This window comes from Protomyctophum parallelum (genome assembly GCF_964188405.1).
Source record: "Protomyctophum parallelum genome assembly, chromosome: 10".
Taxonomy (NCBI): domain Eukaryota; kingdom Metazoa; phylum Chordata; class Actinopteri; order Myctophiformes; family Myctophidae; genus Protomyctophum; species Protomyctophum parallelum.
In genome coordinates, this window is record NC_139704.1 from 19,339,513 (window position 1) to 19,627,870 (window position 288,358).

General features: G+C 42.5%; 9 protein-coding genes across 22 annotated transcripts; 7 read left to right on the top strand and 2 right to left on the bottom strand.

Moving 5' to 3' along the window:
- Window positions 1–9,910: 9,910 nt before the first annotated feature.
- Window positions 9,911–47,634, top strand: golga4 (golgin A4). 8 transcript variants are annotated; one of them, XR_014569847.1, is made up of 27 exons: window positions 9,911–10,135; window positions 12,176–12,253; window positions 13,966–14,067; window positions 16,766–16,838; window positions 17,763–18,076; window positions 18,848–18,895; window positions 19,491–19,547; window positions 19,892–19,990; window positions 20,273–20,411; window positions 21,772–21,962; window positions 23,515–23,598; window positions 25,230–25,377; window positions 25,474–25,628; window positions 26,160–26,303; window positions 28,497–28,595; window positions 28,811–28,966; window positions 29,472–33,043; window positions 33,187–33,308; window positions 33,852–33,982; window positions 35,215–35,301; window positions 36,651–36,671; window positions 37,282–37,350; window positions 38,086–38,161; window positions 42,820–42,917; window positions 45,077–45,163; window positions 45,529–45,985; window positions 46,340–47,634. XR_014569847.1 is itself a non-coding variant. In XM_083774847.1 (26 exons), the coding sequence occupies exons 1-26, from the start codon at window positions 10,052–10,054 to the stop codon at window positions 45,541–45,543; spliced, it is 6,249 nt and encodes a 2,082-aa protein (XP_083630973.1). In that variant the 5' UTR covers window positions 9,911–10,051; the 3' UTR covers window positions 45,544–47,634. The 8 variants fall into 8 exon arrangements, 7 of the variants coding, with proteins under 7 accessions (XP_083630973.1, XP_083630976.1, XP_083630974.1 ...); XM_083774847.1 differs by having other exon boundaries at window positions 45,529–47,634; XM_083774850.1 differs by having other exon boundaries at window positions 33,852–33,955; window positions 45,529–47,634.
- Window positions 47,635–48,787: 1,153 nt separating this feature from the next.
- itga9 (integrin, alpha 9) lies at window positions 48,788–152,536 on the top strand. Its single transcript, XM_083774146.1, has 28 exons — window positions 48,788–49,185; window positions 49,892–50,019; window positions 52,032–52,138; window positions 56,278–56,401; window positions 59,788–59,855; window positions 68,384–68,513; window positions 69,414–69,499; window positions 70,657–70,719; window positions 71,971–72,108; window positions 75,594–75,699; window positions 78,187–78,281; window positions 81,455–81,545; window positions 82,782–82,827; window positions 83,333–83,487; window positions 87,179–87,339; window positions 115,947–116,099; window positions 119,479–119,555; window positions 120,578–120,725; window positions 128,377–128,463; window positions 129,277–129,356; window positions 131,004–131,087; window positions 133,158–133,266; window positions 135,048–135,155; window positions 137,260–137,385; window positions 138,372–138,491; window positions 138,908–139,003; window positions 144,688–144,807; window positions 149,615–152,536. The coding sequence occupies exons 1-28, from the start codon at window positions 48,998–49,000 to the stop codon at window positions 149,711–149,713; spliced, it is 3,093 nt and encodes a 1,030-aa protein (XP_083630272.1). The 5' UTR covers window positions 48,788–48,997; the 3' UTR covers window positions 149,714–152,536.
- Window positions 145,494–146,114, bottom strand: LOC310865139 (BAG family molecular chaperone regulator 1-like; the record flags this gene model as incomplete). Its single annotated transcript, XM_083774147.1, has 1 exon — window positions 145,494–146,114. One exon carries the CDS (start codon window positions 146,112–146,114, stop codon window positions 145,494–145,496), a length of 621 nt encoding a protein of 206 aa, XP_083630273.1.
- A 2,071-nt stretch (window positions 152,537–154,607) lies between the features above and the next one.
- msh6 (mutS homolog 6 (E. coli)) lies at window positions 154,608–165,359 on the top strand. Its single transcript, XM_083774405.1, has 10 exons — window positions 154,608–155,050; window positions 155,579–155,781; window positions 156,149–156,324; window positions 156,716–159,290; window positions 160,130–160,413; window positions 161,083–161,200; window positions 161,313–161,402; window positions 161,590–161,744; window positions 161,983–162,182; window positions 163,823–165,359. Exons 1-10 carry the CDS (start codon window positions 154,752–154,754, stop codon window positions 163,902–163,904), a joined length of 4,182 nt encoding a protein of 1,393 aa, XP_083630531.1. The 5' UTR covers window positions 154,608–154,751; the 3' UTR covers window positions 163,905–165,359.
- On the bottom strand, window positions 165,274–187,904 carry fbxo11a (F-box protein 11a). Of its 3 annotated transcripts, none has more exons than XM_083774407.1 (22): window positions 187,523–187,903; window positions 182,700–182,827; window positions 182,440–182,521; window positions 181,571–181,712; window positions 181,281–181,410; window positions 177,531–177,614; window positions 176,787–176,919; window positions 176,284–176,390; window positions 176,029–176,140; window positions 175,767–175,873; window positions 174,451–174,588; window positions 173,685–173,902; window positions 172,969–173,149; window positions 172,405–172,527; window positions 171,452–171,537; window positions 171,226–171,302; window positions 170,583–170,726; window positions 169,438–169,548; window positions 168,783–168,890; window positions 167,042–167,150; window positions 166,852–166,950; window positions 165,274–166,037 (listed from the first exon to the last, which is right to left on the bottom strand). In XM_083774407.1, exons 1-22 carry the CDS (start codon window positions 187,623–187,625, stop codon window positions 165,908–165,910), a joined length of 2,652 nt encoding a protein of 883 aa, XP_083630533.1. In that variant the 5' UTR covers window positions 187,626–187,903; the 3' UTR covers window positions 165,274–165,907. The 3 variants fall into 3 exon arrangements, 2 of the variants coding, with proteins under 2 accessions (XP_083630533.1, XP_083630532.1); XM_083774406.1 differs by having other exon boundaries at window positions 181,571–181,715; XR_014569815.1 differs by having other exon boundaries at window positions 165,906–166,037; window positions 167,100–167,150; window positions 181,571–181,715; window positions 187,523–187,904.
- Window positions 187,905–201,601: 13,697 nt separating this feature from the next.
- foxn2a (forkhead box N2a) lies at window positions 201,602–235,948 on the top strand. 2 transcript variants are annotated; one of them, XM_083775575.1, is made up of 6 exons: window positions 201,602–201,773; window positions 223,304–223,884; window positions 227,950–228,074; window positions 228,841–228,890; window positions 229,911–229,979; window positions 230,643–235,948. In XM_083775575.1, the coding sequence occupies exons 2-6, from the start codon at window positions 223,318–223,320 to the stop codon at window positions 231,107–231,109; spliced, it is 1,278 nt and encodes a 425-aa protein (XP_083631701.1). In that variant the 5' UTR covers window positions 201,602–201,773; window positions 223,304–223,317; the 3' UTR covers window positions 231,110–235,948. The 2 variants fall into 2 exon arrangements, with proteins under 2 accessions (XP_083631701.1, XP_083631702.1); XM_083775576.1 differs by lacking the exon at window positions 201,602–201,773 and adding an exon at window positions 203,387–203,486.
- Window positions 235,949–238,739: 2,791 nt separating this feature from the next.
- Window positions 238,740–268,905, top strand: ppp1r21 (protein phosphatase 1, regulatory subunit 21). Of its 2 annotated transcripts, none has more exons than XM_083775400.1 (22): window positions 238,740–239,420; window positions 241,475–241,543; window positions 242,707–242,853; window positions 243,512–243,613; window positions 245,702–245,866; window positions 246,265–246,323; window positions 247,354–247,448; window positions 248,473–248,525; window positions 249,168–249,317; window positions 250,404–250,505; window positions 250,603–250,691; window positions 250,816–250,952; window positions 251,854–251,946; window positions 252,308–252,435; window positions 259,066–259,218; window positions 259,328–259,420; window positions 260,017–260,277; window positions 261,672–261,707; window positions 262,404–262,520; window positions 263,697–263,795; window positions 264,111–264,239; window positions 266,662–268,905. In XM_083775400.1, exons 1-22 carry the CDS (start codon window positions 239,367–239,369, stop codon window positions 266,689–266,691), a joined length of 2,361 nt encoding a protein of 786 aa, XP_083631526.1. In that variant the 5' UTR covers window positions 238,740–239,366; the 3' UTR covers window positions 266,692–268,905. The 2 variants fall into 2 exon arrangements, with proteins under 2 accessions (XP_083631526.1, XP_083631527.1); XM_083775401.1 differs by having other exon boundaries at window positions 242,707–242,823.
- A 1,327-nt stretch (window positions 268,906–270,232) lies between these two features.
- On the top strand, window positions 270,233–277,465 carry ston1 (stonin 1). Of its 3 annotated transcripts, none has more exons than XM_083774189.1 (4): window positions 270,233–270,354; window positions 272,727–274,672; window positions 274,803–275,005; window positions 275,816–277,465. In XM_083774189.1, exons 2-4 carry the CDS (start codon window positions 272,812–272,814, stop codon window positions 275,879–275,881), a joined length of 2,130 nt encoding a protein of 709 aa, XP_083630315.1. In that variant the 5' UTR covers window positions 270,233–270,354; window positions 272,727–272,811; the 3' UTR covers window positions 275,882–277,465. The 3 variants fall into 3 exon arrangements, with proteins under 3 accessions (XP_083630315.1, XP_083630314.1, XP_083630316.1); XM_083774188.1 differs by having other exon boundaries at window positions 270,263–270,398; XM_083774190.1 differs by having other exon boundaries at window positions 270,263–270,398; window positions 274,806–275,005.
- Window positions 277,466–277,989: 524 nt separating this feature from the next.
- Window positions 277,990–284,605, top strand: gtf2a1l (general transcription factor IIA, 1-like; the record flags this gene model as incomplete). The annotated part of the gene is made up of 9 exons (XM_083774927.1): window positions 277,990–278,010; window positions 278,200–278,301; window positions 278,876–278,996; window positions 280,040–280,095; window positions 281,563–281,656; window positions 281,765–282,273; window positions 283,821–284,042; window positions 284,317–284,406; window positions 284,498–284,605. The coding sequence occupies 9 exons, from the start codon at window positions 277,990–277,992 to the stop codon at window positions 284,603–284,605; spliced, it is 1,323 nt and encodes a 440-aa protein (XP_083631053.1).
- Between the last annotated feature and the right edge of the window lie 3,753 nt (window positions 284,606–288,358).

Consider the following 288,358-nt stretch of genomic DNA (forward strand, 5'->3'; position numbering starts at 1 on the left):
CAACAGCGCCCCTACTGGTACTCATAGTCATACTGGTGCTCATAGGTTAACACAGACATGGTCACATATAGTCACATAGGTGAACACGGAGTCACATAGTCACATAGGTGAACACAGACATTGCTAACGTTCCTTGGAGTGGTTGCACCACTCAAAAATAATAATTTAACATCTACTATAGGCTACAATGTCCAAGTTGTCTGTGGGTTGTCTGTGTGCCGGTGTCTGTGCAATCATAGTGTCTTGAATTGTTTTGGTGTTAGTCTAGTTTTAGTCGACAAAGTAAGTAATGACTTTACACTTGCTGAAAATAGATGATCTACAAGCTCACAACGCATTGCACTGTGATGCATTGTGAGCTTGTAGATCTGCTATTTTCAGCAAGCGTAAAATGACAATACTGGATCTCTTGTCCACTAGTCCCTTCATATAATTTTTGTCTAGTTTTTATTTGTTGACGAAATTGTCAATATATTTAGTTTTAGTCATCATAGCTTAATTTTCATTTATTTTCCATTTATTTTTCGTCAGTGAAAAAAGGTAGTCGACGATTTATTTTGTCATAGTATTACGAAATCAATACTGGGTCCAGCTGGTCCCCAGCAAATTGAACAGTTTAATCACTTATTTCCAAAATAACAAACATAGCCGGGTTTTTTTGCATGACGTGGAGGAAAAAAGGGAAAGTGGTTAATTTCATATAGCCTAATGTCTGGCTAGACTATACACATAGTGTAGGTTTATCTCTCCGAGTCCCCATCTACAGTATAGAAAGTTGTACAATTCTGTAGGCTATTTAATCTCATCTAAATAACTTAAGATCTTCTCTCTTAGGGATCTGGCGTCAAATCTTTTCAAATGGCTTAATATGCATCAATGTGGTTGTCTTTGACATGAAAATGAAAACCACTGCTGTAGAGTCTAGACAAAACAGTGGCCACACAGTGGCCTCTTCTGTTCATCTAAAGATAGTGTAGGCTATGCATCTTCTGCATGCCGGGTGTCACGATCTGGTGGTTGTGGTGGTGGTGGTGAGGACCCAAATGCAGGACAGCCAGGCAGGAGTAGTGATCAAAACCCATGGTTGGGTATTTTATTTAACAGGTGAACAGGACACAAATACAGAGTGACACTAAACAATGAACCGACAAGGACTGACTGGGGAACAAGACTAATATACACAGGAGGGCTGATTACACATGAGAAACACATGGGGTAGACATGAACATAGAACCAAAACAACTAGAACAAGAACATAGACATTCAACAGCTAGAAGAGCAAAGTCTGAGACCATGACACCGGGACTCTTTCATCTGGCCAAACAATTTAGCTCTTACTCTAATGAATACAATCTATCCAGCTAGATATTTAAACTGTCGGCCTGCAAATCATGAAAGACATTTGCCTTGCAACTCTGCGCCATCCAATCAGACCAATCACAGACATAGGCCCGACTCACACCTTTCAATCTAGCATACAACATTGATGCATGCTAGATGTATACAAAGGGTGTGATACATCTTGCCCCAATGCATTTCCAATGGAAGTCACATGATTTGACACAACATTTGTGTTGTACGGCTTTCGGCTGTGTTTCGACTGCCCCCCACCCGCTCATACAACACAAATGTTGTGTCAAATCATGTGACTCCCATTGGAAATGAATTGCGAGCTTGCATCAGTCAATAAGTCTCATACAACAAGCATACATCAATCTGTTGCGAAGGTGTGAGTCAGGCCTTAGATATTGGTGTGAGGACCTCTGCCACAGTGGTGGTGGTGGAAGTACATTTACTCAAGTACAATTTTGAGATTTTTACATTTTATGATATTTTATACTTCTACTCCAATACATCAGAGGCAATACTCTACAAAGATTTAGTTACTATACAGTAGATAAGCTGCAGATTTTGATTATTAATGCAAAACATACACTAAGGACAGTCATATGGTTTTGCAACCCTATAGTGAAAGAGAAATGACAACCAGCATCCGTCTTCACTCTCAGTGAAAATCCACTACTAAACAAGGTGAAGGAGTGTGGTCGGTTCATAGACACTCGCACACACACACACACACACACACACACACACACACACACACACACACACACACACACACACACACACACACACACACACACACACACACACACAGACAGAGAGAGAAGCCAATGATACCAACAGCATTGTGGGATTCTATTACTTTCTTTTTTTGTCAATTTCCCCCCTTTTCTCCCAATGTAGTAATTATGCCAATTCCTGGATTTTCCCACACATATCTTGACATTGATTACCCCTACTGGCTGGTCTTCACATTGGTTGATCCGGATGTTATTAGTGTGGTTGCCCCAAAAGGGGCAACCAGACTCTAGTAATTGTAACACTTTATTATTATTTTTATTATTTTTATTATTATTTCACAGTAGTCTTTTTTTTGTCGCTTTATACCTCCCACACTGTACGCTGTACGCACTTGAGCCATATGTCAAATTGACCGGAAAAATCGGGAATCGTGTGCTTGTATTTTGTTAAGAGAAATGTTGTATAGTTTAATTGATATGAATTTATTAGTGAATTAAATTTCCCCATTGACATGAATGGGAAAAGGCAAAAAATCACATTCAAGTATTTTTTCCTCGGAGACTGTAATCACTATAGTTACAAAACTTTTAGGGATATTTCTTAATTATGACTAAAATTAATTAAAATTATAATTTTATAGGTCGGCCTCATGGTGGCGCTATAACAGCCCACTTTACCTTTTGGCTTATAACTCTTGAACCGTAGTTCGTAAAATCAAAATTATTTTTTCCCTGGATTCCTTGGGTCATGACGCATCTCCCCATATAGGCCACGCCCATTTCCGCCATGATGGATTTTCCGCCATTTTGAATTTTGTCCAAAACAAACTTTTTGCTTTTCCTCCTACATATTTCGTCCAAATCTCACAGAAATCGGCACACATGATCTCTGGACATATCCGATTAAAACACCAGATGCAGAATTTTGGTAGTGCGTATCGTTCGGCCGTAATCGTCTTCCGAAGTTAGTAGGAGGGGCCTATATCACAAAAATGCCATAAATCACGAACGGAATGTCCAATCCATCCCAAATTTGAATCACATGTCCGGGGTGGTTCAATCAACCAAGTTCTAAAAGCAATTCCATTTTCATCCATAGGGGGCGCCGCAAATGCGAGAAATGTAACCGTTTGTCGCAAAAACATGAATTTCGGGGGTTAAATCCCCTCCGAATTACTTACGCATGATCTAAGGCGTGACTTGAAATTGTAATTGGCTGGCAATACTAGTGGGAGGGGCATATGTAAGCCACTGCGGCAACCACACTCTGCAATTTTTTAAAATTGCGAATTTTCTAGTGTTATTTGTTAGTGTGGTCTTTATTAGTAGTCTTTATTTTGACGCTTTATACCTCCCACACTGTACGCTGTACGCACTTGAGCCATATGTCAAATTGACCGGAAAAATCGGGAATCGTGTGCTTGTATTTTGTTAAGAGAAATGTTGTATAGTTTAATTGATATGAATTTATTAGTGAATTAAATTTCCCCATTGACATGAATGGGAAAAGGCAAAAATTCACATTCAAGTATTTGTTCCTCGGAGACTGTAATCACTATAGTTACAAAACTTTTAGGGATAATTCAACATTATCCCTAAAATTATTTAACACTAAAATTTTATCGGTCGGCCTCATGGTGGCGCTATAACAGCCCACTTTACCTTTTGGCTTATAACTCTTGAACCGTAGGTCGTAAAATCAAAAAAATGTTTTCCCTGGATTCCTTGGGTCATGACGCATCTCCCCATATAGGCCACGCCCATTTCCGCCATGATAGATTTTCCGCCATTTTGAATTTTGTCCAAAACACACTTTTTGCTTTTCCTCCTACAGATTTTGTCCAAATCTCACAGAAATCGGCACATGTGATCTCTGGACCCATCCAATTAAAACTGAACCGCAGAATTTTGAAAGTGCGTATCGTTCGGCCGTAATCGTCTTCCGAAGTTAGTAGGAGGGGCCTATATCACAAAAAATGCCATAAATCACGAACGGAATGTCCAATCCATCCCAAATTTCAATCACATGTCCGGGGTGGTTCAATCAACCAAGTTCTAAAAGCAATTCAATTTTCATCCATAGGGGGCGCCGCAAATGCGAGAAATGTAACCGTTTGTCGCAAAAACATGAATTTCGGGGGTTAAATCCCCTCCGAATTACTTACGCATGATCTAAGGCGTGACTTGAAATTGTAATTGGCTGGCAATACTAGTGGGAGGGGCATATGTAAGCCACTGCGGCAACCACACTCTGCAATTTTTTTAAATTGCGAATTTTCTAGTTGAAACCTGCAGATATACTTTTCACCTGCTAAAATGCTTAAGCTTCTAAAGGCCATAATTATAACAGCTTTCGTCCTGGTGTTGGCCGGGCATGTCGCCTACAGGCACACACACACACACACACACACACACACACACACACACACACACACACACACACACACACACACACACACACACACACACACACACACACACACACACATCACATCACATCACATCACATCACAAAGCGGCGGGTTGTGTAGCTACATATATTTGCCATGTTTCCTCAAAATGTATCTTGATCTAGTGTTGTGAAATTAGTAGATCGACCCTCAATTTGGCCATGAGTTTTCCCCAAATTATTGGTGGTGAGTATGACTTAGTTGAATGGCAAGCTCTGATTACAATACCAGGCAGTACAAATGGCAACTTATGACATAGCAGTGCATCAGCCTTTTCCTATAAAGAATAAATAGGCTAAGTAAAACTAAGTTCTGCAGAGAGGTCATTCAACAGTTGCATCTCATATCATTGGTGGCACAATCATTGGTGGAAAGTAATTAAATGTGCTCTTAAGTGCTTTTACTTTTCTTGAATATTTCCATTTTTCAATACTTTATACTTCTACTCCACTACAACTCAGATTATTGCTCAGACATGTAGACAAATCATACATGACCCACATTTTATACTTTGCCTGTTAAAACATTGTCGATCTACAAGCTCACAACACACCGCAACAGCTTGTAGATGTTTTTTTTAAAGATTGTGACACATTTTGAAACCTTTTGGAACTGGACATTATGCATAATGATTACTTTTACTTTAGGTAGGCTATTTTTAAGTATATTTTGATGCCAATACGATTGCACTTTTACTCACTAATGTTGTGAATCTAGGACTTGTTCTCTTGTACTTGTACTCTTATTCTATACACTGCATATATAGTGTCCAGATACAGCAGCAAACATGATGTCGCAAGCATACAGTGTAAAAGTAACTAAGTACATTTACTTAAGTACAATTTTGAAGTATTTTATACTTTTACTACATTTCAGAGGCAAATATTGTACTTTTACTCTTAGTTACATTGATTAATATTATTATTACATAACATACATTAAACACTTTCGGCCATTTGAAAATAAGCTCAATGTGAGCTTGTACATCAGCTATTTTTGAAATAATTTCTATACATTTGAAAACTTGAAATGGGACATTCTGCATAGTGAGTACTTTCTACTTTTGGTACCTTAAATACATTTTGATGCCAATACTTTATACGTTTATTCAAGTACATTTTGAATTACAGACTTTTACTTGTAGTTCTACATTGCAGTATTGATACTTTTACTTAAGTAAAACATTTGAGTATTTTTTCCACAACTGCAAACATATCTGTATGCTTACTGATATACTGTATTGAATTCATTACCGCTCCAATGCCACTCAGTGGCCACAGTGGAACATTATGATGATGTTCTTTCAGGACAAAATGATGCAGACTGTTGTATAGTAATATACTGTTGATACACAGGCCAGTAATCTGTAGTGATTCACTCTCATCTGTGTAGGCATAATAGATAAATGTTTGTGACTGCATGCGTTGCTTTTATCAGGAGACCCAGGAAGAAGTTGTTGAAATGCTACTCATCTGATATCATCTTACAACTATAGCCAATATGAATCATTCTTACACTGCACTCATATGGATAATGTGCTAGCGTATGTATCTTTCTCCTTATCATATGGTAATAGTGTATGCTGAGCATAAAGTACTGTTCCAGCTCTATCAATTAGTCATGACTCATTATCTTACAGACACCTTCGCAAATGTATATAGCCTATACCTATATGCTCTGTGTTTGTTTGGCACACAACTTCAGAACTTGTCGTGTGCCTGCTGTCATCTTGTTCTCCTATACTGTAGATCACTGCTTGCCTACCGACTACCGAGACCAACTGGATCACCGTGCACTCGCCACTCTTAACAGAGGAAAACTCTCCGGGCAACCACAAAAAAAGGATTATTTCATTCACAACACAACACAACACAAGGTAATGCAGAATACAGGATAAATAGCCTGTCCCAGACTGAAATCACATCTTGCAATAATGTTTGACTCACTCCTGTATTTCAAATCAAATTATTATTATTAGTAGTAGTAGTATTTACTACTTTACTACTACCGGTATTACTTTAGCAGCAGCAGCAGCAGAAGCAGCAGCACTGTTGTAACTTGTTACATAGATCAAATTAAATGTTCTTGTTGATGTCTTTTACTAGATGCAGCTGTGTTTGCTGGTCTCCATCTCCATGCTGGTTCTTCTGTCCCAGGTCCACTGCAATACCACTAAAGGTAGGAGGCATTCAGTAGAGTTAGTTTAACATGTGTTTGTATTTCATTGTTTTTATGTTTGGGGACGGAAATAAGCTTCTAGATAATTCCGGCATATTTACCTCTACATAAAATCACGTTCAGAGTACTTTTAGTATACATTTTAGCTTGGCATGGCCAGCCCAGATTAGTTTTTGTCTTGTAGCAGATATGGCTGGTTTCCAGGCATTTTGATGCCAATAATTTGTACTTTTAGTATAGTATAAGTATAGTTCAACATTGCCGTATTGATACTTTTACTTCAGTAAAATAATTGAGTACTTTTTCCCACCCTGCCCACAATAGAGAGAAGAATCTCTTTGATTAAGCCTAATTAACTAACATCTATTATGTGTTTGGATTCACACTCTTTCAATTCTCGTTGTGCTTTTGCATGATATCCAACCAACCACAAACATTGACAGTATCACTCGTATTATTGTATAACTTTGGTTATATTCTTGTTCTTTTATTTTCTGTGATCTTTCCCAGGCATTTCCCAACATCCATTGTTGGTTTTTGGTAACAATAGTCTGACTTCGTCCGTGAGTCCCGTTGAGGATGAAGATGAAGTTGAAGAGACAGAGTGGGCCCTGGATACGAGTTCCATTGAGGAACAGGTTGTGGATGAAGATGACATTGAGTGGGCCCTGGATACGAGTTCCATTGAGGAACAGGTTGTGGATGAAGATGACATTGAGTGGGCCCTGGATACGGTTTCTACACTAATTGTAGGAATCATAGACTCCTACTATTCCTTATGGAATCTCTGGTCCTGGTTTACAGACTGATATCTCCCAAAAGAACAACAAGATCAAATTACATACCCACAGCCAAAACAAATAAACATACACGCGCACGCACGCACGCACGCACGCACGCACGCGCGCGCGCGCGCACGCACGCACACACACACACACACACACACACACACACACACACACACACACACACACACACACACACACACACACACACACACACACACACACACACACACCACCCTTTTCTGGATCAAGGCCAACTTGAAAATCTTTTTCAGAGCATGTTTATTTTAATGATCAATCAATGAATTGTCTTCCGGCTTGGATCAATGGAACTAACACACTCCGATATCTGCTTGGCGAAGTACAACAATGTGCAAACAACAGCAAGATTCGTGAGCTGCTGTGATAGAAGGATATAAAATGGAACACAACCACCATAAAGACTAATCATTGTGTGCATTCCTGTACTGTCTATCTGCATTAAGTGATCTCGATACATTTATGATTATTATAAATGATTTATGATTTATTGGAGATTCTGACTTTCAATTGTATACATTTTGGTTTGAATTTAGTGTTTGCTTTGGCAATGTAAATGTATGTTTTCTCATGCCAATAAAGCCCTTTGAATTTAATTAATTAATTGATTAATTGAAGATTTTCAGTAAGTTTTTAATTAAAAAAATACCAATTATGTAATGTTTCTATCAAGGTAGCTTAAATAAAATTTCACAGAAGATGGATTGATTCTTTTTTATATTAAAAAGATCACACCCGTGAGTAGTTCAACTCCCCCCCCCCCCCCTCTCTCATTCTCTCTCTCATTAGCAGGCAACAGTGCAGCACTATCTCTCTCTCTCTCTGTTTCTGGCACAACAGTGCCCCTACTGGTACTCATAGTCATACTGGTGCTCATAGGTTAACACGGACATAGTCACAGTCACATATAGGTGTCACATTGCTGTTCTTTGGAGTGGTTGCACCACTCAAAAATAATAATTTAATCTATTACTACTATTTACTACCTATCTACTATAGGCTACAATGTCCAAGTTGTCTGTGGGTTGTCTGTGTGCCGGTGTCTGTGCAATCATGTGCACAGTAGACACCGGCACAAACGGGACATTGGACCAGCTTGATCAGTGAGAGAGAGAGAGAGAGAGAGAGGTATTAGGGAGAGATGAAGATACAGTATAGTATGGAGTGAGAGACAGAGAGAGTGAGAGAGAGCCTATTTCCCCCACGCAACAATCTGGCCTATTCTGGGTATACTGAAACCTGAATGGATACTGATTGACGCATCGCAATGCGACAAGAGATATACCTCAAAAGGAAAGCCATCCCATCAGACAATAGAGCAGATTCCACCTGTCAACCATCAGGCTTCTTGACAGTCAGTCAGTCAGTCAGTCAGTCAGTCACACACACAGGCCTTATCACTTTATGCAACCCTTTATGACTGTATGAATTCCCTCCACTGCTGCATGCAGCACTGACACTATCACTTCTGAATACACTGTAGGCTACATCTTGATATACACTGTATATCTTGCTTAGTTTGATGTCTGTCTCCTGCACAGAAGACTATGATTTCCAATTCCACATCTGCTATCTGCTGCAAATGTTTCTCATTTTACTGAATATTATTTGACATTGTGCCTTCTTGTTACCTGTTTCCCTTTGTTCCGTTCTCTATTCCTTTACAATTCTGATTCCAAAGCTATATATTTTACATTGAAGTGTATATATTTGTATGTCTTAATTATGTTCTGATTAATTGAAAATGGAGGACCCTATGTGAACAAGTCTTAGTGCTTTTTCTGGTTCTATATCCTCTTAGCAGATTTTGTATTGACCCGTACTTTCGTTGAACTGTACCCATTCTACAAACTGTTAATATAATTTTCAATCAATCAATAAATCAATCAAGCCCACTCAGCGTACTGCTTCCCTATTTTGATACCAATACAGGCCTACCTTTGTTTGTATAGCCTACAATTGTGAATATAGGATTTAATAGGCTGTAGCCTAGTGTGTGTGTGTGTGTGTGTGTGTGTGTGTGTGTGTGTGTGTGTGTGTGTGTGTGTGTGTGTGTGTGTGTGTGTGTGTCTGTCTGTCTGTCTGTGTATATTTGGACATTTAAGCCTCTTCCTAGTCGGGCTCTCAAGTTCAGTCACAAATACATATGTTCTGAGAAGTTTTAAAACGGTTTTTTTTCATTAAAAGAAAAACGGTCTGGGGTGCACTGCACTGCACACGAAAGCCAAAGTAGAAAATGGGACCTTTGGGACCATAAAGCCCTTCAAGGAACCCATGGAGGTCCCCGGACCCTAACTTGAGAAGCCCAGATTTTGTTCCACGTAGGCTGCACATGCGCACTGGCCCCTGTCACCTGCTGGAAAATAGTAAACGAACAAGGAAGTGTCCTCTGGAAGCTAGCCCTGCAGTCTGGATGCCGAGGAGAACAACACACGACTATAAAACACTTCCCCGCTGGAAAGCAGTTGCTCTCTCTGTTCATGCACAGAAGTAACAGCTACACCGGCGTCGAAACATGTTCAAAAAGCTGAGGCAAAAGATAAACGAGGAGCAATCACCTCAGAGGAATGCGCAGTCACCACAGCAGCAGGCCCAGCAGGTCAGTTATTGTTTGTTTATATGCTGTCTGGCCCAAAACAATCTGCCGTTTCAATGAACGCACACACACAACACCAATATAGTTTCGTTTAGTGTTTAGTTTAGTGAACCAGGGTTCAACATAGGCTTACAGAGGTGACACTGACATATAGCTATAATTTGCGGGCTGATAGCAACAATGCTAACGTTGTATGTGTGTAGCCATCAGATACAGTGGCTAGCAGGCTAGGCTGGCTAGCCTGTCACCAGCTGATGTTTAAAGAGAGATGCGTCCAGGGAAAGACTGGTTCACTGTGTCTGGAGCATAGTGGAGTCTGGGACAAGAGACAGAGGCTGTAAAAGTGTCATGTAGGCGTCATGTAAGCAGTCATGGCTTTTGACAGTGTGTTCTTATGATGTATTATTCTAGCCTTGGTTCAAGATATGACAGTCTATCAGTCTCCTATCAAGGCTAGCCTTATTATCAGACTGTAGCTTTGCAGTCCACTAAGAGAGTGGGCGGAGTCTTTGGGCTGGATCCAGGCTAAGTTTTGACTGTCTGTGGTGGTTGCATTATGCTTCTTTTTCCAAGCCTGCTCATTAAACACATAATTTATAGTGACCTTAGATGCTGTTTGTTCTAATGAATTAATTGGACACTTAACATCACTGCTAATTTTGGATAGGATTTAGTGAGCAGCATAGCTGGTTTCATATGTCATTAGCCCTGAAACATGACTGATGTCATCATGAACCATGGCTAATATGTCATATGACCATCTTGATCCATGGCTAGTTTGCTTGCTGCGATTCTTGCAGATGCTACACTTATTTAAACTGGTGCTGAGATATTATTGCTTTATTCTGTAGCCCCCAAGAATAGACATCTGGTTTAATAAACGTGTTATTAGAACAGAAATGTAGCATTTTATGCAAAGTTTCCTATGAGAATAATGTTTCATTTTTGGGGGCTTTGATGAACTGATGTGGAAAAAAATGACTTGCATCACGCTCAGTGGCCTTGTGGTTACAGTGTCCGCCTAGATGCAATTTGCAACTCTAGATTTTTTTTATAATGGGATAAATCTAGAGTTGCAATACCCTCCCCACTGACTCCCCATTCATCCAAATTTCTTTTGCGATCTGCTTGTATTAAACAACATTAAATAAACTCACCAACATTGCAGCTGTATAGGGAAAGCTTGAATTATCCTCTTTCAATCTGTTTCACAAAAATCCACCGTAGACATGTTATGAGCTACTTTCTGACTGTCAAGAAATTCTGTGCAGGTGATTCTTTTTCTAAGTGTTTGAGTTTGGAAGCACTCGTCGAAGTAACTGAACGGCCCTGCATACCACCTGTTTAGAATTTGCACATAATGCAGTAGGCAGCAGCGCAACCCGTTAATAAAAACGAGTGCTTCCACTTCCAAACTCCAACACTTAGAAAAATTATCGCCTGCACAGTATTTCTTGACAGAAAGTAGCTCATAACATGTCTACGGTGGATTTTTATGAAACAAATGCTTTTCAGATTGAAAGAGGACAATTCAAGCTTTCCCTACAGCTGCAATGTTGGTGAGTTTAACGTCGTTTAATATAAGCAGATCGCAAAAGCAATTTGGATGAGTGGGGAGTCAATGGAGGGTACTGCAAATTTGCAACTCTAGATTCATCCCATTTAATATTTAAAAAATCTAGAGTTGCAAATTGCGGCTAAATGTCCGCCTTGAGACTGGGAGGTCGGGGTTCGATCCCCGGCCGGGTCATACCAAAGACCCAGTGCCTCCCTGCTTGGCACTCCGCATCAATGATTGGATTGGGGGTAAGTCCCTGCGACATACTAGTGTCATGTGATGTCCAGGGCGTGTACTTGTACATCAAGCTGCCTCACTCTACAGAAACAGGAGATAGGCTCCTGCCCCTATGGGCCTCATGGCTCGGCAAGTCTAACTTACTCATCCTGTCATGTACAAAACAGACCACATTAAGGTATATTACAGTAAGTGTTGGATGGCCATGTATTCTTTTTTTTACACCTGTGTGTCTGTTGTTGTTTCAGTTTGGTGCTGGAGAGAGGCGTAACAGCCTCACACCCCCCTTTCACCACGACGGCCCAACCTCTCCGAGGGACAGAGAGGTAAGCAGTGTGTGAGCTGGCCAGTGATGATAGATGTAGAGATGTGTGACACGCATGCTTGTGCTCAGGCTGTGGCTGCTTGCACCGTCGAGGCATTCTCTCCGAAATTACTTTATAGCAGGCGCTTTTCAGTAAAACTGTGATGAAGGAGAGTCCCTCAATGCTGTGAGTACTCCCTCTATGACTGCTGTGCTGCCAGCTATCATTCATGATGAATTGAATAATCTTCAGTGACTGATGAAGGAAGACTTTGGTGAGATATTTAATTAATGATCCATCCTCAGTCCCTACTACCTGATAAAAGCTGTTAACAACTTTAAGCCCGTCAAGTTAAGCCTAGTGCTGCACGATTCTTGCTCAAATGTGAATTACTACATTCAAAATGTGGCACGTGGAGCCAATTACTGTGCCTTTCACGGACAACATCAAAGTGCTTGATTTAAACCACTCTCAAAGTCTCTGGTAGCAAAAACAAACTAAAATTAATTGGAGTTATTGGACAGCCAACTAGTGCTCCACGGTTTTTGCTCAAATTTAGAAATGAGATCAGATAGATATCTGAATCTAGATCGCAATCTTTCAATTAATCGTGGAGCACTAATTAAGCCATAACGATAAACTTTCAAAGTAGCATGATTTATTTTTTCTTGACTGTAGGAGGAGCAGGTTAATCATGAAATCAGCCCTCAAAACCAGTTTTTCTGTCAAAAGCACAGGGAATTTTGATTGTAGACCCCATTACAGTATGTATATAAATTATTGATACATTTTCTTTCTCTCCAGTGAGTTGCTGCTTCGTCCCCCCCCCCCAGCCCCCCCAACTCTGATCTCTATATGGACAAGTTAATAAAGGACTGGGTCTCATTACACGGTAGCAGACTACCAATGAAGTTGATAACATGGCTACATGTGGAGTCGGATGATGCAATTTAGTCAATACATGTATTTTTTTTATTATATTTGGATGTTATGATGTTTTGGCTGGTGCAGTAGACCTATCCCCTTTAGCGCTGCTCTTTCCATCTGGACACTGTTCTCCGGTGGTGAACCTTTTTTTTTTGGTCAACTCTCAACATTCTTCTTTCTCTCATCTCATCAGAAGTGCAGAGGCTCTGTCACCATCTGAAGCGTCCTCTTCTCTACCCTCACGTAGACGCTCGTATCATCACTGCACCTTTTTTTGATTTTCATCCTCCTGCTCTTAACCTTTTGACATCGCTGACACGGCCTTCTTGACAATTATTGTTCTCGTTCAGTGTGCGGACATCTTGAATGCAGTGTAGTCCACACAGAAACAAAACCTAGCCATTTTGCTGTGACACGGGACTGTATACAGAGATGTCAAATTGTTATTCATAACATTGATCGATGTTGACTGGATGTTTCACCCCCCCTTTCCTTCATTCCCTTTCACATGCTCTCTCTCTCTCTCTCTCTCTCTCTCTCTGTCTCTCTCTCTCTCTCTCTCTCTCTCTCTCTCTCTCTCTCTCTCTGTCTCTCTCTCCTTATGTGTCTCTTGTTCATCCTCGTCAGGCCAGGCTCTCTGTAGTGAATTACGGAAGGCCTGGCATGACGACAGCCCCACCTCAGCGCCGTTTTCACACTCACAGTGTTGTGTTTTTTTTTTTCTTTCTCATTGCTCTCTGTCTCCCCTATCTTCCTCTCTCCCTGACTCTTCTTCTCGTCCCGTTATACTGCACTGACGGGGTCAGATGCTGGCCGGGATGATAGCAGAGCCTGCTTTTCTGTCCGAGTATACTATCTTTGCTCTGGACCATTCAAAACGACCCAAAACGGCCCAGGTAGCCAGTGTGGTGAGTCTGTTCTCACGCCCCCCCCACCTGCCCCCTGCCCCCTGCTCTGCCTCCTTCAACTCCTCCTTTTCCCACAAGCTCCACCTCTTCCTCCTCCTCCTTCTGCCCGTGTTACTTCCTCGCATCTCAGCTCTTTCTTTGGGGACTAGGTAGAGGACTGTCGCCTCAGTAGTACGTGAAGACTGCTTGACCCCCCCTTCCCCCTCGCTCGCTCTCTGTCTTCCTTCCTGTTTGTTTTTGGATACTAGTAACTTGAAGGCATCTCACCTCTCTAGGCTAACCTTGCATCTAACGGGAGTGATGGATGGTTTGTCTTTTTATGGAATAGAAAAGCTTGTGTGCTTTCCTTCCGCCGTACGCCAGTTTATTTACTCTCCCTTCAGTTGCCCTAATTGTCCTTGGAAAAGATTATTACCTCCCCTCCATCCCCTTGTCCTTAAGGTTTTTAGCTGCTTGCCTTTTTAACCACTTAAGCCACTTTTTTTAGCCACTGTTTTATTTCCAAAAAATTGTGAAAGTATTCTATCTTTGAGCTGCCAATGCGTTGTGATGCATTGTGAGCTTGTAGCTTGTGGTATTTTCACTTTTCTTTTGGACATTTTTGAAAATGTTCACCTATAAATAATGGCATTCCCAGAATAGTGGGTTAATGTGGTTAAAACTCCCAACAACCTCCTGTTCATTATGTTTGTTGACTGATGGTAATATATACATTGTTTATTTGGAGAGCTGTTGAAGTTTGTTTTTACAAGTTGCAGTCTTTGAGCTGTGGGGGAAAAAAGAGTTCTTGTACGTATATTTGCGAACAAACAGTGCCCTAAGCCACCTGCACTTACTGTATGAAGCTCGTATCATAAACCAGGCAGATTTACTGGTGACATGGGTGGAGTCTAAAAGCAGGCTCAGGGAACGTAAAACCTAATTAAAATAAAATAAATGTTTGTTTATGCAAACTTCACATCAATAGTACTTGGCACTACTACAACTTTTCATGCAATGGCTGGGCTTTATAACGCCTGTGATGTCATGGGCTCTATTAAGTAAGTTATTACTAGCAGTAGTTTGTGTTTTCCTAAAGGTCAGAGTCCACATGTAAATGTCGTCAATGTTTACTGAACTCCATTAAGGCCATGTGTAATATGGGCTTATCTAAGTCATTGTCTGAGGAGGAACTTTCTCAACTTGAGCTTCAGTCAATCATCTTTCAAGGAAAGGCATGTTTTCCAAGTTATATCCTCCTTCTTGCATTATAGTGCATATATACATTGTAATGATCATTACGCCATGCATAATAGTCTGGATAATTTGCATATTGAGATGCAAGAACGTTATCTTCACTTAAAAGCCCCTTATGTCTCCCAAATTAGCCACGGTCTCTCTCTCTGTCATGTTTCAGCACCATGTTGTCACAATGTCATCATTGCCACAGCTGATCAAATCCTGCCCTGGAGGAGTGTAGTGTAATGAGGTTTAATTTCATCACACTGGCATTGTAGCTCAAAGACATTAGCCTAATTTCTCTGCTTCATTGTGTTATCCTCAGCATGGGAAATGTTAAGATGTGTTGTCAATTTTCTAACAAAGGTACGTTATATATATTTCTTTCTTTTACATTTTTAACTTTAAAATATTTTCGAATGGACCGCCCGTATTTATACCATGGACCACTAGTTGAGGAGCACTGGTTGAGAAACAATGGTATAAATCACATCCAGTAACTGCCCATGAGGCTGCTTAAAAACCCTGTTGAGCCATGTCTTGAGATGACTTACCAATGTCATGCTGTTAAGCCTTAATTCATTGATGTAGTTTTGTTGTAAAGAGAAGGCCTTGGTTTAGAATTAGATCACTAATGGGCAGTTCATTTTCACTCAGGCACTTTAATTTGACTGCAGACCAAGCCAAACAAAGCATGACCAGCTCATTAGTGGGTTAATGGCCACATCGTATTTACCAAAAGATGTCTTGGAGGGGAAACGATCTAACAACAAGGGTGAATCCTGTGTGAAGTAGATGCTGTCTGTAATGATTTTAAATTAGCCTTCTTTTAATGTACGCCATTCAATGTATCCATTCACATAAAGTTCTGGGAGTGCTTAAGAGGCCATGGCAAGCGGTTTGCCTCTGCCTCCAATAGGAATCTTAACAGAGCCTTTAACTTCCATTGTAAGCGATAGAAAAATAGGATTTGCGTATAATGTTTTTATTAGAATCACCTAGGGAAAAATAGTTTGGAGTTGGACAAGGGAGGAAATTAATCTGCAAACTCTAACCCTGCTTGTAACAACTCGGCTCAACCAACTACGCTGCCTAATATTTTCACACACTTCTGTTATGTCTCTGTGCTCTTGCAGTTCTGCTGTGTACACTACCACCAACTAAGCACATTTACTTCAAGCATCGGCTCCTTTAATTGAGTTTGACTATTTTGTTCTGACCTCATGACTATTCAATCGAATAGTGTTTTTAACCCCCTTTTTTGTTTAATGTACTGTAGAGATGCCTTCGTTTGTGTATTTTAACCCCTGTGTTTTTTCCAAGTTGCATGAGGGTACCCATTGCCCCTGAATTGCTCCCAGCAATACTAATATTGCTCCCTGCAGAGTAATCAGGGAGTGACTCAATGGGTGTGGATGACTAACTGGCTCGCAGTCTCTCCTTGGAGCAGAGTTCTCATTATTGTCTTGTCATTCTACAGAATGACTCTAAAGGAGTACCCAGGTCTCCAAGAGTCAGCATCAATGGAGATGGACTTGTTTCTCCCCAGGCAAGTTTTTATTTTCTTCATAGTTACGTGTGTGTGTGTGTGTGTGTGTGTCACAGCCCGGAGAAACCATAACAGATTGTTTCTAGTATTGTAACATTCACTTTATTTGTTTATTTAGACGGGACAATGCATATTAATTGACATTTCATAAATGCAATATAAATACACCGCATTTAGCAAAAATGCTAATTCTCATCCGCAGCCCCTGCATATTTGAAACAAAAGAAGCAAACAGTAGAAAACAGAGCATTAAAAACATACATACACAAGGAAAAGATGAGAACAGATGGAAAATAAAATCCAATAAAGTGTATATAGACACATCAGATTGAGAGGTAGGTTACTTTAAAATGACAACTGATAGGATTCTGAAGCCACCATCAGTCATCATGTGCAGTTCCCCGACAATAGATCTTCATAGATTCATCACTTTATAACGACCTGTCAGACTCATTATCATTCCTAACTCGCCAAACCCTATGAAAAATTCCACTTTTCCTTTTCAGAATGCAAGTTATCTTCGCCATAGCAAAACACTTCCCTGGGTCATTGACCCAGCCAATGTCTCTGAATAATCTTCCATGATAATTTGATTGAACAGTTTGCTTGGAGTAAACACTTCCTTAACAGTTTGCTTATTCCTTGATGTGACATTTTGGTTGGGTGTAAGGATATAACTAATAAATAAACATTTAAGGTTCAAGAGGTAGCTTTAATTTATGAGATCTCGCGCGAAAATGTCACAATTTCTTGGCAATCCCTCATACTGTGGAAAAACTCCCCAGGCAAGTTGAACAACACTCTCCCACTCTCTTCAATAAAGCTGTCACTGAAATTAATGTTTAAACATGGTTGCTGCTGTATTGAACTGTCGAAATGTTTTGATAGATTTTACATTTATTTTTGTCAATTAATGATCCTTAGCGAGAGGAGCCCCCGTCGTTTGCACAGAAGATGCAGCTGAAGGTGCCATCGGTGGAGTCTCTCCTTCGTGGCGGAGCGAGCCGGGCAGAAAGTCTCTTCCGCTCCCCGTCTAAGGAGAGCCTCGTCCGCAGTTTGTCCCGCGACTCGCTCACCCCGTTGGCGGACGGCGAGGCCCCGTCGTACGATCCCCCTTCGGACATCGAGAGCGAGGCAGAGGAATCGCCGGGAAGCGCAGAGGCCATGTCCAAAGAGCAGCTGATGCATCGCATGCACCGCGTGGAGAGGAGCCTGGCGAACTACAGAGGGAAGTACTCTGAGGTGAGGCCCACGTAGACCTAGTCATTCTCAACCTTTTTCATTTCAACGGCCCCCAGTTTGATACACATTAGGGGCACGCCACAGACCCCCACTTGATACAATTTGTATCTCTGGGAACCCATTCGACAGTAGACTGTAAAATCGTCAGTGTTAATTGAAAGGATATATACTTATATAGAAAAATAATTGAGGGGCGCTAGCCCCTCCTATGACCAGCTTTGTGTGTTTGTGTGAATCATAGTGATGATTTGTTTGGCTGATCATGGAATTGAGGTGATGGCTGAGCAAAGTACGTATTGAGAATAAAAAGTGATAAATTGTGATTGGCCCGAAATGAGATGATGATGTACGATGACTTCACAGTTCACACAGGTGTGATTATTATTGAAACAAATGATGAGGCAACCATTGTGTTGCAGATGTTGCACACTGTTGCAAAATACATGATTGTTCCCTTATCTTATACAGTAGATTTGATGGTGAATTTGTCTGTGGCTCCTTTAATTCAGAGAGAGAAGAGAAACATTTGTACACTTAGAGACCTGTAAGGGTACATCTGGTTCCTCCAAACTATCAGTCATAGTGGAGAGTTGGAGACCCCCTGTAACGCCCCCAAGGACCCCTGGGGGTCCCTGGACCCCATGTTGAGAACTAGCAACATAAGATAACCACTGCCCCGACATCCACCTTTCACCCCTGGAGATGAAGAGAGCTGATTTATAATCTTGTCTTCCATCCATTCCACTCACTCCGTTTTTTGTTTTCATGCAGCTGGTTACGGCATACCGAACAGTGCAACGAGATAAAGAGAAAACCCAGGTAAGTGGTTTTTTTAGTGCATGTGTGACATTGAAACATCACAAGCTTTAAATCAAGTGGTTTTCAAACTATTTGCGCTTGACCCTGAAGAAGGCAACCTGCTTGCTGAAACGTTGGTTTAATAAGGTTTCTAGCATCGTGACTACGAGCTGTGCGGCCTCTTTTCTTAAGTCAAAGTTTTATCTCCAGCTTCAGTTCAGTACCACCTTCCTCTGATTTCTAAATCCCTTCACCCCCTGCAAGAGAAACCCCAAGCTAGAATTTTATGTTCTGAATGAATTATAAAATGATTTAAAAAATAAATAAAACGCATATTTGATAATAAGGATTGATTCAACAGTTGTGCTAGCCAAGGGTTTGATTTTAATGGTGAACAAAAAGTTTATCAATGTTTTTTCATTAAACATAGCAGTAAAAAAAATCCACTCTTTCACATACCTCCCCCCTGTAGTACCTCCACGTACTCCCATTTGAGAAACACGTAAATTACAGTGTCAAAGTTGGTGTGCATGTTATTCAGGTTAGAAATATATTATTATCATCAACCAATATGATGTAAATGTTCTCATTTATTCTTCACAAACTACGCTTACAGGTCATCCTTAGTCAGAGCCAAGATAAATCTCTCCGCAGGATCGGGGAGCTGAGAGAGGTAGGCAACACAGTTTGATAATTGTTGTTTCACTGGGTCAATATGTCGACCTTGTGTTTCTCCTTCTGGCCATTGAAGCAGGCACAGGCTAATTTTAGTCGGAATGAGTGCAGCCACTTTGCCATTTTGGTTTAAAAGCTTTCTGGAAGCTAGAATCACTGCAGAGAAGCACTCCTAAACTTGCGACTTTGAGATTACATTAAAGCCCAAAGAGTGTCAACAGAGCTGAAAAACCCTTTATCTGGAACAATGAACATTTCTTTAATTCCAGGTTCAGGTTACATTTTAACATTAAAATGTTAGTGTCAAAGGTTTGACATTTGAATGGTTTTGATGGTCTGCAGGAACTGCAAATGGATCAAAAGGGCAAGAAACATTTACAAGAAGAGTTTGATGCCACCCTGGAGGAGAAAGATCAAATGATCACAGTCCTCCACACTCAGGTAGGTAGGGAGGGGTATGTGCGTCTCTAGAAAGTGAGTACCGGTATTAACAAATTAGATTAATTAAACTGTCTGGAATTGTGTCATGCATTCACCTGACTTGATGGTAGAAGAGACTAATAGATAATTTGTACTTTGTCATTGTCATAATATGACGATGACAAATGAGTTGCATTTTTCACTTGCGTGATGATCACGCAAGTGAAAAATGCAACTCATGTATTATCGAGTGGAAACTAGTATAAATTAGACTTAACATTGACTGTGTTTATCTTCTGCCAGGTTGCTTTGTTAAAGAAGCGAGTCAAGGGTGTCGTCCCACTGGAGGGGGAGGCGTCTCCGTCTGAAGATGGCGTGGATTCAGCGTCGGTCCCTCAGAGTCCCTCAAAGGAGCCAGGGGCAGAGGCTGCATTATCTGAGGGTATGCATGCATTCATGTTTATTATAATGACACTATGCAATGTGATAGTATGCTGTATATTGTCACTGTCAACACGAGACTACCTGCAAGGTAACGGAAACTAAAAGAAAATAAATAGTAAAAGACCATTTAGACCAAAATACTACTACAGAAGTATAAATTAAGGTATAGAACTGCAAATCATAGAACTGTATCATGATATATACGATATCTCTTGACAAGGCATATCGTGTAGACATTGTATCGCCTCGCCATTATATATCGCCCACCCCTGTAATCTTTATATAAATTACATATAAATGTGCAAATCAGGCATTATATGTACGTGCAGGGTTTAAGTGGTTATTTAATGAAAAAATATGTAAAAAGACCCCCTGGATCTTTTAGTTCTTTGTTTTGGTCAGTGGTGGAAAGTAACCAAGTACTTTTACTTAAGTACTGTACTTAAGTACAGTTTTGAGGTATTTTTTACTTTACTTGAGTACTTTCAATTTACAGTACTTGTACTCTACTACATCTCAGAAGCAAATATTCTACTTTTACTCCACTACAATTATTTGACAACTTTAGTTACTAGTTCACTTTGCAGGTTTTGATTATTATTATAAGACATACATTAACCACTTCAGAACTATATACATAATTTTGGTCATTCTAGAAGTTTGCAATGCGTTGCATTGTGAGCTTGTAGATCTGCTATATTCAAAATATTTTTATACATTTGAAAACTTAAAATGATACGTTCTGCACAATGAGCACTTTCTACTTTCCGTACTTTTAAGTACATTTTTACACCAATACTTTTGTAACTTTTACGTATCGCACTTTTAAGTAATTGTTTTATTTCATTTCGGACTTCTACTTTGTATTTCTACATTGCAGTATTAATGCTTTTACTTAAGTCAGTGGTCAACCAGTGGTCCGAGTCCTTGAGGGGATTCCAGGTGGTCCCCAGCTAAATCATGGAGAGTTGGTAACCAAATGGACCCTTATATCTTTAACTCTTGAGAGTGTAAAATGATGGTTTAATTTTACGCTCCCAACGGTTAAATTATTCTTAAACATCTGAATTACTTAATTTTCAAGAGTCTACACAATTAGAAAATGTAGAAGAATTGTTATTTTTATCAATGTTTGCCTCTTATCTCTCCTAAATACAGCATGGAATTGTGGATATGAGAGAGAGAGACTAAACCTCATCAAATGGTGGTCCATGGCTAAAATGCTGAATAAATAGTGGGCCCTGGTATCAAAATGGTTGAAAACCACAGATTTTAAGTGAAGAATATGAATACTCTTTTTTTCCCCCCAACCAATGTGTGTTTTCGGTAACCCATATGTCATTTCGTCCGTTGAGCAGAAGAGGGCAGCGGCGACCCGGCCAAGCTGGTGGAGACTCTGCAGAAGCGAGTGAAGAGGCAGGAGAATCTCCTGCAGAAGTGCAAGGAGCTGCTGCGCACGCACAAGGAGCGCAGCGGCCAGCTGGCCAGCGAGAACGACACCCTGCAGGAGCAGTTGCAGGAGAGACTACAGGAGCTGGAGAAGACCAAGGTTTATACCTCCTCGCCTCGCTGCCCGATGCTTATCACAACCACGCCACCGCATTGCACAACAGCAGCGCTGGCTGTTAAAATTGTTTACACAGGACTCCACGATCGCTTTCTACCATATGGGAGTCATCAGTCATCAAACTATCATCTCGATCTCTATATATAATGTGTCATTATACTCATTACCGTCATCACCCATGAGATATTTTCAGAAGTACAACTTGAACCCAGCAACAAAAAAAAATCTAAAATATCAAAGGAATTCTCGGGAGACAGCCAGTTAACTAGAAATTGATGTGGCGGTGAGCTATAATTATGAAGAGGTTTGATTAAAATGGGGCTGGGCCGCGATGCTGCGAATCAGTGAGCAGTGTGTTTAGGCTAGTGATGTTGGGTTCTAAATCATCTGGCCGAGCCTTCATGGTCCATTGATAATGTGACTCCATTATCTCAGTGACACAGACGGTGGAATGCTGTGGTTCTCTGTCCGAGCCCCCAGATACTCTGGCCGAGCTCCACTCGGAAAGGGGTCAATGATGTCAACTTGACATAGCTGCGACAATTATTTAGCTTTGATTTCAAAACATTGTGCTTTGGTGGTATGACGGCACAGATGGTTTCGACCATCTTTACTGTGACTTTTTTTGCAGCAACTGCTAACTGATTTTATGCAGTCGGTAAAAACCTACGGTGTTGATAGACAGCAGATTTGCGTCTGTGCTCACAATTGTCATGCTTCTTGTGTGTTGCGCCTAGGCACTGTTTGGGAACAGAGCCTTTCCTGTTTAAGGAAGAGCAGAGGTTAACAGGCGCCTAGCCCTTCTAAGCAGCGTAGAGGCATCCTGGTGCTCTGTTCATCCCCTGCCTCAAACAAATACCCCATAAAACAGACCAGCTGTCTACAATTCCAGACTTTCACCTCAGGGATTTTGGAATGTATTAAGTGCGGTCTGGTTCATAGGACCCCATGTTTTTGGGGGTCTTGATTTGTGTGTTAGTGTTTTTTGTTTAGCAGCGTTGTTGTCAAATCAATCATGTGAATGCCTGTGTGGAGCAATAGGAAGTTTACAGATTATAAATCTTTCTGTTTTTTTCTCTTTTTGTTTTTGCCATTTTACTGTCTTTTTGTACTTTAAATCAGTGGTTTCAGTTTTCATTATGGACACTCGTAGATCAAACGACCGGGAAGAGATGTCAGCCTTATGTTTGGTTTCTTGATAACCACCGGTTAAAGGGCAGTGTCACGGAGACACAGCTACTACAGGCCACCGCTGCTAACCTGGGCTGTAATTTGGGTTACCATGTTGGTTTAGCTGGGGCTGCGTAGACGTTCTGCATGGCCTCTTTGTGGGCTAAGCCTTGTGGGTGGTACAGCATATGCAGACACTTTCTAGCTGGTCGTTAAAGCTATGGGACATGGCCCACGGAACGGATGCCACTGATTTATAGAACACACAACAATGGATCAATTCTTGCAATTGAATGCCCCTTTGTAAACAAGAGTGCTGCGTGATTACTGATTAACTGAACTTTTATGTTTCCATTTTACATAGGAATTGCACACGACAGAGAAGACTAAGCTGATCACTCAGTTACGCGATGCCAAGAACCTCATTGAACAGCTGGAACAAGACAAGGTGAGTGAGGCGGGGTGTCTTTTTGGGGGAGGCACATCCTGATTGAGCGTCCTACAGAACATCTTGTCTCTGAACTATAGACTGTGTAAGGAGGTCGCAAAGCTTGCAGTCCCAGGTTGTTGCTCTTAAACTTTGACCCGCAGCTCTGCAGGATCCAGGCAGACACTCATGAGATCAATTTGAGGAATGTGGAGAGCTCCAAGAACTGTCTGATGCAATTACAGGCATAGAGTTTGACTTAGAAGTGTGAAGTACACAGACATCGCTCATCATGAGTTCATTTTCTGTGTTTCTGAATTAGTTCGCCCCCTTGTAGGTTAAAAAAAATCACACCCGTGTGAACTGAGTGGTGCAACTCCCCTCTCCCCTCTCTCTCTCTCTCTCTCTCTCTCTCTCTCTCTCTCTCTCTCTCATTAGCAGGCAACAGTGCTGCACTGTCTCTCTCTCTCTGTTTCTGGCACAACAGCGCCCCTACTGGTACTAATAGTCATACTCGTGCTCACAGTCACATAGGTGCATGGGTGGGTTAACGTCACATAGATAGGCGGACACGGACATTGCTGTTCCTTGGAGTGGTTGCACCACTCAAAAAGCTCTCTCCATACCATGAACGCAGCATTTACTATGGTAAAAAAAAACACTATTATGCAAATTCCCCCCCCCCCCTTCACAGCATTTAGGAGAATTGCCTTTTTCCGAACTCTCTCCTGAACTTGAACATTTTACCTTGAAAGAATGTGTGTCCTGTGTGTAGAAATCCATGTCGTACGGCGCAGTATCTCCAGTAGATAAAGAGGGCAGGGTCATGCCCTGAAAATAGCTGATCTACAAGCTCGCAGTGCGTGCGTATATGCCTTACCGGCAGTAGGCCTACTGGGAAACGTGCTTTTGAAGATTGAGGACATGGAAAGGTTTCACCTTCGAAAGGCCTTCAGACACGAAAGTCAGTGGAGAAAGCGTGGGGAAATGACCACCGGACGAGTACCGGCGCTGGACAATGTGGTGCGTTTATAAAAATGGACTGAATCGTGACACTTGGTCCGCCAGATAACCAGTCTTTGGACGTGGCACTGTCTTCTAACTAGAGCCCAGTTTGTCTGGAGAAATAGAACAAAATAAAGGGCCGGTGGACTTTGGATTCCAGCAGCCTCGAGAAAAGAGATTATCCTGTGTCTCCTATAGCTGTGTCCATGGAAGTAGACTTATTGAATGAATGGAAGTAGACTCATTGAATGCAATTCAAACGTAATGATGGTGACAGACAGCAATATCATTTTTTCCCCCGAATAGTTATATGTCCCATTCCGTTAAAAACAAATCACACCAGTGTGAACCAAGTGGTGCAACTCCCGTCTATTGGTTCTCTGTATCGTTCCAATTTGTATCGTTCCAATTTCTTCTCTGTATCGTTCCAATTTCTTCTCTGTATCGTTTGCGTCCAGCAGGTGGCAGACATGTCACATACTTCTCTCGTTCCAATTTCACGCATGCGCACACCACTCGTGCTCACACAGGTACACACATCACAAACAAACAGGTCCACAGGTACATGGATATTGCATGCTGGATGTAGAAGTGGTTGCACCACTTAAAAATACATTTGTTTCTGCCACGGGTTGTCGTTCTTTTAGGGCATGGTCATCGCAGAGACAAAGAGGCAGATGCATGAGACTCTGGAAATGAAAGAGGAGGAGGTCGCTCAGCTCCGCTCCAGAATGAAGCAGGCGACGGCCCAGAGGGAAGAGCTACAAGAGCAGAAAGAAAAGTCTGAGAAATCAGGTAAGCGGCACCATCCATCCGCTGCTTCCATTAAATAAATGTGTGTCGAAATGGCATTCGTGGGAGGGTAACGCCAAGTTTCTCATCAAACTGTAGCCTTTGAGGAGCTTGAGCGGGCCCTGGGGGTGGCCCAGAGGGCAGAGGAGGCCCGTAAGCAGCTGCAGGTTCAGCTGGACGAGCAGGTGAAACAGGTGAAGAGGGAGCAGCAGGAAGTCCTGCGAGTCAAACAAGAGGTTGCTACGCTCATGAAGGTCAGGAGCTGAATTTTACATCGGTGGTTCTCAAACCTTTTTATGTCAAGGACCTCCAAATGCATGGACACTATTAGCCCGGAATCAGAATTATTAGACTACACACTCTCCATCCCCACGTCCTGAACTCTGGTCTGAAACAAAAGTCTGAGTCTTTCCATGTTCTTTTCCATGTTACTTTACTACTGTTTACTTTACTACAGTAGTAAAGTACGATTGTCACGTATTGCTTGGACATATCCTTCCCTATTGAGCAGTGACATTCATTATACTGTACACAAAAAGGTTACACTGACTGAATGAAAACATTACCCTTGGAGTTTCATAATTATTGATATTTGTATTAAATATTTATAATGCCAGTTACCAACATCAGTTGGATATCAGGGAACGTTCATGTGTATAATGGTACTAGTGATCATAGAAAGCTTCCGTGAGGGAACGTTCATGTGTATAATGGTACTAGTGATCATAGAAAGCTTCCGTGAGAGAAATTCAGCACCATGCACTCTGGTTATACACCCATAACAGGACACTGCCAGTACAACACTTTCCATCGACAGCCTTAGACGGGGAAACACCGGCCGATGCACAGCCACACCAGAACATGCTCTCGACCCCCCAGGCTCCAAAACACGCACATTGGACAGAACTTTTCTCCACACTGCTGTCCAGGTGTGGAATAACCTACTAGAGCATGTAGTGCAGTGGACTCCATCACAAATCAATCAATCAATCAATCAATCAATCAATCAATCAATCAAGCCTTTAAACGCAGAGTTCATAGACATCTCCTGACCTCCACTCACACTGACTGTTGAGCTGCAGTGAATCATTTGATTGGCCATTGGCTATTGTTCACAAATGCATCGAAAGAAAATAAAAAAATTAAACCACTTAACCCATTAAGACCTGAGATTCTAAAACATTACACAAATTTTCAGATTATTTTTTTCAATAGCCAAAGTATAAATTAGTGCTTTTTAGCTCAAATCTAAAATGACACGGATGCTTTCCCAGTTTTAACCCATTCTGAACGGGCACCCATTTTGGTGTTAGCATCATGTTATGCTTTAGCTATTGAAAAATAGCAGATCTACAAGCTCATATCGCGCCACCGAGTCAGAATGGGTTAATGGGTTAAGGCCTATTTAAAAAAATAGCCACAATGCTATAACATTAATAGTCGGCAGAATCAGTAGATAATAATAATAACTAGAAAAAGTGCCCTTCCGGGCACAGGTCTCCACCAGGTTATCCACAGATCCGTGCAGTTAGAGGTAAAAACACTTTTCGGCCAGTTATAGCGCCACCTTGAGGCTGAGTTGAAATTGTTCATGTGGCATTTCGTCCTCGGCCTAGTGGGAATGTGGGTGCACAATTTCACGGAAATCACGCGATGTGTTCATGATTTGCAGCATTTTGTTTGAAACTGAGCACTCCTGTGAACTTTGGAAGCCAATCTTAACCAATCAGGATGGAGTCTGATAAATCTGAAAGACCCGTTTCGTTGAATGGCTCTAGAGAGACTGTGTACCAATTTGCGTGATGTTTGGACAAAATCTGTAGGTGTACTGTGCAAAAACTTGTTTTGCACAAAGCGGCCTCCTGGTGGCGCTATAACAGGCCGTTCTGGAAAGTTTGGGGCAGAGGTTCATGGTTGGCATCCAGGGAGTGTGTGTGCAAAATATGGCATCGACCGGGTTAACGGTGGCCGAGATTAGCTGTTCACGGACACACGGACGGACACGCGGACGGACGGAGTGCAAAACATACTCTCCCCACATGCCTTCGGCCTGGTGGAGACAATAAAACTTTATTTGTATAGCACCTTTCATGACATGAAATGCAGCTCAAAGTGCTTTACAGAGCAATGGAGAAAAAAAGAAAAGCAAGGCATAAACATTAAAAAACAAGCAGTAATGCAATACAGTGAGGACATGAATAACAAAAAATAAAAGATCAATTAAAAGCAAGGGTGTAGAAGTGGGTCTTGAGCTGTGCTTTAAAAATGTCTACAGAGGCTGCCTGTTGAAGGTACAGTGGGAGTTTGTTCCATGCCGTCGGCCCGTAGAAGCAAAAAGCTGCTTCCCCGTATTTTTTAGTTGCCATCTTTTTAGGCAAAGCAAGCAGGCCAGCAGTGGAAGACCATAGGGGGCGGTTTGGGACATATTTAGGCAGGCAGTCATGTAGGTAGGAAGGTGCGAGACCATTGAGAGCTTTATACACAAGTAAAATTATTTTAAAATCAATCCTAAAAACAACCGGAAGCCAGTGCAGTAAAGCCAAAACTGGAGTAATATGTTCTAATAATAATAATAATAACTTTATTTATATAGCGCCTTTCAAGAAACCCAAGGACGCCTTCTCTTTCTCTTTCTCTCATCTTGGTTCTAGTTAAAACTCTGGCTGCTGCATTTTGGACAAGTTGTAATCTGTCAGTTGTTTTCTTAGGCAGTCCAGAAAAAAGTTTATTGCAGTAATCAAGCCGAGAAAAAACAAAGGCGTGGATTAGCGTTTTTGCATCGTCCAAAGACAAATAAGCTCTGATTCATGCAATATTTCTAAGGTGAAAAAAGGCAATCTTGCTAACATGATTAATGTGTGAATTAAAATTAAATTAAGAATCAATAATGAACCCCAGGTTCTTTACTGAACTGTTACTTTCTACAGTCAGGTTGCCAAGTCTGCTTATTATTGATTCTTTCTGCTCACTAGAACCGATTATGAGAACTTCTGTCTTATCCTCATTTAGCTTGAGATAGTTCTCAAGCTAAATGGATTCATGGATTTATTAGCAATAGTATTTTACGCTTTTTATTTCTATGGTTCTAATGTACTTCACATTCTGTATGTATTTTGATGTAGAAATCATCAGAGGAGACGGAGGCACGAATGGAAAGATTACACAATGAAACTCTGGCTGAGAAGGAAGAGGAGATAAATGCCAGAATCAAACAAGCCATGGTGGGTATTGAGGGTTGTTAAATTGCATTTACCGGTACATACTGTAATGTAATGGGCTAAAACTGCACTCAAACCAACTTCTGAGTTCTGAATCGTCAAACGTTTAGAAGTAAATAAAAATAGAATTTCAGTGCACTTATAGTGTATAATACAGTATATTTCCTCAAATGACAACATCAATTTGACAAGCTGCTGTTTGATTCAATTTGGTTTAGGCGCAATGCAAAGAGCAGTTTTCTCAGACGGAGAAGGAGCGAGAACAACAGACTGCTCTGGCTCTAGAGGCCGCCGAACTGCAGAAGGCCGCTCTGGAGGCAGAGGCCGAGGACAAGATGAAGGCCATGCGCTTAGAGCTGGAACTCACAAGAACTGTGAGTCTTGGAATTTTACAATATAGGGCATGGCAGTGGGTGTGATTTTCGGGTTCCACTGAAAGATCGGGCATTCATTTTTCCCATAGAGATTAATTCAAATATTGATTATTTTAAGCCTAGAATCAAGCTATCCAGGATCCTGGTGATTCATGACCATAAAACCTTTGATTCTGTGAAAAGTAATATTGAATATTTAATTATATGATCTACTACATTTAAATACCCTTTGTTTAGCGGTTTTATTTCTTTTATTCCTTTTTCACAGAATCAAAGGTTTTATGGTCATGATTCACCAGGATGCTGGATGGCTTTATACTAGGCTTAAAATAATTAATTTTTGTAAATCTCTATGGGGAAAAAATTATGGCCGATTTTTCAGTGGAACCAGAAAACCACGCCCACTGTTATGCCCTATAATTTTATAACAAACTTCTCTTTTTCGTGCTTTGTAACTAGAAGGATTTTTACATGTTATTGCAATAACCCCAATGTCTGATTGCAGAGAATACTAGAGCTTGAGAGCTCTCTGCAAACGGGCTCCCAAGACGGAACCGCTCTGTCCCAGGAATCCTCCTGTCAGTTGGAGGAGCTGAAGTCCAAGCACAAGGAGCAGACATCTGCATTAGAGGAAGCTCGCCAGCAGCAACTGGATGCCTTAACCCAGCAGCACCTTACTGCTCTGGATGACCTCAGAGACACACACAGAGCAGAGGTGGAGGCCATCCTGAAAGAGAGAGAGCTAGGGTTCCAGGCCCATGTTGAAGACATGAACCAGAAAATCTTGGAGAAACTGGACATAAAGCAGACCGAGTTGGAGGCACTTTCTGTGGAACTGGCCGAGGTGTTGAGCAGTAAGCAGCTTCTGGAGGAGAAGCACAAGATGGAGGTCGAGAATATCCATCAGATGCATGAGCATTCCCTGGGAGGACTGGAGAAAGCTGTGAAGGAGGAACTCAACACTGAAATCAATGCATTCAAGATTGTTCTCCAGGAGAAGGAAAAGCAGCTTGCTGAGCACAAACTCAAGGAAAATGCTATTCATGAGAAATCCAAGGCTGTTCTGCAAGACCTATCAGTCAAGGTTAAGGAGGTTGAGGAGCTGCGTGAGAGTTTATCTCAAGCCCAGTCTGAGAAGAAGACCTTTGAGAATGCAAATGCTCAGTTGCATGATGTCACAGAGGATCTGGCCAAGTGCAGGAATGACTTGAAAGATATGGAGCAGCAGCTGGAGGTTACAAAGACGGAATACAAGCATAAAGAGGAGTCGCTTCTACAAAGGTTGAAGGATCTTCAAGAAATAGAGCAGCAGCTGCATCAGACGCAGAAGGAACTTGCTGAGAAAGAAAGATCACACACTGGAGAACTGAACAGTAAGCAAGAAGAAGAGAAGCAGCTACGGAAATGGGTCGACGATCAAAAAGCTGCCCAGGAGAGCACCATAAAAGACATGGAGGCAAAGTTGAAAGCACAGGATGCAAAGATGGACAAGTGGAAGCAGAAGGCCAAAGAAATGCAGGAGAAGTTCAAGAGGAAGCTTCAGGAGAGCGAAGAGTCTGCAAGGATGGAGCTTGCAAAGAAGGAGACGGAGCTGCAGCAAAAAGAGCAACAGGTTCAAGAGAAGATTGTAGCGATGGCTCAGACAAGCTCTAAGGGTCTCAGCAGTGCCATGTCGGAGCTGCAGGACAACCATAAGGAGGAACTGGAGAAACTGCGGCATATCCAGAAGCAGGAGCTTGAGAAGCTGGAGCAACGTTGGCAGAAGAAGTTGGGACAACAGGAGGACATGGTGGAGAAACATGCAAACACTCTGCAGGAGAAAGCCCAGGAACTGGACGAAGTCTCTCAGCAGCTTAGCAGGAGCAGAAAGGAGAAGGAGAAGGTATTGCGTGCGATAAACGACTTGAAGGAGGAGCTGGTAATTCGAGAGACTACTGTACAGAAACTACAAGCGGAGCTAAAGGAAGCTGCATTTAAGCTTGAAAGTTTGTCTCAGTGTGAAGTTTTACTGAAGCAGCAAATGGAGTCAGTTGAGAGGAACCTGAACCAGGCTCTGAATGAGAGAAACACTCTCCAAGATGAGCTGAGCAGGACAGAAGAAGAGAACAGAGAACGACTTAAGGCTTGGTCAGTTAAGTGTGAGGAAACTGAGAAGCAAGTTAAGACTTTAGAGGCTTCCAGATGTAAGGAGGTTGAGGACCTGCAGCGGAAACTTGAGGAGAGTGCTCAGGAGCAATTTGTTGTAATCAGTAACCAAATGGAGAATCACAGTAGGGAGTTTCAGGCTAAGGCAAATGAACTCAGTGAGAAAGTTGAGGGAAGGGTGCGTAATCTGAGAGACAGAGTGTTATGTAACCAGAAAAAGATGGGACATCTTAAAAACATTATCATCACTAAAGTAGACCGAATTTGCACTTTGGAGGAGAATCTCCGTCAGCAGACAGAAGAAAATAAGAATCTATGCAGTTCACTAGAGCAGATAACTGCTGAACTTAATGCTCACAAAGAGCATGTTGAAGCCTTAATGACAGAAAGGGACAGTCTGATAAAGGAGGCTGAGAATCACTCTCAGTCCATCTCTGAGAAAATCCTTAGCATTGAGCAGCTTAATGAAGAAAACAGAAGTATCTCAGAGAGCGTGAAAAGCCACACGTTGCATATCAGTGACTTGGAAAGTATCATTAGCGATTTGAAAAACCAGCTAGTAAATAATCTAAGAGAGAAGGATGAAGCCATAACTCTGTTGAACCAACAGTATCAGGAAGAGAAACAGCAGATTATCACTCAAATGGAAGAGACCATTGGGAGGCTCGAACAAGAGAAACGGTCTACCATTCTCGACAATCAGTCCATCAGCAAGTCTGAAATGGACCAAGCCTTGAGCGAAAAGGAGCAGAAGGTGAGTGCACTTACCTTAGAGGTTGAAAGCTGCAACGGTAGAGTGTGTGAGCTTCAGGGGCTGTTGGCCCTGAAGACAAAGGAGTGTGAACAGCTCGCCACTGACCTGAAGCAGCAGCACAGTATCAGGGAGAGTGAAAAGAGGGAGTTCACGGAACAGCTGCAACAGACCCAGGACCAGTCTTCCCAGAATGACCCTCTAGCGAAGGAGATTGAGGAAAAACTGCAGTCCCTGCTGAAAGAGAACCACGCCTGTAAACTAGATCTTGAAAGTCAGAAAGAAGAATTTGAAAAGATTAGAAATGAGATTCTTGAGAGCAAGGAGGAGAGTCTGAAGGCAACCGAAGTGAGACTGGCTACGGAGAGCGTCCAGAAAGTATCAGAACTCAAGAAGAAAGCGGAGCAGAAGATCAGTCATATTAAAAAGCAACTGGCTTCCCAGGTTGAAGAAAAAGATCAGACCATCAAAGCACTTCAGGCCAGTTTGGAGGAAACGAGGAAGAATGAAGTCTCAAATGAACAACACATACAAATGTTAAAGGAGAAAGGACTAACCCTTGAAGCATCAATTGCCAAGCTTAAAGATGAGCAGGAGAAACAACTTGAACTGATTACGAGTGATGAACGAGTCAAGACGGAGAAGTCTTTAGAGGAGTTGAAAAACATCTATGAAGATAAGCTGTCATCATTACAAAGAGATGTAGCAAGCCAGGAGGTAGAACCGGATGAAACACACTCTATGTTGGAAGAAGTTAAGACAAAGCTTAGACAGGCCGAAGAGCAGAATGAGAAGCTTCTTGCTGAAATTAGTCACCTTAAAGAAGAACTGCTTGAGAAGAGTGCACTGCTCGATCAACATCGGGCAGCTATATCTTGCTTGGACAAGAATGGCCAGAATTCGGTAGAAGTGGAAGATGGGCTGGTATTGGAGCGTTGTAGTGCAGAGCAGACCAAGAGCTCCCTGGGAAAGGACACAGAGAACCTTTCTATGATGCAAGAAGAGGTGGACTCTCCCGAGTCCTTAAGAAGGAAACTTGCCGATGTCAAGAACGAGAAGCAGAAGTTACAGAAAGACTTCACCCGGTTGCAGAAAGATATCCGATCTTTGAGAAAGGAGCACGAGCAGGACCTGGAATACATCAAGAAAGAATTAACTGAGGAGAATGACAACAAGCTAAAGTAAGTTTTCAATTAAATAAAAATAATACATACATACAAAAGTGAAACTTATCTATCAGATATGAAATTACAATTACATGTATAATTAATTTAATCTAATGACATTATTGTATTTATATCCCCTTTACCATGTCCCCTCACAGGCTTGAGATGGAAGATATGGAAATGAAGCAGCACTCTGCGATAAAGCAACTTCTGAGGGAATTTAACACACAAATGGCTTTGAAAGAGAGGGAGCTGGAAACATCAGTGAAAGAGACTATTGGTGAGTTTGGAGAAAACTAAGGTCTGATTTATAAATCATTGTTGCACGTAAAAAATAGCAGATACCGGTATACAAGCTCACAGAACGCAGTTTGAAGATCCTCTATTTTCGATGTGCAACACAATGCACATTCAGCGAATGTACATTTGCAGTAATGGAGTATGCATAGTGAAACTGACTCATTGTTATGTTGTATTTGTTCCCTGTTGTGATGAAAACAAATCAGCTGTGTGGCATGTCAGCTACACGCCACGGCTGCATTGGGAATAAAATTCCAGGGAAATCAAAGTGAAAATGACTGAGCTGTTATGTTTAACAATAGCGTGCAACAAATACATGGAAACTGATTGAAAGGAAATATAATTTTTTATATATAATCCCACTAGGGTGGATCAAAGTCAAAGGATCATTGAATTAGTCTGAATTCTCCCCCTCCTCCTCCTCTCTGTGGTCAATTCATACTGCGCTCCAAGTGGTTTGGAATATGCATTTGGAGGCTGTATGTGCTAACTCTGGCTTGTGTCCACTTCCTCCTCGACACAGGGAAGGCCCAGTGTGTGGAGACAGAGCTCTTGAATTCCCATCGCGAAGAAGCCGGTCAGCTTCAGAAAGTCATAGCCCAGAAGGAGGACGATCTGCACAGAACAGTTAAGAAATATGAAGAAGTGTTGCAGGTACTTCATGAAGACTAGTGTAGTGCTCGTTTGGAGGGTGTGGCCGTTCGCACCCAGTGCCCGTTTGTAACAGACTGATTGCTGGCCATTGGATGTGCTGCTGAAACCACTCATCATCATATCTACTTCACACTCGACACTCCACTCCCATTTGTCTTTAACAATACACCCGTCAAATGTGAGCATGAACGGTCGAACGGCCTGCAGAGATTCTGTGAATTTATACTGTAGCTCTGGTTCAGTGCAGTGACCATTCGGGCATGACTGTTCTGAGAGCCATGCCCGTTGAGAGTGTGTCGCTGTTTGGAACGATGTTAAATGTATTCCACCTAAAGTGAAATATTTCAATCCATTTTTATTTCTTGATGATTACGGCTCAAGAACATTTTAAATCCAGTATCTCAAAATATTATGGCCAATCCAAAAAAGTTTTTATAATACAAAAATGTCCAAGTATGCTTATTTATGCACTGAATACTTTGTCGGGCTCCTTTTACACAAATCACTGCAGCAGTTCAGTGTGGCATGGTGGTGATCAGCCTGTGGCACTGCTGAGGTATTATGGAATCCCAGGTTGCTTTGATAGCGACCTTCAGCTCGTCTACATTCTCTTGACAATACAATATCCCATCAATTATCTAGTCTAGGGTACAGCTCAGGTGAGTTGGCTGGTCAATCAAGCACAGTAATATCAAGTTTTGGCATTGTGGCACTGGGCAGGTGCCAAGTCCTTCTAGAAAAGCAAATCAGCATATCCATAAAGCTTGTCAGCAAACGGAAGCACAAAGTGCTCAAAAATTTTCCTGGTAGATAGCTGTGTTGCTGGACTTGATCAAATATGATGACTTGATAAAACACACATACAGATTACAGAATGTATATAAAAAATATATAAAAGTCTCCTCCCCCTCCAGGAAGAGAGATTCATGTCACTCCTCAAAGAGACGTTATCAGTACACAGCCTCCACCTACCTTCAGTTACAGTTTACCACACATTGTATTTATCATGAACTCTTACTGTATGACTGGCATTTCAAACCTGACCACAGCAATAATTAAACACTCATCCCAAGAAAAATAAGCCAGACTTCCTTTCTTCACCGTCTCCAAACATAAATTAAAGTTGGGACATCTGAAACATGGTAATAGCTTGACTAGCATAGCTAAGCTGTGATGCTGAGATGAGACATTTACAGTAGGAAATGATTCACCCTTTGTTCTTCTATTTTCAGAGTCGAGAGACGGAAATGGGAGATAGAGTATGGCAGGTTCAGAAAGAACTGGAGGATTTGCAAGCAAGGGCCCATGGTGATTCTGAGGTAGTCCTTTTTTTCATCAATGCCATATTTACTCTATTCTGGGTCTCAATAATGACTGACATATTTGTACTTTGACTCCTATCAAATATAAATACTGTAGCTGTGACTGTGGTAAACGTTTCCTATATAGCCATCAAGTTGATATATATTTTGTTGAAGCCAAGACCTATTTGCCTCAAAAATGGTCACATGTAGATGAAATTTCAGTTGTGTGAACTTCTTGAACTCTCCTCACAGAAGGTTAGTTTTTGAACAGCGGAAGTCTGATCGAAGCATTACAGAGTCTGGAAAGCCAACCAAATGCAGAGGTGTTATTTCACTATGGCCCGAGGTCCTTCTAAGAGCCTTCATTATGTGGGAGTTCAAATCAAGTTGAACCGATTTGAATGTTGATATCCACTGTCCCTTTTGTCCTAATTCATAATTGAAGGATTCCGTCTAAGAGCTGCAAGACAGCTTGCTGACATGCTTTGCTCTGATCAGGCGTTTGCTTCAGTAATGTGGCAGGTCTCCAAAGCACGCCGGATACTATGAAGCTTATTTGAATCAGCCTGGAATGTTCTCCCTACAAAACCGGGAGTTTTTGAGGCAACAGTCAGCCTCGACCCCTGTTACCAATTACGATCGTAAGAGGTGATCCTGACTGCTGGATTTATACTAAAGGGAAAAGCGCTCATACTGCCACAGAGACAGATAGGAGAAAACACACTGGGGAAACATTTGAGCCATGTGTTGTGTGGTGCAGTGAGACCTTGTGCCGAGTCTTCCACCTTCAAGCACATGAGCGTAGATGCACACAAAATACAAAGAAAGAAACACACAGATCTTTTGTGCCTTTTCCTTCACTGCATTTTTCTTGGGTGATGTAATAACTTTATGGGGGGATTGTATGGGTTTATGCTCAGGGAGGCCGTTCCTTGCTCAGGGCCTCACAGGCCATACTTCATTGTAGACAGTGGGTTATTCTGTCTCACTGTTGTTCAGTATCCTCTGGAGGAAAGGTAGAAGACCAATGCTGTCCAGAATTCTCTGCATACACATACAAAAAAGCCAGACATTTGCTACTGTACCATTCTATCAATGAGTAATTGGATTCCACATGAAATGGTGTCTCGGTAATTTATTTTACTTAAAAAGATTAATGTATAATAAGCATTGCTCAGAGAATTTTGCCTTTTAGATGAAAATGTTTTTGATCATCCTATTGCAAATGTCATTACACGGGTGGGTGCATTTCACTACAAAGTTTACAAACATTTTAAACTGCAGATATTTAACAACTCCTAAATTGACTTTAGCCATGCTTAGCTAGTGCCAGTCTATTAACTTCTTTCTTTCTTTTTTTCCAGTTGGGCTTAGAAGAACTGCAGGTGAGATTGTTGTTTATCCTTGTATTGTGTTTACCCTTTCGTGTTGACAATAATTTACAGTAACTCGCAGGGAATGTAAACAAAAGTTTGTTAGTGTAAATACCCCATGTTATTGTTCTCGTGCTCCCTGTGCGTGCCCATTACATAGATCAGTGGTCCTTGAGGGGGTTCCAGGTGGTCCCCAGCTAAATGATGGAGAGCTGGTACCCGAATGGACTCATAGATGTTTAACTCTATAATTTAACTCTTGAGAGGGTCAAATGACTACAGATGACTACAGAGATCATGTGGACCGATTTGCGTGAGATTTGCATGAAATCTGTGCGACTAATTTAAACAAAGCCGTTGTGGACAGAGGTTTGGTTGGCATCCAGGCAGTGTGTGTGCAAAGTTTGGTATCAACCGGGTTAACGGGGCCAGAGATTAGCTGGTAACGGACAGACGGATGAACGGACACACGGACGGACAGAGTGCAAAACATACTTTCTCCCCATGCCTTCGGCCTGGTGGAGACGATAATGGGCCTTCCCTTGATAAAAAAAGATTGAAAAAAGTACCCACTGGAATAGATGGATATGTTGAGCCTCGGCTTTCACACTCTCTGTCACAGGCTCAACTCGCTGAGAAGACGATGCTACTGAGCGAGGCCATACTGAAGGAGCAGCAGTTTGTTGACAGGGTGAGCCTTCACAGTAAATGCATCCCTGATAGTGTGCCAGTGGAACCACTGGTCCATTTGGTTCCATTTGTACTGTACATTCACATACACCCATTGGCCAAGTCACCCTCACAGGTCCATTTGGCTATTCATTCTATAGTATACACTTTCTGACTAAAATAACTCTCAGGATTTTACACAGTGTTCCCCTCTGTGTTTCTCTCTGCTTGGGGACAAAATGGACGTGGTCTTTACAGCAAATCCCTCACACTGTATTCTTCCCAGGACTCCGTTGCCCCTCGGCCATCGGAGCTACTGCTTTTCCTAATAATCGAGTTAATTACATAGCACATCTGTTTACATTTGGTCTAACCTTATAAACAATCCGTGTGCCCCCCCCCCGGCCATCCCACTGTTATTCACACACACACACACACACACACACACACACACACACACACACACACACACACACGTGTGTCATTATCACAAACATCCCCCACGGATGACCAGGAAACTGCACTGTTCATATTATCCCACACACATTAGGTTAATGCACTGAATAAAACCACTAGAGGTTGTTGGTTCTTAACCACTTAGCACTAGCACACCCTGCTCTTGGGGGGGGAAATATTCACCGGAAATAGCCGATCTACAAGTTAACTTGTAGACCAAGTACAGAGCCAACTCGGGTCTGTTTTACCAAGTAGAGATGGTTCATATGGCTTGAACATTTTGTATTGTTCTCCCCGACAGATCCACTCACTTGAGGACAAGATGAGGTGTGTCCACAAAAACTCTGTTGTAACTCACCTGGGGAGCTCATTCAAAGGTAATGTAAACACTTTAAATGACATCATTCTACATGTTCAGATATAGCCCTTTACTCCTATCCAGAAAGACTTTCAAAGTGTGAGATGAGAGTAAGAATGAAGCCTAGTCAACAAAAGACGAGGTGAATGGAGTACAATGATGAATTGAAAATGGAGGACCCTTATGTAAACAAGTATTTTTCTGGGTTTAATCCTCTTAGCAGTTTTTGTATTGACCTGTACTTTCCTTGAACTGTACCCATTCTGCAAGCTGTTAATAAAATCAATCGATGAAAAACAATTTAGTCCTACAAAGTAACTAGGGTAACACAACATCTGTTCTCTAAATAACGTTCTGAACCTTTGTGGTCAAGCAAAACAAATCTAAATAATAATACAAATCACAGACATACATAACGAGTGTATACAGTAAGTCGCATAGTATAACTAGCATCTGTCAAAACAATAGGCAGCAGCAGGGGGATACAAGGAATGAGCAGTGCTACACTGCTAGGGGTGACATAGAGTCTGAAGAGGTGAGTTTTCAGACTGCAACGGATAATGGGGAGTGAGTCTGCAGTCCTGACTCCGAGGGGGAGGTCATTGCACAATTTAATTTCCGTTTCAGGAAAAGAATGATGTACCCATATAGACGATGCATTATTCATATTGCATTGTGAGTGAATGTAGCTCTCTCTCTCATGCACGCGCGCGCACACACACACACACACACACACACACACACACACACACACACACACACACACACACACACACAGTTGTAGGTTCATGATGTCTACATACTTACAGTATCATTAGTAGACACATATTATTCTTGGAATGAATAATGTGTGAAATATAGTTAAATCAATTGGTAATAAATCAGTTTGTTATAGCTTCACTATTACTAATTGATTTAACCATCTATTCTGCTGAACTAACTAATCTCAATTTTACAGGACATTATGCCAAACATAATTGTTAGTCTAATTAATAGTCACATAATTGTAGTGTACATGCATAAATGCCTGTATAATGCAGGGTACTTATCAATCATTGTCATCGAGGAGACATATTTTTTAATCTAAACCAAAACAAATTGATTTAGTACTCCGGATTTAAACATTGGGGGAATAATCTTTGGTGCGTGTGAGCTATAGTTTGACATTTATGTCCCCTCCAGCCCAGCTGGCCTGCAGGCTATGGGAACACAATGCTCTAACGCGCTGCCATCAATCTACCTAGTCTGTGGCGCACGCACTACTGAACATGGATCAAAGATATGGGACGGGCGATTCGGAAATACAGGACAGCGTGCAGGGGGGGGGCACTTAGGCGAATCCTACAGCTACAGACCTTCCCTGCTGGCATAATAAAGAGAATCTGCTGTCAGAAGAGGGGGGGTGGGGGTCCAGTGAAAAGTCATCCCTGGACTTAATGGCTTTTGCAGATCGAGCTCTTTTCGTTTCCCACACCAGACCCCTCAGCGCACACATTTTTCCCTTCTCTCCTAAATCTTCACCATTGCCTTTCAAATCACGGCTAAGACACATATACCTCTATAGGCGCCTCTGTCTTCCCTTAAGTTCTGGTCTCACCAAAACGTGTGGCCTTTAAACCTCTTCACTGCGACTCAATTTAGCCTCTCATGAGCACCTCAACCCGTCTTGCTTAATTCTCCCAACTGCAATAAAAATCTGTCTCCAGGTAGAGCTGACCGATGAGAACCCCCCCCCCCCCCCCCCTCCTGGGTGGTGATGTCGACTCAGCCGTGGGGGGAGGGGGGGGGGGCAAGGGGGAGGGGGGGGGGGGGCAAGCTGGGGTCAGGAGGACAGAGGCGCGTGGATTTATTGAGCGCCCGTTTCTCCACGCCTGGTGATCAAAGCCTTGTTTGGACTCTCTCACCTCTACCTATCTCCATTCCCTCATCAGTGTGTCTGCAGACAGACACCCAGGGCCATTTGGCATAATCTCAATGACTTCCAGAGAAGCCATATTGAGTAGTGTCTTGCGTAGTACAGTGATTCGCAAACCTTTTTGCCATTTGGACCCCCCTATTCTTGGGGGTACATTGCCCCCAAAATTGCTGATCTACAAGCTCAGCTCATGATGCTGGTTGAGCACATACATTTCTTTCTGGCCAAGATATTTGGTGTAGAACGAAAGCAGAACAAGTACAGAGCGAACTCCGGCCTCTTTCACTAAGTATAGATGGTTATAAGATGGCATTATTTCTGTTGACTTGCTCTGTGTCTCAGAGGAGGGCTGTGGAGAGTTCAGAAACCTGTCTATCAATGACAATTTGGTCAAACTCATTAGTTTTCTTTTTTGTCAACTATTTCAGCATGCTACCTTTCCAGTAAAAGGGAGGCTGTAGTAGTTTCTATTGGCTTTGAATCTCCATTGATGAGGTCATTGGTTGGCAGGTTTCTGAACTGTCCACAACCCACCAATGAGACGCAGAGTAATTGTGCCATCTTATAATGAGCATGAATGAGGGCTAATTGTATGAGGATAATGTTGAAAGTGCTCCTTTAATTTCAAGGACCCCCAGTTTGGTATGCATTATGCCACAGATACCCATTTGATATAAGATTTTCTATCTCTGGGACCCCAATCTACACTGTGAAATCCTCATTGTTATTTCAACTGAGTGTGTACAAATGGACCCTTAAAATGGTGGGTCACGGGTCCATTTGGGGGGCAGGGGGGGTCTGTATACTACATTGACAATATGTGATGGGAAGCGTAAAGTGGTAGAATCATTGGCATATGTATTCCCAGCACTGTGCTACTTGCTAGTTACTAGTTTTCCATTCATAGTTTATTTTGGGTTAATGGTATAAATTAGCCGGAGGCAACGCGTTAAAGACTTTGCTTGTTAGTTCTGTAGGTTCAGTATTGGGGTGCTCATGCTGAGCTGCGCCATTCTTTCCTGCATTTGTGGCTGGCACTTAATTTGAACCCAGGCCTGTGCTGAAAGTGTTTGGTTGCTAATGGGAACATGGTGCATGGTTTGCAAGATAGCAACAAGTGCCAGAATTGAGCTGGAACACGAGAGCATTCTGGAAGTTAGCTGTCCTTTTTATTTGGAGAAGAAATTACATTAATTAAATTTGCATTCACACACTGAATTTCTTAGATCTCCTTTCTGGTTCTCGTCCCGTTTCCATTTGGTCGAGGGAGCTGTGTAAGTGTGCACTCTGTAAGCACTATGTTGTGTGTCACTACAGTGTCTTCCCAAATCATTATAAATGATGTGTGAAATTATAATGTGAAAGGACATTGGGGTAGTGAGTGACAGAACAGGCTAAGAATGCCTGCCACCCGCAAGACATTTTGCAAGTACATTGTTGTGTGTGTGGTCATTATGTGTGCTGCAACGAGCTCATCTAATAATAACATTATTACACACTGTTTAATACTGTGAAATTACTTTGGGTTCTTCTTACCAGTGTTGCAGAATGTCTCATAGCATGACCGACCTTTTGTTTGTTTTTTATTTATTGAGCACTGTAAAGCCACCCCCTCGGGATGAATACTAATATTGCAGCATAACATGTATACATACATACAGTAAAATAAAAGATTCAAGTTTAAAACCTATGGATAAAGGAATGCCATAGTTAACACAAGTTCTAAGTAACAAACGATAAGGCACATTTAACAGACTAAGAGGAGAAGTCCAGACATGATGTACCCATATCAACAAAAACAAACGAATACAAACAAACGAGGTGATCTAGGGGAACGCTTTCCTGAACAGATGAGTTTTCAGAACTGACTTTGCTACAATCATTCACATTGACATGCCGCATTCCTGTACATCAGTGGTTTTCAACCCCTTTCATATCAAGGCCCATTATTTATTCTGCCTTTGAGTCTCGGACCACCATTTGATGACATTTAGCCTCTCAGACCTAAAAGATTTTGTCCACAATTCCATGCTGATGTGGTACTATAGAGGGTATGCGTGTGACATCATCATCAAACCAGGAATTTATGCGGGAACGCCTACTGAGTGCCAAAAAATTACTTTCTAGCATTGACAGCTCATACAAAGACAAAAGTCCAATATGATTGCATTAAACGACGTTAAACAACATTAAACTCACTTTGCCACTCACTATGCCACTCGATTTGCCATTCACTTCATGAATTGCATTTTTATGGCGCTTTTCTATGCACTACGTGCCTACTCAAAGCACTTACAATGGTTCATTCATTCATACATTGGGAGGTGAAGCCAGCGTCCTCACTTCCCACCCCCAATCCAACCCTTGATGCCGAGTGTCAAGCAGGGAGGCACTGGGTCCCATTTTTAGAGTCTTTGGTATGACCCGGCCGGGGATCGAACCCCAACCTCCCAGTCTCAGGGCGGACACTCTAACCACAAGGCCACTGAGCTGGTGTAGACTTCTTGTAAATTAGGTGATGCAGATGTTTAACAATAATTCAACTCTTGAGAGCATAAAATGAAACCAAATGACCCCTTTTCATTTTACACTCTCAAGAGTTAAAGATCTATAAGGGTCCATTTGGTTTTCCAACTTTCCATCATTTAGCTGGGGACCACCAGGAATAACTTCAAGGACCACTGGTGGTCCCCAGACCACTGGTTGAAAACCACTGCTGTACATACCAGATTCACTTTATTTGTGTTCTTTTTGTCTTTAAGACCCTGGATACCACTATGCCGATGCTCTCTCAGAACCCACTGAGTTTGAGTACCTGAGGAAAGTGTTGTTTGAATACATGATGGGACGGGAAACAAAGGTAACTTGATTTGTACACGGTTGATTGATTGATTGATAGAATAGTTTATTAGTCAGAAATGTAAATGGCACAAGATACAGTCAACATAGCATATATTATAATAACACAATAATACATCTCATCAACAAATGCAAAAAACTATTGGGTCTATTTATGTCAGTGCCTTACCCCTCATACATACATTTATTTGCCTTTCTTTTTCTTTTTTTTAACATTATTGAATAGTTCAAATAGACGATCTACAAGCTCACAACACTTCGATGTAGATCGGCTATTTTAAAATGTTTCTTTCAAAATAGTAAAAAAGGCAAAGAAGTTTAAGGGCCGATTCATACTCCTATTTTAGAGCCGAATAAAAGTCGGTTCGGCTCTGAGGAGCCTACAATGTGACGTCATTTGAGGTTCAGGGGGGCGGGTACTGTCCTAAAGTCGGCTCTTCGGTGCTACTGAAAGCTTCTGACGAGCCGAAAATCATTTCGGCACTACAGCGCAGTAAAATAGAGTATGAATCGGCCCTAAGGATCCCCTTTAAGGGGATGACAAAAGCAGTGACAAATATAGGGCCCTATATGTACAAAGGAGAAAATGGGAAAACGTTGGCACTGAATGACACCTCCTTTCTATGTGGCTTCCTGATAGATGGTGTTTCAGTCTAGTTTTGATAGAATCCAGTGATTTACATGTTTTAATGGATGTGTCGGCGCATTACACATTTTGGTGGCAGAGTTGTAGAAGGCAAATGTTCCCATATTTGTTCTATATGTTTAGTGCCAGATCATTGTCGCTCCCGCTAGTATTGTGGTTGTCACTCAAGGAGACGTAGTTAGTCATGTAAGAATTAAAACCCACATTTTAAAATCCTGACCTAAACAGTATTCGACAAATTCATTCAAAGCCTATATAAATTGTGTGTGTGTATCCAAGCGATTTAGCTGATGGGGGAGAGTATGCGGAAATAAGAGGCCATCAACCAATTATGTCTGACTTATACTTTGTCATGCGAAGGTGCTGTGCGGCAAACATAGCCGATCTACAAGCTCACAATACGTACAGTAGCGATGTATTGTGAGCTTGTAGATCGACTAGTATTTGTTTTCGCTCCTTGCCCCCCTCCCCTCCTCCTTCTTCCCGTATTTTTTTCTATGTAAATCATGATACGATGGGAACTATGCACAAAAACAAATTTCACCCACTTTTTTTTTTACTTCTGTAAACCTGTGATGTGACATTCAGATTTTGATGACAAATTCGAGCATTCATTCAGAACAAGAACAAAAACCAGAAAAGGTTGAAATATGGTGATAGGTTTTCTGCCTGACAGCAATGCGGAATTTGGCCCTAGAATGGCATGCCCCAAAATAGCGACGCCAGGGTTTAAAGTGGTTAATTAGCCAACTTGTCTGCCACGTGAAACTCGAGCCCATTTTTAGAAGGTCATGAAAAAGTTGCGCCTTGTCCATCTTGCAGCACCCAATTAATGGCGTTGTCTGTAATTAACAGGGCTATCGACATGGTCCTAAAGCCAGCAGGACTTCCCCCTGGTCCCCAGCAAACTGTTAAGTCTTTATGGCATCGCGGCAGGCCTCCCTGGGCGGGGAGGAAGTCCTCCAGGCAGCCCACCAGCACATACATTTTACATGACGCAGACTTGCCCATTTTTTGAAGACTTGACCGGCCTTGTTTAGCGTTAGTCGAGCGGTTAGGTTCCCTAAACGGCAGCCCTGTTTCTGATTATCCCCGTATTTATGGGGAAACGCACGCAGCCTGGCAGATGGGCCTGGAGTTGATTATGGAGATAATGGGGTTTTTTGTCTTGTTGTTGGGTTTTAATTGTCTCCCAACGCGCTTGATTTGATTGGGTGGCGATGCGAGGGGCCAGAGGTTCACAGAGCATCTGTGCTTATTGGGAGCTGAATATTGAAAAGCCGAACAAGCAGCACTGGTTATCCACGTAAGCCCTATTTTATACTTAATCGTAAGATGGTGGTGTTCGGCAAAAATAGTCGATCGACAAACTCACAAGGAGACGCGTTACGATGAGCTTGACGTTTTTGTAATTGCTTATTATGACATGCCCAAAAAAATCATCAGCGCTTTATCCTTATTTAGAACATTAGTAGCTCATGTTTTCTTTTCTCTGTTTCTGACCTCTCCCACAGACAATGGCCAAAGTCATAACTTCCATGCTCAAGTTCCCACCAGACCAAGCACAGAAGGTTCTGGACAAAGAAGACACAAAGGCAGTTGTAAGCATCTCTTCTTTTTTTCTGATGGGTAAACAGACCAGATCCAGTAGATTCCTCTTAATTTGCCAAATTCTCACGCTCTTGAAAATAAAAAGTATATATAATATATTTCTATTGCAATAAGTACATGTAAAGAAAGTAGCCGTTTTCATTTGAGATCATTTCAACAGTATCCAGATACTTTAGGAAGGCTAGGGAAATAACAATTATTACTTTGCCCCGCATGAAAAAGTCAATCTCCGGTTCGAATGCTCCACAAATGTTACAGGATATGAAGGTCATTTAGTTGGTTCTGTATTGTAAAACACTGTCACAGTAGTAGTGTGTCAGTCTGAACTAAGCTCTATTTATCTTTATTTCCACAGCCCTGGTTACGATGAGTGTTTGAATGGGCCGCGCACTGGGAATACATGACTCCCATGGACTTGATCAAGCCCTTCTCCCGTCTGCATTTATTTTCATTGGCGTGTGTGCAGTCTTGTGTTCGGTTGTGTGTGGAGGTGTAGGTTGTGTGCGTGTTTGTGTGCTGTTGGAGCACTTCGGCAGTTTTCACCCTGAATTTTAACTACAGTATTGACCGACGGTAATAATGTGTAAAAACACTGTCCAATGTGTTAGAAAGTGTGCAGAATCCCCCTCTGAATAGATGCACACACATACAGTATTTGTCCGTTTCTCCATACTGACGTTTTTCCTCAGATTTATGAAGAACTGCGTGCGCCTGCTTCTCGTTATATATCATAGCGTGAAGGTGAGATCAGTGTGGGATTGTGAACACGTGAACGATGCTACTGTAGTTTGTCCACTCCCATATTTTCCCAGGTAAGAAAAAGATAAGTAACCCATCTGTGTCAGTGTTACCTCCATATATATTTTCAATAATCAATCAATAATTGACTGTGCAGTTTGTGAATTAATCTGCACAAATCACCATGTAGTGTTCAGTGGGGAATCTGCACTAAACAGACTTGTTGCTTGTTTGCATATGATTGTGTAGCGAGGGTCAACAGTACACTACTACACTTCATTTTGGCAAATGGTAAATCTTATAGATACTTAACGTCAGACTTCAATGCTCTATAATATAACAACAGCAAAAATTATTCACAAGAACGATGTTGGTGTAACGAAGAGGTCTTTTGACCCGGCCCCTACTTAACACCGTCCCTTCAACAGGCATTTCAGGGGTTCATGGTCAAAGGTGCTCCTGTTACTACTGCAGCTACAGGTTGGTTAAACCCTCCCTACCAAACACAGTCAGACTTGACTCACACACGCAGGTACTGTACATGTCTGTCAGCGCTTTCAAGCTGGGTGTCCCGAGAATCACCAAATATCACTACCATAATTGTCCCGGTTTTGCGTCACAATTGCTTGTTTTGAGTGATTTCTGTACATAGACATGTATCATGTTCTGTTCTGTTGAAATGTGCAATCACTGGGTGCATTGAGCACAAACTATAGTCGTCGCCCATTCCGATGAGAACACCCGGCGAAAATTCAAGAAAGTAATAAAAGCGAGTTGCACTGCGACGCATTGTGAGCTTGTAGGTCTATTCTCAATTTCACCATTATTCTTTTTTTTTTGGACTGAGACAGATTTTCTGAAAAACTTCTAATATTTACCACATATAGCAGCCAAAAGGGGTTCCTGCTCAGAATGGGTTAAGGGTCCCTGTTTGTGTTTTCATGGTCACCTTACTGTAGACACTGTTGGAAAGGCTCTGTAAGCAGGAGAGTTGCTTCAATTGACTAAATCAGTGGGTTTCAATTATTTTTTTTAATTTTCAATACCCTTTTATAACTCAGAGTGTACATTTGTACACACTCAGAGTTACAGACCTGTAAGGGTCCATTTGGAACCCCATCAACAAACCCTGAAAACCACTGGAACTACATTGACCATCAAATGCTTACACATGGAAAGACAAAATAAGGTTAAAGAAGTGGCGAAATTCTCCTTTAAATGTTTATGATCTCTGTATGGTATGTACTGTATGATAGTTTTTGGTGTGAGGGGAAATTAGAGAATAATAATTATTTTTAAGACTCTAGTTTTACTTTTAAGATTACGATTGTTAATTTATACATTTATGTTTTAGTCCAGGATAGACGGTTTCCTTTTTATTTTTGTCTACCGGTATTACAGAATGGCTCGTGCAATAAATTATATCCTGTATGTATTGATGCTGATGGTCAGTTGATTTTGTGTTCTGTCTGCATCACTTCCACTGTAACTGTAAAATGACCCTTTAAACTGTGCACTCGCACCATGATAAGATGCCTGCTTCTAGGACACAGCTTTTATACTTTATATTTTGTGGACACTGACAGGTAGATAAGCCCTGGAAAAAGAAAAAAAAAGAAAAACAAATGTAAATTGTACTATGAAAATTGACTTGTATAATAGAGCACAATATGACTGTTGCTATACATTTTCAGATAAACTAATTAAATCATATTTACAACTATTGGTTGTGTCTCATGCAGTGAGTTATCTGAACTGAATATCTTGTTTCTGTGTTCACCTTTTGAAGAATATTTTGTAAACTGCAGGTTTGCCGTCATCCCACAATGATAAAAACGGTCACATGGTTCTCAGTGTGGGGGTCCTGGACACCCCCCTGTGTCAGTGTTTCTCAAACCTTTGTGTCAAGGACCCAATTTCGATATTTTCCAGATTTCTTTTAGATGTAGCTGTTTTTGAATAGCCATGGTATTTAAATCGCCTTTCTAATTACTATAGTCAGGTCAAGACAATAAGGCCATATAAGGGGGCATGCCATCCCCCCTCGTTAGCAAAATGACCAAAAATGCATCCCCCTCTTGTAAATCTGCCCTCTCCAACCCTGCCCCCCCGTCAACCAAAATTATTCTGCACCCCCTGCTGCCCACCCTTATCAACACCCCCCCCCCCCCCCCCCCCCTTCTGTTGAAGTTGAACAGATCACCTACTGTCTTGGTTTAAGTACATAAACAGTAAAGGAATTCTGGACCAAATTTAATGACAGACCATATCAGGCTTACAGTAGATTGTGAGTTTTTTTAAAGAATCATCCAATGGGGCTCCTTGAAATGCCAGGGGTTGAACCACTGATAACCTATACAATTCAATGTTTAATTCAAATGGCTTTATTGGGATGAGAAAACGTATGTTTACATTACCAAAGCAAAATGTGGAACATACAATCAAAACAAAATTTGTGCAATTGAATCTCCAATAAATCAATTTTCTATGTACTGAGATCACTCGATGCAGACATACATGATCAAGGATTGACATCTGCAGCTTAGATTCTCTGTAACGCCTACACAAATGTATATATTCTTTATTTTTTGTAGGATTTGAATTAAAGCTTATTTTATAATGGAGTAGGCTATACATACTGTAAAGCTTGCTGAATATAACTAAGTTCTATTGTGCTTTACAACAGAACAAACCTGAAAACGTGCGTCAGAAGAAGGGCCGCTAGATGGCGGTGGTGCGTACACACTGCAGCTTCATCCTGGTTGAAATGTGATGCGAGGTTCTACCCATTCACGTCCCTCCAGTCCATGACCGCATTGATCGCCAAGACGGGGAGCTTGGGAGTAAGAACTTTAGTCAGATTGGCACATAGAATGGAGAGGAGCTGACGCACCGTTATTTACCAGACCCGTTACATTTCATCCTCAAGCGTCTCTTACGCATGTTGTTATAGACCTACAAAGCGAGAGACTTTCCCCAACTTGTTGGACGGTGTTTTTTTTGTAACTTTCTTTTCCCCATTCCTTTTTTTAACCACTGAAAACTGATAGATTATAAAAAATATATATTGGATACTTTTACAACTGATGCGCAAAGGGATGATGGCTCTGCAGGGACAACATGTGGGACTACAGAACTTGTTTTATGTGTATATCTCGATTTCATTAGCTTATTCTTATAATATCGACTTAGAACATCCTTTAGTGTTCCGTGGACCAGATTCAAGTTTTTTTGGTTATTCCGTTCTGGAGCATTATCATGATAATACACGCTGGTAAGTCGCTGGTGTTATTGTGATACTTAATGTAACTTGTGTGTGCTGAAAGTTAAGTTGTGCTCTTTAACACAGAGTCAGACTGTTAAACGACATCGCCTAAAGTTTATAATAGGACTTAAATTATTTCTTTTTTTTTTTAATAGTTTTTAGATAAGATACATGTAAGCTGCATGCAGTAATCCTATGATAGTTTTCAATATTTCTTTCTAACGCTTGTCACATCACTCACTGTCTGGCGTCAGTGGCGGGTGTAGTTATTTTCTATGTATTTATTTTTTACAATACAGACAGTATAGATAGGGTATGTGAACACGTGCAGTAACCTTTTGTCAGTTTGCAATGCTTCATTGTTTACCAATCCTTGTTAGTTGTCACAACAGCACTCACAGATGGCCCATGTCACAGAGCAGAGTATGTTGTTATTTTGACCATTAGTATTAAATGACATTGACATTCCTTTTAAGAGGAATTTGGACTAGGCCAGTGGTTCTCAAAGTGGGGTCCCCCCTTTGGAGTGGGGGCGGGGGGGGGGGGTCTGCAATTCTGAGAGTAGGCTACGAATTAATGGAACCAAATTGACCCCTATACACGTCCATTTGGTTCCATATTTGTAAGCTCTCGAGAGGCAATAAAACAATTATAGAAACAGTGCCATTCATGGCGGGTGACAGTCAGTCACGCTCTGCCTCCTCTCTGTTTACAGGGTCCTGGTAGGGGCCCCGAGGGCCAACTCCACTTACAGTAGCTCTGTGCGCAGTCCTGGAGCTGTGTACAAGTGTCGAGTTCACAGCAACCCGGAGAGACGCTGCACAGAAATGGACCTGGGGAGAGGTCAGTATAGTCTCAATGGAACCGAGGTCTATGCTAACACACTAGGCTACTACTGCTTATACTAGCCTACTACTACTACGACCACCAGTCAGGCAGGCAGCACATGCATGCACTTCAAAACAAACACTACAGCCTGCTAACTGCTCAGCAATGTTACATTATATAGCTGATGTACATCAGTGGTTCTCAAAGTGGGTTTCCGACCTGACGGTCCCTTGAGGGGGTTCCAGGGGGTATCCAGCATCTGTGGCACGTTGTGAGCTTGCAGATCTGCTGTTTTCAAAATGTCTTGAGGAAAAAAAAGATTTTAAATATTTTTGAAACATTTTAACAACACAAATCCTGTATGGGGGTCCCTGGCACAACATTTTCAGATGGGGGCCAGATCTTAATTTGTTGAAAAGTTTGAGAACCAGTGTTGCATATCATTTGATTAACCACTTAAGCCCTATCTATCCTTAGTTGACCAGGGGGTCCCCCAGTCAATGTTTTTACCTTAACACGAAATATATTTGATGAAAATAGTCCAATCTACAAGCTCACTAAAGCTCACAGCCCATTACGTTGCAACACGTTGTGAGCATGATGTTGATCGGCTATTTTCGCATGTAGTTAAACTCCAGTCAGTGGACACAATGGCCAGTGTATAGAATGTATCCTATAGCCTAGTGGTCCGGCACAAACCCCTCTAGCATCTGTTTTGTTTTATCTGAAGAATACACACTTCTATCTGTCTTAAAGTGACAGATTGTGCTTTTGTTTTAGAACAAGCTATATGGCAGACATTCAAGTAGAAGAAGTGTGCAATATCAGAACAGAAATATTTTGATAAATATGATAAATGCTTCAGCTAATATTTTCCGAGCACTTGAGCCAAAAAGAAGTTGAGTTGTAGAGCTAACCCCTGGCTCTTTTCTTGTGGTCAACAGCTTGAGTGGGTTCAATGTGAACCTCCACTCTACTCTGTCAATGTGTCACCAAGGAAAAGGAAAACAGGCAGACATTATCTATGAGTTCAGTGCTGACCTGAAGTCTGTTTGCCTGAGCTCCACTCTGTGAATTATACGGCTCAACCCCGATAGGTTTATAACCTGTTATGTTTTAAGAATAACAGTAGTTCACACTACATACAGTTCTTCTGAATTGTCTTGTTCAGAAAGAAAGATACCGGTATTCCAATTTGACTGGAGAACATTATTTACTTACTCAAGTGCATTTTATTTAGTATTTGACCCTGATATTACAAACTTGGATCTGTTCTATTTTCCTAACTGAGTGCATTTATTTTTTTACTTTCTTCCACCCATGTTCAGTAGATCTTTTTTTTGTCTTTTGAACAGTTTTCTTGGTAGCCTACTTTTATTTTCTGTGGCTATTGTTGCACATTTTTGTCTTTTTTACTACGTTTTGGCCTCATCTTAGCCATGTAAAGAAAAAAGGACCTCAATGTGACTCTCCTGGTTAAATACAAGGTAATGAGATACACCACTAAACAAATGTTTCTGTTTTATTTTATCTGAGGTCAATATTCAGAGTTAAGGCAACAATCTGCATTGCACAACACCTCTTATAGTGGTCACTGGTCACTGTCCTGTTTCAATTCTGCGTGGGATGTTGTCAGACATAATATCAGGCCCCCTGGGTCATTAGAGACATGCATACTTGTGCAATTGAAATGACAGTGATTTGTTATGTCATATTTTTAAACTGAGAAAAGGATGTTTACGGTATTAATGCTGTTGAGTTGGACAGAAATACCCACACAGTCATTGTTAAATACTTGCAGTATAGCCACAGGTATTGTGGCTTTTCTTTCTGCAAGTGCTATTTCGGGTTATGTCCGACATTCAATCACGCAGAATGTTGCCAAGGGTGCTTGGCAACGATAAGGAAATAAACGCAAAGACCCGAAAATGCTGACAACAGCCTCACTGACCCACTGTGAGGCGTCCTCTGACTTGATGACTCATCGTGTGAAAAGTGCTCTCATTGTTCCAATGTGTTTGTTTCAGGAAACAAGCCCAGAGAGTCGTGTGGGAAGACGTGTCAGGGAGACAGGGATGATGAGTGGATGGGGGTCAGCCTGGCTCGTCAGGACAAAGCCAACGGCAAGATCTTGGTGAGTCCAGGGACAGAACACTAGCGCTGTTGCCTCACAGCTGGAAGGTCCCGGGTTCAGTTCCCGCCGGGGAAGCTGTGGGGGCGTGATCTCTCCTCCGTGTCATCAGCGCCCATACCCTAGGTGGGCTTGGTGAAAGGGCCTTCCTTGCATGTTCTCCCCGTACCCCCCTAGGCCTAGGGCCTAGCAAACCCTCACAAAAACATGCAGTAATCCTGGGCTCTAAACTGCCTCCCCCTGGTCAGCTGAGGCGCCTCGTGGAGGGGAAAGGAACTGGTTGGAATAACACGTTCCTTCCATGCGCTACGTCCTTCCGGGGAAGCTAGTGTGGCTTTGACCAGACTGATAATGTGGATTCACTCTGGCCAAAGCCAGGCCAATGAGAAGCGGCCTGCTCACTCCTCATGCATTGAAGGAAGCATGAGGTCAGTTCACGGCTCTCCCCATGTTGTCAGAGGGAGAGTAGCACCCAGGATTACGGCTTAGGCAATTGGCACCGGGTGAAAAATTGGGTTACAATTGTGGGATTAAAAAAAAAAGAACACTGGCAACCTAGAACACCAGCATCCAAACTCTAGGGAGAGGACATTAGCCAAAAATAGCAGATCTACAAGCTCACAATGCGATGCGTTGCGAAGCATTGTGAGCTTGTAGATAGCCTCATTTTGGCGCGAAGAGATTTGGAGTAGATGGTAGATACAGAGCCAACTCAGGTCCAGTTTACTAAGTCTAGAGGGTTTAAGTGGCTAGAGTCAGTACTGCAAACGGTTTTAACTTTTAATGCAAACCATGTACACTCGTAAAGGCACATTGGATTATACCACCATCATTGTTGCAAATGTCTTACCATGAACCGCATTGTTAAACCACAGCTGGTTCCCCAACATCAAAAACCCTCCCCTGGCAAAGGCCACAGCGTTACAGTACGTGTTTGAGCTGTAGCGGTGTCAAATCTTATGAATCACATTCGTCAATGGGGTGGGATGGGGGTGGGATGGAGGTGGGTGGGGGGGGGGGGGGGGGGGGGGGCTCGCTGTCGTAACAACTGAAGAAGGAACGGTGTGGCGACTGCTATGGGGTTGCAGAACTGCGGAAGGTACAACTTTGACCTTGGCTTTTGGCGCTAGAATTGACGACAGTGGAGAGACGTGGTTGTCAAAACTAGTCCTTTTAGATAAAATACCCGGGACGGTCAAGATAAATTGGCAGACTAGCCAGTGGTGCTGATCTAAGGAGGATTCTAGACTGGATGCTTTCCAAGAGATCACAGGGCAGCTGGTTGAGTTTGTTTAGGCTTCAAAAACTCCTCTGTGGTGGTCTCATCCAAGGGCAGACTTTGATTAAAAGCGAGCCCGTCTCTCCTGCAGTGGGTAGTGAGAGACTTCAGCCTCTCTCTGGCCCTGGAGTGGGGGTGGGAGTGCGGGGGGCGGGGGGGCTCGCAGCGCCTTGCAGGGCAGCCTAGAGGCGTCTATATTAAGGGTGGGCTGGAGAACACTCGTAGCCCCCCTCCAAGCCATGTGGACGCACTGTAAACAGTCCTGACAGGTGTTAATGTGCTTGAATGCTCGTTGTTGATTGACTTTGTCCCGAGGGATCTACAGGAGCCATGAGGGCTTTGTTTTTTTCCCTGTCCAAAGAAGTCCAGATAACATTTTGGCCAGCCATGGATGCATTACTTTGAATACATTCCTCATTTGGTGCCATTTTCCTTTTCATCTGAGAGGGGAATGCGTTGGCGTGATTTTTCCAAACCATTTTTTATCCTTCCGTCAAACTTAAAAGTGAGGCTTCTTGGACTTGTCAGTTTGGGATCATTTGACCATAAACTTGTATAATGAGAAGCATTTCGTTCTACACTGCAAAATCCTGAGTGTCCATTTAACTCTGAGAGCATAAAAATTGACCCATGGGGTTAACCACTTTAACCTTACAGTATACTTAATTGACCACAGTGACCCAGAGGTTTATACAAGGCCTCCTACTTTTTGCCCTCTTTTTCATGTCAAGGCCCACTATTCAATTGGCATTATGAGCCACGGACCATCCATTCAGTCTAATCACTAATCAGCACAACTGATGATATTTTGAATGTGATTAATCCGTTCTCAAATCTTCTATTAACGGCTAGGTGTGCTGCCACTTTAGTCTTTTTTCTCCTTTTTTGAGCGACTCCTCTGTGTACCTCCAGAGGGGGGCTCAACTTCGCTCAAGTACCACCTGTGGTAATAGTACCAGTGGTTGGGAACAGATAGATGGATAACTGTTGATCAAAAGAATAATTATTTGACATTCTTATTGTGTAGACTTCTTGTAAATTAACTTAGTAATGCAGATGTAACAAGGGTTCATTTGGTTACCAACTCTTCATCATTTAGCTGGGGACATGCACCTGGAACCCCCTCAAGGACCACTGGTGGTCCCCGGACCACTGGTGGAAAACCACTGCACTACACCAAATCTCTTCACCAACAATAGCCAATAATTATACACAACGTGACACTTTGTGAGCTTGTAGATCGGCTATTTCCCCCCAGAACGTTCGTCCCCAGAGATGGGGACACTAGGGTTCATGTGGTTGGAATACGGTGACTCTCTCTGCAGCCACGTGTTTGTGGGCCCTCGACAGAGTAGAGGCTGATGCTTGTTTTTAATCCCATGTGAATGGACTCACGTTTCTGTGCGAGTGGAGGAGGAGGAGGAGGAGGAGGAGGAGACGGCTGCTCGGCAGATGTGAACTGCACTGCAGTGATTTCATCTGTGTTTTCAACCAAATGAAGAAAAAAGGGGCCTTGTTCAGAACCAATCGGCACACAGGAGGCCGAATGGGAACATGACAACAGCACAACTCCATACTTGGTCTGCTGCTTCTGTCAGGGAAATACAAACCGAAACCGTAGCAGTTTTCTTTTAATTATTTGATCTTACTAGCACATATCTGCCACTGCACACAGGCCTCTGCAAGACCTTTAATTGCACCGTGCCCGTATCAGCTGATCTGTGATTTTTTGTTCTCCTGTGGAAACTGGAAATTCGACAGTATTATCACTAATGTAAACAATTCCCGGCATAATTCATACTTGAGCAAATTCCTTGGAGCTCACATTACCAGCCGTTATACTATACTGGCTTATTGGCCAGACTGTCGTTTGAAACACATGGATGCGTCTCCACGCGGCATCTTGCTTCCAGACCGTCGTGACGCCCCATGTGTGCACCCGCAAATCATGCAGACCTCTTTTTATTCATTTAGGTTGGCTGTGTGTGTGGGGAGTGCAGGGGGAAATGAGCTGAACTCTGCCTGTAAGAAAAGCATTCTGCGCTGTCCCCAGAGCCACAGGAGTCCGACCACCGTCCCAGGGTCCTAAATTATTACCACATTTATGTGGCATGCTTTGTGCAAAAAGGTTTTTAACTCCGCTCCGCAGTTTCCTGTTCGATTACTGATCTATGGAATGTGTTGTTTTTACAAAAACACCACGGCAGCTCAGAGTATCACTCCCCCGCCGGTGGACATTGCAATAAAGAAAACAGCGTTTGGGAAATTTGCTCCCTCTTTCAGAAGCAACATAATACGACGTGTGTTTTGCTTCTTCCATATTTGTAATAACGTTAATGTTTTTGTCTTTCTTCGCTGCTGTTGGCCGCGATGCCCCTCGGGGGGCACGTGGGTTCACTCGGGTTCTCCGCTAAGCGGAGATGAGCTGTTTAGGAAATTCAAACCGTTAGAAAACTCCAGTGTTGTAGCTAGAGGATGTTTTTGTGACTCTCACTCCCACCGTGTAAAACAGCTTTTTTTAAGGAAGCGCAGATATTAAGCTTAGCTGAGATATTCACACCACAGACCATGGCTGTTATGGTCAGGGGTTGGATGGGTTTTTAATTCCCATCCTCGTAGTCGTTCATTTGACAGCCACACAGACACACTGACTCCAGTCCAGAGGGAAAGGGGCTGGCCTGTCCCCCCCACCCCCCCGCCGTCCCCCCCGTCCCCCTCTCTCTCTGTTTCTGTGTGTATGAACTTAAACAGTCAGCATATTGGAGCAAAGACTCTAGTATAAAGTCGCCCGAACTGTTTTTTGTTTTGTTTCCCCCCTTCTGTACCATTATAAACAAAGTGACCGTTGTTGTGTCCCATGCAGGCCTGTGCCCACCGCTGGAAAAACGTCTACTATGACTCGGAGCACATCCTTCCCCATGGCTACTGCTCCATCATCCCTCCAACTCTACAGGGGAGGACGCAACCACTGATCCCCTGTTATGAAGGTACGCTACAGAGACCGTGGTGGGAAAACTGTACTCCAATGTTTTACTTTAGTAAAAGTATTACTGCAATATAACATATGCTCCATTACAAGTAAAAGTCCAGAATTCTAAATGTGCTTGAGTAAAAGTACAAAAGTATTGGCCTCAAAATGTACTTCAAGTACCAAAAGTAGAAAGTACACATTATGCACAAGGTCCCCTTTCAAAGGTTTTCAAATATTTTAAAAATAGCAGATCTACAAGCTCTAGATTGGTCGACATGTAAATAGGGTTGAAGTGGTTAATATATGTTTTGTAATGATAATGAAAATCTACAAAGTAACTGGTAACTAAAGTTGTCAAATAATTGTAGTGGAGTAAAAGTACAATATTTGCCTTTGAAATAGTGGGGTACAAGTAAACATACTGAAAATGAAACATACCGGTACTATACAAATACAAATACCTCAACATTCTACTTAAGTAAATGTACTTAGTTACTTTACAGCACTGGGTGTGGAAGCCATTGTAGCTGGAGGTCACATCCTGCTCATGTTCATGTACTTAGAAGTGTACTTGGACAATAAAGGTAGTGGTAATAAAGGTACTCTGATGAAGGCTCTCTGAGTTAACCACTGAGGCCCTAGATCCGTCGTATATGAATGCTACGTCAAATAGCGACAGTGTCCGATCTACAATGCAACCATTGTGAGCTTGTAGAGCTCACAAACAGTTGTTTTTATTTTTAAATGTTTTGAACATTTTGGAAAAACGCTGCCTAATAAAATGACATGCCCAAAATAGGCACGCCCGGCTTAATGTGGTTAAATGAACATAACTCTGTGCCATGTTTGGAGTTTGAATCTGGTCCAGGAGCTGTTTCACATGCTGTCCTCTTCCTCAACTCTCCACGTCTCTCTTCTTCACTGTCACACTGTCTGAAAGAAGTAGACAAACCGTTTGAAAGCGGAGAATATTGTAAGCGAGCGTGAGTCAAAACATAATCTTCCTTTAGTCACAGGGCGCAGAAGACAGAAAGAGTTTTTTTTTTTTTTTTATGTTCTGTTTATAAATTTTTTGTTTTTTTACAAATAGAAGTAAATTCAGAAATAAAAACAGAGTGACAAATACAAAAAGAAACTAAAACACACACAATAACAAAACACAAACTCCAAATCAAGACAACCAAAGAACATTCAAAGCACAACAAAACAATATATAAAAAATAAAATAAAAACTCCAATATAGTCAATATACATAGATCATGGTCACAGACATCATCCAGACAAGACAGGTTGGGCTGTCAGGCGACAGTTATATAGGTTCAATCGGGGGCACAAGTGTAAGGCGGTCAACATGAGATAGAAAAGGCACTCCAATTTAGTCAATATACAAAGCAGATCTCGGTCACAAACATCATCCAGACAAGACAGGTTGGCAAGTCAGGCGACAGTTAATCAGGTTCAATCGGGGGCACAAGTGTAAGGCGGTCAACATGAGACAGAAAAGGCTGCCATGTTTTACTGAATTTGGAGATTGAGCCACGCAATGTATATTATATAATATATATACATTGCATATACATATACATATATACATTTTTTTCCAATACATGAGAATAAGACGTCTTGCCAGAAGCGTCACAAAAGCGACAAGGTCAGATTGATATTTAGGCAGGGGGATAGTATCAGGAAGGACGCCAAATAGGGAAATAATAGGGGATGGGTCTATGGGAAACTGTAACACATCTGAAATAGTATCAAATATAGCTGACCAAAAAGACTGTAAGGCTGGACAGGTCCAAAACATATGAAGAAGATTAGCTGGAGCCTGGTGGCATCTATCGCACGTTGGATCAACACTATCATAAATCCTGGCTAACCGAACCTTGGTCCAGTACACCCGGTGGAGAAATTTACATTGCAACACCCCATGTTTAGCACATATTGATGAAGAATGAACACGACCCATAATGGCCTCCCAGGTTTCATCAGAAATTTCTTCCTCCAGGTCCTGGGCCCAAATATTCTTATAGGCAGTGGTTGAAGGTTGAAGGTCAAATAATGAGGTATAGAGTGACGATATCTTTCCCTTAAGACTAAGAGGAGCTGACGCTATAATTATGTCTATAGGTGAATTAGGTGGAATAGTCGGGAAACTAGTAAACTTTTGGCGAACAAAATCACGGACTTGCAAGTAACGGAAAAAGTGGGTTCTGGGTAGCTTATACTTTTGAACAATCTGGTCAAACGAAACGAACGTGCCACCATCAAAGAAGACAGAAAGAGTTGATCAGGAATTCACGATCAGACACATACAACTTTGTAAAGTCTATACACTTGAAGATGAGAGGGCCTGTTGGCCCAAGCAGTCAGCAGGTTGCGCTCCCTGTCCGACCCAGCTTGGCCCACGATGATCACTGCAGCTATCGCTGTGATTTATGGGAGCCTTCTTTCCCCTACGTCAGGCCTCTGACGGGCATTCTGGCACTCAAGGCCGATAGCCGGAGGGCCTTGAAGTGTGTCAAAAACCCCAACGCAAGTTCTCTGGCAAGACGCAGCACCTGGGAATCTGAAGGACGTATAGTTGGTTATGCTGCAGGATAAAGTATCTGACGCGTTACGCGTTGAGCCAGTTAAGAATTAGTGCTCCTCAGGCAACTCTTGTGTTCACATTATGAGGGTATTACTGTAATGGAAGTTTTTGTTGAAAAACAAGAGTTTGGCTTGCTCTCCTACATTTCTGTGGTGTTAGAGATCAAATTGCTTGCAAGGTAGGGGGAACAAAACAGTTTTTGCGAGCACCATGCTTTAACAGTTTGCAGGTTTACGATACTAGTAAATCAAGTTCATTTGGTATGCTATACAAATAGGTTAACATACTATACAGTATATGTTTCTCGCACCCATGGTGGTCTAACCCAGCACTTGCAGAAATCAAATTTCATTTGACAAGCAACCTACTGCATGAAATATTGAGCTGAATGATGCAAGTATTTTCTTAATATTAGTAATGAAACCCTTTTATACCTAGATCATGCTCCAGGGTCAGGGCTTTTTGTGTCCTTCCGTTTCTCTTGCTGCCTTCAAGCTTCGGAGGGGCCATGGCAGTCTTTGCAAGGGACCGTGTACAGTACATCTTGCACATATCCAAACTCAATATTGTTTGTAACATGAGAGCAGTATGTCCCCCCGTACCCCACCCCACCCCCCAAGTGTGAGTTTTTCTTGAATGTGGAGTTGTACCGTTTTTCTCTTGCTTTCTAGCCCCAGATTCATCTTGGATGGAGGAGCTACTTTGACTAGCTCCATATGGAATGCAGAGTGAACTCCAGTAAGTGCTGGCTCAGGCGCACAGTGAAATAATTTGTGGTTTAGTTTTTTTTTCTTTCTTTCTTTTCTTTACAGACTATAAGCAGAAGTATGGGGAGGAGCATGGCTCATGCCAGGCAGGGATAGCAGGCGTTTTCACGGAGGTCAGTGACGGTGCAATGTTCATCTTTTATCATCCATATGCCAAACCCGTTCTTCTGTTATTGAGCTCTAAAACAAGTCATTCTCAACTTCTTTTTAATTTGAAGACACTCATTTCATATGATGATCTTTCCTAGCACTGTGGCATCCCAGTATACACTGTATTAGCGGTGTTAAAGGGAAACCTTGCCTTAAAGCCCTTGTTCTGGTGTGCAGAGATCAATACTATGGTGAAAAAACATTTTGTTTGAGTTGTTTCTTGAGGTCAACATTTAGCAGGGAACTACACAGAAGATATAGGGTATTTTTTTGACACACTATATTATTGATCTCCTCTCAGAACAATGGGATTTTGATTAATATTCATTTTTTTCCTGTGCACAATTGAAAACAATGGACCCCCCCCCCAGGGTCCATTGTTCCCAGTTGTACACACCTGGAGTTACAGACCATTTTGGTTTAGCTGACCATTTAGCTGCAACGGGAACCCATTGAACCCCCTTGAAGACCCCTGGAGGTCCTGGAATCCTGAGAACCATTGCTGTAACTGTTAGTTGTCTGGTCTTTGTTTGGACTCTGTTATGAAGTCCGTCTGCTCTCAGAGACTCTTTAACAGTACCTTCATCTGCTAGGAATCCCACTGTTGTTAATGTTTGTTCAAACTCACTGATTCCATCAGTCCGTCCTGCGTGTTTGTCTGTTGATGACAGACGAATGACAGGCTCTTCTCAAGTCAATGTGTCTAAATCATTTTGTTCTAGGTTGATTTCTTTATTAGTAGTTTGAGAATGTATTTGATATGCTAATATTATCCTTGTTACTTTGTGCTCTATTTTACTCAACCGTGTACCCGTTGTTACTGTGGTTCAGGCCGCTGACTCTGATCTTGCACTTGGTGAGTTGCTCTAGCTAAGAGCATCTGCCAAGTGCCTTATAAGGGTATGTAAAACTATTACTGTAGGTATAGAAGTGAATCTACCCACTGCCCACTCATCTCCCGTTCTCCAAATTTATTCTGGAGCATTGTGACTCATGTAGGTTAATCGATTGACAGAGATTTATTTTATTAGCCTGATTAATAACCCTTATTATACTACATTGTACAGTGGTGGTGTGTGAAAATAACCGATCTACAAGCTCACCTAACTAACATAACATCACCATGCATCGTGAGCTTCTAGAGCTACAATTGTCACTGTTTTTGTTAATGAATTGCAATCGTATAAAGGCGAAGGTTTACAACAATCGTGACGCCGACTTGAAGTCATATCGCTGGGCTCCAGTTTGTGTATTTAAACAAACCAAGACGTCAGTCGCCTGCTTCCATAGGCAGATAGGAGGACTACCACTATACAGTGACCCTACATGACCTCTTTGACCTGCTTCCACCAGAGACAGTGTTAGAGGAAATCAAAGTTTCCTTCCCTTTACACAGCGTCTAGATACCATGCAGTCACTCTCTTCCCTACACTTGTTACTGCGTGGCTCTCACTGTTGATTTTAGTTTAGTCATAGTCTTTGGAATAAAACTTAATTTAGTTTTAGTCAACAAAAATGCATTTTTGCGGGCCTTGATGGCACTGTAATGCATGTTGCGTTTTGAAAACAGCCGATCTACAAGCAAGCACACAACGCGTCGCAGCGTTTCAACCCGAGGGCAACCAAGCATAAAATGATTCTCTTCTCCTCTAGTCCCCCCTAACATTTTGGCAAAATTGTTAGTATATTTTGTCATCGTGGCTTCGTTTTTATGTCGTTTTTATGTCGTTTTCGACGGTAAAAAGGCAGTCGACAGACATTTTTCGTCATAGTTTTCGTTGATGAAATCAACACTGCCAGAGGGTTTGTCTGTCTGGAGCTAGTCTCGCAAATCGACAGTGGTGGAAAAGGTACTCACGTTTCTTACTCAAGTAAAAGTAGCATTACTAGTGAAGTAAAATTCAGTAAAATTCTAAAATACAAATTTACTTCAGTGAAAGGGCAAATGTGTTGGTATCGAAATGCACTTAAAGTACCAAATTATGCAGAATGTCCAATTTCATAAGTAGCGGAAAGTAGCAAAATACTCCAAACTAGACAAAGTGCCAATCGGCACAGGTCTCCACCAGGGCAGGTCAGGTTGTGGCCTCATGGTGGCGCTATAACAGGCTGTTGAGGAAGATTTGGGCCGGAGGTTCGTGTTGGAGGGATGCAGGTACAATGTTTTTCCATGTGTGCATACATAAGTTGTATACAGATCGATGCAGTTATAGCTAAAAACAGGAATTGGCCTGTTATAGCGCCACCGTGAGGCTGATTTTGAGGAAAAAATTGTGGCATGTCGTCCTCGGCCTAGTGAAAATGTGCGTGTATAATTTAACGGAAATTGCACACTGTTTGTGATTTGTGGCCTTTTTTCGAAATGGACGAATCGTGTGAGCTTTGGAAGGCAATCTTAGCCAATCAGGATGGAAGATGGGAAATGGTGGCGCTCCGTGTTGATCACATGACTATAGTGTATACCGATTTGCGTGAAATTTGGATAAAATCTGAAGGAGTAATAATAGAAAATGTGTTTTACATATGTCGGCCTCCTGGTGGCGCTATAAAGAGCAGATGTGAAAAATTCCAGGCAAAGGTTTTTCCTTGGCCTCTAGGGAGTTGGCATACAAAGTTATCCACAGATCCGTGCAGTTAGAGGTAAAAACACTTTTCGGCCAGTTATAGCGCCACCTTGAGTCTGAGTTGAAATTGTTCATGTGGCATTTCGTCCTCGGCCTAGTGGGAATGTGGGTGCACAATTTCACGGAAATCACGCGATGTGTTCATGATTTGCAGCATTTTGTTTGAAACTGAGCACTCCTGTGAACTTTGGAAGCCAATCTTAACCAATCAGGATGGAGTCTGAGAAATCTGAAAGACCGGTTTCGTTGAATGGCTCTAGAGAGACTGTGTACCAATTTGCGTGATGTTTGGACAAAATCTGTAGGTGTACTGTGCAAAAACTTGTTTTGCACAAAGCGGCCTCCTGGTGGCGCTATAACAGGCCGTTCTGGAAAGTTTGGGGCAGAGGTTCATCGTTGGCATCCAGGGAGTGTGTGTGCAAAATGTGGCATGGACCGGGTTAACGGTGGCCGAGATTAGCTGCTCACGGACACACGGACGGACGGACACACGGACGGACACACACACACGGACGGACGGACACACGGACGGACGTAGTGCAAAACATACTCTCCCCACATGCCTTCAGCCTGGTGGAGACAATAATATGGAGTAGCATACGGTCGATGAGTGACGTCACAGGCTGGACAACAGAATTCCCAGATCCACATGGGAGCTGTTAATAGACCCTGTCTTGTTTGTTTGTCTTTTTTACAACATGGTTCTGCACTGTTGGAGTCTATAGCTGTTTATAAAACTGTCTCTGTCTGTCTGTCTGTCTGTCTGTCTGTCTGTCTGTCTGTCTGTCTGTCTGTCTGTCTGTCTGTCTGTCTGTCTTGTGTTATCTAATATCACAAAATGCTGGACCGATCAGTGCGAAATTATTTGTGCAAATAAATAGACAACAGTTATTATCCTTAAAAGGCATCTGTCTTGGTTCTGTGGTCCCATGTGTACAGCAGGTTCCAGAGTCAATCAGTAAGTCATTAATCCCAGAGGAAAAGAATAGTCACGCTTGGTTGAGCGGCCTGATGATGGCTAGTGGCAGAAAGTGTCCATGTTGCTTTGGTTGTGCCGGTGGGTGGTGATGATTCAGTGGCTGAATGTGATCCTCGTCCCCCAACAGCACATCATAGAGGGGATATATGAGAGTTCCACTCCAGCTACGTAAAATGGTAAATGGTGCATTTAAATAGGCGCTTTACATAGATTGTGCATTATATTCACCCCCCCCCCCCCACACACACACACACACACACACACACACACACACACACACACCGATGGCGGGGGAAACAATGCAAGGGGTTCAGTGTCTTGCTCAAGGACACTAACTCTGGGGGAGCTCGGGTTTGAACTGGCAACCTTGCGGTTACCATCCAGCCACTCTACCCCTGAGCCACTGCTTCCCACCCGTACAGTACAGTACAGTACAGTACAGTACAGTACAGTACAGTACAGTACAGTACAGTACAGTACAGTACAGTACAGTACAGTACAGTACAGTACAGTACAGTTTGTGTTGACCTTCTCCCCCAACAAACCATGCGTGGCAAAGACGAGGACACTTTAATATAAGCTGTCTTATAAAGAAAATAATAAATATGCATCAACTGAACTAGAGACAGACTGCTTTCTACAACGTATTCATGGTGAAATCATCACATCTGGAATTCTGGATGCCACATTGGCCCTTTCACAGTTACTGTACCTTACGGTGCCCACGCTTTTTTGACTTGAGAGCTACTTTTACTCAGATTAGTCTAAAAGAAATACCTACTTTTGCACTTTTACTCATATCATTTTCAACATGACTGATCTTACTTCTACTTGAGTAATATGCAAGTCAAGTTACAGGGATTCCACTTTCCTGTGCATCACAGTAAAACACTGCAGATGTATATATTATATACACAGGGCGCACGTGCAGGAATATGCTTACAAAAGAGGTTTGTCTTTATGTCATTACATCTGGCTTCTATGCGGTGAGACTACACGATCTGCACATGTTGGATATTATATTACTCATTTTCTGATGTGTCAGAGAGCTCTTACTTGGCCTGCTCGGGGTTACATGAATGCTTAATGGTCTGCATCTGCTTAGTTGTGTGTGTAGTGTAGGGGGCTTAAAGCAGTGTTTGGATGAGTTGACGGGAGGTTTGGATGATGTGACCCAGGTGAAAATTCTTTGGAAAAATGTGTGTGGCTTGAATTCCATGTCGATACCTTACTGTACTTGAATGTGGCCAGAGAGGACGTATAGGGCCTTAGTCAATACCCCCCCCCCCCCCCCCCAGAGAGGACGTATAGGGCCTTAGTCAATACCCCCCCCCCCCCCCCCCCAGAGAGGACGTATAGGGCCTTAGTCAATGGCCCCATGTTTTTTGACTGGTGGGTCATATTTTGACAGCATGCAGGAATTGCCTGTCATAATTTGACCCCCCAGTATTAGGATGTTAATTTTCATTCATCAGCCAACACTCCCCACTGACAGGTAGTTACCCCCCCCCCAGAGAGGACGTATAGGGCCTTAGTCCTACTTTTCCTCCCAGCCAACACTCCCCACTCACAGGTAGTACCCCCCCCCCCCCCCCCCCAGAGAGGACGTATAGGGCCTTAGTCCTACTCCTCCTCCCAGCCAACACTCCCCACTCACAGGTAGTCCCCCCCCCCCAGAGAGGACGTATAGGGCCTTAGTCCTACTCCTCCTCCCAGCCAACACTCCCCACTCACATGTAGTACCCCCCCCCCCCCCAGAGAGGACGTATAGGGCCTTAGTCCTACTCCTCCTCCCAGCCAACACTCCCCACTCACAGGTAGTACCCCCCCCCCCCCCCACAGAGAGGACGTATAGGGCCTTAGTCCTACTCCTCCTCCCAGCCAACACTCCCCACTCACAGGTAGTCCCCCCCCCCCCCCCAGAGAGGACGTATAGGGCCTTAGTCCTACTCCTCCTCCCAGCCAACACTCCCCACTCACAGGTAGTAGAGGACGTATAGGGCCTTAGTCCTACTCCTCCTCCCAGCCAACTCCCCACTCACAGGTAGTCCCCCCCCCCCCCCAGAGAGGACGTATAGGGCCTTAGTCCTACTCCTCCTCCCAGCCAACACTCCCCACTCACAGGTAGTTACCGCCACTCCTCCCCAGAGAGGACGTATAGGGCCTTAGTCAATGGCCCCATGTTTTTTTTGGGGGTCATATTTTGACAACCGTAATTGCCTGTCGTAATTTGACCCCTCAGTATTAGGATGTATTAGGATGTTGATATTCATTCATCAGCTCTCCCCACTCTCAGGTAGTACCCCCCCCCCCCACCCCCTTGCACATTATAGCAAGCTGATGCTGCCTGTCCAAGTTTCGATAATACAAGACAAACAATTACAAGGTGATAATTATGTTTGTCACCTCCATTATTATGTTATTTATTCATAAAGATTTAAGATTTTAACCTATTTCAACTTGGATTTTCTTTCTCCAGAAAATAGCAGATCTACATACAGTGTAGTCTACGTACAATGTGTATCGATGCAATGCGTTGAGAGCTTGTATCTGCTATATTCGCTGCGAGATGTACTACTGTAAATTGACATTACTAGTGTCAACAAGGAACTCCCCCAGCGAACAAATTGGTATTGTCCCGCTGGGATTTCTCAACAGTGTGGGGAGAGAGTTGGCTTAATTCGACCATGGGAGTTGATCCTGGCATGCCGTTGTTGTTGTTACGTCAACCGTTAAAGGTCGCTGTTTTCCGCGCTGTGTTTAGGTTCATTTGCACTTCCCCAGTGCCTCGCCTCCTCGGCCTACGAATTCCACCAAAACATCTGTAGCAGCTGTGTTTGGCGGCCAAACTGTGTCCATGTTTGACACGGCGAGTTCTTTAAATAGCACGGTCACTCACAGTGCCAGTTTACCATGAGACAGAACTTTATTTGCGCTGATCGATCAGCAATGGTTGCTGCGTGACACGTCATACGACAAAAATGGACTTAAAACTTTTTAATCTCCTTGCAAATTGTCTGAACTACAGTAGGTTAATTATCTCCCCTTACCCAGGGAAATACAGTAATTATATGATAAACATACAGTATTACAGGCTGTACATAAAGGCTTATATTGTGGTATGGTTTGGTTTCTATGCATCAAACTACCCATTTCTTCTGTGTTTACATTATATAATGTACAGTAACGTACCATTTAGCCCAAGCTTGTAGTGTGTAGATCATTCCTGTAGACCCACACACCCTGGTAATACATTAGATTGTGTTAAATGGTAAATGGTGCATTTATATAGCGCATTCACCCATTCACACACACATTCACACACCGATGCCGGAGGAAATCATGCAAGGCACCAACCAGCACATCGGGAGCAATTAGGGGTTCAGTGTCTTGCTCAAGGACACTTCGACACTAACTCTGGGGGACTATGATTAGCTTCAGTTTAATATATAAAACATGAGTCTGAAAACCATTGTGCACGCAAGGTAATAGGCCACGGTAGGCTTGCAAGGCTAGGTCCAACTTCTAAGCCTATTGGCTTAGAAGTAATAGAAATGTTCAGTCATTGATCATATGCCAATTCAGGGCAATTGACTCGAGTGTTAATGAGTATCACAGCCAAAGTGGAAATGTCTGTACATCTGCACACAGCACTGCACTGTTTACGACACTGCAAAGCTGTAAAACGTTCATTCAAGAATTTGAGATGTCTTTTTTTTATTGAGAATTATGAGGAATTATAAAGACGGGAAGTAGAGATGGACAGCTGTTGTTAACTCGTCACCCTGTCTGAACTGTGGTTGGTGTGCCTAGCAGTGGTCTAAAATAACTAAGTACATTTACTTAAGGACTGTACTTAAGTAGAACTTTTAGGTATTTGTACTTTATTTGAGTATTTTCAATTTCCAATACCTTTGCTTCTACTCCACAACATCTCACTGGCAAATATTGTACTTTTACTCCACTACATTTATTTGAAAACTTTAGTTACTTTGTAGATTTGCATTATTATTATAAAACATACATTAACAACCACCTCAGCCCTATATACATTTCGTTACATTTGAAAATAGCCGATCTAAAAGCTCACAATGCGTCGCGACGCAAATGAGCACTTTCTACTTTTGGTACTTTAAGTACATTTTGAACAACACTTTTGTACTTTTACTGAAGTACATTTAGAATTCTGTACGGAGTATAGTTCTTCATTGCAGTATTGATACTTTTTTCACCAACTGGTGCCTAGCGATGTATAACATCTGCAGATGTCTGAGACCACATCCCAGGCACTGCTCAATAGGAACCACATCATGTTTGTCTGTTTGTTGGTTTGTCTGTTTGTATGGATGACTTGCTCAGCAGTTGGTGACTCTGCAGTAATTGGCTCCTTGAGGGATACTGGAGAGACCAAAAAATCGAGGTCGAAAAAGGGTGAAAACGTGACTCCGACTGACAAACAGTGATCGAAATGGTGTCGGAGTTGTGTGCGGTTTCATATATCAAAGGACCTAGTAAATGAAAGATTAAGCCTGAACAAACATATTTTGCATTCTAATTCTCCCCTTCCTTAATTGTTAAGCTCTGGGGAGCTTTGGATTACTGTCGGTCATCATAAAAACTGAACAAATCATTATGGATTTCTGCTAAGGTCCTTGATTTTTGCAAAAACATCAAAGCTGGAGCAGCTTTGTCTGGCAATGAGTCTAGACTCTAGTGGTGTGGTTCACACTACAACACAGCCTGTGGCCATCGGTTAACCAGACCTTACCGCCCAGTGGTACGCTCCCCCCCCCCCCCCCCCCCCCCTGTTTACCCTGGTTCTCTTTTTATCTCGTTTATGTAACTTGCTCGGACCACAGACTCAGAAGGTGTTGCCATTTCTTTACAGGAGCTGGTAGTGATGGGGGCACCGGGCTCGTACTACTGGACCGGGACCATTAAGGTGTATAACCTGACCTCCGACAGCTTCTACAACCCAAACAAAGAGGAAGTTGACTCCCACAGATACAGCTACCTTGGTGAGAGCTTATTAATAATGTTCATTCATGTATTTGTAACTCCCGAGAGTGCACAAGCGTGTGCAAAAATGTAACCCAACTGGGATCCCACAAACGGACCCTTTACAGGTCTATTTGGGTTACATTTGTGCACTAAAGGGAAATGTTGTTGATTTTCAACCTATTAATCTCATTGTTTCTGATGTGATAAGATCAATAATATAGTGTAGCAAAAAAATAAAAAAGCTTCTGTGTATTCCTCCACAAAATTATGTCAGTCTCATTTTACAATATTCCATGACGTCAGCGTTTCGCCGTGTCAGCGTTTCACGGACAACTACACATAGGCTATTTTTGCCATGTTTATTGTTGAACTCTTCACCTCAGAGAAACAGGATTTACTGTACAGTAGGTTGACGTAGCACTGGTCCTAGCCTCGACGACCTTACATGCGTATTCAAAGGCTCAACTTATGTAACTTAGATAGCATTTTATGTAGACATAGCACTTTACGGCTTACGCGCATAGTAGGTTTTTAGCGTACGTATGATTTTATGTATTTGATGTATTTCCATGTTTTGTTCTTGCTTACTGTAAATCGCTCTGGATTAAGAGCGTCTGCTTTAATGCCTAAATTGTAATTGTAAATAGTTGACAGTTTCCCTTGAACACATTTTGTGCCCAGGACGTCTCCAGACGTCTTTATAATCACCCTCTGTGGTGCCCAAGACGTCTGGGACATCTTTGGGAATTTTTGCTTTTTGCTTTTTTCTTTAACAAGAAATTGGCCAAATCTGCCATGGGTATCTGTTGTGTTTAACACAATTTTGACTGTTTTGCTTATTTGTGCTGCTCTTGGTCAAATGACAGCCAGACATTTCAGCCAGTCCTCTGAGCATGTGTGTCTTGTTGTCTCTCCAGGCTATGCGGTGACGGCAGGACATTTTTCGTCTCCTCATGTGATAGACGTTGCTGCCGGAGCGCCTCAGCACAGTGGCAGCGGGAAAGTACGCACACTTTGCTTATGTTCAGTGGTGGAAAAATAACTCACTTATAAGTAACAGTATCAATACTGCAATGTACTGCTTCGTTACAAGTAAAAGTCAGGAATTCAAGTAAGTAGTAAAAGTACAAAAGTATTGGCATCAAAATGTACTTGAAGTACCAAAAGTAGAAAGTACTCATTGTGCAGAATATAGCCATTTCAAGTTTTCAAATGTTTAAACGTCTGTTGAAAATAGCAGACAAGCTCACAGACTGCAAGCTCACAATGACTACAAGACTACAAGCTCACAATGACTACAAGACTACAAGCTCACAAAGACTACAAGGTCACAATGACTACAAGGTCACAATGACTACAAGACTACAAGCTCACAAAGACTACAAGACTACAAGGTCACAATGACTACAAGCTCACAATGACTACAAGACTACAAGCTCACAATGACTACAAGCTCACAATGACTACAAGACTACAAGCTCACAATGACTACAAGCTCACAAAGACTACAAGACTACAAGGTCACAATGACTACAAGACTACAAGCTCACAAAGACTACAAGACTACAAGCTCACAAAGACTACAAGCTCACAAAGACTACAAGCTCACAATGACTACAAGCTCACAATGACTACAAGACTACAAGCTCACAATGACTACAAGACTACAAGCTCACAATGACTACAAGACTACAAGCTCACAATGACTACAAGACTACAAGCTCACAAAGACTACAAGCTCACAATGACTACAAGACTACAAGCTCACAATGACTACAAGACTAATGTGATGCATTGTGGGTTTGTAGATCTGCTATTTTCAAATGTATATAGGGCTGAAGTTAAAGTTAAAGTAAAGTTTTGTAATAATAATGAAAATCTAAAAAGTAACTAGTAACTAGTTTTCAATAAATGTAGTGGAGAAAAAGAAAAAAGGTAGTGGAGTAGAACTAAAAGTATTGGAATTTGGAAATATAGACTCAAGTAAAGTCCAAATACCTCAATAGTACAGTATAAGTAAATCTACTTGGTTACTTTACACCACTGCTGCTGTTTGGCTTGTCTTGTCATTTGCAGATACGGCCAGGAGGGAGTCAGAGATGTCTGTTTTTGCTCTCTAATTAATTATTCTTCTCTCTCTCTCTCTCTACTACCAACCAGGTTTACATTTTCAAAATTGACGGTGTATCGTTGGTGAAGAGTTTTCAAGCCTCAGGGAAAATGGTATGAGCTAGCTCGTAATCTATGTTAACAGTGTTGGAATGTTTCTCAATTTCAATAATACACATGCATTTTCAAGCAGAAGCAATAATATATCCCTCATGTTTTTCTCTGGTGATCCAAATTAATAATGTACGCACATTCTGGACTCCCAATCCCATATGAATGCAACCAAGATAATACTAATAACAATAATGCTAATTATTATTATTATTATTATTATTATTATTATTAGTAGTAGTAGTAGTATTGTAATAATAGTAATAAAATATATGGTTTGTAACTTTGTATAGTTCTTCTGTGAGATTGTACTAGTGTAGTTGGTGCTGGTGGTGATACAGGGCAGACATGATGACACAGTGATTGTTTGGTCCAGTACGAACCACACTGTTTACATCCAAGTTCAGTGTGTGGCCCATTTAGACCTGAAGAACGCATCTGTGTCGCCTTATAGCTTTTATAAGGCATTATTTTTACAAAATAGCAGATCTACAAGCTCATAGCGCAGCACCAAGTGCCGCGCTATGAGCTTGTAGATCTGCTATTTTTGAAATGTTGCTCAAATCTTCGAATATTATATTATTTCACAGTGAACGTTTTTAACTCATATCTTTGCTTCTGGGAGGTCCCTGGAACAAGATATTTTCAGATGGGAGTCCAATTACATATAATATTTGGGGACGGGGTCCTTGACATGAAAAGGGTTGAGCACCACTGACATAGAAACATAGGTTTTTCAGAAAACTGTCAGGATTTAGAAGACATTTATAGAATCTGTTCTAAGGTCTAAATGGGTTACAGAGCAACAGTGGTTCAGCAACCAGAGCCAGGGAGGCTAATGTGTTCTATGCACAGGAGAACCCCAAACATTATGTAATTGGTCGCCGACCAATATATATATATTGAATATATATGCTTTCACAGTGAACGTTTTTAACTCAAAGACTTTTCAGGATTTTGTCTTCAGGGAGGGGGATAATAATAATAATTGGACCTCCTTTTAGTTGGCAAATGTGATCTGACCCCAGTGTTCTGTGTGTGTGTGTGTGTGTGTGTGTGTGTGTGTGTGTGTGTGTGTGTGTGTGTGTGTGTGTGTGTGTGTGTGTGTCTGTGTGTGTCTGTGTGTCTGTGTGTCTGTGTCTGTGTCTGTGTCTGTGTCTGTGTGTGTGTGTGTGTGTGTGTGTGTGTGTGTGTGTGTGTGTGTGTGTGTGTGTGTGTGTGTGTGTGTGTGTGTGTGGCTCGCCTTGCTTCCAGATGGGCTCTTACTTTGGCTCCTCATTGTGTGCAGTTGATCTGAACCAGGACGGCCTGTCAGACCTGCTGGTGGGGGCACCCATGCACAGCCAGCTTCGGGACGAGGGCCAGGTGTCTGTGTACCTCAGCCGGGGCAACGTAAGTGGCATCGATAAGGGCTCAGTATACATGGGGACGTGATAGCCATACTGTAACTTGACAGTGTATTGTACTGCAGTACACTGGGTAACAGTGGTGGGGGGGGAAAGTACTCACGTTTTTCTTTTGCTTAAACCCATTCAGGACAGGGGGTTACCCCTTTTGGTGTTTTAAGCATTATGTTATACTTTATCTGTTGAAATAGCAGATCTACAAGCTAGCAAGTAGCGTGGCACCTACGAGCTTGTAGATCTGCTTTCTTTTTTTTAATCTTTAAAATGTGTGCAAATCTTTGAATATATATTCTGTCACAGTGAATGTTTTTAACTCAATCTTTGCTTCGGGGTGGGTCCCTGGAACTACATGTTTTCAGATGGGGGTCCGCGGCCAAATACAGATACTTCTGGGGGTCCTTGACATGAAAAACATTGAGCAACACTGACATAGAATAGGTTTATCAGAAAACTGTTAGATTTTTAGCCTCAGGTCTAAATAGGTTAAGTAAACGTATCAATACCGCAATTTAGAAGTACTCCGTTACAAGTAAAAAGTCCGGAATTCCAAATTTTCTTGAGAAAAAGTACAATGGTGTTTGTATGAAAATGTACTTAAAGTACAAAAGAATGCAAGAATGTTTCACCAGAATGCTATGAATGGCACTAGGTGTCACCTATCATTTCCACATCAGAAATGTGGACATATTTGGGGACCTATTTACGGGTCACAGACAAAGTCCGAGAGAGAAGGATGTCAGGCACCCAGAACTAGAGGCAAGTAAATTGACTCTATGGGAGCCAACCCAGGGCAAAGCCAGGAGGGGAAAGAAGCGTACCACCTACATAGACATACAGCTGATGTGACAGCTTAGCTAACAACACTGCAGAGCTCAAGTACCTGATGTTAGATAGGAAATTGTAGAGTGCAGCGATTCAGGAATCCCGAGTTGGTGTTGGCTAGACCTCACCCTCGCAGTAAGTAACTAAAGTACAAAAGTCGAGAGCACTCATTATGCAGAATGTCTAATATCACAAGTTTTCAACTGTATAACAATCTTTGAAAATAGCAGATCTACAAGCTCACACGTTGTGGGCTGGTACATCGGCTATGTTCAAATGGCCAAAATGTATAAAGGGCTGAAGTGATTACTGTATGTTTTGTAATAATAATCAAAGTAACTACAGCAGTAACTAAATTTCTCAAATAATTGTAGTTGAGTAAAATTACAATATTTGCCTCTGAAATGTAGTGGAGTAGAAGTAAAAGTACTGAAACTTTGACATATTCAAGTAAAGTACAATTACCTCACACTTTTACTTAAGAAAATGTACTTAATTACTTTCCACCACTGTCGAGGGGTCATTGGGAACGTGATATTATAACTTGGCAGTTTATTGTACTACACAGTCTTTGTAAAGCCTCCACCATATCTGGACTCCATACTGTACAGAAGCAGTTCTATCTCTGTCACTCCACTAAATGTGTATTTATACAGACCGCTGAACTCCGTTTATATCAGACCATCAGTGTTATGATAATGTTGTTACGATGAAGCAGTGGAACATTATTTGTTTCACTAGTGATATTATTGAACGTATTAAGATCAGGGCCTGATGTCTCTGAATGTTATACTGTACCTGCAATGAGTTATTGCTGGCATGTTTTCTCTGTTCGGTTCTATGTGTGTGTGTGTGTGTGTGTGTGTGTGTTGATGCAAAGCCAAATATCTCCCATGGAGGTTGCTGTCATTACTTTGATTTCATCAGAGAATAACAAATAGCGAGAGTACTGTAGCGAGAGTTTACAACTGTAAGCAAATGGTCCCAAGAGGGTCCATTTGATTGCATTTGATTTGTAAACACTCATTACATTACGGACACAGATGCCTTGGCAAAACAACGCATCGAGCAAGGCAGCGTGGTGTGCATGTGGAGCGGACCTGGGTGCGCAACCGGGCGATCAAATAATGAACCAGGACGAGATTCTTTTTTTTTCCCGAGCAGACGTTGATTCTTGATATCAAACTGTCATCTGCATACCTAAAGATACCTACATTTCTGTGTTAGCCGATACCAATACCGATACCAGTGTCGTGACTTCATCTTGTGTTTATAGCTATCTAGCTATATATCTCGTGTTGTGTTTATAGCAGACTCCTCACTCAAATATGCACTTGCAGTTTGGGCAACTCCAAAGCAAACTCCACATGTCCGAACATTTTATTTACCTGCCATAGTGTCAACCCCTTACCCCTGTGTCGGATCGGTGGTTAGACTGGCATATTCACCGATACCGATATGACAAATAAGGGCCGATCCAATACTTTTCCCGATACCGATACAGTATCGGGACATCTCTACTAGAAAACGGCTATGCAACATGCGATGCAATAGAGTATTTCATGCCAGGCATGTTGTACCATAGCTAAACAATGATTTTGGTGTCAATGCATTTCTAGCGACGTATTTCTAGCGACTAGGGATGGACCTCGAAACCTGATACCTGAAAAAACCTGATAAAAACCTCGAGTACCCCGTATCAATAAGCGTTGGACATATCAAGCCTGTTATTGAGCATAGCGACCCAGGACGTCATGTTTAAACAACCAAGACAAGAGGCGATCAATAAATAAATGTAATCACCCACGCTGGCAGAAACATGTCGTTGTAAAAGTCTATTGATACCTGCCAACCAGTGCTGCCCGGGTAAACAGAAATACGCTTGTGACGGTACAAACATTAACCAGTTAAAATGGTCAATTGCCTTCCGTCTGTTAGAAATGTGCTGTATTTGAAGGCCCTAGTAAAAGATCCTGGTTGCGTCTCCCGTCTTTCCACGAAATAATAGAACATTCTCGATAGTGGGCTTCCTATTAAAGCCAGAATTGATTTTAAAATACTTTTAATTACTTTTAAAGCTCTACATGGGCTGGCCCCGCTGTATATCGTCCACCTATTGCCTCCTAAAACCAATGTCTGACCTCTCAGGTCCTCCAACAAAGGTCTGCTAGGAATACCCGCGTCCAAGCTGAAAACTAAGGGTGCGGTCACCCTTCGTTTTCAGCTGTGGTAGCTCCTACCCTATGGAATGCCGTGCCACTGGCATTGAAAAATGCTGAGTCAGTTGACGGTTTTAAGAGACTCCTAAAGACTAATTTATTCCGTAAATATTTCTCCCATGTACCTTTGACCTGATTCATTTGTATAGCCCTATTCTTTGTTCTGCCTTGTTTGTTTTTGTTCTGCTCATTTATATTGTCACAACTGTATATGTTCCATGTGTTTTAACCTGCTTCTATTGTTTTTACTGTGTCAATTGTTCAGTACCTTGTAGCTTTGCTTCGAAAGGTGCTTTATAAATAAAATGTACTTACTTACTTACTTACTTACTTACTTACTTACTAGCCTGTCTGTATGATGGCCCCGTCAGGTTTCACATTGTATACTATATTTCTGCTCTCATTTCATGGTTTCTGTTTTTCTCCTCAGGGGGTGATGGAGGAGGCTGGCCTCCTCAACGGTGACAACGCCTATAATGCACACTTTGGAGAATGCATCGCCTCAATCGGAGACATTGATGACGACGGTTATCAAGGTCGGTCTTTACTGACTATTTCCTGTATATCTGTTGGAGTCTGATATGGTCAGGCAGTTAGGCTTCATAGGCTTCACTATTATTAATTCATTGTTTATTTTAATATCAGACCACAGCAATACAATTACAGTAAATGTTGCTATGTTGAGATGGTCTTCCATGAAGGGATTATCTGCAAATAATGACCCTGTGTGTGTAAAATGACCCATACACAACCACACAGAGTCACACTTTTAAACTGCTCTTGGTCTTTCCTGGCATTCTGTGACATTGGCTCTTAAGACTATAGAGCACCGAAGTCCTGACGTAACTCGCTCATCCCGACGATTCCCCTGGTTCGCGGAAGTGATTTCTCTATGGAGAATAACATGGGGTGATCTTAATATCGTCTACTATAAGCGTTGTGGTCCAAAAATAAACAAGCTGTCTCGGCGTTATTGTCGGGAAGGTGTCTCTGTATCGTTTGCAACAGTCAGTCACTCATATATGATACAGCCTGCTTCTAGCGAAAATCTAACTAATTCAGCAGCAGTAACATTAGCGTTTTCTCTCAGTCAGTTGATTCTTCATATCCATATGAGTGAAGCGGCCGGGGTGACATGTTTATTTTTCAAACACAGTTGTTATATGAGGGGATCTCAAATCGCCTCAATGGGGATTTCAATGCAACTAAACAAATACATGAACCTGAGGACAGACGCCCTCTACTGAAAGTGACGTCAGACTTCGGTGCTCTATAGGCCTGGCATACGCCTCACACTTGAGAGCTGAGAGACTGCCATCCGTCCCCGTGGACTCGTCTTTGTCTCGGCCGATACGCTCTGAAGCTTGCTTGACTAAATCTACAGTTGATTTAGTCGACTAAAATGTATTTTGGCAGGCCTTGATGCCGTCGAAATTACTGTTTTTACAATTGCTGAAAATAGCCAGCATGCAACCAAATGTAAAATTACCTATACTGGATCTCTTGTCCACTAGTCCCTTCCTAACATTTTAGTCTAGTTTTTCTTTGTTGATGAAATTGTCAGTATATTACTATATTTAGTCTTAGTTTTAGTCATCTTAGTTCATGTAGTTTCCATTTAGTTTTCGCCAGTGTAGTCGACGAACATTTCTCGTCATAGTTTTAGTCGACGAAAACAACACTGGTCTGGAGCATATACTGTACTGTCCTTTGGGTATTATATAACTCATTAGACGTTGTGGTGTGGAGAGAAAGATTTAGACCAGCGTCATAGCTGACATGAATCTGCCTTTCATTTTTTTCTAAAGTAGCTGCTATAATCACATTTTGAAAGAGCTACTCTAGAAATCGTGATGTCGCAAGAACAAATAGCCTGGTTGATTGTAGTCTGTCAAGTAAGTAGATTATACTCTAATTTGCAAATGGAGGCGTGACATTCAAACACTGTTATCCACCACCTCCTTAATACGGTGTGGCGCCGAAGGGGTCAGGGGTCTAGAGAGCACTGTTTCCCAAACTGTGGCTCGGGGCCCATTTATGGGTCTCGGACCCATTTTTATGGGTGAGCTTGTAGATTGGCTATTTTCACTAGTTTGGGTCCCGGGGGAAATGTCTATTTTCTCTTTTGGGTCACGGGCTAAAAACCACTGGTCTAGAGAACAGCATTTGTCTGTATCTCTGCATCTATTACTGCATCTCTCTGCCGCCACAAAAATATACCAATCACAGTGCAGCTCAAGCTGCCACGTGCTGATGCCTGTGCCAATCGGGCGGAGTTATCCATGTTAGCACACAAAGCATAGCATAGCACTTTAGCACATCGTTGGTGATGATATATAGGGGACGCAAGATACATATCACTGTAGCCCAATAATAATAAAGGATAGAAATTCTCCCACTGCAATAAGATGTTTTCAATTTAAGATGCAAGCCATTATGTTGGTGGAATCAAGCCAGACAGCGAGATAAGAGCTAATTAATGTACTGTCTATGTTTTTGTTAAATGCACTGAGAATCCATGGCATTATTAGACTCTTTTTACCCCCCTCTCACCTTTTTCTTTTATTTTTCCTTACAATAACATAGCCTCCAGCCAAGAAATGTCTGTTTAGAAAAGGAAAGTGCATATATGGACTTTCTCCTGAGATGGTATAAGGAGAGGTTGTTTCGTTCCCATCGTCCAACTCTTTATGGCCTTGTTTCCACTCTCTCAGGTCTTACCGGGTTTTTACAGCCACTGACAACACTTAAAGTGTCTATTAAAGAGAGCTACAGTAACAGCGTGTGTCCCTAGGCACTGACTGGCTTTAAGTAAACACAGGGTTAATGACACGCACACACACGGGCACACACACACGTGCAGGCACAAGCTCACGCACACACCCCCACATGCGTGGACAACTGCGCACACACATACACATCTCTAGGGCTATTATAACCATTTCTATATTAACCACAATTTCAACCTGGCATCGCTGTGTCATATATTCTAAGTCTGTGTATTGTCCTCTGTTCTTCTGTAGATGTTGCTATAGGCGCTCCGAAAGAGGACGATTACGGCGGCGCAGTCTATATCTACCACGGAGATGCCGCAGGAATCATCAGCAAATACTCTATGGTAAAGATACTGTATGATTTCTACTGAGAGACACGTCCTGCCAATGGCCCCAGGGCCATAACCTCGATGCTGTTAGATCATGCAAAAAACCACAATGTGATATGAACGACAAGTTCATGAGGCATCTAGTTACTGTATAGCTTTTCCAGTGGTGAAAAGTAACTAAGTACATTTACCTCTGTTCTGTACTACTACTGTAATTTTTAGGTATTTGTACTTTACTTGAGTACTTTCACTTCTACTCCACTAGTAGTAGGGCATTCATTTATGAAAATTAACACAAAAAAAATGGAGCGGTTTCTGCCCGACAGCAACGATCTTACACCCTCCCGGGTGAAACTCCTCACTGTCAGGGGAAACCAAGTTGGCTGGTGATGTCATGTACTGTTCTGTATCAGAGGAGACACATGGGGAACTGTAGGGGATTACATGGGGGAATTTACTAAATTGGGCGAGGGGAAAAACGTAAACATGAAGAATTACAGTTTGAAATTTGTTGAAATTATTATTATTACTTTTTGGTTTTTACACCCAAAAAACCAGAACTTTGAACATTCAGTGGATTTTCTGTTGTTTGGAGTTTTCTCTGGGGTTTGGAAGCCTTTTGAGCTGCAATGAAAACAGGCAAAACAGTGAGAAAAGTGACATCTGCTGGCAAATCCCATTGACATATGGGATTTGCACAAACAGCAGGAAAATCAGAGCACAGAAAACCCCAGACTACAGAAAGTCTACTGAATGTTAAAAGTTCAGGTTTTTGGGGTGCAATTGAGCTCAGAACTCAGAAAAGCTAAAATAATTAAGAAAAATTACAAAAACGTTTTGTTTATGTGACTGTCACAATCCCTTTAAGTAGGTGCACAGAATTTTCGGGGACATAAAAGGGGTTAAAGGGGCATGTTTTTCATTTCATCTCGACTTCAACGAGAGCACTTGTGCATGCTGTGTGTGTGTGTGTGTGTGTGTGTGTGTGTGTGTGTGTGTGTGTGTGTGTGTGTGTGTGTGTGTGTGTGTGTGTGTGTTGGGACTTGGAAGGAGCAGTTTGCTGGTGGTTGTTGAAACTCATTGAGTAATGTGTGGTGAGTACCCAGGTGGCCGTGTAACGGTTGTAACCCTGGGGAATAGATTTTCCACCCACATAAGTCGGCACGAGGAGCAAGCAGTTTCTTCACAAGCTTGTTTTCATTAGTGACTACAAAGCCATCTCCATGCTGAAAACCAGAGATCTTATTCTTAAGCTCCCACATACAGCAGTCCATCATCGCTACTGAGATATTCTGTGGCAAAAGCCTTCTAACGGCAACGACCTCATTTTTATTGAGGGATTTACCGAACAGAAAGTGGTCCGTCTTGGTATAGCGTCGTACAGCGGAGGCATTATGTGTTGTAAGACATGGGGGGCACTGACAGATCACTGTGTGTTACTGATGGAAGCAATATGTCTGTTAAGCTTTCATTCATTGGTTGTATGGTGAATTGGTGATCTATTCTTCACCTAAAAGTAGCCGATGTACAAGCTCACAACGTGTCGTGTTTGACACGTTGTGAGCTTGTAGACCGGCTGTCTGGCTATTTATTTTCTCTTGTGTGTACGATGAAGTACGTATAATATAGTGTAAGAGCCATATTTGATTCATATTATTTCATGGTCATAAGGCCAATGCTGAAGAAGGCAGTACTATCTGTCTCTGTGTTCTCATTAAAACGTATGCATTGGCAACTATGAGTGTGCGGCTATGAGTGTGTGGCTATATTATTATTTTCACTCAGCAAGGCCAATGCTGGCCAGGTACTTAATGTGGTGTCAATCAAGCGCAGGTGTTGTTGATTGAGAAGAAGCAAACAGTTGTTGACTGTGCTCTGTGACTGATCAAGAGTTGGTGGACTGTATGTTTTGTCCTCAATATTTTGTAACCCTAAGAGTGAGTGACGAGACAATTTTGGTTGGAAGAGAAAATGAATAATTGTATTATGAACTTTATGACATCGTTTTTCAAGGGCACACGTCTAAACAATCATGCCTGTCAGTAACCAACCAGTAGGTAAAATACTTCTACTTTGCCACTACAAAGGGCTTTAGGTGGCTAATGTGTGGAGTTATGTTATGTCGCTAAATCTTTGAGTCTCATGATAGCGATGTTAGAGCTATAGATTATGGACTTGAAGGAGCATAGCGGTGGTCTGGCATGTTTAGCCCATTGACTACGACTTACAGTCTACTCAACATTACTGCTGACCGTTTTCCATAACACACCGCCATGTTTCCTTTTATTTACTATGAAACTACTGGTTTCCATTCATTTCGGTACAGTGCAAAGACTTAAAACTTAAAACTTTAGGTTAACCTAAAAGATTTACGGTAGTCCATAGAAGTCCACGACTTATGAACCACACAATGATAGCGTGGCACGAAATGACTCGCTATGCGCTTGTATGCTATTTTTGAAAAGACAAAGTATAAAATATGTCTATTGCTTCATTAGGGCGATACAATACGATTCAATGATTTCAAATCGATAACTATTTAGCAAAGACGTTAAATCTGTGTGAAACATGTGGATATAGTGCAGGATTTTTAAGGGAAAATGTATGAATGTGGATATAAATAAGTAAACATAGTGATTCTCCAGCAAATACATAGACATTATCAGGGCTGCACATAAGCGGTGCGCCAACACGCATGCGTCGTCAAAATTCAAAATGCGCTGTCAATCAATCGCCGGGAAGCGCTTCCGCGTACCAACAGGGTAGTTACACCCCTAGTTACAGTAATTACACGGCCAGCAATGCTAAAATGTAGTACTGTATAAGTACGATTATGAGGTACTTTAACTTTACTGGAATATTTCAAATCTTCAGTACTTTTACTTCTACTCCACTACATTTCAGAGGCAAATATTTCCACTACACTACAATTATTTGAAAACTTTGGTTACAAGTTACTTTGTAGATTTAGATCATTATTACAAAACATATATTACCCATTTCAGCCTATACACTTCCGTTATTTTCAAATGATTTTGAAACTATTTCGAAAACTTGTGAACGGCCTATGGGACATTCTGCATAATGAGTACATAATGAGTAGTATTTCTACATTGCTGTATTGATGATGGTACATTTTTCTTGAGTAAAAACATGTGAGTACTTTTTCCACCGCTTGGTTGTTGCAGAGGCTGTCTGGACGAAGCGTGAACCCTGGCCTGCAGATGTTCGGCCAGTCCATCTCTGGCAATGTGGACATGGATGGCAACGGATACGCCGGTAATAACTTTTTTTAAACTTCCCAAAACAGCATGCATGCAATGTCTGGTTATATAAAAAATGAACACATCCAAGAGGAGGTTAATTTAATGTTCGGTTTCATATTTGATCCCCACATGGTTCTCAGTGTAATAGTGGTGAGACAGGCCTCGTGATGCAGTCAGAAGCATCTTGTTTACTGCATTCCACAGTGGACATTCAGTCTTCAGCCAGCATAACGTCTTAACCCATTAAGACCGGGGAATGCATCATGCGTCGCCTCATAGCATTTAACCACTTCAACCGTTATTTTTAAACTCTTAGCTGTTGAAAAATAGCAGATCTACAAGCGTGGCACTCTACGAGCTTGTAGATCTGCTGTTTTTAGAAAAATCGTGAAAATGTGGCGCAAATCTTTGAATGTATATTCTCTCACAGAAAACGCTTTTAACTCAAATCTTTGCTTCTGGAGGGGTGGGGGGGTTCTGCGGCCGAATATGTATCTTTTTAGGGGTCCTTGACATGACAACTTTGAGAACCACTGACATAGAAACATGCGTATTTCAGAAACTGACATATGTCAAACAAGACATTTGTAGTATCGGATCCTCAGGTCTTAATTGGTTAACTAACAAGCTATGGGCCACAGTGTGAAAGTCCTCTGTGCATTGTTACGCTTATTCATTACAGGTGTCAAAGTGTGAAAAATCTGTAAATTGTACTTTTGCACTGTTGATTTTTGACGACAAATGTTCGTCGACTACATTTTTTCACTGACTAAAACTAAATGGAAACTAAATGAAGACTAAGCTATGATGACTAAGACTAAACATATTGACAATTTCGTCATCAAATTAAAACTAGACTAAAATGTTAGGAAGGGACTAGTGGACTGGGATCCAGTAGTAAAAGATCTAAAAGCTCACAACGTGTCATGCTGTGACGCGAGCTTGTAGTAATATTGTTGATCGGCTATCGCAAGTGTAAAATCAGCCATTACGACGGCATCAAGGCCCTCCAAAATACCTTTTAGTAGACTAAATCAACTGCAGATTTAGTCGACTAAAATCGTATGATATTTAGTTGATTAAAACTAGACTAACACTAAAACATTCCAGGTGACTAAAATTAAATGAAAATGATTAAAAACTAAAAAGACTATGACTAAATCTAAAAATCAACACTACTTATGATACATCTTGTATATTAACTGTTTTTTTTTTACCATTTTGCTTTGTTTTGTTTGTTTTCTTACAGATGTCACTATTGGAGCTTTCATGTCGGATAGTGTGGTGCTGTTGAGGTGAGCAAAGGTAGTCTGGAAGGTGGGGGGGGGGACCGTTTGCACCGAGTAAAACTACGAGTTATGATAAATTAGCCTTAATCCAGAGTTTGAAAAAATATTTTTCACCTGTTTTTTAGCATCCACTAGGATCCATGGAATAAACAGCCAAAATCCGCAATAATCCGTTCACACGCACGTGCAGACGGACTATAGTCAGTTCATGGCTCATAAGGAGACAAAGTACGATGTTCGGGGCTTGATTAAACATTAATTCGAGATTGTGCTAATACAAACACCGATCCGATGGACACAACAGAGATCTGTGGCTGCCACGGAATGGCCGACTTTCACTTCCGGTTTAAACGGCAGAAAACAAGAGCCCGACTTCTCTGCTTATTTCGTTCATCTGTCTGGCACTTTCCGCCTACCCCCCCCCCCCCCCCCCCCTTTTGGTACGGGCGTCTAAGGAGTAAGAGTTAAATCAGGCTTTAATGTCCTGTGTCTCCCACGTTTGTGTGTGCAGGACGCGTCCTGTGATCACGGTGGTCGCCACCATCCTGCTGCCAGCGTCCATCAACATCTCCGTGCCTCACTGCCACGAGGGCCCGCAGAACCTCAACTGCTTCAACGTCACCGCCTGCCTCAGCTTCCACGGAAGACAGGTGCCCGGACAGATAGGTGAGTACTACTAGTAGTAGTGGTGGTGAAGACAGGTGCCCGGACAGATAGGTGAGTACTACTAGTAGTAGTGGTGAAGACAGATAGGTGAGTACTACTAGTAGTAGTGGTGAAGACAGGTGCCCAGACAGATAGGTGAGTACTACTAGTAGTAGTGGTGAAGACAGGTGCCCAGACAGATAGGTGAGTACTACTAGTGGTAGTGGTGAAGACAGATAGGTGAGTACTACTAGTGGTAGTGGTGAAGACAGGTGCCCAGACAGATAGGTGAGTACTACTAGTGGTAGTGGTGAAGACAGATAGGTGAGTACTACTAGTAGTAGTGGTGAAGACAGGTGCCCAGACAGATAGGTGAGTACTACTAGTGGTAGTGGTGAAGACAGATAGGTGAGTACTACTAGTGGTAGTGGTGAAGACAGATAGGTGAGTACTACTAGTGGTAGTGGTGAAGACAGATAGGTGAGTACTACTAGTAGTAGTGGTGAAGACAGGTGTCCAGACAGATAGGTGAGTACTACTAGTAGTAGTGGTGGTGAAGACAGGTGTCCAGACAGATAGGTGAGTACTACTAGTAGTAGTGGTGGTGAAGACAGGTGCCCAGACAGATAGGTGAGTACTACTAGTGGTAGTGGTGAAGACAGATAGGTGAGTACTACTAGTAGTAGTGGTGAAGACAGGTGCCCAGACAGATAGGTGAGTACTACTAGTAGTAGTGGTGAAGACAGGTGCCCAGACAGATAGGTGAGTACTACTAGTAGTAGTAGTACTAGTGGTAGTGGTGAAGACAGGTCTCCAGACAGATAGGTGAGTACTACTAGTAGTAGTGGTGAAGACAGGTGTCCAGACAGATAGGTGAGTACTACTAGTGGTAGTGGTGAAGACAGGTGTCCAGACAGATAGGTGAGTACTACTAGTGGTAGTGGTGAAGACAGGTGCCCAGACAGATAGGTGAGTAGTGAGTACCGTCTAGTAGTGGTGAAATTCCTCTCCACTAAATAAATACATTTAGAAATTCCTTGAAATAAATAAATAAAAATCACACCGTGTGAAGTGAGTGAATCTTATCATCGTACATCCTACATCATCTCATTCCGGCCAATCAGAATTTGCGCCCTCACCTTCGTCTTCAATGTTTGTGTTACGCAATTTTGTGTGTGTACACGAACGAACACCCAAAATTATTAATTAATTGGGGTTTGTGTAGGACAAAGTTTGTGCACATACACCGAAAGATGGACATCCTCTACAAGGGCCTTAAATCTTCTCAGAATTTGATTAATGGTTACTCAAAACACTAAGCAAAATGTGATCATCATACTGGAGGGAATTAACAGTTCCCAGACAGCGGGTGGGCATGGCTATAATAACCTCTGGACACAGTGTCTGACTATACACTGTATTTATAGCCTCGATACTTATAGTTAGTTAGCCTTCGGCCTCTGCTCTCTGTCTGGCCAGTGGGTGTATAGTCAGTCAGTCAGTCAGTGTTGTAGTGGGTGAGTGTTGGGGTGTGGTCCTGCCTGCAGTGTTTGGGTGCGTCTGTTGCACATGCAAGGCACCCCCAGGGGAGCCAGACTGACGTTACATAATGAATAAGTTCTGGCCGGCAGGAATAAAGCCCCTCTGTTTGGCTACCTGGCACCCGCCGTGGAAAGCGGCCGCGCCTCCTCCTGTTTCGGGCGCCTCCCCACAATGAAACGCTCCTTTGCACTCCAGCCGGAGTGAGTGAGTGAGGTCATGGCGTTTTCCCTCTGTTGTAAACGGAGCAATATAGTCCCCTTTTGGTCCGACCGGGGTTGTGTGTGTTTGTCACCCCCTCCCACTGTTTTACCAGCGTGACACCCTCTTGAAGCAATTACTACACACTGAAGCTGATTCATTCAGCCCGGCTTGGATTTCAAATGACCAGAAAGCCCATATATGGGCTTGTCAGAGAATGATAACCTCATGTGTGTGATTTGTCAGATGGAGTGGAGCTCTGTTTTAAGCAGAGCAGATCAAAGACAGTTTTTTCTTTTTTTTCACAGAGTTACTAATGCAGTATCTATCAACAAGGAATTCATTTATTTTACGGATGAATCGCCCTGTGACGTCTGTATAAACAGGATGTTTTCACGAACAGTGTCATTTCAGCAGGACTTCCCATAAAAAAGGGGCAAACACCTAGATAGATAGATACATTTTTCTTCTTTGCTGGTTTGTAACAGTGTGTGTAATGTTTTTCTGTTATGACTACTGGGAAGAAAATGTTATATGTTTTTAATCTTGTTGTTGTGTGAGGTTCCGATAATTGTTTGGCTTGAAAATGGTCTAAGATTAACACGAAATTAGAAAATTGGTTTTGTGGTGACAGCGATAAAACCATGAGAAAAATGCCTCCAATGTCAAAGTATTGCAAGTCATTGCGGCAAGCCATTTTGCCATACTTGGTAACTCATCACATCACCTTAAATCAACTCAAACAACATCCTTGTGTGTATACTAACACAAGAAGCCAGAACTATCACACATTGCGGTCGTCTCATGACTCATATTTATTTCACATTTGACTGTGTTATTGTATCTAATGCTTTGGTGGTGATTTTCTAGTAAAACCAAACTATGCCGCCTTCTTGGGGTTATAGTTTGGCCAAAGAACTATTATTTCAAATTCATAAATAATCCCAAAGGAGAGGTATGGGCTACTACTATACAATGACTCAGCGGAGAAAGTCAACCGTAACCCAAGGGCCGTTCACACCAAAGCACCATAACATCAACAATATGACTTTCTATATTGGAATGTTCACCATTGTCACCAAATGACATATCTTTATAGTTATCATTACTAGACTGGTGCCCGGCTGTAGAGCACAGAGTCAGATCCATGCCCCACCCGGCTATGGAATACCCGTTGTATACCCGTGTCAGAGTACCCGTTCCACCCATCTGTCTGTGTCCCCTTTATGCACATTTATGGAGATCTAAGGGCCGTAGCGGGGACATTCTCTTGAGTTGAGTGTACAGGGTTTGAAGAGTGATGGGCCTATCATTTCCGGGCCTGTCGAGAACTTGCGGCTGCAATAATAACTTTGGGGCTAGAGTTTGAATGGACAGGTATCAGTCAAAAGAGGGACATCGAAGAGGAAGGATGGATGGGGGGAAGGTTCTGACATATATCCATATATGGAGATCAAAGGGTTTGAGCCGGTTTGAGGTCAGACGTAGAGTTGCTGGCCAATATTGATGACATCAGAGATCTCCATATATGGGCATAATTGTGACAACAGGTCATATACTGTATACTATGATATCAGGGATCTCCATCCCTGATGATGTCACGGGATGTCACGAGACCTGGGTTACCATATATGGGGGCTTTCCCATGTACAGTATGAGGATTTTGAGTGACTGACTGACGGGAAATGTACAATTCCATAGTAAATATGACCTGCTGTACAGTCTTTGTTGACCGGGGTCCCCCAGCGGGTCTGTCTTTGCCCCCCTCCTACTTTCCCTTTACACCAAATCTACATTTTGATGCCAATACTTTTGTACTTTTACTCAAGTACATTTTGAATCCTGGACTTTTCCTCGTAATGGGAGTAGGTCTACATTGCAGTATTGATACTTTCACTTTACTTAAGTGAAACAATTGAGTAGGCCTACTGTTTCCGCCACTGATTAATCCGCCTGTCTTGTCTCTTTTCAGAGCTGATGTACAACCTGACAGCGGATGTGGATAAGAGACAGAAGACCCAGGCTTCCAGGGTCTACTTCTCCCAGAATGGAGGCCAGGTCAGCTTTCTGAGCCACCAGCTCAGCCTGGAGATCCACCGCGAGCAGTGCCAGCAGTACACTGCCTACGTCAAGGTACGTTGCTCACAAGCTGTGTGTGTGTGTGTGTGTGTGTGTGTGTGTGTGTGTGTGTGTGTGTGTGTGTGTGTGTGTGTGTGTGTGTGTGTGTGTGTGTGTGTGTGTGTGTGTGTGTGTGTCAATAGAGTATAGAGAAAGTCCCGATGTCGCTCGTTCATCCCCTGGTTTGCGGAAGTGTAATTTCTCTATGGAGAATAGCATTGGGTCGTCTTAAAATTGTCTCATATAAGAATTGTGGTCCAAAAATAAACAAACTGTCTCTGCGATATTGTCGGGAAGGTGTCTCTGTATCGTTTGAATATCGTTTGAACTGTATTTAATACAGTCTGTTTCTATAGCGAAAATGTAACTAATTCGGCAGCAGTAACATTAGTGTTTGTCACTTGACAGTGTTATTGTCAGTTGATTCTTCATATCCATATGAGTGAAACCGCCGGGATGATTTGTTAATACAAATAGAACACAGTTCTTATCTGAGGGGATCTAAGATCCCTCTATGGGGATTAGAATACAAATACAAAAATACACGAACCTGTGGAAATAGCGCCCTCTAGCAATATTGACGACAGACTTTGGTGCTCTATAGTGCATCCATGTAGAGCCATTGTCCAAAGTGCTTCACAGTGTACAGACTTGTAAATCATGCGAGACGCCAAGCTGCTCAGTAGAGCAGTTAGGGGTTCAGCGTCTGGCTCAAGAACCCTTTGACATTAAGCCAGGTGGAGCCGAGAATGTACCTCCTTAGCCACAGTGGCCTGTATTAAGTGTCTTCCCTTCCTTGTGTGTGTGTGTGTGTGTGTGTGTGTGTGTGTGTGTGTGTGTGTGTGTGTGTGTGTGTGTGTGTGTGTGTGTGTGTGTGTGGTCACGTGTGCGTGCGTAACCATCCATCTTCAACCGCTTATCCGTAGTCGGGTCGCGGGGGCAATAGCTCCAGCAGAGAGCTCCAGACTTCATTCTCCAGAGCAACATTAGTAACTTCCTCCTGGGGGATCTTGAGGCCATCCAAGGCCAGTTTGGAGATATAATCCCTCCATCTGACCCTTGGCCTGCCCGGGGGTCTCCTTCCAGTGGGACGTGCCTCCAGATAGAACCTCCCCGAACCACCTAAGCTGGCTCCTTTTCAAGGAGGCGAAGAAGCAGCGTACATGCGTGAGAAAGATCCACGTCCCCTGGATTCTTTCTCATGGCATATGGTGCATATCCACTATTCCACTCTGTGATGTTGAGTGATAGGAGACGTCATTTGCTGCTGCATGTGTTTTGCTTGGAGAAACACAAATCATTCGTAAATTGCTGATAACGGGATGCCTGGTGGCTCAGCCAGTTAGTGCACAGACCTTCTCTCCCCTGTCTTGGTTTCCCGTCTCTCTGCACCTATACCTACCTGATTTAAAGGTAGTGTAAGTGATATATTTTTTAAAACAAAAAGTTTTTAGTTAGAAGGTTAAATCACTATATTCTGACAGTAATCATTGCTATAGAGTAGTAGTAGTTGCTCAAGAAATTACTTAGACATTTTTATTTTATTATTTTAATTTAATAATTATGAAACCATGTAAACATTAGAAGTTGCTAATGTTTTTTGAAAATGTTTTGAAATTATAATAATTAAAAATGCAGGAAACAAAACAAAAATGAAGGGAACCCTACAAATGTGTCCCGACCCATAAATGGGTCCCGACCTTAGAGTATATATGAATAGAGACGGCACCGGATTCCTCCTCCCATCCACTCACATCCTCCTTCCGTGTAGGAACAGAGTGCATTCTGGGATGGATTTGCCCCAAACACATGAACGCGCTGCCGTTGACTATCATTGTGCCGTTTGTGCACGTTCACGTATGAAACATTCGTTCACGTGTCATGGCCCCAATAACATGAACGTGCGCAATGATAGTCCACGGACCAGCGCTGGCTCGAGCTGCAATACCAAATTCGGCCACTATGTCCATTTAGCCTCAGGGTTTCCTCCGGGTGCCGTCTCTATACTCTAAGGTCCCGACCGACTGTTTGGGAAACAGTCCTCTGTAATTCCTGAAAATGTGTTGCTCTGTGCCGTGCGTACGGTGCGTCTGTGCGTTCCCACACCGTTATGTGTGCGTGTGTCCCTGCAGGAATATATATGCACGGGAAACAGAGTCTCCTTTGTCATCGCATAGTTACTCTATTGTGTCCTGTGAGCTTTTTAAGCCATGTAATGTTAGTAGCAGCAGGCTGGCTCCAGGTCGCGAGGGCATCGTCGGTGGGTGGGTGGGTGGGTGGGTCTCACCTCTCCCGGCGTGGAAGGCCCACCACCGCCCTGATCCCGTTAAATTCACTGGACATTCCGGAGAAGTGCACCCCGCGGGCGCTTTCACCGCGGGAGGCTGTCAGCAGCCATGCAGAGTGACGGGAGCTGCCATTATTACCATGCCTTCCTCTCTATGCATTTAACCACTTTCAACCTGGTGTCCTTACATTTTGGGCATGTATAGCTTCAATCTGTTAGTTGACGCGGAATTTGAACCCCCTCCTCCCACACGAGGACAGGCCAAACGTCTACCGCACCTACGATAACCTTGAGGCAGAAATACTTCTGAGTAAGTTGTCCTAATACCCAACATGTCTCAATGGAGGAAGAGTAGAGAGATTAACTCCAATCACTGCAGATGAGCTGGTTATGTTGTGTTAAAATACGATTAAAATAACATTTATTCGTTATTACAATAAGCATAGCATAAGTGGTTAACCATGTTGAACTGGCATGAGTAGAATGTCACACAGAGCAGTTGTAGCAATAAACCCCGTCATCCATCATGGCATGGAGCACACTTGTCGAGGATTACCCGGTGATGTGTGGCATGTGTTTATCCAGCAAACCTGAAGCGAAGCTGGATGGTTTCGCTGGCCTAAACTCATTAGTAAATATTATAGCACTTAACGTTTCTTTTCCTTCTCCCACCAGCTTTCACTGCATTGGTACACTAAAACGTGAGATAAATCATGCAACGTGTGTTTTCTGTGTGCAGTAAATCTGCAACGCAAAACATTTCAGCCCTAACTAAAACATCTTCACGTTTCTGGGTGGGCAAGCAGCTAATTACCACTCACATATGGCGCCTAGCTGCCACGCAAACCGTGAGGCATCTCTTCCTCGTCTGTGCTTTAATGTTACAGTGAGATAAACATACTTTAAATGAGGTAAGGAGACCCATCCGTCACATTATTATTTAAAGGCCCTCTGTAGCTGTTACTTAGTTCAATCACTAATCTGCTAAATTACATTTTAGCATATTGTATGTTATGACGTTCCATTATTATTTGTAGACACATGTACAGCAACTTCTTAAGTCACTCTTTGGAGATTTTGTTGGAGCACAATCTAAGGAGGCTTCTGGAAGGAGCTGTTCTGTTGCTTGCATGATGAGGCACACATGTGGTGGCCGTTTGATAAAAACCAAGCAGCCATGCCAGTACTTAGTTAGGATTGATGTGATATCTTTTCTGTTCTGTTTATTGTGGTGATCACTACACTGTTTGAGGCCATGGTTTCCCTTCTGTTTAGCACCAAAAAGACCTGTGTATAACCACCACAATTCAAGACCCATGGTCTCCCACATGGAAAACCAAATCTACCTCTCATCCAATCAGGAATCCCCCCCCCAGACAGATATTATTAGCAGTGGTAGAAGCCGGTACTGCACTTATTAGAGAACTTACAGTAACCGCTTCAGCCCTATATACATTTCGACCATTTGATGCGACGCATTCAAAAGATTTTTATATATTTTGAAAACTTATATATGGGACATGGGACATACTGCATAATGAGTACTTTCTAGTTTTGGTACTTTAAGTACATTTACTTTAGTACTTTAGTACTTCGGCTGAAATGTATATATAGGACTGACGTGGCTAATGTATGTTTTGTAATGACAATGAGTAAAAGTACAATATTTGCCTCTGAAATGTAGTGGGAGTAGAAGTAAAAGTACAGAAGATGTAACATACCCAAGTAAAAATTGTACTTTAAGTACAGTACTTAAAGTACAGTACTGTAGTTACATTCCACCACTGCAGTCGTAGCCACACCAGTGGCAGCGCAGCAGTGCCAAGACTGCAGCTGACTGCAGCCGCAGCCAGACTGTTTAGAACTTTCAGTGACTTTTAGGTATACATATGATTTAGGAAAAGTAAAGGGAACAAAGATTATCCGCGCCCGCTCGCCCCAACGGCCTTTGTGTTTATCACAATATGTGTTTTTGTTCTGAGCCTAGTAGTCGGGAGAACAGCTGGATCCGAATCATCATAATCAGAAGTGATCTAGCTCCTATGCTCTGGAAGAGAGAGGGGTCTCGTCTGTTTGGTAAATCTCATCATTTATCTTGCTCATGTGTCGACTGCCCACATGAGTCCTCCCCGTTCCCTTGGAAGAGGTATGCTAATGGAAACCAGCTGGTGCCCGACTGTATCCTCAGGGGAAGCCTGCACCACCCCCCACCCCCTCCACCCATGTCCCTGCTCACACACACATGATAGTGAAAATGCTGTGTAGGGTAGGCTGTCGCGACGCAGCAGGGTGCCGGGCTGCTGTTGTGTGAACTGGAACTCCGCGCTGGCTATGGAAACCCTGTGCGTCAGGGCTGATTGCTTTCGCTCCTGATGCATGAGTGACCGTGGAAGCAGTCCATGAACTATTCTGAGCCTCCATTCTTAACGTTCGTTGATGGCTCTCGTACACTGACCATTTGTCGACCCTGCCCGGGTTGATCATATAAATCAAGCACACCCAAAAAGGCAGTTGACTCCTGTAAGTAGAGAGCTTAATTGAGCGCACTTAAAGTTTGATTTTGTTCCATGTAAATGGACCAACAGGACCGGAAAGGAAAGGGTGGGTTCTTCTTCCTTAACATGTGAAATCTGTACTAGAAATCTGGAATATTTTGTCACAAAATCACATATTTCTTTCAACCGCACAAGAAGTGCCCCCTGAAAACAGAGCACAGAAGTTAATAGTTCAATCATAATATTGTTTTCGAGTAATTCCGCCGAAAATTATGTAAGTCACCCCTTTGTTGGCAGAGGCTGCAGAATAACATACCAGGACTCCAGATGGTCTTTGTTTGGTTATTTTTAGCAAAAATAAACGGCACATAGTGTTTTACTACAGTTGCGCCTCATGTTTAAAGAGGGAAAACAGCCCATACCATGATGACTGTTGAATGATTGGGGTTCAAATGACCAGAAAGACGTGTGTGTGAGATGGTAGATGTGAGTAAAGCAGCATTTAAGTTTACCTTCACTGAAATTCTTGAGTCATACCGTATGTATTATAATAATTATTGTTCAGCAATCTTGCGTAATTGGCACATTGTCTGTATTCGTTGTTTCTCAGACAACCCACGCAATAAACCCCTCAGTGTTCATTTAGGATTTTACTGTACACTTCTTGTGAAAACGCTCATATTTCTAACATCATGCAAGTGGATGCTTCAGTCATTTGGTTTGGGTCATATCCAACACAACTGAGAAATACTTTTACATTGACAAATATACTTCATTCCAGTTGTAGAAAGTAACTAGATACATTTACTTAAGTACTGTACTTACCGTAATTACAATTTTGAGGTATTTGTTCTTCACTTGAGTATTTCTAATATCCAGTACTTTTACTTCTACTCCACTACATTTCAGAGGTATTGTACTTTTACTCAACTACATTTATTTGACAGCCGATCTACAAGCTCACAATGCGTCGCAGATCGGCTATTTGCCAGAACATTCCTTCTTCTTGAATCTCAAAATGATTTAAAAAGGGCGTTTGTTGAGTGAACAAAAGCACCCCCCCCCCCCCCAAACATTGGTTAGCATTAGCATATCCCCAATGCCCCATACAGTATTGATTGTTACGGTTATATTGATTGTGCTGTTTACATTTCTTGCCTAATAAAGTATTCAATCAATCAGAGTACAGTCAAACACTTCATCTAAAAAGATAGCACCGGGGGGGGGGGGTCCATGGCGGTCTTGTTCAGGTCCTGGGTATTCAATTCATAGTCATGACATGAAATATAACAACAAAGTAGTACTGCACCTGTAACGCCCGGGATTCCAACTTGGGTCTCCCGCGTGAAAGTCCAACATCTTAACCACTACTAGACCAAAGGGATATATCCCTATGGACTGGGGGAGATATGGGATATATCCCTATGGACTGGGGGAGATATTAAACTTAACCACTACTAGACCAAAGGGATATATCCCTATGGACTGAGATATTAAACTTAACCACTACTAGACCAAAGGGATATATCCTATGGACTGGGGGAGATATGGGATATATCCCTATGGACTGGGGGAGATATGGGATATATCCCTATGGACTGGGGGAGATATTAAACTTAACCACTACTAGACCAAAGGGATATATCCCTATGGACTGATATATTAAACTTAACCACTACTAGACCAAAGGGATATATCCCTATGGACTGGGGGAGATATGGGATATATCCCTATGGACTGGGGGAGATATTAAACTTAACCACTACTAGACCAAAGGGATATATCCCTATGGACTGAGATATTAAACTTAACCACTACTAGACCAAAGGGATATATCCTATGGACTGGGGGAGATATGGGATATATCCCTATGGACTGGGGGAGATATGGGATATATCCCTATGGACTGGGGGAGATATTAAACTTAACCACTACTAGACCAAAGGGATATATCCCTATGGACTGGGGGAGGCCATCAGGCTGAGGCTCTGAGCCACTCTGCTACACACCAAGTAAAGAAACAGTGTCAATAGATTTATAATGTAGTTTTACTTGCTTTATTACTTTAACATTAACACTTAACATTACCAGGCAGTATTTCTGCAAGATGCTGTCCCGCCCGTTACTCGTCATATAAAGTACCATTTGCTAGAGTCCGTTTAAATCTGTTTAAATCCTGTTTAAAGAGCGTTTAAATCTGTCCCGTAACTCTGACGTATACTGCATGTCTCGGTAAGCTAGCTTTGCACATTTTAAGCATCATTTTATTAGATCTTCAGCTCTGCTTCCATGCAGGCTATTTCTGTGATCACTTCCACGCTGCATAGCATCACATGGCATGTTTACTGCCGTGGCAATTTATGTCGTCACAATGTGCGTGTGTGTGCGTGTGTGCGTGCTTGGGTGTGTGTGTGTGTGTGTGTGTGTGTGTGTGTGTGTGTGTGTGTGTTTGTGTGTGTGTTTATATTTTAGCGATCCCACCCCAAACGGTAAAATCCTGAGCGTTCATGTAACTCTTGAGAGCCTGTCGGGTCCATTTGTACACTCTCAGAGTTAAATAGATACTCAGGGCTTCACAGTGCAGTGCGAGTGTGCCTTGAAATCGTGCCAACGGCCACTTCCATTTGTGGTCATCAGTGGTATTGTGTAGCTGTGTAGATCAGTGGTGGACAGTAACTAAGTACATTTACTTAAGTACTGTATACTTAATACCTTGGCGATGCAATACAATTATGAGGTATTTAACTTTACTTGAGTATTTCCTTTCCAATACTTTTGCTTCTACTCCACTACATTTCAGGTCCAAAATGTTTAACTTTTTACTCCACTACATTTATTTGAACACTACTAGTACAACAAAACATTCATTAACCATTTCGGCCATTTGAAAGTAGCCGATCTACAAGCTCACAATGTAAGCTTAGATCTGCTATTTTCAAAAGATTTTGATACATTTAAAACTTAAAATTGGACATTCTGCATAATGAGTACATTTGCTTTTTTGGTACTTTAGGTACATTTTGACGCCAATACGTTTGTGCTTTTACTCAAGTGTAATATAAGTATACAAGTACAAGTATTGATACTTTTACTTAACCCATTTTGGGCGGGAACCCCTTTTGGTGTTTCAAGCATTATGTTATACTTTAGCTATTGAAAAATAGCAGATCTATACATACAAGCTCATGGCGCGCCACCGAGTGGCGCACTACGAGATTGTATGTCTTCTATCTTTGAATATATATTCTTTCAGAGCTTTTTAACTAATATCTTTGCTTCTGGGGGAGTCCCTGGAACAACATAATTATTTTCAGATGGGGGTCGGCGGCCAAATACATATCATTCTGGGGCTCCTTGACATGAAAAAGGTTTAGCACCACTGACATAGAAACACATAGTAAAGATAGTAAAGATAGTGAGTATGTTTTCCACCACTGCTGTGTATGTACTGTAGCTGCAACTGGGTCTCCAGGGAAGAGCTAAAATAGGCAGCTCAACCCCATGCCTCTAACAGTTGCCTGTTCTAATTTAGCTCCTAATGTATATGTGTTCGCTGGCCTATATTCCACTTGACGTGACCCATATCTCGTGTCCCCATAACACGTGGACATAAGATGAGGGGTATTTAAACGGCATGGGGTACTTTTAAAGCTCCATCATTGTGTTCCAATTGCTGCTACAGCTGGGGATAGCTATATAGGGTCTCTGTGGAGAGGCACAGTGAAAATGCTAATTTAACACATTTTATAGTGCAAAACATGCTCTGCCAAACCTAAAAGAATAAATGAAAAATAAATGAAAATTAATGTCATGAAACCTTTAAACGCACGCACGCACGCACGCACGCACGCACACACACACACACACACACACACACACACACACACACACACACACACACACACACACACACACACACACACACACACACACACACACACAAAAAACACTTTTCTATGATTGAGAGAGCTGATGGAAATGCTGGAGTATGAATTAAGCTTAAAAGCTGCATTGCGGAACTTGTTTTAATGAATACAAATTTATTTTAATAAATCTACGTGGTATGGTAATAGTAGTACATCTGCAGTGGTTGGAGGTTGTCTCTCTATACTTTTCCATTGAGAAATCTAGACTGGATCGGATGCATCTCCTTGCATGGCTCTCGCTGGCTTCCATTGACAATGCATGGTAGCCTGTATCTTTGCATCTTCATGTCACTGGCTTCCATTGACAATGCATGGTAGCCTGTATCTTTGCATCTTCATGTCACTGGCTTCCATTGACAATGTATCTTTGCATCTTTCATGTCGCTGGCTTCCATTGACAATGAATGGTAGACTCACTGTATCTTCGCATCTGCCCGTGTGAACGCAGCAGCCTGGTTGATCACAAACGATGAGGATGCTCGTAAATGCTGTTTGATTCCAGCGTGCTGTCCACGTGGGTGAACGCAGATAGTAAAAGCACAGCAGTTCGCTATATGGGTTTGCACGTCCCCAAGAAGACGAGACCACAGTAACCCAGAGCCACACAACCTCAGTGGTGCTGCTGGCACGTGTTTTGTGGAGACAGGCTGCCACACAGCGTTGCCAGATTTTGCCAGAGAAATAAGCAACCAGGTCTAGGCCCAAAAGAGGTGACTTGACTATTATAGGCCACATGCATGAGCACTTTAAACATGGAGGACAAAATAATACATATTAACTTGGGGGTCAAAGAATATTTGAGAACCACTGGTTTAAACATTTGGAAAGCAAGCCCAAATGGGCAACTATACACTTGTAAAACAAGCCCCCCCACCCCCCCCCCCCCCCCCCAACCCAAAAAAAAACTCGCAGTTGCAATATTATTATTTACAATCGACTTTACCGCTTATAATTTGCGGACATGGCAACACTGCCTGCAACACTGCCTGCTTTGTTTGCTTCTTCACAGTTCCATATAGAAACGTGCCATTCCCTTGATGCCACTGCACTGGTTTCATTTAGCCCAGGCCAAGAAAGCTGATACAATGAAAGTCCATAGCAGGAAGGTAATCAAACCCAGCTGTCTTCTATTAAACACAGCAGAAACTCACGCACCAATTTATAAAGAATAATAATATGGGGAGGCAAACGAAAATCTAAATATACAAGAGGTTTGGTGCAAAGAATTTATTGAATGGAAAATTACAAGTGATCCTGTGAGTTAACTATAATAATGTCAACTCTTAAAGACTTTTGTCTGAAGGAGTAAGTCATGTGGACTTCTTAGAGGAATAGATTATTATCATATTCTAATTTTAGGACAGGGTAGTATTTTGGGGCAGGATTTCCCTACATGGTCGTGCCAGAATGAACATTATTCTGTCCTCCTCCGGGCCATTTCTTGGGAGAATACGACTAGCCCGTTTAGACCTGAGACCAGGTCTAACAAATTCTGACAGTCTTCTGAAAAACCCATGTTTCTATGTCAGCGGTTCTGAAACTTTTTCATGTCAAGGACGGAGGACCCCAAATATTATATGTATTTGGCCACCGACTCCCATCTGAAAATATGTTGTGTCCCCCCCCCCACCCTTTTCAAAGAGCAGATCTGCTGAAGTTAAAAGCTATAAGGTGACACAGATGAAGTTTAACATAATGGTTAAAGTGGTTAAAAGCTATAAGGTGACACAGATGAAGTTTAACATAATGGTTAAAGTGGTTAAAAGCTATAAGGTTCCTCAGGTCTAAATGGACTAACAGACATGATGTTTCGCTGACTGAAATGACTCATACTTCAGATGAAATTACTCTTCTACCTCTGCCACTGTGTAAAAGATGGAGTTACTGTACCATGTGTTGTTCCCCTTACGTCCTTCATTTCATCTGGGAATAATACTGCATGTTCATAATTCCTTGGCGATATACAGTGTAGCGATGTTGCTATAGGAAATACATTGTTGTTTTTCATATCGAGAGCGGCCAAAGGTTGAACCGACTTTGCTGATTTGTTGATTCTGGCGAGGGAGCGTGCTGAGCAAAAAAAAAGGCTTCCTCATAGACTGCTGGGCCGATTACTGCCACACTATGTCACCGCAAAGCAGCGTGATGGGTGGCCAACTCTGACCAAAATGAAAGGGGCTCTCCTGCCATGTTTCCCACTTCCACTGCAAATGGTGTGGTGTGTGTGTGTCTTTGTGTGCGTGTCGCCTCAGTGTGTGTCTGTGTGCCCATGAGCATCAGGATATGTCAGTTGAACCATTGTTGGTCTTCTAGGACAGTGGTTTTCAAACAGTGGTCCGGGGACCACCAGTGGTCTTTGAGGGGGTTCCAGGTGGTCCCCAGCTAAATGACGAAGAGTAACCAAAAGGACCCGTGTAGATCTTTAACTCTTGAGAGTGTAAAATGTTCCATGTTCAATCATTTAGCTTTCTGGGAACCTCCTCAGGGACCCGTGGGGGTCCCCGGACTGCGCGTTGAGAACCAGTGGTCTGCTCTAGAGGAGTGTAGGTCATATTAAGGCCTCTCGTGGGTCAGGAACGTATGTGTAGGATCTGATGTGTTCTTTAAAATGGCAGGCTGCGATCACTCATTTTATCGGTCAGCCTCCCACACGATGCTTCCTGCTTAAGGTCCCGGCTTGCTCCGCCCTGCCCTCCTCTGGCGCTTATCACTACCCACTCGTCGTGAATGGAAAGCTTATATTTCTTCTGTTGCAGCCACTGTGCATTATTCTGCTTCCATTTGGGAAGGTTTGCTACAGAGGAAATCCAATGTGCCGTCGCTGTATACAGTACCTATTAGAGATGTGTTTATGTGCAGCGGAGCCTATAGAACATGCCTTCAAAAAGAGCACTTGACAGGTGGGCCATTTTGACTGACGTTGGTTTATCTATAGGTTCTGTCTAAAAAACAATGGCTTCGGGAACTAACAATGAAGCGACGGTGTCCCAGATTTTGTGTGTTTAGCCACCAAATCAGCTAGCAGGAAGCATCTGGAAGCGTCTTCAACAACCCAGGATGGAACCACCTCAAACACACACAGATACTGCATAGCAACACGATAAAACAACACTATTCTCAGTGGATGCTCTCCCACTGGCAGTGAATCCATCAGGGAGGGTTTCTTTTTAGTTTGTTTTTTTGCTCCGATTAAACTCAGACGTTTTAAGTAGAAACGCATCAGTAGCAATGTGAAGTATTGAGGCACACAGCTCCCGAAATATGTGATTTTGACAAATGAATAATTATTCAGTCTCCGGGAGGATGATTTGTCTTCCTAAAATTAAACATGAAAGAGTGGAAATATAAAGCTTCCTGTTTATGTACACAGAAAGATTATGGAGATGTCGAAGGAAGTTCATCTCTCAAAGAGAGGAAGGAAGGAGTCTGTAGCAGAATTCTGATGCACCCGAGATTGGTTTTCCGACGAATGAACCTCTGATGGCTTCCATCAGTTAAAACGTGTTGCAGTGCTTTTGTTTGGACACAATAACCTCCATCATCATCATAGATCAGGCTATGGAACTCGGCCATGGACCCAAATTCGATAAGACTTTTATCCCTGCCTGGCACCCAGCCTGTAAAATCCAGTGATCATTTAACTCTGAGAGTCCTCGGGTCCTTTTCCTTCCATGTTGTACACTCTCAGAGTTACAGATGTGTAAGGGGTCCATTCGGGGTCCATTGAGTTACAGATGTGTAAGGGGTCCATTCGGGGTCCATTGAGTTACAGATGTGTAAGGGGTCCATTCGGGTCCCCGTGAAGTCCCTGCAAGGACCCCTGGGGGTCCCTGCAAGGACCCCTGGGGGTCCCCGATCCCCACATTGAGGACCATGCAGCTCCTTCCTTCACACTTCCTTAAAAGGATCTCATCTGGATTCTAACCTTTTGTTTTTTTCTATAGACACTTTGTTTGTTTTCCTTTGCAGGAGAGCCTTCCATGTGTCCTTGTGGTGACTCCTTAGAGCCAGGTTCACTTCCAGTAGTGAGCAGCCAAGGGAGCTAGTGCTACACTAGACTAGAGTGATGATTCCAGCACAGGGTCTGGAATTCCGGGAATGATGGAAGCAATGTAACATAGACCTCTGTTAGCTTATTTATTTTTTTAAATAAGGCCTCTCCGTCTCCCACAATTCACCCCTGGCACCGTATTGTTTCCAGTGACTAAACTCAAAGGCTTTTACGCACGAACAACGAATGCATATAAGGCTGAAACATAGTCTGTTACAGAAGAACTCTCAAAGTGGATGACTAATTTCACTCATATAAGCTATCAGTGTGTTGTGAATGGAACTATGCTGAGTTGTCTCTCGGGACAGCCGTGCTTGGCTCTGCACTTCGGAAGCTCTGGAAAAAGTGGAGGAAGTTGTTGAGGCCTAAAGCTCGTTGCATAACAGAAATAGAAATTCCATAATATATTTTAAAGGTATTTTTATTATTGTACATATGCATTTTGTGAACACTGTGTCATATCGGGTCTCACTCCTTCGCAGAGCTGAGGTTAGGGTTAGGACTAAGGTTAGGCATTGTTTTTGTGAGGTTGAATAGCTATTTGGAGCATTTTATTTTGTAGTTTCACTCTGAAACGGAAAGCTGTGTGTTGTTGAACCAATCAGAACGTCGCATCCCTGCAAGGTATGGGACATAGCGCCGCTACATGCACGTGCGCAACGCGTGCATTGTGTTTTTTGTTTGCATGTCACAGAGAGACAGTCTTAAAACGAGCAATACACTGTCATCTGGATGTCATCTTGAATGAGCTTAAAATCGGAGTAGTTCTGTAATCAAAACCAGCTGTGTTGGAGGAACTCGCAGCGATGGGAATAAAACAGGTGAATGAAATCAAGATTAATTTTTATCCATGCATGACTCGACTCGACACGTCATCACGCATCACGTTTTTGTTCAAAGGAAGTAATTAAAATTGGACTTTTGATATAAAAATACACAAAGATGGAAATGTTTCCATTGTTTTGACATAGATTGTTAGGTATGTCCATATGATGACCATAGATATACTCCCTACGTCTTCAATGTTAGTTCTAGGTTTAGGCATAACCACACCCATTAGGTAGAACGCATTGCGAGATTGCGTATTTCCGCTATTTCTGAAAAAAAATACAATAATATTTTTTAAACATTTCGACCTATAAGAACCGGCACAAAACAGGGATGACAAAGTGGACGGACATGTTGTCAAGGGAAACGCGGCTGTGTGTTTTAAAGCAAACAAGTCAGATTGCCGCTCGCTGTTTTGTTGAATGTTTTCGCTCCCATTACAAACTAACAGCTTCATATCTACATTGGCACGAAATCAAAACTGGAGTTGTTGACAGTTAACATACCAATGGAAACAAGGTGATGGGTTTTGTATGTTTGGGGAGAAAACCGACTCCGTCTGCCAATGTCCACCTAGGGAAGTTTTGGTAGCCTTATGCTTTTACTCCTTTATAAATACCAGCTGTGGATCTTAACTGTCCAAGGGTCAAAGGGTCAAAAGCTGTCGAATGCCTTCGTCGTGATGCATGTGAGCCCGTAAAAAGTTTTGCTCTAATTTGTGTTCACGTTGACATTGTTTTCAAAAGTGCAATAAATGAATTCCACTCCTAATTCTCAAAGGTATACGCGCCGCACAGCGATGTATATCTCTCCCCTATCTGCACTCCTGGGCCCACTAGAGCGACGGTTCCCAAGCAGTGGGTCGGGACCCATTTCTATGTTTTTCAGTTTTTTTCCCCACTACAATGTTTTTTTTGTTACTATTTCAAAACATTTTCTGAAATTAAAAACATTATAGAACCAGAGAATTTCATACATTTGAAAGAAAACTATTTTCACTTAGTTAGTTAGGTAGGTTCTCTTTTGGGTCTTTAGCTAAACATGTGGGAACCACTGACTGGACTAGAGCATTGGTTCTCAAAGTGGGGTCTGGGCGGGGACCCCTAGGGGTCCTTGAGGGAGTTCCAGGGGGTCCCCAGCTAAATGATAGATACGAACTAAATTGGCCCTTATGGGTCTGTAACTCAGAGAGTGTACAAATGGAACCAAATTAAAATGGTTGAGAATTACTGCTTGAGCCATAAAGTTCTTCTGTTACTGTATGTGGGTCCCTGGCATTCTTTTTTAAACGGGGTCCGCGGGCAAGTCCTTTACATGAAAAAGTTTGGGAACCACTGGACTAGAGTACTAATCTCCTTTGGGAAATATTCCATGAGGCATGGACTGTGTTATGGTCTGAGCTGTTTGTGGGTGTGTGGGGGTGTGTGTGTGTGTGTTTGTATGTGTGAGTGAGTGAGTGTGTGTGTGTGTGTGTGTGTGTGTGTGTGTGTGTGTGTGTGGGGGGGGGGTGTGGTTCTGAGTGCGAGCAAGTCTGTGTGTGTGTGTGTGTGCGTGTCTTGCATATTTTGGAAGAACATCCTGAAACAAAACCTGTTTCAATTTCAAGATCTTCATCTTTGGATGGAACTATGATACGTACGTGCTGCTTCTGGGATGGAATGGCTGTGGTATGCGCTGTTATGCACAGAAAGGTATTTATTGGTGTTTGTTCGTGGTGTAGATCATGCATGACTGTACATATGGTATATGTTTCCTGTCAGTTAAGTGATAGCTCTCTATAAAGTGCTCTTTCCCCCAAAGTGCAGATTTTTGGGGGGCTTTTTTTATTTTTTACTAGGGGAAATATGTAGTACAGGTTTGCTCAAAGGAGGATATTACACCACATTGTTGTGTTTTACAGCATTCATAATGTTTTCACTTAGTAAAGGTTAAGATTATTTTGACCTAGCTCTTAAAATGAAAATGGTGACAAAATACTGAATAGCTCTAGACTTCCCTCTCCAGAGCAACATTGGTAACTTCCTCCTGGGAGATCCCGAGGCGCCAGTGAGTTGATGTGATCCCTCCATCTCATTCTTGGTCTGCCCCGGGGATCTCCTCCCAGTGGGACGTGCCTCGAGGACCTCCCTAGGGAGACGCTCGAGAGGCACAACTGTACAGGACCTTAGTAGTGAATAAAAAATAGTAAGTCCAAACCTACAGTAGTATTTGGCTGAATCACGGCAGTATAAAATGTGGCCCGTACCCTCCATTACCTGATACTGTAGGTCTGCAGTCTGCTAGTATTTCCCTCTACACCAAATGTATTCACAGGCACAGAACAATTAGACCAGACAAATTGCAAGAATGTGTCTTTGAATGACTAATGGCCCCTAGCCCCCTACAGACTGTAGGAGTTTTAAAGTTGTCGGCGAGTCATCAGATCGTTATGTATTTCACACTACAGGAGTCATTATATCTTTGTGGCTTTCACACTAAACGATTGATAGCCGAGTAGGGATCGGCAGTGTATTACATTGGCTGTAATACAGGCCTTCTCGGGACGCGGTCGCAACCCAGTTCATACTAGTATGATGTCCAGTCGGTGAGAGAGCCAAATATTAAACCTGCTACTGTAGATATTCAGAAACGCTCGGGAAGGCGTCGGCGAGGGCTTTTATCGGCGCTGGATCTTCTCGCAGAGCCTTTCACACACGGCGAGCAAAACCTTGGCGATCAAAGCCCGATCTTGCGTCAGATCGGGGGTTTTGTCGGTGAGCGACAAAACAGAAACACATTACAGTTCAGAAGCATTAAATTATAAAGCTAAATAATATGATTCGCAAAGATTTGCTTCATGCAAATTGACTCAATAAACAGACAGACAGACTGCAGGAATGATATGTGTCAACAGAATTGTTGTGTAGTGTGACTGACTGAAAGAATGTCTTCTAAATCATGACAGTTTTTTGGAAAACCTTATGTTTCTGTATCAGTGGTGATCAAGGACCCCAAACATTATATGTAATATGCCTACGCCCCATCTGAAAATATGTTGTTCCAGGGACCTCCCCAGAAGCTTAAGTTAATTTAAAATGTTCACTCTGTAACAATATATATTCAAAGATTTTAGGCACATTTTGGACCCCCATTTGAAAAGATATGCCAGAAAATAAAAGATTTTCACGACTCTAGCAGTGATTCTCAACCCGTTTCATTTCAAGAACCCCCGGTTTGACATGCATTAGTCTACGGACCCCCATTTAATGGCATTTCTATCTCTGGGACCCCAATTTATATTGTAAAATCAATGTTAATTTAACTCAGAGTGTACGAATGGAACCAAATGGACCCACTATAGGGTCCGTTTGGTTCCATTTACGCCGCAGACAAAGCCAACTCGGCTCGTGACAAATCATGACAATAAACACAATGTGGCGGGCCTATCAAATAATTAGAAAGAAGAAAAACAGGGCAGGGTACAACACTTTTTGTTTAGTTTTTCTTCTTTCTAATTATTTTATAGGCCCAAAACATTGTGTTTATTGTCATGATTTGTCCTGAGCCAAGTTGGCTTTCCGCAGTGTAAACGTCTTTAAATAAAAACATTTTGAAAAGTCTATGGGGAAAATGAACGAGGAATACTTTTTCCGGGCCTCTCGCCGGGGGCGGGACTGCGTCCCTCTATACTCACAGTGAGTCAGTCAAAGACTGACCCTCTGTTGCCCCAATCTGTTTCAACCTATAGCTGCAGTTGCCATTATAACACTTGATTATATGAATCCTTGCAAAGATATCATCTGAGCGGTATAGGGCACAACCAAAGCATAGAAGCAAGGAGAAGACATTAGGCAACGTAAACAGCTCTTCTGTCAATGTCATGTGATATTATAACATTAACCTTGCCAGGGCATAGTCTTGACTCCTCACAGACTGCATCAATTCCTCGTACACTATATCAGACAGCAAAATATATAGTCTAGACAAAAGAACAACAACGCAGGGCTGTATTTCATTTTCGATCAGAAATTGTATGCGCACTGTTTTTGTTGTTCTTTCACTATAGGAAAAAAACATTCATTATTACCATTTGGAAGCATTCAGTTAGCATTGGAACTCAACTGGCCACTATACTATACATATCTAATAATCTAATCTTTATTAACTAAAGATGTTGCCTCTCAATGGCAACAGCATTTTTGCCTTACTACCGAGACATCGTACAGTAAATGCATGATTCCTTTGGAATGATACAGTTAGTTTGATCTGTTTCTGGAAACGTCGTGACACACAAACAGTCCTGGGGTAAAAAAATCTGCAATTTATTACTAGTGGTTCAGGTTTGTGTATGAGGCTGGACAGACATCTGAGGGTCTGCCTCTATTACTAACATCACACAGACGCAACTATTCTCTCCTGGCAGGAGTTCGGGAGGTAATCATGAGGTTGAATCATATATGCTTCATACTTTCGCTACGATTTTTAGACATTACTCAGAGTAACACGGTTCTGAACAGCCTTGCTGTAACTTTTGGTGCTTGGGTGATTATTTTTTCACAATTCAGATTTTTTTTATCTCTAAGGCTTGAGTGACACAAAGAATTCACTTGGAGGCAATTAAGCCCAAATGACTCATAGAGTTATTACTTTACTGACTCATAGAGTCAGTATAAGTCTTCGGACTTTACTGTGAAATCCTTGAATCGCTGAATGTTTTATTATGATTGCTTTTCTAAATATATCAAATCAAATCAAATCAAATTGATAATCAGATAGTAAAATAGGCAGCAGAAAACAGGCAACAGGGTGTGCTGATGGCCGGGTGGTTGGGGCGCGGGCCGCGTCGTGGGCTCTGACGCCTGGCAGCGAGTCAGTCCCGTCTCCATTACCGGGCCTGGCGGACACCCCCCCCCGGCTCTCCCTCCCTGTTTCCTGTCTCTCTACACTGTGGACTATCAATGAGAAAAACGTAACAGATTGCAGACCAGAAGTAGAAAGACAAAGGCACTGGGGCAGAACCACTTCTGATTTGTTAGGACATAGACAATAGGCAGTGGTGTAAACTAAGTACATTATTTTATCTAAGTACTGTATTTAAGTTCAATTTTGAGGTATTTGTACTTGTACTTGAGTATTTCCAATTTACTTTTTCTACTCCTCCACTACATCTCAGAGGCAACTATTGTACTTTTACAGTTTTACTCGACTACATTTATTTGAAAACTTGAGTTGCTACAGTAACTTTGATTATTATTACAAAACATACATTAACCACTTCAGCCCTATGTTCATTTCGGAAAATGGCAGATCTACAAGCTCACCATGCATCACATCGCGACGCATGGTGAGCTTGTAGATCGGCTATTTTCAAACGTTTTTAATACATTTAAAAACCTTAAACGAGACACAATGAGTACTTTTACTTTTGGTACATTAGTACATTTTGATGACAATACTTTATACTTGTACTTGTCGTTCTACATTGCAGTATTGATACTTTTCCTTCAGTAAAACAATTGGGTACTTTTTCCACCACTGACTACAGGCCCAACTCAATTGTAAATGCACCGACAAGGCTTGATCAAGAATTCAAATAATGATGAAAGTAGTGCAGTGACAACAACAGAATAGGAAATGCTTAGTTGGTGATATTGCTTAAGGTTCAGAAGCAACAACTTACTGCAAAGTTGTTAGCAAGTGGCATCCATGTTAGCTTTTAAAGATGTCGAAACTAAATGAGGAGCGGAGCTTGGGGAACACAATTAAGTATACATCAGTGGGAAATATGGAAGGGTTTCTAGCAGATAAATCAAGTATGAAAGAGTAAAACCGCACAGTAAAATCCTAATCCCTGAGGATGTTTCGCCGTGTATAGCGAAACCTAAGCAGTTTTGCAAGAGGCATTACGATTGGAGTAAGTGTCTAGTATAAAACCACCAGTGACAAAGTGGCTTTAGAACACAGTTTCTCAGCCATTGTACAATCACGCCCCATGGTTTGATATGCATTATTAGTGTGGTTGCCCTAATTACAGTTTGAGATTAGTTTTTATCTCTAGGAGCCCAGTCTTGATGTTAATTACAGTTTGAGATTAGTTTTTATCTCTAGGACTAGCAGCCCAGTCTTGATGTAAAACCCTCAGTGCTGACTGAGGTTTCTGTAATTGAGGCGGGTTATTGACCCATAATAGCTAGGGTCCATTTGGTTCACACAACTGCTGTCATTTAGCTGTGGACCGCCATTTGGTTTCATTTGTACACACTCAGAGTTCAATTAACATTGATTTTGCAATATAAATTGGGGTCCCAGATATAGAAATGCCATTAAATGGGGTCCGTAGCCTAATCATTAGGCCCTAATGCATGTCAAACTGAGGGGGTCCTTGAAATGAAAATGGTTGAGAATCACTGCTAGAGCCGTAAACATCTTCTCTTATCGGGGTCCTTGGCGTATATTTTCTAATGGGGTCTGCATGCTAAAAAGTGTCAATTTGCGGGTCCTTGACACAAAAAAGTTGAGAACCACTGACGTAGACCAGTCAGAACCAGTCAGAACCACTGACGTAGACCAGTCAGAACCAGTCAGAACCACTGACGTAGACCAGTCAGAACCAGTCAGAACCACTGACGTAGACCAGTCAGAACCAGTCAGAACCACTGACGTAGACCAGTCAGAACCAGTCAGAACCACTGACGTAGACCAGTCAGAACCAGTCAGAACCACTGACGTAGACCAGTCAGCGATGGCATGCCGGAAAAACAACACCGACGTAAGGCCCAGAGTTTATACACACGGTCTGACTCTTACTCTACCATAATGCTCCGTCGTGAGACCATGAGAATATTAAGTTTGGCATCGTGAACGCATGTATCCCATATGCCAGAGATGTGAGCGTAAATACTTGTCAAGAGAAATTCCAAATGGCCCTCTGTCTATTTTAACACTTCATTGTTCCCATTCATCCATCTATCACTCAGCCAGAGAGCTGTTTCTACTTATCCATATGAGATTCCCATGCATTGCACATTGACATTAAGCATGAGCGGCCCCTAAATCCTGCAAGTCATCCAAGTGCCTTTTGCCCTAAAAAGGAAGACCGTACGTTAGTCAGTTTCCTACGATAGTTCCCATGACCACTTGCCGGCTCTCTGTGCGTAGCAGCGTAGCGGTGCGTACGGTACATGTGCGTTTTTTACAGTGGAAGGAGAGGCCGGCCTGGCTAACGCGTCGACCAGAGCAAAGAGTTCTGTTGTGTTGCTCCTGAGTTTGGGCCAAGCACGGGGCGTTTATACTGAAGATCAGAGCTTCTAAAGGTGACATCATCCTCCCCGCACCCACTATGAGAGAACCGCTCTGTGAACATGGAGGGGCAGTTTGGTCCGCTGCCATCTTGCTGATCAGATTAGCATGTGAGAGTTAAAGTCGCAATCCGGAACTTATTTGAATGGTAAATGGTAAATGGTGCATTTATATAGCGCCTTGGTCCCTCTTGGTGAGCGGTGGATGTGTGGGTGTCCTCAGTGTGGGAGACCGTGGCTCCCTCTTGGTGAGTGGTGGATGTGTGGGTCTCCTGCGTGTGGGAGACCATGGCTCCCTCTTGGTGAGTGGTGGATGTGTGGGTCTCCTGCGTGTGGGAGACCATGGCTCCCTCTTGGTGAGTGGTGGATGTGTGGGTCTCCTGCGTGTGGGAGACCATGGCTCCAATTTCAAATGGGAGATAAAACATGCAGCTTTGAGAGCTTGCGTTGTTGCTGTGCTCCTCTACAACGCATCGTTCCGTCCGGGTGAAATGAGCAAACCTTTGTCAACTATAATTTTTTACTTGAAAAGTGTTTTAAAGTGGGTTTTTTAGACCTGCAGGCCCATTCTAAAAACGCTTTTTAAATCCTGACCTATAGTTTTCTGGAAAAACTACACTGCACACTCCAGGGAACAAAGACGGACAACTTACTGCATCATCAACTTATTTATTAGCACGACGCGTTTCGCCGTGAGCTTTGTCAGGCCGTGAGCAGCTGACGAAGCTCACGGCGAAACACGTCGTGCTAATAAATAAGTTGATGCACAGATGCAGTAAGTTGTCCATCTTTGTTCCCTGGAGTGTGCAGTCCTTTCCTTGAAAGTTTTTTTTTTAAGTATATATATATATATATATATATATATATATATATATTAGTGGTGGGCATAGATTAATTTTTTTAATCTAGATTAATCTCACTGCAATTCTGGAGTTAATCTAGATTAATCTAGATTAAAATGGCTCATTTGAACTCTGCCGAAAGCATTGAAAATATGTGTGCGCTACCTAAATAATGACCAGAAGTAAATCCTTGAACGGGCCACGTGGCCCATTAGACCAGGAGCCCTATCATAATTGGTAATGAAAATATAATAATAATGTTCAATACGATGTACGTGTGTTATACATTGTTTATTCAGTTAAACACGAATAACCATAACACGTTACCATACAGGCAATTTGAAACAGTGGGTGCAAGAACAAAGTACCCCCTTTTCTGGGATATGACATTAATTAAACTGTAAACCTAGAGGTGATGAAGAACTGTTTACAGTCAGTAGCTTTGTGACATGATTTGAGTCCAACCTCTACCTCTCCTTCTTCCACCAGTCACTCAGACACACCAGCTTGTTCACATTAGTGCTGTCAGTTCACCTCTATAATCCAATTCGAATTTCATTGCTTCATTATTTGTAATATTCGGAAATATTCGAATATTTACATTGTTTATTTTAGCTCATATTTAGCCTATAATAATACACAGAATAACAACCCATTTTTTAATGCTTGCGCAAGTTGGTTACATTGTATTTATTAGGCTACTGCCTACCGTCATTGCGACGCATTATCACGGCCCGGTTAAAAACGAGAATGATACACACCATGAACTGACCATAGACAATATCCCCTTTACAGCTCTCTCTTTAGCCTATTAACCAAATTAAAGTCGCCACAATCGCCAGCCTATACACGTAGGACTGGACAGAAAGAGAGTGCAGAGAGTACAGACAATAATATGCCATACTATTAGGCTGTTGCGCTGCGCTCCTAATGCCTTCTCCACGGCGCGCACCGTGGCACATGAACAATAACAACTCCACGTGGAGTGGACCCACGACGAACCACATATGAATTAGATAATTTATAAGAAATGGCACGGCGGCCATCCTTGCAGGCAGTGACAGAATGAGAATCCTTAGGCTGTAACCTGTTCATTTTGGGGGGCATCAAACAACAGCCTGTTGATGATGAATGATACTATGAAACTTAACAATTAATTAACTAGTACTCACCTAATGACGCCGCCACGGAGGATATACCATGTTTAACGTAATTCCAAAGTGTTTAGCCTACATTGTTTAAGTCATAGACGCATGCGGTTTTTATGAACTTTGGCTAAAAGCATGTTGTTGTTATTATTCCACTGCCACCCGCACCGGTAGACTCAAGACTGTCATGGTAGCTGGCTACAACCTGAAACAACTTCCTCTTCCTCTTCAAAATAAAAGCTGCTTGTAACAATACTTTTATTTCTTAAGTGAACTACAGGATGTAGTAGACGCAGAATGTATAGTGGATAAATCACACAGAAGGCAGGAGAAATAAACTCCGCAGGCAGTCGGGGCTTATTATTTTAAAATCTTGCCAACAGAATGAACTGGGATAATAAATGATAAAAGCTCCATTCGAATGGCAATTTGAAACGTGAAATTCCTAGTTTGCTCGCTTTATGCAGTCAATGCAGACCCAGCTCCCAGACCCAACTTTGAGAATAGATTAATGGCGATAATTTCTTTGACGCGCGATAATATTCTCGCGTTAACGCAGCACGTTAACGCCGATAACGGCCCAGCATTAATATATATATATATACACGAAGAGACAGACAGAATTATTTAATGAAAATCAAGATTTAACATCCTGTCTCTCTATAGCGCACGTTCATGACACGTGTGTGCATTTCTTTTTCTTTTTACATTGTTCTCTTCCAGTTGTTTCAGACCATTTCTATGGATAATTAATGGAATGATTCAAATGCATTATGTAGTTGAAATTGATCTATGAACTTGTTGTGAGGCCTGTCAGGAAACACTCTTAACTTCTAACACTGGGTCAGGGAAACAGACTGGGATCCATTGTTAGGAGAATCTCCTTTTGGAGGATATTAATATCAAAGAGATTATGACATTAATGAACTCTGCTACTCAGACTCAGAATGGTATTCTACCACAAGTATTATACCACAAGTTTTCATTTGAATAGTGAGTTTTGAAGAACCTCCGTGTCATTGATATACTGTAGCCTAGGCTATGTCCTGTTTGATTTGAAAGCTACAGCCACTTCCCTGAGGCTTTAATGAAACTAACACAATGACTGTATTTAACTCTAACGACACGTGACAGGCTATTAACACTATCCATGTCTGGAACTTCTCCGTTCCATAAATAAAGGAATAATTATTATGTTATGGGGGAGGCTATTCCCTCACTCGCCCAGGGACAAGAGCCGTGGTGAAGCAATATTGGGAACAATCCGGGGCTTAGTTTAATGAATAAAACATTATTTTAAGTAATATTGTAAGATGATATTATACAATATAATGTACGTGCATCACTGCAGTGGTTGGACCTTACTCTTCCATTAGGGTAGGATTACCGTACAACCAGTGCTGTCGCCTAGGTTGTTTCGGACGGTATAAATAGTACGTATGATCTTGCGTGTGGTCAATGGATGAAATGATTAGCATGATATGATGATACTATGTAGTATATAGGGTATAACGGTAGACTATCACTACACCACTGATAACAACTGATCGATAATGTCTATACAGTTATTTGAAACAGACAGCATACTGGATTGAACACTTATTGTTCAACACTACGTTTCATGGCTTCACGTTGGCAGACATCACTAGGGCACAAAGACAATCTGGGCTCTCTAAACTACTTGTATTTACTATTTTGAAAATATTTTTTGAAAAGGTCAACTAGCCAATCTACATCGACACGTTGTGAGCTTTAACTATTCAAAATAGTAAAAGTGAGTGGTACTGTACTGTACTGTACTGTACTGTACTGTACTGTACTGTACTGTACTCCCTGGCCGTGTGTGTGTGTGTACTCTACTGGCCACTTTAGGTGTTGCAGCTACGTACTCATACATACACGTACGTACGTACACATACATACTGTACATAACACACACAGCTCTGCATATAGGAGTGTCTCGCACCACTCAAAAAAGGCAAAGTAGTTTAGGGATACAGGGTTTAGCATGGACGAAAATAGAGCCCTTGATCTGTCTCTGCCTCTCTGGGGCTTATGTGTGTTTGTCCTTATTGTAGTTCAGACATTACCTCTCTCTCTCCGTTGGGAGGGAGAGAGAGGTAACGGACATAAAACTTATGGATTGTAGCTTTAATAAGGGCGTAATAAAAAAAAGCACAGGCCAAGTGTTACCAATGACCGCCTCCACTTGTAATGTGCAGTGGCTGCGAGTCCTGGGGGTCCTCCAGCTAGTCTATAGCCCCACTGTGTTTGAGGTAGGAAGTGATTTTGTGCCTGCCCAATAATCTGGGTATACTGTTGGAAACGTTTTGGAAAGCGATATACTGCACTCTCGTTTAATGGAAAAAATCTAATGACTGCGCCCCTATTCACTTAAAGGTCACTTTTCAAGCATGAGATTCTGCGCAAACATCACATTTAGATTTTAGAACAACAGGTCATTATGTCCCCAGCAATTCTCTCGAGGCTCGTGAAAAACGTGAGATAAACAGTGGGGAGTGGCAGGGCCGGGGAGGGGGGGGAGGGGGGCTGCGCGCCTGCGCCGCCGAGACCCCCGTGCTAAGTGTTCCCAGGGGGGGGGGGTTCACTCTGAGGCCAGCGGACAGGGGCCATTTGACGCATTCTGCTTTTAATGGGGGGAACTGAGACTGGAAGGATTTTCGCCATCAGCCTCCCTCCTTCCACAGTTATACACCACCACTTGTCGCGGCACTAACTGAGCATAACATTGTTCACCTCGGCTCCTGAGCTGACCAGACATTGCTCCAAACAACACCGTCTCTATGAGCCCCAGTGAGGCATCATATAATGATGGATGGGAGGGTGACCTCTTTTTCTGACTGCAGGCGGCCATGATGTTAACTTCGCGTTATCGCTGACCCGTCCTAGTGTGCATGGGAACTCGCCAGACGCTTGGAATGGTTACTAGTGGTAGGGTCCAATGGACAGTCAGGAAGTTAATGTCCTCGTAAAGAACCAAGGAGGATCAGTGAGAATGAACTGATGTGGTCATGACCCATTTAGTTATGGGCGTGCAGCACTGTTCCCAGCGGGGAGCCCGAGCCATCTCTTTATTTTATTTTTTTTGCCTGTTCATGTCCTGCACATAACACAACTTTTCCTCTTTCCTGTCATAACTCTCTCACTGTTGCTAGGTAGCAAAGGGGCGTTCATTTATTTAACTTGTGAGAAAGAAATGGCACACTCGGGTTTTTGAGAGTGTGAGTTCTTTGCAGAGCGAGCGTGTCCTGATATGTGCGGCTGCCAGTGGTGGAAATTACTTTTAGTATTTCTAATTTCCAATACTTTTACTTCTACTCGACTACATCTCAGAGGAAAATATTGTAATTTTACTTCAGCCCTATATACATTTCGGCCATTTGAAAATAGCAGATCTGCAAGCTCACAATGCACAATGCGTCGCGTGCAACACATTGTGAGCTTGTAGATTTTTTTTTCATTTGAAAATGGGACTTGAAATGGGACATCGTGCATATACTGTACTTTCTACTTTTGGTACTTCAACTACATTTTGATGCCAATACCTTTGTACTTTTACTGAAGTACATTCCCGGACTTCTTACTTGTAACAGAGTATTTCCATATTGCAGTATTGATACTTTTACTTAAGTAAAACATGCAAGTACTTTTTCCACCTTTTGGGTGGCTGCCTGCGGTGGGGTGGGTTGGACGTAGGGAAGCGTTGTGATAATAGACAAACAGAAGAAAAAGAACCCTCACTGACAACCGGAAAAGACACAGAGTAGCCCTTGTGTTTACACTGCGGGCCGTGGCTCCACGTTTCGTTGGCAGACATCAGACGGGGCACAGAGGCACAACGTTTGCCTCTGGAGCTTACGTGTGTTTTTTCCTGTGGCTTTGAGACGCGGAGATCAGAGCCAGGGCCCACCAACTGGCCTTCAAAAAGATCACAGTCGAGTTTAATGGACATGGGGGTTGAATTGAAAACAGCAAAATTAATAATATCTGCTGCTTCGTCCCATGTAAGCCTTCCAGCGATATCCTCTAATGAAGACATGGGATTTCAATGGGACTCTTCATTATTTCCAAATCTGCAGCCAAATGAAACACCCCTTTGTGGTTTCTTGTCATATAGCCAGAAGCAACAAAAAAAAAGATGCACACGCACAGATTTGACCGGCAACGCGTCACCATCATCATATAGCTCATGCCCTTCTCAGGGTCAGGGAATGAGCTGAAATGAGCTTATATCTTTTGACAAGATACATTTCTGACTTCTGTCTTTTGAGCATTCCATACTGCAGTAAGTTGACATTTTTACGAGGACTCTTGTTGCCAAGTCTGGCGGTGTACTGATGTTACTGTACGTTAAATCACACTTCTCATCTGATTTGTAGACAGACAGCGATGGATGGATGGGTGGTGGATGGAGAGAGCTTGTTATCTTTATTACACAGTTTTAGGCTTTTCTTTTTAAAGACTTTTGAGAAGGTTTTCTGCCTTTATAGGGAAAGGAAATAGGGAAAGATTAGGGGAGTTGCATGCAGAAATTGCTTGGGGACTCGGCAACAGTCAGCGACCCTAATGGGTCAGCCCTAGACGGTTTTATTTGACCTGCATACCAAAACCAAGAAGGTGCAACTGAATCTTGTAAAGAACGTAAGCATATTTATGCTTCACTATCTACGGACAGGTCCTCTTTTGGCATGAGAGTCACTCATACAGGGACAGGTCCTCTGTTGGCATGAAAGTCACTCATACAGGGACAGGTCCTCTGTTGGCATGAGAGTCACTCATACAGGGACAGGTCCTCTGTTGGCATGAGAGTCACTCATACAGGGACAGGTCCTCTGTTGGCATGAGAGTCACTCATACAGGGACAGGTCCTCTGTTGGCATGAGAGTCACTCATACAGGGACAGGTCCTCTGTTGACATGAGAGTCACTCATACAGGGACAGGTCCTCTGTTGGCATGAGAGTCACTCATACAGGGACAGGTCCTCTGTTGGCATGAGAGTCACTCATACAGGGACAGGTCCTCTGTTGACATGAGAGTCACTCATACAGGGACAGGTCCTCTGTTGGCATGAGAGTCACTCATACAGGGACAGGTCCTCTGTTGGCATGAGAGTCACTCATACAGGGACAGGTCCTCTGTTGGCATGAGAGTCACTCATACAGGGACAGGTCCTCTGTTGACATGAGAGTCACTCATACAGGGACAGGTCCTCTGTTGGCATGAGAGTCACTCATACAGGGACAGGTCCTCTGTTGGCATGAGAGTCACTCATACAGGGACAGGTCCTCTGTTGACATGAGAGTCACTCATACAGGGACAGGCAGTGAAATATTTTAGCGAGTCTGTGGAGTTGCACAGAAAGGTGTCTACTCCATGAGAGGAATACTGGCTTTGATTGATTGATTGATTGATATTCACATGTCTTTAAGGCTGGGTAGGGCGCTGGTAGGGCGTTCCACATTTTAGATTTTAAATTTATTTAACCCCTTGTTTGAGCCGAATCTGCGTTGCACGTGGTTTGTTCAACTCCCACTGGTGTTGTGATTGGACTGACTGAGTGGACTTGACATTAAGGAGGCTCTACTATATTTCATTGATCAACTGGCAATTACTAAAAAAGCTGTCATTTATCTTGAATATCTCTCTATGCACCATGTAAGTGGTGCATAGAGGTTCCTACTAGTATTCTTCAGTTGTCACGAGTCACATCTGTTGAGATAACCTCGCTGCGTGTACTCTTTTACAGAAGGACGTGAAGGACGTGTTCGCTGCCATCACGTTTGAGGTGGCGTACAGCTTGGGGAAACACGTGCTGACCGGACCGCAGGACAGAGACCTGCCCGCCTTGACTCCAGTGCTGCGATGGCAGAAAGGGGACAAGATCGCTGCAAGAAATGAGGTTAGACACGCTGTCAACCCCCCATGTGATGAATGGGGATTGGAGGCAGCATGAAGCAGACATTCCAAATCTTTTCTGGGGTTCTGGATGTCTTTTTGTCAGGGGACCCACCACAAAGCGTTTTGTGCAGTAGAAGGAGTAAATCACACACTGTCGAGGTTAAATGAACAAGACTAACTTGTCGTACATCATAGATTCATGTGGCCAGGCTATGGCGTAGGACTCCAGCCCACTTTAACTTGTCCTTCACTTAGACCAGTGGGTCTCACACTTTCATTTCAAGAATCCCCATAATTCTGAGAGTGTAAATGGAACCAAATCCATTGGCTTCCATTTGTACACTCTCAGAGTTACAGTGGCAATGGCATGTGATGTTTGTGTTGGGACAATGACGTAAAACTGGCCATTCATTATCAATGGCATTCAGTGTTTGTCTTAGGGCAAGGTTTGTGTTTACACGCACCCTCAAAGCTGGACATAGGAGGGGCTAGCACGCCTCAAAAATACAAAAAATACTAAAAGCATTCAACTTAAATATTTCAAACACTAAATGCAACAAAAATGAGGGGCTTCTACTTTAGCCTATAGTGGCATTACACATGAAATTTGCGAGTTTAGCACCGGTTGGCAAGAATGGAACAGATAGATGTGCCATTCCAACTCTTGGTGCTTTCCTAATCTTTTCCTGAAGGTTTAATTCAGGCTTTATTCACTGATGATTAGCCTAATGCTAATTCTACTGCTTTGCCACTGAGAAGAAGTGTCCAGCAGAGGAACTCTCTCTATGCAGTGAATCTGAATAGAATTAACATAATTACACCTTGGCAAAATGAATGCCCCCCCCCCCCTTTCTCACTGACAAGGTTCTGACAATCTACTGAAGAGCCAATGGCAGGACATCTGTAGTATTGCTAAAAGCTGCTATGACTATGAATTGAGGGATACTGTTTGAGTCATACTACTACAGTATCTAATTAAATTATAACGTGGAGTAATATACTGCGGGGGTTGGCGATGACAGCATGGTGTGGAACTGGTTCAAGGTGTTGGTCAATGAGGGAATCAAAAACAAAAACATGTCCCCTCCTTCAGTATTATGGAGTGGAATATATTGCAATTAGAATGTCATAGAGCTGTTCACACAGATGTTTAGCTCAAAGTCAAAGTCGTACGATTAGTCACATTTTAGTCACATTTCACTGCGTTGCCGTAGTGAAATTTGTTCTCCGCATTTGACCCATCTCTTGGAGCGGTGAGCCGCAGCGTGCGCCACACTCGGGAATCATTAGTTGATTTGAGCCCCAATCCAACCCATTAATGCTGAGTGCCAAGCAGGGAGACATTGGGTCCCGTTTTTACAGTATTTGGTATGACCCGGCCAGGGATCGAACCCCCGACCTCCCAGTTTCAGGGCGGACACTCTAAACAGGCCACTGTCTGACTATTATGTTTACTGGATCGGTCGGTGTTCTCTAGGTGTTGGTCACACATTGATAAGCGTCATTACCTGTAGAAGTTGAAGTACACTACAGGTTATCTGGACCAGTGTTTCCCAAACTTTTCAGGTCGAGACTCAAACGAGAGATTAGACATTTTTGTTTGCCAGGGACCCAAACTAGTGAAAATAGCAGCTTCGCGCCACGTTGCGTGCTTGTAGATCAGCTATTTTCACTACTTCTTCATTTTGTTACATTTTGTATTTATGGATTATTTTTCTTTTGTTTTGCAGTCGGGAAAGATTTTTCCTCAAGTCGCCGTGGCCCATAAAAATTGGTCCGTGACCCACAAATGGGTCCCCGACCCACTGTTTGGGAAACAGTGATCTGGAGGGGTCCACCAAATCTTGTAGGCCTCAGTCATTTTTTATTTTATTTTTAACTCCAGTTTCTGAAGTGGTTGATGTCCTGATTGGGCTAGAAATGAGAAACTGACCACAAATCCGGGCGACACCTGTAAGGCAGGCATTAAAGGCACGTCCTCTTCCCATCAGCAGGCCTGCAGGAATGTATGGAATAGATCCAAAATGGAGAGGTTTAAAATGATATGGTGTTGGTTACCATAGCTTGCTATTGGGGGCTGTGTTGACTTTTCAACAGTGGAATCCAGGAGATTGATGAATTTATTTTCTTAGCAACCTCCCCCCCATGCCACATGTGCTTCCCCGGCCACAGCATGCGCTTCTTGAGAGGTGGGGGGGTGGGGGGGTCGGATTAGCATCTCTCAGCACTTAAGAGAATCCATTTTGTCAGGAATTCATGGCCGTTAAATGGGGATTTGATTACCATGCATTACGTTTACTTACTTTCATCCGGCGAAGCGTTGGTTTTTATTTATTATTATTAGTATTTCAGAAATGTTTTCATGTTATTTTTTTGAGGGCCTTTATTTTCGACACAGATATAGAAAGGCAGAGGGAACAAGGCGTCTGTGTCACCTTATAGATAGGAGCTTGTAGATCTGCTATTTTTTTTATCGTGAAAATGTCCTGGAACAACATATTTTCAGATGGGGGGTCCGTGGCCAAATGCATATTAATGTGGGGGACCGTCCGTCCTCCTTGACATGAAAAAGGGTTGAGAGGCACTGGAGCCATTATTGCAACAGTGACACAACACTGCCCCCTGTGTAGAGTCCAGTGTTTAGGCTTTTTTTTTTTTTTTACACTATTATGTTGACCATGAGGTCATAAGCAGTGGTGGAAAAAAAGTATTTGCATGTTTTACTTCAGTAAAAGTCTCAATACTGCAATAGGCCAAGTGGTCCAGGTGGATGCCACATAATTGGCTCTGGCCTGACAGCGCGTCGCATGTTCGAGTCCCGTTCATGATGACCTTTGCTGCATGACTCTCCCCTTCTCTCTCTCTCTCCTTCCTGTCAGTCTTCACTTGATAGTACTATATCAATAAAGTCAGAAAAAAATAATTATATATATATATATATATATATATATATATATATATATATATATATATATATATATATATATATATATATAAATACTGCAATGTAGAACATTGCAAGTAAAAGTTCGGAATTCAAAATTTACTTGCGTAAAAGTACAAATGTATTGGTAATTAAAGTACCAAAAGTAGAAAGTATTCAATATGCGAAATATGTCCCATGTTAAGTTTTCAAATCTTTTGAAAAGTGAGCTTGTAGATCTGCTATTTTCAAATAGCCTATAGGGCTATTGTGATAATATTCAAAGTAACTAGTAACTAAAGTTTTTACAAAAGTACAATTAGTTGCCTCTGAAATGTAGTGTAGTAGAAGTGAAAGTACAGAAAATTTGACACGCTCAAGTAAAGTACAAATACTTCAAAGCCTAAGTACAGTGCTTAAGTAAATGTACTTAGTTACTTTTTCCTCCTCTCTTCAGACTTGGTTCGAGAAGAACTGCCTGTCAGACGACTGCGCCGCCGACCTGCGTCTACACGGGAGACTGTTGCTTTCTGGGTAAGAAAAAACAAAACACACTACTGTAGCTTCCTTCTCGGTTTGGCCATTAAAACGTGTACTGTTTATATTAGCGTTACTGGCCAGTCCGCCCTGCTCCGAGGAAGTAAGGCTGACGTCATGGTTGTGAGGAGGCCCGGCCTGGGTGTGGAGAATGGAACCCTGAATGATGCATGCTTTGGCTCTAAAAGCATGGAGGATGTCCATGTATTTTCATTCATTACAGGGAGATGCCTTTTTTTTCCTTTTTTTGGTTGTCTGTCTCTTCAGAGAAACAATAGCACACCCGCTTCCTCTCCAGGAAGGCGGCAGTCAGTCATCCATCAAAATTTTATTTAAAAGTCACATAAACATGCTTTTGAACGAACACTCTCATCTTTCGTCTGAAACAATTACCTTTAAAGCTTCAATCCAGAACTTAATCAATCTGTATGGTTCATACAATAGCCTACGTCTAATACAACAGTGTTTGGGTGGGACCCCTACTGGGCTGACACTGACATTTCCTCCGCCCAATCAGTCGTTAACAGCAGTAAAAATAAATAAAGTAAAGATCTAATCCCGGGTATAAGACATCAATTGCAGCTTTAGAACTCTATAAAAGGAACTGGCTCCCGTCTGTCTAAATCCCAGCTTAACGCTTTTTTTCCATTCGCACAATGGTTGCTCGAGGTGTCAGGTGTGCATATTTAGTGAAATCCATTGTGTCTGACTGTCTGTGCTGTTCCATTGTGTCTGACTGTCTGTGGATTTAGTGAAATCCATTGTGTCTGACTGTCTGTGCTGTTCCATTGTGTCTGACTGTCTGTGCTGTTCCATTGTGTCTGACTGTCTGTGCTGTTCCATTGTGTCTGACTGTCTGTGCTGTTCCATTGTGTCTGACTGTCTGTGCTGTTCCATTGTGTCTGACTGTCTGTGCTGTTCCATTGTGTCTGACTGTCTGTGCTGTTCCATTGTGTCTGACTGTCTGTGTTGTTCCATTGTGTCTGACTGTCTGTGCTGTTCCGTTTTTGGATCTCCAGGATGTACAGCAAGCCCCACCTGGCCCTGGGCGGGGTCAGGAACGTCTCGTTGAACCTGACCATCTCCAACTCCGGAGACGACGCCTACGACACCAACATCTACTTCAACTTCTCCAGAGAGGTCTTCTACATCAACTTCTGGCAGAAGGTCTGTTTGTCGGCATGGCCAGAGTGTACTGCTACATGTATTTACTTAAAGAACCCTCCTCTTTCTTCTGTTTATTATTCTTAGAGCTGGCTGTTGTCTGTTGTGTATATGTTAGCGGTTGCGGCGATATGATATCATGCGAGTGAATCATAGGAATGCTAATAGAGCAACTACATGTTCTATTTCGAGGGGGGAGATAAAGGCTGATGACAAATTTGGAACACATGGGAATTATTAGTAGAAGGCCATTTGTGCTGCAGCAGCTATTGTTGTACAGTAAAGATGGATGAAGGCATGAAGAGGCTTATAATGACATCATACCGCGAGAGAAGTCCAAATGCTGACGAATACAACAAGATAGATATATACAGTATTGTCCATAAAAGCACCATGTCTCTGTATGTACTGTACATACAGTACTTGTGTATGTATTATGTCTGTCCACGTAACTCAAGAACCGTTCGCTCCACCGGCTTCATTCGACACACGCGTTCCACACCCCCACGGGGAGTGCATCACCCGGTGTCGAGTCCGTCGGATACACCGTTGTCCAGAACCAGCACAAAAGCCTCTGCCCCAGGCTCTGGACCTGATGTAGATGTAGACGGATGGGGTCGGTCACCCACTGTTTGGCGCTGTAGTAGCGCTGCCTGAAGGTCATAAGGTTTATGACATATCTTCCTTGGACAAGCGGGTATTTCTTCTCGTCTGAGCGGTAGAAATGTGTTTTTTTACTGTGTACAACAGTGGTCTCATTTTGGGGGGGCTCAATGTACCCCTGTAAATTAAAACAAATCATCCAGGGTATATAGAACCTTGAGAAATATATTGTGTTTCCATTCGGACAGATTGTATATAACTTTATACCTCACGTTTAAATCCCAGCATCTTTATTCTGGGGGGAACATTCACCAAAAAATAGCCGATCTACATGCTCAAAATGAAAAAGAACGCCCCCAAGTGCATTATATATTGTCGAAGTATTCATTCCTGAGGCACCCCTGGACTTGTGTCATGGCACCCACTTTGAGAAACGCTGGAGCGTTAATTAAGGATAGCCTACATTTTAGTACACTCACAGAGTTAAAGGGACACGCCGGATCTTGTTCCGTGTAGGCAGATATAAGAGGTCAAAGGGAAGAGGAGAGTGCCCTAGCAGCTGTACCGTCTCGGAGGATTCCAGATCCTTTGGCTGACCCTCAGTCACATGCTTCCCTGATTCACTCAAGACAGACGCCCCTACGCATGCAGTCGGCCGTAGTGCTGTGTGGGTAGAGCGGCCGTCTGGTGATCGGAAGGCCACTGGTTTGCCTCCTGTCCGGTGGGAGCCGCCCCCTCTGTGTCTACATGTCGAATTGACCCTGCAGCAAGGCCACTAAACCCCTAACGCCTCCCCGCTTTAGTCCTCCGCGACTAATATGGCCCCACCCACCACACAAACTTTGCTGACAAGACCACAGAAAACGTGTCACGACGATTGAACCTACTTTTCACATCAACAACGGGGACAACCCTTCAATGTGACATAGAGTAGACTGTGGTGGAGCACTGGGCCCCTCTCAGGGTTCCTTGATTGAGCTAATATTATATGATTGATAGTTAGGGCTCTGTAACTCTGAGAGTGTACACATGGAGCCAGCCAGACGGACCCTTACGGGTCCATATGGTTCAATGTGTACACACAGAGTTATGGGGGCTCCGTGGCCTATAAGGCCTATTAGGAGCTCAGACCTCTCTGTCTGCAGATGATTGTCAGCCCCGCAGTCTGAGATTTAGAATTTAGGCCCAAATGGTTTTCCCAGAATGGGAGAAAGGGGTTGCGTAGGCTGGAATCTATTGGCCGCCGCTGCCGCGGGTCCACCGGGTCTGCTCGCTCGTTCACTTCTCACTTCACTTCACGCTGTGAAGAGGCCAGCAGATCCCCCCCCCCCCCCTTCCCCTCGGTTCCCTATCTGAGTGAGACGCCACGTCACTCACAGCGCGCACGCACACCGCTGACATGAGCCGTGAATCCCCTGATGCAGGACCGGGTCAACATTTATCAGGAACACGTTTTCTTCCCCTACTATAGACTCAGCGAGTGGTGGGCCGTGAGCAGTGGTGGAAAAAGTACTCACATTTATTACTTACGTTACGTTAAGTTAAGTATCAATACTGCAATACAGAAATACTTCGTTACAAGTCAAAGTCCTGGAATTCAAAATGTACTTGAGTAAAAGTGCAAAAGTCAACTAAATATCATGCGACTTTTGTCGACTAAATCTACAGTTGATTTAGTCGACTAAAATGTATTTAGGCGGGCCTTGATGCCGTCGTAATGACTGGTTTAACACTTGCTGAAAATAGCCGATCTACAAGCTTGTATATCTGCTATTTGTAGCATGCAACCAACTCCAAGTGTAAAACGGCTTACACTGGATCTCTTGTCCACTAGTCCCTTCCTAACATTACACTGGATCTCTTGTCCATTAGTCCCTTCCTAACATTTTAGTTTAGTTTTTATTTGTTGAAAAAATTGTCAATATATTTAGTCTTAGCTTTAGTCATCGTAGCTTAGTTTTCATTTACTTTCCATTTACTTTTCGTCAGTGAAAAACGGTAGTCGGCAAACCATTTTGGTCATAGTATTCGTCGACGAAATCAACACCGCGCCACACCTATGGTAGGGTGGAAAATAAAATATATGTATTATAATGAATAGTATCTGTAATTGGCAGGGTGGAGATATTACACAAATAGTGCTTTAGGGTTCAAGTTGCATGACTAATTTAATGAACGAGGTTGACTTTAAGGATCAACTTACCAGCGTTCCCGACGCCTTCTGTTGTTCGGGAACTGGATAGGTGTGGAATGACCAGCTCTGCAAACAGGAATTAAGAAATGATGACAAAGAAGCCAGCGGGTTCAAGCATCTGACAATGTATAAAGTCAAGTACCAACGTTGATGAGGCAGTATTGTATTTGATTTAGAAGATCCTGAAAAGTTGATGTTCTGCACAAGAGCAGAGATATAGTTATTATAGTTATTGTCATTCTTGATGCAGACAGCCGTTTAGGCCCGGAGAAGTCCAAGGTGTTGATACGAACTCTCTTTTTGCGGCGTTGAGGTCAGCTCCAAACCGCCCCGAGGCTTTTCTTTCCCCCTCCGGCAAGCCAAGCGTGAACTCGTGCTCCCTTCATGTTTAAGAGCCGCGCTCTGTTATCTCTGTGTTGTTCTTGCAACACAAGCTGTCTGAAAGCCAGGGAGGTGAATTGGTTTCAGGAGCTCTGTCTTTGCTCCCCTGAGGAGACAGACTCTCTCTCTCTCTCTCTCACACACACACACACACACACGCACACGCACACACACACACACACACACACACACACACACACACACACACACACACACACACACACACACCGTACTGGATCCACTTGTTTTATTGCCTCTGTGAGTCATTTCTCCTTATCCCTCCTGATGGGCTCAGAGCTGTGGCTTTTATTTATTATTATTTAAAAGTTTCATTTAGTTTTTAGTTTTTTCTTATTTACGATTTACGACAGGTGGTAGATATTTAGTATAGTAGGTGCAAGTATGTGCTACCTTTCTGAGAGTGAAGACAGCGTTGTGGCTCGGACAGAGAATGTGCACGAAGGAATCCCAAGTGAAATAAGTGAAGTGAATCCAACTGTTTTATAGACATTAAAGACCCTTGTGTACAGCAGTGGTTCCCATACTTTTTCATGTCAAGGACCCCAAAAATGATACTCATTAGCCCCCCCCCATTTATTCTCTTATTGCTGCATTATTGTATTGCACGGCGTCTGCACCCCTCAAAGTATTTGCATACTCTAAATTTGAAAATATATGCATCGTCTCTCCCCAACCCGCCAGCAGCGTAAGCAAACCCTGTTGACTTTGACCACTCCTAGCGTTTTGCAACGCACTCCGACACCAGCCCGCTGACGGACGAACCCCAGTGAGAGTCGAAAAAAAGCAGGAAGGCGGCGAGAAAGTGAAGAAGCGCTGAACAAACAAACACACACCCTTGTCCTCTTTCGCCCCCGTGAAGGCACGGCCCTGCCCATATGTCATCGCCCGGTGTGCCACATGATGCTAGTGCAACTGTTCTCTCTCAAGAGTTGCCAGGTGGGCGATAAACAAAGCTGACTCCCCCCCCCCCCCCCCTCTCGAATCCTGCCCGGTCTCATGGGACGCGCAGTGTTTGCACAGCATACAGCACGGAGGAATACAGGAAACAGAGGAAATTCCACCGCTGCCAGTTGTGCTGCCTGCTGGGGTCCCCACCTCATCCCATCCCATCAACCGACCCCCCCCCCCCCCCCCCCCCAATAGGCTCGCCATCGGGTCCGTCCCAAAGGACAGAGACCTGTGTGTTTAAAGCTGACTTCATGATGATGGGAGGGGGGGGGGGGGGGGGGGTTGCAGCCCTGCCCAGGCGTGAAAACTGCTGAATAAGATGGGGAGGGTTGATGACAATGTGGAATGTGGATACCACTTACGTACCACCATGTCAAAAAAAAGAAAAGAAAAAAACATTTTCCCTAAAATGACATGCTCAAAATTGAAGCATCGGGTTGAAAAGTGGTTAACAATTTAAACCAGACATGGGCAACTGCAACATGCGGCCCCACCATCACTTAATGCGGCCCTCAGGTTAATATCAGAATACTGATATATTATTGATTTCAGCTCTTACATTTCCAAACATGCAAACAGACAGAAATATTCAATGTGGCCCTCTGGAGTGAGTGTAGAAATACAATGGCCCTCTCCATCGTCAAAGTTGCCCACCCCTGATTTAAACCATATAACCTATACTTTGTTTACCGGGGTCCCCCAGGGGTCTATACCTGGTCCCCTCCTTTTTCTCACTACACCGCCTTTTGCCCTGAAAGTTCACCTATTTTCACAGAATGTTTGCCTACTATGAAACTACAGACATGGAACACTATTATAGTGTCATGGTGTTATGACACCAGAGATGCAAAAAAACACATCTTTGTTTTATCGCTTCTGGAGGCGTGCGAGTGTGTTAAAATACGAGCTGAAGCGGCAGGCCGCTCCGTGGGAACATAAATTGTGCGCGCGTTGTTACCTTTAGCCTCCAGAAGCACACGTTTTGGCTCGTCCATCATCGCTATAGGCCCCACGCTGGAGAAGAACCTCGCCCGTTTCTTTCACACTCTCCAGCACATGAGCTCCGAAAACAGCAGTGGTGGAACGTAAACCAGTAAGTACATTTACTCAAGTACTGTACTTAGAAAGTACTTGAGTAAATGTATTTTGTACTTTACTTGAGTCTTTCCAATTTCCAATACTTTTACGGCTATACTCCATTACATCTCAGAGGCAAATATTGTAGTTTTACTCCATTACATTGATTTGAAAACTTTAGTTACTTTGTAGATTATTATTACGAAACTAAGTAACCACATCAGTCCTATACAGTACATTTTGGGCATTTGAAAACAAACTCACAAAAGATCTGCTCTTTTCAAAAGATTTGTATACATTTTGAAAACTTGAAATGAGACATTCTGCATAGTGCATGCTTTTACTTTTGATACTTTTAAGTACATTTTCATGCCAATACTTCTGTACTAACTCAAGTACATTTTGAATTCCGTATACTTCTACTTGTAACGGAGTAGTTCTAAACATCGCAGCATTGATACTTTTACTTATACGTAGAACAATTGAGTATACTTTTTTTTCCACCACTGCCAGCACACATGAGCTCAGGAGAAGACAGCCCTTCAATGAACCCTCACTAGAAGAATTCCTCTTCTCCTCGCAGGGTCAAGGCTCGACTGTTTACACAGCGCAGCCGGCCAAGCTCCATGTTGTTTAGACAAGCTTCCAAACACGCAGCCTGGAGGCCGTCCAATTACACTCCCGCAAAGAACTGTGTGCCGTCACATCACGTCACGTTTTATTTTTTCCATTCATTTCTCAAGTTTGTTTAGAGATGCACCTTTAATGTGATGCATGGTGAGAAACGTGCTAGATAGAGGTGGCACAGTCAGTAGATCTGTCGCCTCACAGCTAGAAGGTCCTGGGTTAAACTACCTCCCCCCTGGCCAGCCGGGGCGCCTGATGGAGGGGAAAGGAACTGGTCGGAATAACGTGTTCCTTCCACGCTCTACGTCCGGCCGGGGAAACTCCCCCCTGTCAGGTGAAAAAATGGGTTGCAAACTCGTTGGATTTTTTTTCCGTCCAAGGACCCCCCATGGGTCCAAAGGGGTTTTAATCAACCAAATCAACCAATTTAACCAATTTAACCAGAAGTTAATATAGCCTCACAGTGTAACCAATTTGACCCTATACACTAACAGTATAAAGTTCACAATGTGTCACATTGTGAGCTTGTAGAGCTTGTAGATCTGCTTTTTTCAAACAAATCTTGAAAAAAAATCACACCCGTGTGAAGTGAGGGGCACTCTTATCATCATGCATCATCGTACATCACATTCCGTACTGCTCATCATTCCGGCCAATCACTTTCGTCGTCTTCACTTTTCTGCCCTCTCTTCAATAATGATGTGCTTTGCTCAGCCAATCAAATCATATCATCGCTATGGGTTGATCAGCCAAATCATCAGCCACTCATCAGTTCACACAAACCCGGAAAGCTGGGCATAGGAGGGGCTAGCGCTCCTCAAACATGACTATACTAAACATTAAACTCTTGTATTTGGCTCACTGACAAGTGGCGATAAGTATTTTCAGATGGGGGGGTCTGCGGCCAATCACAATATAATTACTTTGGGGGTCCTTGACATGAAAATAACCACTACGGTAACTAAAGCACTGAACTGGGACTATATTCCACTGCAATGTAGTGTTTTTAATTCCAATCTGATCAAAGTATGCCAAATGTTGTTATTCATGGCATTATTCAATCTTCACAGTCCATGTACCGTGAAATGTATCCAATTGTTTTCCCATTGAAAGAAACCAAATGGAGATCTTCAAACCTAATCCTTGTCACCCTCCCTCTCTCCACTGCCCCCTCGTCTGTATCTCCAGACTGTGTGTGTGTGTGTGTGTGTGTGTGTGTGTGTGTGTGTGTGTGTGTGTGTGTGTGTGTGTGTGTGTGTGTGTGTGTGTGTGTGTGTGTGTGTGTGTGTGTGTGTGTGTGTGTGTGTGTGCGCACGCGCGTGTGTCTCCCACTCCGTCTCCAGTGTGTCTGTGCCGGCGTTGCCAGGTTTTGCGAGAGAAACAATTAAGCAACCAGGTCTATGAAAACGAGCCCAAAAGAAGCGAGCCCTGAGAGGCCTTAATTTACCTTTAAACGTGTACGTGAGTTATCTGAAAATAGCGGATCTACAAGCTTGTGAGCTTGTAGATCAGCTATTTCAAAAAATATATATAATCTTGAGGAAATTTCGAAAAAGGAGGATTGTACATAAATAGACGTGGGACAAATATTAATTTGGGGGGTTCTTGACTTGAAACAACATTAGGAGACAACCCCCCCCCCCCCCCCCCCCCACCCCCCCACCCCCCTTCAAGTCGCACAAGTCGCTTATAATAAGGGGACATGGCAACACTGGGTCTGGTCTGTGTGTGTCTGACTGTATTATTGCTCCCTCTTTGCTCACTCGTGGCCTCCCTGTGCTCTGCTCTGCGTTTATTCTCCAGGAGGAGAAGGGCATTTCCTGTGGACTTGTTGATTTGGACTTCCTTAAGTGCAGCGTGGGATTTCCGTTCATGAGAGCACAGACTAAGGTAACGGCAGCAGCAGCACCCTATCAGAGCTGAACTCCCGGGCAGCGCGGGAGGTTATAATGTCTATTCCACTGTTGCATGTCATCCTCTCTCACGTGAGGCCGTCTTAAGACTGATTCATATCATACACACCTGTCACACCTGTCGTACGGAGCATAAATTAGCTTGATGATGATGGTCTGACGACCATCATCATCAACACTCAGTATGTTGATACTGGTTGATACTAGTCTACGTTCGCATGAGGCTGTACTGTGCATGCAGTGGTGGAAAAAGTAAAAGTCCAGAAGTACAAAAGTATTGGCATCAAAATGTATAGTACCAAAAGTAAAAGTACTAATTATGCAGGTCCCCATTTCAAGTTCTCAAAATGTATAAAAAATCGTTTGAAAACGGCAGATCTGGAAGATATGCGACGCATTGTGAGTAGGTGTTTAATGCAAGTTTTGTTATAATAATACAAATCTACAAAATGACTATAGTAACTAAAGTGTTAGATAATTGTACTGGAGTAAATGTACAATATTTGCCTCTGAGATGTAGTGGAGTAGTAAAAGTACTGAAAATTGTAAATAGTACTCAAGTAAATGTACTTAGCTACTTTCCACCGCTGCATGCCATACAGTACTTTCACTGTGTCCTCGCTGTGTGTCGAGTATTTATAGTAGGTGTAATCCAAGGCAAGCACGGCTGGAGGCCGTTCCTGCTGCCAGCAGTACAGCATAGTGTGAATCATGCAGCACCTCAAGGTCCTTTAAAGAAAACAAAATGATGACAACTACTTCACACTCTAAATCTCTACTCTCTCCGTAGTATCACCTGTCGGTCATCTTTGACACAAGTCGGCTCTCCGGGGAAAACGAGACGTTGCAGTTTTTAGTTCAAGCGAAAAGGTATGTTTAAGAAATTGCGTGCGAGTGTGTATGTGGTGTGTGTGCGCGCATGCATGTGTGCGTGCGTGTTAAAATCACAATACGCTTGTTAGTGCAGGAATGCCTGAGAAATGACTGCAAATGGTATGGCTCTGATTATTCTATTGCGCTGTAATTGATACATGCCTACAATGATGGCAAACGTCCTGCATTTCACTGATGCAGTGTTCCGTTACATGCCAAGTTGCAAAATGTAAAATGAAAAATAAAAATAGCATAACGTTGCAGTCAGGCAGAAAACCTTTATGTCCATATTTCAACTTTGTTTGTTTGTTTGCTTGTTTTTTTGCTTGTTTTTTTCTTCGTAAATGAATGGCCTACTGATTGATTGATCCATTCTTTATTTAAGTGTCATGCTTCCGAAAAAACCTAGCCCATTTGGACTTACAGGACACGTTTTACAGTTTACATAAACAATGACAATAAACTGACATGACAGTTTGCAAACAATGATCAAGTGAATACCAAACTGACTAATACACTCCAGATCCTTACAAGGCAGATTACATAATGTACAACATAAAATACCATAAAATAAAATACACCATTAGGCCTGTAACAGGAGACACATGGACCTACTTGAAGAGCTGGGATTGTCTTTTACTCCAGGCTCTAGAAACAAACTGGGCTGTCCGAAATACTTCATTATTAAATAACCAGTCTAACTTCTGACCATCATCTTCCCAGAATAGATCAGGATTTCTTTGTTGCATTGCCTCAAATAGTGGAACCCTCAAATCATCATACAGAGTACAATAAAACATAACATGCCATTCATTTTGCACATCATTTAGGTCACATACTGTACATTAGATAATCTATTATTTTGTGGCACCACTGAAAACCGCCCTACCTCAATAGCCAGAGGCTACTAGTATACTACAGTGTCACACAAAAGTAGCAAGAATAGCAGATCTACAAGTGCACAATGCATCAGGATGCGACACATTCATTGACACATTGATTATCTCTTTTGTGCGCAGAAGAACTACAAGTGAAAGTGATTAAGTCTGTCTATGGGTTTTATAAATACTAGAATTTTAAGTCGGTGGGGCGAACGGTTCTCGAGTTACAGACATACAGAGACGTGGTGCATTTATAGATGGATGAAACCAATGAAAAGTATTAACAAGAGCTTATATAATAACTACATTGCATCCATTGGAACACATATGTTCTTTATTTACATTTCGGTTTCAAACGGTTTTGGACATGCAAGGTTGTCCGACCGACACCGGCGATAAGACAAGAAGAAGTCTTGCAATATAACGCATGTTTGATTTTGGTTCTGCCGTCACAGACAGGCTGTAATTACAACTGGAACGGTCTCTAAAGAATGAACATGATGATGACCGACATCGTTTTCTACCGCCATGAATTTGCATAGCCAATTGCCCGTGGAGCTGAGAGCTCTGCTGTGTGTTGGCAACGTTGCAGCTCAGCTGCTCTGCGAGGGCTTTGCCAGTCATCATCATGTTCCTCTAGGAAAACTATGGCTTTTGTTTCTGAGGATTTTGTTTGCGTGCAAAATGTAACCCGATCTTCTGCTGCAATTTCCCTCCTTTTCTCATTAATGACTGAATGACATTGTCTGTTGCTTTGTTTCAGTGCCAACCCTGAGCATAAACTCTCAGACAATAATCTGGAGCTGTCCATCCCGCTGGTTCACGAGGTGGACACAACTATCACCGGGTAAGGCTTGACTTTGGTACGCCGTACACACTCTCTGAGTGGTTCTCACTGCGAGTCAGGAACCTAATGGAACCCTTATATGTGTCTGTAACTCTGAGAGTGTACGAATGGAATCAATGTTTGTGTAAATTTACACAAACCCTCAAAGCTGGACATAGGAGGGGTTAGCGCACCTCGAAAATATACTTTAAAAAAGCTCTAGTACTCTTTGCCTTGTAGTGGAGGAGTAATATTTTTTCTTTTTTCTTTATTCATTTTTCAAGTCACATATGAGTCAAAAATAGCATACAAAAATTGTTGAAATTGTTGAAAATCTGTGGGGTCGGCAAATTATATGTAGCATTCGAGTGGTTTGGCTGTGGCCATATATATATCTTGTCCACTAGTCCCTTCCAAACATTTTAGTCTAGTTTTTATTTGTTGACAAAATTGTTGATTTGTTTAGTCTTATTTTTAAGCCCAAACCACACCATAGGGTCGGGTTGAAACAAAATGTTTTATAAGGTCAACCACACCAATGTAACTCCTTGCAACTCAATGAGTTGCATTGGTGTGGTTGACCTTAAAAAGAACGTTTAGTCCCGACCCGACCCTTTGGTGTGGTTTGGGTTTTAGTCATCATAGCTTAGTATTCATTTAGTTTCCATTTAGTTTTCGTCAGTGGAAAAAGGTAGTCGGCGAACATTTTTTGTCATGGTCTTAGTCGACGAAATCAACACTGCTTTGGGGGGAGAATGAGAGCTGCTGCTGGGGGTTTGGAACATTTCATTTTGAAAAGTGTTATCTCTAACCGCTTTATCATAGTCTTAAGTTCAGAGAGAACGGGGGGTTGGAGGGGGGGCGACGTGAAACAGTGCAGTTCCGCCTTGGGAACTGTGACATCTGATAATGCTGCTATGTCTGTTGGCTTTCATGTGGAGGGAGGTTGTGTAGAGCTAGTTCATATCACACAAGCTACACAAAATGAAACTATGTACTGTAGCTTGTTCAACTCTCACTTTGACATCTGTAAATAACTTTCTGTGTGGAAAAAACAAAGTCAGAGTCAATGCTGTTATTGTCTATACATAGCTTCTGCCATTAATCATTACAGAAACATAACAGAACATTTTCCCGTTAATGGCTCTATTTTTAGATTTCACATTTATTTACTTAATTTTATCCAACGTTATTAAAATGTTGTAAATGAGTAATTGAGTAAACATTGGCTGTAAATGACTGTGTTTAATAAGTCATGGATGTTAGTTTGGATTCCATTCTTAGGGACTAGAGAAAACTTTTCTTTCATATCAATCCATGCTTTAAAAATGCATAAAAACACAACAATATGCAGTGATATTAATGTGTTGGATTGCCTATCTCAAGTATGTTTCAAGCTCTGCAAGCAGATTCACAGTCACACCATGCTGAAATTAACTGAATTCATTGGCTTCTTCTGGAATGATCTATGTACAGAACAGTATGTTTTGGAAAATGTATGGCAGTTAATATCAAGTGTACCGTGACTCGTAGTCAATGGGCTAAACATGCCAGACCACCAGCATGGTCCTTTAAGTTTGCTTTTTTTAAGTGATGAAACAGTTCATATGCGTGTGTGCTATTCCAAAGACAAAACGAAAACGTTTTGGTTTCCATGAACACTTATTTCAAACGGCTTGCCGACTCGGACGGCCTGCTCGTCGCCATTGGCAGTTTGGTAGTGGGCACTCGTTCCCCCCCCCCCCCCTTCCCCCGGATGGGGGTTGCTCACTGGCATTATGTTCACTGGCCACAGGTTTGAAATTGCTGCTTGATCCCATTCAGGACAGCAACCCCTTTTGGTGTTTTAAGCATTATGGTATACTTTAGCTATTGACAAATAGCAGATCTGCTATTTTTGAAAGATCGTGAAAATTTGGCTCCTAATTGATTCCGATTCGATTCCTATACATTTATACCGGTACCCTACCGGTACCCAGACACCTTAGCTTTGGTTCCTACTCCGTGTGTGGTTGTTAATGTCCGCAGCGTGGTGACACCTACCTCCTTTAACGCTGCATGTCCTCCGTGTGTGGTTGTTCATGTCCGCAGCGTGGTGACACCTACCTCCTTTGTGTACGGCAACTCCATCGACGCCTCACGCTTCGTCCAACTGGAGGACATGGAATGCAACTTTCAGGCCCTCAACCTCACCTTCCAGGTACACTCATCGCACAGTGTTTATAGTCTGCGGCATGGGTGTGTACATACCTTTCTGTGTATTTTGGTGTAAAGTACATTTTCTTAAGTACTGTACTTAAGTACAAATTTGAGGTATTTGTATTTTACTTGAGTATTTCCAATTTCCAATGTGTTTACTTCGGGTGCAGTACTTAGTTTAGACAGTTTTTGGTCTAGACTAGTCATTGGTTAGACCAGTCATTAGTCCTACCACTACAACCTATCTCAAACCCTCACCCTAAACCTAACCTCCCACGGGGCAGCACACCTAAACCTAACCTTAACCCATGTCTAACCAATGACTAGTCTAAACTAAGTATATGCACCCCGTTTACTTCTACTCCACTACATCTCAGAGGCAAATATTGTACTTTTAATCCACTATCATTATTTGACAACTTTAGTTACTTTGTAGATTTTGATTATTATTACAAAACATACATTCACCACTTCAGGCCTATATACATTTCGGCCTTTTGGAAATAGCTGATCTAATGCGATGCATTGTGAGCTTGTAGATCTGCTATGTTCAAAAGATTTGTATACATTTGAAAACATATGCAATGAGACATTCTGCATAACGAGTACTTTCTAATCATCATCATCATCATTTATTTAACTCACGACCATGATCACATGGTTTGGAGCACAGATTCATAAAAGTATACAATCAAAAGTATATACAATACATTACAGATTACCCGATATACATAGACATATCGGAAGGCTTTCCCTATTTGTACAGTGGAAGAACATTTTTCAGAAAAGCACCCAATTTATAGATTACTTTTTGTTTTTCAGATTTTAGTAATGCAATTAATTTAAACATAGAAGAGTGGGTAAAAAATAAATTGGCAGGTATTTTTGCCTGAAATTCATAATGCCAGTATTCCAACAAAACATGATACTCATCTCCAATTCTGGCTTCATTACATAGGTTACAAATCCTCTGACTTCTTTCCAGTCCTTTATATCTACCGATGACCTTTGGAATTCTTGTGTTGTTTAGCCTAAAGTTGCAAATAGCCTGTCTATACTTACGGTTTCCACATAGGAGGTATTTTTCTAATTTAAGCTCTTGTTTGTATTCAACATAGATGTCACATGATGTCATACTATTGAGTTCACTTTGCCACTTTAGCAAACCCCAGGTGACACATGGGCACCTGTGTTGAACAGGTTAAGCAGGCAGTCGTACATTATTCGACTCAGTTTACTCTCTTTTCCTTCGATCAACTGGGCCCAGTACCCGATAAGTCAGCGATACAAATTAGGTACTACTTTAGGTACTTTTTTAGGTACTTTTAAGTACATTTTTATACCAATACTGTTGTAGTTTTACTCAAGTCAATGTTGAATTTCCGTACTTTACTTGTAACAAAGTACTTCTACACTTCAGTGTTGGTACTTTTACTTAAGTAAAACATTTACTTAACTTTTTCCTGTCTGTCTGTCTGTCTGTCTGTCTGTCTGTCTGTCTGTCTGTCTGTCTGTCTGTCTGTCTGTCTGTCTGTCTGTCTGTCTGTCTGTCTGTCTGTCTGTCTGTCTGTCTGTCTGTCTGTGTCTGTGTCTGTGCGTGCGTGCGTGCGCGTGTATGTGTCTCTGTGTGTGTGTGTGTCTCTCTGTGTGTGTGTGTCTCTCGCTGTGTGTTTGTGTGTGTGTGTGTGTGGGTGCGTGTCTGTGTCTCTGTGTGTGTGTCTCTATGTGTGTGTGTGTGTGTGTGTGTGTGTGTGTGTGTGTGTGTGTGTGATGTGCTTCCAGGCCATAAACAACGGGCCCAGCAGGCTGCCTGGCTCCGTGGTGGACATCAGGTTACCCAACAGGATGGCTGGCAGCGGCGCTGATATGTTCCACATCATTGACACGCAGGTGGGCGCCTGTCCACATCCATCCACCATGTCCATTAACCATCCACCCCGATGGCGTTATTTATTAGTTTGTCCACCTGCGGGCGGTCGACATTCTTTTGTTCATTTTTTATCCAACCCCCGAGCCTTACAGGTTTTGTTTTCCTTTCAAGTTGCCTGTGTCCACAGACTCCACACCACGGGCACTTTTATTTCAGTCGCTTAAAAACGGCACTCGAACTCACACACGCGGGTGAGTTACGCGTTCTTGTGGCGTATAGACGCCGCTGTGCATGATGAGGCCACCGTTGGGGCCAACAAAAATCCAATCCAAGGGAAAAGTGTTGATATAGCTATAAGCTAGCCCTCCCATTTAGTTACACAACAGTTTGCATTTAGATAAAGAAACCCGAGCCCCCCAATCCCCCGCCCCCCCGTCAGAGTAAAATGTTGACTTAACCTTTGCGCCTGCTCCTTTCATATAGGTAGATCATGGGGGAGCTCACCCTGTTAATTGTGTTTACGGTGTGAGTAGGTGGACGAGGTTGACTGTATCTCACCCTGTTGGAAAGCCATCTGGAATCACTTTAAAGGGATCAGACAGCTTGCACGGAACAGGGGAGTGTGGGACACCTGCAGAGCGGCTACTGCTGCTGCTCCCTATATATATACCTCCACCACCCCCAACGTCACAATGCTGTTTACACCGTCTGTAGCGTATGGCGGCCCACTGGACATAGTTAAGACACATGAGGCTAGAATTTATGGTCAGTTTTCAACCCTTTTCGTATCAAAGGCCCATTATTTGTTCAACATTTGAGCCACGGTACAACCATTTGATGACATATAAGCCTCTCAGACGTAAGGATATTTTATTTGTCGTTGGAAGATTCTGTCCACAATTCCACGCTGTATTGATGTGGTACCATTTTGAGAGATAACAAATTATTATTATTATTATATTTTTTATATATATATTTTTTATCCCACGATTTTGTAACCCATTTTTCACCCCTGTGTCAATCGTCTAATGTGATCCTGGGCTCTACACACCCTCCACCAACCTAGTCCCCATATAATTTAACTTTTGAGAGTGTAACTTTTGAGAGTTAACATTTTAACGATCTCAAGAGTTAAACGTCTATCATTTAGCATGGGGACCACCTAGAACCCCCCCAAAGACCACTGGTGGTCCCCAGGCCACTGGTTGAAAACCACTGTCTTACAGTAAGGAAGGCTCTCTCAACTCTTTGACCCTTTCTTGGTCTTCTTCAGGGTTAAAAAAAGGCTTCCTTTTTTAAACTGAACTACTGTGCTTTGCAGTCTGGCTTGGCACCAATATAGGGTGGAGAAAATTGATCGTAAAGGAAAGTTATGGTAATAAAAACAAAAGCATGGTGCGGCCAGAGATGCTGGGTGGTACAGACAGACACAACAGACAATGAGGAAGGCCCGTTATATTTCCACCTCCAGAAGCTCTTGTGGTGTGACCGGAGGGAAAGACAAGGTAGAACTCAGAGAGGGGAAAGGGGCCGAGCACTCCCTGGGGGCACGGCAGTAAAGTAGCCGGCTCTAAATCACTTCATATGGGAAGCCAGTCTGAGAGTGGGGGGGTCTTCCTGTCAACCTCCGTAGGACAAGGAACAATGGTGGAGTTGAGGTGGCGTAGGTCGGAATTAGTGTCCGACTCCAGCCAGCCCCCGGGAGCTGTGCGCTGTCGCAGTCCACTCCATATAAAGCTGCCAACATCGGACTAAACCTGTGGTTCTCAAACTTTTTAATTTCAAGGAACTCCCCCCATGACTCATTGGTGCACTCTGAGGTTACTGACCTGTAAAGGTCCATTTGGAACCCCCTCAAGGAACCCTGAGGGGACCTGGGCCCTCACTGTCAGAGCCATTGCATTCAAACGTTTCTACATACCCTCATCGCCAGCACACAATATTTCAGAGCTTCTAAGCGCGCCTGCAGCATTTACGCCCCCCTCCCCCCCCAAAAAAAATAAAATTTTAAAGGAAAACAAAAAAGAAATTCCTACCCCTACAGAACTGTGTGGACCGTGTCATGTCTACTGAAACCTGAGTCAGCGCCACTAATTGTGCCCCGCCGTGCGACTCCTCCTCCAGGTGGCTGATGGGAGAGGGAACTGCACCCGCCACAAGAACCCGACACCCTGCACCATCCCCCAGGACAGAGAGAGCATCTTCCACACCATCTTTGCCTTCTTCACCAAATCTGGCCGCAGAGTCTTGGTAAATGCATAGATGTACAGTATGTTTTTTGAGTGGTGCAACCACTCCTACAACCAGCTTGCAATGTCCTCGTACCTGTTTGTGTGTGTGTCTGTGAGAGCACGAGTATGTGACTTAATAATAGCAGTAGGGGGCGCCAGAAACAGTGAGAGGGGTAGTGTCTCTAATGAGAGAGAGAGAGAGAGAGAGAGAGAGGGGGGGGGGGGGGGAGGAATTGCACCACTCAGTTCACACGTGTGTGATTTTGCTCTATATCTGATTTATACGTCGTCATGAAATGGTGTCACTTGCTGATATAATAGCCGATCCGAAAGCAAGAATACAATATTAATTCACCAGAGGCAGAGGCAGCACAGCACAGTTGTGAACAAGTAGCAGATACAGCAATAACTTCTCCACAATAATAATCAATAATGAAGCGGTATACGGTAGTATACTCCTATATAATAGTCTGCACTATGCCGAACAACAAACATACAGTCACAGTGACCCGTATAGATGTGCTATTTTCAGCAAGCAACACTATCATACAGCAGAGTAATAATTATATTCTGGCGTTACTGGTCGCCAAAGCGACCAGTAACTGTAATGTGATTAATCAATTTGAGTAGTGTAGTTATATTACTCGTTATCGACCAAAGTAGTGTAGTTACAGTAACTAGTTACATTGTAACTAGTTACAGTAACTAGTTACTTTGTAACTAGTTACACCCAACTCTGCCAGGGACAAAGATTTGCGTTACAAATGTTTGCTTTAAAATATATATATTCAAAGATTTGCACAAATGTTCATGATTTTTAACATTGCAGATCTATAAGCTTATATTTCTACTATTTTCGAATAATCAAAGAAATCTAAAATGACACAGATTCCGGTTTTTGACTTAAGGGTATGGCATCACAGGGCTCACTGGTAGCCACTGTCCCCTTCATTTAACATCTGATTAGGACACCTCTCACTCTCTCTTTTTCCTTTTTTTCAACAGGACTGCGAGCGGCCCGGCAGAGCGTGTCTCACCATCTCCTGCACTCTGGGCCCACAGTTAAAAGAAGAGGCGTTGAGTATAGAACTACGACTTCTGCTCAACACAGAAATCCTCAAGAGGGTAAGATCACGTCGGACACAAGAGACTATAGTCTATAGAGACTATTGTCTATAGACTATAGTCTATATAACAACTATATTTATATCCCCATTTCCTCTCCGTTTCTGTACAAATTCCCATAATGCCTTTTGCAAGCACACATTGGCCGAGCATGCTCATACAGTATGTCTCATATGGTCACCAATGCAACAACTTGATTCATAACTGAATATAGTTTTCTGCTGCTAGTTGTAGTATTCCCATTATACCCCAGTGACATCACTGGAGTAAACTTCTTGGCACAACCTAGCGGTGCTTCAGACACACAGAACTAAAGGAACATTGCAGTAGTGTCCCTTTAAACATTCAAGTCAATTACAGGTTGTAACCCCACAGAATAACAATTACCAGCATCCACCCACTCATCTACCCCGCAGGATAGCGCCTCGGTGATCCAGTTTGTGACGAGGGGCAGCGTGCAGGTAGATAACAGAGCCGTGGAAGTACCCAACGGCCTGTCGGAGGACATTGCTGTGAGTATACTGCACTGCACTGCACGCTACTAACACAACGTATGCCACACCCGCAAAATCCCAGGTTTAAGCAATAAACCCTCTTTTGTCAACCCGGGAAATTATGTCAACCAGTTTCATTAATGTCATTTAATCCAGAATTAATAGTATTTTATTTACCTTCTTGGAGCTTTGAGCTTGTAGATCTGCTACTTTTGCTGTTTTCGAAAGAAAAAAGAATCCTGAAAAGTTTCCTCCACCTGACAGTGGCGACATGATACTGTAATATACATTCTTACGTTCATTGATTGCACTACTTCATTGAAAATCTGCATTGATCTAGCATCTGCCGGAATCACAATCACTTTTTTTTTTACCAGGTTAATTTAGTTACATTTAATTCATTTAATAATAATGGATTGCATTTCCATAGCGCTTTTCACAAGTGCTCAAAGTGCTTCACAACGGTCCATTCATTCATAGTACATTTCAGTAGAATGTGACACAGCAGGACAAAACAAAACAAATATCCCTTTTTACAAATTCCTTTCGCCCAGTCGGGATCCATCCATTCCATGACTTCAACACACTATGTATTTCTATCATCAGATATACAGCAAAACTGAAAGACGTCATGGCCTGGTTAGACATTCTTTGAGCCTATTGATGTTGCAAGAGCCCAGTCTGGTGCATGTTATATGGGACTTGGGCCTATACGGGAACAGCTGCCGTAGGCTCTATTATATGGTGGCGATTCTGTCGGCTGTTTTAGGGGTCCTCAGCTGCGCTCAAGGACGTGCTCTCTCCACTCAAGCCCCCCCTCCCCACAGACACACACACACACACACACACACAGCGCTGACTGATTGGATGGAGCACCAGAATGGTGGTGATGATTATATTGAGCACCCCAGCCTCCAAATGTGGAATCTGAAGTGTTTCTAACTGATGAGGTTTCTGACTGTGTCACGGCACCTCTGCTCTGCCGTCTGACCCCAGCCTCCAAGGGTATGGATATGTCCATCGCATGCCGCTCACAGCACTTAGTGGGCGTCTGAATACTATGCCCCCCCTAGCTTCTTTTTTTCAAATGCAATAACCCTTACTGCTTTTAGAGTACACGCTGGAAAGTGGAAAGTATAATTTGTGGTCCCTGGTTGCAGCATTCACCGCATGCCTACTGACTGTCAGCAGCACGGCAGGCTCTGTTTATTGCCCGGCATTCTCCATTTATTATGTCATGTAAACAAGGCCCGCAGAACCCATGAGATGATAGAAATATATACGGATGAAGTGTGAGTTACAAGGCGTGCGAGGGAAAGTGCAGTTTGAATGCATTTGTGTGTGTGTATTGTATTACGCCACTTGATTTGTGCCGAACGGAAACTCAGCTGGTGTCCCACAGGGCGACGGATCGCAAAGGGCCTTCATCTTTGTTGTAGACGTAATCGCCTTGGCATCCGTAACATCAGTCAGATTCCATGCATCGGGGGGCGGGGGGGGGGGGGGGGGGGGCGAGGTGTAAATGTGGGAAAGAATTCCATGAGTGCCAAATGTATCTTCAGTCGTCCATGTCGTTCGGTCTTGGTTTCTTTTCATGTGTATTAAAAAAGAACCCAAGGGGTTACAGGGATGTAGGTCTTGTATATGAAATTAACTTGTCCTTCCTATTCTGGGGAAATTGTTTGACGCAAATAGCTTGTAGATCAGCTATGTTTGGCAAGTAGATTTGGTGTATAGGTTTTCAGCGTGTACATGATGATCATCTCAGCTCTCCTGTTGGCTAACATGTACAGTGCTGTGCAATATCTGTATTATTCATGTGAAAATTATATATTTAGTCAAAGTATGATAAAAGTAGCTTTGTTGTCCCGGTCTTCATCACTTCTGCTGGGGAAGGACACTCATGCCGTAACGTCATGCAGTGTACTTTGTCATACAGGTCATGCATGTGGTCATATGTATAAATGAGCCATTAGTGCTCATATCTATTACAGTGTTTGAGTTTGCCTGCAAATTAAATGAAAGAAACCATACTAAACAAATACAAATAAAGCACTGACATGTGACAGTCCACAAAATGATATTGTTACAATAAGGCCTGCACAGTACACCACTAGAGTACTGTTGGTGACCACCCGCTGTTGTAGTTGGAACTATAAGGGTTATAAGTCAGAGTCTGTTATCAATGACAGATTACTTAGGAGGTCACTGTGAATACATGTCATGGGAAACAGCAGGCCTGATAGCTGTTATTTATTGTGCTGTTAGGATATTTGTTTCCAGTGCCAGCCTTCCCAGGCTTCTCACACACACACACACACACACACACACACACACACACAGTCACACAGGAAAAACACTGTGAATACCGTGCAGCCTCATTATTGTAGACTAGATACCAATGAATCTAATTGAGGAAATATTTATTTGGTGAAGACAAGTGGATTTTAACTGCTGTGTTAATGGGTGATAATAAGAAGGAAACAGGAAACGGGTGTTCTATCTTTATGTTGAGTCTAGGTACACCCTTGTGGTGACTGGGGAGTTACCTTGCGTGCGTGCGTGCGTGCGTGCGCATTTGCGTAACTTTGATAAATCCACATAATTTGATCACTATTAGACAGAGAAAGAGAGTCATACTTATATACGCGTTGTTAGCTTGTGAATATTTTCGGCAAGAGACACTATGACAAAGTATCCATCAGGCTTCAGTCATCATCATCATCATCACTTTTATTTATACTCGGAAATACAGTTGAGGTCAAGCCCTTATTTTCAATGTAGCCGAGGTTACAATACACAAATACAAATACAGTCAGTCAGTGCAGGTCAATTATTGCACTTAGCTCACCTATTGACTGCACCTTGCAACAGTACAGAACACAATAAACATCTATGTAAGCACCCAAAGCAAGTGTTAATATTTGTAACTGTGGTGAAGTGAACTGAAGACCTGGGCAATTTGGTAGTGAATGTTGAAAACCGAGACGTGAGTGTTTTTAGAGAGACATAGCTTGAAACTGATGCCATACCGGGACATCTGTTCCGCGTATGTAAAATGGTGCTTATAGTGCCTTCGCCCAAAAAGCTGTACAACATGCATGACATTCATCCCATCCATCCACACGGCGACGGTAGAGGGAACCATGCCGGGCTCCAAGCTGCTCATCCGGAGGTTAAGTGTCTCGCTCAAGGGGCAGTTAGGGGTTCAGTGTCTCACTCAAGGAGCAGTTAGGGGTTCAGTGTCTCGCTCAAGGAGCAGTTAGGGGTTAAGTGTCTCACTCAAGGAGCAGTTAGGGGTTCAGTGTCTCGCTCAAGGAGCAGTTAGGGGTTCAGTATCTTTAAGGAGCAGTTAGGGGTTCAGTGTCTCGCTCAAGGAGCAGTTAGGGGTTCAGTGTCTCGCTCAAGGAGCAGTTAGGGGTTCAGTGTCTCGCTCAAGGAGCAGTTAGGGGTTCAGTGTCTTTAAGGAGCAGTTAGGGGTTAAGTGTCTTTAAGGAGCAGTTAGGGGTTAAGTGTCTCGCTCAAGGAGCAGTTAGGGGTTCAGTGTCTTTAAGGAGCAGTTAGGGGTTCAGTGTCTTTAAGGAGCAGTTAGGGGTTAAGTGTCTCGCTCAAGGGGCAGTTAGGGGTTCAGTGTCTCGCTCAAGGAGCAGTTAGGGGTTCAGTGTCTCGCTCAAGGAGCAGTTAGGGGTTCAGTGTCTTTAAGGAGCAGTTAGGGGTTCAGTGTCTTTAAGGAGCAGTTAGGGGTTCAGTGTCTCACTCAAGGGGCAGTTAGGGGTTCAGTGTCTCACTCAAGGAGCAGTTAGGGGTTCAGTGTCTCGCTCAAGGAGCAGTTAGGGGTTCAGTGTCTTTAAGGAGCAGTTAGGGGTTAAGTGTCTCGCTCAAGGAGCAGTTAGGGGTTCAGTGTCTCACTCAAGGAGCAGTTAGGGGTTCAGTGTCTCGCTCAAGGAGCAGTTAGGGGTTAAGTGTCTCGCTCAAGGAGCAGTTAGGGGTTCAGTATCTCGCTCAAGGAGCAGTTAGGGGTTCAGTGTCTCGCTCAAGGAGCAGTTAGGGGTTCAGTGTCTTTAAGGAGCAGTTAGGGGTTCAGTGTCTCACTCAAGGAGCAGTTAGGGGTTCAGTGTCTCGCTCAAGGAGCAGTTAGGGGTTCAGTATCTCGCTCAAGGAGCAGTTAGGGGTTCAGTGTCTTTAAGGAGCAGTTAGGGGTTCAGTGTCTCGCTCAAGGAGCAGTTAGGGGTTCAGTGTCTTTAAGGAGCAGTTAGGGGTTCAGTGTCTTTAAGGAGCAGTTAGGGGTTAAGTGTCTCGCTCAAGAAGCAGTTAGGGGTTCAGTATCTCGCTCAAGGAGCAGTTAGGGGTTCAGTGTCTCGCTCAAGGAGCAGTTAGGGGTTAAGTGTCTCGCTCAAGGAGCAGTTAGGGGTTCAGTGTCTTTAAGGAGCAGTTAGGGGTTCAGTGTCTCGCTCAAGGAGCAGTTAGGGGTTCAGTGTCTCGCTCAAGGAGCAGTTAGGGGTTAAGTGTCTCGCTCAAGGAGCAGTTAGGGGTTCAGTGTCTCGCTCAAGGAGCAGTTAGGGGTTAAGTGTCTCGCTCAAGGAGCAGTTAGGGGTTCAGTGTCTTTAAGGAGCAGTTAGGGGTTCAGTGTCTCGCTCAAGGAGCAGTTAGGGGTTCAGTGTCTTTAAGGAGCAGTTAGGGGTTCAGTGTCTTTAAGGAGCAGTTAGGGGTTCAGTGTCTCGCTCAAGGGGCAGTTAGGGGTTCAGTGTCTCGCTCAAGGAGCAGTTAGGGGTTCAGTGTCTCACTCAAGGAGCAGTTAGGGGTTCAGTGTCTCGCTCAAGGGGCTTTTCCACAACCGTGAACGTTACGATTGCCGAGCGGCGGCTCTACCTCCTGAGCCATTTGCCTCATGGTCTTGTGTCAGGTGGAAAACCTCACATGACCAAAATTGTGACTTTTCAGGATTTAAATGTAAAATTAGCAAAAGTTGCAGTTCGACAAGCTCGAAACGTTCCAAGCTTGCAGATCTGCTACTTTGGATACTTTTGTGTGACGCCGTATGATCAAGAAGTGGCATTCATTTACAAAAAAATCACACCCGTGTATTATCATAATTCATCATACATAATCTCATGAACAACTGAATGTATGTTTTTGGTTAGCTGATTTGCTCGTCTACATGACCTAATTTCTCCTTTCATTGTCAATGGCAAATATGAGACGTGTGGGGACAAAAGCTGTATACTGTATGTGATTGGTTAGCCGATTTGCTCGTCTACATATGACGTACATTTTCCCTTCATTGTCAATGGCATTTAATGTTTGTGTTGCGACAAATCTACATCACATTTGACCTAATTTCTCCTTTCATTGTCACTGGCAAATATTGAGAAGTGTGGGGACAAAAGCTGTATATAGGAGGGGCTAGTGCCCATCAAAAATCACACTCGAGTGAAGTACGGTATTTATATAATGTATTTATATCGGCCACATGACGTCTTGCGTCGTCATTTAGTGTCCTAAACAAACAATTCGCATCATATACGTTCTCTAAACAAACATTCAAAATCCAGACTTGGCTGCCATATGACGTAATCTTCAAAAGCCATGATGCATTGGAGGGGGGCTAGCGCCCCGTCAACAACACAAACCGTTAAAATACGGAGGTTTCGTATACTGTACTGTTTGAGTGACTAAGGGACTGTACTGTTGTTGTGTTCCAGCTGCTGTTCGAGGCTCTGCACAGCCAGGAGCCCAGAGGTTATGTAGTGGGGTGGATCATCGCCATCAGTCTACTGGTGGGAATCCTCATCTTCCTGCTGCTAGCAGTGCTACTCTGGAAGGTAGGCCAACCAATACACACATATACAGTACTGCAAAAGGGCCGACCCAACCACTCTGCTGTGTAAAGTGGGCCGTGCTATACGTGAGGAGACGGCATAGAATGTTTATTTTATGGAGTGCCGTGATCCCCCCTGAAGAAACATGATCAGGTACTATTTTTTTCTGGTTTTCACCTCAGCACCACCCACCTGAACTTGAGCTTGTGTTGTGTGATAATGGGGGAGGGGTTAGGGTTATGATGCCACAAAAATGGTGTATTTTCGACTGGGCCTTTTGATTCAAAGGCTTTCAGCTTTCAGAAAGAACCAAAAAAAGAATAAAGATACAGGGAAGACATAATTTGAATATTCTAACCAGTAACCACACCTGGGTGTCTAAATGTTAACTCCATAGACATGCATGTACAAAACAGAAAAATCAGACCTGTCTGAAGTGAGTGGGGCAACAGCGCCCCCTGTTGGTACCCTAAACATACGGACAGACATGGGGACGGACGGACATTGCTGGTTGTAGGAGTGGTTGCACCACTCAAAAAGGACCAATGGAACTAATGTAGTATATGTAGTAATCTTTTCAGCTGGGGGTCTGCAGCCAAACACACGTCGATTTGGGGGTCTTTGACATGACAATGTTTTGAGAAGCATTGTCCTAGAGCACTTACTGTACAAGGGAATACATTGTTGCACTACTCTGCCAGGGCAGGACCTCCAGACTGGATCTCTGCTAGGTGCTCTGATATACCAGCCTCCATCTTGTCACACTGGGCTAGAAACTCCTGCACACGTCTCACAAGGCCCTTTTTCATCGTTCTGCAATCGCTAAAATGTTCCGGAACGTTCATGGAATCTATTTGTTCTAAGATTCTCATAAACTGTTCGGCTGCCACCTTCACTCTGCGGTCCAATTTAGCCAACGTTTCCGACTGAAGACCCGTGGCTAGGAAACCCTTCCCGAGTCCTGCCAACTCTACGTTGGCTATTTCCAGCTCTCTGGCCGTCTGTCCCACTGACCTCTCAATGTCTGTGAGCTTCTTCAGTTCAGCCTCCTCCTCTGGACTGTTCCTCTTTCCAAACACCATGAGTTTGCAGCCTTGTTTTATCCCGAAGCTGGAGAGACTCTCCTCCGTGTCCTTCAGTGATTTACCTTTGAAGATGATTGTCTGCGAAGGCGCCGGAACTCCCGTGACTCGAGTGACAGCCTCCGACAGATCCTTAAGGATGGGTTCATTTCCGTTCTGTCCCGTTAGTGTGATGCTGTGCCTTGTAGAGCCGTAGGACACTGACACGGCAATTGACTGTTCTGCCATCTCTGTTCAGCGAACACCCGTCTGTCACACTGCGGTGCACTGACCTCCTCGTTCTCTTGCCCTCTCTCTCTCTCTATCTCTCTCTCTTGCTGATTGACCTCTGGTCTGATGTCACACACCAACAAAAACTGTTGCCTAACAACGCTGACATTGGGGACCTCCATATATGGCAGTGATTCCTAACCTGTGGACCAATGGTGGGCTGTGAGGGGGGTCAACACATACAGTAATTGGCTAAAGAAAAACCCCACTATGATTATAATGATTATATAACATTAATATTTAAAAACAAAATGTCAAAAAGAATTGCCAGTGTGTTTTTGAGCGGTGCTAGCTGCTCCAATATTTGAGTGTTTGCGTGTCTGTACTCAGCACGAGCGTGGGTGTCTATATCCAGCACAGTTACTGTTGTTACCGTGTTTATTATCTCTATAGTTCATATACAGACCTCAATGAAATTAACTCATCAAAGGCACCACTCTGGGTGTGACTTTATTTTCTTATTATTTTTTAATACATTTTTGTTTTTTTTATTTTTATCCCACGATTGTGTAACCCATTTTTCACCCCTGTGACAATTATCTAACGTGATCCTGGGCTCTACACACCCTCCGCCAACCTAGTCCCCATATATGGGGGACAAGGGGAGAGCAACGGACTTGAACTCATGCTTCCTTCATGCCTGAGTGTCCAAGTTGCTCCTTTACACCTGACAGGGGGGAGTTTCCCTGGTTGGAAGGAACACGCGTGTGGAAGGAACACGTTATTCCAACCAGTTCCTTTCCCCTCCATCAGGCACCCTGGCTGGCCAGGGGGAGGCAGTTTAGAGACCAGGTTTACTGCATGTTTTTTGTGAGGGTACCTACCCTAGGGGACACGGGGAGAACATGCAAACTCCACACAGAAAGGCCCTTTCGCCAACCCCGCCTTGGGTATGGCGTACGGGTATTATTTATTATTTTAAACCTTGTTATAGTGATACCAATGAATAAGAACCTAAAGGTACACTTCCATGGCTCCATTAATCCAAGATGGATAATTTGAACTTTATATCATCTCTGTCGGGTGGAAACCTCATTATGTCCAAAATTGTTACTATTGAGGATTTAAACTTAAAGGTAGCAGATCTATAAGCTCAAAACGCGTTGCTTCACGCTGTGTTTCGAGCTTGCAGATCTGCTACTTTTGATGTTTTTGGGTGACACTGTAGTACGATCAAGTAGGGTAGGGTTTAAGAAATCACTCAAAAAGTTAGAATATCCAGTTACGAGACGATTACGAGTGTATTTTTCGGATTTCTAGCTGCGTTTCTCCATCGGTTTTCCGAAACACGTGTCCAGTGTGCAACCACCTTTATAGTAGATTTACTAGGCGGAGTAATAGTATCAAATGGGGACGTGTGTGGCCTAATGCATATCAAGCTGCGGTACGTCCTTCGTTGAAAACAACCAAACTAAACTATTCTACATTGTAGAATCCTCAGTGCTTATTTAACTCAGAGTGTACAACTGCAACAATTCTTTTCGTACACTCTCGGAGTTACAGAACCATAATAAGCGTCCTCCATTTGGACCGCTGGTGGTCCCCGGACCCGACGTTGACAGCCAACGTTCTAACAGCCAGCCAACAAGTCTCCAAATTGAACGGCAATTTACACCATCCCACACACACATGAAAGCACTATATTTCAAAGGGAAAGCGGCAATCATACTAATGTCCAGAGGCCGCGTTAGTAGCACAAAACTCCTTTTCTTTTCAAGCCCTTCCATTTTCCATTGGGAATACCACAACTAAACCCTGGAATGTTGTTGGTCCTGGGATGTTGGTCCCCCCCCCCCCCCCCCACACACCCCTTTTCTCCAACTCCCTGGACCTGGCCAAAACAAACCCCTCTTACAACAGCAGCACATGTCCTGTATTGCTTTCTGCAGGAAATGCCTGACGTGAGCGGAGTTCTGTATCAATAAATGGCCGCGGTCCAAAACACAGATACATGAATGGAGTCGTGGGGAGAGTGATACCGTCCGTCTTTGTTTTTGCTGACTACACTTGCCGTTTCCTCACAGTACACACAGTAACATTTTACACTGTTAAATGTATCCCCTTGTAATTCTGAGAGTTTACAAATGCAACCACACATTTTGTACACATTTTGTAAGTTATAACACTCAGGATTTTGCATTGTAGTGGTGTGTGTGTGTGTGTGTGTGTGTGTGTGTGTGTGTGTGTGTGTGTGTGTGTGTGCGCGTGTGCGTGTGCGTGTGCGTGTGCGTGTGCGTGTGTGTGTGTGTGTGTGTGTGTGTGTGTGTGTGTGTGCGTGCGTGCGTGCCAAGCACTCTTAACTTTATATTGCTCACTACAGTTGCCATCCACTTGACTTTTAAAACAATATGAATTATTTATAGTTAAAGTGCTTGGGGTGTGAACGGCCTTACATATTAAAGGTGAGTGCTGTTTGCAGCACAAAATGCAAAAGCACTTGAGAATGTGCTAAGGCTACACATTCAGACATTGGAAGTGGGTTAAATTAAATCCTGGCTGCTTGTCAAAGTGGTATGTAATAACGGTTCATAATGTCCTAACATGTAAGTAATAAAACCTCATAATGCAATAAAATCACGATTGCATAGCGTAATAACGGATTTTTGCCTAAAATATAAAATGCATAGAAAAAAATAACATAGATACATAATTACTTAATACATTCTACAAGATTAATGAAAATACATGATTACAATTTATTCTATAAAATACAACACTACAACGTAATAAGAATAAAATTCCGGTCATGTGGTCAAGTTTTCCTTTAGAGCATATTTGAAAGATAATTTATTTTGTATTATTTTAATGTGAGGTGGTAACATATTCCGAAATGATATTGATCGATACATAACTGTTTGTTGGACTGGCAATTCTGGTGTTATGATTATGTCTGTCACTTGATTTTAATAACTGTAATCTGGTGTTTGATTTGAAATTATGTTTCTAACAAACATGAGGACACTGCATTGAAGTTTGTATTTGACAGATAGATAACCAGGACAGGCGTTTATGCATATATTTAATATTTGTGCGAGTAGAACAATGAAGTGCCAGTCTGGCAGCTCGGTTCTGAACAAGTTGTAGTTTGTTCAGGTCTGCTTGACCATACAACAGGACAGTAATAAAGGTGACATAACACCAATGACTGAATCACTTGACCCATGACTGAGGATGTCAAGTAGGTGGAGCACTTCCTGACCATGGCTATACCTCTACCCATTTTTGTTACAATGCCATCAATATGATCCGACCATGACAATTCACTGTCCAATATAACACTAAGCAGTTTAGTTTTCTTAACCTGTTCTACCTGACATTGTAAATGTGTAATTGGGTGAATGTACCGTAATGCAAATTGTAAAGTGCTTTGGAGAAAAGGGCACTGTATAAACTCACCATCTGTCACCTCACCACCAGTTACCCCGAAACACAACTGTTGCTTTTCTCTCCCGTCACAGATGGGCTTCTTCCGTCGGCGCTACAGAGAGATCATTGAGGCCGAGAAGAACAGGAAGGACAGCGAGGAGAGCTGGGACTGGGTGGAAAAGAACCACTGAAAGTTGCGGTTTGTTTGGGCCCAAAGGGACGAGCCATTGAGACTAAAGAATTGGGTCGGGAAGGATCCAAAATGGCACTGGGTCTCGACTCGTGGCCCAGACCCCTACATTGGGACGGCGGCGGCCCTTCAGTTCTTCCATATGTGGAAGAGAAGAATATTCTCCAGATTTTTTGGAGACTTGACATTTTTGTGGGTGGGGGTGTCCAGGAAACAGACTGTTTGAGGTGACAATGTGGCTTGCCAGAGGACACTTGCTGTGGAATCCAATTAATCCCAGTGGAGGTAAACTCCCAGCCAGCAGTGTGGGACTGTTGATGGAAGCTGACATCCGTCTCAGGATGGGGAAGTGACATGAATATTATAGCGGACAACAAAACCCTCAGGGCAGTGTTAAATAGCAAATTTATTTTTATACATACAGTATAAGCCATATTGTATGAAAACTGGGCTTCAAGAAGAGGTAGGTTGCTCTTTTTTTGGAGGCCAATGCAAACATACTGTATGTACAGTATGTTTTCCTATAAAAGCACTGATGTCTGATAAGAGTGGATGCCTTTGCTCCGTTGTTTAACTTTTCTAGGCCAAAGCTATGTCATGTATAGTTTACGATTGCAGTCAGTTTGTATATCCAGTTTTCTCTTGCAAGTGAAAGATTGTATCTTTTCTATGCCGTTTCCTGCTTATGAATTATTTCTATCATACATCGGGCCCCTCTCCTACTAATAGATAATAAGCCAAAGTTAGTTCTTGGCATGACACCCATAAAATACTGATCTAAAAGTCACGTTCTTAATTCATCTACTAGTATTATAATAATTGTTCATGCCGTATTCATGATCAATCGCAAGCGCTTTCTGAAGTCAAGAGGCCCTTAACTTCCAGATGCAGATATCAGCAACACTGCAGAACATTATATTTACACTTGATTTGTCATACTTACTTTAAAATCCACCCCTAATATGCTGAGGGGTGGTGGACAGTAATAGTATTGTAAGCTACCACTCACTCTTTTAAGCTTTGTGACTTTCCAAGATAACCATTCCTTTTGGTTATGTTTTTTTTTCTTTCTTTTTTTTCATAGTGTCAATCTAACTCCAAGAGTTTGTACAAATGGAAACAAATGGACCCTTATGGTTCCAGTTAGATTAACACTAAGGATTTAACGGAGTATCTTTGGAATTCTTGGCATATGGAAAAGGTTTAAAAGTGCAATGTGGCAGCGAAATCAACAGAAGCTGCTTTAGCCAGGAACTATTGCTCAGGTATACAGTTAACGTCAGTGACAACCTTGTCCTTTGAACGTAGATTCACTCCAACATAGCTTCTCAGTTTGCAGCTGTCAACAGGTTTGTGGACTTTTTGATGCCCAATTTAATGACTTATTTGTCATTTTCGCTTGCTTGCCATTTCTTGAAGATGTAAGATCCAATCACAACTGTAACATGATCCACCCCTTAGTGTTAACTAAGCTAAGTAGACCATCTATGAGGGATGAATTTATGATTAGGTTATTAGGCATTACGCTTCAGGAAGGGAAATATGTGATACTTTGCTCCCCACGGCCGTATGAAGATGGGAGTCTACCTACATCCATTTAAAGGGGCCCGGAGTGTGAGTAATGGCCTAAAAATAGGTGGGAATGTGCTGTGCTCCATCACTACACATAAACTAGCTCTTTGGGGCTCATGGGAAAAGCTGATTTTAAATCAACATGTAGGAATGTTAGCACCCTGAAACCCTGCCACCATTGAAGCACATGGCTTCTCAGAACAGAGCTCATCAATCCGTTTTGAATCCTTTATGTTCTTACACACACACACACGTCTTTTCAAATGAGGGGCTTTGCTTTGTGTTTGGGTAGAGATGTCACTGCAATTAATGGATTAATTCAATGTCAAATGTCCCAGGAGTTGCAAGGATATAATTTTGTTTAATGCAATCCAAAATGTCCACCGCTTAAAACAGTGTTTCTCAACCTTTTTTCGGGCCAGTGCCCCCTATCCAAATTTCCAGGTTCCTTAAAACTCCCCACACCCAATTAAAATGTAAACTTTATTTTGTGTATTGAGTTGCTTATATAATTTTGACAACATCTCACCAATTTCCAAAGATTTTACATTAAACTGGACTGTTAGTATGTGATTATTATTATCCTACTTCCTAGGGAGATTTAAGAAAAGACTTATGATTACAATTAGAATTGTATGTGGATGTCAGACCCAGTCACATCAGACCCCTGTCACAGCATCATAGCCCTGTCACAGGCCCTGTCATGTTGTTACCAATGATGTTAGCATCCCTGAGGCTGTGACAGTGCTGAGAGGGGCCTGGTGTGACAGGGCTTTTTGATATGCTGGCATGATGCGGACTGTGATACTGACAGGATACTGACCATGATAATGACTGACAGGATACTGACCATGATACTACAAACCCCATTCAACACATACAAATCCAGCCAATCTGTCATATCATACCAATACAAAAACCTGCAACTACACACAATTCAGAAACCACGCCTCATTTCACTGCAGAGTTAATGAGAAAAAGTCTAGAATGAAATGAAGAAAATGTGCACTTGTCTTGACTGTATTGAACCCCTTTAAAAAATAATATATATATATTGCTTGCTTCTCAACCTTCTCTGTACGCTCCCGTTGAGAAACACTGGTTTAAAACAAAATGTGACACCTACTTTTTCATGATCACCAACATGAAGAAAAAATGTAATGGAGATATTTGTTGAAAATACATGATGCTAATGAAGGATATATGATTAGAAAATAGCAACATTTTAAATTCAATCTTTCATTGTATTAGTTTTTTTAAGTAATAAACATCCAGTTTGTTTCCAAAAACAGATATAAAAGGATTGTAAAGTTTTTGAAGCTGACTGCGGTCAGATTTATATGTGCAATGCCAAAGAAAATAAATAGGTTAAGTTTTATCAGCCCCCCCCCCCAGCTTGTGATGGTGAAACAAATCTATGGCACTCACAACACTGAAGGACACTTTATGGTTCACTATAATGCCTCGTTTCCTCCTCATTATGCTGGATGATTATGATTTGATCACATAACACTTTATTTCACTAATTAATTCCACTGGCATGACTTTTATACTGTACAGTGTACACACTCACCTTTCCCCTCTGCACCTGTTTAAAGTTCTCTCAATAGATGTAAGCAGAGAAAACAAACACTTGACTATTTTCTTAAGTATTTTAACTGTGATGATTAGTTTTTTTTTGTTATTTTTTGTTTTGTATTGGCGTGTATGTTGTCACCGTTTTCACATTTAGGTATTTGGGGATCTGTTTTGGAATATACTACTGTCACTGAATATCTTTGGTATTAGAGTGTGCTATATGTTTGATGTCTAAACTCATGTTCATTCTGTATATTTATCTGTTGATAAATTTTAGACTGAAATGTTGGTATTTTTTGTATGTTATTTTTCTATCAAGACATCCTGGGGACTGGGGAGTGGTGGGAATGTATTTTGGTGGTGTGTGGCGCCCTCTGGTGGCTATGACAAAAACATGTTCGACGACTAGGCCACCGTTTTTCATTACACGGAAACTAAATGGAAACTAAATAAAAACTATGTTGATAATGATGACTAAAACTAATACTAATTATATTGACAATTTCGTCAACAAATAACTAGACTAAAATGTTAGGAAGGTACTAGTGGACAAGAGATCCAGTATAAGTAATTTTACACTGGCTGAAAATAGCCGATCTATGCGTTGTGAGCTTGTAGATCGGCTATAAGCAAGTGTTTACACTTGCTTATAGCTCACAATCTGCCATTAGGCATCAAGGCCCGCCAAAATAAATTTTAGTCGACTAAATCAACTGTAGATTTAGTCGACTAAAATCTTATAGGCTATTTAGTCGACTAAAACTAGACTAACACAAACATTCCAGGTGACTAAATGTGACTAAAACTAAATGAAAACTATTCAAGAGACTATGACTAAAACTAAAATCAAAATTTGCTGTCAAAATCAACACTGGATGCCCACCCAGTGTTGATTTTGACAGCTAAATTTTAAGTAGTTTTCAAAGAATTGTAGTCGAGTAAAAGTACAATATATTTGCCAGTGAGATGTAGTGGGGTTGAAGTAAGTATTGAGAATGGGAAATATGCATACTAAAAAAATACATAACTACAGTACTTGAGTAAATGTAGCCTACTTACTTTACTTCCTACGTGGTGGAAGAAGTATGCTAAGTAAAAGTATCAATAAAAGTAGAAATACTGTTTTACCAGTAGAAATCTGGTATAAAAAATGTATTGAGTAAAATAACGCATTGATATCAAAATATAGGCCTACTTAAAAGCACCAAAATAAAAGTAGGATCATGCATACATATAAGATTTTTTTTTTACTAGGGATAAAGATCTGAGTTTATACACTTGTGTCTTCAATGTTTGTTTTTACACACACCCTCAAAGCTGGACATATGATGAGGGGCTAGCGCACCATCTTCTGGATTATGCTTCATTAAGTAAAATAATAAAGAAAATTCAACCGGATTAAAAAGTGGGATTCTAAATCATTCCACATTTTACGGGAGAACAGATACGGCACTTAAAAAATAGATTGGGGAGGTCAGGGCCCGGGGACCTCACATGGACATCATAAGCAAAGAGATTCTATGCGCCGCGCGTACTTCTGGTTCTGGTTTGCGCGCGTGACGGAGCAGTTGTTGATCTCGCTCAGTGGCCAATCACAGCGGGCGTATGCCAACGTGGTTTCTGCAAAGACCCACGTGACTTTAGTGTTGTCGCTCGCCATTGGACGGCGAGTACCACCCCGCCCACCTGACGAGTCCAGCCATTGTGCAGCAGGGCTTTCCCGCGAACTGGACTGTAGAGGAGGCTGTAGTACTAGTAACTGTAGCAAAGCTGCTAGTTGATGCTAAGCCAAGGGAACTTACCTACTGCTTTATTTTATACAACATATATTAAATAATAATAATAACTTAAAAACTAAATAGCGTTCTGGTTCGGCAGGCAGAGCAACAATGGCTAAGCAAAAGCAAAGCTCGCTGTTCAACTTCTTCACCAAGTCTCCTCCACCAGTGACTTCCAACAACAAGCCCAGGGTGGGGAGTCCTTCCCCGGCCGAGGCAGACGTGCCATCCTCCGTGCACAAGTCCAACTCCTCGCCGAAGGAACAAGCTCAGCTCACTGCACCGCCACCACCGCAGCAGCACAACAATGGCACCAATAAAGTCACACCAAGGCCCAAGACTCATTCCAAGTCTGTGAAAAAGGGCTTCACCAAACTCTTTGGCGACAAGGCGCCTGCAGCTAAGGAAAGGTAAAGGAAGGTGACGCTTCGCAGCACGATGGCGTCGCTTGCCGAAAATAACATATATTCTACACTACAGAGTACGTCGCTTTCCGAAAAGAACAGTGTTCTATACGCGTGGGTAGGGATGGAATATGACCCTTGTTTACCAATTCTGTGTTTGGGAATATTGATAAGTGCAACCACGTGTCGCAGGCTGCACAAATATAAATATCAGACAGTCACAGACAGTATTGCAAATTAATAAATAAAGTGTCTTGTCTGACTTGTCATCTCTGTTAGTATGAGTTCGGCACAGAAATAAATCTGGGTAGTTGTACTGATAGTTTTCTCCTATCCATAACACAGTAGCTAAGGGCAAACTACAGTGTGTTATATTAACTGTTAATCAATGTGAAGATAAAGAATGGAAATCTGACCTGTCAACATTTCATAACACAAAGCTGGTTTCTCTGATTAATAATGGTCACAGTATAGTATTGATCATGAACATCTGTCAGACAGTCCACCTAATGTCGCCTGGCTTTATCCCCACAGTGCTCCATGCCCTTTCAATGCTGGCGCCCTGACGTGGGCCAAAATGGAGGGTCACCCGTGGTGGCCCTGCATGGTGGTTCCCCAGCCTCTGAGTGGACAGCAGATGAGAGGCCGTGGACGTGAGCAGCGCGTGCATGTCCATTTCTTTGATGAGCCTCCTACCAGGGGGTGGGTCAGTACCAGATATGTTCGAGAATACCAAGGTGAGCTGCCGTCTGTTCACTCAATGTAGTTTACTAATCACACCGACACAGAGGATATTCAAAATGAGGGTTTTTACTTTTAAGTTCAATTGATGTGCAGATCTGACAAAATATTAAATGAATAATAGCTGCATTATATTTGAGCGAGCCAACTTAAAACTTTCTCTCACACTCCGTGTTGCTCTCCCTCAAATCTGGATTTCTGCCTGGCATTTGGCGGGTGGTTCTAAAAAGCTAAAATATTTTACCAAGACTACATGAAAGACGGAGCATCCTACAATTCCTACATTGATGCTGATGCAGTCTGTTTGTGGGAGCGATAACCCTTGAATAATACTAATACTGTTTCAAACACCTACCTCTGCAGGCTCTGACAGCAGTGACGCTAAAACCGGAGGGGTGTTCTTCAGTGGCAAACCTGTAATTCGTCACGCAATGGAGCTCGCTGATGCAGTCATGTTTGACAGCCCCGACAAGAGGTTGAAGATGCCCCTCTGCATGGATCCGTCTGATGACGAAGACGAGTATGAGGAAGATATGGAGGTGACATTTCAATTATATTGTAACAATATTATGTCGATGGTACAGCTGTGTTAATGACTGATTTAGCTGAAAATAGCCAATCTACAAGCTCACAACGCGTCATGCTGCGATGTGTTGTGAGCTTGTACATCTTCTATTTTCAGGATGCAAACAAGTGTAAAATGACTTTTACTTATACTGGATCTCTTGTCAACTAGCCGACCTTCCTAACATTTTAGTCTAATTTTTATTTGTTGACGAAATTGTCAATATATGTAGTCTTAGTTTTCATTTAGTTTCCATTTAGTTTTCGTCAGTGAAAATCTGCAAACATTTTGTCATAGTATTAGTCGACGAAATCAACACTATAGAAACTGTTCAACTTTCTTTCTTTCTATTCTTGCTTCTTCAGGTTGACAAATCGACTGTGACTAATGAAGACCTCACAGACGAGGAAGAACCGGAAGCGGAGGAGGCCAGTTCCAAGCCCAGCCGCCGTTCATCACGCGCTGGCGTCGAAAATGGAAGCAAACCCAAGCGCCGCCGCATCATCGTGGCGTCGGACAGCGAAGGAGAGTCGGGCGACGAATTCAAGCCGGAAAAAGCTGCGGCCAGCAGCGAGGATGACGAGGAGGAAGAGGTGGCGAGCAGTGATGAGGAGGGAGGCGAGAGCGAGGACGAGTCTGAAGTGGACAGCCCGGTGAAGCCTCAAAAACGCAAACGTCCCACAGAGAAGCCTTCCAGACCACAGACGAAGGCCGCCGCTCCGGCTGCCAACACCCCTCGGAGAGCGGCGCCCGCCGTCACGGCTGACACAAAGTCGAAGCTGTCGGCCTTCTCTGCTCCCGACAGCTTTGAGAGCCAGGCGAGCGGTGCCGGGGCGGGCGGGAGTGACACTGTGGTCTGGGACCACGAGAAGCTGGAGTGGCTGCAAGACGGCAGGAGGAAGGACAGGAAGCGGCGGCGACAGACAGAGGACGAGTACGACCCCACCACCCTGTACGTCCCCGAGGACTTCCTGAACAGATGCACGCCTGGCATGCGGCGCTGGTGGGAGCTCAAGTCGGAGATGTTCGACGCCGTGCTCTTCTACAAGGTGGGGAAGTTCTACGAGCTGTACCACATGGACGCGGTCATTGGCTGCAACGAGCTCAGCCTGACCTTCATGAAGGGGGCCTGGGCCCACTCGGGCTTCCCGGAGATCGGCTTTGGCCGCTTCTCGGACGGCCTGGTCCAGAAGGGCTACAAGGTAGCCCGTGTCGAGCAAACTGAGACCCCCGACATGATGGAGGCCCGCTGCAAGACCATGTTTAAGCCCACCAAGTTTGACCGCGTCATCAAGAGGGAGGTGTGCCGGGTCATCACGCTGGGCACGCAGACCTTCAGCGTATTGGACGGGTCCCCCACCGAGACTCAGAGCAAGTACCTGTTGAGCGTGAGGGAGAAGGCGGAGGACGAGACCTCTGGGCGCTGCCGTTCCTATGGCGTAAGCTTCGTCGACACCTCGGTGGGTCAGTTCCGCGTGGGCCAGTTCCAGGACGACCGCCACTGCTCCCGCCTGCGCACGCTCGTGGCCCACTTCTCCCCCGCGCAGGTGCTCTTCGAAAAGGGGAACCCGTCGGCTGAGACGCGGAAAATACTGAAAGCTTCTCTGTCCTCCACCATGCAGGAAGGTCTTAATGCGACCTCGCAGTTTTGGGACGCTCAGAAGACCCTCAAAGTTCTGGCAGAGGAAGACTACTTCAAAGAAAGCGTCGGAAAGGATCAAGAGTCGGGAAGCAATCTCCTTCCTGCTGTCCTGAAAAACATGACCTCTGAGACTGATTCTTTGTGCCTTTCCCCCAAGGAGGGCTGCGAGCTGGGCCTGTCGGCGCTGGGCGCGTGCATTTTCTACCTGAAGAAGTGCCTGGTGGACCACGAGCTACTGTCCATGGCCAACTTTGAGGAATATATCCCTGTTGATGTTGAGATGGAGAAGGCAGCTGGCCCCTCCAGCTTCTTTGCCCAGACGCGTCAGCGCATGGTCCTGGATGGCGTGACCCTGGCCAACCTGGAGATCCTTCAGAACGGGTCCGGAGGAACAGAAGGTACACTATTGGAGCGTCTGGACACCTGCTCCACCCCGTTTGGCAAAAGGCTCCTCAAGCAGTGGCTGTGTGCGCCCCTCTGCAACCCCACGTCCATCTGTGACAGACTGAACGCACTGGAGGACCTGATGGGGAATCAAGCCCAGGCCACGGACGTTTCAGAGCTCCTTAAGAAGCTTCCGGACCTGGAGCGTCTTCTGAGCAAGATCCACAGCATAGGCATGCCTCTGAAGGGCGCAGACCACCCCGACAGCAGAGCAGTTCTCTATGAGGAGGTCACTTACAGTAAGCGCAAGATAGCGGACTTTCTCTCAGCACTGGAGGGCTTCAAAACGATGCAGGAGATAATATCCGTCTTAGCCCCGGTCTCTGGGGAATTGCGATCCACCTTGCTCCGTCAGGTGGTCAGTCTGAAAACCAGCAGCAAGGACGGCCTCTTCCCAGACCTCTCTGCAGAGCTCAAGCGTTGGGATAAGGCATTTGACCACCAGAAAGCCCGCACCACCGGTGTCATAACCCCCAAGGCTGGCTTTGACCCAGAGTACGACCAGGCTCTGAGTGGGATCAAGGGCTACGAGAGAGAGCTGTTGGACTACCTGGACAGGCAGAAGAAGAGGCTGGGATGCAAGAACATGACATACTGGGGCACCGGGCGGAACCGCTTCCAGATGGAAGTGCCTGAGAGCGTGAAGAACATTCCAGAGGAGTACGATGTGAAGTCCACCAAGAAAGGCTGGAAGCGTTACGTCACCCGGGAGACGGAGCGCCTCTTCTCGGAGATGCAGGACCTCGAGGAGAAGAGAGACGCTGCCCTGAAAGACTGCATGAGAAGGCTCTTCTACAACTTCGATAAGAACTACAGAGACTGGCAGAATGGGGTTGAATGCATGGCTGTGTTAGGTAAATAAATATCACACTTTTATTTCTGCATGTTTATGCAGAATTAATACAGCATTAATTAAAAGTGAACGCATTTGTGCATTGCTCCTGTGAGAAGTACCGGTAAGTAAATCTGTGAGCAATGTGCTTTAAATAGTCTTGAAATCATTGTGACACCACATGGGATACTTGTGTTGTATTTTATTAGCATGATTGCCAGTGTAATGAAAAGGGGAAAGCACCGGGACTTGCTCCTGACAGAGGGAGAAGGAGATGATTACATTGTTAATTATTTATCTCCACTACAGCTGCATAATGTGTTTATAATGTGCTTCTTTTGCACATTATAAACATTATAATTATAACATTAATGTCATTACTCAGACAGGTTACTGGCATTTGTTCTATTTGCAACAGAATGGCACAACGGCATGCTAGATAGATGTGATAGATGTTTATTATTAACCACTTTTAACTTGGCAGATTCTCCTTAATTTGGGGCATTTCATTATAAGAGATTTAAAACAATATCAGTCTCATATTTACACTATACAGCTCACAATGCAACACTTCTTTTTATACTTTCTTTTTATTCTTTTTATTTTCTTTGTTGGATCACAGGCAGGTCATGTTGGGCATGACAGTTCAATGCATAATTGTTACACTTCAGTTGTTAACATTTCAATTTATTTACACATTATGTTACCGGCCATACAGTCCTGAAAGAATGTGGTGTCCCATATTAGGGTGGTTTTAGTCCTTCACTCATAATGGCAGAGTCCATGGTTTTTATACGTAAGTAAGGTGTTCCGTTCCTTTTGACAATGCGAAAAAAAATCAACTCCTGTGTTTAATTCCAGACGTGCTGCTGAGCCTGGCACGTTACAGTCAAGGGGGAGACGGACCAATGACCCGTCCACAGGTCCTGCTTCCTGGGGCGGGAGACCAATCGGCACCCTTCCTGGAGCTCACCGGATCGCGCCACCCTTGTGTCACAAAGACATTCTTCGGAGATGATTTCATTCCCAATGACATCTTCATCGGCTGCCCCGGCGGCGAGGAGGAGGATCAGGGGAAAGGCCTGGCGCCCTGTGTCCTTGTCACAGGCCCCAACATGGGTGGAAAGTCCACCCTCATGAGACAGGTGGGTCACTGTTGCATGGATTATGTTGCATTTTGTGTGTGTGAATCAAAGTAAACCTCTGTAAATCCTTTGGCCAGGGGACACTAACATGTCCGTACAGGGACAACATTTGTGTCCATGGTAACGACTTGGTCTTGTCCATGGCGAATTTTAGATTTCCTGTTTTACACACCATTATAATGTTCTTATTTTGATCATAACACCCACTTACTGAATGAATGTCAGGGTTTCCTCAGAATATGTATGACACTTATTGATTATGACACTATGGCACAAGGCACATTAGCAGTCCACTAATCCTAGTGGTTCTTAACTCTTGAGTGTTCAAAAGGAACCAAGGGTCCATTTGGTTGCATTTGAACACTCAGAGTTCGTAGTTACAGACCTATAGTGGTCATTCAGGGCTATCTATTTATTTATTGTTTCTGGTAATATTGTCCACTCATTTTGTATGTCCGTGTCAAAAATGGAATGGTGATGAGTTATGACCCCTGCCTTTGGGCAAAAATACGACAAATGCTTAAGGGAGTACCAAGATTAACCTTTTCAAGTCTGTTATGTTCAGTGTGGAAGGCCAAATTAGATATTTGGCTAAGAACGCACGTGGAAAGGGACCTTTGCTAATCATATTAGCATATTCCTTTATAACACTTTGTGTTTCCTGTGCAGTGTGGACTGGTGGTCATCCTAGCTCAGCTGGGCTGCTATGTCCCTGCAGAGACCTTTAATTTAACCCCAGTCGACAGAGTCTTCACCCGCCTGGGAGCCTCCGATCGCATTATGTCTGGTAAAAAAAAAAACAATCACACAATCCTTATTCAAATTGGGGAAATGCCCTGAGCATTCTGTTTGTGAGAAAGTCTTAATATTCACCATACCATTATGTGTGTCTTGTACAGGGGAGAGTACCTTCTTTGTAGAGCTAAGCGAGACTGCAAGCATCCTGCACCATGGAACCAAACACTCCCTAGTGCTCGTGGATGAGCTCGGTAAGATGTCATTGTCCGTGCTATTGATTAGGGCTGTGCCTGTGACTATCGATTGTCTTCTTAGCGATTACTTGATTAATCGAACAGTCAAGAAGCACTTTTTAAATATCGGCGAAATCAACATGATCGATTAGTCTGATTCACCACTCAAACCGTATTTTAATTATGTCACCACTGTTCTTCGTAGGCAGGGGCACAGCCACGTATGACGGCACGGCCATCGCCAGTGCCGTGGTGAAGGAGCTTGCAGAGCAGATCTGCTGTCGCACCCTATTCTCCACACATTACCACTCGCTGGTCGAGGATTATGCAAACAACGCCGCAGTGAGGCAGGGTCATATGGTGAGTAGTGTACACACAACTGCAATGCACACAGCTGACAAATCACACTTTTGACCTTGTACATTAATACTGTTTTCACAATACCTCACGATGTGACAGGGTTGTAAGCTTGTAGATGACATGACTGAAATATATAGGAGGCTAGGGTGAAAGTGCTAAATAGTTTTGTTTTGTAAAGCGTCTTTGAGTGCATACACAGCACGCTATAAGTTTAAATAATAAACACTGTGTCCATCAGGCCTGCATGGTGGAGAATGAGTGTGAGGACCCGAGTCAAGAAACCATCACCTTCCTGTACAAGTTCATCTCTGGAGCTTGTCCTAAGAGCTATGGCTTCAACGCCGCTCGGCTAGCCAACCTGCCCGAGGAGGTCATCCAGGCGGGGCACAGGAAGGCCAGGGAGTTTGAGAAAACCACCATCAGCCGCAGAGTCTTCAAGTATGTGTATTTATAATAGTTGATCTTTTTAACCCATTCTGCGCGGGAACCCCTTTTTGTGTTGGTATACTTTAGCTATTGAAAAATAGCAGATCTACAAGCTCATAGCCACGCTACGAGCTTGTAGGTCTGCTATTTTTGAAAAATCGTGAAAATGTGGCCCAAATGTTTGAATATATTCTTTCAGAGCATTCTTTTTTAGCTCAAATCTTTGCTTCTGGGGCGTCATGACATTTGTCATGACGTCTATGGCCGTTTTTAGCCCAAGGAGTGTTTTTTGTTCAAAACTAATGCTTGGAATGGATTCAGAATCATGAAAACCCCCTAGTTACATGTCACATGCTACTTAAAGCATAAGGAAAGTTTTAAATTTTTGACAATTTTGCCTGCCATAGGATGTTAATTAATGAAAAAACTACCGTAATACTAAAAGCAAGTCAGACAATTTACAATTTACAATTTAGGCATTTAGCAGACGCTCTTAATCCAGAGCGACTTACATTTAGGCAAGAACAAAAGCATGGGAATACATCACATAAAAGCATTTATCATGAAACATGCGTAAGCTAAGAAGGTAACAGTGGAATATCTATATGATGAAACTATACATACACTATACATAATAAACTATACATATTCACTACTATGCTATACATATGTACTATGGCGTGCTATGACTATATACAATACAATTATAGTGCTGTCTACATAACATGCTATAAGTCTAAGTCAAATGCTATCTAAGCCAACAGAAATTCTATCTAAGGGGTTAGGGTAAGTGCTATGGGCCATGATGGAGTCTGAAAAGGTGGGTTTTCAGGCTACGGCGGAAGATTGGGAGTGATGCTGCAGTTCTGACTGCAATGGGAAGTGCATTCCACAGTTTTGGAGCCAGAAGGGAGAAGAGTTTGGGACGTGTGGAGCGTTGTCCCGGCGTTTTTAGTGAGGGTATTCATGAGCAAGTGGATTCATGAATGTATGTATATAGACAATATTTTAGCAAGTGGATTCATGAATGTATGTATATAGACAATATTTTAGGCCAATAAAAAAAGACTATATACCAAATTCCCCACTTTAAACAAAAGAAGCCTGTCGGCTGCCAGACTACATGATTTTGAAGACATTTGAATCTGGTCTCAGGTCTAAATGGCTTAATCAAGCCAGTTATATATTTTAACACAATGACTGCGCAATTAAATACATAGCGATGCCACGTTCACTGCCTGGATTTCACTAACCTTTGAAGAACGGCCGCGCCGACATCATCGTTGCTTTTCATGAAAATCCGCTTTAAAATGGTGTAATCGCTTGTCGTAGTGTTGAAAAATAGGTGATCAAAACAACAGAGCGGAGGAGGAAATTAAATTTAAAATCAAACTTGCAACAAATATAAACATGAAAAGTGAAATACTCTTCTCAAATGAATATGCAACACTGTCGAGAATGGAGCTAGAAGTAGTAGTTCTGGTATTCTACCAACTACCAGATGCTATAATAGATTGGGAACACATCACTTCACCTTGCATCTTTTAAATTGATATAAAGTATTTTTAAGGACCTGCAGACACCCTGTACTTTATTTGGTTTGAATATTTGCTCATTGTTGCATGTCTGTATTTTGTTTTCTTTCCCTACAGGAAGCTCTGTCTGTTTGCTGAAGACCCCACTTTGAGCAAGACAGATTTTACCTCGTTGATTCAAATGATTAGCAGCCTGTGAACATTCTTTTTCTTGCTAAGTTCTCTATACTTTGTAGTTCTTTGTTCCTAACATAAAAAAAAAAACACTACCGTTATGATCTAATAAAGTTTATTAAAAAAAAATGACCATGTCTCATCTAGGAAATTAAACCCTTTTAATTCACACTAGCGCCTACATAATGGTTATTGAATACTTCACAATATATTAAGTCTAGATGTTATGATACATGCATACACAATTCAGGCTGTATGAGAACCCACAGTTACCAATACACATGAAGGGGGAGCAATGAAACCATATAGCGCTGTAAAGATACATTGTCTCAGCTTCAATTGAGTAAAAGCCTTTTAAAAATTCTCCAGCAATGTTGTGCCTCATGGAAAGTCTTGGCTTTATGAAGTGGAACAGGAAGTGCTTGGATATGAAAATGAATGTGGAACTACTGAGGTAAAATTTCACCGGCATCAAACTACCTTTTCAACAATCTCATCAAAGTGGATGTGTTAAAACTGAGGAGTAATGCATTGCTTTATCTACTTAAGCCCTATGTTATACTTTGAACAGTGCAAATAGCCAATTTTGCAGGTTTTGACATTTTCATAAGATAATCACATGGGCACAAACCAGAGTAGGATGTAATTTAGCTTGAAGGATACTTTTATATATTAAGCAGTCATGTAGGTAGTTTCTATTGCTCAGTCTTCTATTGCGAGTAGATTATACTCTTCCACTATTGTGAATAGATCTCAAACTACCGCTTATGAAAATGTAATTAACCTATTTCAACCTGGTGTACTTGCGCTGTGCACAGGCAAAATAGCTGATCTACAAGCATTTGATCAAATGGACATATTACAAAACATAATTTGGACTGTGCTCAGGTTGGTATGGAAGTCTTCCAGACTGAGCGAGATCAGCCAGCTGCTCAGAAATTCAGTCTCTTGTACTTTCTTTACTCAGTGGGTCAACCACCCTTCAGTTCCTACTTTGCACTCTATTTCAGTCAGTCACATTGTGAGCTTCTAGATCAGCTATTTTCCAGATTGTGGCAAATATGACTGATCTATGATTTCCTCCAATGCTTTTTTTAACAGCCTGCAAGGGAAAACACCATGAATAAATGTATGCAAATTGGTGAAAATTGGCATGTTATAAATTTCCATTCAGCTTATGTACAATGACTTAATATGTATGGCACTCCTCTCCTCCAAACGGACTAGACCAAAAAGGTCTTTCAATATCTTTCGGTTATATGCATTGTGCTGAACTGCAAGTGTAAAGTGCTCAACATTGCTGGAGAAAATGTTTAGTGTCATCTTCTCTGTTCTCTTTCACAGAAAGAAGTTAGATACTGCGACATGAGTACAATTACAGCAAGCCTAGGGTGTAATAACCAAAACAAACACATTTAATAAAATAAAAGACATTCAAGTACAGTAAGATTTTTGCATGAAAATACAAAACTACACAAAAGCATTAAAATCAAATCAACATTTTCTTAAAAAAAGAAACGAGAGGAAACAAAAAAGCTGAAGTGCTAGGTTATTCCCCACCGTACGTATACACGAGCTCAACAGTTGCCCAGTGATGGAAGCATTGTATTGGAGCTTATGTCTCCACATGAGGGAAGAATGCCTCTTACGACTGCACGTGTGTCCACAATGGGTCGGTACATGACTGCATTATTCCATGTTCCACTTCTCAAAAGGCATGTGAGCCTGATGGCTCTTGTCCAACATGCCCCCACGCCCTGAGTCAACGATAACCTGCTCTGTTCCATCCAGGGAGTCCTCTTCTGTGTCAATAAGTTGCAGGGAAAGGAAAAAGTGTGGCAGCCGTAAGACAACTTCCTTTTTTTATGTCTCCTTTCAGCATATTTTTGTCCCAAGACTTTTTTTTTAAAGCCACTTCATGGGTTCTGTTAAACTGAATTTCATTATGTTAGAGTTTGTTATTTCTTGCTCCAAAGCAGGACTCAAGAAATTAAGTCTGTGTAGTCCATCACTGTTGCAGCCTGAAGTTCAGTTGTGCTGCAATGTGTTGGACTCTATAGGAGGAGCAGAGTCATACAGCGTGTCCGTGTCATGAGTTGGCTCTCCTGCTAACGTACAAGGGTTCGACAGCGTCCCAGCACCACAGTCGCAGAAAAATCTGCAGGGGAGTAAAATAAAGTAAGTTAATACTTATAGACTTATAGAATAATGTTCTCACGGTGGGGTGGTTGAGAGCTACAGACTTAATATATAGAACTTACAAACCATTTAGAGGTCATAATAATGCTTTGTTCAGACTGCAGATAAATCACATTTCTTGTTTCTCAAATATGATATAGGCTGAAGATCCTTACACACCAGGCAGGTTTATTTTGTGTGATTGATTTGCATTAATTTAAAGTTCTATTTGTCTCATTACAGTCCTTACAGTACATCCACACAGAACGCGTAAACCTGTATGAATCAGTTTGTGAAATATTCACTGGCGCATTCTGTTTTGTAAGACCTTTAATGTTCCCACAATGTCATTCGAAAGTGATCAGATTGGATGTGTGTATTCAGACATCATCTGCTCATCTGCTTTGGTTGCTGTGATAATAGCCATTATGACTTCTGTTATACTAATTGATGACGTCACAGTAGACAGGGCATTGTCACAGCCAAGGTTGCCAGGGTTAAAGAAAAGCACAATAAAAACACACACACACACACACACACACATCCTCAGTTGAAGCCAGGTGCACCTGGCTGACAATAGAAGAAAGTAAGGTCTGCACACTGAGTAATGCTCCAAAGCTTATTTGTTGCGTTTTCCTTACACCATAGTGGACATGACCTTTAGGCTCTTCATCAGAGCAAGGGGTTGCCAGGGTTACACAGGGTGTCCCTTATTATGCACAGGTATTGCTGATGGGAGTTTTTCGGACGGGAGAATAAATATAATTTAATACCCATATTATTTTATGACTGACCTGTCATGCCTGATGAACTCCACATCGTGTCCTTGGTGGCACTTTTTGATGCAGTTCACACAGATGGCGTTGCGGTCTGTTGTGTTACAGGTGTGACACCTACGGGAACAGATGAGAGCAGCCATTAGACAAACGAGACTTGGATACAGAGTACACAGCTTTGACTGTGACGATCACCTCCGATAATTACCTGTAAAAATCGTGCATTGGATAGCTGGTGTAGCTTGAAATCTTGTACAGGCACTGACCTCTGCTCACAGCCTTCTCTATGGCATCTTGATTGTTCATTATTTTGTTATCTGAAAATGGGAGAAAAGAACAATTTACAATTACATTTTTAAACTTGAACAAGCAATTCATGGGTAGAAAAATGAAATGTCAAAATATGTGACTAAATGCCATGAGCATTGGGAAGGAAAGTATTCTCATCTCCCACCCGTAGGTGGCAGCAAAGGTTAAGCTATTGCCACCATTCAGTCCCATTCTATTTGGCCTGCAGAAGAACAGCACTTCCTCCTCCCCTGCAGCAGGCATTGTTGTGATCCTCGTCTATCTATCCATCTTTAGAAACATTCATATTTTACCCGTGAGATAACATGGAGTTACTATTTGAGCTTATAAACATGGTCGCTTTGTTTATCCAGCACAATTATGCACTTAGTGCACTTAGTTCTTTACACAGAGTATTTGACACTAGACTGTAGCTGTTGTATGGTCTTTTAACGCACAATTATTTTCACATGCCTTTTAGTAACTGGTATTGTTGACAATAAAGTTGAACCTTGACCTCGATTAGGGCTGTAATTCTGATAAAAAGGACTAGAAAAGCCTCCATGCCTCCCCATTGTGTACGGACATGCATTGGGATCCAGGTAGCCCTCCAAGCAGAACCCAATGGTACTGAAGTTTCTGACATTTTTTTAGACCCAGACAATGGGGTCCTGTTCCAGCAGTACTCTGCCACCTGGTACGCGGACATAAATAAAACATAAACACCGTGAATACGGCCTGTCTGCGCTCTTTTACGTTTACGTTTAAGTACCTATACATACCGCTGCGAATATCTCCTGTGGCACGGAAGCCGTGAAGTATTTTTAATCTTTGTTTGACCGATTTGGTCGCTTTGATTCTTCTCTTCCTTCCTTGTTTATTGACACCTCATTGTACCGCCTATCTGGCTAGCTAGTGGCGCTATAGCTATGACAGAGCAGATCAGAGGCAGGGACGTAGCCGCAAAAGCCAACCGCACACCGGGAGGCGGTACAATAAACGGTAAACAAACAAGAAGAAATAAAGTGACCAAATCGGTCAAACAAAGTTAAAAAAATACTTAACGGCTTCCGCGCCACAGGAGATATTCGCAGCGGTATGTATAGGTACTTATAGTTCACGAATTCAGAAGCCCTCAAAGGAAAACAGGCCGTCAAACGGCGCAGATACGATGTTAGTGAGCATATTTATGTCCGCGTTCCAAAATTCCCATACGAAAATATAAATATGAACAGGGACCCTACACAAAGCGACATCAAAATTTCAGAAAAGCTTTATGGAGGGTTCCGAGAGGGGCTAGGATCCAGGCAAAGACAATGTAGCCAAGAGCTATCGCTCGAATGAGGTAAGTCTTTAATATAATGTAATAAATTAATAGGAAGCTATAAAACACGTAAAAGGCGTCATTGGCGCTGTGGGATTTCATTCAAAAGACGTTAAATCTTTGGATAAGAGTTAAAGGAAAACAAGAAATAACAGTTTCAACCAGCTAAACTCTATAATTAGTTGACCTGGGGTTCCCCAGGGCTCTACATTGGTTCTGCTTCTTTTTACCTCTACATCAAATCTCTTTGGAGAAAACAGCAAATTGTGGTTGATGATGTGGTTGTCTCCATTGGCTTGTTAAAAATGTATAGAGGGTGTACAAAATTAAGAGTTACCTTTCATCGTTACGTTGACACCAGATGCAAGAAACAGCCCCCCAAAGCGGTTGTTGAAAATCTGATTTCCCTCTAGGGTTGCTGTGGCGTGGTTTGTAATCTCAATACCTAAATACAGAAAAGAGTTGAAATGCAGTCTTAAAACGTACAATAGGACAGACACGCCTCATTAGCTAGGGTAGTTTGTCTACTACACTAATGGTTCTCAAAGGACCCCCCAGATTGATATGTATTTAGCTGTGGACCCCCATCTCAAAATGTGGCATGTGCCAGGGACCCCCAGAAGAATAATCCCAAATTTTCCAATGTTTTTAAAACAATGTTAAAAAAATAAGTAAATAACAGATGTAAAAGGCTGAGTATGTGACTCTCAGCTCTTAAAATGTTTGAGAATCACTGGGGATCCGATGGGTAATTCCGACGGAGCATTAGTCCGACAGGCGGGATCAACTGTCGGACATGCGCTGCTCCCGTGCTTGCGGTTATGGTTCGGTTAGGGTTTGAGAGGTAGGTTGTCGGTCTAATGACTGTCAGACCAATAATAGTGTCCAAAGCTCAGGACTAAAGCCTGTACCCGAATCACTGCACTAGATTTGAGTCATTCTTTAGTAAAATAATTAATTCAATCAGCATGCCGAAGGCTGACACAACCCACCCGCAGCGAAGCCATCGAATATCCTGTTTTTCCGGAGGATGGGATGGCTGTTGGTGCTGATCAGGACTCCTGCCTGGGCATTTCTGAAGATGTCATTCTCCTCTAGAAGACCTGAGGACAGAGGACACAGAGGCTGTCATCCAATTTCTGCCATCCAGCAGGTTTTGCCTGATCCCATGTGAATGCAGCACGAAATCAACACTGTTTGCCAGTGTAGCAGGTATATGAGAAGATATCCCTGACATGCCAATATTATTTATTGTCACCTTTATTTTGTAATGTGTTGTTGTGCAATAGACAGTTTTGGGAGCTTTTATTTTGGAGTCTTCACTTCCTCCTGCAGCTACGTCATCTACCTGCGATGTGTTCTCACTTGTCTGATGTCAGCCTGTGAGGAGGTGGGTTTGTTCTCTGCTCTTGGTAGATTTCAGTTCTAATGTTTAAGAGTATTTAACCAGTGTAAACTGTGAAATGAGGTTATAATGTCATTCCTTATGTTGCTGTGTAATTGTTTTGCAAAGGTTTGAGTGCTTTAGCAAACTTTTTGCATGTGCAGCATGCTTAATTGTCGTCTTTTCCCCATTACAGAATGCAATGTGTGTGTGCTCACTGTGCTGCAAATGACCTGTGTGTTAATGCGGTTGCATTATTTTCTGTTTATTTCGTCCAGTTTCTGTTGCTCCCGTGATTTACTGAATTGTGTCTTTATTGTATTGTTTTATTTACATTTCCATAAAATATAGTGTTCGGTATATAGCCGGTGGTGTATTATTTTCAAGTCCATTGTAATTGTGTATTGTGATGTATAGTGACATATTGAATCTGAATATTGTGTAAGGCATACTAGCCTCTCACTTGTCTGATGTCAGCCTGTGAGGAGACTGGTGTGTGCTGTGCAGAAGACCTGTGTTAATGCTGCTGCATTGTTTTGCGTTTATTTCGTGCAGGTGGCACTGGTGGCAACTAAATATGCCACCAGTTTGGGCTAAAGTGAAACTCTGAGTCCCCTTGTCCATCCAAGCACAACACAGCACAGAGTCGTAGCGAGGGTCTGCAGAGGAGTAGGCCCAGACCGGCGGCTACACCAGTCAATGATCATTTCAGCTTGTGGTGAACAAACCACAAAGGTAGGTAGCGACACTCACCTCTGCCTCCGTTGAATATGCAGATCCCGCCGTCCCGGCCGTCATGGATCTTGTTCCTCCGCAGTGTGGGATTGCTGTCCGTTTTGATCCAAACTCCTGCCATGGCGTTGTCAAAGATCTCATTGTCCTCTATGAAGCCTAAGCCTGACACACACACACACACACACACACACACACACACACACACACACACACACACACACACACACACACACTTTAGTATCGGGGGGAGGGAGGCCATTATGACATCCTGTCTGTAGAACTTTATGAGCAGAAGACTGGGATAGTTGAGCATCATTCTAGAGTACAAAATAGGACTTAAAACTGCAATCCGTAAAATACACGTTCTACCAAGTATACGAATCTGGGTTCACCCAGCAGCAAAATTTGTACTGCTAAACAAATAATACAGAAGGCTTGTTTGGCCAGAGGATGAATTGCGTCTTCAGCTTCATGCAATGCTACTTGTCCACCAGTAGTGGTCCTACCAGATATACATAAATGTTTCAATAGAAGAGCATCTATACTTTGTTGACCGCGGTCCCTGGGGTGAGCCTGTAGATCGGCTATTTTCACCAAATGTTTGCCCCAGAATAGGGATGCTAGTATCCATGTAGTTAAGGTTAAGCCTGCTTCTTCTCACCAGAATTGTAAACCAAAATGCCACCATTTTGGCCTCCCCAGATCTTGTTCCGTCGGATTTTGGGGTTGCTTCCAGTCCTTTCAAGAGGGAAACATGAGATATATTATGAGCTATATGCCACACAACAAACATTTGCCAAGGCACAAATAAAATAATTCATTACTATTTCCAGATGCTGTATATCAGTTGGACAAGTATGTACAGGAGTCTGTTGAATTCCACAAACCTAATTTGAACCCCAGAATACATGTGATTGTAGATGTCATTGTCTTCTAGCACGCCATGTCCATTGTCATAAAAGTAGACACCAACCTATTTAGACAAGAGCAAAAGAAATATGTTTTAGTTTGTGTTTAGTTTTCAAAAATAGCTTATTTAGCTGATAAAAACTATCGTATCTACTAGCTCACAACACATCACAATGCGATGCCTTGTGAGCTTGTATATGCAGAGGTTATAAATGCACCAGACTGCAACTGGTTCACCCAAAACCACAACAGGAAGTATTTGTTCAACCTGACTTGATGCTAGGCACACTTTTTATGCAATACACATATACTCTCTGAAGCAATATGCATCAAGTCTACATGGCAGTCTGATTACACACACACACACACACACACAGATGTGACAGAGAACACAGTCAGGTTAACCTTCTCTCATCCATGTGTGTGTCCCTCGTTAATATTCGTATATGTGACCAAATTTAACTGAGGGACTGGCCATTGGATTTCTTTGAATTTTCGTTTTTTCATGTCATATGAAAACAGGGAATCATAGCTTCAAATTGACATTGGTTGTTCAGTTTGAGCCACCAGTTTTGGAGATATGGCTTATAGAGTAATGTCTTGCAGAAAACAGCGAGTTGAGAAAACAGGCTTGAAATGTTCACTTCTGTGGTCTCTAACATTACACCTAGCTACATGTTTAAGCATTTATTTCATATTTACATGTCGCTTTCAGCTCTGACACGTATTTCAGACATGCTCTAGTTAGTATGTGAAGTATCTGTGCTATCAATTCATTTTGAAAAATAAAAATAAATCTCCTCTGGTGAAAAGCTGGAATTTGCGCGATGGCAGTCTCTCAGTCAAATCTGGTCACATATGTTTGTATACATACGTTTGTAACATTCTCGTGTGTGTGTGTGTGTGTGTGTGTGTGTGTGTGTGTGTGTACCTGCTTCCCGCTGTGTATCCGGTTCCTCCTCAATACAGGCGTACTCCCCGTTGTAACCCACACTCCTGCCAGTGTGTTGCTGTACACCTCGTTCTCCTCTATTACACCTTGGCCCTTCTCGTGCTGCAGGACACACAAGTGTTACATGTATGTTATAGTGCTGCAGGACCCACAAGTGTTACATGTATGTTATAGTGCTGCAGGACCCACAAGTGTTACATGTATGTTATAGTGCGGCACAATTAATCAAAAAAAAGAGATTCAAAATCTAGATTCAGACATGCATGCAATCTCATTTTGTGAAGAATCGTGCAAGCACTAGTTGGCTGTCCAATTCATTTTAGTTGCACATCGTGTGAGAATCGGGATCTCAATTCTTGTGGAGGAAAATCGAGATTCACATTTGAGCAAGAATCGTGCAGCGGTAGTATGTTAACACACCATGTAAAATATACCGGTAATATACTACATTACAGAAATGGTCATCGACTATTACAGTACACACACATTCCATGGGTATGGTGCATATGCTAGTGCTAACCATAGTAAATAATAAATATTCACCACATATATGCCGCCATGCTGTCCGTCATGGATCTTGTTGTGCCTGACAATAGGACAGCTGTTTGTCCGGATCTGGATTCCAGCCAGCGCGTTGCCGTAGATGTCATTTCCCTCGATAAGGCCGCGACCGTCACCGAAAATGTAAACGCCACCTTGGTTACCATTAAAAATGGCATTGCCCCTGTGTTTGGATAAATCACAGGACATTTCAACACCCCACACATCCCTTAGCTGCGAGCCAATTACCTTCATCCACTCAAGAGCTATTTCTAAAGTAGCCAATCGCTTTTTAAACCTTTTAAAAATCTTTGCTGAAAAAGAAAAGACCCCTAGGGGTCCTTGAGGGAGTTCCAGGGGGTCCCCAGCTAAAAGATAGTTAGGAACCACAAGGACCCTTATGGGCCTGTACACTGAGAGTTAAATTAACTTTGATTTTACAATATACAGTACATTAGGGTCCCAGAGATAGAAATGCCATTAAATAGGGGGCCGTAGCCTAATTCAGGTCAAACCGGGGGCCCTTAATGAAAATGGTTAAATCACTGCTAGAGCCGTACAAATCTTCTCTTATGGGGGTCCTTCGCATATATTTTCTAATGGGGCGGGTCCGCAAGCGAATGAGTATCATTTTGGGGGTCCAGTTTGGGAACCACTGTTCTATAGTAAATCTCTTCGCAAGAAATAAACAGAAAATATGGCGTTGTGACTGCACTAACCTTATTGTTGGATCACTATTGGAGGTGATCCACACCCCAGCAAAGTTGTTTGCATAGATCTTGTTTTCGATGAACTGTCCGCGGCCCTTTTCATGCACGTAGATCCCCCCCGTTTGGCCGTGATGGATCTCACAGCGGACCACCGTGGGGTTGGCATATGCCTTCACCTCAAAGCCCGCAATGCGGTTTCTGTGGATGTTGCAGCTTTCGAAGTAACCCTGACAACCGGGGAGAACAGAAAATGATTTTCAGTAGAAGATTGTTTATCCAAACTGTCATAGCTTCCTAAAAGGTATACAATATATACTTTTCTTTTGTAAACAAGTATTATGCAACTGAATATATACTTTAGATCAACTTACAGTAATTGGAAAAACTATTCAATTCAACCCATCAAACAATAACAGGCACTCGGTGCCGCGCTATGAGCTTGTAGATCTGCTATTGTTCAATAGCTAAAGAATAACATAATGCTTAAACCACCAAAAGGGGTTCCCCGTCCTGAAGGGTGGGTTAACTCCATTATCAAAGCAATTGTCCGTCACTGGTCTCACTGGTCTCATGGTCCGTCACTGGTCTCATGGTCCGTCACTGGTCTCACTGGTCTCATGGTCCGTCACTGGTCTCATGGTCCGTCACTGGTCTCATGCCGGTATTTAGCCTTGGATGGAATTTACCAGCAGCTTTGGGCTGCAGTCACAAATAACCCGACTCTGCTTTGTCTCCGTACAGCAGACAAAACAAAACGCATCAGGTTTCAGCTTACCATCCCATGATCAAAGGTGAAGACACCCACGTCTCGGCCATGGTGGATGTGATTCCGTCGTATTATGGGGTTGCCATGGTTTTTCACCCAGATCCCAGCCAGCGCGTTGTTTGAGATCTCATTGTCTTCATAAATGCCCTGAAAATAGAAGTCAGAAAAAGAGCTGAAGTCAGAGGCGTTTGTTGATCATCGTGTGCAGCAGTGTTTTTTTTTTTTTTTTTTTTAAGATATTTTTTTGCGGCTTACGCCTTTTTATTGATTTTTGAAGGGACAGACAGTAAGCTGACAGGAAACGGGAGAGAGATGGGGGGATGACATGCAGTAAAGGCCGTGTCGGGTCCGGGAGTCGAACCCGCGGCACACTGCGACTGGATTACCAGTCCGGTGCCCAGACCGTTACGCTACGGCCTGGGCCACAGCAGTGGTTTTAAACCCTTTTCATATCAAGGCCCACTATTTTATTCAGCATTTGAACCACGGAACCACCATTTGATGACATTTAGCGTTGCAGACCCGAAACTAAAGACCATGTACACATGTCCATGCTGTATTGATGTTGGTACCATTAGGAGAGATAACATGCAAATGCTCAAACAAAATAACAATTCTTCTACATTCTCTAATTGTGTAGACTTCTTGTAAATTAACTTATTAAGTAATGCAGATGTTTAACAATAATTTCACTCCCGAGAGTGTAAAATGAAACCAAATGGTCCTGTATGGGTCCATTTGGTTTCATTTTACACTCAAGAGTTAAAGATCTATAAGGGTCAATTTGGTTACCAACTCTCCCATCATTTAGCTGGGGACCACCTGGAATACCTTCAAGGACCACTGGTGGAAAACCACTGTTGTACAGTACAGTTGAGCACATGACAATAGCAGTGATGGAATGCGTGGTTATAATTACATACTTGTACATATTACATTACCGGTACTTTACTTTTCGCATCTTCTTGAGCTCAGCATTGCACTGAGGACTATAAAGTGACCTGACCTTACTTTCATTGTCAAGTACAACTTTAAACGTAAAATGTAAGCGCAGGCACAAAGATATGCCAGGTCAGAAAGCTGCATTCCTGCACATTTTAAATTCACACACACACACACACACACACACACACACACACACACACACACACACACACACACACACACACACACACACACACACACACACACACATATAATTCAATGGCTTTTAAACCCCTTATCTTTATGGCCAATGTTAGAATTTGTTTTTTAATTGCTGACCAGCTTCTACTGAACACATACATTATACAGCGTTCCTACAAGGTGTATTAGGTTTATCTCACCTGTGCATGATCTGTAATGTAAAGGCCCACATTCTCACAGTCACTGATGTTGCAATGCTTTATTGTGGGGCAAGCACCTTGGCCACTAACGCAGACAGCGGACCCCACTGAAACAGAGAAACAGGGACTTAGAAATGCAACGCTAAATCACATGCCTTCACCAAGATATTATGGAAATGTCCCCATTATATCTTACTGTAAGTCGTCAAGAGTACACATTCTGCTATGCCGAAATACAGCAGCGAAAATAGGATAAGGTTACCTGTGCATGTGCTGCGTATGATGCAGTGATCAATTATGGGGCTACAGTTGACTGTAATTTCCAAGCAGTGATGTGCATTGTGGTGCTGGGCGGATTTATCATCAGGATTGAACTACGAGGGAGAGAAGAGTATTTATCGATATACTTATTAAATAATTTACAGGTTAAGCTGGCACGGCATGCATAGAATGAATCAAACAAAAGACCAAAGATTGCCATATGGCCTACAAATGTTTTATTAACTGGTTGTCTCACCCTTATGGTCATGTATCCAACATATGCATCCTCGGAACCTTCCATGAACACAAATGTAGAATCTCTGGTATTCTCAATGACCACCTTGTCTGCAACTTTTCCTGGAGCTGTAAAATGGAGATACTGTTAAATTGGAGACAAAGCCAGCTACACGCATACAGAGGTTAGGCTTCAGAAGGTTATTATAGTTAGACTTAAAACTAGGTGTGAAAAATATAGTTAACCAAGATAAACAAATATAAACTAGACTTAAGAAAAAAACTGACTAGCACATGTGTTTATTGAGAATCAATTGCCTTCACAAAAAGTGCCTATTGTAATAACTATCACCTTTTAAACTAAAACTTAATACTGAAACTAATCAAAACTGAGAGAGCATCTTTAAACAATAGCAACTAAACTGAAACAAACAAGGCAACTGTGAAAACTAAACTAAGCAAGGAAAATATAAAAAAACAATAAAAAAACAAATGAATACAAAACTATAGTAACACACTACATACCTGCTCCGATCATTGTAATGGGTGACTCGATGTAGATCCATTCATCTGTGTAAATACCCGAGTGGACGAATATCAGACCATCAAAGTGTGCCTCCTGGACCCCTCCAAGGGCATCCTCGATGGTGTCATAGTACTGCGGAGAGAGACAGCGGTAAGCCCGAGTACATAGTTGTGCAACACATTGTGAGCCTATAGATCTGCCATTTGCCAGTGTTGATTTCGTCAACTAAAACTATGACGAAAAATGTTTGTCGACTACCCTTTTTTACTGACAAACTACATCAAAACGAATTTAGAATTAAGCCATGATGAAGAAAACTATGACTAGACTAAAATGTGAGGGAGGGACTAGAGGAGAAGAGATCATGTTATGCTCAGGTTGTTGAAAATAGTTTATCTACAAGCACACATTGTAGATCACCTATTTTCAGCATGCAAACAAGTGTAAAATCTGCCATTACAACGCCATCAAGGCCCGCACAAATGCATTTTTTTCTACACAAAACTGTAGATTTAGTAGACTAAAATCATATGATATTTAGTCGACAAACCTAGACTAACACTAAAACATTTCAGATGTCTAAAATAAATAATATAATAAATAAATAAAACTAAAGACTGCTGCCAAAATCAACACTGTCATTTACACTGCTAAGAAACAAAATATAAATCACAGGCATGAAGATCAGGTTTATGTGTAGAAATTGAAAAAAAGAAAGAAAAAACTAAAGTTAGTTCACTTACAAGCATGTTTTCCCTTCCCTTGTATCTGGCAGGATTACTGTAGAAGTGTTCAGCAAAGCCTGGTTTAACATGTGCTCCTTTGTACTGTGAAGAAAAATAGAAATCCTAAGAATGAATTTAACGCTAACTGCACAAGAGGGAATTAACAGGCCATACTTATCTTGATATAAAGCTTATTAATTACTTCAATTACAGAAGCAATCAATAGATCTCGGAATAAAGCTGAACATTGAATTCAATTAAAAGGTTTTAAAAAGGTTAACGAGGAAAACATGGAGACGCGATTAGTACACACTGTGTACCTCCACACTGCATACTAAATATCAAAATTATGGTCACTGGCGTTGCTTTTTAACATGACATTAGATCTATTCACAGAACATTATAGTGTGGTACGAGGTGTAATTCTGTAGGATTTTTTTGCTAAAAGTGATTTTGTCGTCAGAAAATGATGGGGTTCAACTTTTCCCGACCCCCACCCCTTATTTGCGGGGTCATATATTTTGGGACCTCCCATAATAGTACGCCAGACAATAATGTCCGATTTTCATAATATTAGGGTTGTTTTATAGGTTTTTAAATATTCTGAGTTGATTTCTTACACTTTGAAAGTAGCCAGAATAATCTTTTCTGACTTTTGGTTGGGGTCTTTCTTCACCCGGGGCCCCCCGGACTCATCTCAGTACTCAACAATGTCAAATTAGACAATAATTTAAACATTAAAAGTTTTTGTAGCTGGGCACTGATTACAAAAATGAGTAGTAGTTAATACCAGGGGTCTTCCACAGGGGGCCGGGACTAGTTTTGCCCTATTCTTGCAACCATATGTGAGATTTGTATTTAGTATTTCGAATAGTATTAGAATATCTTGCGTTTATGTAAAGTACTTTGATAGTTTATTAATATTCTACCATTGTTGTTGACACATGTTACTGCAGGGAATAAAGGTATCGCAACTTCTCACTTTGGGCACGCAGAACGTGTCCATTTATTTCACACACTGCACTCACACTAACAACACAACACACACACACACCTATCTTCTTAAAGAGCCCATGGTCAGTTATGCCTACAATACATTATTTGCAGGATCTATTCATCTTCGTCATCATCATCTTGAATGTCCTCCCTAATAGTGTTGACACAGTCTCCACCATAGCATTTGCAGAGAGTGCAAGGCAGGTTATTGTTTGAGCAGCTGCACCGTCCCTTGCAACCTGCTTTGACAAGACACCTGACTGGAACATACCCTCCACTATCTGAATTCCATCCATTTTGTTCGATTGGTGGAAGCTCAGGGCAATTTGTCAGGTATGATGAATGACTTATCCCGCATTGTGACGTAGTTGGCACAGAGGATATGTGGTAGCAGTGCAGCACGAGTTGGAGGTAGCATCTCACCCTCCAAGTTCTTTGACCGAAATTTGGACTTTTGGACTGTAAACACTGCATGCAAAATGTTCCAATGGTGAGGGAAGTTGGCGTTAACAAGCTCAGGAGGAATGGAACCCATTCCAAGGTCCTTGAAGCAGTTCATGGCATGATCATCATCATCAAGCCTCAAGTAGGCATTGACCCATGTCTTCTTGGAGATTCCAACTAAATTTCCTCCCCAGTCAGCACCAGAAGAATTGTGCAGGCCCAGGAAGATTGTGTAGGCCCAGGAAGAATGTAATGTTTTTCCCCATCTGACACAAGCGCTGATGAAACCAGACTCTTCAATGGTGTGTTCTCTTTGAACAGATTGCCTCCACAGTGCAACTCAATCAATTTACATTGCTTGAGAGCATTTTCTCTTGACCTCAATGCAATCTCTCCTGAGAGCTGATAATGTTCTTTCCTTGAAGACCTGGAAGCTTTTGGGAAGCTGTTGAGGTACTGATTACCAGCTCAGTGGCCTTATGGTTAGAGTGTCCGCCCTGAGACTGGGAGGTCGGGGTTCGATCCCGGGCCGGGTCATACCAAAGACTCTAAAAATGGGACCCAGTGCCTCCCTGCTTGACACTCAGCATCAAGGGTTGGATTGGGGGTAAGTCCCTGCGACATACTAGCGTCATGTCCAGGGGGTGTACTTGTACATCAAGCTGCCTCATGCTACAGAAACAGGAGATAGGCTCCTGCCCTATGGGCCTCATGGCTCGGCAAGGCTACTTGAGGTACTGATTCACTAGACCAGAAAGATGAGGTGTGGTAGTGACTAGTCGGTCCAGAGCTGCTTCATCTCTACTGAGTCCAACCATCCCACCATGTCCCTTTAGCTTCTTGATTTCCTGCTCAAGGGCTTGATCTGTGAAGAGATGAGTGAACGGTATCTCTGACTTTGCCACCACAAATTCACCTGACTTCAGTGCGTTCCATGTTTCTGGGTCATCCTGTTCAAGAGCGTTCATTTGGGCAAGATAGACTGGCATCAGTCGAGCATATTTAAGGAGATCACGAGCAAAGAAATACTTAATGAGTTCCTCTAAGGATGACAAGTAGCCCACCCAGTCACCTGACCGACAACAGAAAGACAAAGAGAAAAGAGAAAGACAGCAGCAGCCTGTCTGATCTTGATTGATCTTTATTTAGAAGAAATATTTGCTACACTTGGGTCTGGAGGCACCTTACTTTGAAAATAACTGATCTACAAGCTCAAACTACAACCTTGTAGATCAGCTGGTATTGGCTACTACTATTTTTTTATATCAGAGCCCAGCTACAAATACTTTTATGCTTCATTTATGATCTAATTTGAGTTTGACAATATTCTGGAGCAGAGCAAGGAATGTAATGAGAACTGGGATAGGCCCGGGGGTCAGTCCGGGAGGTCCCAGGTGAGGAAACACCCCTACCAAAAGTCCAAAAAGATTCTTCTGACCACTTTAAAAGTTTAAGAAATCAACTGTTTTAAAACATACAAAACTATTCTAATATTATGAAAATCGGACATTAACTGGCTGGCATACTGTTCTGGGAGGTCACAAATACATGACCCCCCCAGAAACGGGGTGGGGTTTGGGAAAATTTTAACCCCATCATTTTCTCATAGTTTGGACTCTATAGAACCAAGATCTGCAAAAAAAACAATTTTAGCACAAAAATCCTACGGGAGCTGTTTTTTTGACGCCTTGTACCACACTATTACTGGAGAATTGGGTCTATAATGCATTATAATCACACTTATAATGTGCTTAAAAGGCATTCCAACACTAGTTACAAATGTTTATAATCTACTGGCCAATCACAGCTTATCTTTTCTCGGGACTTATCAGACCCGAACATGCGCTCTGTGACACACACTCATGCTTCCGCGGGGCTTTGCAAGGATTCTCGGGAATTCTTTGCCCTCCCTTACGCACATACGCTCCAGAGCCGAAAGGGGCGTCTACCTTTATATGTCTATGCTCTACACTCTGGACTACTCTTGGCTCCTGCCCTACACTTCCTGCGGACCCCCTCCCCGCCCGGCCTCCCTCCCCCAAACGTGGGCCAATTGTGTTCACAAAGATGCCCGAAAAAGCCAGAAGCATCACGGTGGATTTGGACCCAAAACCTCTGTGGTGGTGGGCAGGGACTTTACCACTGCGCCACAAGAGTGCTTAATCATTCCTGAACAGAGATTAATTTATGTTTTGTGTACGCGGCTAAACGTTTTACCACTGCTCCATCCCTAAATAGCATAAAAAGCTAAACGTGTGCGACCTTTACATGTGTATAACAGTGTAGGTCAGCAGCAGAGGGTCAGACGGACACACAGAGATTGCATACCAGTTGCTGAAAGCTTTCCTTCCACGGGTTTGGCTGTTCATACTCTTCTGGGTTAATCTGGAAGAACTTCCCTGCCTCAGGGTGCATCATGGGCCGTGTGTACTCAAACACCTCCATATATAATCTCTTCCTGCAAACGGAAGACATAGAAAAGTCATTTGAAATTAATACTACATAATATCCCAATCAATTATTATATACTTTCTCAACCTTGAAAAATGAAAAACCCCAATGAAAAATGTCCCAAAAGTCCCAATAAACAGTCCAATAATCAGAAACATTATTCTCACCAGAGAATAGGATCATTGGCCAGCTCGCTGAAGCGCTTGCACACACACGCAGCACGACACAAGTCCTGCTCTAACAGGTAGGAGAATATCTTCAGCACCACCTCGTCTGGAAGCTTCTCCTGTAGATACTGCTCTGCTGGAGCTGCTGGCAAGTCAAAAAAAAGAAAAGCATCGTATCATAATTGTATCAATAGGGACACATAAATAAATAAAAACATTTTAGGTGCAAACACTTACAAACTTTCAGAAACCAAACTGACATAGGAGCACCCAAAACAACTTCTTGTTTGGATGCAGAATTAAACATTACCAATTAGAAATTCAATTATATTATAACAGGTTTGTTTGCTTATGCAAAGTTTTTTTTCATCATTAATTTGCTATGTTTTGACTGACATCCTCAATTACAACATGGTAAAAAAAATCTGTATCTGCATTCTCCTGGATAACGGCGATTGCATGCATAACAAGGAACAAAAGCACAAATTGTGGTCAGACTGCCAGGACACATCTGGAGGTGGTCTGGCACACGCTGTGATTAGATGTCAGCCTAAGTAAGAGTAGTGTGCATTAAATACAATTCAGCCAATATTTACATCAACCACCATGGCTTTAAAAAGCATGGAATTGACTTTTCGCCCCAACACACACACACACGCACGCATCTGGAACCTGACTCTAATTAATGCCTGCCATTAGAATTCATGCATTCAGGGTTGACTGCACCAATGATTAATTTCCATTCTTTGTGATTGCATTGCCTTCGTGATCTGGAATTCAGGTGGTTAGTCTGGTGAGTAATCTACACAGTACATCTCAGGAGTCAGGTAAATTGTGGAATGTGCAGGACGAATATGTTCCTTAATTACCTGGCAACTCTTGGCACTTTCCTGAAACTCTAGGACGTTTAGGCCGATGTCCAAAGTTGTCTGTGGTTGAAGTGGAAGCACCCTGTTGATAATACATTATGTTTTAAAATCAGTGGAGGAATTTCTTATGGAACTAGAAATATAATGTATTATTTTTAGCTATTTTCTACAAGGCTTTATTGACCATGTTGTTTCACTAAAAGCTACTTTAAAAAGGTACTGTATGTTGGACTGCTGTAGGTGTTAGAAAAATGTTGCACCTCCATGTTTGTCTTTGTCGGACACACTGTTCTCTTGGGTAATAGAGACTTTCTTCTAAGTTGGTAGGGACTATTCTGAGCTCCTGGACCGGATTCTTCTGCGACCATTTCTGCAGGAACGTCCTCATCTGTAAATGGGGGAGGGGGATGAACATTTGTATTTGTCACATTAATAATAAAATAAATCCAAACTCTTCAAAATCCCTTTCCTAATAAATTATATTTGATCATACTCATGCATTTAAATACTCTTGTTGAGTATACATATACAATTTTGTCCTTTATTATATTAAAGTCTCTGCTGTGGCACTGGAGACCTGAAATGAGTACAGCTTATTGTGCATTAACATACATTTCATGTATTGTACAGTCAGTTACATATCTGTAACAGTGCTGGGCAAAGCAGAACCCACACCGCACACACCAAAAAAAGAAGATGCTTCAATGTTATACTTATTACGGTATTTATTTAACATGTTATTTTCTAATTCTCCCCCATTTTGATGATATTTTTATTCTTCTAATATTGCAGACTAATTACACTGATCAGCCTCAGATTTCTTGTGCACGCAGCCAGCAGGCCAAGAAGGAAGTCAATCCTTAAATATATAACTGTTATTTTTGTGAATTTGTGAACATCAAACCCACGATCAGTCCATCTAATCTTATCAGAGTAGGTCAAGTCTTGCTCAAATATGGAGTTCCACATGGCTCCAGTCTGCCCTCAAACTACTGACATCATATTGATTACATCAGTCTTGTCCAAACACTTGGCCTAATGGAAATGTGTGCTCCACTCAGTCAGCGTCCCTTTCTAATTTGCAATCTACTGACACACTAGTTCTCAATGTCTGGTTCTGGGCCCACCAGGGGTACAAATGGACCCTTACAGGTCTGTAAACTTGTAACGGTGGTTGCACAGTTGCACACTGGGCACGTTTTTCGGAAAACAGACGGAAAAACTGCTAAAAATCCGAAAACCTTTACTCTGAGAGTGTAAAGGGGCCTCCAGACAGCACAGATTCCTTCACGATTCGGCATCGGAATGGGTTTCTTGCCGTCTCCTGCCTGTCGGCAGGTTGTCGATAGCTAGTCTTCACCTTATCGACGAGGATCAGGACAGACCGGGCTTGCTCGGTCGTTGAGCAAACGGATTCTCCCGTCCATAGTGAAGAGAGGAGGGGGAGTGGGGTAAAGGCTCTGTAGACTCTACAGAGTAGAGCACCCCATTGGTTGTTTAGCTTGTCAAAGAGACGGAAGTGCAGAGCTAGAGGCAGGTTTGTTTCTCTGTACTCTGTTGCTACCTTCGAGAAGTGACGGGTTATCACGATAATAAATAATATGCATACTGAATGACTGCTTGGTGTGACCAAGCAGGTCATAGTGGTGTCAAAACCTTTTGGGGGACTTTTTAGGGTGATACAGGCGTGTCTGTGTTGAGGAAAAGGGCAGAACAGATTCAACAGAATATCAGACATGCGTTGGCATACATCATATATATGCCTGCCATCATATGTTTATTGACGCTTTTGGGCAGAAGCCTTGTATGTCCAAAACAGTTACATTTTAAGAAATGGAAAGAAATAACGTCAGCTCCTCCAATGGATCCAATGTAAATTATTTAATAAGTCACAAGCTCGTTAATACTTCATTACTTAAATATGTATTAAAAAACCAGAGCCACCACCGAGCAAGTTAAAGCGAGCGAGTTGCCGTGGGGAATTCGACATTACCAACCCTACCTCTAAACCTAACCCGAACCGCACACGGCAGCCTCGTTTGAGTCTTAACCGGCCACATATGGCCACATATGACCTTCAGTCTGATTAACCACCTCCGCTATCGCGTCTGTGGTTTTTGCCTGTCTGTGATTTATCTATAAACAATGACCTCAGCCTTACATTATCCCTTACTGAACAGACTGCAGAGACCTGTCTTTCAGTGCAACTGGCATGTAACGTGACTTTGACACAAGCTCAACACCTTGCCCACGACAGACCCAGATGGAGAGACCTGGTTGCTACGTTTGACTCTATGCGCCCTAAAGTGCAAGAGGACTAAGTACCGTAAGTAAGTTGAGAACAAGAAGGTTTCGAACCATAAGCTGCTTGCTGTCCATAGATCATCCAGTTCACTTGTGACTTTTCAAACAAACTTGTCAGTACTCAGTAACATGCTATAAATACAATGTAACAATGTTAAAGAAGTAATTGCAACACAGAATTGAACAATGCACCCGGTCCGTAACATTTGCAATGTTACCTGCTTTTTGCCAGAATTAATTCCCAGATCTCATCAAGAGGGGGCTTGAATGTACTAAAAAATGAAATAATCTCTTCAAGAGAAAATAAATATTTAAAAGGCATATTCACACTGGCAGGACTCGATACCCTCCTGAGGAGAGATGCAAACGCTGCTTGTTGCTCTGGTTGCATGGATGATTCCCAGGCTACTAGACAGATGGTAACCACTACAAACAATGGATGTATGGCCAACTAGCCCAGGTAAAGCAAACTTGCACCTTATACGATAGTAACGATACGATATTACCGAACTGTGTAGATCTATCTAAACTTATAGCTCAACAAAAATTATAAATAATCATCACTGCAATAATGATGATCATAGTGTATGGAGGGTCAGCCACCTTTTTGACCTAAGCCCCATGTTTTTATTTTCTGATAGTCAGCGACAGCATGCCATATCAACATTAAGTTTAATTATTTATGACACATCAAAATAAAGTATTTTAACAGATTTTGATTTCCCATATAGGATAACCTTTTAGAATTCCATGCTAGAAGGCTTTCTTACATTTATTTGTAGTTGTTACGTCCCCAACAAAGAGGTCCAGGTGTTATTTTGTGCAAAAGTACATTATTGGCCATTTCCCCTAATCCTCAATGGGGGTTGGGTTTTTGTGCTAATTCGCTTTTTTCGAGCTGATTTTTGAGCGATGGAAATTAGCGAATTTGCACAACACCCCATAGCCCCATTCAATTCAATGTAATTCATTGAGGGCTTGTGGTAGGGGAAATAGCCAATAATGTGATTTTGCACAAAATAACACCTGGACCTCTTTGGTGGGGACGTAACAACTACAAATAAAGGTAAGAAAGCCTTCTAGTATGGGATTCTCCTTAAGATATTTTCTTTAACAACATTGAAATGATCATTTAGACTCATAAACCCACATATCTCCCAGACTCCACTCCCGTCCCTCCCGTTTCGGGTGCCCAGTCAGTGTTTGCATGAATGTAGAATTACCGGTATGTGCAGAATGTCATTAGCCTACAGATGTGAGGGGACATAATTGATTGAATTGATTTCATTCAAAATATCCTCTCACACTTGCCAATGTTGTCACCGGGGCCTAAGGTTGCCTACCCCTACTTACTCAGGTAATTATGGACACAAAGGTAATATGTCCACTGACCAGTTGAAACCTACGAGAATAACTATTTACAACAAGTAACAAATGTAGTTCTGCTGCACCTGTCATGCATGTTGGGGACCAACAGGCGCTGCAAACAATTAAATTAGTTATACGCCAATCAGACTGTTCAGAGAAAATTGAAACATCTGTGTTGGTGTAAGACTACATTGAAACTCATGAATAGGAAAGGGTGAGCTGTTGTGATACATTGGGTGAGTAATTTGGGTGGGGGCAGAGGTATTTTCTTGTTCTAATCTTTTCTTTTGTTGATCAATCTCAAGGTATCTAAGCACTCACATCCTCTGTCTTTTTTGCTGCCTGCCTTGTCCCCTTGCTATGAGGTTGACAGATACTAGCAGGCTGAAGCAATTAGCCAAATCAATTCAAATTAAATGTGGTATTTCATAGATCGTGACCAATGCATGCCAACAAACTGCAGATAACCATAACTTTAACAGGCATGATAATATACAAATCCCCTCTCTCGTAAATAAAGTTGACCCGTTTACTAACACGGCTGGCGTTAGCTCTGCTAGCATCGTTAGCTCTGCTAGCATCTAAAGAGGGTTAGGTTCCCAGTGAGCCCCGCTTTATGTTGCTAACGCCGTGGCGTTTGTTTGTATGGCTAGAACGCCATGAACTGGTTCGTGCCAGTAACATAACGACGATCAATTAAAACAGAAATACCAACTAAGGCACACAGGGAACAGACAGAGTCGGCGCAATTAAAGAAAGAAAAACAAACAAAGCGAGGCCTGGCTGATTAATGTACACACGGAGCCTCGGTGTTTCCTGGCTAGTGGCTGGCTAATGCCTCTGGTTAATATGGCGTTCACAACAACGTAAAGCATCGTTCTCGCGAGAGTCGTAAAAATAACTGACGTACAAGCTAACAACGCGACGCAGTTCGACGCGTCCTTTGCTTGTAGATCTGTTATTTTTTGCGAGCGACACCGTCGTACTACGGAGTGTAGAGGAGCCCTAACGTTGTCGTTTCTATTTTGCCACTTTAATCGTTTTTTTGTTGGATCGCCAGAAGACAGTTCCAACAAAAACGTCCACTGTTTCTGCTGGACATATCGTTACATACGTTATAACGCTGCACACACACGTTATAACGTTACACACACGCGCGCGCGCACACACACACACACACACACACACACTACAGCTCGAATCTCCTTAGAAAAGCAAAAGAAAGCCGACCAGAAGTCGCATATTACGTACTGCTGAAAAAAATGACGCATTTGATTATTTTTCTTTAAATGACGTATTTGCCATGTAAAAAAAATCCAGGTGAAAATACGTCATTTTTCCCCCCCGTCAACAAGAAGCGAGAAGAAAAAGGTGGTATCCATGATCTCTCCTATAAGGAGGTTGTTGTTACCTCCTCCTCTATCCTGGTGCTGGTGGTTCCTCTCCGGCTGCACCGGGCGCGGCCTGGTCGACACTCGCCTTGGTCTTCTGCTACTCGCTCTGACGGAGTTCATTTGCGGCCCAGCCTGGAGAATCTGGAAGAAATCTCTCGAACCCTTCTTGTTCTTCAGCAGAGGAGGAGGTGAGGTCGACGAAGGAGATCGACACCAGGACCAGTATTATGTTTTTTTCCTAAACATTGCGCTCTCTCTTTTTTTCCCGTGATTTGAGGAGGAAGGAGAGAGAGAGAGAAGGAGGGGGGAAAACAACAAATGCTGGGCTGGCTGGCTGGCTGCTGCTGCTGCGGCGCCTCCTCTTCTTCTCGTCGCTGGTTCTACTACCCCCGTTCTGCTGCTGCCGCTGCTGCTGCAGGAGGAGCCATAACAGACAAGGAGGACCTACCTACCGTCCGTCCACATACACTACACCACCAGCCAGGGGCCAAGGCAACAAACACACACACACACACACACACACACACACACACACATCACATGGGAGGTGATGGGAGGACCTTTCATTCCATCACGAAAGTCCCCAGAGAGACTCCCCACAGTGCGAGAGCCGGTGCTGCTCACACAGCTGTGTTGTGCTTTGGCCAGCCACCACAACACTGTAATGTGTGGTAGCCAAACATTTAAAAAACATGGGAGAGAAATAAGTCTTTGATTTTCCAAAATTAGATGATCGATAATATTTTCATGAAAACCAAAAATGTAAAAGAAAATATTGTAATACATCCACAGACAGAACTTGTTAAAAGGTTGAGACGTGAGATAAAGATATAAAGATATAGAAAAGATAAATTATAATTTTCTCGGGACATCAAAACAGCCATTATTTGTTTTCATTGAATTATGGTACTTTTTGCCATCATACTGCAGTCCTAAGGTCATGGTGAAGGTGTTTGCCATAAATGTTGTCAAGAAAGGTAACCTTAACTTTTATGTCCTAACCGGGATTCGGATTCGAACCTAGATCTCCTCAGGCTTCCCAATGTGACATGTCACGTGAAAGTAAAAATGTCTACCGCTCATGCAAGCACCTGCACCTATCCCGTAACTTCGGGGGTTAGCTCATGCAAGAGCCAATCCCAATTGAACCATATGTGATTGATTGATTACTTGATTGAATAATGAATTAGCATTTTGCAGAAAAAAGCCACAGCTGGGACTACAGTTCAATACAAGCCAGGTCTGTTAAACTTCAGCCAGTATAGTTGGGTATAGTATGGTATCTGATACTTCCGCAAAGGTTCGCTTCTCTTATCATCTATGATTATGAAGGTAAAAAAACGAATCCGTGCCCCTCGCAAAAATGATGGCAACATTTGTGAGAGCCCCAAATCCATATTAGACTAGTCAATCTAAGATTTGACCGAAAATAAATTGCAATAGTAATCTTTCAAGGTTTTTTATAATCCTTAGGGTCATCCAAATAACATATAAAAAAATAGTATTACCGGTATATACATTTTGGATCATGGTAAATTCAGGGGTTGAAAGTTGGAGTACCATTAAAAACCTATAAGGCAAAAAGAAAAAAAATCAAATTTTAATTATGCTTTAACATGTAATGTGTCTGAATCCATTCCAAGCATTCGTCTTGCACAAAAAACACTCCTTGGGCTAAAAATGGCCATAGCCTCTTGCCCAAATGTGATAGATAGATCTATATAAGAAAGGCCTTTATATGTCTGGAGGGCGCACATTCAAGCAGATTTAGGCTAATAGATGGGAAAACATGAGATTCAGAGGTAAACGCCCTCTCACTAGAAATACTTCATTCGATTCACTTTCACACAACAAGGGGTTTCCACAAGAGTTTCACTGTTCTCTCTGTACCTACAGTAGGCTAAAGGCATTGTTGACTATTGACAAACCATATCAGGCCACATGTTCTTAGATTGGGGTCCCAGAAATAAAAATCTTATTGTGTCTGTGGCCTAATCAAAGCATAATATCAAATTTCTTGACATTTAAAAGTTCAGAATCACTGCAATAGAGTGCAGACCTTTACCAAGGTCTAAAAATCCCCATAGTTTGCCTTTGCACACCGTTTGGCCTGAGGATGGCACTAGAGGAAAGTGCCAGAAATGTTGGGGTCATCGAAAACTAAATGTCTTCCTCTGCTGGAGCATGAAAGTCATGGCAAACCATCCATATTTTTGAGATACTTGGTTAAATTAACATCACAAAACATCCTTTCCTATTTAGATAGATAGTAGCAGTAATGTTTATAAAATAATATTTTATCTTATAAAATAATATTTTATAAACCTGTGACTAAAACTTTATCATATTATGATAACGTTTTAGTCTCAGGTACTTAGTAGTAGTAGGCCTATATACAACTCAAGGCATATTTCTTGCAGTACAGTTTCGAAACGGGTGGAGCGGCACCATCTACATACTGTAAATTATGTCTTGAGTGCCACACAAACAAACAGGAGTGAGTGTATACAATATTGGCTCTTGGCTGTGGTAGTAACAATCCCTTTCAAAGAAAAGCAAGGTCATTATTGTCTCCACCAGCCACCACCTTGGGGGAAGAGTATGTTTTGCACTTGTGTGTGTGTGTGTGTGTGTGTGTGTGTGTGTGTGTGTGTGTGTGTGTGTGTCACTGGCACCGTTGGATTGATCACAGCCAAACTGCACGCACATAGCTGAACCTCTGCCCCAAATTCTTCACATGGGCCTGTTATAGCGCCACCAGGAGGCCGATATTTGCACATTTGAACATTTTTTGACATTACACCTACAAATTTCTCAAATCAGCCTCATGGTGGCCTATTTGTGATTTTACCTATATACCGGGTATATATATATATATATAAATGCACAGATTATATTAATAATAATAATAAAACTTTATTTATATAGCACTTTTTTAAACCAAGTTACAAAGTGCTTGAACAATCAAAACAATATAAAACGTCAAAATACAACAATAATGTAATAACAAAATAATAATGATAGAAAAATAAGCAATAATACAGGAAATTACTTAAGGAGGTAAAAATATCTGTTTAAAACTGCCGCAAATGCTGCAAAACATGAACGCAGTGTCCGATTGCGGTGACACTGTGCATGCATATTCCCACTAGGCTGAGGAAGAAATCCCACTTTTAATTTAAAGGGGGGGAGAAACTGACATTTTTGCATTTGTGTTGCCCCCTATGGGTCTAAGTGAGTTGTGTATTATAATGTGTTCATTGTGTTGTAGAATGATATCTGATTCAAATTTGGGGTTGATGGATGATGCCATTTGTCAAATAGGCCCCTCCCGCAAACATTGGAAGCTAGTTTTAACCGATCATTGTCTCCACCAGGCCGAAGGCATGGGGAGAGAGTATGTGTGTGTATGTGTGTGTGCGTCCGTCCGTCCGTTATCAGCTAATCTCCAGCACCGTTGGCCCGATCCATGCCAAACTTTGCACACACACTCCCTGGATGCCAACGACGAACCTCTGCCCCAAATATTCCTCAACGGCCTGTTATAGCGCCACCATGAGGCCGATTTAGGCAAATCACATTTCTGTAGATTACTCGTACACATTTTATCCATACGTCACACAATTCAGTATACACTATCTACAAATAGTGCCGCTCCGTGTTGATCACATGACTATGTAGATTCTACATAGTCATGTGATCAACACGGAGCGGCACTATTTCCCATCTTCCATCCTGATTGGCTAAGATTGGCTTCCAAAGCTCAGACAATTGGTCCGTTTAGAAAAAATGCAACAAATCACAAACAGTGTGCACTTTCCATGAAATTATACACGCACATTTCCACTAGGCCGAGGACGACATGCCACAAATTTTCACCCCAAATCAGCCTCACGGTGGCGCTATAACAGGCCAATTCCTGTTTTTAGATATAACTGCATCGATCTGTATACAACTTATGTATGTGCACTCCCTAGAGGCCATGGAAAAACATTGTCCCTGCATCCCTCCACATCTGCCGGTTATAGCGCCACCATGAGATGAGACCGATTTCTGCAAAACACATTGCTTATGTTAGTCGCACAGATTTCATCCAAATCCCACGCAAATCGGACGAGTCTGTTGGATTTCTCAGATTCTACACTGTTTGGCTAAGATTGCCTTCCAAAGTTTTCAGGAGTGGCTCATTTCGTTCAAAATGCTGCACATGTCCTGCTCATCCAGAATTCTATCCTCAGAGATGCTGACTCTGAGATGCTGAGTGATCTGACTCTGCATTTCCTCAACAAAATGAAGAAAATTGTTGCAAAAAACTTGTTACAAAAAACAAAAAAACATATTTATTTTACGCCTAAACATTTTGCCAAACATCTCACACAGTCTTATCCTCCTGGTGGAGACCTGTGCCCAGAATGGCACTTTTTCTAGTTATGATCTATTAAACATCTGTTTGGTTCATGTTTATTAATTTGTGTGAGATTTGGACAAAAGTTGTTGAGTGATTTGATATGAATACCAAATGTTAAATACGGTAATACAATGTATAATGTGTCTTTCTCTAATGAAAAACTATAATGGCTTTGATTCATCTACTTGTTTATAGGCCTAACTATTATTATTGTCTCCACCAGGCCGAAGGCTTGGGGAGAGAGTATGTTTTGCACTCCGTGCGTCCGTGGTTTTGCACACCGCTTGAAGACCTTAACAGGAGCCCTCGTACAAGGTTTCTTTGACTATGCATGCACCTCCTGGTACCACAACACCTCAAAGGCCCTTAAAACTAGGCTCCAGACTTCCCAAAACAAACTGGTCAGGCTCCTACTTGGCCTCACCCCCCGAACCCACCTCACCCCTGCCCACTTTGACAGGCTGGAGTGGCTTAGGGTCGACGACAGAGTACAGCATCTTGCAATGGGTCTGGTCCACAAGATTCGATACACCACCAAGATACCCATGTACCAGTCTAGATACTTCCTTAATGTTAACGAAGTCCACACCCACAACACCAGAGGGAGTGCAACGAACCATGTACAACCCAGATTCGGTACAAACAAGGGACTAAATTATTTTCGCTCCTATGCCACCAAAATGTGGAACGCCCTACCAACATTAAGACATGCAAATCCCTTGACTCCTTCAAAACCGCTCTCAAAGAGCACCTACGGACGGCTGCAATTCGAAACTGGCCCCCGTAAAATCTGAATGAAATATTTTATTTTATTTTTTGCCTGGCCAAAGGAAATACTGTTCACTGTTTGTATTTAAAGGAGAATTACATGCTAGAAGGCTTTCTTACCTTTCTTTGTAGTTGTTACGTCCTCACCAAATAGGTCCAGGTGTTATTTTGTGCAAATCTCCTTATTGGCTATTTCCCCTACCATAAGCCCTAAATGAATGGCATTGCATTGAATGGGAATTGAATGGGGCTATGGGGTGTTGTGCTAATTTGCTTATTTCCATCGCTCAAAATGATAATTCTTTTGTATATATCCTCTCTTCATAATGTAAATAATATCCCAAGCGGCACACTTTACTACTTAATTGGTTGGAAATAAGCGAATTAGCACAACACCCCATAGCCCCATTCAATTCCCATTCAATTCAATGCAATTCATTGAGGGCTTATGGTAGGGGAAATAGCCAATAAGGAGTTTTTGCACAAAAAACACCTGGACCTCTTTGGTGGGGACGTAACAACTACAAAGAAAGATAAGAAAGCCTTCTAGCATGGAATTCTCCTTTAACAACATTGAGCAGAAAGTCCCCTGGAAGTACCTTTAGGTGGCAGCACTATCACAAGTCACTGAACCAAAGGGTCCAGCTGGACTATTATTCCTGGGCTATTTATTTGTCTGCATCACAATATTAATATTTTGTCCATATGCATCTGTTTGTTTACATTGCACAAATCGATCAAAACAGTATTGTTTTTGTCTTTTTGTTTGGTCTACTGGTATACTGAAGTTTTGTATAGGCAAGCTGTCTTACATCAATTGCTCTTTTAACACACATTTGAATTTGAAGTGTCTGCATGCCTTCTAGTCTCTTTCCGAGCATCTTCCTTCAGATGATACAATGGTTTGCTTCAATCCGCAAACAATACATTTTAAGCTCACAAAATGTGTGCTGAAACCCTTACCAACTCCTTGTTTGATGTTGAATCACTAGCACAAAATATACAGAGATAAATCTGTGATTTAACACAGAACTCTTATCTGCCAAACACTTAAAGGTGGTGATATGATGAGGCACATGTGTTGGCTTGGTAACCAATCTAGTATCCAGTGGCAACAGAGGTCTATTGAGTACCTAGTGGCTCTGGATTGGCTGGTATGCTCAGCACTTTCCCCCATGTCACAACACAAGTCACAGAGGCACATTTATAAAGCACCATTGATTACTGTTGGGGTCTTAGTATTATTTTTCCTGTGTTGCAATATTGTAATTAGTTTTGGCCCTATGAGGGCACGTGTTTAAGTGTGGGATTGTGTTCACACATCACAGTGCCTTGCGAGTGATCTTCCAATTGCTCTTTGTGTTCACTGTACTGACCTGAAGACGATAGCAGCACTGTCACAAACATGTGCACACATACAGACACGCAGTAAAGAATCACGAACACAGTGATTTTAATCTCATACCTCAGAAAGAAATCTCCCTACATCATCCAGAACAAAACATTATTCATGAGGGTGTCCTCTGTTAGTCATTATTGCCTCTGAGTCCTCCTGACTATGTCTGAAGGCATCCTTCTGGGACAGAGGCAGACACAACAGGATAACCGTCTTTTGTCTCAGAATGCTGTCTGTCAAAGAGCAGCCCCTCCCCTGTTTGGGCGTCTGTTACAGAGAGGGCAGATGGCTCATTACCATAAATAGGACAGAGAGAGAGAGAGAGAGAGTGAGGGGCCATGCACACCGACCGAGAGGACCATGCCTCCCAGAACCACGGAAAAAAGAGGAGGCCGTTGCTAGGAGAGGGGGGGAAACAGCTTTATAGCAACACAAAGCTGACTCCCCTTTTGCGACCTCACCTCCTCTCCCGCCCCCCTTGCTCCCAGCTCTGGGGACTGAGCCTGCCTCTGCTGGTCAGGGACAGATGGCCGATGGGCCCCAACGTCTCTACAGCTGGACACAGGGCTAAGCCAACACAGTGAGACCTGGCGAGAGTAAATCACACCTTCTGCCTTTCCCACCCATGAGAAGTAGGGGCAGGAAGTACTGAATCCCAGGCCATCGTCTAAGAATAGATCCACACTTGTTGCCCTTAAGAACGGAACAGCAGAGCAGTAGATATCAAGTTTGTCTTTGGTTTTAGTTTTGTAGGAAATTCCACCATCCAGCCATGTCCTAAATAATCCCTACATGCTAAAATGAAACCGGTACAGCACAGCAAGCACAGATCCATATCCATTTCTGTTTAAGTCTGCACAAACTGGGTAGGTAAAGCTTGAGACATTACATTTTACGTCATTCAAGTCATCCCCTCTGAAACACTCACAATCTGCTTTGTTTGAATAGACCTCTGGTTGATAAAGCATTCAGACAACTGCCTGGCAGGTAGAGTAGTACACTTAGAATTACATGACGGTCAAGTAATAAAAGGAAATGTTGTAAATGTGGAAATCACTAGGAATTCATTCATGTTTTTTTTTTTGTGCGGCAGTTCATTCATAATTTGATTTGATGTGCTTAGATGAAGGCGATTAATAGTGTGATCATTAGGCTTGAAACCAGTATCCTGTTGTCCTGAGGAAAATGGGGTGTGCAGCAAGATGTGCGGGAGCATCATTGCTGTGCATCGGACGGCACAAGAGCATTTTAGAGGGGAGAAATAGACGTCTGAGCAGAATGAGTGAGAGCAAGTGTGGCTGCCGCCACATGACAAGCAAGCAGAATAGAGGCAGCGCTGCCTCACCTACCCGTCCACCATGGTTGCATAGGAACACGGGGGCTGGGCCGACCCTACAGCCACACTCCTCTCCTCTCTCCTTGCACGCTTCATTACCCGCTGCTCAGCCAGGCACAGAGCGGCAGTACACGACTTTCTCCACACTTGGCCAGGGTATACACTTCCCCTCAGGCATCAGGTCACACTACTTTGTACGCATAGTACAGAGAGATCTACAGTACATCACACGCGCACGCATACACCTAAACGTCATTTTTCCTCGTTTGGATCTCCATTAGTCATTTTTCTCGCAGCAGTTTTATTGGTGGGGGTTTATTAAAACCAAGAGAAGAAACCCTCAAAAGTGTCATTACATAGAAACACACACTATTGGAGTGAAAATAACAAGCGCTTATGTTGCTCACTATGGCGCTGATGGTGCCAGACAACACTGCCGGGCACAAGACTACTATTGTCCCACAAGATAAAGTGCACTTGTGACCAAGGCAAGGCGGGGTGGTCGAGATGCCGTGAAAAGATAGGGTGTGTGTGTGTGTGTGTGTGTGTGTGTGTGTGTGTGTGTGTGTGTGTGTGTGTGTGTGTGTGTGTGTGTGTGTGTGTGTGTGTGTGTGTGTGTGTGTGTGTGTGTGTGTGTGTGTGTGTGTGTGTGTGTGTGTGTGTGTGTGTGAGAGAGAGTGAGAGAGGAAGAACAAAGGCTTTGGCTTGTTGTTTACACTGAGGTCATCATTCTAATCTTCAGACTACAAGAATTTAGATCACTGACACATTTGAATAACAAGGGCAGGTATCATTCTTTATCCGCCTCTCCTTCACAGTTAATTGACTTCCAGGGGTGTTCATTTGCCTGCATGTAGCAGTCATTAAGAGGGAATAACAAAATTTGGCTCGGTAATAGAACAGCCCAGGATCAATGGGCTAATTCAATTCCCCCTGCATGTGGCATATTGTATGGCAAGGCCATTTACAGGCTTTTATAGGGGAGTCATGCAGTTTTAGTGTGGTTAAAACAGCATTGATATTGTTTTACAAAACAAGCAGCAGACATCAGCCACCAACCTGCATGCACAGGACAATGCAATGTTTAGTATAGTAGTTGTGTTGTGAATAGGAGAACAATTATTACAGTCAACTAAAAGTCAAAAGTCATTGACGATATTAATGTATTCAAGGTTTAGAAAGTTCTTTCAACCACTAATTTGACCCTAAACCCACACCTCCCAAAAATGTACTTCTCTTACTTCTCTGCGATGTCCAATTCTGCACACTCAGGCCCCGGGCCCTTTCCAACAAAATAACTTTAGTTCTAGAGGTTTGTAAATATCACATCTGCATCTTCCAACCTGAATAGTGACTTTGGTTCCCACTTCAGGGCAAGAAGAAGTATTTTTGGTTACAGTTCCGAACCAACTTTTAGGGATCATCTGAACCAATGAATGTGGTTCAAAATTAGGTGGGAAAAAAAGAACGGTACAGGTTCAACCCCGATGGAAAAGGGGGCATAATATATGGATTTTATGGATGTCTAAAGATTTCCGTTTATAGAGCAACAATCAGCCTCCTGTCTAGCTATCCAAATTATCCCCACACGTCCAACACATACATTAAAGCAGCATCATAACTTTTGGTATTTCGGCTTCGTTTTTCAACTGATATGTACAGCGTAAAGCCCAGCTCCTAGTTTTGTCATGTCAAAAAGGCCGGTAAAGATTTAGTATACCTGTTCATAATACTGGAATGTCTCACTCTCTTCTGGAATTAATCAACAAGTATATGTGTATGTATTTGCATAATTGAACTAGAATAGATAGACTGAATCAATACAGCGTGCAGTTTATTTGTTTAGCTGTGGCAGAGGCCTTGGTCTTTCTCTTGGTGTGTAGAGTATTTTATTGCCTTGGCATGAAAGGAGGTACTTATCAACAGACAGATAAGAGACAACCAGTAACTGCTGACACAATTCATAAATCCTGGTTAGCAAAAAGGATTGTCAAACAAATGGCTTCTGTGAGCAAACAGACTTGTAATTGAGTGTAACTGCAGGCAATGGGAGGGCGAACCACCAGGGGGAAAAACGAATGGCACAGAAAATGTTGCACATAAACAAAACAAGTTGAACATGCTCTGTTCCTCCACTGGCTGTTGGGGTGGAGTTTGGAGAGGTGGGTGGGGGATTTACGGTAACAATGACAGAAGAGGAACTATAAATGCATGCCATATGTTTAGAAATTAGGATTTATTAAATATAAAAAAATATGCTTTGTGTTCAGGCATTTTTTTTAAGCAATACCAGTTGGTCCTCATAAAACAATTAAATAGAAGCCGGACTCACGGGCTGCTGTAACATGTTAATGCATGTCTTCTGTCAGCAGGTGGGTTCTTCTCACAGCTTTGCAGGTATGCAGTTAGTTGCCTTCTCATCTTTGGGAGAATGCAAATACTGTTACCTGTTTAACCAGTAACGGGTGGCCCTGCTCCGTATTTACATATCTATGAATCTGAAAGTAAATGTGTGTGTGTGTGTGTGTGTGTGTGTGTGTGTGTGTGTGTGTGTGTGACTAATCTATTTTCCAATTTCCTCTGATGACTCTGCCAGCTTGTGTTTCTACAGAAGTTCAAACTAATTAGCTCAGGGTGTCGCAAGAGTGGCGTTTTTGATCCCCTGACAACTGCAGGTGATTGTTTCAACACCTGAATCCATGATGAAGCGGCCAGGGTGTTCCAACCACCACAACGGCATCTGTCTAATTCTATGCACAGTGGACATCCTCAGTGTTCATTTTACTCAGAGAAGTGTACAGATGTAAACAGATTGACACCCGTTGGTCATTTCTGTTGCATTTGCACACTGTGTGTGTGTGTGTGTGTGTGTGTGTGTGTGTGTGTGTGTGTGTGTGTGTGTGTGTGTGTGTGTGTGTGTGTGTGTGTGACTGTGTGTGTGTGTGTGTGTGTGTGTGTGTGTGTGTGTGTGTGTGTGTGTGTGTGTGTGTGTGTGTGTGTGTGTGTGTGTGTGTGTGTGTGTGTGTGTGTGTGTGTGTGTGTGTGTGTGTGACTGTGTGTGTGTGTGCGTGCGTGCGGGCGGGCGGGCGGGCGGGCGGGCGGGTGGGTGGGTGGGTGTGTGTGTGTGTGTGTGTGTGTGAGAGAGAGAGAGGGGGGAGGGAGAATAAAGAGGATGCAAGAGTATGAGTTTAGAGGCTATCATAGGTCATGTTTACTGGCTCTCTCAAGTAATTTAACTTTTAACACTGGCTGGCTCATATGCATTTCATGTGCACAGAAAGTCAGTTAAGGTCACTTGAGAAAAAGGGGTGGGATAACGGCAAAGGAATGAGGATGGATCAGACAGAATGAAGAGTTGTGAACAAGCAGAGGTTGTCACTGATAGAGAATTTTATGAGCTTCCGGATGGAGTGCTGTGCAGTGCGTGTGCATCAGCTCTTATCGGCTAGCTGGCGGCAGGGGAGGGTGCAGAGCTCCGACACTCCGTAAAAACGGCCTGATTCATTTTCCGCGTGAGAGGGTCTCACTAGGGCGGCATCACGCCAGCCAGGCCACACAGATTTATGGACCATTAAAACAGCGGGGCTCCTGACCACTGTGTGCAATCACAGGCCGCCTGTCCGGCTGCACCCTCATTCATGCCTTCTCATGCACTCTCTCTCTTTCTCTCTCTCTCTCTCTATCTCGCTCCATCACAATCTAGCCATCTCATCGTTCATCCCTTCATCCTTTGCCACTTTTACAATTCTGTGTGAACTCCTCCATTAGGCAATAATTAAATTATTCTTCATCCAATTCCTTCAATTCCACAGTCCCTTTTCACCAGTGGATGTGGTGATGTCCATTATCCAAAGCTTTGCCTCTATTCATGTGCTCTTATTCTCTCGTGTCATCAAATAAATAACTCACAGTAACAAGCAACCAATGTAAATGGCTGTTTTATGGTCGAAGGCGTGCAATAAGGTAGGGTTTTATGAACATCACTGACAGTGGTCAGTGGGGCATGTTGCTTTAGACTAACAGTTTTCAAATCGGATTAGCACCGTTGCAGGCACACAGACTAATGGCCCTGTCTTTTCAAGGCATCCTCAATCAGCTCTGTTGCCCTGGTGATTGCTATGTATCCTTCTCGTCTCTCATTTGCTGCCTTTGCAACTTCATCATCCCTGGGAGTGATACTGGAAGGAAAATGGGGCACAGTCTATGCAGCTTGCCGGCCCTAAGAATAGCTCGGTGTGCATGGAAATTATGCCACAGCAACCTGAGCAAAGACTGCATGTATGTATGTATGTATATGAGTGAGTGAGTGAGTGAGTGAGTGAGTGAGTGAGTGAGTGAGTGAGTGAGTGAGTGAATGAATGAATGAATGAGTGAGTGAGTGAGTGAGTGAGTGAGTGAGTGAGTGAGTGCAGAGTGAGTGAGTGAGTGAACCCTTAGCATCTATTCTAGGCATGTCATCATGTTCATGAGTGAACATTTGGCAAAAATAGTACATCTAGCATAGCATCTACAAGCTCGCGACACGTTGGGATCTTGTAGATTGGCTATTACAAAAAGTATACATGGTTTAAGTTGATCAATGAACATAATGGACTGAATATCATAGCAAATAAAACCAAAAACACCTTGCTTAATGACTTTCTACATCTTAATTAACTGGCCACTGGGTGTATCCTGGATCCACAATGTATTAATTATATTTTAAGGATTCTGCTATAGAATGCATTATGTAACATTATACAACAGGTCGTTTCGAGGAAGTAATCGGATTGGTTGAAACTGCCTTCTAGCCGTGCTTCAAACCAGCATCATGGACCGGCTAATCAAAACAAAGAATTCAGCTCCTCTGTTCTCCCAGAGCGCAGCATACTCGGTGGCTATGCTAGCTAGTTTCTTGGGACATTTGTGGTCGTAGTGTCATAAAAAAAAGAAAATCAGCAATTTTCTTAGTTTCACTAACTGTTGTATAATTGCAATATTACACTCGAGGAGGAGTTCCGAAAGCAGTGCATTAATGACGTTAAACCACCCCATCTCGTGTAATATTGCTTAATTATCATAGACACTCCTGTGGTAAAGCCGGGAGGTGGACAGGTGGTAAGGTTTTTACATCACCAGCCATTCAAAAGATGTATATACCTCTGCATGTGTATTCACAGTAAAAACAACAACAAAGAACCTATTAGAGAGGTCCAATGCCGCTGCATGGTGCTCACAGATGTCGACATTGTGACATAGCTGAGTAAAAGTGTCACCATACTGTGAGAATTACAGTTTGGTGTAAACTCACTGCTGACCAATAGGGCTCAGCAAATAGTGCAACGGCACAAATCTGACCTAAAAACCATCAGTCATCAGTCATGAATACTCTGTTGGTTACTTAACAGAGCATTCATTTGAGCAGCTGCAGTCACTCTTTTGGTTATGTATGATGTTACATCCATCAAGTCATGCATGTTGTGTGTTATTTTTTTATTTTCTTCCATGCCATACAGACAGTGTGTTTTACACATATGGGGCCCATGCTTAATTACAGCTCACTGCTCATCTGGCCGTGTCAGGCCAAACATAATAAGGCACACCATGTGCGTAATAGCGAGCTACTACACTTATCTCGTAACATGAACTCAAATAATGACATTTTGTTTACTCATGGAGGGGCCCTACTGAGGGTCTACCATTGTCATGGCCCTGGCCCCTGGGTGTGGTTGCAGTGACGTGACGACACATCCTTTATCTCTGCCTGACTGTGTCAGTGCATGTGGAGTGTCTGAGTCATAGATGTATTAAAAGAGTTCTGTACACATCTTGATATTGACATACATGTTTGTGTGTGTGTAGTTATTGTTTTTACACCTTCATTAACTACAGACTTCATTTACATGTCATTACGCACTTAAAAAAACCTGACAAACTAAAACAAAAAAAACTACACAACACAGCCCCCTTTCCGTGTGAAAGCCACAAGGCAGCCGGCGTCAAAAAAGTGAAAGCAATGCACATTGGACGCAGCGTGCGTGCGTGCGTGCGCGTTCACAGCGGCAGAGCGTCTGCGCTGCGGCAGTTGCCAGGGGATATAGGAGGAGGAGGAGTTTTGATTGGCTGGAGCGGGGTTTGTTGCCATAGCGACGGTAAGGGGGTTTGGTAGCGTTGTGCCGTGCGGTGCGCTGTGTGATCTGCGTGCATGGAGGAAGCAGCTGCCGCTCTGATCTCTGACATTGTGAAGAGAGAGAGAGGGAGAGAGACATCTGAATAAACTGAGAAATACACGTTTTTAATAGTTTTTAAGGATTTATTTTTTGTTTTGGTTTTTTTTATATATATAACGCCGCACTGGTCTAAGGCACCGCGTGCATGATTGTGAGTATTGGACCACCGCATGTTTCATATTAATTATTGTTTTCACAAGGTTTTAATATGAGCTGTCGTGTGTGTTTTCCGTAAAGTAAATGTGACTTAGCTTTGAGAGCCAGCATGGCAGACAGACTTCAAGCGACAAGCATGTGGTCACACATATACACACACAGCACACACACATACACACACTCACACACACAGTCACACACACGCAGAGAGAGCTAGCTCAACGTGACTTCCCCGTCATTGGTATCATTATTAATTGTCTTTGAGGGTTTTTTAAAAGCTTGGTCGGGTTGAGTTTTATGTTCCACATCGGCACGAACTGAAAGCAAAACACGTGAAGCGCTATTACACGACTCTTGGTCGGTTAACGAAACGGCAGCTAACGCTATATTAATACGTGGTGGTTGTTATTGGTTTAGTTAAAAAACTTGCTGTCGTCGAACATAATATCGACCAACAACACGAAACTTCGAGTTGCCTCATAAAGTCACAATGACACTGAAGACTTTCGCAAAGAAATTGCTATAATTTAACTCTGAGACTGTACTGTACTGGTGGCCAAATTGACCCTTTAGTTACATTTTGTACCCTCTCAGAGTTACACATTCACACGAGGATGTAACCTATGTTTGTATAAGTAGGCGATATAGTTTTCAAATTATATTTGACTGACTGTGGCATATTGATCTTCTTGTGACTCGTCCAGTTTTAAACTCTAGGGTGTTTTTTTAGTGCGACGTCGCAGTGAGTGTGTCACACTTTCCTAATTGCTATACCCCGTCGTACGACGGTGTCGCTCGCCAAAAAGAGCAGATCTACAAGACAACAGCGTTGTGTTGTGCTGCTTGTGCAGCTTGCCTTGTAGATCTGATCTGTCATTGCCAGAGGCTTTTAGGCAACGTTATAGCTGCTAGATCCATGTTCCGTCGTCATGTGTGGGAATGAATGTGACTGAGTGACGAGGCACACACAGGAAAAAAAAGAAAACCCACACAGAACTGTTTTGTTCTGGAAACTTGTTTATACAACACTTTGAACAGGGGTTAACCCGGGATTTAAAATGTTCAACTTTGGAATTAATTTAAACACAAAAGACAAAACTGGTGTTACAGAATAACATTTACTCAAGTGAACTTGGGCTGTTATTTTGGTTCCTGTGGCTAATAAGACATGCTCATTTATTGCCCATCTAATGCAACAACTATAAATAGTTCAAAGTTTATGTTGTTGTACATTGGTAGTATAGTGCCACAGGCTCGTATGAGGCTTACTAAGCACATGATGATGTAATGGATTATCACAAGATTGTCCCAGATACGGAATGCTCTCCAAACATGTGTATTGGAAAATAATTTGCTTAAATCCGCCTGGTGTGGTGTTACACAAAATACTATTCCTGTACTATTCTGACCCCATTGCTTTCTCTGCATGCTTATTGTGCATGTGAGTAATGTGTAGGCTGCCCTACAGCACGCTGAAAAACATTTAGAATGTCATATCCATTTAAGGGTATTGCCAAAATGATTTTATTTTTTATTTTATTTTTTACAGCAAGGTCATGGCATTAATGTAGACTGACACTGGTCCCGTCCTTGGGTGACAGATGTTTAGGCTTCAGTGATTAAGCAGAAAACAAAAGTGACAGGAGATGGAAGAAACAGATGTGATTAACATGTCATCGCTTTATTGCCAGGAATTCATGGACACAGTGTAGGTGGGAACCATCTGTTGTTGTTGTTATTATCGTTGTTTGTGGTCTTAGTATGCATGGAAAATTGCAAATGTACATGTTGGTGTGAGACTCAGGGCGGCCACTGAAGGGTAAGTATTTTTGGCTCCCAGAGTAGAGGACATGGTTACTTTACAGACATTCACTACTATAAATAAAACTCACCAGAGCTCGGTAATGCTCTTATTGCTGGCATGAAATGGTTTTTCATGGACATTGGACACATGCAGCTAAAATGTTGTCACGCAAGTGGAGCGAGTCTAGTTTAGATGTATGGCATAAAAAGGCTGGCATGAAATTGTTGGTAAACAATTCCAGGGATTTTGAGGGCCTTTTACGTTTCATTAAAGGGTGAAATAGTAAACCATCTGCTCAATGTGTGTGAATATTCTGGTATTTTCCTGACCACATAATAAACACTAGCATTTCCCTAATATCCATATTCTTAGGTGAATTTGGTGTAGACTAGAGGGGAAAAAGAGGGGGCCTAGTATAGTATTCTTCAATTAAGTATAGTGGAGTACTAGAGTTTTAAGTACTAGTGATGGGGCCAGTAATGCAACACGAGTGCAGGACTGGAGCAGAACTAACCTACATTATGTGAAATGTCTAAAGGAATGACAGACCTTGTTGTATACTTTACTGAATGATGGGATTAACTTTAAGACTGACTGTTTCAGAGTATTACTTGATCTCTGATATAATCAGAGATGACAACGGTCAGAAAAGTCTGAACACAGCCCAGGGTTATGGCTGCACAGGACTGCTTTCCAAATTAAACCTATACAGATTAGATTAGATGATATCATCAGATTCATGGCCACATACTGTATTTACCTTACCAGTTCATGGCAGTTTTCCATGTTTTTCCCCCCATGATGAGATATTTGGTATTTGTTAATGTCAATTCAAGTGTGGAAGGGGTTTCCTCTCTAGGTCGTCCTCCAGTGCATCAGAAAATACATTTTCATAGTGCTACTAAATTGAATCATGATTCATAAGCCATAAGGTGGCAAAGTTCATCGTGTCACTTTTTCCTTCAATGTGGACAACATACTGTAGAACCCACATGTCAAAATGGTGTGGTGTTGCCCTCTAAACTGCCTTATCATAGAATTCTGTACTCTGACCCAGAGCAAATGAAAGGTTAACTTACCCTACAGTATATCCTCAAAGCAGAAGTGCGTCTGTGTTTCTGTGGATTTAACTTCATTAGGGAATCTGGACCAAAGTATTGTATTTATGGCTTATTCCTTTAGTATCATTATAATAGAAATATCCCAACAGTTTTAATCAGTATGTTAAATAGAAGAACCCCTACTTGTACATTATAAACATCTGAAAGTGTTGAAACTTATGATACATTACATGTGACTGTCTGCCGTTTTATCACTTTAGAGATGGACTGGGAAAAACATGTATGGAGTCTGGACATTGCACAATACGGGTCTAATTTCTAATTTCTATATTATTCGCATAGAAGGATGGTCATTTTGACGTGCATTGCTGCAAAATCTGAATATAAGTTTTAAATAAAATAAAATTGGAATGTTATGTTTATGTCTGATAGATAGGTCAGGCTTAGAGAGACAGGAATTCAAGGGCAGGTAGAGGAGACAGATGTGAGGCCAGACAGGGGCCAGATTTGATCTGGGTCCTTGCGCTTACAAGGAGCAATATGTCGTCCACGCACCCACATGCCACCAGGCACTTCCCTCATAATCTGAACATACTTGTTGATGGTTGTCATGACTTACAAGTTTGCCTCATGCGTGCCATATGTTGAGCTGTTTATGCTTCGATGTATTACAGTTATTTGATTACATTCAAGATTCACACCGCCATCACTCAGCATAGCATAAGATGTGGGAAATGTATGTATACATCATAACTATCACTGGAGCCGTGCAAGTGAGTTTATGACTGGAGGATGCAATGCAATAGTTATCTATTGGGGACAATAATGCTGACCTATAATTGATTATAAATTATTGCATTAAAACTGGAGAAGGGCATAATTAAGGAATTATGGTGTTCAGGAAAGTATAGACTTTATACCAAATTACATTATCCCATGGTGAGAGTGGCATTGACATGTAATCTATGAACCATTGAAATACTGTCTAGTAAGTGTCGTTGACCGGCCAGGGTCCTCTATGAGTCTATGGCCTCTAGCCTTGGGGTCCCCCACCCCCTCTACACCATATATCTTCGCCAATAGTGGCTGATCTACGAATTCGCAACGCGTGATCCATTTGGAATTTGTAGATCTGCTATTTTTGCAGGATGTTGGCCAAATGTTCGCCAATTATGACATGCCCAGAATAAGGAGGACACTAGGTAGTAGTTAAGGAAGTGAAAAACAAAGTTTCTTCCCCTTATTTATTATTCTGTAGACATGGTTTAGTTTGGGTGGTTGGTTGGTTTTACTCAAGCCTTCATTGTTTTGGCTATTGTATAATCCCCCCGCCCGCTGTCCGCTGCTGTCCTCTAGTCTCAAATTGACCGATCAAACTTTTAATCAAGACTGGTGCTCTGACTACTGAGCTATCTGATCTTTGTGTGGCATTGACTGCCTCTTACGGGCATCACAGAATTTCGTGATGGTTTATTTGAATGACTGCAGCTCTGCCAGCTGCGCACACTTTTCATCGCCTGTTCACATCCCTGTCCCTTTTTTATGCCCTGACCAACCCACCAGAAGAAGGGACATCCCCTGGAGTCACCGCCTTCCGTTGTCTTGGTTACGTGTCACACTAATCAAATGTAGGTGGTAGCCGTGAATTTGGGTTGCAAATGCATATCTCTCCTCTTGGCACCCATGCACCCTGCCCCCTGCCCCAACCTTGGACCTCCAATAATAAACAAACATTTTACATGAGTGTTCCTCACCCTAGAGATTTTTAATTTCTTCAGAAATTATTTTGCATGCTCTTACAGAATTAATTGACTATTATCAGTCTCCTTTATGGCCGTTAATGCCTTTTAACGCAAAACATGACTTGGTTCACCAGTGCAATCAGTATATTAGATGTGCTTTTGGTGGTGACTGCTGACCAACCCCCCCCCCCCCCCCCTGCGTATTCCGTGTGTATCTATCTACAGGAGATTGGTCAGTGAGTGTTCCTGTTTACGCGCCTCAGTGTCTACTGTTATTTATTGTTTAACATTACTTCAGTGGCTATGTGTCCATCAGAAACCCCTTTCCCTTGCTTTTAACCCCCCCCCCCCCCCCCCTTGTGCTGTTGCTCTCCCTGTCTGATTCTCCAGGCGTGGACACAAGACACAGACCCCATTAGAGCCTGCCTCTTTGAAAGCAATGCTAATGTGACCGTTTACTTGATTGAGAGAGGGAATCACGGCTGTGTCCTCCGTCACAATGGGCCTTTGTTCTTGTCACTCGTGGCTGAATTAACCAGGTTTATTTAATTGAGATGGTAGTGCGACAATGAGCCTGTACAGCAGTTTGTTTTAACCACTCAATCCCTATTAAAACAAATAAAAATACAATTCTGTAACATCTTAACGTCAAGTGGTTAAGAGATTGTTTGTTTTTTAAAATCAAAGTTGGCAACATGTTGGTTAGACAACATAACTTGTATATTTTGTATATATATATATATATATATATATATATATATATATATAATTATTTTTTGTCACAGGACATTACAAACCGTATCAGATTTTGAGATTATATTTCACTAAGGTGTTGTAAAATAGTGAGTAGTGAGTGCACATGGACTTTTGTCTCGAGTTGTCTGGAGATAAGTTTCCTGTAAAATGTTTGGCAAATTGAGCTGTTTGTAAAATAAACGTAAAAGTAAGCCTATCTGAACAGATTGCAGGTTTGATTTGTATGTGGGGGTTGTTCAGTGTTCATTTTTCTAACATCATACCTGAAACAAAAGTAGTACTGGCAGTGGCAATGAAAAACATACACCTTTAAATTATGGTCTGCACCAGGTTCCGCTCATAAGCAAGTACACACGCAGCGCTGATTACTAGAGTATTAAGAGACCTGGGCTATTTCTAATTGTACTGTCGTCGGACCCCTACCATCAGACCACTTTGTTGACTTGTGAACCTATAGCCTACCATTGCATATAGCAAAATTATTTAAAAAAAATGTGCAGCATGTCAGAACTCTACTTCAAGAGTATTGAGTATAGTAGTTAAACTTAACCAATTAAAGTAACCCCACAAACTGAATTGACCGGTGGCCTCAGGGCTCTATACCACAGGCTCCCTCCTTTTGTCCATCTACTGTATATACATTCTACACCAAATCTCTTCACTGAAATGAGCTGATCTACCAACTCACAACGCGTTGAGTTGAGGGCTGGTAGATGACAGTAGGCTATTTTTTGCCAAATGATCACCCCAGAATAGGGATGCTAGGGTTCATGTGGTTTAACTGGAGCATGATGCTGGTGTTGCAAATGCTTGTCTGGTTATGATGGGCACAATCAGTGGTGGAAATGGAAAGTAATTAAGTGCATTTACTCAAGTACTGTACTTAAATACAAATGTGAAGTATTTGTACTTTACAAATAGTTATTCCAATTTCCAATACTTTTACTACATTTATTTGAAAACTTTAGTTACTTTGTAGATTTTGATTATTATTACCAAAACACAAATACATTAACCACAGTGCTATGTACATTTCGGCCATTTGAAAATAGCCAATCTACAAGCTCTCAATCCGTCGCATCCGTCATTAAACATTTGAAAACTTGAAATGAGACATTTTGCACAATGAGTACTTCTACTTTTGGTACTTTAAGTAAATTTGGATGCCAATACCTTTGTACTTTTACTCAAGTTAAGTACATTTTGAATACCGGACTTTTAATTGTAACAGAGTATTTCTATATTGCAGCATTGATACTTTTATTGAAGTATTTTTTCCACCATTGCTTGATGATGCATGCTCTGTGCCAGCAGGATTTCACTCAATACTGTGCCTCTGTGATTATTCTGACCATTCATTGATTTCCTTGTCGGCATTTGCTTACTAATCAATTTACAGTTGTAATGTTATGGTGGAGGACAGTAATTATGAAACCGGCTGTCATTTCATTTACTTTTTTTCAACTTACTCTTACCAATCGACTTACAAATGTGCAAACTCCCACAACAGTGGAACTACTTTGACAAATCAAATGCAACACTAAAATATCACTCCCCTCAATAATTAATTCTTTTTTTTAACCTTTCAATTTATTTATGTCAACGTTGAGATGTTTATTTTGGGTATTGAACGTATGAGGCTCCTGCTAATGTCGGCCATGTTTAATTTTGGTGTGTGTTTGCACTCTGGACTCTTAACCACATGACCCCAAGAGATAAGCTTTCACTGTTGGCTGGCGTCTGACTTGTACTTTGGAAGGCCTTCACCCTTTTTGACAGTCGTGTGTGTGTGTGTGTGTGTGTGTGTGTGTGTGTGTGTGTGTGTGTGTGTGTGTGTGTGTAAGGTGAACTAATGTCTGACTAACCACATTATCAGCGCGTCGTCTTGCATTGCTTTGTGGTCATTCGACACATTGCTGCATTTTCATGTAAAAACTGAAGTCGGCAGTATGTGTACATGGGTAATTTTAATTTACATAACAGGGCTAATTGGTTAATTCACCCACAGATGAATTAACAAAAATATTAAAGAAAATAATCGGTCCCGAGTGTTGTTGTAATCGACTAGGGTAGACTAACTAAAAGTTTGAAAATGGGTGGATTTGTAGGCTCTAAGACCTAAAGTACACAATAAAATCCCCTGTTACTCTGTAACAATTTGTATGTAACTAATTTACTTAACATAATGTAGATAAAGTGTGTACATAAACTACATATGTAACCATATGGACCCTTATGGGCCCATTTGGTTACATATGTACACTCTTAAGACCATGTACTCGTGTGGACGGTCAACCATACTGTATCAGTACACGAGCAGGCCCAACTGTCTGTCTGTGTGTGACAATTTGTTTGCTGAAAATGAACTTCCTGAACAGGCAGGAGGTGTTTCCTTCCCTCTGTTTAATACTGTGAGTCGAATACTGAGTACTTTTGAAACTTTACTTGAGCAAAAACAACTGCTCCTTTGTACGAGAAGAATGCAGGGCCAATTGTATTTGGCTTTGTGCGAGCTTGAGCTCTTGTTTGCTTTCACCTCAGGGACAAGAGTAGATCCATTCTTACTGTGATGTAGTCTTATTTAATTTAATAAACATACCATGTAGTGTAACAATGCCCCTAGTAGTGACATGCAGGAATATTCTATTCTGTTTGTTGTTGTTGGTGTGTGTGTATGTGTGTGTTGTGTGTGAGAGAGTTTGACCTAGTCTTGAAACTGGATCACAGACTCCTCAAAGAAGACCTTCACTTGGCTGGCTAACTCTAGTTCTCACACATTCACTTGCACTTGAACACACACACGCACGCACACACACACACACACACACACACACACACACACACACACACACACACACACACACACACACACACACACACACACACACACTAGTACAGTTTGTATTACTAGTATACTTGACAGGACATCAGTGTTTTAAGACAGCTTTTTTATGAATGCCATTTCTATTAATTTCTATTTATTGTTTTTGCCATTTTAAAGCCAAAAATAGCTGATCTGCAAGCTCACATCTCATCACACTCACAGCACATATTATATATTTCTGTGGTGCGCAATGTCGACATGCAACTAGGTATAAATCAGGTAGAACTCCAAGTGCAATCCTTAAGCTGTACTTAATATGCCTAATCCTAACCATAACGCTTGAATCCTTTTCTAATTTAACATAAAAACAAGCATTTCTCTTGTGACCAGGAAAATGCACACACTCACACTCACACTCACACACACTAAAGACGAAAGTAGCTGTAGCCAGACTGTAGGCTTGTAGCCTAAATATCGGTTAGGGTTTCAAATAACAACCCTTGCCATGGGATTCTGAGACACACCTTTGTGTATCTATTACATAGGTGTAACTTGGTTTGTTTCAACTGGTTCAGCTCTTGGAAAGAGGGTGTGGTATACACCTGTGCGAGGCTGTGTCATTCAGACCAGCTCCGTAGCAGGTTCAGGAGTATTTGGCTGAGCTCTCTCTGTCTTGTCCTGTTATTGACTGGAGAGTATTCTAGTGGAATCTTTGGTAGTTGTAAGGTACAAGTTATGTCTCGGTGATATGACTTCAAATCAGTGTTATTTCTTAGAGTAAAGTAGAGATGCTCTGATCAATCGACCACCGATCGGTGATCAGCAATTTACCCTATCTGGAGAAACCAATCTTTTATACCATTTAAGTGTTATAAAAGTCAGATATATAGTATAATATCATTTTGTATCTTTGTGACAGGCCTAAACATCTGATCATGAGAAAAACAATCTGTGATCGGGATCAAAGTGCAATGCAATGCTATGAGCTTCTAGACCGGCTATTTTTGTTATGTTTGCGTGATGCACTAAAATAAATTGAGAAAGGACGCAATCATGTCTCCCACTGGGGGTCCTGGGATGCAATACTGTACTCAGTACTGTACTCTAACGTTGTTGAAGTGGGACACATAAAATGTCCCTGGGACCCATCTAAAAGACCACCCCTGGGTCCTGGGACCCATTACATTGAAAACTTATTTTCATCACTTGACGTACAACAAAGTATATTAAAAGTTGGTTAGAGGCTCTAAATGTCGTTTCGGCTATGTTTCTTTTGGTTAATTGCCCAGCTGTAAGTACAGGTGAGCATGCAGGATGGGTTCTGGCCCTGTGAAGTGGTATCATGATATCCGGCTTGGCCCTGGCCCCTCCCAGAGCTTCTCTTTGTCAGACAGGTTTGCGGAGAATGGGAGTAGACTGCTGGCCTCAGCGTTTTTGAGAGTACGTATTGATCTCCCCACATTAGGCTCTCTCTTCATGCACAGACATGAGTACAATTGCTTCCCTTAACAGCATTCGCTGCCCTGGCAACTGAGTACTGATTGTGAGATTGGCCCCTGGTATGCTGTCTCTTACATCACCATCTCCCGCACAAAACGTCTCAATCCGAACTCGTCATTTTGTTGCCGGTGATCTCGTCTCTCGCCTCAGTTCTTCACAGTTCTGTGTCAATATTTGACATGGAATACCAGAATTTGCCATGAAAGGGTGTCCAATAATTGTCTTTGTGTTTTTTTTGTTCAATAGGCTAAGTGCTTAACGGCATAAAGGAGCTGTTTGAAGGGGGGGCGGGGGGGGGGGGGGGCGGAGTGCCTTGGCACCTGCTGTTGGCGTCTGCCTGTTTGCACATGTGATTGGACCAGCAGTGCACTGGACTGTTTGATTGGACCAGCAGTGCACCGGACTGTTTTAACTTGCAGATGAGCCACTGGGTCAGTATCAGTGCAGCTTTGGTGTATTTTCAAGGATGAGCGGCAGTCAACAGGCTAGTTGAGCTCATTAGCTCTGTTCTCTCTCCTCCACCCTGCACAGCCTAGTGCTCCATTACACACAGCCACCCCTCTCTCTTTGATGCCTTTTGATAAGAGCAGTGATAAGGGCGATAATCATAACAGCGAATGGTAATTGGCTCACCGTAATCGCATTAAAACACTTCCTGTGCTTGGAGGGACTTTTTTTGTGTGTGAGCCTCGCTAGCTTCCCTTTGTTGATATTTAAATAGCAGCGTTCTAGAGCAGCACTTAGAAGTGGATAAGTGCTCTCCAGCACCCCAGGGCCCAGATGAGAGGTCATAGGGTGCACTGATGGGCAAAAAAAACCTTATGGTTCCTTGAGGCTAATCGCAGGTCTCATATGTTGCTTTCCCGCTGCATAGTGCCGGTTCAACTCAACTCATTTGTACTGGGCAATAGTTCCGGATCGTATATACTGGTACCTGTCGAGGTTCCACGGGAGCTAAGACATGATATTAAGACATTTGGTCTTTCGCTGTAGTCTGAAAAGCCACCTGTTCAGACTCCATCTTAGCCCGTAGCACTTGTCCTAGCCTCGGCGACCTTACAGGCATATGCAAAGGCTCAATTTATGTAATTGAGCCACTATGCTCTATAGTGTAATACTCTATAGCTTTAAGGTCCCTGCGGTGCACACTGCTGCGTTTTTCTGATTTTTACCAGCGTTTTTCCGCCGGTTTTCCGAAAAACGCGTCCAGTCCGCAAGGACCTTTACTGTACAGTTTTTGTAATGTTAGACAGATGCTAGGTTCTTAGCTTTCTTATGATTATTTATGACTATTTGTACTGTATGTATTTGATGCTTACTGTAATTCGCTCAGGATTAAGAGTGTCTGCTAAATGCCTACATTTTTTAATTGAAAGAACCATCACTAGTACAGTGATTGTTTTATTGCGTCATGACAGACTTTCCTATAACCGCATGGAAACCTCTGAATACTGTTGTTAACAAACTTTCAAACTAGTGAATCAATATTGAGCTATTAACCGTCTTCCTGCCATTGCCGAAGCCCTTCGGCAATTGAAGCATTAATTTGATATTAACGCTTGCTGCCATTGCCGAAGCCCTTCGGCAATTGCCCTTTATTAGTGCATATGATTGATCAAGCCATAATGCTACTCACGTTAGCCGGTTAGCTAGCACTGTTGTTAGCACTGCACTGGATCGTTCATATTAATTCACCGTCGCCATAAGAATCCATTCTATCCGTTTCTTTCAATCGCCTGTATCTCCTATTCCTTGTCCCAGATGGCATTTTTGGTCAAAACAGCGTTTCTTTGACGGCACGAGCCGACGTTGTGGAGTGCAAAAATGTACCGGCATTTTTCGATCATGTAAACAAAGGTTGTCTTGGCAACGTAAAGCTGGCAGGGATAAGCTCACTTCCGGTTGAGGCAAAATGTGGCTTTTCAAAATAAGAGCTCAAATTAAAAAAATGCTGGCATGAATTAGGTCCTAATTTCTCAATAAATGGCAGCAGTAAAAGGGTTAACCACTTAAACATTTTAACCGGGGTCCCCTGTGAGTCTGTACTTGGCCCTCTCCTTTTCCCTTCTACACCAAATCTGCAACTCATTGATTGTGAGCATGTAGGTCGACTATGTTCGCCCCGATTAGGGACGCTAGGGTTCATGCGGTTATGCCCCAAAATACGTCAGCCAGGGTGAAAGTAGTTAAACTACAAGGAATGAGTGTGTCTTTTGGCTGCCCATGTTGTGCTGAAAGCGTCTAGGGTTGCCGTGACCGGTCTTTGTTTTATTATTACATTTAAGAAAACTTGCTGATGCAAAAGCTCACAACGCATCAGCGTTGTGAGCTTGGAGATCCGGTATTTTCACTACATTTGTGTGACACAGTTCTGACACTCTCCCTGTTCCTGTCAATATTCTTATAATAATCTTGTTCAGTGTCTGCAATAATTGGCAGTCGCCATATATGGAGAAGGCGATGCTTTCTGTACCCGTGATCTGTATCTGAAGCACTTGTTGTAGAGTTTTCTCAAGTTTGCACATCCACTATTGTTTGTGTTCAAGACATTTCTTGTAAAATGTGAATACAAATAAAGGTGTGTGTGTGTGTGTGTGTGTGTGTGTGTGTGTGTGTGTGTGTGTGTGTGTGTGTGTGTGTGTGTGTGTGTGTGTGTGTGTGTGTGTGTGTGTGTGTGCAAATTCGACACACGCAACAGAACACACACGTTCCACACCACCACAGGGAGTGCAGTGCCCGGTGTCAAGTTGGTCGGACTCACGGTTGTCCAGAAACGCCACAAAAGGCCTCTGCCTTGGCACTGGACCCTGCCCAGTGTCCATACAGTATATGGAGCTGGCCTGTTCTGACATTACAACACTCCATATCTATTATCTGGGCATGCCTGACATCACCACACTCCATATTTAGGCATGCCTGACACAGAACTCCATATATAGGAATAAAGGGTCACAGAGAGACAGCTACAGAAATCTCCATATATGGGCATAAAAGGGACACAGACAGATGGGTGGAACGGATACTCTGATACGGGTACAACGGGTATTGCATAGCCGGGTGGGGGATGGATCTCCAACTTCCATCGTTACCGACTCAGTGCTCTACAGCCAGGCACCGGTCTAGTATTTATAAATGCTCCAAGTCTGTGTGTATGTGTATACGTCTAATCCACGTAACTCGTGAACCATTCGTCCCACTGACATCAAATTCGCCACGCGTTCCACACCCCCACAGGGAGTGTAGTGCCCGGACTTGAGTCGGTTGGACCTAGAACCGCCACAAAAGTCCTCACTCTGCTCAGGCTCTGGACAGAGGCCCTAGATCTCCATATATGGAGCTGTTCTGACATCACAATATGTTCTGACATCTGCATATTTGGGCATGCCCCTGACAAATGACTCCATATATGGGCATAAAGGGACACATAACTGGGTGGGGTATTTCCAACTTGCATCGTTCCAAGTAGGCCATTGCCCAATGGGCACCGCTCTAGTCCAATTAAAGGCAGAAAAGCCCCAAAATATAAGTAAAAAAGTTTAAATGCGGTATGGAGATAGAAGGCTTCAGTGAGACGGCAGCGATAGGGTTAGGGAATGGAGGAGGGGGAAGGTATTCACAGTATGCTCTTGTGACAGAACGTTAGCCACACCTGTCAAATTCAGACCTGCTGCACAATCAGGGTTATTTTTTTTTAAATTTGCCAAACCTGTGACGTTTCTGTAATTCTTCATTGACATAATTGCTCACGATGGATATAAACACGGGATCAACGATCAACTGTTACATTTAAAAAATCCTTTTTATATCTCTATATATGTTTTTTGGTAGACTCTTCTAACTGCAGCAGTTGATATTTGATCTACAGTCAATGGTGGAAAGTAACATTTACTTAAGTACTGTACTTAAGTACAATTTTGACGTATTTGTACTTTCTTGAGTATGTCAAACTTTCAGTACTTTTACGTCTATCCCACTACATTTCAGAGAAAGATATTTTACTTTTACTCCACTACAATTATTTGACTACTTCAGCTACTAGTTACTTTGTAGATTTTTATTATTATTACAAAACATACATTAATCACTTCAGACCTATGTACAGTACATTTGACGCATTGTGAGCTTGTAGATAGCTATTTTCAGCTATTTTCAAAATATCTTTAGACATTTGAAAACATGAAATGGGACTTTCGGCATAATTAGTACGGCACTTTCTACTTTTGGTACTTTTAAGTACACTTTGATGCCAATAGTTTTGTACTTTTACTCAAGTCCATTTTGAATACGGGACTTTTACTTGTAACGGAGTAGTTCTACATTCTAGTATTGGTATTTTACTTAGTAAAACATTTGAGTACTTTTCCCACCACTGCCTTCAGACAGTGAACTGAAAATGCCAGTACCCAAACTCATACATTATGTCATATACTACGCTATGAAAATACCCCTAAAATACAGTTTATGTCACGAGGAAAACTTATCTATCCGTTTCCACTATATGACAGATTGAAAATTCATGTATGCTTTATCCGTTTTAACCACTTGAACCCCATGAGTGTCCCTATTCACTGGGAAACGGTTATTCTTCATTATAGTTAATTGAACTCTGAGTAAAATTGTAGTTGGCTGTGTGTGTGTGTGTGTGTGTGTCCACGTGTCCATGAATGAATGAATCTGGATGATGTAACTGAAAAAGGAAATGTGTTTGGATGGATGTTGCGTGCAGAGTGGAGATTAGCTGTAAGACACACTCTGGACTCCTGGACTTCTCTGATTGCTCTACTTTTACTTTGCAGAGAGTTCATCCTCAGTCATTTTAGACTGAGGATGACTTGCATGCTTATAGCCATTCAGTCTCTCTTTTTACACACTTGCTCTGCCTTGCTTTATCTCTGTCTTGTCTGTCTGTCTGTCTGTCTGTCTGTCTGTCTGTCTGTCTGTCTGTCTGTCTGTCTGTCTGTCTGTCTGTCTGTCTGTCTGTCTGTCTGTCTGTCTCTCTCTCTCTCTCTGCCTGTCTCTTCCGTTTCCTTATTGTTCTTTTTCCCATGGTCTTGCTTCCTCCTCTCCCCTGTATCCCCTCCCTGTGTTTCTGCTGTTCCTCTCAGTCTGGTCTTGACCGTTCCCCTCAGGCCTTCTGTGTACTTTTTGTTGTTGCTGTTGTGCTGACAGCCTTAGACCCCCCCCCCCCCAATTCCCTCTGAATTGAAGAATTGAAATGTTGTCTGTGGCCCCTCTATACGTTTATCACCTCATGGCGACTGCGAGTGGAGCAGAGGTTTTGTTAATGGACTACTAGGGCATCCATCCTATTACCCCTCCCTTCCCTTCCTCGCTGGTTAGCGAGCAGCGCACAACTCCCTCTCCTGTCTCACGCATCTTGTAAACGCAATTCAGAGCTTGACCCAATTCCTGTCTTACAGCAGCAGTGAAAGGATATGCACCACCCTCCCCCCCACCCATAACCCCCCAACCTTTATTCAAGTCTCAAGATACAGTACCTCATTGTTTCTCAACGTCAGGTCCGGGGACCACCCAATGGTCCAGATGGGGTCCTTAACAGATCTGTAACTCTGACACGCTTCTGTACACGCCCAGAGTTAAATGAGCTCTGGGGATTTGACAGTATGGATTGGGTGACAACCCAGAGATGAAAGATTGGGGGGAATCATTGAATTTTGTTTTGAATGTTTGGGAATGTTTTTTTCTTTTTTTTGTAATAACTGAATGATCGAATTTCCGTCTGATTAACCACTCATCCCTGTATTATAATTTGTTGTACAATGGTGGCGTTAGGGGCGGCAGTGGCTCAGGGGTAGAGTGACCGAATGGCAACCGCAAGGTTCCCAGTTCGAACCCGGGATCCCCCAGAGTTAGTGTAGACTGTAGTGTCCTTGAGCAAGACTCTGAACCCCTAATTGCTCCCCATGTGCAGGTTGGTGCCTTGCATGGTTTCTTCCACCATCAGTGTATGAATGTGTGTGTGTGAATGGGTGAATGTAATGCACAATCTATGTAAAGCGCCCTGAATAAAGGCATTTAACATGTACACAAATGGCTAAAATAGCCGATCTAGAAGTTCACTCGGCCAACTTGTAGATTTGCTATGTTTGCTTAAAGAATAAAATAACAGTAGTCGTAAAACTTCAATCGTAATGGAGGCAACAGTTAATAATTGTGTGGTATGGATAGTGTTCAGTACAGGGTGAGTGCAGACTGCAGAGTGGTCCTTTAGTGGCAGAGCCAGCCAAGATGGATTTCTTATTTCCCCATTACCTCTTTGTTTGGCAGATTTCTGCTCTTAAATGAAGTGACAGCATGGTCGTCATGGTGACATGACAGAGAGCATAGATTAGAGGTTGTTGTGAGCCGAGCGGACAAGCCATCTCTTTGTCCTCTTTGGCCTCATTGACCATGAACCATCACAACCTACCTGTTGTGATCATGATGATCATGATCGGTGATCATCGGTGTATTTTATTCTATTGGTAAAAAAAACTAAAGCTCAACCTACCTAATTATTATTTATTTATTTTCAAACGAAACTGTGAACCAACCAGGTACAAGATAATGTTTCATATCGAATATGCAGATTAAGCGCAAAGTTATGCTTTTTGTGTCTATGTTGTCAGTCTTGATTGATGTAAGAAAGCTGGTGTGGTTACACAACATTTTCAAACGGAATTATGGAGCTGAATCCAGTGACGACGGAGGTTTCTTTGAACAAAACGGTAGTTTAGGATGACTGATTTCAAGTCTGCTTACTCTAAAGGGAAAGGCTCCATTCATTTATTTTACGTCTGGTCTGGTGTACTTACTGATCTCTATGCCAGAAGAATCATCCACAAGGTTTTTAGTTTTTCACACTGGTTTTGAGATAACTGTCTGATGGCATAATAGTATGCAGAGTCGTTCCTAGCCGAGGAAGGCAAGCCAAAACCGCAGGCAAGAACCAGAGGAACTGGAAAATCTTAATTCATATGGCAGACGTTTTGTATTTTACGTCACACTTGGGGGAGGGGTTAATGATGTAAGCACAAAATGGCAGCCATGGTAGTATCATGTTTTGGAAACTTCTAATGCTAAATGTGTTCAGATTGCAAAGGCAACAATAGGGGGCATCCATAAATCACTCATCGGCTCCAATCAACGGCACCATTTAGCCGTGTGCTAAATGGTGGACATGAGAGTTTGCCTTTTAGAATCCCTTGTTTGTCCTGGACGGTGACATTGGTGCAGAGAGAGAGAACAAGAGAAGCCTAGTGCATTCTGTAACACATATTATATAAGGACATTACACATGACCTCACATTCAGTGCTATGCGACCGTGGAAAACATAAACTGGACAGTAACAGTAGGCCATAGCCATCACATCATGCTACATAACTGGGTACATTCAACGTTCTGCTGCCGTGTGTGTCTTGAGCTGCGTAACATGTGCATAACAAGTGCGTAAGCCAGGCAGCTGCTGTAGAGGGACGTGTGGTGAAGCCAGGGAGCAGGAATACGGTGGTAAAGTATGCCATGCGCTGTGAAGCTATGCTGCCGCGTTCAGACGGAAAGATGCAAAGATTCACAGCATACTTGTTGACACTGAACGTCATCAAGTGTGCGTCCGCTTCGCTGCGTCATCGGAGCTAAAGTTGTAGTTTTGTATCTTTGCATCTGGAAGAAACTTTAACCCAGTCAGCTTTGTAGCTTTTGTAGCGGCTACAAACGTCGGATTTGCTTTGTAGCTTCACGTCGCTGGCTTCCATTGAAAATGAAATGAACGGTACACTGTATCTTTGCATCGGCCTGTCTGAATGCAGCATTACACCCATTAGACTGAGAGGCTTGGGCAGTGGTGGAAAAAGTACTCAAATGTTGTACTTAAGTAAAAGTATCAATACTGCAATGTAGAACTACTCTGTTACAAGTAGAAGTCCCATGCTCAAAATGTACTCAAGGGGGCACGGTGGCACAGTCTGTAGTGCTGTTGCCTCACAGCTAGAAGTTCCTGGTTTCGATTCCCGCTCGGCATGCTGTGGGTGCTGGCGGCGTGTTTCCTCCTCCGCGCCATCAGTGCCCATACCCAAGGCGGGGTTGGCGAAAGGGCCTTTCTGTGTGGAGTTTGCTTGTTCTCCCCGTGTCCCCTAGGGTAGGTACCCTCACACCGCCTGATGGAGGGGAAAGGAACTGGTTGGAATAACGTGTTCCTTCCAAGCACTACGTCCAACCAGGGAAACTCCCCCTTTCAGGTGTTAAGGAGCAACTTGGACAGTGGACACTCGGGCATGAAGGAAGCATGAGTTCAAGTCCGTTGCTCTCCCCTTGTCCCCCATATATGCGGACAAGGTTGGCGGAGGGTGTGTAGAGCCCAGGATCACATTAGATAATTGACAAAGGGGTGAAAAATGGGTTACAAAATCGTGGGATAAAAGATATTAAAAAAAATTGGCATCAAAATGTACTTATGGAATGTCCCATTTCACAAGTTCAACATGTGTTCAAAATCATTTTTAAATAGCTTGTAGATCGGCTATTTTCAAATGGACTAAATGTATCTTCAAAGTATCTAGTAACCTTTAACCTAAGTAAATGTACTTAACTACTTTCCACCACTGGGCACACGTACGGTATCTTTGCATCTGCCTGTCTGACCCAGTAGACTGAGGGGCTTGGGATACGTGATGAGCCACCGGAGACCTGCGTTCCTGTGTGGCTGAAGTTAGTGCCTCAGGTCTAACGCACACGCTGTTGTCGAGTTCTTCCTTTGTTATCGGGTTTTGAGGTCCTTGAGGGGGTTCCAAGTCGTCCCCAGCTAAATGATGGAGTTGGTAACCAAATTAATCCTTATAGATCTTTAACTCTTGAGAGCGTAAAATGAAACCAAATGGACCCATATGGCTCCACTCCAAACCTCTGCTTTTGATATCTCAAAGGCTCTCTGGTCCTTCATGTGTCATTTCATCCCTGCTTCTCGTCAGACTGAATGGAGAAATATATTTATGTTTGATGATAATGTCACAATCTTAACGATTAAATGTAAATATTGTGGGGCTAAATCTTCAAAAAATCTTTTTCTTTCTTTAATTTGTTTGTTCAAAATTGCAGCACTGACAAACTCACAGCATGTTGCATCATTCTGAGCTTATAGGTCTCTAGATCATCTATTTTCACTGTTTGTTCAACAAAGTTGTAGGCCGGGTTTAAATGGTTAAGAAAATGCATGTAATTTTCAGAAATATAACCCTGCTTGTATATACTTGGTTACTCTGTAACAGAGATGGTTAACTACCGGTAGTTACCTGTTTATCAATATGCAGCTTTTTAATTTTCTTTCATGCACTATGTACTGAGTACTAAGTGGTTTAGGGGTGACCCGATAGCCAAGTGGTTAGGTCACGTGCATAATGCCCGACAGTGAGTTCCTTGGTTCGATTCCCATACCATTTTCTACACGACAGCCCCTTACTCTGAATCCATGTTTCCTTTCTCTCTCCACTAGTCTCAAAACATTTTAACCCATTCTGACCTGAGATCAGATTCATACGAGGTTTACACTGGACACACACTGGTCTGATTAAACCCATTCTGACCTGAGATCAGATTAAAAAAAATGTCAGTCGTTCTTCGATTTTTCAAAAATAGCAGACCTACAAGCTCATATCGCGCCACTCGGTGGCGCGATATGAGCTTGTAGATCTGCTATTTTTCAATAGATAAAGCATAACATGATGCTAACACCAAAATGGGTGCCCGGTCAGAATGGGTTAAACTTTAACCCATTCTGACCCATTCTGACCAATTGCACATTGGTAGAGGTAGTTACCTAGCTATGAGACCTGTTTCACTGTGCGAGGTGCTGTAAGTCAATGAGGACGGGGAGAATATTTGGAGTTACATTAAATCTACATAACCCAAACCTCTGACAAAGTGTCATTTTGCTCACTTTACACAAAAACGACACTTGACAGTGTTCTTATCTTCACTAACAGTGTATCACTGTGCTTTGGTAAATTGCTGTTCAAGTTTAGTCAATTTGCATAATTATTTAAAAAAAAATCACACCCGTGTGAAGTGAGGGGCGTGAAGTGAAGTGAGGCATCGTACATCATCATACATCTCATTCCGGGCCAATCACAATTTGCGTCCTCACCTTCGTCGTCAATGTTTGTGTTTACACAAACACTCAATCATCACGGTACCACTGGTTTAACCACTTGTCGAGCTTGTAGATTTGTCATTTTCACTTTCAATTTAGTCTATAACGACATACCGAAAATACCTAGGGACGCCAGGTTGAAAGGGGTTAAATAAGTGTGTTGTAAAGGTCATGGGGTGTCTGCTCCAAAGCAGAGAGCATCTTGGGTAGTATCGCTCATAACGTGCTCTCGCTATATGGCCGCAGATTAATCCCAGGAGGCTGTTGTGGTGGCTCTTGTCAGAGTATGCAGACCTGTCGGAAATCTTCAATTTCTTATTATACCACTGAATTGCGAGGCGGAGGAGGAGGAGGACAAGGCTGTCCCACAGCCCTCTCTCTTCACACTCTCCTCAGCACTTCATCTGGGCATGTGGCAGGTTGAGTGATCTTATGGCCAGAGAGGGGGGCGTTTTCTTAAGAGCCATCCACTCTGCGAGACTGAGGGCCCCTCCACTCCATTCTCGTAGCAGTGGCCCATGATTTTGCGGGTGGTTTCATGCTCATTTACACTTAACGAGCAGCTGCGTCTGATCAGAAATGAGGTAGGCGTTGAGGAGAGGAGCCCTAAGTCAGCTCAGCCGCTCGAGAGGCTCTCCTCCAAAGGTCCTCGTCGGCTGGAGTCTAGAAGGAGGGAGTGGAGGGGCTCTCGTTCCTCGCCGGGCGTGCGAGTGAGAGGGGCAGTGAGAGAGCGCCAGGTAGAGCCACAGTGTAGTGGTGGTGTTGTTTCTTTTAATGTTGTGGCTTTCGCCTTTATTTTATATTTTTTATGGAGGGACAGACAGTAGGCTGACAGGAAATGGGGAGAGAGATGGGGGGAAGACATGCAGTAAAGGCAGTCGGGATCGGGAGTCGAACTCGCTGCCCACTGCCAGACTGGATTACCAGCCAAGGTGTCTGGACCATTGAGCCATGGCCCAGCATAGTGTTGTTTTTGACAGCAACTTTTGATTTAGTTTTAGACTTTTGAATAATTTTCATTTGGTTTTAATCACATTTTAGTCAACTGGAATGTTTTTAGTGTTAGTCTAGTTTTAGTCGACTAAATATCAGAAGATTTTAGTCGACTAAATCTTCAGTTTAGTCGACTAAAATGTATTTTGGAAGGCCTTGATGCCGTCGTAATGGCTGATTTTACACTTGCTGAAAATAGCCAATCTACAAGCTCACAACGTGTTGGGCACGACGCCTTGTGAACTTGTAGATCGCCTTTTTTCAGCATGCAACCCAGTGTAAAAGGACTTGTCGTTTACTTATTCTGGATCTGTAGTCCCTTCCTAACATTTTAGTCGAGTTTATGGCGAAATTGTCAATATATTTAGTGTTATTCATAGCTTAGTTTTCATTTCATTTCCATTTAGTTTTCGTCAGTGAAAAAAAGCTAGTCGACGAACATTTTTCGTCATTGGGCACAGAGAGCAGGCAAGCCAGGCATGTGGGACTACACTGGGGGGCCCGCACTCGGGGGAAATCCTTAGCAAAACAAGTTCGGCAGCGTGTGGAAGAGCATGTCATTTGCAACGCGTCACCTCCATTTACCTCTCATTGCCAGACGTGTTTTGAAATGGGTTAACCGTCAATGTTGTTTATTTGATTTCCTCTCCCTCTGTGTTTACATTAACACAGACCCTTGTTCTCTCTCCCCCTTCTACAGACCTCCTTGGTTTAATGGGTCCAATCATTGGGATGTCACCAGACAAGAAAGTGGAAATTCCGGGTATGCAGGAGGAGCGGGCGGGGCTCCGGGGAGGTGTGTGCGGTGCGGGGACCCTGCCCGAGGCCGAGTGCGCGGCGAGCCCACTGGCCACCAGCGTGGACTGCAACGGAGCTTCTGAGGACGAGGAGCTGACCAATCTTAACTGGCTCCACGAGAACCTGCTCCAGAATTTCACGCTAGGAGGACCCGAAGCCCAGCCGAGCGCCAGCCCCCTCTTTGACATTGAGGGGGACACCGGGGCCATTCAGGGCCCGTCCTCGTCCTCTTCGTCCTCGTCGCACGGCAGAGGCAGGGAAAGGGACTCCTTGAAGTCCAAACCCCCTTTCTCCTTCTCTCTCCTCATCTACATGGCCATCGAGCAGTCGCCCAGCAAGTCCTTGCCCGTCAAGGAGATCTATGGGTGGATTCTTGAGCACTTCCCCTACTTTTCCAACGCACCCACTGGCTGGAAGAACTCGGTGCGTCACAACCTGTCCCTGAACAAATGCTTCCGCAAGGTGGAACGGAGTTTGGGAAAGGTGAGTTGGCAACGTCTCTCGTATCTTATTTAAACTCTGCACGTGCAAAAACCAGAAAAGCACGCTAGTGGCAGTGCTGCTGCATGCATGTATACCCAGTTATTTACTGTATGTACTGTATTTAGGCCAAGACAATGTCAGACCTGACTTTTGACTCGGGGCAGATAATCTCGTCTGTACCATGTACCCAAACAACCCGTGCGTGCATTGAGAATGCACCTAGTATGCTGCTGTTTGAACGGTGGAGCAGAGAGCTGCAGTGCGGCTCACATAACAGTGGTTGGTGCTGTAAAGCAGTCACAGGACCTCTGACTCCGCTGTGATAAGGGGTGAATTCCTCTCAAGGTCACAGGCCCTCCTCGGGAGAGAGAGGGAGAACTGCAAGCACAGCACACTGAGATAGGGCTTTATCTGTCGCAGGACAGTGAGGTATTGCAACTGTTTTAGGCATGGCAGATGAGCAGCCCACAGCTGAAGAAAGTATGCATTCACACCGGGTGAGGGTGGCAAGCATGAACAACTTGCCCTGTCGGAGGAAAACGAGGGCACTTAATGTCTGTCCTGGTGCAGCGGCGTTCTCCGTGATGTCTCAAAGAAAAGGACGACATGGAGAAAAAGATGTCCATCTTGTGTGCTACTTGCTGATGTATAAACAGACATATCTAGCACACATTTCTAAGCATGTGTGTTTGGAGATGTGTTTAGGAAAATGGTAAATCACATGTAGCAAATGGCATGCATTGAACTCTCCTCATTAAGTGATATTTCTTTAGTTACTTTCTAAAGTAGTTTGTAGTATGGGATACACACGGAGTCAGTGGTTCATCGGTTATGCCAGGCCTTGTCGGCCTCACACCAAAAGCCCTTTCAAGCGATTTAACTGTTTAAAGACACTTTTCCAATGTCTGACTCCCATTATCTTTAAATTGTCTTTATATTTCTACTTGCAAAAAATACATTAATAATTTACATTTGGGGGATATCTTTCACAATAATAAAACATGTTCTAGACATTCTAATGATCACAAAAATATATATATATATATATATATATTTTAATTACATTTTTTTAATCAGAGTTAAAGGTTAAAGGTCATAGGTTAATTTTCATAAAATATTGCTCCAGAGATTTTGAAGTTGTGTGAATTTCTGCCTCTGTGGGGGGTATTTATATGCAAATATCATGACCAATGGTATTGCAAGACTACACAATGAACATCAATGATGATGTTTAGGTGAAAAAAGAACAGAAAAAATAATATATTCATTAATTAAAATAAGATTACTAAAGTTACTACTTACTTACTAGAGTTACTAAAAAGCATCTCTGGGGCTTACAGGGTTAAAGAGTAAAGATTTACTGGTAAAATACTAAAACATGCTTGATTTGTATCTTGCCTGCATGCTCATGTGACGTTTACATTGTCTTGTATCTTGCCTGCATGCTCATGTGACGTTTACATTGTCAACAACTGAACCAGTAGCTGCGCTCTGCGCTCTCCAACACCAAACAGGACAAACCACTGACTGCACACACAACAGTAGCAGCTGAGCCTCCATTGTTTTCGTCTTGCATATTTTCCACTGGGAGTATGATGGGAACTAATCTAAAAAGCAACCTTATTGGATTCTTGCAAATGGCGACCCTGCAAGATCTCCTGCCTTTCCAAAATCTTATAGTCTGATTAAAAAACCCTCTGTTTTATGATGACATGTTGCCTTTAGATGGGAGAGGGTGTTGGTCTTTAGCCCTTTTTTTTAAGTATTTTAAAAGTGTATTGTCGGCATTGAACAACATCACACGCACACATGCACCTCACTACCACAAAGTGCCACCAGTGGAAAGTAACAAACTAAATTTACGTACTTTATTTTAAGTACTGTACTTAATACAATTATTCAGGTATTTGTACTTTCCAATTTCAGATACTTTTACTTGTACTCCACTCCATCTCAGAGGCAAATATTGTACTTTTACTCCACTACATTTATTTGAAAACTTCAGTTACTTTGAAGATTTTGATTATTATTATTAAAAGTTGTTGTTTCACATGTACTCAAATGTTTAAGTAAAAGAATTGGAGTACTTTTTCCACCACTGAGTGCCACTTGAGCAAAAGCTTATCAGTAATGACGGCTGACGCGACGACGTGATTGATTGGTAGAGCCTGCAGTGACGAGGCTGTGTCAGCCAGGGCGAGAGCCGGTTAGCGGTGGTGGTTGTCTGTCGGTGTCGGTCGGGCGGTGTGAGGCCGGTACTTCTAGTGAGAGCCGGTTAGCGGTGGTGGTTGTCTGTTGGGCGGTGTGAGGCCGGTACTTCTTGTGAGAGCCGGTTAGCGGTGGTGGTTGTCTGTCGGGTGGTGTGAGGCCGGTACTTCTAGTGAGAGCCGGTTAGCGGTGGTGGTTGTCTGTCGGTGTCGGTCGGGCGGTGTGAGGCCGGTACTTCTAGTGCGGGTGCTCAGAATGCAGGTGAGCCGCATGGAGTGAGCCCTCGCAAGTCTGCCGAGAGAGAGAGAGACACCAGCACCAGGTTTCACATGACACTGCTTTGGTGGTTTCCGTTGCCATGGTGACGTTTCCTCCTTCCTGCCTCTGAGCTGGCTGGTAATCTGAGTCAAGGTTATTCTCCTCCTCCCTCCCTCCCTCCCTCGCTCCCTCGCTCCCTCCCTCTCCCTCCCTCCCCAGACTTGGGTAAGAATACACCGCCATGAGATAAGGCGACCATTTGCGCACACTCGCAGGCAAAACTCATTCCTCACATACTGCTGACGTGTGTGTGTGTGTGTGTGTGTGTGTGTGTGTGTGTGTGTGTGTGTGTGTTCCTCCTTTTTGCACATTTCTAGCTCTGAAGGAATTTGTGGTAGGCTGCTGGGGTAGGCTCTGTGTGTTGGTCATTTGAGACCTAACCTGTTTGATTATTTTTAGCTTTGAATCGGGAGGGAAGCCTTTTTCACGCCTGAGCGGAAGCCTGGGTGACGACACTTTAGCCTCATTTATAAATTGCATTTCCCTTTTCACCAAATTGTTTTCGGAGCTGAAATTACTCCCATTAAAATGCGGTGGAGTTCGAATAAATGACTGCTAATGTCTATTTGTGTTAATATTTTTCCTCTGACAGCTGGTCAAAGCCAAATGACGTTTGACAAATTTAGCAACTAGAATCCTTGTCAACACCACCCAGCAGCCATATAGCAGTACTTTGTCATATAGAGAGTATAAACAACATACTGCACCCATACCAACCAACATACCTGCATACCGTAGTCACTCTGTGTGTGTGTAACTGTGCATCTCACTTTGGCTGACAAATAACAAGGGTAATGATTTTGTGTCACTCACTCTGTTCTTTACAATCTCAGTCCTTCAGAAATTATGCTAGTACACACTATTGTATTGTGTAAATGGGAACTACTGACAGACAGTACACACTACACTATACTACTAGTAGAACAATTCGAGTGCACCAGACATCCTTATTGAAGAGTCCAATCTTTTGTTTTGCATTGTTTTGTTCTTGACTCCTGTTTTGTCAAAGATGTGTCTGGCTTGTCAAAGTGAACATTTCAGGCAATTGGGTTTTGTGACATTTACAAGCGTGTTGTGAGCTTATAGATCAGCTATTTTAGAAAAAGTTTGGAGAAAGATTTCTTTCCTTCAATTCTATGGCCAAAATAGATTACAGACACTGGGTTAAAAGTGGCTACGGTGGCCCAGGCCGTAGCGTAACGGTCTGGGCACCGGACTGGTAATCCAGTCGCAGTGTGCCGCGGGTTCGACTCCCGGACCCGACACGGCCTTTACTGCATGTCATCCCCCCATCTCTCTCCCGTTTCCTGTCAGCCAACTGTCTGTCTTAAAAAATATCTTAAAAAAAAAAAAAAAAAAGTGGCTACGGTTATTGAATGATCAAGGCTCAACGCTTCCCAGCCATGCACACGATCAAAACCTTACAAAAAAGATGACAGCATAGCCATAGGCTTCTAATGTCCTGTAATGACAGCATAGCCATAGGCTTCTAATGTTCTGTGTTACCTAACGAGTTCTCCCTCCTTTTTCGTACTGCAGGCCAATGGAAAGGGTTCTCTGTGGTGTGTCGACCCCGAGTACCGACCCAACCTGATCCAAGCTCTTAGGAAGCAGCACTACCCTGCCGCACATGCCTTCTGCACGCCGCCCGCCTCCCCACCCAGGTGAGCCCTCACACACACACACACACACACACACACACACACACACACACACACACACACACACCATTTCATTATAGTAGGGACGTGAGCCCTCACACACATCCCCATTCATTCTAGTAGGGATGTGAGCCCTCAAGGCCCATTCATACTCCAGTTTGAGGTGATCACTTATCACCGCTTGGGTGTAGTTTTCTAAAGTTAGAAAACTACAACATTACGTCACTCGCCGCGGTGAATTGCTTATCACCTGACATAAATGTCCCATTTGTACACTCTTGGTGTTGTTTTTACAGACCTGTAAGTGTCCACTTGGTTCCAAACTATCAATAATTTAGCCGGGGACCCGTGGAACCCCCTCAAGGACCCCTGGTTGACTCCCGGGCCACACTCAAAAGTTCAAAAGCAATGAAACTAGATCTACAAGCACACAACAGTGCACGTTGCGTCACAACGCCATATGAGCTTGTAGATTGGCTGATTTTAAGGGGCGATAGCCTCTTATGTCCAGCTTTTGGTGTATGTGCACAACTTTTGCGTCCACAAATATTAAATGCCATTGACAATGAGTGTGAACACAAACATTGCATAACACAAACATTGATGACGAAGGTGAGGACGCAAATTCTTATTGGCCGGAATGAGATCATGTATGATGATGATAAGATCGCTCCTCACTTCACGCAGGTGTGATTTCTTTTCCTACTTAGTGGTTAAATGAGGCTGGTAGGGCCATACTGTAATTGTGTCTTTACGTTTCCCTATGCAGTGCCTCTTCACCTCCTCGCCATCTCTTCCTGCAAGGCTGTTCATTGAAAGGTGAGTGTCCAACATGGCTACCTGTCTCTCTCCAGACTTCCCTACCGGACCCCACGTGAAGCTTTGTTAAGGTTCAGTCGGTACTAAATTCCACGGCCCGATCGATCAATACCTGCTATGAAATGATATCCCTTCACTCCAGTTCTGTGTGTGTGTGTGTGTGTGTGTGTGTGCGCATGCGCGCGCGCGTTTGTGTGTGCGTGTGTGTGTGTTGTTGTTTTTTACATTGCTTCTGCATATTTCAGTCACAGTGCATTCAAGCATCACTATGCTTTCATCCTCAACAATATTGTGTTGTCATTGTTTTTTTTTGGGTTGCGTTTTTATTTATTTTTGTATCCATTCAAGTCATAGATGCCTCATGTATTGTAGACCATGATGGTCTCAGACCCCTCTCTCTCCCTCCTCAGCCTCACGCTTTCGTTACCTTGACGACAGGCACAGAGGTTTAGCCGGTGCTGAGAGCGGAGCACTCAGTCTCAACATAATCATTAATAATTTACAGCCCCTCAAGTGAGTTATGGTGCCTTTGCTTTAGAACTGTAAAGATTGGATACAATGTAAACATGGCACCGGTTGGCCTGAATCCATCCTGCAGTGTAAAAGGATGAGTGGTCCGCAAGCAGCTCTGCTCAATGCACTGTTTTGTTTATTGTAGAAACACTGACATTTTACAGGCCATTGTTAGCCAACACCTGATTGACTGATTGAATATTTTATTAAATGATCGATTGTTCTTTACAATCGACTGCGATCTATTTCACCCCTATTTTCCTGACACACCAACCTGAGTCACATTGTTCCGGGGACAGATGGAGATAAAGAACCACTCAGTGTTTATTTCGTCGACTAATCCGACGAAACATGTTCGTCGACTACCATTACTAAAACTAAATGAAAATGATTCAAAAGACAATGACTAAAACTAAATCAAAGATTTGCTGTCAAAAACAAAACACTACAGCCCTACCGCTCTGAAACCTCAGGACTGACCATCATGCATGTTCTCTCCTCTTCCAGAGTCTGACATTGACGCAGCCACTGCCATGATGCTCTTAAACTCGGCCCCCGGGCACCACGTCGACCCATGTAAGAGGCCGCACACCCACCACGCACGCCGCCATTGTTTTTAGTTCTGCTCCGCTTGGTTTCTCTCATCACGTGCCAGCTCCACCCACCCATCCATTGCATGATTTATTACTTTTTTGTGCTGTACATTTATGAGCCGTGGTTCCACCTGTTTACGTTTTTTTATATAGCATATTAGCATATTCCTTGACTCATCCTTTTGTCTGTTGTCCCGAGGCGAGTAACAGATTTTCACACGTATAGATTTTCTAAAGGCACTTCAGTGGAAGTATGCGAAGACTTCCATTGCATTCATTAAGCATCCTTTGACTTAAAGCTGCAATCCATAAGTTTTACCCACTCCCACTTCAGAGACCACATTTCTACCGTTCAGTCAAAAGGGAATCCCTGCTTGCCCAGAGGGGATATTGTGCGTATGAGATTCAGACAGTACTACTTCTTGTCAACCAGTAAAGCACCTCCAAACGCTGTAGATGTGCGACATATATGTATGAACATACACTACATGCAGTTTGTTAAATTTAATGAACATTTGATCAATTCAAACAAGTTTGTTTGATTGCAGCTTTTAAACCGTCTCTGTTTAAACCTGCTTTAGTGCTGTGCGTACACTCACCAGAATGTTCACATTGTTCTTGTGGGGGAATCCCTGTTGTTCACCAGGCGATTCCGACAGTCCACTGGACCTGTCCCGCCCCGACACGGTCGTGGTGAGCAGCGATCCCAAGCAAGACCACAACTACAGCAGCGTGGCGCTGCAGCGCTGCTCCTCGCACTCTTCCTCCTCTTCGATGTCCTCCCTGGACGACGGAGGAGGCTGCGGCAGCGACCAGCGCGGGCAGACGCGGCGCGCCGGCAGCGAGGGCTTCCACAGCGACACGGAGGACTCCGACCTCTGGGACGAGAGGGGCGCCGCCCCCCACCACCAGCCCACTTCACGGCGCACGCCGCCCTCCTCCTCCGCCAAGTGGCCCGCGGCGGGCAAGAGGGCGCGACGCGAGGTCAAGCCGGAGTTGGACGAAGAGCTGAAGGAGGCGGCGGGCTCTCTGCTGCACCTGGCCGGCGTCCGCAGCTGCACGGAGGTCTCCAAACGCACAGTCGTCAAGAGCAAAAAACTGAGCAGGAAATGAACGATTTCTCATCGATTTCTCCTCCTGACCCCGTCGGTCCCTACTAGCCTCTGACCCCCCCGATGATGTGTCCTGGTGTGCCTCCTTCTCCTTATCCGAACGCTGATTGGCCATTTTGAGCCTTTTATTTTTTGTTCGTTTGTTTGTTTGTTTTTTGGGAAATCCCCTGTCGAAGAAAACAAATGGCAATAGTTATCGTTCACGCAGGAGAACAAAGCCATATAGAGACTTTTGTAACGCGGGGTTAACTGTCTGGGCTAAGGAGAAACATCATAATACCTATCCAAAATGACCTGCCCGCTTCCGCTGGACTACATCCAGTCATGTCATTTTTTTCTCCTAAAAAGACAAAAATGGGAAAAGCTGAAGGTTTTATAACTCAAAGCGTTTGCATGCTTCCTCCTCGAACCTGTATCCTCTTCCAAGTGAATCTATTTATGAAGCAAATGAGTGCATGTTTGTAAGAAACAAATTCTAACCTCCCGGTGTAGTCAGTTCCTCCTCCTTTTTGTGCTGAAGAACAGAAGAAGAAAAAAAGCCACTGTTTTTGAAAGGCATTCTTGGTCTTTAAAGAGAGATGCAATAATTAATCCACAACCTTAACTGCTCTTTTTAACGTCATTTAAATGGTGGTATTTTTTTTCTGGGTTGTGTACACTGGTTAAGCCTTGCATTTACATGAATGAATGAAGTAGTATTATGTTCATATCATCAGCTAACCTCATTACATTTCTTTTCAGGATTTAGCACAGCGGTAAGGTAATAGCAAAAATCAGCCACTGCCAAATGTAGTATATAAGTTGTCTGTAAGTAGTTTGCTACGATTTGTGAAGCCAAGTCCATTACAGTGCTATAAAGGAAGGCTATACAATGTTTTGCAAACCCACTCAATTTATCAATCCCGCCTAGCCCAGCTTGGATTTGTGTGTGTGATTTGTGTACAAACGTTACAACTCGCCGCCTGTTAATTTTTCCTGCTCACAACCTATGCAAGGTGTAGTGGCTTAGTCCAGTCCTTGGCATGGCAGACGTTGACAATGTGCTAACATATGCCACTAATAGATGTATGCGTGCATCATACATGTGGGATTAAGTGCATGTTTACTTGAGCCCAAGTTTAAAATGGCTGGAAAATTGGCATGACGGGAAAGTGTTCTATGTACCGTAGTCGGTCTGGCTACCGTTGCTCCAGGTCAAATATTGACCTATTAGTTATTCATACTGCCTCGGTTTAGGGTAACCCCTGATGTAAAGAAACATTTATTCTTTATTCTCAGCATTGCTGCAGCTATACCGTAACAGCCCGCTATGAGACGTATTATGAGAGAGACGTCGGTTTGCGTTATGGTTGGATGCTGTGCTTCTTACGGGTCCATTTTTACACTCAGAGTTAAATTGACATTGTTGGATTTTTATCTGTGATGTTTCTTTTGGTCCTTTTTTAATACAGAGTGGGCTGACATTCAGAAGACTAATGCCTAATTTGTATTTAGTCATAATGACGGGCCATGTCAAAACTCCCATCTCACGCCGTGACGCACTGCGATGCATTGTGAGCTTATAGATCTGCTGTTTTTTTTGCCATGGGACTCCATTGTACGTCGAAGTATAAACCAGACTTAACATTTCCGTCATGAGGCCAGTAGTTGCCTCATATTTTCCCTGTATGTTCTCCTCGGTTTTATCCCATGCACTTAGCGCTTTTTGATTTGGCCAAAAAGCAAATCCACTGACATTGTATGCATCATTTTGTTGATGCTGGTATGAACGGAGGACTATTTCTGTCGACTGATATTTGAGGGCAAGTTCATTTACTACTTTGGGGACTGGTCTAGTTTCACATGAACTAAGTATAGAGAATCTAGACTGAAGAAGTGGGAGACAATGCAGTCTTTGCGAGAGAGAATTGAGCATGCATGTGTGGTGCCAAAGGGAGTGTTCTTGCTCAGTCAGTGGGTGAAATGTTACAGACTTGTCCAGCGTTTGTGTTGTGCACACGGCTCTGCCCGGCTGACATGGTCTCCGGCTCGCTCTTCCTCCTAGAACAAAATAAGGAAGTGTGTGCTCTCCTATTGAGCTGTGACACAGGGAGGTTGTTGTCAGTTGACAGCACGCAGTTCAGTGAGAGGAAGTTGCGAGTGACTTATGGAGGAAAGAAAGACCAGTCTTCTTACAAAAGTTGCATCACACAAAACTTCAAAAGAATCGAGGAATAGGGTGCAGTTGTAGCGAACCCGAAATGCATTTTAACTTGTATTCCTCTCATATGGAAAAAAAACAAATATTTGGCTGAATTGCCTTTGTTGTGTCACAATGACTGTTTAGTGTAGTTTGCATGAACAGTGCCAAACATTTTCCGGTGCCACTGAAATTCAACTGTTAAGGCCATTGACCATATTCACAAGCCGGCCAAGGCGGCCATACTACACTTAAAGCCATACAATCTGTGAGTTGTCTGTGCATTATGTCAATAACGATGGCAAAAGATTTAATTGAGATTGTTGCAACAGGGTTGAAATGTCTCAGGGAGACCACCTCCAACCACTACCCAGATGTGTCAATTATAATGCATTAACATGCTCTACCACAGGGGTGAGCAACTTTGGAACTGGAGAGGGCCACTCTAGTTACACACTCACACCAGAGGGCCACATTTCATATACTGTTATAAAAAAAATAATAGCAGATCTACAAGCTCAAAACGCGGTGCGACGCGTTTTGAGTGTGTAGATCTTCTATTTATTCTTTAATAATTTGTTGCTATTTTTGAATTGGAATCCTGAAAAGTTTTTATTTTTACAATACCATTTTAATACTAAGCTACTAATATAGACGCAGGTCATGTTTGCATGTTTGGAATTGTAACGGCTGAAAACAATACTATATCAGTATTCCGATAAAAACCTGCGGGCTGCATTAAGTGAAAGTGAGGGCCGCATGTGGCCCCCGGGCCGCCATTTGCCCATTTATGCTCTACCATACAGAAGATTGGTTCAAATAACCCTTATGTATTCAAATAAGTCCCTGATCATATAGCTTAAAGTCATACAATAATACACTGTCAAAGTGGGGTTTCCGACCCCCAGATGGTTGATGTGTGTGTGTGAATATGGTCCGTGGTCACCCTGTTGTCCTGCTGCCAGAGTTTAGCTAAATGTGACTGACGGTAGCATTGCCTCAGTTTGCAAAATCACTCACAAGAGCAATCTGACCACCAGTACAGTGACGAATCAAACCTTTGGTTTACTTCTTTTTTGTTGTTGTTGTTGCTTTAGACTGGGGAACTGTTTAGAAGTAAGACTCAGTTCTTTAAAAAGAAAATGACAATGTGCATACACTGGTCTTGTTTAGCTGTGAAAAGAAAGAACAAATTGTTGTTCATTTAATCATAAAGCTATTTATGACATTAATTTATGGGTTTATTGAAATATTATTATTTCGTACAATTGTAATTTGAAAGGAGTGACTTCTGCTATAGGTGCATTTCTTTTCTCCCTTTGAATTCATCTTGATAAATAAGAATATTGTTTTCTTTTTCCTTTACTTTATTTCACTGCAATACAACTATTTCTTTAATATTGTTTTATAGCAACACAATACACTTATATTGCCAATGTACATGGTCTATGAGCAGATGTTTAACTGCCACTCTGCCAGGCATCCTCATGTTTTGTCCTTTTTTGTGAGATTGGTTAGAAAGCCACTGATTAACATTATTGATCCTGAAACCTTTTAAGTTGCCAAAAAGGATGTACAGAAAGAGCAGGGGTAGACTTTTCAGATGGACAGACATTCCCCATGTTGGATTTCTTGAATGGAGAACTTTAATTTAATAATTTTAAAACCTTTATTTGATATATGGTTTATCTTATTTTAATTATTTTAATTATTTTTGTTTGACAAAAAAAAGAAGAAAAAAAAAAACTAATCACAAGCTAAATTTGTTGGTAATCCTTCCACATATATGGATAATTTAATTGCCATCATCAAAATGATTAACACTCACTGCCATTGATAACTCATGCTTCCAAGTATTGTTTTGTGGTGTTTGAATAGCCATTTTGAACACCTCAAAACCATAAAAGACTTAACGTATTCCCCCAGGCTGCTGCTGTATAGTTTGTCAAACTTAAGTCTGAGTGTAAGGGAGGGCTGGTGAGGAATTCTAGTGCTTGTTCCTTCTGTAGCACTTGCAAGAGAAATACTCTGTTGGTGTCAAAGTTTTCTAAGTTGTACGATGGTCGATGCAATGCCTTGTGAGCTTGTAGATCGGCTGTTTCTGCGGTGTGACAAAGTTGTACGACAGAGTGTAACTTGGGCATGATTCTGACTGAGTGAATGTTAGAAGAGCTACCTAATAGTTAATGGTGTCCCTGGACTTGTGCAACCTGAAAACTGCATATGACTGCTTCATTGCTTGACAGCTGTTATTGGAATACTAAGTAATTTTTATTTTTCAAAATTGTGTTGCAATCATTATGGTAATGATGAGCATTTTTGTTGCATTTGACTAAAGCTGCCAACCCAGTATCTGTTTGTGTCAGTTTGTCTGTCCTGTCTGTTAGACAGACATACCTTTTTGGTTTTTGTATGCTAACCTCTGTTGATAAAATGTTTATAAAATTTATTTTCGCCAAAGATATGCAATTGCATTATATATGGTATTACAAAAATAATAAAACGTTCTGGTTTTATCACAGTGGGTATCTGGGTTATTTTGTACTGGATTCCAGTGTTTTAGCATCTATGGCCTATTATCAGCAAATAGCCTATGCTAAAACAACTGTTGTCTAATTAATACTTTCATGATACTTTTTGTGTGTGTGCAAATTTCTTGATCAACATTGCCACCTGCTGTGTAGGTGACACTATTAAAATTATAACCACGTACAGTATAATAGTCCCAACTACTTTATCTACATTGGTCACTCTGTGTTTACATAGTAGGCCTGGCCTAGTAGTGTTGCAGTTTCCAAATATTTCTTAATAGCCTGCACAAGCCCTTCACAATGCTGTGTTTGCTCTACTGCCCCTTCCATTTCATTTTCATGTCTTTTTGAGCATGTCAACACCTTGAGCAAGTAAGTTGCCAGCAGAAGGTCCAGACCATCACGTTAGTTTTGATTTCCAAGGCCATGTGCCTTTGATGGATGCATCATCAGATGTCCTAACGACACTTCTCTGTAAGTTAATTAGTCATGGCGGACCGCAGGATTGAACACAGCGTGACCCCGAACAAGGGCTTGTCTGACTAGCCCCACTGCCCCAGGCTCATTGGCACGGCTTCTATTGTTCAGTGTGTGTGTGTGTGTGTTGGACGGGGGGCTTCTCCCTACCGACTGCCTCAATTCAGCTAGAACACTGTTTCTCAATGTCTGACCCGGGGTCCACAAGGGGTCCATAATATGGACCCTCAGATCTGCAATTCAAGAGTGTACAAATGGATATATTTTTTTCTCCACATCTGTGAACGCCAATAAAATAAAGTGCTCAGTGTTGATTAACTCTGAGTGTGCACAAATGGAACCAAATGGACCCTCACGGGCCCCCGGCCCTGACGTTGAGGACCAGGGAGCTGCTGGAAATCAGAGCAGCACTATACCTCCCCCCCTCTTCCCACATGGCCCTAGCAACCACGCCACGCCGACAGTTGCCAGGCAACCAGACAATACCGGAGCCACTGGCTGCGGGCTTTCAGTCTGAGTGAATGTGAGTGAGAGTTTATGTTTTGCCCGTATCCCTTTTCAAGATCAAGAATAACATATCAACAACAGAGCAAAGGGTTTTTATTCATTGTCAAAAGAGAAGTCAACAAGCCTTGTCCACTGGGAACGTATTGACAATTGACTGCTGGTAGAATAGCCCTATATTTAACCTATCCCGATTGTGAGACATGACGACTGTTGTTGTTGGGAAGGCTGCAAATAATTATTATGAATGAAGTGTAATGAGTCATGTATGTATTTGGTTATAGGCTATAGTGCAGCGGTTCACAAACTGCTCTAGTTCCCAAACAGGATTTGTTTTGATATGCCGCTATATTAACTATTTTTTGGGGGGAACCCCCAAAGGATCACTAGGGGGTCCCTGAACCCCACAAGGGCTAGTGGATGTCATGAGTAACATTTCATTGAACTGTGAAACAAGACCACTGATATGATAATTATCTTGTTGGAAAACACCAATTCTATCCTACAACAGGGTACACTGACCCACTTCTGGTTTAGATCTCACACACCCTATGGGCATATCCATTACCACAATAATAATAATAATAATAATGAACTTTATCTAGCACTTTCCAAAACAAGGTTACAAAGTGCTTTGAATAGAACATGATCAAATCAAACAACAGCACACAAGCAGCAAGACAAGGAAAGTAAACAGGTCAACAATGGAAAGATGCAAAAGGTTTCTATTATCACAGATAAAACTGGGACTACATGGGATTATCCTGGAATCAAGACATTCAGCTGTGAATTAACATGCAGCTGACCTCACAATGGTAGGATTATTTATTTACCAGTTTGAAGCAGCACATCATGCATGTTACTCTCATAGTCTCGTGTTTTCTCCTCCACTTGTATTATTATTATTATTATTTATTGTATTATTTACTACTGTCATTAAAGCTGCACTCTGTATATTTCTACCTTGGATTTGAACCTGGTTTCCTGCGCAAGTGCTGACATTTTTACCAAATTTATGAATTGAATCTTGACCATCAGGTCAAAATTCGTGTCAGATCCTGTGTCTAGGTGAGACATGACCTTTGACACAATCTAGTCTCAATAGAAGAGCAGAGAGACAACATATAACCACCCCAATTGTATTTAAGTTAAATTTTATTTAACATACTGTCCATACTTGGACATCTGATTACATTGTATTCTTCATTAAAAAAAGGTTTTACACTTTGGGCTGTAAAGCAGTATGTATTCTGAATTTGTCACAGAGTAATGTGTAAACCGAAACCAGCAGTGGTTCTCAAAATGGGGTCGTTGAGGGCCGTTCCAGGGGGTCCGGGGTGAAAATCTGATAATATATCATCAAAATCTGTTACGATCTGCTATTTTCTTGAAATTGTTTGAAAACACCACAAATCTTGTATGGGGCTTCCAAACTATTTTCACATGGGTGTCCGTAAGAAAGATATAATATTGGGGTCCTTGAGGGAGTTCTTCCCCACCTAAATGATAGTTTGCAACCAAATGGACCCTTATGGGTCTGTAACTCTGAGTGTACGCTCTCAGAGTTAAATTAACATTGATTTTACAATATAAATTGGGGTCTCAGACATAGAAATGCCATTAAATGGGGGTCCGTAGCCTATTAATTCATGTGGGTCCTTGAAATTAAACGGGTTGAGAATCAGCCGTAAAAATCTACTCTTATGTGGGGTCCCTGGCATATCTCTTGGCATATCTCAAATGGGCGTCCGCGGACTCATTTAGTGTCAATTTGGTGGTCCTTTACCTTACACGAAAAAGTTTGGGAACAACTAAAAAAAACTGCCCAAAAATAGACTTTATGTCTTGCTAGACATCCAAACGCTAGAGGGCAGCGGTGGTTTGTTAACGGTTTCATTCATGGACCTTTGAACTGTTCTCGCTGGTCCGTTCGATCATGACAGAAAAATGAAAGTAATGAGTGTCGAGTTGAACGAGAGCAGAGCTGTCAACTGCTATTACTGATTCTCAACTGTATTTACACATCACTAGTCATCATTGCATCTCCCAGGACGTGCTGGCAACGTCAGGTCGCTGAAATTGAACGAGTTTTCCGGGCCGGGGTGACAACACTGTTCGTATTTTGTTGTTGTTGTTGTGGATCTTATTAAGCTAGTAGTCAGTCAGTCAGTCAGCAGGTTAGCCAGCTAGCTTGCTAGCATATCCGACTTTTTTTCCTCCAGATGAAATCAGATGATCCCCAGCAGCAGCAGCCCATGAGCCAATCGTTCCTCCTCCGTCCCTGCTGCTGTGTCACAACAACAATGCATCCGGTGCCAGTCACCCCGTCTGGGGACAGACTCTAGTTGTTAATCTAACCTAATGAATTCATAGCAAGTTGACGACTATATAGCCTCATCCAAGCAGCCATCACCACCGGCCGGGGTCCAGTCCAGGACGGACAGGTAGAGGCTGTGTGTAAAGCAGCTGTCAGAAGGCGGCGAGGAGCAACTGGCTGCTGGTGAGAGCCGTTGGTTGTACGGTAGCCCAATTAGCCAGTATCTGTGTCCAGTAGCCACGGTTCCACGATGGCTGCAGACCTGCAAGCAAAATACACCAAGTTGGCACAGGAGTATTCCAAGGTAAATGACCGCCACACCACGCTACGTTCAATATCGATTGGCTAAAATCGCACACGCGCGCGCTCGTATCGCAAAGTTTTGTGGGCATTGCATTGACTTAGATTAATTCCATATCCCCTGACCCCAGCCTTATATATAACTTGGGTAAAATCTTCTAATTTGGGGACACCCATTTGATTTTGTCCCCATTTTTGACATGCCATAACATAACCCAACATCTTTCCTCCCCAGAATGTGGCCAAAGGTGGCATTGACATGATCTGTCAGATATAGACAAGATGTCATTGTTGATTGTTGTAATTTGATTTGTGCTACAATACTCTTAGTGGATAAATGGAAATTAGGTGCAAAATAAATATTTCATTAATCATTAACACATGTGTTAACGACGAGTAGCCCCTGACTTTATAGTGTTTGAGATCAAAAGTCCCACTGCATGTCCCTGCTGAATCAGCATTGAATGTCAACCTAGTGAAACACCTGTAACCTCGTTAGTGGTTGCAGATTCAGAACAGGAAAAACGTGTAGTGTCACTCTCACTTTGTTACTGTACTGGGCTGGGCACACAGTCGAAATTGTGCACAATCATTTTTGTGCGAGATTTTGATGGCGTGCATACTTAGTTTAGACTAGTCATTGGTTAGACATGGGTTAAGGTTAGGTTTAGGTGTGCTGCCCCGTGGGAGGTTAGTTTTAGGGTGAGGGTTTGAGATAGGTTGTAGTTGTAGGATGGACTAATGACTGGTCTAATAACCAATGACTAGTCTAAACAAAAAACTGTCTAAACTAAGTACTGCATTTTGATTGATTGAATACTTTATTGTGTTACTGTAAAAAAATTAAACAGCAGGTGGTACAGTAAGACATTAATCAGGACCCCAATGGAAACAAGCCATGGAGCTTTCTTGGGTTTCATCCTTTTTGCATCCTTTTGTATGGAACTGTACTTATGTGTTATCTATCAATCAATCAATCAATTAATGTTAAAACGATGACACAAACAACTCCTGGGAACTTGTTTCCATTGCGGTCCTATGTATTTAGTCACCAGATAAAAAGATCATCGCTATTATTATATTATTACCGGTATATTCTCTTATTTTGTGGGGAAAACGTTGTACAGCTGTGTCATTTTGAGTGTACTACTACACATGGTTCCTGTACCCTTTGTCACGGTCAGCTGACAACACGTGTGCTGCTGTTTCCTGTCCATCTAGGGCTATAATAAATCTCCCTCCTGTTAGCTGTGCACTAGTCCATATCCTGCCTCAAGAAGTGCTGACTCTGTATTCTTTTTACTCATGATTCTGCAACAATTCAGTGTAACGCCTACTAAACATGTAGTTGTACAGGAGGAGATGACTTGTGAAAGCAATGAAAAAACCCTTCCAGGAATGAACAATAGAGATGACATTTTACTTGATGTTCTTCACTTGAACCATTCAGGACGGGCACCCCTTTTGGTGTTTTAAGCATTATGTTATACTTTAGCAAAAAAAAAATCGTAGAAATGTGGTTCAAAATCTTTGCATATACCGGTATATTCTTTCAGAGGGAATGTTTTGAACTCAAATCTTTGCTTCTGGGGGGGGGGGGGGGGGGTGTCCCTGGAACAACATATTCTCAGATGGAGGTCGGCGGCCAATTACATATATTTTTGGGGTCCTTGACATGAAACAGGTTGACTACCACTGACATAGAAACATAGGTTTTTCAGAAAACTGTCAGGATTTAGAAGGCATTTGTAAAGTGGTCCTCAGGTCTACAGTGAATGGGTTAAGTTGGTAGGTTGTTCAAGAAAGCCTTTCCATGAACCTCATTGATGAACATTGTAGCCTATTCTCTTTTATTCCTGGTTCCCCCTGCTATAACCTTTCTATTGCTATTTCAAATAGAACAGGAGCTTAATGGGCTTTACATAAAGCTCATTATTGTTATTAATTAATTAGGCTGGCCATAAGCCAGTTAATAGACATGTTGGCGGTGTGCTCCAAAGCTATTGGCTGTTGTATACAGTACGTCTCTCTACATGTTCTGTCTGTCGTTCTGCACAGCTTCGTGCCCAGAATCAGGTCCTGAAGAAGGGAGTGGTGGATGAACAGGCCAACTCCGCCTCACTCAAGGTACATCTTTATGAACCACTTTTCAACAATATATTTTCCTGTAGCCACCGATCTACAGGATGTTATTGTCACATGCAATGACAAAATGAAAAGAAACATCGCATGGATACACCTGGGACGTATCCTCAGTGATGTGTCCTAAGGTCATCAGGGTTTCGGGTCTCGCAACATCATACCCCTCACTCAGGTGACCCAGACGGGGTGATCAAGTCCCGGCTTACGTCCCAGTAGCTACATGGATCAGTCCCATTAGGGAAAGACCAGGGCCACGCAATCCGTTGCTCCGGAACTACTCTGCCGGGACTGGAAGGTACTGTATGCGGGGGGGTCGCATCCATCTGGCGTGTGGAAGGACTAGGCTCTGTGGGTTGACTCCTGTCCGGGCCCCTCCTACGTCTCACCAGGTCCATTCCTGCTCTCAGCAGGTCCAGGACCTGACTCCCAGCACCAGGCACTTCATTCAGGAGTGGTGGATTCTTGAACCGCAATGGTTCTGCAGGTTCCACCTGGCCCATGGTGGTGCTGCACGCTCCGCTTGTGGCTTGAATGTTCCTCCTAAAGGCCTCACCGTGGGTTTCAATACAGCCGTGCTTTAACCTATTATTAAGACCTGGAACGCATCTGTGTCACATTAGCTTTTTTAACCATTATTTTAAACTTTACCTGTTGAAAAATAGCAGTTATACAAGTTCATAGCCTATATCTAAATGCCGGAGCGGTTGCACAAAGACCCGCCTGCGCCCGGCAGCACTGTTTAATCAAATTTATTTTTAAGTATTTTTTGTTGAATTACTCATGACAACGTTGTAAAAGTCAACAGTATGTATATCCATAAAATAAGCAAGCAGCACGCTAGCAAACAAACAATACACTAGTTTTTTCTTTCAATCATTTTATTAAATGCTCCGGTATTTAGATATAGGCAAGCTCATAGCGTGGCTATGGGGAAGGTTATGTTTTTGCCCCATCGCCAGATGGGGGTCGGTGGCCGAATACAGATAAATTTGCGGGTCGTTGACATGAAATAGTTTGAGAAGCATACATGCATACATACATACATACATACATACAATAAAAAGATAAAAACATAGATTTGCGTTGGCTTAGATGGGTACAGTACGTTTGCCCTGATAATGTGTGTTGTTGCATGCTGTTCACCTCAGGACCAGCTGAAACAGAGGGATCAGAGCCTAAGGAAGGTGGAGCAAGAGATGGACAGCCTGAGCTTCAGGAACCAGCAGCTAGCCAAGAGAGTGGAGCTCCTGCAGGAGGAGCTCGCTGTGAGTGAAGCCAAGGGTAAAAAGGGCAAGGTAGGCTCAAGGAACGGCTACAGGAGTGGAAAGACAGCTTGAACCTCTTGTCTCATGCTAAAACATTTATTAAGACAGTGGTATCGTAATGTGAGTGTCAGGTATAACTTGACGAAGATACCATTTGGGGTTGATACCTACTAGTCACTGTTGTTGTAGCATCAGATGAGACTTGCGAGCTGTCTTTGTTATTACCACCTCTGACGGAGTTACGAGAAGGTTATGTTTTTGCCCCATTCTGTTTGTTAGCAAAAGGACTCCAGAATGGATGGATTGTCTTGGAGGTGATGATTTGAAATGGTCAAGCTTGCAATCAAAAACATGAAGATCAAAGGGTCATAATCAGTCATATCTCAGGAAAGAAGAGAGTTTGAATGATACATTTTGATATTTTTACTATATTATATCCCTTGTGCAAAGTTGGATAAAGAAATAGTCCCTTGCGTACAGACTACAGATGGACAAACTTGGTGGGACTAGTCAGTAGGCTGCCAAGGCCGGATACACGATTACATTGAGTTCACTCTGTCTGGTTTGGCTACCTGTGGTTCACACAGTTTGGCTGCCGTGAATCACAGTTTGGCACAAATGAATCCCAAGAGATCTTCTCATTACTCTGCAGTAATAGTATGCACCATGTTTTCTGTCTCGCCTCCAGAATAAAGGAGAGTCCCCGTCACAGCAAGGCCTGCACACCCAAAATGTATTCGATGAAGACCTGCAGAAAAAGATCCAGGAGAATGAGAGGCTGCACATCCAGGTTAGCAGCAGCTATCCGTTAACCAAAAATAGTAGTATTAGCTTTTGTTGAACCAATCTTTTCCTATGACATGCCCCAAATAGGAATGCCGAGTTTCAAGTGCAAATTCTTCCCGGAATACCCGTAATACCAATTATGCCATTATGGCCATTAGCTCACTGCATGCAGAGCTAATGGAGGAGGAGTGTATCTGCTTTCAACACACACACACACACACACAGTGTATCTCTGCACACTGGATGCAGACTGGCGAAGCTGACACTGTTATCTATCTCAAATAAATTATTTTCCGCAACCGGCTCACATTTTTCACAGACAATTTTCGGTTAGGGGTAACGCTGTGTATTGATCACACGCCTGGTCAAGGGGGATTCCCTCTTGGCCTATCAATAGAGGTTTGATGGTCGAATCCCAGGTGTCTTTACAGAGAATAGTGGTATGTGCATGTAAATCTGTTATCTTTTTCTCAAACAATGTTTGCTTTGTTTTGATGCTGTGTGAAGCACCTTGTAACTCTGTTTTAAAACGCACAGAGCCATATTGTTAAGTTCATTAAAAGAAAATATGATGGTACTGTATGGACATTGTAGAGACATTTACACCGGTAACCACTAGTCTCATGTATATTTACATTAATTATTTGTATTTCCATTTCTGCTAAGCATCAAGCTATATATTCTTAGATGATTTCTATTTCTATTAGGATACATTTCCGCGACTGTAAAGACGAATTGGAAGTGGGGAGGGGTCTCCACTTCCGCTTTACCTCTTACTCATGATCCGAGCTCCAAGCATTTGAAAATTGCGAGAGGCAACAGTGTGGCCATGTGAGACTAGGTAACCACTGGCAATATAGGGTCTACTGCAAGAAGTCTAGTGCAGCTTGCCTGGCTTGGCCATACAGCGATCACACTAGCAGCGACAATGCGACAGGCTGCTAGCCATCTTTAAAATGAGAGACAGCGACATGAATATACAAATGGATGTCCAACACTTTGTTGTCGCTGTGTGGCGAGCTACAAAAGCTACACCATTGTTGAGGTGGCTTAAACATTTTTCAGTGCTCCAGTGACGCAATGAAACGTCAATCACAGTTTTGTTTCACTGTTACCACTGTCCTTCTCTACACAGTTCCTTTTGTCAAATATATTCTTTTGAACCAAAGCCTTATATTTTCCTTCATAATAATAACAATGTTCTCGCTCGTAACGCTACACAGACGCACACTCGACAAGCGTGTTGAGCAGCACATCAACGGCGGCTCTGCCACGGTGTAGCTGACTTACTACTTTTTGGAGCTTTCGCTCATAGATTAAAGTTCTCAGTCGCCACGACTGATTTCAGTCATTTGGATTATTCCATAGAAGTCAGCATGACTTCTATAGAAGTGTGTCCTGCACCAAAAATAGCCAAATTATTTTTGGTTTATTAGTTATTTAATTCTTCCGGAAAATCTCAGATATTTCATAAACGCAATCGTTAACGCCTCAATCTGCCATTTCTTCAACTGTTTAGCTGTATGGCCAAAACGTCATTTTACATATTTCGTGCTGTTTCTACAAATTTCATATTAGGACTTTCGACTTGGCCTACTAGCAAAAATAATTCAGTTGTGTGATTTCATTCTGCTTTAATCCACGTTCACTACAATTCTGCATAATAGAAGTCATACATAGGGGTGGGCGATATGGTGATAAATGTTGTACCGTAATAAATGTCGTATCATGTTACCATATTCAGAGATATCGTATATATATCGTGATACATTGAATGCACATTCTTTGATTTGCAGTAAATGTATGAGTGTGTTTGCATTAATGTGTTTCCTGGCGGGGTGCACAGTACACGCTTATCCTACACACCAATAGGCAAACATGCGCAATTAACCCGTTGCTGCCGACATGCGTTGCTCCGACATGCGTTGCTCCGACATGCGTTGCTCCGACATGCGCTGCGCCGACATGCGTTGCTCCGACATGCGTTGCTCTGACATGCGTTGCGTTGTGCTTGCGGTTAGGGATAGGGTGTTGGACTGTTAGTATGTCGGAACTTATGCATGTACCCTTCCTGGCATGTGTACCGGTCCAGTTCTACGAGGCTGGTGAGCAGCACAGGAGGCAGGAGACGGAGCTGAAGACTCGCCTAGAGCAGGTGGAGAGAGACTCTGAGCAGCACCAGGCCGTGGTGGACGGACTCACGGCCAAGTACATGGAAACCATCGAGAGGGTGCAGGGCGATAAGGCCCGCCTAGAGGTGAGGCCCGCAGTGGTGGAAAGTAACTAAGCACATTTACTTAATACTGGACTACTCCACACTACATCCTCAGAAGCAAATATTGTACTTTTACTCCACTACATTTATTTGAAAACTTTAGTTGCTAGTTACTTTGTAGATTTTGATAATTATTAACCACTTCTGCCCTATATTATACCTTTCGGGCCATTTGAAAATAGCCGATCTACAAGCTCACAATGCATTGCAATGCCGAAATAGCTGATCCACAAGCTTACAATCTGTCACATGGTGATGCGTTGTGAGCTTGTAGATTGGCTGTTTTCAGCATGCAACACCATCACGCAACTAAGTATACGTTGAGTATGATTCATACTCTGTAGTGTGTGACTGTGTGTGTATGTTGTGTCCTCTGGAAGGTGAAAACCCAGACTCTGGAGAGGGAATCTAAAGAGTGCAGAATGCGAACAGAAGAGTGGTGAGTGCTTCCTCCATTTTCTCGCTCTCTGGTGGTTGAAAAATAATTGAGTCCATCCACACATGCTATATTGTTACTGTGAGCCTAGCCTCGATACCCAGGCTTTCATTTCGTCTGCGCGAAAGATGAAAGCCTGGAAAAAGCCGTGGGCTGAACCAGTCTAAAAGTGGGAGTCAACCCTTCCGGGTGGGCGTCGCTCTAAATGATGTGACGTAGCGCTGCACTAGGGGGGAGAGGAGGGGCCGGGGGTGACGGACAGATCGATGAGATCCAATCAGGGTGCGCGCATTTCTGAGGCGCGACCCGCCCCTCTAGACCAGAAATGTCTCTGCTTAGGTCAGGCTACTGTGAGCCATTTATGTAGGATTCTAGTGGTATCCCAATTTGATTGAAAACGAAGCAAAACCATCTAACGTTTAGAAGGTTTACATTGTCTAAACCATCTCCACACTCTACAGTATCTAAACTGTAGAACTATGTGTGAACTATCTAGCTGAACTAGTGTATCTCATCAATAATATACAGGTCATATTGACCCCACAGAGAAAGAGGTTATGCGTGTATTTGTGACAAGGTGCAGGATAAAATAATTAGTGCATGAAAAAATATGTTTTATTCTTTATAATAAGCTCCAATGTGCTGATAATATATCAAATCAACCATAGTAAATCAGTCTAACCACAAGGACTAATTGTTCAATAACTACTCTAAACAGCTTCCTCCCTACTCCCCTGTTTGAGTTTCATCATATTCCTTCAGTGTCATTGCGGGCTGACAATGAAATGAGGTGAAATGTAATAAACTGTGATAATGATGTGGTTTGGAGATGTGCGGCTGTTGGCAGTAATGTCTATTGATGTGTGGTTATTGGTCCTTTACTTCACCCTTCTCTACTGCGTCTACTACCATGCACAATAAAATATTGTTAATGTATCCATTCATAAACTGCATTTGGTTCCGTCCGTACACTCGTCAGAGTTGCAAATAAACGGTAAGGATTGGACTTTATGCGCTTGGTTGTTCCCTGCAGTCAGCAGCAACTGAAGAAGTGCCAGTCGGAGCTCAACAGACAGCTGATACAGAGCAGCAGTGTCATCCAGGAGAAAGTGCCCTTCAATGACACCAGTGAGTGTTTGGATCTATTTCAGACACAATAGTAAACTCAAGTTTTGGATTCTCAGAGCTGTTCCGTTCTTCTTTGAGTCATTTTCAAATCTCGCTAACCAGACGGGATCTAATAACAGTGTGGCTTCCCTGTGAATCGCTGACATATTGATGACTTCATGTACTGTAATTGATGATATCATTTGCGCCTAAATATAATACGGGTGGAGGACAGATACAGATACTTCTTTCTAGACTGCTCGGTCCTTAGGCGCAGCTGTTTAGAAGACGGCCCGTGTGTGTGTGTGTGTGGTAAATGGTAAATGGTGCATTTATATAACGCCTTTATCCAAGGTGCTTTACAGAGATTGTACATTACATTCAGCCATTCACACACACATTCATACTGTACACCGATAGCAGTGGAAACCATGAAAGGCACCAACCATTCCCATAGGCGTTTCAAAAAGTATTTATTTAAAGACATTTAAGCCTTGAGTCGGGAACCCCTTTTGGTGTTTTAAACATTATTCTAGTTATAATTTAGCTATTGAAAAATAGCAGATCTACAAGCTCATAGCGCGCCACCGAGTGGCGCGCTATGAGCTTGTAGATCTGCTATTTTCTAAAAATCGTTAAAATGTGGCACAAATCATTGAATATATATTTCAGAGCGAACATTTTTAACTAAAATATTTGCTTCTGCCCTGGAACTAAATATTTTGAGATGGGGGTCCATGGCCCAATAGAGATAATTCTGGGGGTCCTTGATATGAAAAGGGTTGAGCACCACTGACATAGAAACATAGGATTTAGAAGCCTTTTTGTGTATCTACCTCAGTCCAAAATGGGGTAAACAGCGTAATATGATACTATCATATACATATAGTAATGTCATATAGTAATTTTGCATAGAGGTCCAAAGTAAATGGCAAAAACCTTTCGTTCTTTTTAGTCGTATAGGTTTAACGCAGTCACAGTAAGGTTTAGCTCAGTTATCTGCTCAAGTCTAACTGGGGTCTGTCTTTCGTCTTGCGTTTTCCAGAGTTGAGTGTTTACAACAGCCTAAATGTTCCACCACACAACCGAAGACATCAGGTGAGTGAGGTTACATGATGAAAGTACTATTCAGTGTTCATTTTGAGAGCAAATTTAGATTTTAGTTTGAGTCAGTCCCTTGAATAGTTTTCATTTAGTTTTTGTGACATTTTAGTCACCTGGAATGTTTTAGTGTTAGTCTAGTTTTAACAGTTTCCGTGCCGGGAATGGATTACTCCAGGTTAATGTCGCTGCCAACCCCGCTAATACCGCCTTTTGTTTTATGTGTTTAATCCGCCGTAATGTAATAAATAAAAAGAAAATCTTTCTCCGCCGCGGAGATAGAGAGTAGATGCATTTGTTTTGATGACGAAACCGGAAATCGTCACATGCTGTGGGCTGCTAGGGCTTCTGGGAAATTGAGGCCAATGCAAACGAATGGGGTTCAACGCCTCATGGAGGACGGTCCTGTGCTGCGTCTTCCGGGTGTACCAAGATGGCGGGAGGTGCGATCGTTCATAACAAACGGGGGAAGCTTTTTTCGCTCGATTTTCGCGGATTAAAAGCCCAAATAATTCAGCGTATGCTCTAAAGGTAATACAACAATCTCGGCAGTGAAGGGGGGTTGATTAAAATGCGGGTTAAGCGTGTAAAACAGTCAAACTGTTTTAATGAGAAGTTTCTGTTTCCTTTTGGATTCAGCTGAAGGCTCGGGACGTGGCGGGTCAAGCATTAGGCCTCGTACAAGACCTGGTGGCTGCCCTGTTGAACTTCCACTCCTACACGGAACAAAGAGTACACATCTATCCGCTGGACTCTTCCATTGAGCCCATCTCCCCTCTCAACCAGAAGGTAACACAACGTTGCACAAAAGACAGGGATTTTTAGTCGTATTCCATTCATTTCTAGTTGAAATGAATCTAATAAATGTGTAGAAATTTTCTACACTTTTATTAGATTCATCTCATTCTTTTTTTTTTGTAGATTATCACAGTCAGTTATTTAGGTTTTATGGTTTAAGTCTACTTACAGGACGTTAACATCTCATTTGAGTGCCTGTCAGCATTCTCTAAATCCCTGTCTCTCAGCTGTTGGGTGCGCAAATGCGCCTCCATGCCTTTGATCTACCGCGCACCAAACGGTTTGACGACGCATGCGCACTGGCGCACCGCTTGTGTGCACCTGTGCATATATAACAATATCAAGCAACATAGTCCAGTCCATTCGTGAATGTCCATCATCATTATCATCAGCGTAGTCCTGTTGGGTTATATATTCAGTCCATTTCTCCCATTTCTCGATCAATAGATCCTCTTGTAATCTCAAGGTATGAGTTAGTTTCTCCACTACAAATATCTCCTCCACGTTGCTCAGCCACTGCTCACAAACTGGAGGTTCTGTCTTGTAACATAGCCTTGTAATTGCTTTTTTACTAACTGCCAAGGTACATATCTTCTCTTTGTGTGTACCGGTAGATTCATTTCATTTTCACAAGTACTAAAATACGATGAATATGGTTCTGTATATAACTGTGAGCTCATGCTTGCCCTTCAAGTACCTACACAGTATTTTATCCTATTTATAAGATATTTTTAAGGAAACCTCTGTCCGTCATTCTATCAGTCAGACGGCCGGGTCTGACTGATAGACACGTGCATGAATCTTGCACGAACATTGCATGATTGACATGTGCAATCAATGTTCAAATCCACGTTGTGTTATTAGCACTCATAGCTTGCGATGGTTGCGAGTGCCAATGATTCCATGGCGGGTCGTAAATGACTGGGTTGCCGGCACACACACACACACACACACACACACACACACACACACATGACCAAAAGGTCTGCATATAGTTAAATTATATATACAGTACACATTGCCGGCTATGGACTAGTTGCCTTTTTATCCCTCAAATAACTATCCCTCTCTATGCAGTTTTCCCAATACTTACATGAGAATGCTGCCTATGTGCGCCCTCTGGAGGACGGCTTGCTGCAACTACACCATAGCATCACAGAAGACACAGTTACCATGCTTGTGAGTGATGATGTCTTTCTATTTCCCTCCCCAATATGCAGTGACCTTCTAGTAGGCACTTGTTTATTGTATTGACTTGCGTGCTGTTGATTTGAAGGAGACGGTGGGTAAGCTGAAGAACTTTGCAGATCACTTCTCTACGTACACCAATTTCCTGCAGAAGATTCTTCCTTACCAGCTGAAAAGGTCAGCGCTGTGGGTGTGTGTGTGTGTGTGTGTATGTGACTGTGGGGCGGATGATTTCTGCACGAGCGTGTGCGTGCTAGAGAAATGGCCTTTGTCAGTGATTGTTCTCCTTTTCTCTCCTCAGCCTGGAAGAAGAGTGTGAGTCTCCTCTGTGCACCGCCGTCCTCACCGCTAAAAACCAGGAGCTGCAGAACGACATGAAGAGGGTGACGTCTGTGTTCGGGAAACTACAGAACTACATAAACCTCTTGGCCTTACCTAGTAGGTCCTCCCCACCACCGGGAGCTTTGAGCTTCTCAATGCCTTCACTACTACACTAAACTACAGAACTACATAAACCTCTTGGCCTTACCTAGTAGGTCCTCCCCACCACCGGGAGCTTTGAGCTTCTCAATGCCTTCACTTTGTTCCTCATCAAAAACGGCCATTCATTGCTGTGTGAATGTGACACAAACGGCAGTTTAAAAAGATATATTTTCGGGGCACATTAATTACAAAACAACACCCTCTCTGTATAATGGCTCGTACACACTGCACGATATTTGCTCCGATTATGCTGTCGGGGAACATTTTTGGCTAATGTGACGCAAGATCGGGTTTTGATCGCTGAGGTTTTGCTCGCTGTGTGTGAAAGGAGCTGCGAGAAGAACCAGTGCCGATTTAAAAGCGTTCGCCGACGCCTTCCCGACCATTTCTGAATATCTAGCAAGTTTGATATTTGACTCTGTCGCCGTGTGTGTGTGTGTGTGTGTGTGTGTGTGTGTGCAGGCGTACGGAGAGAGACAGATAATTATTTCATGAGAGATTTAGATCAAGATTTTGCGTATTTAATGTATCTGGTCTGGATCGCATCTTGGTGAACTCCTCCTGTAGTGAAATACATAACGATCTGATGACTCGCCGACAACTTTAAAACTCCTACAGTGTGTAGGGGCCATAAGGACTTTTATGCTAACTTTTTTTTTTTTACCAAACTTGTCACCTCATTTGATTCAACGCAATGATTTACAATGCTACGTTTTGCGAAACGAACTGACGGCAGCTGCTACCAGGGTTTTGAAGCATTCGCCTTTCGTCTTTATTGGAGGGTGGAGAGTTAAGGGGTGAGGAGGAGGAGGTGGTTGTGTTTTTTTTTTTACAATGTGTGTAAAATGTGTGTCAGGTGTGCGACAGGACGCCATGCCACAGAGCAGCTCCTGTGCCGTGTTCACCCAGCTGGCTGCCTGCCTGCACTGCTTTCACGATGGCATTAAAGGTGAGCTGCACCACTCAGTCACACATTTGACCTAGAAGAGCCAAATGCTATAATGGAAGCCATCATTCTGGCGAGAATACAAATTTTAATGTATGTGTCAATGACAAGTTTCAGAACTTTCCACAGTGCTCCTATGAGACACAGAGCGAGTAGACAAAAATAAATTGTCTTATTTTTAGTTAACATTAGTGAGGACCAATTATATAATATGAAGATAGATTGAGAAATGAGAAATTGGCATAATAATGACTAAATTGGGAGCAAAAGGAAAATAATAATTGTCCAAAAAAAAGCTGGTGACTTTCCAGAGCAGTTGTGTTAAATGCCTGTCCCACTGCTCCTTTCTCGTCGACGTGTCCAGAGATGTCGAAGCACTACAACCAGAAGGCCAACTTGGAGCAGGAGCTTCCGTCTGTGACCCAGAAGCTCCGTACGACCAGTGACTGCCTGCTGGGATCCCTGGGCTCTCTCACCAGCGTTACTGGCAAGGTAACATTATTTATGAACCATTGAGACCTTTGTCATATAATAGTTTCAGGAATATAAAATAAGACATATCACATTGCTTTTCGATGTGGACAGTGCGTTTCTGTCTCGGAGGTATCGCTATGTTTGGTTGCCAGGCAGGAAACGGTGGACAGTCTCGCGATACTTGGTAGTTGGTACGTTCAGAAACATACTTTGTGCTCTTTAGATACCTCTAAAGAGCTTCTTTTATTTTTGCTTGTCCACTTGGCTCCATTGACTCCAATGTATTCCACCAGAGTTTTGCCACAGAGTGTGACAAATAGAGAAAATTACGTTTGTGACTTTTCCTTATATCTGTTCCTATCTTCCATCCTTCACAGGTGTTACCGATGATACTAATTAGGGCTCTGTTCCATTTAGTGTGCATTGGTTCTCAATAAAATTTCAAGGCCCCCATAACTCTGAGACTGTACAAAAGGAACCAAATGGACCCTTTGTCCCTTACCAGTCTATTTGTACACTCTCAGAGTTACACACCCGTACGGGGCCATTTGGAACCCACTCAAGGACACTTTCCAGTGAGCTAACATGCACAATAGCAGCACCCCGACTCTGTTTGACCAGACTGGAACAGAGCCTTCATTAGCATCAGCTGTAACGCCCTAGTTCTTTCCAAAATGGCGTGTGTGTGCATAGAGCCCATTGACTCTTAAAGCCTGGTTCATGGTCAAAGCGTGCTGTCACACACCACCGCCACCCTGCTGTGTGCATGACCCAAAATGTTAATTCTGCCTGCACCTGCCTCACATCCACGCATCGATAATCTGTCACCAGGCGTGAAAATGAAAAGACAAGAATTCCACCCCCAAAAGACAAGACAACAGAGAATCACTAGGATCAATAGGGGAATACTTTATTTTACTTTTATTTGTTTAAAATAAAAAAAAATGAGGCTTCCACCCAAACCCCCAGAAAGGCTGGCCAAACCACAGATCTTCCGCTCGCTCGAGACATTGAGTTATAATGGTACTTCCGACAGTCTTCTGGGTGCTTAAAAATGCCACTGAGCAACTTCCGTTGAAAGGAATAGCAAGGGACGGGGCTGTCGCTCCCAGTCCGCGCTCTATCCTTTATTACTGTATGCTTCCACCATAAAAATACAGTCCATACATGTGGATAATAAACATATGTTCCTGCTTACACTTCACTGCCCTCCCTCCCACTCCCACATTGTCCCACCCAGGGTCACTAAAGTGAAATAAACAGAGACAAGATATATATTAATGTTAACAATAGCGCTACCAACCTAAACGACACAACTCCACCTCCAGGACAACAAACCAGACATCACCTCATTGACAGTAATTCATGATAATCGTAGATCTTTCGAATGTTAGTATGACCCAGAACAACACCCTGTTACCCAATACCCTGGTGAGTTGCTTGTGTCTCAGATGTGTGGAGTAGAGGATGATGTAATGCATGGGTGTCTGCACTGCTTTTTAGGGCCCTGCCTTTCTTTGGTTTACACACATCGCCCTGATAATGGCCATGGCTCAGCAGTCCAGGCACCTTGGCTGGTAATCCAGTCTGGCAGTGTGCCGTGGGTTCGACTCCCGATCTCGACGGCCTTTACTGCATGTCTTCCCCCCATTCCCAAGAACTCAAATAGTCGTAGAGCAACAGAAGTGGAAGCTCCGTTAGCTGCTCTACTCTCAGAATCACGAGACAACAACAAATTTGTAGCCCTCCCGACACAACCCAACGAGGGAAGTATGAACCAGTTCGTGTGTCATTTCCTGTGGTGGAAAGTAACCTGTACGTACATTTACTTAATTACTATTTTGAGGTATTTCCAATACTTCTACTTCCACTCTACTACTGCTCAGAGGCAAATATTGTACTTTTAGTCCTACATTTGTTTTAACTTTAGTTACTACTTTTCTAAAACTATTATTGTTACAAAACATGCATTAACCACTTCAGCACTATATACATTTCGGCCATTTGAAAATATCCAATCTACAAGCTCACAATGCGTCACGATTCGACGCATTTTCAAAAGATTTAATTTTACATTGAAAACTTGAAATGGGACATTCTGCATATTGAGTACTTTTACTTTTGGCACTTTAAGTACATCTTGATACCAATACTTTTGTACTTAATTAAGTATATTTTGAATTCTGGACTTTTACTTGTAACAGAATAGTTCGCCCTACCAACATTCATTAAGACATGCGAATCACTTGACTCCTTCAAAACCGCGCTCAAAGGGCTGCAATTCGAAACTGGCCCCCATAAAATCTGAGTTTTCAAGTTGCAAATGTCATTTGCTCTGAGATCAGATTTCAGTGCAACTGGCCCCGGCTTGCCAGCAGGGGGCAGAAGCTGGGCTCAGAGCTCAGACAGGTTGCCATTAATGTGGCCTCTCCAAGCCTATAGAATAGTGGTTTTCATGCCAAGGTCTATTATTTATTCTGCATTTGAGCCACACGGACCACCATTTGATGACATTTGGTTAGCCTCTCTGACCCAAAACTACAAATATTTTGTTATCTTTGCGTAAGATTCCATGCTGATGTGGTACCATAGTAGGAGAGAAAACAGGCAAAAGTTGATCAAAATAACAATTCTTCTACATTCTCTAATTGTGTAGACATATTTGACTGTAACTCTTGAGAGCGTAAAATGAAACCAAATGGACCCGTACCAGTGGTCCGGGGACCACCAGTGGTCCTTGATGGTGTTTGGGGTGGTCCCCAGCTAAATGATGGAGAGTTGGTAACGAAATGGACCCTAAATAAAGCTTTAACTCTAAGTGTGTGTAAAATTAAACCATTTTATTCTCTAAAGGGTTACTTCATTGTTAATTATGTGCATGACTATGTGCGTTAGATGTTAAATCAAAAACAATAACCATAACCAGAGCAACTAGCCAATTGGCGTTCCAATAATTGCAGTACAGAACGTGGGGCTCAGGTGGGTAGCAGGGGAAGGTTTGCACACACACTGACCAATGAACTGACACCACAGCTGGTCCCTGGCCTGGACCAAGTGTCCATTAAGCATGTAGAGCAGTGGGTCAGCTGAGCCGTCAGGGAGGTGGCAGTCAGTCAGTCAGTCAGTCAGTCAGTCAGTCAGTCACGCATCATGGAGACACAGACCAGTGTGTGATTGCTGTTGGCTGTGCTACTCTGGCCTAGTGTGAACTCTCATGGGTCTAGTGGTAAACAGCATGTTGGCTGTTGATCTGTGTAGAATGAACGGTGATTCATGAGCAGCCAGGTCCTAATAGCCCGGACGCTTCACATTTTGCGGCAGAGTTGTCCTCCCCCTGACCCGGCTGTCGAAAGCAGGCCCTCGTTGGGTTTTTACAGCGACTCCCTCTCATGCAAACATGGTTTAATTAAAGGCTTAACCGGCCACTTACACAGGGGATGAACTTGAGTGTGTGTTTAAAAAATGCCCGTGTCCTATGACTCCTTGCCAAGGTTTTGTTATGGTTTCACCCAAGTGTGAAGACTTCAGCTTAAATATAACAACTGAGGCTCATGCTTCGTTAATGGCTAGATGGTAAAACTGCACAATATATCGTTATCGAGGTATGAACATATCAGTATCGCAAAAAGGCAACGATATCGCGATATATCGATATATTGTCCACTTCAAAAGCCAGCAACATCCCATCCATGCTAGTTTTCATTGTTGCTACACTTAGAATATCAAATTACAAGTGTGGGAACCCAATAGCACTTAGCAACTTTTAGCAACACTTAAAAATTTGAATATGAAATTTTAAAGGTAATATCGTACATCGTATCGATATTGCAATATTTGGCATAAATACCGAGATATGACATTTTGATTTTGTCCATATCGTGCAGCCCTACTCGATGGGTTGCGAAAATCCAACAACTGTTTAACCACTTAAGCCCTGTGTAGTCCACATTAGGGCCCTGACTTTTTCCTTCTACATCAAATATCTTTGCAGAAAATATCCGACTCACTAGATGTCGCTTTGTGAGGTTATAGACCTGCTATTGGTTTTTACTTTTTAGATGAAAGCAGGTGCTAGCAGCTAGACCAAAATAAGGCAATAATATAAAACAAACACAAACTGTAACTCATCAGACACGTCTGATGAATGTCAGCTTTGTTTGAAGCGTCACTTGGGCGAGTTGCATTTAAGGGAGCTACAGTCGTTCAGCTGCTGTGCACCACCACTATCTCCCTTGTCAGGTTTGACCTACAAATCTCGATCCTGCTTTCAGTCCTCTGGAGTCGCGCAGACGCCAGGTTTGAGTAGCACCAGGGTCGTCTTACACCTGGACTCTTACGCTTACTATTTTGCGCTTTAAATACAGCCATTTAAGTTTTGAAACCAGGTGCTAGACTCGCTTACTGGGGGTCATATATTTAAAACTAATAATAATTATAATAATAATTATAATAATAATTATAAAGTGATCTTGAATCAAAGCAGCGGCGTCAACTCCGTGGGTGCAGAGGCGCAGAAGCACCCACGGGCAAAATAATAAGCCAATATCAATATGCAGAATATGCACCCACTGTCCTGACTGAAATGTCCCTTCCCCAGTGGTCATGTTTTCATGCACGTAGTCACTGTAAGTCACATACCTTTACGGGGGGTTGGGGGCGCTTGGGCCAGATAGGTGTTGGGCCGCCGCCCATGGGCATTCAAATGCTAATAAGGTGGCCTTTGTTCTGCTGCCAGGTAGAGAGTATAAATGTTGCATACAGTACAGTACAGGATTTATTTCCATTTGACTACGATGATGAAGCCACCTCCAGCCAAGAAGAGATTCGTCCAGTCCATGCTACAATTCGGCGCCGCCGGCTAAAACACACCCTAACTAGTCCTTAATATCTACGGAAAACCCACCAATAAGCCCCACAATTTCACTGGAGCGCAGCGCTTATATGCACGCAGACAGCACATGATACAGGCCTACGCATGTAGGCTGCACCCACCGCCGTTATAGGAACCTGACGCCTCTGAATCAAAGAGTAGAATTCAACCAGCCATGGGACCAAGTGTCGTAATATAACAATTATTTATTACACATTATATTTATGCAGTGCTGCAGTACGAGCCAGGCTATCTTTCCTTTACACAAAATCCTACCTCAACATGAACACTCTTCTCTAGTCTCAACAAAATAATACTTAACATTATGCTGAGGTGTTGGTTCTGCAATGTATGTCTCTCTCCCTCCTCCATACTTTTGTTTCTGCAGCCATGATTTACACCTAATATCTACCCCCAGCTGGCTCAGGGTGGGTAAACCAGACTAGCCACATGTGCCAACTAATGGCAGAAGTCCTGTAAAATTGCACCTCGTTTCAACCGCCTCTAATCTCACAACTATCTGATAAATTCCGCCTAATTGTTGGTATTGACTCAACCACAAACACACTGTGAGGCGGTAGTGGCTCAGGTGGTGGAGCTGCAGTCTTGGAATACGCAGATGTGGAAAGTTACCAAGTACATTTTCTTAAGTACTGTGCTTAAGTACAATTTTGAGGTATTTGTACTTGAGTGTTTCCAATTTCCAATACTTGTTATTGGAAATTGTTACTATTTTTATCTACTCCACTACACCTCAGAGGCAAATATTGTACTTTTTTCTACACTACATTTATTTGAAACCTTTAGTTACTTGTAGATTTTGATTATTATTGCTAAACATTACCCACCTATATACAGTTTTGCCATTTTCTTTTCTTTTTTTCAACTTAAATTGTATTCATTTTTCATGAACAAACGGAAACAAAAAAACCCACAGACAAACAAATAGATATCACAGTATACAGTATGTTGCCACACATAGAAATAAAGAAAAGAAAAATGCTGTGGAATATTAATGGGAATACACAGACAGTATATTTCTGGAAAAGAAGAAATTATAATATAACTGTATATATTCATAGATCTGCTATTTTCAATATATTTTTATACACTTTTACTCGTAACAGAGTATTTCTATATTGCAGTATTGATACTTTTACTTAAGTACTTTTTCCACCAATGTACAAACGTTTCAGGTTCGATCCTCGGCTCCTCCTGGTTAGTGCCCGACCAATATCTACCGATTGTAGATATTATTTAAAAAAAATGTAAGGTTTGTTTTTTGGCTTTTCCGCTTTTTATTGATAGACACAAGTGTAGATTGACAGGAAAGAGGGAGAGAGAGACAGGGAGAGACATGCAGCAAAGGTTGTCATGACCGGGACTCGAACACACAACACGCTGCCAGGCCAGAGCCTATATGTGGCATGCGCCTGGACCACTAGGCTAGGGTGCCCCAGATATTAACCTTTAACCTGAGAACAGATTCTACATCATGATGTTGTTTCTATATCAGTGCTTCTCTCAAACTATTTCATGTCAAGGACCCAAAAAAAATTATGTAATTGGCAGCCGATCCCCATCTGAAAATATGTTGTTCCAGGGACCCCCCCAGAAGCAAAGATATAAGTTTAAGTCACGATTTTTCAAGCTCATAGCGCGGCACTCAATCTGCTATTTTTCAACAGCTAAATTATAAAATGATGGTTAAAAGTGGTTAAAAGCTAAAGGTGACATAGATGCGTTCCAGGTTTTAGTGGCTTAATCTGCTTCTACAGATCGCCACCTTCTTCAGCAACAACCTGGACTTCTTCACATCGTCCACAGGCTATGGGCCAAGAGGTGGGACTGTAGCCCTCAACCCCTTGCAGGCAGAGAGCATGCTGGATAACAAAAAGAAAGCAGCCGCTTATATCCACGCCATCAGAAAGGTCTGTATATCCTTTGTTGAATACACATTGTCATATAACAACTTATAATATATTTTCCCCTGTATTGTCCTTGTCTTATTTTCGTTTTGTTTGTCATTGTTTTCTTCAGCCCAGACCACAGTCCGTTCCGTACAGAGAAGCTCTCTCAAACCTGCGCATACTGACGAGCTCTACCGAGAGCAGAGAGGGTCTCACTCAACAGGTTAGTTCAACGGGACCATTTCCACACACTCATTAAACACATTTAGAGCTGAGGATGCATCTGTGTCACCTCTTTGAAATGTAGTTGATATACCCATTATTGCAAAATGAAAATTTCAACCAATCATTCAATAGCTTTTAACCACTTTAACCATTGTTTTAAACTGAAATATGGCAGATCTACAAGCTCATAGCGCGGCACCAAGTGCCGAGCTACAAACATTTTTGAAAAATCGTGAAAATGTGTGCAAATCTTCTTCGCTTTTAACTCAAATATTTGCTTCTGGAGTGTCCCTGGAACAACATATATTCATAAGACTTAAAACGTATTAAAAACGCGGATTAAACAATGAAAAAATAACTTGTGTAACCCGTGAACGGGAGGGAAGCTGTTCTACAGTCCATTAACTGGCAGTATTGTTGCATTGTTTTAAAAATATTTTAGCTTTTCTTAATTTCCTGAAAATGTTATCCGTTGTACTTTCTCCCACTCTCCCTGTCTTGCTAAATGCCATTACCCCGTCATACATCTTCCCACCGTGATCTCACACAGTCTGTTCCTTTCCTCTGTGCACCACCGTGGCCTCCTCCCCTCAGGTGCACCAGAGCCAGGAGAAGATCGCTCGTCTGGAGCAGGAGAAGGAGCACTGGCTCCTGGAGGCCCAGCTGGGGAAGGTGAGGCTGGAGAAGGAGAGCCAGCGCATCGGCGACCTGGAGAGCCAGCTTTCGGCGGCCCTCAGAGGGGGCCCCGTGGCCGCCCACGCCGCACCGCCGGCCGACGATGTCTTGCCCGGCGGCGAGGAGGATACCGACATGGAACAGAAGGAGAAGGATGCCATCCAGTGCAGCACCAGCCTGGTACACAGCCATTATGTCCTCCTTAGCTTTGGTTGGATGAGATCTACGCCTATTGATCCGACTGATCATCTAAAGCAGTGGTTTTCAAACCCTTTTTACATCAAGGCCCATTATTTATTCGCCATTTGAGCCACGGACCACCATTTGATGAGATTTAGCCTCTCAGACCCAAAACTTAGAATATTTTGTTCTCATTGGATAAGATTTTGTCCACAATTAGAGACAACAGGCAAACATTGATCAAAATAAAATGTCTTCTACATTCTCTAATTGTGTAGACTTTAAATTAAGTAATGCAGTTGCTTAACAACAATTTAACTCTTGAGAGCGTAAAATGAAACCAAATCATTTTTGCCGATAGCCGATACTGATACCCATATTTAGTTTTTGTTGTTTTTATTGCCAGTTGGGGTGCACGATTATGCAATTATGACCGATATCCGATCTCCGATTATTTGCAGGGTCATATCTGCCGATACCGATTCGGAATGATTCCGATATTATACAGAGGACCACAATGGAAACAAGCCTGAGCCCTAGGGCTTGGCCCAAAGTCCGTTAAAGTATTCAATCAATCAATAAATAGCCTATACTCTTTTCCAAGTGTCTGTTTTCACAACTGAATGACTACTGAATAAGATGGGTACACAAATCACAACATAGCCAACGCAAAATGTATGCTTATCAACAACACGTAAATATCGGCTGCTGCCATCGGTTAACGTCAGTTTCATTTGCCGATACCGATATTGACCGATAACGGCAAATATATCGGCCGATACCGATATGTGGGCTGATACATAGATGCATCCCTAATTATAATTAAAAAAAGGATTTACAGCTGTCCTTCATATTGGGAAGGTTATATGATTTGTTTTCAAAGTGCAGTACAAGGTTTGTCTGCGGCTGTTTTTCTCTGCCGTTTCACATTGAAGATGTATCGGTATGCGGAAATCTCTGATTGTTTTGGCTACACGAGACAAGCTGAAGGATTTCAATGGCCATTGCATGGGTGTCTGTTGTTGGCTTCAACAAAAGGAGCATTATCAGCCTCTCTTTTAGCTCCCACACTAGGCCAAATTTTTCCCTTAATAAAACCCCACACTTCCAGTGTGCTGATGTGGCAGGATGGCAGAACTCTGTTGTTGTGTGACCTAGTTTTATCACACGGATGCATGCTCACTCTCTGCATCTGGTTGTCTAATACATAGTCACCACCTATCTATTTTAGATTTGTATTGTTGTAGTGGCTTCCATGGTGAGTTTGGTCTGTGAATGTAAGACTCCTGCTGGGGCTTCATGGGGAAACTTGCCAAGATGTTGAATTTTACAATACTTGATCCGTGACGTCAGTCCCCAATGTGTTTATTTGCCTTGTGTGTTGTCGTCACCAGGTCGGCATGCTGTCAACAACGCCTACTGTTGAACATGTAAGTGCTACAGAATGTCAAATCTAAAGTGTTGTTTTTGACAGCAAATTTTGATTTAGTTAAAAAAAAATCTAAAGTATTCAAAAGACTATGTCTTTTGAATATTTTGAATTATTTTTTGTCACATTTTAGTCACCTGGAATGTTTTAGTGTTAGTCTAGTTTTAGTTGATTAAATATCATAAGATTTTAATTTGAGTAAATCTACAGTTGATTTTGTTGACTAAAATGTATTTTGGTGGTTGTAATGGCTGATTTTACACTTGTTGAAAATAGGCATTGTGAGCTTGTAGATCTGCTACTTTCAGCATGCAACCAAGCATAAAATGTTTTTTAGTTATAATCTTCTCCAGTTAGGGAGGGACTAATCCTCCCTAACATTTTAGTCTAGTTTGTATTTGTTGACGAAATTGGCAATATCTTTAAACATAGTTTTAGTCATCATGGCTTAGTTTTTATTCGGTTTTCCTCAGTGTAAAACGGTGGTCAACGAACATTTTTCGTCATAGTTTTAGTCGACACAATCAACAATCAACGATCCTCAATGTTTAATTTATCCATCTGCAACTCTGAGAATGTACAAGTGTAACCAAATGGACTCTGGCATTTGGTTAGATTTGTGCTCTCTCGCAGAGAGCGTACACTCCCGAGTCTCTGAGTTCAATGAACAAGGGAGTATGTTGTGTCTTGTGTGCAGGTGGGAGATGAAGAGTCCCGGGAACAGTTGATAAAGACTCACTACATGGCCAGAGTGGGAGAGCTCACCACCCAGCTGCAGATATCTGACAGCAAGGCCGTGCACTTCCATTCCGAGGTGAGGCTCTCCTTCTAGAGAACATTCTGTCTGTCTGCTTTACTGTCTTATTGCACAAGACCCGTGTCTTTCACAGCACTGAAGTGCAGCCTAACCCTTTTATTCATCTGGCAGTGTGCAAGGAAAGCGCACGCAGGCACATGCACACACACACACACACACACACACACACACACACACACACACACACACACACACAAAATCTCAATTATTTTTTGTTTCTTCAGCAGTGGGCATTGAAGGAAGTAAGAAAGGTGTTTAGGGACTTTTGAGTGTATTAATACATTAAAATGAAAGCGAAATATACCCACTAGCTCAGCTAAAAAAAGGAAACACCGGGTAACCATTTTTGTTTTCCTCTTGCCTCTTCCTCCTTTGCTTCTCACAGCTGCACGTACATTATAAGGTTATTAAGGGAAACATTACAGCATTTAGTTTCATGCAATACGGAGGAGGCTGCTTCTGAATTAAGATCCAGCGAGATCCTGCTGAACTGTGACTGCTTGACACGTGTTGGTCATGTGTGTGTTTCTAGAATAGCAATAGGAATACACCTGACTGTGAATCAGTTTCGCCCTAAGCACTTCCTCAAGACACTGATATGAGCAATAGACACTAACGGCCTGTGGCCTGCTCTGTGCCCCACACACGCACTCACTCAGAGGAACATACACAATAAAAATAAAACATGCACAGATGCACAGCTATTAAGGCTGGACCTGCTACACACATACAGTACTGTACACCTAAACACTCACACGATAAAACAATATTAGGCTCTAATAAAGCCACTAATAATAACGCCACCTCACAGTGTGATATTTTTGTTGCATTTTATTTTAGTAGCATTTTTATTTACTACTATGGCTATTGTTATTTTATTGCATTATTCTGTTGTTTGGTCTTGTTGCTGCGATGTTGAAGAGCCAAACCCCAAGACCAAGGCCTTTTTGCCTTTATTGATAGATTAACAGTAGTTTGACAGGAAAAGGGGAGAGAGAGACGCGCAGAAAAGGTCGTTGAGCTCTGGACTCGAACCCGCGACACACTGTCAGGCTTACCAGGATTACCAGCCTAGGTGCCTGGACCGCTCGGCCGGCCCAGGTCAAGAAATAAAATCTTGACACTGCTGTTTGTTCATCCATCTTTTAATTTAATTTTGCTTTGGTTTCACAGTGCCGAGCCTTGGCCAAGCGTTTAGCCATCGCCGAAAAGTCACGAGAGACTCTGACCGAGGAGGTCAAATTGGCGACTCAGAACATCACACGCTTGCAGGTACATTTTCACAAACTGAAAAACGACTCTGTAATAAATGCAAGCAACCACCAGTTCTCAGTTACATCTTCAAATTCTCATTCACAAAACAGGCAAATGGACTCTCATAGCCCAACATTTTCATGTCATGGCCTCCCAAATTGACATCCTTGCATGTGTTGTGAGCTTGTAGATTGGCTTTTTTATTTTTTTTATCCGACAAATAAAAGGTGGCTTACGTGTTTAAACCGTTCCTTATTTAGTTGGGCACCCCCTGGAACCCCTTCCAGAACCCAACTTTGAAAACCAGTGTCATAACAAGTGTCTGCTTTACAGGACGAGTTGACCACAACAAAGAGAAGCTATGAGGATCAGCTGAGCATGATGAGTGACCACCTGTGTATTATGAATGAGACGCTGAGCAAGCAGAGAGAAGAAATTGACACGCTTAAACTGGGCAGCAAGGTACGGCTGTGAGACAATCAGACAACTTGTGTGCTCTAGGAGTGCAACATGTATTCAGACCTGAGGACCAGATTCTACAAATGTCTTCTAAATCATGTTTCTATATCAGTGGTTCTCAAACTTTTTCATGTCAAGGACCACCAGAATGATATGTATTGGTCGCAGACTCCCATCTCAAAATATGTTGTTCCAGGGACCCCCCCCCCCAGAAGCAAATATTTGCGTTAAAAACTTTGCTGTGAACACCATTTTTCAACAGATGAAGTTTAAAATAATGGTTCAAAATAAAGTTTAAAATAACCACTTCAGGTTAAAAGCTATAAGGTCCTTAGGTCTAAATGGGCTAAACAAGCTTTTGGATTATTCGATTTATCAAATGTATCGATAGAATAATGCCTAAAATAATCAATAGTTGCATGCTAGTGTGCTCCTTGTGTGCTCCTTTGCATGTAAAGCTTCAATAAATGGTGCATTTATATAGCGCCTTTATCCAAGGCGCTTTTCCAGAGATTGTGCATTACATTCACCCATTCATACAATGATGGCAGAAGAAACCATGCAAGGCACCAACCAGCACATCAGGAGCAATTAGGGGTCCAGTGTCTTGCTCAAGGACACTTCGACACTAACTCTGGGGGAGCCCGGGTTTGAACTGGGAACCTTGCGGCTACCCCTGAGCCACCCTATACTGAATGTTTCCTTTTTTTAAACAGTATTCTTTTAAGCTGTATTCACATAAATAAACCACACGCTTCTGGCAGCTATCAGAACCTGAAATACAGCCCCTATTCTAATTTCAGTTTTACAAACTTTATTGAAAATATAAAAAGACCTTAATAGTAGTTTTTAACGAAAACTGGAGACTGGAGAACAAAAGCAAGCACAGCGACCTCTCAGAGCATAGTTAGTTAGGTAGAATATGGCCACTTTAAACTCAAATCCAAAACGGCACAGCCAACTGTGCAGTGATGCAATGGAAATAAGCGCTCAACCTTTTTGTCAAAGATATCTGTCTTATATATCTTATCTCTATCTATATCTATAACACGGCGACTGTCGGTGTCCCTCCAGACAATCTGGAAAATCATACATCACTTTTAGCCAAATTCCATTTCAAGAGGAGCTTTCATATTTGGTCCTCAAAATGCACATATTTGTCAAAAATGATCTATGGTTCCCCCTGGACTCAATCTCTATTACTACAAGTTGCTGCTGGAAAACAGTACACAGCTGAGAAACACTGAGGGGAGATTTACGTCTGTCATTTATTTATGGAGTGATACGTCTTGAATCTAAAGGAAGTTGCATCAACATGCAGTCAGTAGCTTGTGGGATTTGGAGCAATCATTTGGACTTATCATGTAACGTGTGACATTCTAATGTTTCGGGCAGTTGGCAGCTGCCTGGCCTGATGGGAAAAGCACCTGTCAGCACCATCTGAAAAAGTCATTAAGTAAAGGTTGGTGAAGTGGAGAAGTCTGTTAAAGTATGTGCGTTGGACAGTTACAAGACAAGACAAGGTGTGGGGATATTGATTTTTTCTTTTCTTCTGCTAGCCAAGAACCAACTAAATCTCCCAACCCCTTTCAATATTTTGAAGTCCAACGTAGATAAACAAAGGGGAAAAATAGAGAAATTCTTGCCCTTTATTGCGACCACACGTCACATTTATTATGAAAACGTGCATTTCCCGTCAGTCCTTCCGTCCGTTAGTCAACCCACGCTTATGGTCACGGATCGTGACATCACGACTAGTCACCCACGCCTCCATATATGGTCATGCCTCGTGACATCATCAGGGATCTCCCCATATACGGGCATATTTGTAGTCGCTACGTAGACGACATCGCCAGGGGCCGTTGCCCATATATGGGAATGTCAATATCATTTCCTGTTGGTTCGTTCACCTAGATCTGCATATATGGAGCCGGCCAGCAACTCTACATCTGACTTCAAACCTCAAACCCTTAGATCTCTATATATGGAGCTGACCTGTTCTGACATTCCATATGTTGATTCTCCCCCACCCGTCCTTCCTGTTCTGACATTCCATATGTTGATTGGCCTCATCAAACCCTGTACACTCAAGACTCAATATATGGCCAGTACAGAATTCATTCCATATGTTGATTCTCCCCCACCCGTCCTTCCTGTTCTGACATTCCATATGTTGATTGGCCTCATCAAACCCTGTACACTCAAGACTCAATATATGGCCAGTACAGAATTCATTCCATATGTTGATCTGACCCCCCCCTTGCCAAATCACCAGCGCTCGCCCAGCAGTCTGCCGTCACCCAGGCGGATGCAGACCTCGCCCTTTAGGGTGAGGTCGCTTCTCACCCTCAGGGTGTCTTACTGGTTATTTGTTTTACGGTTTTAAATGCTATCATTTATATGTACTCTGTTGTTCTTCCTTTAGGGAAATGCCAAAAAGAACAAAGGGCGCTAGGGCTGTATGGGAGCTGGCTCTGTTTGGCATCACACGGGCACCCTGAGAGAAGATCTGGACGGTGGGGCCCCCCAGTAGAGACTTGTTACTACTACCATCACCAAAACCACAGGGAGGAGGAGCTACCTGACCCTCAGCTCTCTCCACTGTCACACAGTGGCCACAGGTTGAAAATGCCTGACTGAGGAAGAGCAATGTTTTTTCTTTCCCATTTTTACAGCGCTAACTGTGACATGACATAATTTGTAAAATGCTTCCTGAAACTTCAGGGAAGCAGCTGCTTGACCTTGTGGCCACACGGCAGGGTGGGAACACAAAGCTCTTCCCCCGAGGGTATGGACAATTTAAGCCTTGCTAATGCTTACTGAAGTGAAGACTTGAAGACCAAACCCTGTTTGTTTGTTTGTGTGTGTGTGTGTGTGTGTGTGTGTGTGTGTGTGTGTCCGTTTAATGTGCGTGTGGGACTGACAGAAAACACTGAACAGGATTGTGTTGCTATTGCTATGGACAAACATGATTTGAGAAAAAGTGGTGTGGACCAAGCCCCCGGGGATAGGAGGCTCTCCAGCGTTGAATCACTCGGCCCTACTGGTCAGAGTTGAGAATGCAGGCGGGCCCCTGCATTTTGCCTGAGGAAACCCTGTGCAGCTCGTTTAACATTGAGTGCTCGGTTGCACTTCCGCATTTGGACACCAACTGTTGGTGTCCAAATGCGGAAGTAGACGGTTCTTCCGGGTGCTTCAAAACGCCACTGAGCAACTTCCACTGAAATAATAGCGGGCGTGGCTGTCGCTCCGGTTCGGTCTCTATCCTTTTATTACTGTGTGTATGTGGTTTTTCATTCTTTCAGACAAAAGTGTGTTGGTCTAATCGTGTGTCTGTCGCACCAGGCTTGCAAACAAACTAAGATGACTATTGTTGAGCTTTGTACTAAGCTTTAAACTGAACTGGATAATATTTTGGCAAGTTCTCAATTCAGGGCCTATATAGTGACATATAATCGTCCTTTTGATTAATTTATATTCCATCGTACGACGGTGTCACTTGCCAATAATAATTCACACAAGCTGACAACACGCTGCATTGCGAGCTTTGGGCATGCCCGTTAAGACCCGCCACCAACAATACTCTGTATGCCACCAAGAGGATCATAGGGTGTCGCTTTGATGACCCAGAAGTCCAGAAAGAACCTTAGCTACAAGATGGGCTATTGTTGGCAGCTGTCACCGTTGTACGACAAAGTATAAATCAGTCACACCACAAACTTATGTTTTTTTTTTTCTCCTCCCCAACAGAAAAACATTTACACAGACACTTGAATTCATTCCTCATTTTGGTGTCCTACCTGCTCTCTGGATGCTAAGGAAAAGTGTCTGCAGTCTAGCAGCATTTCACTGTTTACCTAGAGCAGGGGTTCTCAACGTTTTTGGCTGGGGACCCTCGGAAATGCTTTGGCCATGTCTCGCGACCCCAGCCCCTCCCCACCCCCCAATACAAACTGACTGCAAAAATAACCTTAATAGAGATCATAAATTAATACTGAAACCAGATAAGATCATGAAGGAAAGTTTATGCATGTACTATGTAAACTCTTCATTTCCATTTTCCAGCCATTCAGTTGATTCAAAAATTGTGGCGACCCCCCGAGGGGTCACGACCCACGGGTTGAGAACCCCTGACCTAGAGGACAGTACAGGACAGACAAACTAGAGTTCATGAACTGGCGTCTGATTGTCTTTGTGAACTTGCTCTGTAACAATGGTAGTTTTATCACCAAAGTACATGGATGTGCACTTAGAACATTTGTGTAGCACAATAGTCAATTAATGTTCTATCATATATGGATAAAAAGGGTTAATGTGAATATACGCTCTTTTCAATGAACACTATTGTATTGTAATTGTATACATTTTTTAAAGGAATATACAACAAAGGCATTTATTCAGAAGTTACAAATGTCTATTTTCCACATTCTTTGGGGCTTTTACGGTGATTTGTTTTATTGTCATTTTGTATGCTGTTGTGCCCTGCACAACCTAAGCCTGGGTTGTGCACCAAAAATAACAGATCTACAAGCTCACAACACCATGCTGCAATGCATTTTAAGCTTGTAGATGGGCTATTTTCAGTGCACAACACTGGCACGCAACTAATTATAAATCACCCTCTAGTAGTCTAGTCTATTCTGTACTCTGTGCAGAGTACAGTTACCAGAACATAAGGACCTCTGGGTTGTTTTGGTACATGGATTAGATCTGTGGTTCTCTCTCTCTCACTCACACACACACACACACACACACACACACACACACACACACACACACACACACACACACACACACACACACACACACACTCTAATAGTTACAGACCTTGGCTTAAAAAGGTCCACTTCTGACCCCTCAAGGAACCCTGATGGTCCCTGGTCCCCACTTTAAGAACCACTGCATTAGAGACAAGAATTGATGACATCAATTAATTACCCGCAGCTGCCTTAAATCCCATGGCTGAGTGGTCGGCTAGAGGCAAAACGTGTGTGGTTGCCTAGAGACGAGGCAGCCAATCAGGACGATAGGTTGTCAGTATACAGCCAATGAGAAACATAGGTCTCAACTACAGCAAGTGGGCGTGAAAGCACCGCAGAGAGAACATTGACCAGCTGTGCTTACACAGCAGCTGGTAAAAGAAATCACACCATAATGTGAAGTGAGCGGTTCCTGTGTGTGTGTGTGTGTGTGTGTGTGTGTGTGTGTGGGGCAGTGGTCAATGTGTCTGTGTGTGTTGCAGTTGTCAATGGGTCTGTGTGTGTGTGTTGCAGTGGTCGATGGGTCTGTGTGTGTTAGGCTGCGCAATAGTGACACTTTAGGTCACCCACCTCGCCTCCCAAACCTAAAACATGAAAAGTAATACTCATATTGTTATACAGTACACCCAATAGCAATAACCATATACCGGTATGTGGAAACATATAAAGATTGATCAAATTGAATGATTGTATTCATAATGGGTTAGTAACGTTAGTTACTTTAACCAGTCAAGGTTTAATAGGTCCTTCAGTTTGACTGCTCAGAAGAGGATAATGCCACACACAAATGTTCACAAAGATCTTAGTGTGAAGAATATAGAAATAAACATTGCAATCCGCTCCAAGCTTATTTTAATGAATACAAATTTACTTTACAGAGGGGTTGGAGACATGGGGGGAGGGAAGATGGCATTTTCGAAATTACCTTTAAAAAGCACAATCATTTTTATAGGCTACTTAATACTTTTGTACTTTACTCAAGTACATTTTGAATTCTGGACTTTACTTGTAACAGATTGGGCTATTTTTATCTTGTGGTATTCCATTTTCTTTTGTGAGTAGCCTAGTAGTAGCCACTTCTTCCGACACAGAAGAAAACATTAGTGGCCCTTTAACCAACCGGCCACACGCTAATGGAGGGAGGGAGGGAGGAGTAGAGTTCATCATCCTCCTCCTACAGGCCATTCGGTAACAGTTTATTCCTCCTTGACAGGGCTGTCCTGTCCCGCTCTGTCCCGCTCCAGCACGGACCACAACTCTGCACAGCTATTATAACAACTCCCCAGCTTTTCCGCTGCTCTGCCATTTTGAGGAAAATCGTCCGACATCAGAAATCAAGATGTGCTCTCTAAACCGAGGTAGTCATGAGCTGATATCATAGCCTACAGTCGTGTATGTATCTGTGAGTATTGTTTCGTTTTTTGTCCCGTCTTCTATCTTTTTTTTTTAGACAACTGCAACACTTACAACAAACTTCAAGAAATAAGTATTTTGGGTCCGCACTGTAGCCTATTGCAGAAGATAGGTAAAACATGTTGTCAGTCCTGTTGTTGCTTTAAATGAATGGATACATTGTCAGATTTGAAACATCTACAATGTAACGGCCGTCGAACCAGAGTTTACACAAAGATTTAACATCAAAACAACGGCGATTTCTGCCAGAGTGGTGAGATATACGACAGGCCTTGACTGTTGTGTTGTGTCTCTAACAAATGATCTGTAGCCTACATTGTGCCACCATCTGGGTGTTTTTAGTTACAATGTTTTGGTAAAATGATTTAGTTATTTAGATTATTACTATTAGTTAAGTTATTGACTTACACAACTTATTTACAGATGTCGCTTCTAGGCTACTTTCACACCATGGATTTCTCTTCACGCGTGAATCGAGTTTTCCTCTTTTGAAAACAAGCTGTGAAGTTATTGAGTGAGCGAGTGCCACGCAACAGCTGACACAATTATGCCACACATCCATTACCATTCGATTTCTCCAGTCATTGCATCTCTAGGGCTAAATATGAGGTTTGTAGCAGCTGCGCACAACTAACATGCAAGCTGTTATGTTTTTGGATTGCTTTATTGGTTGTTGTATAGTTCAAATTGACAATATTGACACATACTGTATACATTCATAATAATCACTGCTGTTGAGGTTCGTAACTTCCGTCTTCAAATGTCACATTTGGTTAGTTAGGCAGTGATGATATAAGAAAGACCACATTTGTTTCTTGAAATGTTATAAAAAAAGTAATTAAGATAATACTTGTGAGGAGAGTAGGCTGGTATTTCCTGTGTGAAAGCTCCTCGTCCCCAAGGAATGTGTGGAATGTCTCATTTGTCCTCTAGATGCAGCAACCTCTTATTTTGCTGCTTCCTCCACTTGAGTCGACTCACTGCACTGGAAGTGGGGTATAGTGGGCCTCCTCTGTACAATAAGACTGGGTGACCTCACCTTTCTTCTTGGCCTCTCAGAACCAGTCAAGTGACTATAATAAGATGGGGAGAGGAGTGGCAGTATTTGTCTGCCATTGACCACTGGAAATAACTGATTTTAAATTGAAAAAAATGAACATGACTCATTGTGTCACGTTGTTCAGCTGAAAATCAGTTCTTTTCGGTGAGCGACAGACATGCTCCTCCAGGCTTTGTATGATGCATTTCCAGCACATGACCCAGAATCTGAGCTCTTGGTTTCCTGTTTATCCGTAGCTATAGGGGGATGACTGGTTGTCTTCATCCAAGGCTGTGATGAAAATCATGAAAGGAGTGAAGAGGCTGTAATTGTGGCTTTACACATTCAACTAATTTCTCATATAGCCTATCTCTGAGATGTGGTTTTAGTAATCACGCTTTTTTTAAGTGCCTGCCTCTGTGGCCCAAGAGCTGGTGGTGCTTGCCATGTTGCCAACACATCAAAGGCTGACAGTTATTTTGACTATGCGGTGAATGATTAGCAAGATAATGAATAGCAAGATAGCATTTCAATGTTTACTCTCTGCCTCTTGTGGTAGCCTAATACTAATAGTACCTGAGGTATTTCTCATTTCAGCATAAGACATAAGACAGAAGATTTAGAGGTAGTATGTATTGCACAAAGCTTTCTACAACAAATAATTGTCTCTGGTATTACAGTGCACAGTAGCGTGTCCCATATTCAGCCATCTGTGGTCCCCTCCAAAGCCTCATGCAGCACCAGCTGTTTTGCCCTGTAGCCTAGTTCTCACAGTTCACTGCATACTGGTTAATTGTATGCAGCGGTTTTCCCCACAGAAGTACTTTTTTAGAGTAGGTTTACCAAGTAATAAAGGCTCTACATTTAAAAGCATGGCATTTTCAGAAGCATCTTGACTCTTAAATTCACTTTGAAGAGTCTTTGAACATTAACTATAGCAATTTAACTTGTCAAATGACAATTGATTAAATATCACTTGTTAAATCTTTTACATCTTGACCTCAGTTGTGTCAACAAGAAATTAACCATAAATATACATAAATAAAAAGTTGATTTGTGAGCATGGATAACTCAGAGTTATCCATGCTCACAAATAAACTTCCTATCCGATCTATCCCAGATTACCTAGGAATTGCATAGCCTTTTTTGAATCATCTGCAAATTGGATTATCTCCATAATAGCCTATGTATTACAATGTGAAAAGTATCACAGGAAAATTACAGATGTGTACTTGCATATTACATGGTACTAAATTATGCCAATTCTTTCTCTTACAGACATGTGGGCCTCTGATGAGCGTGAGGATTAAGCCAGCAAAGGCAGAACTGTTGTTTTGAACCTGGTCTTCAGACAATCTCCGCAATGAACAACTCAAACTGGGTGACATTTGATGATGAGAGCACACCTTTGTCCTCCCCTCAAAAACCCCCGTCTTCATCAGGGTCAAACAAAGGATCAATACCCCGTCCTAATGGTCTGAAGCTGGTTCTCCCTCCCATTAGAGAGCCGTCCTGGAGCTTCAACAGTTCCCTGGAATCCCCTCAAATACATTCAGGTCTTAATGGAAGTTCTTGTGTGCCATGCAACACTCCCTTCTGCACTCCAGTGAGTGCGAATCCCAGCACTGCCTCCCCATTTCACTATGGTTCATGGGAAACGAACAATGTGTTCCACAGTTTTTCCAGCACATCTGCCATATCCATGTCCTCTCCAGGCCCAGAGGACAGTCCACAGGTCCTGAACAAACCGTCAGATGGACCAAACCCTTTCCCTTCTTTCCAGGGAGACTCGGGACACTTCAACCCCTTCTGGGAGGGGGCTGGCCATGGAATTGATGTGGGGAGCTCCTCTTCAGATTCAGAATGTGAGACCAGCCTGCCACGTTTTTTTATTCGGACTAAAGATGGTGCTGAGCCACCGCGTGACCAAATCCAGAGCTCCTACTCTTACATTTGCCACAAGCTGGAGGGGCTTCGAGCAGAGAAGGATGATGAAGCAGAGACAGTAAGAGATGGTGATAGAAAGCTAAATTGCAAAACGGATCCAACGAGCAAGGAGGTGAGGCAGGGTCCATTGCGGTTTGTTCCCCAAGGTCTGTTCCGTAGCCAGAAGAGAGACGGCTGGTCTTTGATGCTCAGGATCCCAGAAAAAAAGAACCGTATGTCCTCTCGACAGTGGGGCCCAATCTTCCTGCGCCTTCTCCCGGGCGGCGTGCTGCAGATGTACTACGAGCGAGGGCTGGAGAAGCCATTCAAGGAGTTCCAGCTCCTTCCGCAATGCAGGCTTTCCGAGCTTAAGCTGGAGAGTTATGGCGAGTCCCGCAAGATCCTCTCTGTAAAGGTGGAACATTTCTCGTACGTAGAGAAGAAACGGTACCATCCCAAGTTGGAGGTGACACACGAGGCCGAGATCGAGCAGCTGCTCAAGTTTGGTACTACCGAGCATGGCGATATGGAGGACCTGCTGGTCACCATGGAAGAGGAGATCTTTAAGTTGTCTACACCTCACCCACAAAGACGCCATTACGAGGAACAGGAACTGTCGCTGCAGATCACTGATCACATGTGGGTACAGCTGGATAAAGCTGGTGGAGTCATGGAACGAGTGGCCTTCACACAGATTCATTGCCTAGCTTTTCTAAGTGAGGACGCTGATTGTTTCCTGGCACTTAATGACCTGGGGCTACTCCGGTTTGACTCCAGTTATGGATCTGAGGAGGATAACGAGATCTGGATGGAGATCGCAGACTGCCACTTTCACAAATGCATCAATGAGGTGGAATTTCAGAGGTCCCGTCTCATTAAATTCTCCCCTCCTGATGCTTGTAGGGTGGAACTGATGCGATACAAAACCGTAGCGTTAGGATGCACAGAGCTGCCTTTCTCAGTCAAGGCTGTGGTCACTGTACAAGGTGCCTATGTGGAGCTCCAGGCTTTCCTGAACATGTCGGCATCCTTTGCAGGAACCTCTGACATGCAGCCACTCTGCGAGAATGCAGTGATCCGTGTACCAGTGCCAGGTGACTGGATCAAAGTGTCACGAACAGTGGCCTTACTGCGACAGAGGTCACTAAAGGCTCGTATGAACAGAAACGCCTGCTTGGGCTCAGTCAGTGCTGCAGAGTCTCAGCCTGTCATGCAGGTGTCGATTGGCACAGTCAAGTACGAGAATGCATATTCAGCTATCGTCTGGAGTATTGACAGACTGCCTGCGAAGAATACAGGTAAGACATCAATTTCCGCAAGGTCTTAATGTTAAACATCATCACAAGTCACTTGTAACATGCCTTCTCATATCTTCCTGAGATAATACGATACGATAACTGCATGTGTTTTCTTTGTTCTCATGGGCAGCAGTGGATCATCCCCATTCATTCTCCTGCAAGCTGGAGCTGGGGTCAGATCAGGAAATCCCAAGTGATTGGTACCCTTTTGTCACCATGGAATGTGAAATTATGGGAGCAGTTGTGTCACAGACAAGGATCAAGTCGCTGGGCACGGTAAATGACATCCAGCCTCAGAAGAATGTGACCAGCTGGACACGGTATCACTGTCAGGTAAGATGTCTGATATACACAGAGTTGAGGTTGTTTTTCTTTGCCTTGTACATGTCCAAAACTAAACTTACTTTTCAATATAGTTATTATTTAATCACAAGCTTGTTAATATTTTCCATTGCTTAAATATTTATAAAAGCCACAGACAGACTTAACAACTTTCAACCTGGCATCCCTACATCAAAATCCTTGTGAGCTTGTAGAGGATGGAGATACAACATTCCTGCATTTGTGATATTAAAGCGCAAATAACATGCATTTTAAAACGGCTTTTAATATTTAATATCATATTGTCTATGTCCATCAAAGTTATTTCTAATGGTTTGAGCCTCAATCACCACTCTGATATAACCAGGCCTTGTCATTTCTTTCTGGACTTTGAAAGCAGTTTTAGCTGCAATACCACAATGTCCTGAGGTGGTGGGGGTGCTGATATGCAGAATATTTAATATTTGAGTCATTATAATACTGATGCTAGAAAAAAACAGATTCGTTTCCATTCCATGCCAGCTTGGAAAATCAACAATGGTGGACATTGTAAACAAAGTGGAAATGCAAATTTGAAACTGAAGACTGAAGAAGGAGGAAATATATAAAGTAGGGTGACATTGATGACATCACGATGAGACCAAAATCAGTTGAGCTGTTCCATTAAAGCACCTATATGATATGAAAGCCTGATTGTTCAAAATTGTGGGGAGAGAAAACACATATGGGAGCCCCAAAAACATAAAATAAATTGAAAAAGTTTAATTTTATGTTATAGGTCCTATAACCTACATGATTTGTGATATTCATCTGTCCCATTAGGTGGAGATAGAGAAGAAGTGGATTGAAACAGAAACACAGAGGCAGTCTGGCTGTATGACCCAGTGATTTCTTCAGCAGTTGCTCCTCTGGGCCAAGACATTTGCCAAGAATTGCCAGAAAAGGGATTGGGAACAATACGATAAAAGACTGTGCTTCTATATTGGATTGTCAAATACATGGAATCACATCAGGGTTTCTCCTGTCATTTCTTAACCACTTTCAACCTAGCATCCCTTTGATGAACTTTTTTCAAAACATTGACACCTATATACTTAAAGAGATTAAGGCTATGTTCAGACTGGTGGCACAAATCTGTTTTTTTACCTATTCAGATTGGTTTGATCAAGTCTGAACAGAAAGAAAGAAAACAAAAAGAATCAAAGCTACTATTTTCGACAAATCCAATCTGATGAATTGCATTTAACAGTGTGGACAGTCAGTCCTCCTTTAGATTTGAGAAACAAATCAGATGTGTTTGCAGTCTGAACAAAGCCTAAGAGTTTACCATCCTGACAGAACAAGCCTCTGGAGATGAGAACCATTAGACACACATGCCCACACAGTGAGTGCAAACACATGCACCATTCTTTTTTTTACAGTATGGCCGCAGTACTCCTGCTGTTAATACTACATCTTCGTGTTGAGGCCTATTCATATTCCGGTTTTAGGTGATAAGGTGACCACCAGAAACGACAACATGACGTCACGCTGCGGTGATAAGAGACTCACCGCTCACCCAAACACATGTTTGGTGGTCACCTTTATCGCCTAAAACTGGCTTATGAAGAGGCCTTTACTGTCTTACTGAGTTTATTGACGTTTGGATATCACCGAAGGCCAATTTCCATGACGATTATTTGACACCAGATGAGTTGTCTGTGATTTTCTAGTTCATGAATTATTAACAAACAATTTCACTCCCAAACACACAATGAAATGATCAGAGATGTAAATGGAGAAATTGAGCATAAAGAAAGTTGCTGCTGCAGAAGAGAATAATTAAATGAAAAGATTTGCTCTGGCAACTAAGTGGCAGGGGAAACCTTGAATCACACAGCCTTGGTGAAATGTCTTACGGACATGAACAGATACTTATACTAAGCTTGAATTATTCTAGACTGGTTGAGCAAGTAACCTTTGCCTAGCACTTTACATTTAACTAATTACTTTATTAATTGTAAAATTAACAGTTTATATAGAATGTAAGCTTGTATTTGGATCATATGCACTCTTCCAGAATGATTGGCAACCTTCATAAAAGAGCTAAAATTTAATGCATAAAAATGAGCATCACAAGATAAACATAATTTATGTTCAGAAAAAACTTTAAACATTTTATTTTTTACTTAAAATTGCTTTTGTAAAAGAAAATAATTTACAAGAAGTTTGTTGTTTATCTTTCATTAAACTTTTGGACTCATTTTGTGAAGGTTGGTGGAGGACTACTACTTATTTAAATAAAAAAAGCATATGACCCATTGCCTCTAATCTGATTGGAATTGTCTGACTTGTTTAAACAAGAAAGAAAGCTCATCAGTCTGCAACAGTGATTTGATTTGTATGAGGTGACTTGACAAGTAGCAACTGGTATATTTATGTCAAAAGTGAAACAATTTGTATGCCTTCTGTTACTCTTCATATAAATGATCATGTGGAGTTAAAAGAATGTCTGCTCTCTCTCTCTCACACACACACACACACACACACACACACACACACACACACACACACACACACACACACACACACACACACACACACACACTTGTTTTGAATATAATATTTAGAAAGGCTATTCGAATGATAGACCCATTGAGCAGTGTGATTAGCCTACGTTTGTTTTTGTTTTGTATAGTAGCCTACAGTAGCCTACTAGCCAACAACCCATGTTTCCTTGATAAGAAATATATTAGACAATTAAGTTATAAAATATAGCACATAAACAGGACAAATAAACAAACACAAATACAATAACATACAATAATAATAATAACCATAGAACTCTATGCAACAAACTTCTGACGTCATCTCTGGGCACCCGCTGTGTCATCCGGCTAATTGCGAACACCTGTGTCACACAAAAGTGTTGCACAAACGAAAAGTCAGTGTGTTGGTTTTACACTTGATATTGCAGTCCAGTCACATTTCCCTTTCTTCTCTTAATACTCTGAGTGATGTTGACAAATACAACAGTGGTAAGCAGAGCTTATGTTTATAGCTATAGCCTATAATATAGTCGAACAATTTATCTATATTTGAGTCGTTTTAGTAGAGTTCCATATGTCCAACCTATCGATGGTTGTTTGCTCATTTGTTTTTCCATGGTGATGTCTGTCTCCGTTATCAGTTTAATTCTTAATCTTTGTGAACTGCAATTGTCTCAGTCCAAACTGTACCTGTCCATCATTGATGATGTGATTGAGAGTATGAGGGAACTGTACTCGGAAGAAGAACTGGAGTGCCGTATCCTGGACAATTTGAGACATGTGAGTTTGCACAACGTTTCGTTTGTTATTAACATAACATGTCTGGTAAAATAGTTGGCAACAGGTCAGGAATTACAATAATGTGCACCCAAGTGACCCAACGTGAACTGAACAAGCATACAAATGGATCATTGTTGTTTTAAAGGTGATTAATGTGAAATTAAGTGATGGAAACAAAAAGAGCAGACAACATTGGAACTATTTTGAACTGAACACTACCAACATTGATGCTGATTGGATTAAATTGGATACCCTCCTCCTAGAAATGTACATGTTTGACCTGGGGAGACTGCTACAAACAATATAGCCTACTAATCACCTTTTATTGTTTTGGTTTTAACCAAAACAATAGCACTTAAAGCTATTCTTTACTTTGAAGGACGTTTTACTCTGCAATTTGTACACGGTTCATGCCTTTACTGTTATGGCGGGTCGATGCTAGCCTCCCACTGCACCAGCAGCACTGAACCGCAGGCTCAGCTGGCGAGCATTGTTCATTCAATTTACTGTGATCTTGCACTTAAAATACTCTGGATAAGAGTGTCCGCTAAATTCCTAAATTGTTTTCTTACAGCTTTGGGAGTCAAAGATGATGCAGTCGAAAGCAATGCATGACCCAAGGCAAGATATAAACCCCTCCAACTTTGTGCTGCAACTTCCATCCAGCTACAGTCAGACTGCTCCAAATAACACAGGTACAACCATGATTCTCAATTTAAAACCACCTGAAAATAATTGAATCTGTCGCAGGATATTAGGATTAGGATATTAGGATTAGGATATGCCCTGAACACTCATGCAGGCAGTTACTCTGGCTGATTTGAACGTTCTCAAGCTCATAGCGCGCCACCGAGTCGAGCTTGTAGGTCTGCTATTTGTTTTTTATCCTGAAAATGCGGCACAAATCTTTGAATATATATTCTTTCAGAAGATTTTCTTTTTCACGTCAGGCCTAAATGGAACACTGACCCCCCACCCCAGGGCTTTATACTAGGTATGCTCGTATATACCTCTACGCCAAATCTCTTTGCCAAAAATAGCCAATCAACAAGTTCACGACACAGAGCATTTGATTTTGAGCTTGCAGATCGGCTATTTATTTACCACAAACATTTGCACCCAGAATAGGGAGGGTTAAGGACAGGACAATTGACCTTGTTGCTCTTTTTGGCCCGCAGGTTTTTGTGACGTCATAAAATTGTCAGCATTGCAACCTTACTGAAGGTGTGTGATCAGCATGAGCAAGTGAAAAGGCCTGTATCAGTGTTCACTGCTGTTCAAAAACGTGTTTTCCAAATTCAGAGCCTGTGTGCCTTCGAAGGACGCAAACTGTCTAGCTTTCATAGGCTGCAGCCTTCAAAGGACACAGTAGGTGTTCAACAGCATTGCATGCAATTAAGGACAAGTGAGTGCGGATGGCTAAAATCGTCCAGAAAGGAGACAGGTGTTTCTTTTATTTTCAACCTAATCTAGCCTCGGTACCCAGGCTTTTATTTTTGTTCGCATTCGGCTCAAATTAAAATCCTGGGGAAACCCATTGAAAAGTTTAGCATAGGAAGCCCACTTCCTTGTATTTCGCTAAACAATAACAGTGCAGAGGGGCGTTGCTCCAAATTTGGTGACGTCAGTGTTCTCCATTGTTTTCTACCGGGGAGGAGCAGAAATCATACAAAATAGGCCATGGGCTAATCCTAATCTAACCAAAGTGTTAAATGCTGTCTTCAATCTGTATCCCCAGCTTCAGCACCAGTTGTGATCCCCCCTGGTCATCATATCCGCAGTTATTCTGTCAAGGCAAGTTGCAAAACCATCTGATGTTGTTGGCACCTAGCCTGCATGTTTTATATTGTCGGGTAATAATGTCAGGTCAAGATGACAACAGAGACAACTTTGACCAACATGTGTTCCCAAAGGCCAATTTATGTCCATCCGCAAAAATCTATGTGCAGCTCACGGCCCTGAACAAAGAGAAAGAGGGTGTTGAGTGGCGGCTATATTCAGTGTGCAGCATCGTAACATTTTCCGCCCCCTTAATGAGGTTGTCTGCGTTTCACTGACTGAACGTGCGTGAGTATTTTGATCGTGCTACTTTAAATTGCTACCAGAAACGTGAAGAGGTCTCGATATTCGTCTGGTAGTGAGAAAAGAGGAGGAAACCAAGAAAGGACAGTGGTAAGTGAAACGATGACTGACTGAATGAATAATTCAGTCATTACTGTAAGCTAATAAATTGGCAAATAAATTCATGTCTATTTTTTTGAAAATTCACAGAATCTAGGCTAAAAGTAAACATTTTCTTTTTACCTTAAGTAATGTATTCGCTGGATGCACGGTACTGATGATGCTTTAAACCTATAGACCGATTCACAGAGGGTTTCCTGGGTGCGGCCATTACTGAGGTGTACCATTAAGTGCAGCAGCACTGATTAGCTACACCTGGTCTATAGAGCACCTGCTCCATGTATTACACCTCAGTAATGGCCGCGCCCAGGGCACCCCTCTGTGAATCGGTCTATACGCCTAACCTATACCTTTCATATCCTACCTGGGATTCAAACTGGGTCCCTGCACAAGTGCTCAAGTGTCTACCACTGAGCCTATAGAGCCTGCTTGATTGGGGATACATTTAATTTTGACCTCCAGGCAGTACCACTTGTCAACCAGTGTCAAACCAGACCACAGAATACATGGAAGAGCAGGGAGACCAAATGCATACGTTCTATTGTATCACCATATACTCTGATACACGGATTGCACAAAACATTTTATTAACTAAAAATGTTACATAGTGTAGTGTTAAAAACAAAGTTGATTCCACAACTTACGTTGGGTAACAGAAGTACAGTGATCACATTGAGAAAATAGTTTTTGATTAAAGACTTGTTAGTAGTAGTTCACAAAAGAAATGACTTATTTCCTATCAATTATATAACCCTATGAAGCCTTGAATTCACAGATTCTTCAGGTTTTTTTGTCGCAAAGAAAATAAGTCCTTTTTTGGTTGAACTAGTCCTTTAACACTACTATCAATTACCTTATCTTGGTATGCAGTCTCTATCTCCTCAGCCTTGAATCCTACCAAATCATCTGCTGAAACTACTGTTTGGCTGACATGGTGATCTCAATAGGAGAATATGGCTAGAGCTTGCCATGCACACACACACACAACGTGTAGATACATTTATGTATATTTGCATAGTATAGCTAAATATATGCATGTATGTTTATGTGTATTCTTTTTAACGTAATTTTAAACTGCAGAACAACTCTACCGCCCTTACTACTTTCTCTCTTCCTGCTGGCCTGAACTGTCCCGTGCAAATACCAGCCGGAGTCACTCTGCAAACAGCCTCTGGTAAGGCGAAGTGATGCTAAAAGGAAAAATATATAATACATTACCCCCCCCCCCCCCCCACATGTTTGTTGATAACGTGATGTCCTTTATACTCTTTGTTTCTCTAAGGTCAACTTTACAAGGTTAATGTTCCAGTGGTAGTTACCCAGGGCCCAGTAGGCCAGGCTGGTCAGCGAGCCCCAATTAAAGTGACTGAGTGGAAGGGCCCTCAGTCAGCCGCCAAAGGCCCACTTGTGGTTAACATGATGCTGTCTCAAGGAGGAGAGAAGACCTCTGTTCCAATTTCGTCTACACCTCAGTTGTCGGCGCAAACGACCACCTTTATACCTCAGCAGCCACAATGTGCAGTTGCTAGAGTCTCCCAGCCTGAAATGCCGCCGCCTGTGCAGGCAGCTGTCTCCTTGGAAGGCAACGAGCCCCGTCCACAGCCTCTGACCATGGGTATGGCCTCGTTCTCGGCCAACAACGTGGTCGATTTTGATGTCCAAACTGGAGAGGCTTTGGTGCCTGTATCACAGTACATGGCCAGTGAGATTGAGATCCCACAAGAAGTGATAACAATTGGTGATGAAGATGAGGCCACAGCAGCAGGAAATGTCCCTCCAAAGCCCAATGAGGTAATTTAGACTAGGATTGTGTCTTTAAAAATAGGGATTTAACTCAACACTTTAAGCCTTTCTTTTGGCCAAATTAATCACATTGGGATTAAAGGATACAAATCATCATACATATTCAAGGCCAACAGCTCAACATACACCCAGTGGTCACTTTTATTGGGAAAGCCTGTCCAACAAAATACATGTTAACAACATTTTTTTCAGCCAAGCCCAAATACAGCCAAGCCCAAATACATGGCAGTAACTCAATGCATCTACTCATGTAGAAATGGTCCAAACGATCAGAATGGGGGAAGATGGGTGATTTAAGTGACCTTAGTTTGAACGTGGCCTGAACCATTGATACAAGGCAGGATGGATCCATTCCTTCATGTTTTAGGCACTAAATTGTGATCCTACCAAACAAATGCCATAGCAGAAATGGAGACTCATCAGACCAGGCAAAGTTTTTCCAATCTTTTGCACAAATGTGGTGATCCTTTTGTGAATTGGAGTTTCCTGTTCTTACCTGCCAGGGAGTGGCACCTGGTGTAATGTTCTGCTGCTGTAGCCCATATCTGCCTCGAGTTTTGATGTGTTGTGTGCTTTCAGCTATGCTCTTCTGTACACCTCAGTGGTAACGAGTGCTTATTTGAGTTACTGTTGCCTTTCTGTCAGCTCCATTCTCCTCTGGCATCAATCAACAAGGCCTTTTAGCCCACAGAACTGTCTGTTATCCACTGGAATCTTTACGAACCATTCTCTGTTAACCCTAGTGATGGTTGTGTGTGGAAAGATTCTCAGACTAGCTTGTTCAAAGTCACTTAAATCACATTTCTTCCCTATTTTGGTACAGTTTAAATTGCAGTCTACCAGTATTGATTTTGTTGACTAAAACTATGACAAAAAATGTTCGACTACATTTTTTCACTGAAAAACTAAATGCAAATTAAATAAAAACTAAGCTATGATGACTAAGACTAAATACATTGACAATTTTGTCAACAAACTAAAAAGACTAAAATGTTATGGAGGGACTAGTGGACAAGAGATCTAAAAGGGAAGTCATTCCATGTTTGGTTGTGCTCTGAAAATAGCAGATCTACAAGCTCACAACCATTGTGAGCTTGTAGATCTGCTATTTTCAAATCAGGCATTACGACGCCATCAAGGCCAGCCAAATTAATTTTTAGTCAACAAAATTAACTGTAGATTTAGTCGGCTAAAATCATATGAGATTTAGTTGACTAAAACTAGACTAACACTAAAGCATTTCAGGTGACTAAAATATGACAAACTAAATAGAATGTTACTCAAAAGACTGACTAAAACTAAATCAAAACAACAACACTACAGTCTACACAGGTTAGGTTTAAATGGATTTGAGTTGCTGCCATGTCATTGACTAATTGCATTTGGACAGGCATACAGAAGTGGTCAAGTCAAGTGTACGTATGTATAAATTACTCAATGAGATACTTTAAAAGCGCGATAGGGGTGACTTGCACAAATTTGAGCTTCATTGCATTATAACAATTAACACCTGCATGTTTCTCTTGTTTCCAAAGCGAGCGATGGACTACATGCCTGACCTCTCCGACATTATTCAGCTAGATGGGCCAGCCGACGACTCTGACATTGAGGAAGAGGGAGCTCCTTTGGGAGAAAATGATTTTCTACGTATGATCAATGCAGAGGCAATCAATGTGGATGAAAGTGGTGACGGTAGCAGTCTCTCCTCCAGCAGTGATGATGGAGCTGATGAGCTTGATGATTTTAAGGAAGAAGAGGTATGGGATAAAGACAAATTCTCACCATCTTGTCCCAAAGTAAACTATGTCCTTTTTTTTATTGTGTTGAACGATCAGTAGATGGGGCTGTTGTACAAAATAACTCTTTACTCATGATGTTACCACTAAAATGTCAATCCATCCATGGAGGAATACTAAATGTACAGAATTAGTGAATCATTTCTTGTTCATTGTTTCCTAAAATCCAGCATGACTGGCTGTGCGGTTTAGTAAACTGATTTTTATTCTACCCATGTTTTCTCTCCGGCAACAGGATCCTTTGAATTCGGGAGATGATGTAATTGAGCAAGACATTCCAGATCTCTTTGACACAGACAATGTGATTGTTTGCCAGTATGACAAAGTAAGAACACCTTGGTTTCCTGTAGGCTATAATGTTTCTTTACAAAGTGTATGTTATCTGTATTTATTAAAATATTCTTTTCAAATTACAGATTCACCGCAGTAAAAACCGCTGGAAGTTCCATTTTAAGGATGGCATAATGTCCTATGCAGGCAGGGACTATGTGTTTTCTAAAGCTGTTGGGGAGGCTGAGTGGTAATGACTTAATCATTCGTCTACTCAGATTATGTTGACAGGGAAAATACAAAAACATTAAGGCTATTTGCTTTTTTTTCCTTTTTTGTAAGAGAAACTTTTGGATTTACATTTGTAACTTCACTATAGTGAAGGTTCGAGTCATTTTAGCTTATGGCCAGTCAATTTTATTTTATGGACATGACTTTGTTACATAAGTAACAATGATTTTCCTGCAGGTGCCGTTTAATTTATTTCACTGGGGCAAAACACAGTCCGATCCAAAATCGTTTTTCCTGTCTCCTACAGTATGGTTGTCTTGCCTTGATGGTAAATAAAAATACTGTTTTGATATGCATTTGTCATGGTTTCTGATTATTCATACATAAATAAAAGAATATTGAATCATTTAACAGTTGTCCTCTAGTGAGATTATGCGGCTCTGCATGGGCCCCTCATGGAGCCTTTACGGTGCTGTTTGTAGCACTTTTGGATGGATGCTGTCTTTTGAACCTGTGAATTTATGTTCAACAATCAGGAGCTTAATGAATAACATCAATTTGATCAATATGTATTACTGTAGATTATGTTAATACAATATGAATATCTGCATTGATTGTCGATGGTCTCCCTTTCATTGAGACATGTATGGGAGACTTCAGCCTGCAGTGTCCATTCTAAGCATCCAACCACCTGTCAGTCTGCGCACCGGTGGTTTGTCCAGACGATTGGTTAGAGAATCATCCTTGCCGTCATTGCCTCAGTCACAGACTTCACAATAACTACACTCTTTTAAACTTTTGTAAATGTGAAATGTATCAGTAATTTGTGACACATTTTCTAATGACATAGGTGCTGGACATGTCTCAGCCAATCAGTGTGCAGATGAAGGTCTGGCTCTAGGGCCTAGAATAAGTCTACTTTTAAAGGTGGGTCATAGTAGTCGTAGCTTAGATTCTAGGCATTGTGGACTACTATGACCCACCGTGACCCGCCTTTAAAACAATATTGTTTAAATACACGTTTTATTGACATTCAATAGAACAGCACAGCCCTGTAGTGTAGTATAATGTATAACCTCATGTGGAAGAGAGATTGACAGGTGCTTGTCATCATTAGTTTAAATTGTTTAGCATTTGCCGATGTAATCACACTTTACTTTTTTGTTTGGAAATAACTTCAGATTGAATGGAATGCTACAATGCCAGGATAACATAGTAATACATAATATACATTTGTAACCATTTACTGAGGTAATCACTTTTATTTAACAGTTAATTTGAAAACTTAATTCATTTTAGCACAAAAATACACTGAAATGCCTCACTGATTGTTTTTTTCACTGGATGTCTAACTCCGCAAACAAGATAGGGGAAAATATGTCTACTGTAGTGTAAACTAGTGGGTAGTCAGAAACCTTGATGTGTATTGTATGCCTTGAGATTGCAAATCAGCGACCTTGATGTCTGCAATAAATATTCTTCAAAGACCAAACTGCATTTTTCACAGAACTCTTGTAGTTCAGAAGAGCCTAAGATAACCTTTCTACTGATACAGGCTGAATTTCCTGGTGATGAGCTTAGACTTTTGACTTGTTACAGGGTCCAGTTACAAATTGCAGCCACCTGTAAGTGCTCTTTAAGAGCAATTTTTGAAGGATGTTAAGCAGCCAGCCAGCCACACTTTTTTTTATATGACTGTTGGTAGGGAATTCCACATTCTGGTAGCATAGCAGTAGAATTAACTTGACCCCATTTTTGTGATGAAACTGGGTTCGGTGAGATCAGTGGGGCTCTTTCTGGTGTTGTGCCTTTGTATTTCTTTTAATATTATGCTATTTAAGTAGTCTGGGACATGGGTATGGGTATCCCTGTTTTCTTTTGAAGTAGTCTGGTACATGGGTATGGGTATCTTAAGACCAGGCCCATTGCAAGTTGCTTTACTCTGTCCTCTACCTGAGCCATCCTACAGTACCCTAGCATAAGGGTACTGTATGTGTTGGGTGAGTTCTGGGCGTCAGGCATAGTAGTAACCTGACCAGTTTGTTTTGAGAGGTCTGCACTTTTGTTTGTAAAGGGATAGTTCAGACTTTTTTACTTGCCATTAATATAGTGGTTGCAACAACTGTATTAATTGATTGCCCAAGTCCCGTGGTGGTATGGTTTTGGTGAAATATTAATTCCGGTCATATTGTGGGGGGCACAGGGGGCCACACATTTAAAAGTAAATTAATTCACAAAACTAGCGTCACTTGTATTTTTCACTGTCCAAAAAATAGTTCCATTGTGATGGTGGGGTCAAAGTTGAACGAAAGTTGTGCTAATATTTTAGACTACTAGTGTACTATACTGACCACCGAGTAGATCCTGCGTAGAGAACATGTTGGCTTTTCTGATTACGGTTGTTGCCATTTTTACCACTTGAGATGTTACCCACTCAGATACAACACAATTTTCTGTTTAGACAGTTACCGATCAATTGCTCTATACTAGAGAAATTATTACTCTGGCAATATAGAGCTATTTAATAATATTAAATAATATCACTTATAGTATTTTTACCTCACGTTTTCTCATGTTAAGATGCCAACAAATTCAAAAGTCAGTTAAAATTAATGAAGCGTTTTGTGACTTGAATGAGGCTTGTAAGTAGTTGTACAGTATTTCAGGACCACTTACATTTCCACACTGTTGACTTGTTGAGGGAGCGCAAAGTGTGACTCTTTTATCGCAGCAATGCAGTGACTGGGACATTTCACTGTGGTATGAAGATATAAATGATCTTCATTAATCAAGACGTTTTGTTTTGTTTGAGTACTACAACACCTAACTTTCTAGGAAGTTTGCTGGCAGCTCACAAGGGTGTGCCTGTGCAATATTTTCTAGTCCATTTTAATTGCTACACGTATGCAAAAACAGAAGGACGAGAAGCAGTGCCTGTTTTGGATTGTTTTCCTCCCCTCCTTTAATGGAGGTTTCACATTAAGGTGACTGATATTGGGATACTTTTCTGGTTAAGTGTTGCAATGTCCCTAACAACTGTTCATTCATTAGGTCACGGACGCACGCACGCACGCACGCACACACACACACACACACACACACACACACACACACACACACACACACACACACACACACACACACACACACACACACACACACACGGCCATGTTTATGTAAACGTTTGGAAAACAGATTATGCATGGATCTGGGCCAAAAAGGACAAGTACAGATATTTAAAACATGAAAACGGCACAAAGACCTAAAAAAGACAATGTCAAGAGGACTCCCTGATATGTCCTTGGCTGCTGCCTTCACTGAATGGGTCATTGCTATCTTCTATGCTGCTAACCCAATACAAGCTTCTTTGCTCATTATAAATTCTAAATAATCTAAATTCTTGATTGGGCACGAACACATGACTGGCGCGCCTAGTAATACATTTTCAATGAGAGGCAAGTGTTCAAGTGGGAGGGGTTGCGGGCAGTCTGACAGGCGTGGGGACAAGCGGGCATGATCCTGTGAAACTATCCTTCATGCTCGTCTCAAGCACACACAGCCTGCGTCAAGAGCTGAATTGTGTTGAGCATTTCTCTACATCACACTTAATATAACGCAGTGGTTCCCAAACCTTTTCATGTCAAGGACCCCCAAATTGACACTAATTGTGCGGACCTTCATTTGAAAAGATATGCCAGGGACCCCCATAAGAAGATTTTTTTATGGCTCTAGCAGACCCCCCAGTTTTACATGCATATTAGTCTACAGACCCCCAT

What these genes read in the sequence shown, in the direction of transcription:
- golga4 (XM_083774847.1), top strand. Translation starts at nt 10,052, where the DNA reads ATGTTCAAAAAGCTGAGGCAAAAGATAAACGAGGAGCAATCACCTCAG. An exon ending in AATATGAAGAAGTGTTGCAG is followed by an intron (nt 33,983 to 35,214) that starts GTACTTCATGAA and finishes TTCTATTTTCAG; the next exon opens with AGTCGAGAGACGGAAATGGG. An exon ending in GGGCCCATGGTGATTCTGAG is followed by an intron (nt 35,302 to 36,650) that starts GTAGTCCTTTTT and finishes CTTTTTTTCCAG; the next exon opens with TTGGGCTTAGAAGAACTGCA.
- itga9 (XM_083774146.1), top strand. Translation starts at nt 48,998, where the DNA reads ATGCGCAAAGGGATGATGGCTCTGCAGGGACAACATGTGGGACTACAG. An exon ending in ACAGGTGCCCGGACAGATAG is followed by an intron (nt 83,488 to 87,178) that starts GTGAGTACTACT and finishes GTCTCTTTTCAG; the next exon opens with AGCTGATGTACAACCTGACA. An exon ending in TTTTTAGTTCAAGCGAAAAG is followed by an intron (nt 129,357 to 131,003) that starts GTATGTTTAAGA and finishes GCTTTGTTTCAG; the next exon opens with TGCCAACCCTGAGCATAAAC.
- msh6 (XM_083774405.1), top strand. Translation starts at nt 154,752, where the DNA reads ATGGCTAAGCAAAAGCAAAGCTCGCTGTTCAACTTCTTCACCAAGTCT. An exon ending in AGTCCACCCTCATGAGACAG is followed by an intron (nt 160,414 to 161,082) that starts GTGGGTCACTGT and finishes TTTCCTGTGCAG; the next exon opens with TGTGGACTGGTGGTCATCCT. An exon ending in CTCCGATCGCATTATGTCTG is followed by an intron (nt 161,201 to 161,312) that starts GTAAAAAAAAAA and finishes TGTCTTGTACAG; the next exon opens with GGGAGAGTACCTTCTTTGTA.
- fbxo11a (XM_083774406.1), bottom strand. Translation starts at nt 187,625, where the DNA reads ATGAACTCCGTCAGAGCGAGTAGCAGAAGACCAAGGCGAGTGTCGACC. An exon ending in CATACGCAGCACATGCACAG is followed by an intron (nt 175,874 to 176,028) that starts GTAACCTTATCC and finishes TCTCTGTTTCAG; the next exon opens with TGGGGTCCGCTGTCTGCGTT. An exon ending in AATAGTGATCCAACAATAAG is followed by an intron (nt 173,150 to 173,684) that starts GTTAGTGCAGTC and finishes ATCCAAACACAG; the next exon opens with GGGCAATGCCATTTTTAATG.
- foxn2a (XM_083775575.1), top strand. Translation starts at nt 223,318, where the DNA reads ATGGGTCCAATCATTGGGATGTCACCAGACAAGAAAGTGGAAATTCCG. An exon ending in TGGAACGGAGTTTGGGAAAG is followed by an intron (nt 223,885 to 227,949) that starts GTGAGTTGGCAA and finishes TTCGTACTGCAG; the next exon opens with GCCAATGGAAAGGGTTCTCT. An exon ending in GCAAGGCTGTTCATTGAAAG is followed by an intron (nt 228,891 to 229,910) that starts GTGAGTGTCCAA and finishes CTCCTCTTCCAG; the next exon opens with AGTCTGACATTGACGCAGCC.
- ppp1r21 (XM_083775400.1), top strand. Translation starts at nt 239,367, where the DNA reads ATGGCTGCAGACCTGCAAGCAAAATACACCAAGTTGGCACAGGAGTAT. An exon ending in CCAACTCCGCCTCACTCAAG is followed by an intron (nt 241,544 to 242,706) that starts GTACATCTTTAT and finishes TGTTCACCTCAG; the next exon opens with GACCAGCTGAAACAGAGGGA. An exon ending in CCGTGCACTTCCATTCCGAG is followed by an intron (nt 262,521 to 263,696) that starts GTGAGGCTCTCC and finishes TTGGTTTCACAG; the next exon opens with TGCCGAGCCTTGGCCAAGCG.
- ston1 (XM_083774189.1), top strand. Translation starts at nt 272,812, where the DNA reads ATGAACAACTCAAACTGGGTGACATTTGATGATGAGAGCACACCTTTG. An exon ending in ACTGCCTGCGAAGAATACAG is followed by an intron (nt 274,673 to 274,802) that starts GTAAGACATCAA and finishes TCTCATGGGCAG; the next exon opens with CAGTGGATCATCCCCATTCA. An exon ending in GGACACGGTATCACTGTCAG is followed by an intron (nt 275,006 to 275,815) that starts GTAAGATGTCTG and finishes CTGTCCCATTAG; the next exon opens with GTGGAGATAGAGAAGAAGTG.